The sequence below is a fragment of the Mauremys mutica genome, chromosome 6, assembly GCF_020497125.1.
Source record: "Mauremys mutica isolate MM-2020 ecotype Southern chromosome 6, ASM2049712v1, whole genome shotgun sequence".
In the NCBI taxonomy this organism is placed as follows: domain Eukaryota; kingdom Metazoa; phylum Chordata; order Testudines; family Geoemydidae; genus Mauremys; species Mauremys mutica.
This window is the reverse complement of record NC_059077.1, coordinates 99628973-99841684: the sequence shown is the minus strand read 5'-3', so window position 1 is coordinate 99841684 and position 212712 is coordinate 99628973. Positions and strand designations below refer to the sequence as shown.

At 41.5% G+C, this 212712-nt stretch overlaps 3 protein-coding genes across 4 annotated transcripts; 2 read left to right on the top strand and 1 right to left on the bottom strand.

The window, feature by feature from the left end:
• The first annotated feature begins 42922 nt into the window (after positions 1 to 42922).
• DENND4C (DENN domain containing 4C) lies at positions 42923 to 150462 on the top strand. Of its 2 annotated transcripts, XM_045022263.1 has the most exons (33): positions 42923 to 43030; positions 77361 to 77682; positions 84632 to 84884; positions 86089 to 86158; positions 88253 to 88422; positions 89993 to 90234; positions 93595 to 93661; positions 94314 to 94372; positions 95808 to 95952; positions 97425 to 97600; positions 103097 to 103197; positions 105089 to 105307; positions 106407 to 106552; positions 107795 to 107830; positions 107976 to 108106; positions 109085 to 109217; positions 109743 to 109949; positions 114801 to 114929; positions 116691 to 116835; positions 117186 to 117332; positions 120001 to 120126; positions 121212 to 121346; positions 122892 to 124045; positions 125379 to 125559; positions 127484 to 127593; positions 129301 to 129476; positions 130694 to 130876; positions 132318 to 132507; positions 133395 to 133640; positions 136483 to 136600; positions 138545 to 138698; positions 144730 to 144794; positions 145129 to 150462. In XM_045022263.1, the coding sequence occupies exons 2-33, from the start codon at positions 77378 to 77380 to the stop codon at positions 145263 to 145265; spliced, it is 5856 nt and encodes a 1951-aa protein (XP_044878198.1). In that variant the 5' UTR covers positions 42923 to 43030; positions 77361 to 77377; the 3' UTR covers positions 145266 to 150462. The 2 variants fall into 2 exon arrangements, with proteins under 2 accessions (XP_044878198.1, XP_044878199.1); XM_045022264.1 differs by lacking the exon at positions 117186 to 117332 and having other exon boundaries at positions 42959 to 43079.
• Positions 150463 to 152851: 2389 nt separating this feature from the next.
• Positions 152852 to 159234, bottom strand: RPS6 (ribosomal protein S6). The gene is made up of 6 exons (XM_045022265.1): positions 159082 to 159234; positions 158426 to 158557; positions 156250 to 156460; positions 155314 to 155460; positions 153875 to 154032; positions 152852 to 152993 (listed from the first exon to the last, which is right to left on the bottom strand). The coding sequence occupies exons 1-6, from the start codon at positions 159085 to 159087 to the stop codon at positions 152898 to 152900; spliced, it is 750 nt and encodes a 249-aa protein (XP_044878200.1). The 5' UTR covers positions 159088 to 159234; the 3' UTR covers positions 152852 to 152897.
• Positions 159235 to 168078: 8844 nt separating this feature from the next.
• Positions 168079 to 198156, top strand: ACER2 (alkaline ceramidase 2). Its single transcript, XM_045022266.1, has 6 exons — positions 168079 to 168410; positions 173979 to 174093; positions 175068 to 175209; positions 178886 to 179023; positions 193074 to 193211; positions 193935 to 198156. Exons 1-6 carry the CDS (start codon positions 168303 to 168305, stop codon positions 194119 to 194121), a joined length of 828 nt encoding a protein of 275 aa, XP_044878201.1. The 5' UTR covers positions 168079 to 168302; the 3' UTR covers positions 194122 to 198156.
• The last annotated feature ends 14556 nt before the right edge of the window (positions 198157 to 212712 follow it).

The following is a 212712-nucleotide window of genomic DNA, read 5'->3' as shown; positions in this document are numbered from 1 at the left end:
CGTAACTAACTTATCTGTATTTACCCAGGCTCTAGCACTCCAGTCCCAAACTCCCCAGCTAGTCCAGAGAACCTGCCAGTGGAGGAGTTGTGACATTCTTCTGAGTACCAAGTCAGTTTTTTCTGTGATGATGTAATTAGCATGGTAGGTAATCTGCACATGAATAGAGTAGAGCTTTTTTCTGTCCTTGAAGGGGGTTTCAGTGGCTGAAGGTACCCTTAGGGGGAACACAAGTACAGCTTTCATCACAGGTGGCCACATTTTATAGGACTTGCCATCTGCTGGTGGGAGGAAATCAATATAAATTAAACCTCTTGAGAATGGCATAAAGAAACTGATTAACATAGGTGTAGATGGCAGACTGGTTTCGTCCTGTGATGGCCACCACTCGATCTCTGAAATACTCCTGTTGTGAAGGAATCTCAGAGCTGAGGTGATTTTGACTACTACAGGTAACGTATGGCTCTTCTGTGTTTGACTCTCAAAATCTGGCCAACACCTCAGAGAAATGCAGGACAACTGCAGAGTTAAACTTGTACCTTCAGATGATTTCTTCCTCAGATAAATCCAAGAAGCCTTCCCCATCTCCCCCCGAGTGGGTCCTGTTAGCAGAGAACAGTTTGATTCTTTGTTTTGCCTGGGTCATTTGGGCCCCTTCCTTCACCTTCCCTGATCTCTCGTCCTTCAGGGACCTCAATGTCTAATGTCACTCAAAATGTTTACAGGTTTCATGCTGTCTCTGTCACCAGTTGACAGTTGGTTCTGGTTTTCCTACATCTGCCCCATAAAACATGGTGGGATTAATAAGGCAAGTGTGGGCTTCTCACTGTATATAGATTAGACTAAATTCTGCTTCTCCCAATGTGATTGGTTGAAAATTCCATGGTGTGCACATTTTTCCTAGCCCCACTCACTCATATTGCTCCTGGCAGGTGCAATTCACTTGTGCCTCCATTGCATCTCTGAAAATACTCAGCAACCCAAGTTCTACTTGCACCTGTAAATGTGGATGCAAAAACCCACTGTAATGGTGCAAAGCCTAGCCTTACTGCGTTACAAGTTCATAAAATGCTTCTCTTTACTTATAGGTGTCCTGCAAAATTCTAATAGAATTAGTACTGTGTGGTGGATTGGTTCATTCTGGTGTTGCTATTAACTTTTATCAGTGGTCTTTTTCTTGTTTTGACATTGCTTTTGAAGAGAACTACAATCACTGAAAATATAACACTTTGGATACCCAGGGAGATGATCTTTGAATCCTTGTCTGTAGCTGGACATCCTTCAAAAATGTTTGGTCAGTGACTCGGGGATTTCCACTGGAACTGTTACCATGAATCACTTAGCTCCTGACTTGTGCAATGAGAGAAAGTAGAAATAAAAATGACCTTTTATGTTGTCTAGTCCAGTCTGTTCCTCTAGCAATGCAGGCTTGTTCCCTATAGCACCATTTCCAGTGCTTTGTTCAATACAGTTTTGAATTATTTAAAGTAGTATTTCCCAAATGTTTCAAAGCTTCAGGAAAATGAAACCAATCACATACCTCCTGCAGTCCTGCCATAAGTCCTTAACAGCCTACAACTTTTAATTTATACATCTTCTGTGCTCCATGCTTTTGCAAACACAGTATAGATCTTGATAATATGACACTTCATTATCACAGTATCACTAACAGGCCCTAACGAAGCTCAAGGGTCCCGCAAACACATGGGATGGCTGTGTTTTAGAAGTCTGTAACATATACCCGTTAAATATACTGTGTGATTGTTATCAGGGTAAAGCATTAATTAATAAAGATACAAGTAACCACAAATGTTTCCCTAGGGCTTGCTATAAAGGGAAACTATTGTGAAGAAGGCTACCAGGGGGGTTATGGAAAAAACATATTTAAGGAAAAGTTATGACAGGAAAAGTTAAAGGGCAGTGAGGACTGAGTGACATGAACCCATTCACACTCCCTCTATTTATACCTTGGTTTCCTTGATGTAGAAAAAGAAAACTGGGCCACATTTTCAGCTGGTGTAAATCAGTGTGATTCTGTGGACTTCATTGGAGATATGCTGACTTAAAACATCTGAGGATCTACCCTTAAAAGCTTTGGAAAGGAAATCAAATTTTAGGGGTAACAACATTGCAAGATTCCCTTTGTTGCATCAGAAATTAGATCCTCTGGGGTCTCTTCCCCAATCCCTCCATTTAGTCCCTTCACCATCCTTTGATGGCTCCACATCTCAGTGAGTCTCTCTTCAGCTGAACAGGGCCAGATTTGGTTCTCTCAGGAGCATGTTAGTGTCAGAGCACAACAGTATCTCATGTTCTAAGCTGATTTCTTCTCAAAGGGACACTGTGCAACTAAGTAATGTGTCAAATGTTAATGAACCTTGTTAAACTCCATTGGACCTTAGCTCCGATGATACGATTTATAAGAAATGACTCCTCTGTTGCTGTAATACAAAGGTCACTACCCTGCTAAATCAAACAATGTTGTTTGGACAGACTTTTAGATAGTGAAATGTACTGCAGACAGTTGGCATGGTCCACCAGAGTTATACAACGTGTAACTGAGGTAATATGGTCTTGCCAGTCGAACATAGAACTGCAAATCAAGGGAGCAAGTTTCTAAACCCAGCTGTAACACTAATTCAGTGTATCTTGGGACAAGTCACTTGATTTCCCAGTGTCACCTGTAAAAAGTTTCACAGGGAAGTTGTGAGGTTTAATCTGTTTGCTTAATTAATCAGAGGCTTCATAAAGTTCTTCACGATCCTCTGATGAAAGGTGCTCTGTAAACAATACATTCTTAGAGATAATGTAGTGCCATTCATCCATAGATCTTAAAGTGCTTTACAAAGGAGAGTATAATTATCCCAGTTTCACAGATGGGAAAACGGAAGTAGAGATAACAATATAATTATTAATTATTATTTATTATTGTTATTATTTTATTATTATTTATTAGTCATTGATAAGAATAAACTGTCAGTTTTAGGCAACTTGTTCATACAGTTTTAGATAGGATAATTAAAGCACTCTGTTAAGAGTGGGTTTCATGGATGTTGTAGAGAGAGGAGGATCAAAACACAATACCAAGATCTAACCAAGCGCCATCAGATTTTGGGGAAGATTTAAGTCTGATCCAAAGTTTGTGATCAGGCCTACCTATAACTGTAGATAGATATATTTGTGCAACACAGGTACAAGGGAGGCCTGACCTAAGGTGAAAGTTGGCCTGGTCACCATGAAGATGGACAAAGAAGGATGCATGTAAGCAATCCCTGACCAATTGCTGCAGTTTCCTGGCATTCCAGTTGGGACAGAAGTGACTGCAAAGAGGCTGAGGGGTAGAGAGGACAGCTGTATTCAAAACAAACAGGGCCGCCCAGAGGGGGGGGCAAGAGGGGCAATTTGCCCCAGGCCCCGGGCCCCACAGGGGCCCCCACGAGAGTTTTTCGGGGCCCCTGGAGTGGGGTCCTTCACTCGCTCCAGGGGGCCTGGAAAACTCTTGCGGGGCCGGGCCCAGGAGCTTCTTCCGTTCCCGGTCTTCGCCGGCGGGGGGTCCTTCCACTCCGGGGCGGAAGGACCCCCCACTGGCGAATTACCACCGAAGCGGGACCCGCCACCGAAGTTCAGCTCGGTCTTCGGTGGTAATTCGGCGGCGGGGGGCCCTTCCGTTCTGGGACCCGCTGCCGAAGTGCCCCGAAGACCCGCGGTGGGGGCCCCCCGCTGCCGAATTACCGCCGAAGACCGGGCTGCACTTCGGCGGCAGGTCCTGCTTCGGCGGTAATTCGGCGGCGGGGGGGCCCTGCCGCGGGTCTTCGGGGCACTTCGGCGGCGGGTCCCGGAACGGAAGGGCCCCCCGCCGCCGAAGACGGCCCCCGGAATCCTCTGGGCGGCCCTGAAAACAAAGCTCATGGCTGATCCAGAGCAGACCAATCACCAGGGGAGGGGAGGTTACTGGCAAAGAGGTCTCCTGATTGGAAGCTCCCAGACTGGCCCAAATCTACTCTACAATGAGCTATTTAAACCACTGTGACGCCTTTGTACATTGGTCCCACTTTCTGAGGTGCTCTGTAGTTTAGTTCTGTAGTAGGGGTGATGGCTTTAAATTCAAAATGCAGAGGACGGCCATGGGAGACAGCAGTGAAGATAGGATGCAAATTTCACCTCTGGCGGAAATTCTGTTCCTGATGTCAAAATGTTAATTGCTGTAGTCTGTTATGAGATACTTTTTCAAGGGCAGCTGGTTTATTAGTGGTTAGTAAACAACAAATGGTTTTGGCACTGATTTGAAATTCTACTTTGATATTAAGTATCAGAGGGGTAGCCGTGTTAGTCTGGTTCTGTAGAAGCAGCAAAGAATCCTGTGGCACCTTATAGACTAACAGACGTTTTGCAGCATGAGCTTTCGTGGGTGAATACCCACTTCTTCGGATGCAAGCAGTGGAAATTTCCAGGGGCAGGTGTATATATAAGCAAGCAAGAAGCAAGCTAGAGATAACGAGGTTAGATCAATCAGGGAGGATGAGGCCCTGTTCCAGCAGCTGAGGTGTGAAAACCAAGGGAGGAGAAACTGGTTCTGTAATTGGCAAGCCATTCACAGTCAAATTTAACACCATCAGCTCAGGACTAAACAAAGACTGTGAATGGCTTGCCAATTACAGAACCAGTTTCTCCTCCCTTGGTTTTCACACCTCAGCTGCTGGAACAGGGCCTCATCCTCCCTGATTGATCTAACCTCGTTATCTCTAGCTTGCTTCTTGCTTGCTTATATATACACCTGCCCCTGGAAATTTCCACTGCTTGCATCCGAAGAAGTGGGTATTCACCCACGAAAGCTCATGCTGCAAAACGTCTGTTAGTCTATAAGGTGCCACAGGATTCTTTGCTGCTTCTACTTTGATATTGTCATCTAAGATTTTATGGCCTTGTTTTTGACCCAAATCCTGAGCTCAGAGCACAGCCCGAACAGCTGCACTATATGCTGAAGCGTTCACTTGGGGCTGAGAGGGGGAAGAAGGCAACATCCCTCTGGGCTGTAGAGTGGCAGAACCGCTGCTTTTCAATGGCTCTTCTATTTCAGGGCTTGAGTAAGCACCTGTGTTGCTTGTGGTCCTCTGAGTGGCAGAATGGTCTGTGGATTGGTGTGAAGGTGGCTCTACCAGCTCCAGATACCCCAAATCTTTCATGTGCAATAACATGGAGGGACCACCCTGACACAGGGATTGTGTGGCATGCAGGCGATGTAAGGTTCCGCATGGGCTCCCTGTCCACTGCTATGCTATGCAGTGGGACTGCTCTAGTTCCACTGCTAGAGGGCCCTCTGCACTGGTGGGAAGGGCAAGTTTTAGCCCTTTATGCATACAACTAGGTTTCGATCTATTGATCACTCTTCCTTTTGCCATTCTGTCACTGGAGCTTGGTTAAAAGTGCCCCTACCTCATTGCCAGCAAACAGGGGAATAACTCTCTGCTCAGGGATTAAGCCAGTGCTCACTGAAAGCTTCCTATTAACATTAATGGATGCTGGATCAAATCTTAAGCTCCTGAGGCCTTGTCTTTACTCAGAAATAAAAGGTGTTTTCTCAACTGAGTTAACTAACTCAAGATAAAATCCTAGTGCAGACAAGGCAGTTTGTAGGTTTCACATGAGTTAGCAGAATGAATTAAAGACTATGGGAGTGTGACAGGTTGCCTGGCTCTTTATGACAAGCTGGGCTCAGTCTTGCCTGTGACTTAGCTAAGTGTGATGGAGATTTAATTATAATGACTGACCCCAACTGTGGGTTTTCAGACAGATGACTATTTAAACAGAGCTCTGAACACACTCTTGGGGAGAACAGGAGCTATGTCTCTGGAAAGGGTCTGGTGAAGAACTACAAGGAGCAGGTCAGGCTTGAGAACTTGCTGAGAATCATCCATCTGATTTCCAGCATCCTTTAGTCCCCAAACCATATGTATTCCTCCCACACCTCCTAAATACAAGATGATCAATGATTCTCCCCAGGTCTTGAATTGGGCTGGGTAGGCCACCCTGTGACCTGGTACTTTTTATTAGGCTGCCATTTTGTGAATGCCAGTTTGTAATTTTCACATAGTAACAGTTTGAGGTAAAGATTTGAGGAAGCCTAGGGTTTATCTAGATGTGTTAGCTTGTGTTGGCACTGCCTTATCTTCACTGGAATTTTACCTCATCTTAGTTACCATGTGTTAACTAATATGAGGTAAGAACACACCTTTTTGCCTCATGAAAACAAGGCCAGGATTTCATTCTACGCTTCTCTATGCTAGGAAGACATAGCCTTAGAGGTGTGACCTGTCCCATTCACCTCAATGAGGCTTTAAGTCAGATGTCCAGTAATTATCATTTATCTGTGATTATTGTTAACTGCTTCATTGCTGACCAAAGGAAGGAGGGGTCTGCAGACTCTACATGAGCAACCTTCCACTTTGTTGCCCAGGGGGAGGAGGTGTTGAGCCCCGCAGAACCCACCTCACCAAAGAGGAACCAGCAGATTATGAGCAATAATAGTTTCAACATCTGTGAAATCTCTGTGAGTGGCAACTCACTTGGGTAGCTCAAGCAGGTAGAAATTGGCTTGTGGACAGAGTTTGGGAAAGTACCACTATTTCACAAACACTACCCAATTTGAGCCCAGATTCTCCCATTCTTTATTACATTAGTTGCCAAGTCTCCAGTGACTTTTGTAACAGTTTTTGCTCTTTTTTCCCCTTGTCAAAATCCTGCTCTAGATACACAATCTTGGTAGCACTGTGAATGCAGGTTTTTGGCTAACCTGCTCTACAAAAAATCTGCTCACTGCATAGAGTCAAAATTCACCCCCATCCTGAGGCGTGGCTTTCTTTAGAAAGAAAACAATAAGGTAAAAAAACACTCATCCCCCCTTCTTCCCAGAGTTGGTGGCTCCTAGGGTTTCTCCCTCAAAACTGCTCAGGTTAAATCCTAGATTCTCCCATCCAGGCCTACTGGATGTGGAAGGTAAGAAACCATGTGCTTCAGTGGGTCAGAAGAACCCACTCACTCTTTTCCTGCAGCATCAGCACCTGCTAACATGGTGGGGACTGGGGTATGTCAGGCTTGTTGCAGAGCCTTACCATGACTGTGTCATATTTAATCACTGCACCTTTTGCTGATTTCTCTGTATCTTTTTCCTTGCTATTTGCAAAAGTCCTAAGGCCTCTTGTCTCAGAACCTATGTCCATTGATCACCAAAGATGACAAGGAAAAGGAACAGTTTGAGTAACTAATGACAACAATCCCCTGCCTCACCCCCTTTCTTTATCAGTTGCCTGGGAGGTAACCACACTTATACAAATACTGAGGACATAAATATTCAGGTAACAAATGTATAATCCTTGACCTCTCCAGCCCTTTACAACTAACAGATATCCAATGTCAATGGCCTAACTCTTGTTATATCCCTCCAGTAGGCCCTCACCAACAATGCCATCTTTCTTATCAAGTTTGAGGATCATGGAGCCTGCAACAGAAACAAACATTACAGATACCTTCACAAACATATCTGCGGGCCCTGACGTGCCTAAGCATTTGCTGGGGCAAGGGTTCCATTTTACAATTTAAAAAAACCTGTGGCTGTTACAACAGCCTCCCAAATATGACCATCCTTTCAGAATTGCCTGGTTGCTTCTCAAGCACCACCACCACGTACCATCTTGCATCTCCTAGAAGATTTTATAAGTGTCAGCTTTTCATTCCCTGTTCTCCACCTTTCATCTCCTAGGTTGATGTTTTTCCATCTTCCAATTTGTAATGAAGATTTAGGCATCTTCATTACATCTCTTATTTAAAAAAAAATCTTGGGTCCTTCAGCCAAAATTTATTGCAAAAGGAATCATACTAATATTTTCCCTTTCTTTGTAAACTTACTTTTCCCAGAAGGAACTCAGTTGCATCAATATGATCCTAGCAACCTCAGACCTAAAATCTGTCATTTTAATTACACCATAAAAAAAATTAAATCTAGGAACTATTAACTAATGGGAGTTACAGCTGTAAATTCCTCACACACTGGAAGAAGCCATGCATAATTCTCATTCTCTACTATTAACTCTCTGCATCACTACATATTTCTAAATTCACTCTGCTTTCTTCAGGCACATTGATGGCACTTTCTGTGGAGAACTGGAACAGCAACATCCTCTACAATAAAAATACTTTGCATTTACAATAGATGGGCCAGGTGTGCCTGGAGCAGTTGGGCAAGGAGATTGCAATGCTGGTTCTAATCCATTTTTACAAGCTTATGCTTCTGAGTAGGCCAAGCATTGGTCTGCTCCCTAGTGTAAATTAATGTAGCTGAGGACCATAACAATTATTATCTATAGTACAGTAGCACTGAGAGGCCCTAGCTTAGAACAGGGCCCCATTCTTGCAAGGTGTTGTACAAACATATAGTGAGAAACAGTCCCTGCACTGAAGAATTTACTGTCTAAAGAAATTAGGCAGACAAAGGGTGGGCAAAGGGAAATATTATCCCAGTTTTTACAAATAGGAAACTGAAGCACAAAGAGATGAAATGCTGATCCAAATCCCCTTGAAGCCAATGAAAAGACTCCCTTTGACCTCAAGGGTCTTTCAATTACCCCTAATATCTACACACCATTGTAAACCCTGGTCTGTGGGACCCAGGCTTGCGGACTTGGTGTTTAGAAGCCCATGCTTGAGCAGCCACCCTGCCTTGTCAATCTGGGCTTACAGTTGCTGGACCTGGGTCTCACAGCTGTGCTTCCATGTCCATACTGCACTACACAGACCTTCTGACTCAGATCTGCAGTTTGAGCTGCATCCACACTGCAAAATGATAGGGCTTGGACTAGGGCTTGGCCTCTGACTCACCCTTATAGCAGGTCCTGAGTGCTTGCTGACCCGAGACAGACTGATTTCTGTGTGGGTTGAAGTGGGCTTGGGCTAGAACCTAAGCCAGGGCCCAGGCTTAGCGGGCAATGTAGAGATATCTTAAAGTGACATGCCAAAGGTCACACACACAGTCTGTGGAAGAGCTGGGAACTGAGCCTAACCACTGGACTATTAAGTATAACGGGGACACCAATTCCTCTTTTTGGGGGTGGGAGGTTGGTTTTTGTGTGAATCTGGCTTTTCATTTCCTTTGCTTTTATTAAAGATAACCCAAATGCAATGTTTTGTTTAACTCAAAATGAAATTGTTATGACTTTTTCGATTTGCCAAAAATTTAGAAAAATTTCAGTTTTTGTTCTAGTTTAACCACTTTTTTTTTAACTGCCAGTGAATTAAAAAAAACAGTTATTCACAAGCTTTCTACTCCTGGTCTCCCATAGTACATATAAACTTTTTATGTGATTAGACCTCTACTATTATCCAAATTAGACACAGCTTTTGGGCTCCTGGCAAATTTCCAACAGTCTGTATTTAGATTAAAAACTGAGAGTCCCTGCGCTAAAGGCTCAAGTAATAGCTAGTTATACAAATATATAAGTATTATTAATGTTGATCTTTTTGACTTAACTTGACTGCATTTTGATACCTTCTTTGATTCTCTTCACCCCTACGTTTCTGACCTGTTTTTCTTAGGAAGCCTTTTTCTAAGTATAAAAATAAAGTTGAACCAAGTAAAGTTGTTCTCTTCCTTATTGACACACAGATTAGCTTATGAGAGTCTATTCTACTCCCTTCTTCCACATCTTAACTTTAACTCCACCCTGGAGGTGTTGTCCAGATCTCTCGCATTCTTCCTGGGGACATATTACTGGCATGCCTTTCTGAGTAAGAGTCAAATATGGCTATTTTCTCTGGAGAACTCTGTGTTAGTGCTTGGACCGTACTTACGGCTGAACTGAAGTTAAATGGGTTAAAAGAACATTCCAAAATGCCTCACAATTACTGCAGAACTAATGTTTGTTTTTATGAAAAAGGAAAGATAAAGTATTTGAATGGTAGGCTATTTTCAAAGCATTTCAGTTTCTGCATGTTTCATGTGTGCTATTTCAATGTTATACATATTTGCTACATTTTTATATGGTCTGGAAAGTGATTTGTATGCAACTGTCTTTGACTTTACAATAGATTTACAGAAGTCACTGTAGACATGAATGTTTTTCTTACAAAGTTAAAATGTTTTTTCCAAAAAATACTTCTGATTTCTTATTATTGACTTCTAAGAAACTATTAGTATCAGAATAATCTATGTGTATTGTTTAAATATACTGAATATATTTTATTTAGACATACTCAGTGCTAAATGATATGTTTAGGTCATTTGGATTTACAGTGTTTATAAGAAGATATGATTGATTTTTAGACCCACTATTGCTCCCATTGATTTAAATGAAATTCATATAATTGACATTGATGAGAACAGGAACAGAACTTTTAAGGAAAAAAAATCAAGAACAACCATGGAATGAAATGTATCCCAACTATACATATGAAATGATGGGATCTGAATTAGCTATTACCACTCAAGAAAGAGATCTTGCAGTCATTGTGAATAGTTCTCTGAAAATATCTGCTCAATGTGCAGCGGCAGTCAAAAAAGCAAACAGAATGTTGGAATCATTAAGAAAGAGATAGATAATAAGATAGAAAATATCATATTGCCTCCATATAAATCCATGGTACGCCCACATCTTGAATACTGCGTGCAGATGTGGTCACCCCATCTCAAAAAAGATATATTGCACTTGGAAAAGGTTCAGAAAACAGCAACAAAAATGATTAGGAGTATGGAACAGCTGCCATATAAGGCGAGATTAATAAGACTGGGACTTTTCATCTTGGAAAAGAGACAACTAAGGGGGGATATGATAGAGTTCTATAAAATCATACCTGGTTTGAAGAAAATAAATAAGAAAGTGTTATTTACTCCTTCTCATAACACAAGAACTAGGGTCCACCAAATGAAATTAATAGGCAACAGGTTTAAAACAAACACAAGTAAGTAATTTTTCACACAACGCACAGTCAACCTGTGGAACTCCTTGCGAGAGGATGTTGTGAAGGCCAAGACTATAACAGGGTTCAAAAAAGAACTAGATAAATTCATGGAGGATAGGTCCATCAATGGCGATTAGCCTTGATGGGCAGGGATGGTGTCCCTAATCTCTGTTTGCCAGAAGCTGGGAATGGGTGACAGAAGCTGGGAATGGGTGACAAGTAATCATGAAGTGATTGATTGATGATGATTACTTGTTCTGTTCATTCCCTCTAGACGGGCACCTGGCATTGGCCACTGTTGGAAGACAGGATACTGGGCTAGATGGATCTTTAGTCTGACCCAGTATGATTGTTCTTATGAAGAAGTGTCTGATGTTTCTTCTAACATTTGAATGTTCATGCCTATATTAAAGTTGATGTTGAATGTCCAGTAGCTGATTCATAGATTCATAGATTCTAGGACTGGAAGGGACCTCGAGAGGTCATCGAGTCCAGTCCGCTGCCCTCATGGCAGGACCAAATACTGTCTAGACCATCCCTGATAGACATTTATCTAACCTACTCTTAAATATCTCCAGAGATGGAGATTCCACAATATCCCTAGGCAATTTATTCCAGTGTTTAACCACCCTGACAGTTAGGAACTTTTTCCTAATGTCCAACCTAAACCTCTCTTGCTGCAGTTGAAGCCCACTGCGTCTTGTTCTATCCTTAGAGGCTAAGGTGAACAAGTTTTCTCCCTCCTCCTTATGACACCCTTTTAGATACTTGAAAACTGCTATCATGTGTCCTCTCAGTCTTCTCTTTTCCAAACTAAACAAACCCAATTCTTTCAGCCTTCCTTCATAGGTCATGTTCTCAAGACCTTTAATCTTTCTTGTTGCTCTTCTCTGGACCCTCTCCAATTTCTCCACATCTTTCTTGAAATGCGGTGCCCAGAACTGGACATAATACTCCAGTTGAGGCCTAACCAGCGCAGAGTAGAGTGGAAGAATGACTTCTCATGTCTTGCTCACAACACACCTGTTAATGCATCCCAGAATCACGTTTGCTTTTTTTGCAACAGCATCACACTGTTAACTCATATTTAGCTTGTGGTCCACTATAACCCCTAGATCCCTTTCTGCCATACTCCTTCTTAGACAGTCTCTTCCCATTTTGCATCTGTATGTGTGATGCAATATTTGTTTTCCCTACTCCATTCAGTTATACAGCACTGTTTTTTATTATGTATTTGGAAAGTGTATAGCATATTCTGGGCACTTCTACCATATAAATACATAATAAAAGGAAGTAACAAGACTTTGTGATGGTTCTAATTATTGTATACTTTAGTTGCCTCGTGATGTGCTTCCAGCACATCCAAGGAGTGCATTGAACAGCACTTAGTGTTTGCATCTAACCATTCAAATTAGCTAATGGAAAAAAAACAAAAATGTGAACAAGTTGCAAACAGACATTGTGGCCCCAATGCAACAAAGTATTTGAGTAGCCACTGAGGCCACTCACATACTTAAAGTTAAGTGCATAGTTAAGTGCTTTGCTCCGAATTGAGGCCTACCTACCAAAGACATATTATGCACCTGCTACGAAGAAGCTCCAAGGATCTGTGTACAGCATTGTGGGAGAGGTGCAACAATCCTGATCTGCTTTACTGATGATAAGGAGTGCTGTGTGTGGATGTAATGCAGCACAAGCAACCAAAATAGGATGACTAGTGTGGATGTGCTACAATATTCCCATCTGCAACAACACAATTTGGGTGAGTCTACTGGACCTGTATTTCCCCACCTGTGCAGCTCCACAGATGGTAGCAATGTTGGGGACCCTAGAGTAGATGAGTCATCAGATGCTGCTGGTGTTTTTACCACCAGGTCATGTAACCCTGCTCAGAGCATGTCAAACATCTGTGCCAGCCAACAACAACATCTTTGTGATAGTACTCCCAGTTTTGCTAACACCAGCAGAGCTGAAACAGTGTTAGCAACGACAGGACATTTTTAGAATATTTCCCTAGTGTAGATGGGGCCTCAGGGACAGAAAATACAGTGGTTAAAATACCTGCAGTCTGCCTGCACTACCCCTTCTACTGTAGCTACTGCTGATGGAACTAAACAAGAGCTGAACTATGGATCCAAATTTTGCTAAGGCAAGGCCTTATAAATTACACTGTTGCTGGAAGTGGTTTTTGACAACAGTCTCCCTGGACCAGTATTGAAAACAGTGTAAATGCTAGTGTAGACCAGACAGTATTGAAAACAGTTTTATCTATATATCTATACTAACATTTTATGTGTAATTCTGTCTTTTTATAAATGCCATTGTGAGGTTCCTTTTTACTATGGATCTGATTTCTTTATAAAATTTACTGATTAAAAATAGTTTTTTTTCTAATTGCCAACCCCATAAACTCTGCATGGTTCTGACAGTCAAGCTAGACCTTCATCTCATCTATCATTGCCAGTAATTGCACTTTTCCAGGCCAAATGAGACCCTGAGCTACACTTGTGCAACCTCATTATCTTCAGGTTATATTCTCCATGGCCCCTGGTTACACCCACTCAAGTTTAATGAGGTAAACTGTAGCCAAAGGCATAGTTTTGCTTGAAGAACCTCTGTTGCTAGTGTTCTCTGAGATGTAAAGAACCCAAGCTTGACCGTCAGAGTCCAGGAGGAGTTGGCAGTTATATAAGTATGTATGTAGATACTTGCAAATAGCTAATTTGATATGGAGCTCAGTCAGCTGCAGTGACATTTTTACAAAATCACTTTTGAGGTTAGAAACACATTTTAAACGGTTTTCAATTGTGGTTTAAAGGGAATTCTTGCTGAAAACCATTTTGAGCAACTGTTCCATTTTTTAGTTTTTGTCTATACTGGGAAGTTAGTGCAGAGTGAGCTAGAATGTGAATTTAAAGTGTACTAGCTACTCTGCACTAGATACTCCATATAGAGAAGCCCTTAGTTCTGACACAGCACAAGTGGCATCGTCACTGAAATCTGGGACCTTTACCCTAGGTGAAAGTCTACAGTAGATGTGCAGTGTAAATGTGTAATTGCCACGAGACTGACCAAAGGTTAAGACTTATGTAATAGTTAAGTTGTACAGTTAAACATGTATCACCATAAAAGTATGCAGCCCATAAAAAGTGGAAATAATGTTTTAAGGGGAAATTAGTCAACAGCAGCCATGCAACATTGCATAAAGAGTAGCCTATGTTCTGCATTTTGTCTACTTTGGTTTTGCTTTTCACTACCATGGGTGATACAACAAGGAGGCAGTAGACATGTCCCCCGATCACTTCCCACACTGCCTTGATCCAGCAGCTAGCAGGAATCTCCTGGGAAGCAGAAGCAAATGTTCTACATACCTCCGTCCTTGCACTGGTATTCATTCCATTGGAATATTGTGCAGCAGTTTGGGACAGAAGTTGGCATATGATCTCACTGATTCAGAGTTGAATACAGCTGACCATATCATCAGTAGTTCCATTGGCTCATATAGCTTCCACAAAATTTCGATGAGATGCCATCACCCTTAAAAATGCCTGGACGGCTAAGATTGATTAAAACAACCTGCTGAATCCTAATAATAGTTCCAGTAGGTGCAAATAAGCACACTTCCCACAAGAAGATCTGCCCAACTCCAGAAGAAAATACTTTCCCTTGCCGTTCCTGCTGACTTGCCATGACTGACTTTGCAACATCCTTTTGCCACAGCCTTTCATGTGTTCATGTCCAGTGCAGGTGGGCCAGTGCCAGACGCAGATGAACAATGGTATATCAGGAGCAACTGCTATGTCTTCTCAGAGCGGCAGCAGCTCTGGGATAGCAAGACAGGCATGCTGACGAACTTCCGAAACCCTAATTTATACCCACCTGTTTGCAACTTGGTATGCAGACCCTGGACTAAGCTTAACAGACTGCTGTCTGGATGGCCAGAGTGGCTGCCACAATGTAGAAATTTGTCTTAGTCCGGTCTTCACAGTGTGACTGCAGAGCAGCAGTGCAGATGGTCAAACGGGGTGGGAGTCTGCACCATTAGAAGACTGGAATGTGGACTGCAGCACCTTGCAACCCTCAATGTACATCTATCCACTGTATCAACCTAAATATTGACTTGTGATTCATATGAAAGAAGATTTCATAAAATACATATGAAAACTCTAACCACATTATAAGGACAGAGGTATTGTCTGTTTCAACAGGTATTCAGTGTTGTAGTGAAAATATCTTTCCTGTTACGTCAGTGTTTATGCATAAGGTAGTTTGAACTAGCTTCATTAGTAGTGTTTAATAATATCAGTTTTTTTCTTTTTAGGATGCCTATTTATTTGTCTCTCTTCTAATTAGCTTTGCTATTTTCACTTCTATTACAAATCACGAAGGGGATGACCAGCAATTGAATTACCCTAGTGGCTGAATATTCTTAGAGGGCCAAATCGTAGAATCATAGGACTGGAAGGGACCTCAAGAGGTCATCTAGTACAGTTCCTTGCACTCATGGCAGGACTGAGTATTATCTAAACCAGTGGTGGACAACTGGCGACCCGCGGGCCACACGCAGCCCATCAGGGTAATCCATTGGCGGGCCACAAGACAGTTTGTTTACATTCAGTGGTACAAGTAGAAATCATTTCTTGCCGGTACTGCACTCATAGGAGGGACACAAGGTGGGGCACGTGACCTACCAATATTATCCTCCATGTGACTCCTCTCCGCTCCGCCCCCAGGCCAGGGTCCCCACGCTCTCCCCATCCCCTCCGACACCCCCCTTACCTGTCTAAAATTTTACAACTACATCTGTTAAACAATTGCAGCTGTAAAATGCTTTGGGCCCCTTGTGCCACCTGTACTTCCAGGTGTCATTGAGGATCCAGCAGCACCCCAAACTGAAAACTTCTTAAATGAAAGAAGGATTGGAAGGACAATCACCCCACTTTCCCTTAACACACTATCAGTGCCTCCCTTATGTCCAAACTAAGCTTCGGCCAGCTTTCCTTTATCTAAGGGTATGACTTCACTACCAACGTTAAAGCGCTGCCACGGCAGCGCTTTAACGTGGCTGTGTAGTCACGGCACCAGTGCTGGGAGAGAGCTCTCCCAGCGCTGTAAAAAAACCATCCCCATGAGGGAAGTAGCTCCTAGCATGGCTTCCAGCACTGGTGCACTGTCTACACTGCCACTTTACAGCGCTGAAACTTGCATCGCTCGGGGGGTGTTTTTTCACACCCCTGAGTGAGAAAGTTTCAGCGCTGTAAAGTGGCAGTGTAGAAAAGGCCTAAGTATTGCTCTCCGCCAGGCACTAGGAATGCAACGATGCTGCACCATCTGGGTTTGATGGAAAAGTGTGTGTGCCATGTGCAACTTGATAGAACTACACCCCAAATTGTTTTATTATTTTCCTCAGCATGACATACAGGAGGGGCAAGCAAAATCAGCCTAGCAGAATGTGCATGAGAACTGTCTCTGGGGACAGATAAGCAATTGATCAAAATCACATTCTCTGATCTCTTGGGGCCAAATCTTGTTCCCATTGAAATCAAAAGAAGTTTTGCTATTGAGTTCAGTGGGAACAAGCTTTGACATTTGGAGAGGAAAGAACAAAACCACTCAAGCAAGGGCTATGTTACTTATACCACAAGTATCAAAGGCAGCTGACTCATGTGAGAAAGTCAGCAGACATCTGATCTTTGTCCATTGCAAGGGAGAAATCAGTAATCAATGAGTCTAGAACAGTCTTTGTACCATATCCAACTTATAAGTCCATCTGCAAAGGATCAAGGAAATATGAAGGCTCCAGATTACCTTAAAGTCCTCAGTCCTTTGGTTAGAATGCTCCCATCAGTATATGTTCATAGTCCAGAGGCTGGAGCAGGAATCAAAAACACTGTTTAAACACCTTCCGTCCCCCCGCACCCCATCCCTCTTGAGGACTCCTGACTACTAAAAATCTCTTGCTGGTACTGCTTACTGGAGCATACCACCCTACTTGCACTCCTGTTTACATTGACTGTCTGCAGGCATGGCCGCCCAGACCTCCCAGTGGCTGCAGTTCACTGTTCCCAGCCAATGGGAGCCGTGGGCCGCATTGACCGCCACTTCCCGCAGCTCCCATTGGCCAGGAACGGTGAACTGCAGCCACTGGGAGCTGTGGGTGGACGTACCTGTGGACAGTCAATGTAAACAAACTGTCTCCCGGCCCACCAGCAGATTACCCTGATGGGCCACGTGTGGCCTGCGGGCTGCAGGTTGCCCACCACTGATCTAGATCATCCCTGACAGGTATTTGTCTGCTCTTAAAAGTCTCCAATGGTGAAGATTTCACAAGCTCCCTAGGTAATTTATTCCAGTGCTTAACCACTGACACTTACGAAGTTTTTCCTAATGTCCAACCTAAACCATCCTTGCTGCAATTTAAGCCCATTGCTTCTTGTCCCATCCTCAGAGGTTAAGAACAATAATTTTTATCCCTCCTCCTTGTAACAACCTTTTATGTACTTGAAAACTGTTATCATGTTCCCCCCTCAATCTTCTCTTCTCCAGACTAAACAAACCCAATTTTTTCAATCTTCCCTCAAGGGTCATGTTTCCTAGACCTTTAATCATTTTTGTTGATCTTCTCTGAACTTCCTCCAAATTGTCCACATCTTTCCTAAAATGTGACGCCCAGAACTAGACACAGTACTCCAGTCAAGATCTAATCAGGGCGGAGTAGAATGGACAATTTACTTCTTGTGTCTTGCTTACAGTACTCCTGCTAATACATCCCAGAATGATGTTTGGGTTTTTTGCACCAGTGTTACACTGTTGACTCATATTTAGCTTGTGATCCACTATGATTCCCAGATCACTTTCTGCAGTACTCCTTCCTATGCAGTCATTTCCCATTTTGTATTTGTGCTACTAATTGTTCCTTCCTAAGTGGAGCATTTTACATTCGTCCTTATTGAATTTCATCCTATTTACTTCAGATCATTTCTCCAGTTTGTCCAGATCATTCTGAATTTTAATCCTATCGTCCAAAGCACTTGCAACCTCTCCCAGCTTGATATCATCTACATATGTGTGGAAGCAGGGAAAGAATTAATAAGGATTTGAAGGGGATCTTAATACATATCAGTCAGTTAGCAAGAGTTAGCCCAGCTGTAACCCTAATGACGTGAGACTTCTAGAAGCAAGGATAGTATGAGACATAGGGAAAGAACTGTGTACAAAGTTATTACGACCTTGTAACTGATAACCAAATATGCAGGCTTGCTTTTCTTAGGAGTGAGACAAACAAGATAGCAGAATGGCTTATGTATAAACAAAATGTAGTTGTTGCTCTCTATTGTCTGTATTATTGCTAGTTATTGTCTGTAACAAAAGTATAAAGGCTTGCTGTAATTGTCTACCAGTTGAGAGACCTGTCCAGGACTGGGGCGACCCTGTGTCCTATGGCACTCTCTCCCTCCATTGTAATTACTGGAGAAATAATAAAGTATTTGATTTTGCTGCACCCAAACGAAAAAGTGAGAACTGAGTTTTTCTCCGACAATTTGGGGGCTCGTCCGGGATGGCAACGCCCACGGACCCACAGACGGCTACTACGGATCATTCCCCTTCGAACCCCATGGCGCCACATGAGAGGTATGAGACCTTTTGAAATCTCTATTGGGGTATCGGAGGAGGACTGTCCGTGAGGACGTCTGTCTCTGTTGGGCTCACGCCATCTGAACTTATTGACTGTGCAGCAAGATCAGATGCAGAGTGGTATTGGGGAAAGGCCCCAACAAGGTTAGTTTATAGCAGTATTGGGAACTGCTGAGTTGGCCAACAAGGTAATGCATAAGGTAATGCATAGGTAAATGCATTAGAATGCACCGGTGCTGAGGGGTTTTTACCCCCTCAAGAGGGGTTGTCATACCGCCTCATGGTATTGGTCCGGACCAGGTAAAGATGCATTGTGGTTAAAAAAAAAAAACAAAAAAAAACAAAAACCAAAAACAACAAAAAAAAAAAACCAGAGGTAAAGAAGAAAAAGAGGAAAAAAAGAAAAAAGAGGCCTTGGTGTGTGTGTGTGTGTGTACACCAGTGTGAGTGACTGTTACCGGAAGACGCCCAGAGTACCCTGTGAAGCGAAGGCTAGTGATCAGGACTACTCTAACACAAGCCCGGTAACTAGTGGATCTTTAGGAGATCCGACCCACGGTGGGCTGACTCAGCCTGGCATCATCCGGCGAGGAAGCTTCCTGGGTCTAGGAGTGTGTGAACCCATCTTCCCTCCCCCCCTTCCTTTCCATGTGGGCTACTGACAGTCTGATCATCTCACTGGATGCAATCAGAGTAAGCGGCACCGTCTCCCAGAGACTAGCCGACGCTCTTTGCTGAAGGGAGGTGTAGGAGAGTCATGGTCATTCCCGTTAGTCTCTCCTGTGTGGACGTTCACAGTGCTCCTTCCAAGCATATGGACCGGTTAAGGGGGTGTGGGCTCCCACATACCGAATCCTGCCGGGTCCATGGGAAGGATTCATGTGGGACTGAATTATTTACCGAGACATCTGGGAAATTAGACCACCTGGTATACCTAACTGATTTATAGACAGTACCCCTAGAATAACACCTGACATTTTGGATAAGGATAGAGAGTCAATGGACATTTTAGCCGTTAGAACCACCACAGCTCAGTGTATCTATAAACTGAAGCCAGGGGAAGTTGTCACTGTTTATGACAATATTTGCTGAGAGGGTGGAGGTCAAGGAACTACCCTGACGGGACACCCATTTTTTCAAGCTAATGATAGCTGTGTGTACGTTAAAGCCACCACATTGCAAGATATACATATTAATCTTACCACTGCTGCAGGCAATCATATTATTTACTGGCCTGCAGATAGAATGTTGTAAGTAGCTCTTCGATTTCAGGTATATTTTAATTGGACTAGAGTAGTGCCTGATCGGTTTCAAAATTTGCTTTCATTGTTACCAGAGGTTTAAAGAATCTCTGAATTGCAAGGGCAAATTCACATGCTTCAGAATATATATCAAGCTGAAAAGAATGCCTTTCATACAGCTTATAGAGTGTCTACTTTATGTACTAAGTATGATGTCTTGTGCTTTGTAACCAAAATTGTACAACAGCCCCATTATATTATTCCTATGGGAATGTTATTGTTTGTAGTGTTGTTAGTTAGTTTAGGATTATGTTGTTGTCGTCGTCGTTGTAAAAAAACGTAATAATAGCAATACCTTTCATGTTCATGCTAATCATGCTTTGTCATTACATCCTATCAAAACCCCTAAGGTTGGAACATCTGATGTAGAATCTGAAATCCACAAATTAATGCAAATAGAGATTTGAAAATATTTGTTGTACTAGAAGTACAAAAGGGGGGAGTGTGGAAGCAGGGAAAGAATTAATAAGGATTTGAAGGGGATCTTAATACATATCAGTCAGTTAGCAAGAGTTAGCCCAGCTGTAACCCTAATGACGTGAGACTTCTAGAAGCAAGGATAGTGTGAGACATAGGGAAAGAACTGTGTACAAAGTTATTACGACCTTGTAACTGATAACCAAATATGCAGGCTTGCTTTTCTTAGGAGTGAGACAAACAAGATAGCAGAATGGCTTATGCATAAACAAAATGTAGTTGTTGCTCTCTATTGTCTGTATTATTGCTAGTTATTGTCTGTAACAAAAGTATAAAGGCTTGCTGTAATTGTCTACCAGTTGAGAGACCTGTCCGGGACTGGGGCGACCCTGTGTCCTATGGCACTCTCTCCCTCCATTGTAATTACTGGAGAAATAATAAAGTATTTGATTTTGCTGCACCCAAACGAAAAAGCGAGAACTGAGTTTTTCTCCGACATATGTAATAAGTGTGCTCTCTTTGCCAATATCTAAATCATTGATGAAGATAGTGAACAGACCCAGACCCAAAACTGATCCCTGCGGGATCCCACTCAATATGCCCTTCCAGCTTGACTGTGAACCACTGACAACTACTCTCTGGGAAGAGTTTTCTAACCAGTTGTGCACCCACCTTACAGTAGCTCCATTTAGACTGTATTTCCCTAGTTTGTTTATTTGAATGTCATGCAAGATAGTATCAAAAGCCTTACTAAAGTCAAGATATACCACATCTACTGCTTCTCCCCATCCACAATGCTTGTTACCCTGCCAAAGAAAGCTATTAGGTTATTCTTGACAAATCCATGCTGATTGTTACTTATCTTATTTTCTTCTAGGTGTTTGCAAATTGCTTTCTTAATTGTTTGCTTCATTATTGTCTGAATTAGCTGGGGGTTCGTTCAAGCTTGGTATTGAGTGAGGAAAAGACAGGCAGGACCCGGGTAACACTGAAAAGCCAAATGGCTGCGTTTATTTAGGGATTTCTTTACACCTTGGGCCGGGGGAGGAGGCAATTTCCAACTGGGACTCAGATAAACAATGCAAGCAAATTCAAACCAATAACAATGTACTGTATACTGCTCGCCACACCACCAAATAGACAGGCACACCAATCTCTCAAGGTAGGAATCGGGTTCGTTAGGGCGATGCCCGGTGCAACACAGAAAAGAGACCCACAGGCCACTGCCTCAGCCACCCTTGCGTTCACACAGAGGATAAATCCAGAGTGTGGTGCGGCTGCAGCTGGGCAGATTCCACTTACTCAGACCGCGGGGACTGGACCCCCTTGGTCAGCTACTCTCTAAGTAGAGGCAGCTCCCAAGTTTAAACACACACACTGGACACAGACAAAGCAGTGATTCATTCACATAAAACAGTTTGCAATTAACAATTCAATAACAAATAGAACAATAATACAAACTAGCTAAGCAATTGTGCAATTCTGAGCTCACTAATACAATCCTGATATCCTGAGTAGATATTTGGTACCAAGTTAGGGAGGGGAAAAGTAAGAGGCTAAATAAGCTAACTGTCAGATATTAAAAAGCAAATACCGCACTTCAGGCGCAGCTGACCAGCAGAACAGACACCAGAAGCATGACGAGCTGACAGGGATCGGGTCCAAACGACAACGGATCCAAACGATACGACACGAGCGCGCTTTACCGGGAGGAGACCCTGGCCGAAAGAGTGATCAGGTCCTTCAGCTAACACGCGGATGCTCCACACAAATTTTGGGGGGAAACCTAGTTTTATAGAAGGGTTTCACTTCCTCGTGTCAGCATCTGATTGGCTCCCTGGTCCCTCCTCCCTTCAGGCTTCGAGCTGTTGCCACCCCACGTCGGAAGGATTTGCACACGGCACACTGGAGTTGACAAGTAAACAAACTTGACCCTTAGATGACTGGGTCCAAAAAGAGCAGGAAAGTGAGTCTCTGGGCAGAATTAACCTGACCTCCAGACGACCGACCCAAAAAAAACAGGTTGCCGGGCAGAATTAGGCCTTCACACACAGAACTAGCCTGACCTTTAGATGGCCCAGCAGGAGAGAGAAAAAAAAACAAAAACCCAGGAAGCATACACAGCCAGTGTTGCTGGGCAGGATTGAGTCTCTGCCCTCTCCTATACAACAAGAACTTGGTCCAAGATGGAGGCTGCCTTGTCCTTTTAACAGGACAAGATGGCCATGGACCGACAAGTGGCCATACATAGCCATAACTGTGCAACAGATTGCGACAATTATGTTTCCGGGTACTGAAGTTAAGCTGACTAGTCTGTAATTCCCCAGGTTGTCCTTATTTCCCTTTTTATAGATTAGCACTATATTTGCCCTTTTCAAGTCCTCTGGAATCTCTCCTGTACAGACTTTTCAAAGATAATTGCTGATGGCTCAGATATCTCCTCAGTCAGCTCTTTGAGTATTCTAGGATCATATTTGGGGTTGGGAAGGAATTTTCCTCCAGGGTAGATTGGCAGTGGCCCTGGAGGTTTTTCGCCTTCCTCCGAAGCATGGGCCAGGGGTCGCTTGCTGGTGGATTATCTGCTACTTGAAGTCTTTAAATCATGATTTGGAGCATTCAACAGCAGAGTCAAGGGAGTGAATTAGTTCAGGAGTGGGTGGATCGGCTTATGTGGCCTGCATCTTGCAGGAGGTCAGACTAGATGATCATAATGGTCCCTTCTGATCTTGAATTCTATGATTCTATGATAGGATGCATTTCATCAGGCCCTGGTGACTTGAAGACATCTAACTTGTCTAAGTAATTTTTAACTTGTTCTTTCCCTATTTTAGCATCTGATCCCTACCTCATTTTCACTGGAATTCACTATGTTAGATGTCAGATCACTGCTACCCTTTTTAGTGAAATGCTGTAGTCCTAACACAGGCAGAATGCCCATGGATTTCAGTGGGACATTTAAGGGGGAAATTTGACCCAGTGTAGAAAGTCAGGAAAGTGCATATGCAACACGTCAGTCCCACTGAAGCCCTCAGGGGATGTAAGTGGTGTCAAGGCTTTATACTGGCCTTCTGCACAGAGATGAGTTACATTCAAAGAGAGTAAAGACTATGGACCAGATCCTACAGTGCTGTAAAACAATGAAAGTTTTGCCTTCACTGGGTGCAGTACTGAGCCCTATTTGTGCGAGTGATGATTTGTAAGATGAGTCCCTAAAATAGTACAGAATAATTATATATGTGGACACAAATCTAGTTATGCTAAAACTCCCTCCACCGCCAATAAAACTGTCACCAAAACCAGATGGAAGCTTCAGCTCTGACCGCCAATTGTCACCCTGCCGATTCAGCACTATTATATTGGTTTTAAATAAATCAGCATCAGCAGCACTAATTTATTTTTTCCATATAAAATACATGAATTAAACTTTTTAATTAAAAATAATATTAACTTCTACACCTGTGAGACACAAATATAAAGAAGTTTATCTCACTGGAGACACAAGAGAAATCTTTGCCTGCAATGTTATTTGGTGGATTAAAAGACATTGGAAGTACTTCCACATGAATGCCCTGTAGATTACAAATAACACTATTACACAGAGCCATGAAGGATGAGGAAAAATAGCCAAAAATTCTCCCACAGGAAAGAATCTTTTATACTGTCTACATGGAACATTGGCAAAATATACACTTAGCTTGTGGCTTTGTCCATGGATAATTTGTCATCTAAAGCATACTACCATGGGACTTGGGGAAATAACTATAAATTTGAACTATTTTCCCTTATTCTACAAAAATGATGCTAAAGTTGAATGATCTGAATTTTTTTCCTCAGTGCATAACAAAACCTGTAAATCACAAGACCATATTATTTTCACGGAGCAGTGGTATCTTTTCTGAGACACAAAGCTGGAATACACATATGCCAAGTTATGGCCCGGGCCTGTAATTGGATCTGTGTGGGAAGACCCCTATACCCGTGTGGAGTCCAGTTAACTTCAGTAGAACACTGCACAGAGTAAAGGGTGCACCCATGTGAATCCATCTGTAAGATCATGGCCTTACACAAGACAACTGTTGTAGCTCATGGTACTTAATAATAAAATCTGCATTATAAGGATATCTAGAACCAGGGGCGGCTCTAGGAATTTGGCCGCCCCAAGCACGGCGGCACACTGTGGGGGGCGCGCTGGTGGTCGCCAGTCCCGCGGCTCCGGGGGACCTCTTGCAGACGTGCCTGTGGAGGGTCCGCTGGTCCCGTGGCTCCGGTGGAGCATCCGCAGGCATGCCTGCGGGAGGTCCACCGGAGCCGCGGGACCACCGGACCCTCCGCAGGCATGACTGCGGAAGGTCTGCCGGAGCCGCCTGCCGCCCTCCTGGCAAAATGCCGCCCCAAGCGCGCGCTTGGCGTGCTGGGGTCTGAAGCCGGCCCTGTCTAGAACGACTTACACTTAAAAGCATGGTGTTTAGCTCCATTGACTTCATTCTCAACGTAGAGGCAATTTATGTGCATCAAGCTCAAGTCACTGAGGCAGACATTTAAACCCCATCCAGCAAAGCACTTAACCAGGCATGTACTGTAACTTTAAGCATGTGAATAAATCAGTTGATTTCAATTACTCTACCCATATGCTTAAATTTACACATATGCTTAAATGTTTCATAGAACCTGGACCACAGTGCATTTTAAAGCTCATAGAATCATAGAAAGGTAAGGCTCGAAGGGACCTTGAGAAGTCATCAAGTTATTCCCCATTCTGAAGTTGTGCATTTGATTTTTTCCTTCCTAAGTGAAGTATCTTTATTGAATTTCATCTTGCTGAATTCAGACCAATTCTCTAACTTGTCAAGGTAATTTTGAATTCTAATCCTGTTCTTCAAAGTGCTTGCGATCCCTCCCAGCATGGTGTCATCTGCAAATTTTGTAAGACTACTCTCTGTGACACTGCACCCCCTATTCTTCACAGTGATATTATTATGATATGATATGATTATGGCATAATTATGATGCATTTTATGCAAGATGGGTCATACAAGATGTCATTGAAAAGGTTATGATTTGCTGAATATGATTATCCTATTTGTATGCATGTATCATTTTTGTATCTGAAGTTATAAATACTGACTATGTACCTGTACTTCAAATATAGTTATACTGGGTAACGCCCACTAGACAAGATGCTTTCAGTCTATAGTGCATGGGGAAGGGCCTATTCAGGGCAATGGGCCATTAGGAAAAACAATAGGCCTTAGGAGAAGCTTATCCCTCACCTGTTGAGCCTTCCTGAGAATGCTACAGACAACCTGTAAGTAATGGCTACTATGACTACAAGGACATGTGACCAGGCTGGACTCCATCTTGGGATGTCAGTATTTTTCCACAAACTGGTCTGGGAACCAAGCTTTGAAACAAAGGGTTCTCGCCATATGCACTCCCCACACAAGAAGACTTCTGGAAACACCTGAGAAACAAAGATTGAACTGGGGGAAGTGCTGGACCCAGGCTAAAGGGATTTCTAGCCTGTGTCTGAAGACCTGAGAAACCCAAGCTGTAAAGCTAATGCAGCTTGTGCCTTAAGAATCTATAAGTCTGCCTGTACCATCAGTTAGGGTGAGAATCTCCTGTTCATATCATATCTATTTAGTATATAAAGTTTAGTTTGTGTTTTTTGTTTATTTGCTAGGTAATCGGCTTTGATCTATTTGCTATCACTTATAATCACTTAAAATCTATCTTTTGTAGTTAATAAACTTGTTTTTGCTTTCACTAAACCAGTGATTTGGAGTGAAGTGTATGAAAATTGTAGCTCAAGGGGAAAAGGTTGTTGCATATTCCTCTCCACACTGAGGGAGATGTGGACCGGGTATTAAACCCATATACTAGCCAGATTTGACCAGGGTAGGACGGCGCTGCTTTGGGGCCCGAGGTTGGGAAGCTGGTGTTTAGAGAACCTGTGTATAACTGCAACTGGGTGTGTCCTGCCTGTGTGAATGCTGGTGAAAGTGCAGATTGGAGGGCTTTGCAGCTTGTCACAGAAGTACAATGTGAGAGGGAGCCCAAGCTGGTGAGTCACAGGGCTCAGTAGTACCCCAGTTCCAGGTGTCACCCTGGGGGGAACCTGTCACTCTCTCCATTCCATTATCCAAGTCATTAGTGAAAATATTTTTATAGAACTGGACCCAAGAATGACCCCTGGGAAACCCCACTAGATATACCCTCCCAGTTTGACAAAGAACCTCTGATAACTACTCTTTGAGTACGGTCTTTCAACCAATTGTGCACCCACCTTATAGTAAGTACATCTAGAGCACATTTCTTCAGTTTGCTTATGAGAATATCTTGTGGGAGTGTCAAAAGCCTTACTAAAATCAAGATATATCATGTCTACTGCTTCCCCCCATCCATTAGGCTTTTAACCCTGTCAAAGAAGGTAGTTGGGTTGGTTTGGCATGATTTATTCTTGACGCATCCATGCTGGCTATTCCTTTCGGTATGTCTTTTATTGATTCACTCTGACTTATCATTAAAGCATCAAAACAATCAACTACACTTCAAATTCTATACAAAAATACTGGCAGATAAAAACACAGTATAATTAAAGAGGGTTTCATTCTCAAGAAGACTTTATTATTAAGTTTCTAAAGAATTATTCAGGTAATATTGAAATACGGGATGGGATTTTCTGAATGCAACCTACTGTACAATGCCACATTCAGAGGAGAAAAAATGAAATCTTGGTCAAGCCCCATTAGTATTGTGAGAGAACCTTTCTAAAAAACATCTTTTCCATTTACAGTAGAACCTCAGTTATGAACACCTTGGGAATGGAGGCTATTCGAAACTCTGAAATGTTCATAAATCTGAACAAAACATTATGGTAGTTCTTTCAAAAGTTTACAACTGAACATTAACTTAATACAGCTTTGAAACTTTATTATGCAGACGAAAATGCTGCTTTTAACCATCTGAATTTACATGAAACAAGCACAGAAACAGTTTCCTTACCTTGTCAAATCTTTTTTTAAACTTTCCCTTTATTTTTTTAGTCATTTGCATTTTACACAGTACTGTACAGTATTGGCTTTTTAATTAATTAATTAATTAATTGTTTTGTTGTATTCTGCTGCTTGTCTGTGTACTTTGAGTTCCAAATGAGGTGACTGACCAATCAGTTTGTAACTCTGGTGTTCGTAACTCAGAGGTTCAACTGTATAGGATATTTAGCACCACCTAATGGTTAGAAAGAAAAGCATTTTACTGTTCAGTTTATATTTTCCATATTAAATTAATGTTCCAGGTTACAACATTGTAGCATGCATTAAATCAACAGACATAATTATATTCATATACTATTAAGAGTATCAGTTAAACTAACAAAAGCTAGGAAGTGCCAAATCACTACATCTTTAACTCACTTCATTGTGCTGTCACAGATGGAACAGTTATGGATCATCCATTATCTGTGGAGCTATGCCATTTAGCTGTGATCTTTCCATAAGAGGAATACTATATTTTGAATGTTATTCCATCTGTGGTGCACTCCGGCCAGATCATCAGCTGGTATAAATTAGCATAGCTCCATTGCAGTTAATGGCACTATGCTAATTTGCACCAGCTGAAGTTCTGGCCCAATATATACTATTTTATTTGCTGATGTTTTTGCATATTAATAATATATATCAGTACAAAGTATTCTTAATGGAGGAAATTCACTCCATTAAGAAATACAGCATAACATCTATGCATTGCTTAATTGGGAATTAATAATTTGTACCTGTATTCACAAGGTACAAACTTAGAACATAGGTAGTCAACTCAGTGCGATGATTTTTAATGTATCAACTCTTTTTCAATTGGACTTGTGCATAGTCTGGATTTATTAACCCTCTAGGGTGTGACTACACAGCATATGGTAGGTTACTTCCCAGCAAAAGTAAAACACATGCACTAGCACTGCTCGAGCTAGCAAGCCAAAAACAGCAATGTGGCCCCGGTGGCATGGGCAGTGACTCGGTACGTACTTGGGTGGCTTGCTTGAGCTGTGACTTGTGCTACCAGATCCACACAGTTATTTTTAGCACAGTAGATCGAGCAGACCTAGCACATGTCTGCCCACCTGTGCTAGAAATTGTGTTCCACTGCTGTGTAGACATACCTCCAGGTATGCTGCAAAGCCCATCTTTTTTCATAGGCTTTGGAGAAAGCTGTGAATTTTTAAGAGGTGGAACTGTGGAATTTAGGATAGCATAGCTGGAGTCTGGTGGTTAGTTATATTATTCTTGAGGGGAGTCCAATAGTTCAATAACTGAAGTATTGCAGTGAAGATTTTCAGTGTTACAGAGACTGTTGTATTTTATATGACGTGAGATGACTGGAGCACAGGCGCTGACTTTCCAAAGTGCTGGGAGTGCTCGACCTCCGGCTCTGTCCCAAGCCCCAGCCCCCAAGCTACCCCTTCCCCCAAGGACCCACCTCTGCCCCACCTCTTCCCGCATCCGCTCCACGCCTGCCCCGCCTCTTCCCACACAGTCCGCCACCTCCCCTGAGCATGCCGCATCCTTGGTCCTTCCCCTTCACGCCCCTCCCAGAGCCTCCTGAATTCCGCGAAACAGCTGATTGCTGAGGGTGGGAGGTGCGGGGAGGGAGTGGGAGGTGCTGATCTGCAGCGCCCACCGGCAGGCAAGAGGCACTGGGGAGGTGGGGGAGAGCTGATAGGAGGGATGTTGGTGGGTGCTGAGCCCCACATTCTGGCCCCAAATAAATAGTCTTTCCTTGAGCCACTTTTCTGTGCATTTCCTAACAAAAACACAGCTAGACCTGTGCAGAGAGTGAGGGTGAGGAAGAAAAAGAGACAAGTTAGAGTTTAAAATATGATCATAAAAATACTTTTTGTTAAATTGGCAAAATAAAAAACACCTAATTTGAGATTACGGGTTTATTTTAAGTTTGAAAAAAGATGGCTGTAAACACCCTAGCTAGCTCTCATAACTTATTTTCATTAGGATAGTATTTAATATTACTTTAGAGATGCAGTGCTGGGCAAATTCACATTATTTCTTCTGAATTTAAAAGATAAATAAACCAGAAAATTTATAATGAAAGAGCTTGAAAGCCTAGATTATAAACTACAGTGCCTTTTAGCTTTACACACCGAAATACGCGTTCATTTTCAATTATTGGGCCAGAGACTCATTTAACCGAGGGCTATGTACACTTCTCTGGCTGTGTAAATAGGCATTAAATAAAAAATCGTTATACTTCCACAGTGGTGTAAAGGGGTCTAAGTGTACATAAGAATAAGGCCTATAATTCTGAAAATGTGAGTCGTTTAGTATAGAATTAAGTATCATATGAATCTATACCACAGAACAGAGTATAAAACGTAGTGTAGGGGTGACATATGGGGGAAAGCTTCTTGACTCTGTTAAAGCTGATTTCCAAATGTGAATCATTCAACCATTTTAAATAGACCCCAAAATAACAAAAGTGGGTCTATGCCACCTTATGGATTTGCACTTTCATCAGATGTATATTAAAAAAGGAAATGTGAACACTGCAGAATTATAACTGACAGCTTCAAAATGATACTTTGCAGCGAGTCCTGGAGTATGTAGCATCAATCGACATTTTCAGTTAAATCTAGTTACTTTAAACATATCGTAGAAGTTAGACCAGTCACTAGTGAACCAGGAATCTGATTGTGTCATGTGATAGCACTGCAACCAAACATTAAACAATGGTACACTGTTTTAAAGTGATCCCCATTTCTTATCTGACTGAGGTCATTGTCATATTAGTTGCTTTGTGTGAAGCAAAGCCATAAAAGTGCTTAATAAGAACATAAAGATAATGAAGAAAACCTAGAAAACACATATGGTATGTTGGCATCAGGAAGTTGTTTATTATGACTGCTGCTTGTTCCAGTGTACAGCTGGCAAGAAATGTACCATAGGCTGAAGTAGGTTTTGAGTTTTATGCACTGGGGACACCAACAAATTGAGTGTGAGCAGATTGATGGTGAGACTGAGCCCTGGGGGATTTTAATGATTAATGACCCACACAAACTTCAATTTTAATTTATATATGCTTTGCTTGTGCAACTGCATTGTTTTGGGAGTTTCATTTTTGCAGCCTTTGGAATGCTGAGACACACCTCTAGTATGCAGTCAAGAGTAGAACAAGGAGTAGTACAAGCCAAGTGTTCAAATACCAAAGAGATGACCACACGATCTCTAATTATTTGATAGCTAAGAGCATAAAAGAAAATGGGAAATGAGAGGAAGAGTGGGTTGATCCATCACAAAGGAGCAAAGAACACCAATTCACAAACAAAAAACAAAGAAAATGTTTGGGAAAGTTGGATGTGCATATTAAGCTAGTTCCAGATATCATCTAATTTGTAGGAATATAGTTTGAACAGCAAATATGGCAGGATGATGACCCAGGCAAGCATTGCAAGAGCAATATTTTTGTAAAGTTACACTATTCATGAACTACTTCCCCTCAGTGTAATGCCAAGAATCCATGCCTCTTGCTCTTCCTCTTTTATTTGTAAAACAACATTTGTTTTTGGACAATTCAAGGAAAATCCACTCTCTGTGTTTGGGTTACCCCATGCAGGGACAGAGCCCTACCAGGGGATGGAGGGGTGAACCTTTCAAATATAAACATGCACAAAAGTTAAAGCTAAGTCTGCTAAATATTATGTTAGTGAAGAATCTTTATTTCTATTTGAAAGTTCCACATAATTAATTAATAAATACCTATAATATCATGCACTTATCCAGTGCTTTTCATACAAAGATCTCAAAACACTTTACAAGAAGTATGTATGCATAATTATCTGAAGCATAGAGCGATTAAGTGATTTATCCACAGTAGCTTAAGAACCAACGACAGAGTTGGGAACAGAACTGCTGTGTATATATGCTGATTCCTGTACCATGCTCTAACCATAAGACAAAGTTGTTTCCCAAAAAACATTTATATATCACCTTTCACCTTGAAGGATCTCAAAATATTTCACAAGCAAGCACTACTGAAATGCAATCACTTCTGGGGGGGAGGGTGCCTACTAGCCATGGATAACTGTCAATCAGCACACTGCATAGCAGTGAGGGGAGAGCAAATTTAGTCCAAGAATACTGAGGCAAACACCTTCTCCTATGAAAGGAGCAATGGTCGTACAGGGGACCCTGGAATAAGGGAGGCGGTAATGGGGGCAGACAGAACCCCTGTCAGGGAGAAGACTGGGGGACCCTAGTCTGGGTGGGGGAAGACTGGTGAGCACACAGAGCCCCTAGCTTGGGGGGAAAGGTGGGAAAGGGGATGCACATGGAGTACCTGGCAGGGGGAGAAAGAGGGACCTGGCATAGGGTCAAAGGGAGAAATGGGGGATGTGAGGGGAAAAGAGAGAATGGGGGTGAACACAGAGCCCATGCCATGGGGAGGAGAAAGGGGGACGGGGACCTGGAATGGGCATAGAGGGGGATGAGGAGTACACAGAACTCCTAGTTAGGAGGGAGATTGGGGGGCTCTGATTCAGAGGAAGGAGGAAGTGGAGCACACAGAGCCCCTGGCATGGAGGGAATGGGGGAATGGAGGGGATAGTGGGAAGGAGGTGCACACAGAGCCCATGTTATGGAGAGAAATATGGGACCCTGGCATGTGGTGGAGGGAGAGTCGGGAGACACAGCCCCTGGCATGGGCTGAGAATGAAGGATCCTGGAATTGGGGTAGGGGAATCAAACACCTAGCATGGGCTGGGGGCGAAGGTGGAGCAGACAGGCCTCCTGGTATGGGGGAATGGGGAAAGTAAGTGACCATGGCATGTGGCGGAGGAGAAAAGCACAGACCCCTTGCCAGAGGGGAATGGTGGATGCCCAGCGCCCCAGGCATGAAGGTGGCTGGGAGGGAGTTGCAGGAAGTCCCTGAAATAGAGGGGAATAGGAGGGTGCCACACAGGGAGCTTGTTGGTGGAATGGAGGGATGCAAGGACCCCCTAGTGTGTGCAATGAGGTCAGCCTACAGAACCTGTTAGTTGAGGTCACATCTGAAAACACTGCACATGGCAAACTACACACAACTCCATTTATTTACCTCAGAAGGATGAAAGACTGAATCACTCCTGATAGGATCTGAACCTGTGATATGAACATAGAGTAGGCAGGTAGCCTATCTCAGCCTCACTCATCTGATGCCAGCAGCATGCTACGAGGTCATTCCCGTCAGGTTTGTTCATGCAGGAGAAATGCAGAGCTTGAGCGGAGGGGGAGCTGTGGAGATTGTAATCTCTTTTGTTCAATGAAAACACCATTAACTAATAAATACAGGGAGAAAACAAAAGGGGTGAGAGCAGCAGGCATTTCTCTAGTTAAATGTTTATCCCTCAAGCCCAAAGAGAGCAGTCACTGCTGTGCTCTGTGGATCTCTAACACGATCAAAAGAAATAAAAACTAAAATTTTACTTGCAGTCTGACTCCAGCTGCTGTGACCAAGCTGGTCCCCCCCACAGTCCCTTCCTACACCCTTACCCTGTCAGCACTATTAAAGAACCAGACAGGTTTTACAGTAAAAAAAAGCATCCATCTGGTGTAATTAAATAGCCATGGGGACCTGAGTTCCATTGTTCTCACTGATTGTTTATCTCAGAGATAACTACCCTTAGTATAAACTTCTGGGACCACATAAGGGTGATGGCTTTTCTACACGTCATTCACCCAGAGCAGAGGTTTCTCTAAAAGCCAGCCCTGTTTGAATTTGGCAGATCCTTCTGAAGACTCCCACCCGCACCTTTCTGTGAGGATGTGAACCCCCTAAAATCACATTTGACCCCCCATCTCATATTCTTTTCTATTCAGCTTGTAATCGTGCATCCATTACACTAACAAACAATCTTCACAAGGAACAAACTATTAATACCTAAAAGATCCTCCCCACCTGCCTATTATTTGTCTGTTAAGAACAGGTAGCATATTAAGTAACTTTTGCTTCATCTCATGCACTCCCAATCAGTTCTTACTGGACCAATAAAGGGCTGCTCAGGGTGGGCTCTTAACAAATTGAATGGAATGTTGAGATTATTCAGCGATTCATAGATTTTTGAGGCCAAAAGGGAACATTGGATCATCTAATTCTAGTCTGACTCCTGTATGACACAAGCACAGAATTTCACTGTTACCCCTGTAGTGAGCCCTAAAGTGTATTTTCCAGAAAGGCATCCAGTCTGAAGATATCAAGAGATGAGAACCCACGACTTCGCTACATAATCTGTTCCAATGCTTAACTATCTTCACTGTGAAAAATGTGTGCCATATTTCTAATTTGAATATGTCTGACTTTCACTTCCAGCTATTGTTTTTTGTTATGCCTTTCTCTGCTAGACTGAAGAACCCTTTAGTACCTGGTATTTTCTCCCTATGAGGATACTTAGATATCACGCTCAAATCACCTCTTGATCTTTTTGATAAACAAAAGAGATTGAGCTCTATAAGTCTCTGACTGTAGGGTATTTTCTCCAGCCCTCAAATAATTTTTGTGGCTCTTCTCCAATTTTTCAACATCCTTTTAAAAATTAGGCTGCTGAAACTGGACCCAGTATTCCAACATCAGTATCATTAAAACCATTTACAGAGGTAAAATCACCTCCCACTCTTACTCACTCCTTCCCTGTTTATACATTCAAGAGTTGCATTAGCCCTTTTTGCCACGGCATCATACCAGAAGCTCATGTTGAGTTGTTTGTCCATTATTACCCCTGAATCTTTTATTCAGAGCCATTGCTTTCCAGGATACAATCCCCCATTCTGATGGATCTGAAATCCATTCCAGATTATGACCTTGTATTTGGTTGAATTAAAAGACTTTGTCTAGTTTACCAGGTGGTCCAGATTGTTTTGTAAAACTATCCTTTCCTAGTCATTATTTACCACTTCATCAATCTTTGTGTCATCTGCAAATTTCACTAGCAGTGATTTTATATTTACTTCTAGATCTCTGATGAAAACATTGAATAGTGTCAGTCCCTGCAGAACTCCACTAGAAATGCCCCTATGTGATGATGATTTCCCATTGACACGTACTCAAGAAATCTGGTGACTGTGCAAAGCACTGTGGGGCAGAATTGCAGAAATTAAAGCACTCTTGTACATGCAAAAATTAGTTGGCCATTGTGTGTCTAATTTGTGTGTGCAATGAATGCAATTGTGCATGCAAATTGTTCAGCCAGTTATGTGTTTTGGTGCCATTTGTATACAAAAGTACCCAGTTTTCAACACAATTGCAGTAGCTGCATATGCAAATTAGGCACACAACTGCAGTCTCATTTTTGCATACTGGGACTCCTACAATAACCCCAATTCTCTAGAAATGCTCTAGACATTCATTTGAAACTGTATCACCCATAAAAATAACGTATACAGCTATCTCTGCCAGCACTGCCTTTTTCAGTATAAAAGATCAATAGTTATCTGGGTAAAAGAGCATTTTCTGAAGATTAATGACTGTCTCTGCCCCAGGCCTTCAACTCCTCGTGGTTAGCAGTAATCCCCAAGATACATCCTGCACCTTGATCATTGTATCTTACATAACAGTGTTATTAGCATAAGAGAAATGAAACCAAGTTCATTAACCTTTAGTTTGATTTTCTTTATAGTCCTAACTGTGTTACAAGAATCCAAGAAGCTAGTTATATCCTTCAGGAAAGGGACTGATCTATCAAAACTAGTGAAAAGTTAATGCCACCAGAGCTCTGCTCCCTTCCCCCTCCCTTCATTCCACTATGTATAATTCCAGATAAAATTCCTTTATTGAGTGTCATTAAGTCAGTCAGTAATAAACCAAGGACCTTTTACAACCAGCAAAAATAGAGAGATATCCTTGACTCCGTTTTACCACAGGGCTAAATCCTGACATCTCTATACAGATGCTCCCCGGGTTATGCAAGACACGACATACGCAAATTCGCACTTATGGAAAAAGTTCCATAAGCCAGAAATAGGATTTTCGAGTTGCGGAAATTTTTGCATAACATACGTGTGTACGTTTCCGACTTATGCAAAATTAGAGTTACGCAAGGCTTTCTGGAACGGAACGATTGTGTAAGTCAGGGGGTGTCTGTATGGGATTATGAATTGTGTTAGACGTCTGCTCTCACATTGCCTAGCAGCACAGCATGATGACTGATCCTCTGGATAGTTGGGGTAGCACAGAATGAAGTGCAGAGGTGCACCTTAGCTTGGTTGGTACAGAGGTGAGCTTGGAGGCTAGGATCATGAAAATTACTTAGGTGAGGCTGTTTTGAATGAGAGAAGGGACCGGGCTGGTGCAGAATCAACCCTAGAATTAAGAAACTGTAAATTATTCTTTTGTCCCCCCTGGATAAATACAGAAGAACTGAGTGGTCTGGGGACAGGCTCAGCAGTTGTTGTCTCTGCTGTTGAGGTGGGGCAGAAGGAGGACTAGCAGAGCTGAAGGCGAGATGGATACTTCCAACTTCGTGAGGCAACAACACTAATTACAATGTTTATTTAAGCCTATACAATTCTGACCTGAGCCAGCAAAATTGGTCCCCTTTTGTATACACTACAATAAATACCTTGTGTAAAGGGCCCTGATTCCTTTTTCCCCTGAAGTGGCTCATCCGCCATCTTTGCTATGTTGTATGGATTCCCAGACTCCCAGAATAGTATGAGATCCTGGCAAGGTCTTTAGCATTTCCCGGTCCAGCCTCTCATTCCTGTGCACTGCCTGGTTCATGGAAATGGTGCTCTCCTGCTCTTCCTCATCCATCACTACAACACTGAGCCTCTATGCTGTCCAATAGAGCAAATAATGAGGATTCAATTCAGCTCTTCAAAGAAAGGATAGGTTTTTCTCCTTACACCAGGCACACTATTATTGCCCCTGGACTTACTAGACTGGATCTTAAGGGAAAAATTTGCCATAGACCAGAGTGTTCAAAATGACTGAGGTAAACTGGCACTGAATGTTTTCATCAAATCAGGTAGTTACTAGTGCCACTCATCTGCATCTTGTCAGCTAGCAGCCCATCTGTAGGAAATTTTTATCTCAGGCATGCTTGCTACCAGTGGAGTAGATTGCTAGGGAAGACATTGATGCTAGCCAGATAAGAGTGCAAATGAGTTCTACAGTATTTGCAGTGCACAGAAAAGTAACTTCTGGCAAACTTGACTCTTGTTCCGAAGAATTAAAAAAGTAGAGGAATCAGGTCAAGTAGTGACTGGTGCACTGTGAAATGATGGAAGGAGAATTATTTGCACTGTTAGATTTGTTATGCCAGATATTCCTGTTCACACTGGCAGTACAATGGGAGAGCCTAGCACAGTAGTTAGTTTATCTCAGAGCAAATCTAATATACCTGCCGGTGTGATTGCCTGTACACAGTCTGTAGTATTTTTGTGCATGAATATGTGATGTGTCACAGTTGTGTTAAGGGGACCAAGTGATGGTGAACAGATCGGTTTTCTCTATTGTAGGCAGGGCCTATGGCATCAACAATTTCTCTGGTACAGCTAAACTCAAGAGCCAATAAATCAGCCAAATGAAAAGAAAATCTGAAATTTCATTGGAAGCAAGGGTGGAAATCTCATTCAACTCTGTTCTGATGCTTTGGCTGGGTATTAGACAGCTAGTGCTCCAAAAGCAGTCTTGAATAAGTTGGAAATTACAATGTAAAGCAGTCAAGGAGGCTTGTGAACAATGAATGGCAAAATTCCAGTTGAGATGAAGGAAAGGCTTGAATGAATGACTCAGAGTCCTCTGGAGACAATATGGGTCACAGATTTGCTAATTTTCCAGATGACAGTCACAGCATGAGGTTTTTGTAATGCAACTAAAATAGTTATTTAAAGGACAGGGATCAAAACCAGCCTCAAAATGATTAACTTTAGCAATAGAGTATGCCTCACTCCAATCAAAAAGGACTGCCTCAGAGGCAGGGGCGGCTCTAGACCCCAGCGCGCCAAGCAGGCGCGTGGGGCGGCCCTTTCCCGGGGGGGCGGCATTTGGCTCCGGTGGACCTGCTGCAGGCATGCCTGCGGCAGGTCCACCGGAGCCCGGGACGAGCGGACCTGCCGCAGGCATGACTGCGGCGGGTCCCCTCTTCCCGCGGCTCCGGTTGAGCTCCCGCAGGCATGCCTGCGGCAGGTCTGCTCGTCCCGGGCTCCGGTGGACCTGCCGCAGGCATGCCTGCGGGAGCTCAACCGGAGCCGCGGGAAGAGGGGACCCGCCGCGGGACCGGGGAAGGGCGGCGCAGCGCACCGCGCTGCTTGGGGCAGCCTGATTTCTAGAGCCGCCCCTGCTCAGAGGCCTGCATAGCAGAATAACAATAAAGTCCCCCAGAATGGAGACTGGTACTTGACTATGCACTAGGTGGCATCTCATGATGATCTGATATTTCACACAAACCTATATGTATGTGTGTGTGTATAAATTCCAGTAATGTCAGATTTTTTGCAAAAAGCGACAAAGAGTCCCGTGGCACCTTATAGACTAACAGACGTATTGGAGCATAAGCTTCCGTGGATGAATACCCACTTCGTCAGACACATGTCATTTGCAGTCATTTGCCACAGAGAAAATGGGAGGAGATGTTGAGAAAAATCTCTGGATTTTCAGTCTGCAAATGCAGGCAGGTCTGTCTGAGTGTAGACGGACCATCAGCTTCTGGCAGCATTTTAACTAGCATGTCACTGAGACTAGCTCTGAGTGGAGCAAGGGAACATGGTGGTTAAAAAGCCAGCATCCAGTCTACATGATGGCTCCCCGTTGCTGCCACTGGTGAAGCTGTCATCCTGCTAGCAATGGTGGGAGATTTTAAGAATAAAGAGTAGTGTAGACTCAGCCAATGAGATCGAAGTAAGTGTCTAGGGGCCACAAAGCAGTTTAATGAGCTAGTGGCCAGCTGGAAGAGTGAGTCAGGCAAATTGATCCAAACTTTAAAAGGAAGTTCCTAATGTATATTGCAATTATCTAACCACCTACTGGAGGTACAGGTAATAGAAGTTGCAACCAATGGCTGCAAAAACACAGTCCTTTATGTGCTCAATGGACTGGATGAACCAATAGGGAGAGCCTATAAACATTTGAGTATGTCTGGTATTCTGTTCTATAGAGGGCAGTGCGGCATCTGTACAGCAGCTAGTTCATTACATAATACATGCAAAAAACAAACAAACAAACAAAAAGATGACAATGAGGATGGGACAAGCGAGACCTGCAGCAAAAAGGGGGTACAGAAAAGGTCGAATGTGTGTTTCACAGCCATGTTTTCTGTGGGCTGTCAGTGCTGTCAGCAGAGCAACTTTAGCATGGGTTCATGGGTTCAGTTGCACCCACAGAAATCATAAAATCAAGGCAGGGTGCCAAACCTGAGTGGTGCTGTGACTCTGTATGCCAGATTGCAACACTACTCACTCACATTTGGCCCAGCCACACCACTGTCATGAAGGAGGAGTGGCTGCACTGAACCTGAATGGTGCTGTGACCTCACAGGCCAGGCTGCGATGCCTGGAGTGGGGAGCTGGGCCCAGCCTCACTGGACAGGGCTACCCTCCTACCCACTGCTGCAGGGCTACCCTCCTACCCACTGCCTCCCTTCTGCATTGGCCCAGTATTATGGCTGTGATGCCAGGACAGAGGGTGAAGCTGTGGGTGGTCAGTGCCCCCCTTGACTACAACCCAAAATCATGTCCAAGAAGAGTCTAGTATAGTGCACCCATTTCATGGGAAGGCTCATCGTCCCCTGGCTGTGAGGCAGCATACTCAGCCCCTGTGGGGGTGTTTTTTGGGGGGGAAGGAATGCCATTTCTGTCACTTTCAGCTAACAATAGTTGATATAAGAAGCAGCACTGATGGGAGCCATATCCAACCATTCTAGGCTGAAGAGACAGCGGCTGTGATGTGAGGCTTTTGAGAGGAAAGGGAGCATAATGTGTGTCTGGAGAACAGAACAGAAGGATCCTAGAGACTCTAAGGAAAGCTTTGGAGGCTTCTTGAGAAAATTAAAAGCTAAAATAAGCTGACATAAATCTACCCTGTCTATTATATAAACCCTCCCGAAGAATTACATCATTTTATTTTCACTTAAAGGGATTTAAGTGTCAACTTGAATTTTTTCAAAATGACTACTTTCAAAATATTCCAGGGTCTGCTAAAGCATCCCTTAATTTTTAAAGAAATTCCTAACAACAACAAAAAGGAGAGAGAGAAAGAAAGAAAGAGAGAGACTTTTCAGCTTTCTTGGTGATGTTTATGAAGATCTTTCCAGCAAGGGAGAAATTGACGTTACCAAGGTTCTGATCCTGCAAACACCGACTTTACATACCTGGGGTGAAATTCTGGCCCCATTGAAGTCAACACCAGAAACTCCCACTGACTTCAATGGGGCTAGGATTTCACTCCTGGGATACAATTTGCTCCTGTATTGCAGGCCGCTTAGAGCTTCAGTGGAATTTAAGTGGTGGACAAGCCTTGTATTGGCTCTCTACACGGGATGAATTTAAGCCATGGGTAACCCCAAAAGATACTCCTGTACATAATTTAGGGGGGTGGATCAGGATCCAACTGAAAATACAGAGGAAAACAATGAAAACTCTACTACACTATGCTGTCAAGTACACAATAACCAAACTAAAAAAAGAGAAAAATATTTCCCCCCACTAATTTCTTTTAGCTGTAGTTATCTCATATATTACTTGTAATAATTGTTGGCCAAAAAGTTTCAGACAGAAATTTGATTTTCAAATTGATGGTTTACCCTTCAAATTTATTTGTACAAGCTTTACCTTTTACATGCCAAATGTAAGTCCTATATACTATACTTTAAACTAAAGCTTAAGAGTAACATTGACCTAACTTTCAGCACTGTGTGATCAGTGGTTAGAACCATGAGGAGCATGTAAACCTTCTATCTCCATCCTCTCTCACAAAATCTAAAGTTAAGTATTGTAAAATTATAGCCAGCTGCACAATCAAATGAAACACCCAGGCTTAGTTCTTTCACACTTACACAGCTATTTGACTGAATGGGACTACCCAGCTGCATGGACCAAGATTCAGTGTGTGGTCTTCTCTTCACTTATCTTCTCCCTTCTGCTCCAAACTCCAATGCCATATGCCAGGTTTGGGAAACCAGCGAGTCTCAAGGGCTAGTCTACACTAGAAGCACGACAAGGCCACAGCTGCACTGATGCAACTACACCACTCTAGCGCGTTTGGTGAAGATGCTTTATGCCAACACGAGATATCTCTCCCATCAGCATAATAAAACCACCTCTCCGAGAGGCAATATGTATGTCCGCACTGCGGGAGAAGATTGCCCACTGACATAGCACTGTCCACACTGGTGCTTAGGTCCATATAACTTATGTCACTCAGGGGGTGGCTTAGTCAGACCCCTGAGTGACATAAGTTATACCAACATAGCCTGTAGTGTTGACAAGCTCTCAGTAACATGTCCACAACTAGTGTGTTTGTGTATGAGTGAATGAATGCTTCCTGTAAACAAGAGGGTAAAAGGGACCTGAAGTGCTCTGCCAGGGACATGGTAAAGTGAAGGCATCTTGATTCCCCAAGAACTCAAACTATTTTCATCACAGAGCTCAATCAGCACAAATCATCTCATGCTCCACCCATGTACCACTGAAACATGAGTAGTAAACATCTTACTTGTAGTGGGGGGCCCATGCCCTGCTTGGGGGCCTCCTGCAGCTGCAGATTTGTCAGCATTGTGTGGTAAATTAATGTAATGAATTCTTGGCAATTGGCTGAACCCACCCTAAATAGAGATCTCCGTATTGTTTTGCAGAAAGAGAAGTGAATGGATGATTATAACGTAAGATTTTTAAATAGGCTCTCAACAAAACTCAAGGGTTGACTGGAAGGTGAAAGTAAATAATTTAGGTATTATCTTTCGAGCAGCCTTTACACGATTGGTGGTTAAATCATTATCTCCCATGATGAAATCTGCAGAATGAGGGCAGGAAACTCCCTGAGGTTGCCCTCTAGAATTTTCAGAAACTCAGCCTTTTAAGTGGGAGAAGGAGGAGCAGTTATTCCCACTTACTAACTCCATGGAAGGGAGTTGCTAAGAAGTACAGATTCATTTCTTCTGTGTTGTCCTGCTGGCCCCACTTTGTCCCTGACTGTCTTCCAAGGATGAACAGGGGAAGCTATGGAAGAGGCTTTGAAGAAGTCTTCCTGGTGCATTTTGTGTCATTACATGCAATGGGCCGGAATCTCCTCTCATTTTCAGTGGCTTTATACTGGGGTAACACCACTGACTTCAGAGGAATTACTTCTGATTTATACTGGTGTAATAGAATCAGGTCTAAAAACTACACAGATGATTAAGGGATACAGGATCAGGCCCTCAATCCTTAATCTTTAATTTCAATAGTTTTGCCAAAGATTTGATGTGAAATAATTTGTAAATGGATCTTCAGCAGTGCACCCACTATAGGTCACAAAAACAAAGCTGAGCGCTTACCTCAAAGGAAACAACGGGAGCTTTAACATTAAAGGAAATTGGTGCTTTTTGGTCTCTGTTTAATACCTTTCCTTTTTCTGTCTGAAAAATTAGTGCAAAGACCTGTTGTGTTTACAGAGGGAAGAAATGCATGAGCCCTCTTGTATTTGTTTAGCACTTACGTTTTTTTCCACTGCAGAAAATGGTGCCTGCTTTGGAAGACACACAGCTCTTTAGTATTTGATGGTAAAGTAAAATGTCAGCATAAATATATGTCAGCATAAATATAAATGCCTTAATGGAGGAGTGCAGTGTGTCTGATTACATTGGTGTATAAATATTTGTAGGCTTGTAAAAGTTCTGTGCTTGGAGAGCTTCCCTGTCTGTATGTGGAGTCAAAAGTGCTTTCTGAAACACTCAGGGTTTGATTCCCACGGGCAGTCATTTGCACCAGTGCAAAGGAAGTGTAAAACTACCAAGTCAGTACCAGCGCTGCAGGCGTAGGTGCTCGAACTAAGGGTACTCCTACACCCACCACATATACAGGGTTTTCCATCATATACAGGGTTTACAGGTTGATTTAATGGCTCTCAGCACCCCCTCTACACATTATTCCAGCACCCCTGGCTGCATGTTCATCTTTTTTGTCCCCTCCACACCTCCACTTTTATTTAGGTACCTAACTTTAAGCACCGCAGTTAGAAATGTTAGCGAGGGCTTGTCTCCACACAGTTAATGTGCAGACACAGATGGGAGCACCTGGACACAGGAATAAATGTGTTTATATGGATTTAGCTTATTCCTGTACAAGGGAGGGGAATAAGCTACACCTCTATAATAACAACTCCTCCTAGCTGGTGTAGCACCAAGGCTTGCTACTGCATTGGTAAGACCCTCACATCCCTGTATTATACCGGCACAAGCTGTGTCTGCACCACGCCCAGGGTCTCTGACAGGCGGCTGCGGCGCTCTGCGCACGCCGGGGCTGGGCCGCGCTGGGCAGCCGTTGCGCTCCGGCGCCCCCTAGCGGTGAAGCGGCCGGCGGCGCAGCCCGTGTGTGCCCGCTCCCCCTCCACCGCCTCCTGGGCGGGTCGGGGCTCCGCCTCCAGCCGCTTGCGGGGGTGAAAGTAACATGGTGGCCGCTTCCTCCCCAAGCAGCGGCGGCGGCGGGGCTGGCTGCTCCTGAGGCTGCAGCAGGCGGAGCAGGGGGGGGGCCTCGGCCGGGCGCGCAGCGGCTGCAGGGGTGAGTCCCGGGCGGGGAGGCGGGTCCCCTGCGCCGGGGCTGGCGGCAGGTGAGCGAGCGAGCGGGGTCCTGACAGGCGGCGGGGGAAGGCTCGATCCCGCCCCCCTGCCCGAGCCGCGGGGCAGGGTCCGCGACAGATCCCCCCCCGCCCCCGTCCCGCTCCGTGCCCCGGGGGCAGCGCCGCGCTCCCGGCCGGCAGGAGGGGCCCGGGCCCGGGGGGAACGGCTCCTTCCTCCCGCCGCGCCCCGCCGGCCGGGCCGGCCGCCGCAGCTGTTCCTGCCGGGCTCCCGCTGGTGCCAGGCTCGTGTTAGCCCCCCTCCCCCCGCCCAGCGTGCGGGCTCCCTGGGGCCGGCAGCTGCGGCTCGCTGGGCGGAGGCGCCCCCGCCCCCGCCCCGGGGATGCTCGCGGGAGGCCGGGCTGACAGGTGAGGCGCCGCCGCGGGGCCGACTCCTGCGCGCAGCTGTGCAAGGGAAGCCCCGAGGTGGCCCGGCCCGGCCCCCTGGCAGAGCACGCTGCTGGCCAAGCACCCGAGGCCCCAGGATAAGCGCTGCCCTGGCTGGAAGCGGAAGCGCTGTTAGCCAGAAGGGCGTTCATGTGACTCCTCTCCCCCCCCGCCCCGAAACAGGTTGCAATAGATCTTTGCAGCCAAGGTCCCGGTCGGAGTCTGGCTAGTTACTGTCTTCTGGGGCTTGGTGTCTTCCGTGACGCCTGACCCAACTACCGGTTCAGCACTGTAACGTGGTTGTTGCCATAGAGCACTCCCCCATATTGCCTTGGCCCCTGGGCTGGAGCATCGCTTGGAAATGCTTCCTTCTGTTTCTGCTGTAAGGGCGAACTGTTTTAAAGGCGTTGGGTGCGACCGTGGATGGAGTAACTACTAGGGCCTGTGATGTGGTAGCTCCTACCTGCCCAGACCTGACCAAAGTTCTCAAGGGGGTATTACATGGGTGGTATTAAATAAGGTGGCTAAATTGGGGTGTCTGGCCACATTGCTGGTGAGAACAGGGACAGGCCTATATATCTATACAGCACCTATCATGTCTGTTGCTACTGTCTTATAAAAGGTAAGTGTTTGGACTCTGCTATAGGGTCCAATGGTTGAACAAAATTGTACTGAAAATTTAGATGGTTGCCTGTTACTTCACTTCTTGCTCTCTTTGTACCCATATGCTGTAAATATGAGTTAAACATGGTTCTTACTACATTTCTTGCTCTGTTACCACTCAATAGTCTCTAAGTATGAGTTAAACATGTTCCATAAAGGTACCTGCATTGTGATTGAAATAATTAGAGAGAGATACATCAAAGCTGCTGCCTGTGGTTGAACTTTCAGATCTTCTGCATCAAGTTTTAGCTTGTAAACAGAATGTCTGATCTTTTAACCCTTAATTCTATCTCGTGTGACTTCTGTGAGCTTTAGAGTAAGCTTTTGTTGTTTGCTTAAATATTGTGGTTTATTATGACAACCTTACAAAGCTAAATGTGAGCCTGTATTTGTATATATTAGTGGGAGGAAAAGTATCAGCTTTAATAATGAGTTGTCATTGGAGGTCTGACTTTTTTTTTTTTCCCCTTGTACCTTTATCTCTTTACAATTGTGGTGGTGTGTTTTTTTGTTTTTTGTTTTTTAATTTGAAGAAATAAATAATTGTTCTCTAAAGAAAGTATGATGGCATTGGAAATTATTTACCTGATTTTCTCCCTTCCCTATGAATCTAGAATCCTTATTTCTCCCCACCCTTCTTTTTTGCTGCAATTTTTTTTTAAAACAGCATGGTGTCAGCCACCCAGCACATCATGAGCAGTCTCAAAATAACAAACCAATGTGAGCACATGATGCAAGAAAAAACATGTTGGCTAGTAAGCTGAAATCAATTTCAAGGACTATTACAAACAGCTGAGTGTTTTGTATTTTTTAATTCTGATCTGTCATCAAGCTATTTAACAACGTCCTCACACACATGAGTGTTGGATATTGTTCAGGACATCTTTTTTGTTAATCTTTAAGAACTTGCTGACTGCTTTTTTTACCGTGCTGGTGAATATGAAAAATATAATGTACCTTTCATAACTGTGAATGAGCTGACACAGCACAAGACTCCAGCAGGAATTATTTAAGTCTTGTTTGTAAAACATAATATAACTTTGCCTAGTAAAATCTGCAAAATGAAATGTGAACAATTTGTTAGAGAAGGTATATCTTGTATAGTGGCTTGGAACTTCATTGTCCATAGGCAGCTAAGACTTTAGTGGTCCCAGTGTTCAGGCTGAGGTTTTAGTCTCTAAAATAAAGTTAGTGGAATATTATTGCATTTGTGACTGTGTAAAGACATTTATGTTCTGCTTGTTTTGTTTTGGACAACTGTGTCAGGATTTTTCCATGGTTTTTTTTTTTTTTTTAGTGTGTCTGACTCTTGTGCCCTTTTTTTTTGTTTTGGTCTTTGCTTTATTGTAAACTAAAAATGCCTCCATCAGTGTTCACCTGAGAGTGGCAATTAAAAATGAAACTGTCTAAGCTCAAGTAAAAAAAAAAAAATCCAATACTGAAATGGTATTATCTATAATGTCCCTCTAGATCTGATCATTCAGAACAACGCTGCTGTTGTACTGCCAGCTGTTGAAGTTGAGTGCTTATTGTGAATGTGTCCACAAATTTGGGATTTTTTCCCCTGACCTCCTTTAAGCCAGTAGAGAATAGTGTCTGGTGTTTCAAAGTAACTAGAGCAGGTCTGCTCAGTCCTATCTGCATTAAGTCCTTTTGCTCCATCCATATGTCTGTTCATGTGAAAATATACATATGCTCCTTTATATATAAAAAGTAAGTGTGTGTGTATGTATGTATATGTATGTGTATATATATATAAAAATAAATAAAAAAAATAAAATATGGGGGGGGGCTTGTTTAAGTTTGTGAAAACCCCACATTCTTCCACTGCAGAGCTAAAGGGACAGTAAGAATGGTATTGCTAATAAGAGCACTGTAACTAGAAAGGCAGATGGCATGGCAGTTAAAAGATCTGTTAAACCTGCATGTGCATTGTCACTTGTAGATCTGTTGTGTAATTTGAGTATAATTTCAGTGGTAACCGTGGACACAGAGAGCACCTTTCTCCTCACTCAGTCCATGTGTAAAATTTTTGAGCAGACAGTCTGTGTACTGCCACAATGAGCCAATGTCTCTTTTTATGATCAAGTCAGTATGTAGAGTCAAAGCATTGAAATCATGTGAATTGTGGTGGTTGTAGCCTGTTAAATCCTGGCATCTCTGTCAGATCTGACTGATTGATTTAGTTGTTTATTTTACTCATTCCCCCAGCAACTTTGTCTCCAAAAGATGCAGAAAAGTTACCCCCTCAGATTTGCCATGCCTAAAGATGGCAGTCTTTCATTGCTGGGAACTTCAGCCTAGCACTTTCTAGCTCTTGCAAAGCCTTGAACAACAAGAGATTGTTTTTCCTGGAAAAGTAAGAGCCTTTAGTCAAGGGATGGATATGGGGAGATAGATAGGGTAAGGGGATTAGGTGGTGGTACTCTTCCAAGCTCCACCCATGTGAGTTGCCAAATGCAATGTTGCTTATCGTTGATTGTGCAGATGTTCAGAATGTGTGTGTGCTCAATGGACTCCTTAAGATCTGCTATGCTCCCCCTCTGTAGTGCTTCAGTATGCCAGTGTGCTCTGCTAGGCTGCTTGGGCTTAGCTCCTTTATTTTGTGGGGTGAGGGAAATGGCTGTATGTCTTAAATTCCATCCGTGTCTGGCACCAAAACTGTGCAGGTCAGTAACTTTCCCCTCTCGCTTCTTACATGAGGAAATGAAATGGCCAACAATAATTAAATTATCATCCGTAGGCATTGGATTTAACACCTTAATGAAATGAACGGGCAGTTCACACCCTTCAGAGCTATTGTTCCAATCCAGGCCTTCTGCAGATTCTTATGAAGGCATCAGTTGTATCTGGTTCACAGTCTTACACTTTCTTTGCAGCCATAAAAGCTAGAGACTTTGTTCTCTTAAAAATGAAAGCCGATATTCTGGAGAACAAAACAGAATCTCCTTAAGAATGCCCCTAATTTGGGCTGTATCAGCCCCTGGCTGAGTTTCTGCTATATATTCTGAATGAGAGAGATTTTGATCATTGTGTATCATGTGGCTAATTTGAAAGGGATTTTCAAAATTTGAGTCTGGGATAATCTTGATTTTAGAATAGCAAGCTCAAGGTATAGCTGATACAGTGTGCAACAGCAACATGAGTTACAGTATCTTGTCTAAACTTGGCCTGCACATCATTTAAACAATCCACATTCACTGTTGTAATAATTCAAGCCTGCTAATTTTGATTTGAGCTGTTCCTGTCAATTCACCACACTTTTTTTAAAAACTGTGCTTCTTCCCTTTTAACCCCCAAAATGTAATAAACTGGTTTATGTATTTCACACATTAACCAAATGGACACTTTTTTTTTATCCAGAAGTTTTAAAAATAGTGTAAATCAGGGATTGACTTGCAAAGTAAGCTGCTTGGCCTTGGCAACTGCAACTGAGTTTACAGTTACCAGGCTGTAACAAAATGCTAGAAGTTATCTCCCTCCGAAAATCAAACTGTATGTTGCAGCAGTGAATTAATTTCAGTTTTGTAACTGTCTATTTGGGTTGCTAGCCTTTCTGGCAAAACTAACAACTACCTGACTGTATGAAGCTACGCTGGCATAACTGCATGGTGTAGCTATAGCCTACACTGATGGACGGGGTCTTCCGTTGGTGTAGGAACAGTACCTCCCTGACCAACTGTAGGTACGTTGACAAAAGCATTCTTCTGTTGATATAGCTGTGTCTTAACACTAGAGTTAGGTCAACGTATTTTTGTCAGTCAGTGGTGTGGTTTGTTCACACTCCTGTTAACCTAAATTTTAAATGTAGACCAAGCCTCAGCACTGCAATTTTCCCTGGCCCCACACCTTTCTTTTTAAGGCATTATTTGTGTGGCTGACATCTATAATTAGTGCATTTCCCCAGTGGCACCATCTTTCATGGGCATTCTGTTTCTCTGCTTTTTTTTTTCTTTCTCTTAGCCTTTCTGATCACCCATCCCTCTGACTGGCAACTCAGCAGCCTCCCTTATTATTCAATGTGCAGGAAATTAGATACTTGTACCTGTGCCAGACTTCTGGCCATTAAGATTTCCCCCCCTTAGTTTGTTGTATCATGTGTAAACCAATTTTCTGCTGTTGGAATAAGTAGTGTAGTAATTTATAAATCAACAGGTTATATATTTTGTGTAGGGGGAGGCTGCAAGTATTTCCTTGGATCAGGGAATTTTGTGGATAAAATGGAGAATGTTCAATTATTTAAGTTGTGGGGGTAGGTGGAGGAGAGACCTGCAATAATTTGTAGGCTGCTGTAAGGCTAACTAGGATTAACATTTAAAGAGTAAATGTGTTCGCTCTTTCTTGAAATGTGAAATTCTTGAAATCAAAGGTAATTTGTGACTACATCGAAGGGAATAGATTTGTGCCTTTCTGTATACATCAGTCAGGACTACTGCAGAACCGGAAACAGGACAGGCTCTACAAATGGCAGATCCACTGAGGGTTAGTTGAAGTGACAGTAGCTTGATCAGAATGGGAAGTAAGTCATGTCTGTACCTTTTCCAGTGTCTTGGCAACTTGAATTTCCTATTCCTAATGTGTTGTAAGTGATGACCTGTGGTAAAACATGTGAAGCTTTTGGTGTTCAGATGAATTCTAGATGGCAGAAGGCTGCTGTGTTGTCCCTGTTCTAGATAATGTGGAAACATGGATGTACTTTAATAAACCTCTAGTGAATTGGATTTATGAAGGTGCACACTATCTCTTGAGTACTGTTCCTGAAAGTATGTTGTAAAGAAATGCTGTGTTCTGCTAGTAGAAATCCTATCAAGGATGCTGATAGCTTGAGAAAAAGGATAGGCCATTGCGCATTCCATGCTTTTTCTTGTGGCTCTTAATCCTTGCAGGGTTTGAACATTTCCCCAAATGCCTACAAATAAAACGTGGATCTTAGAATTCAGAAGGCGGGAAATGGAGGATACCAACACAAAAGGTGTTGCTCTCAGTAAGCAATTTTAAGAACTCAGCCCTTCATCTTTACCTACAACGAGCCACATCTGTAATGTAATGATAGTTTTATAGTTTAAAAACATAATAAAAGGATTGAAAATTTTAAGAGCAATAATGAATTTGGCTATTACCAAAGCCCTTGCTTATGAGTAGCAGATGTGCTGGGGCCAAAAAAGTGAGCTTCTTTACTGTTTAACATGTTCATTCATCTTGTTCTCTGCATGCGGAGGAACTGGGTGTCCATTTCATTTGTACAGCTCCTGGTGGAGATTACTTTTACAAGTGTATGCCTAAAATTAGGCTCTTCAGTGAGTGGCCAGATTTTTAGAAGTGCTGGACATGCGAAAGCTCCCCAGTGACCTCAGTGGGGAGCTGTTGGTTCAGCTCTTCAGAACATTTTAGGCATCCACTCTTGAAAATTTTGTCTGTGTTTAAATATGGTACACTGCTGTAGGGTTTGCTAGTATAGCTATACCAGCATACCCTTCTGGTGTAGATACAGTTTTGCTGGTATATAACTTATACCAAGTCCCTGAACAAATTAAACTAGATACTAGCAAAATTATTTCTTTTGCCAGTATAATTGCATCTACAATGGGGCTTTTGCCAGCATAGGCATATGTCAGGGGTGACTTTTCCCCATCCCACTCCCATTTATGCCAGTAAAACTTAAGTGTAGACCAGGCCTTAGAAACAGCATGCTTGGTTGCTGAAGTAACCAGAGTGTAGTACCCAATGAAATCCAAGAATTACTAGATCTTCCACACATCTTAATTGTAAGAAATGTGATTTATTAAATGTTTTTGAGGAAATGCAAGTCATGTACTGTCATTTCAAACTCTCATTGCTTTCCCACTCTTTAACTTTCACATTAGACCATCTTTTTGTAAAACAACTTAAGTCTTTTACAGGACATATTTTGGGTGTTATGATGAGTCACTGGCTTGTCACTACATTCCTTCCAGTTTTCATTTTAAAAACCAGAAGCTCTTCCAGATAAGGCTACTTAAGTCACATGACTTCTCAGACAGAGCTTGTTCTTTCTCTGCCATCCCATGAGATGCATGATAGTGCCACAGTTCTTGGTGGTCTCAAGCAAAAACGTTGTCTATACCCCCTCAATTGTCTAACAAAATTGATTAGAAACACTGTGAAGCCTAATCGCAAGTCATCTGTGCTTCAAGTTATGTTTTCTTCTAGCTAAATAAACTGGTGATGCACAAATCTCTGGGGAGGGGCTTTTCTGAGAATTAGGTGTCTAATTATGCCTTTAAAAATCTCTTCCCTTCCTTCCCTACCCCTTCAAAAAAAGCTATTAAAATTCTCACTTTATCCTACATAAACTTGACAACAGCTAAATTAGAATGCTAGCAATATCAAAAAGGCTATATTTGAACTTCTTATGCTGTCTGATTGTAAAATATTTCATATTTAGCAACCAAATATGAGCACATGTATTTAAAAGGGGAGTGGTTTTGGTCATGGATCAGCCATATTCAGAACTCTCAAAACATGCCTAAAACAGTCCACGTCTAGGAATGGTGGCGTAACACATGGTTTCAGGTTTTATCGTATGGATTTTTTTTTTAATACAGCATGATGGCTCTTCTTTTGAGTGAGGTTGAATATTTTCAGTCCGCTACTGTATTTGTTTGAATTGTATTAACTAATGTTTCATAGTCAGGTGTATGCTATGGACTTCTAGCAGTATGGCTATGTCAGTGGGGGGTATGGTGAGATATGAATGGTGACTGACATAGCTGTGCTGGCAAAAGCCCCTAGCATAGCTGCAGTTATACCAGCAAAGCTGCACTTCTGCTTGTATAGCTTGTTTTCCTTGGCGGTGATGGTGGCAGCTTGGAATAAGCTGTACATACTCATGGCCGCCCTGCCTCTTCCCGCCTCCGAGCATATCCTGTCCCTGCTCCTCCCTCTCCCCCCTTGCACCTCTTGAATACCGCTGAACAGCTGATCATGGCAGGCAAGAGGGACTGGGAGGGAGGGAGAAGAGTTGATTGGCGGCCCTGTGAACGGGAGGTGCTGGGGGGGGGGGGCACTGGCTGCCAGCGGGTAGTAAGCACCTACAGAAAAGAAACACAAAAGGTGAAGCGAGTACAGTACTGTAAGTGCCAATGACCGATATGCGGATCGGGACCAACGTGAATCGGAACATGTTCCCCTATTGATGAGTGATGGATATCTGAAACAATGGATAAGGGGAAGACCTATACCAGGGACCCCCGGTATTGGCAACAACACAGCTTTGCCAGTATAAGGTGCATCCATGCTAGGACTGCTTTGCTGGCATATAATATAGACTTAGTCTCAGTATTTGCTTTTATAATTTTTTTTTAATAATCTAGAACCAACCATTTTCCACTTGGTGCACTCATTGTCTTTTATCAGATGGGAACTAGCAATATCAGGCAATGTAGCCTGCCCGTGGGAAAACATTAACTTCAGCAGTATGCTTTGAGTGTTTTTAGATGGCTGTAGCTATTTAGTTCATCCATTGTACTACAACATGAGTTATAAAATATAGCAAAACTCTGTGTAAATAGGTGAGTCTTGACTTTTTGGGCATATTGCTGACTCTCTAGTTCTGTTTGACCAGAGAGGGAGACAGATTCTGGATTTGAGGTCCTCCATTGGGAAAACCTTATTCCCATCTTTATGGTCATATTTGGCAACTATCTACTTGAATGCTTTAGCTCCCTTCTGCTTCTGGGATAAGATCTGAAGAGAAAGGAGGCTTCTAGATTATCTAGGACCTAAGCCATGTGATTAAACCCCCAAGATCTTCTTTCCAGGTGAAAAAGGACTGCTTTTGCATATTATGGAGGCATCACTATGGTTAATCTGGGGGTTAACTTCCTGTGCTCAAAATGAAAACGTGGGGGTCTTTTATTTTTGGCCATTGTCTCTTCACCAATGTTTCCATGGGTGTATTTCCATTAATGTTAGAAATGATGGGACCCTCTAGGTTGGGCAAAGTGCCAGCAGCTGCTGATCTTGTGAGCTCCATGTAGACCTGTTCAGAGGAAGGAAATGTTTGTGTTGGCATTTCCTTTAACTTACAATGAAGGTTCGTACATTAAACACTAATTATATACAAAATGCATGGTAAGAACACTAAAGAAACGCAAACACCTATTAATTTTAAAAGTTTTCAGTAAGAAAAGAAGCTATTGCTCTTAATTATTTTGATTAACACTGATCTGTGAAAATGTACATTAGAGTACTAAAATTGGAAACTTAAAATCCAATTCACTCTTTGTATTGCTGTCAACTTGGACAATGAAAATGAAATTAATATCATAGTCAATTTCACTTTCAGGTCCAGTCATACAATATTTAAGTTTCAAATACTCCAGAAAAGTGTGTGCATAGATTAAAAACAAATGTTTTAAGGGCATTTTGTACCAGGGAAAATGGTTCTATTGGTGTAAAGTTTCTAAAAAGCTTTTGGTTTCTTTTGTCATTTTTTACACAACTTAAATTTTGAGTTATTAAATCGACAGGTTAATAGAAAAGTTTGCTTGCTATTGGAGAGAGACTTTAAAAAAAATAGGGCTGTCAAACAATGAAAAAAATTAAGCCCAAACAATCGCAGTTTTAATCGCACTGTTAAATTTCAATTGATATTCTATTGTTGTTTGTTTATAAATATTTGTGGATGTTTTTCTACCTTTTCAAGTATATTGATTTCTATTACAACAAAGTTATAGCACTCTTTTGTTTTTTATTACAAATATTTGCACTGTAAAAATGATAAAAGAAATAGTATTTTTCAATTCACTTCATACAAGTACTGTAATGCAGTCTCTTTATCGGGAAAGTGCAATTTACAAATGTAGATTTGTTTTGTTTGTTACGTAACTGCACTCAAAAACAAAACAATGTAAAATTTTAGAGCCTACAAGTCCACTCAGTCCTACTTCTTGTTTAGCCAATTGTTTACATTTACTGGAGATAGTGCAGCCCACTTCTCACTTTCAGGTGACATGGTAAATAAGAACAGGTGTGTGCATGGCACTTTTGTAGCTGGCATTTCAAGGTATTTATATGTCTGATATGCTAAACATTCAGCCACCATTCCAGCGGACATGCAACTTGTAGGAGGGCTGCTTTATAAATAGAAGAGCGTGTAGTTAAAATAGTCTTTCTGTGTCTGTGTACTTGTTTCATTAAACATAACTTGTCCTAAACACTTGCTTTTGACTTTGGGAAAAGCATGGGAAGGATGGAAGCGAGTTGATCTTAGTTTATGTATCTTGTGCTATTTAAAGTAATCTGTACTTTTGATCCTGGAAAGTCAAACTGTAATCAAGTTTCCTGTTAAATGATTCATATTTCACTTTGAAGATTCCAGCAATGTAGCTAACTTGTATAATATGGATATTTTAGGTGTTAAGTAATGTTATAGTGGAAACAGAGTGTGCCACATTTTTCTTTACTTGCCATCTGGTGCCTGATAAGACCTTTTGACATACACAATAATAGCAAGCTGGAGCTTCTCTTAGGTGGCTTTCATTACTTATGAATTGTTTCAGAGGAAAATAGTTAGAGAAACAAATGCTTCCATAAGTGTTTTATTGCCTTTGCGTACTGTTTTCTTTGTATCATGGGGTTTGTCTTTTTAAAAAAATTGATTCTTGCACATAGTAATGTATAGCATTATTAAAAAAATCGTAATAGTTTCATGTACTATATTACACATGTGCATGCACACAAAGTGGCTGGAAACCAGCAAATTATGAATTTTAGTACTCATTTCTGTGACAAAATATATTTGAGATGTTTAACAAGTCCTTCTACAGGAAATGTGTTGCCCAGTAGGGACAAAAATTTAGGAGGGAAATGAGATTTGATGTCTGAAGTCAAACAATATATATTTAAATTCTCTTCAAAGATTTTGCAAAACTCTGAAGGGGGAGAATGGAATGTTTGGCTGTGGGACCCTCTTATTTAGTAAAAAAATGAGATGCCCAAGCTTTTCATTGCATGTGTTTAAATGAGAGGGAAAGATAAGCCATCAATCAGGCTTGCTGTGGGATATGATGGCCCTCTTGTCTAACAAAATTGGTCCCTCCCACTACAGACTTAAATCATGTTTTAACATTCTGGAGTGTCAGTCTGACTCCAGGATAAAATATCAGCAGAACTTGTCATTTGTAAAGCTTTTCATGAATGAGTTTGTGTGATATTGCTGCTTCCTGTCCTGTTTTGCACCTACACATTCAGATTCTTGACTTTTTATGGAATATTTTTCTCTCTCAGTAATAGGCTTTCTTTTGAAAATATCATAAATTAGGTGGATTGATTAAAACTTCATTGGTTCACTTTTGTTTTGCCAGTAGGAACTTTAATCAACTCAGGGCTGGTGTATATGCTCTTTTGCTGTGACTTTCTTTTGACTAAAAACTGATCTAAATTGGAGTAGAATGTAGCTCTTCCATGTCTGCTGCTGTTGAGCCATTATTTCCAGCTTTCTTATCTCCCATTCCTTTCTTTAAATTGGGCCAATAGCAGTGGCCTAGTGAGCTGGTATTTAATTCTAGAGGCTGCCTTTTTGTGGTGCACTTTTTCTGAAGTCTCTGCTCTTATGTTTGTGAAGATAGCCTTAGTTTATATTTCAAAGGGCTTGTCTTTGCTAGGAAGCTTAATTATATTTAAACAGGACTTTTGAAAAACAACTGAGTTGTGACAAGATGCAGAACACTACTTGTCAAGATCAGCATCATGCCACCAAACTCAATTGTTTAAACACAGTTTTTAAACACAAACTTTCTAGTGAAGATGAGACTTGTGTGTAAACTGGCACAGTGACATCAGCCTGAGGTCTTGTCTGTAAACTTTATTTTTTTAAATTGGTATAGATGCACCAATTTAAACACCTATGGTAGTTGTGCTTCACCAGTGTAAACGGTGACTTGCCCCATTGCAGCTTACCCTTACAATTAGTTATTAGGTGCAAAATAACTTGAGGCTTGTCTACAGGAACAGTTAGTTCATGGCAAGCTGGGTGTCACCCTACCCCCATATGAGCATGTTGTGCTCTCACAGCATATTAATGTCCTTTGCTCTAGTCCTCTGTGAAACAGGACAAGATCAGGGTGCACTAACTAACTGTGCAGGTGCACGTGGGCATTAGAGAATGGCAGGCTAGTGTGGAGTAGGTTCCCCTAGCTTGCCACAAACTAAATATTCATGTATAAAAAGCCCAACACTGCAGACAGCCTGAAATAAAAACACTTAGATGTGTGAACTACTCCTATCAATGTCAGTGGGTATTAACATTGAAACTTAACAAGGATAACTTAAGTGTCAACAATTAACTTTCACTGCTGGGTGAAGAATGCCAGAAGAAGGATTATCCATATCTTGGACATATGCACAGTCTACTGGGAGTGGCATCTCTCATGGGTGGATTGGAAGATCATTACATCTTTTTTTCCTAATTTAGTCCTTGTGCAAGTGCCTGGGGATTCCAGCTTGTGAGTGTGGTGCACCTCTGAACCATCGGAGTCATTTGACTCTTGACGACTTTTTATTCCCTGCTTTATTTTCATTTAAGGCCACTATATTTGACTTTCATCAATAGAGATTTTAGTAACAGCAAGGAATCCTCATCTTTAAAAAATGTAGCTATCTGACTTATTACATAATATAATGAGCAGGGCATCTGCTAACCTTTCAAAAGATCACCAGTAGAGCAGCAAGTGCTTCTTATTATAACGATCCTCTTGTGGACTACTTTCTTCCCAATCCTTGCAGTAGCCATAATGTTTGGTTAGATGAAAAAGTAATCTTAGGGTGGCATTAATGAGACAAGATGAAACTGTTATTTAAATAATGGGGTACAGCTGTTTGGCCATGACCTCCTTCCCTCCCCACCTTTTTCTCTCCTTGGCTAGGAGACTTCAGACTTACTGGTACTAAATCTCCCCTTACTGCTTCCAGGTGCTCCTGGAATCTGAGCAGGTCACTTTATAATTTGGTTTTGTTGTCTTGCAGTTGCTATCTCTCTAATTTTGATGTGATTGGACAACTTGTCTGAACTTACCTGATGGTAAAAACAGACAGAAAACAGCTGTGTAGGGTGCTGAGGATAGGTGTTTGGGAGAGTTTTGTTCCTTTCCCAGCTTTTTATTTGGGTGGAATGGAGGGTCAATAAAGCCTCTAAAATCCTTGGCCTCTTGGACCTGGTTACAAGTATCAGCATGTGTTGCTTTTTGAAGACTGACAGATGCTTTGTCACTGTGACAAACCATTTGCATAGCAGTGCTTCTGTGGTCCAGACTCATGATCCATAGACATGTGCTCAAACACTGCTGTAAGAGCTTCCATCTCAAAGCTGTTAGTTGAATCATATAAATTATATAATGGCATAAATGCTGATGAGTGATGCACTAATACAAGCAACAGTAACTGGATATTCCAGCAATCTTGGAGAAAATCTGACTGAAGATACAGTTGTTTCTCACAGAACAGCACCCTTATTCAGAACTTTTTTTGTTTTCCTATCTCTTATGAATAACAATTCCTACTTACAAGAAGTAAGGGCCATATATCATGGACCACCTTCTCCCTGACAGTTGACAATTGCCTCTTTGTTAATATAATCAAAATTGTGAAAGTTCTTGAGAACCCCTGAAGTGTGCTTGAAACCTTAACTTAAAATGTTCAAGCGAATGATTATGTAATAACATTATATTCTCTAGTAACTTCTCCCCCATTGCATATTCACGGCCCTGATTTCCCCTTACACTTTCATTTGATTAAGTCAATTGGGATGGGGGGTGTATCTGAGAGAAGAACTCAGGCCAGTGGATATCTAAGTCATCTTTTGATCGCATTGTTGTTGATCAAAAGTCACTCACTAACTCGTATTGCAAGTTTAAAGTGCTCATAAAGCAATAGCTTTAACAGTTATAAACATTCTGTGCAGGAAGTGCAAAATTTGTTGACTTGTTCTAAGCATCAGTGTTGTTTCCTAGTTTCTTGGATAAAAAATTAGTATTCAAATCTCTTCTGACTTTGTCTGCTTCCACAATTGCATAGTCAAAAACATAAGCCTTTATGGAACTCCGTGGTGAAATAGCACAAAACCACATCACCAACACTAACGCTATTGCATTGCCACTATTTTAAAGTCCTATAAATAGTACTATAATACAAAACTGAGTGATTTTACACATGCCCAGGACAAATTTTACAATGTTTCAACTGCCTAATTCTATTTTGTAATGTAATATTTTTTTGTAACCTGGCCCAGAGGATCCAGTAAGGATTTGGATACCTGGAATATTTCAATTTGTAAAGTTCAGCCTCGTTATGCATATTTAAAAAAAAAAGTCAGTTTCACAGATTTTTTTTTCTCTCAAATGATTGAAAAGGTCTTAATCACTTTTTTTTATCAGTTAATTTTGTACTGAGAGTATAATCTGCTGGGGAGGAAAATGTTTTCAGGTTTGGGGCATTTAGAAACTGGGATGTGGTGGGATGGTGGTGGTAGGGATGGAGCTGAAGGCACAACCCTCTTAACAGTAGCATTTACTACCATGCAGCAGAATGAATAATGTGTTCTCAGTTATCTCAGGCTAAGTTTCAAATCCTTTTGGAAAATGGAAAAAAAAAAACTAGTTCCAATCTGTCTCAAAGGATGCTCTGACTTCAAGATCTCTCTTTTAGAAAGTTGATACATATCAAGAAATGCTTGTAATATGAATCAGAGGTTTCCAGAGTGACTCACAAAAAATCTCTGCTCTGGTCACCTACTTACAGTTAAGATTTCTTTTTTTTAAACACTACATAACTGAGTCTGTATTTCTTAAAGGCAAAAATCCTTGTACTTACTTTGGACACACAGATATACTTGACTCAAGAACAAGAACTTGAATTTCACCTCTTCAACATAACAAGATAAATGTTTCTCCCTAAACCTGCAGGAAGGTAAACATAAGTGTTGGTTTTCTGATCCATGCAATGCAAATATTACGTTACATGATGTGCAGCTTGGTGCATGCAAATTCCATCACATTGTTTGTGTCTCCTGTTTTGAGTAGCTGCTTGCGTTTGATACAGGTGCCTAATTCAATGGTCAATAAATTGACCGCACACAGAGTTCTCTGTCTCCTCCCTCTTGTTTAAATTGTGAATTGGTAATGTTTAAAAGTCATGCTCCAAGTATGTATGTATGTAAAGCCTGGTTGTAATTAGGAATTTCTGCTTAGATTATAGTTTTGAAGTTCCAGCAAGCAAGTAAAATAATCCTGGGTTAAAAAAATACTAAATCTCTTGTCCCTGTCCTTTTGGTGTATTTGACTTTGAAATTAAACTTTTTTATTAAATCAGATGTTTTCTAAGGATGTATATCACCTCAGCAATGTCAGTTTCTGTTAAACAAAAAAGTAAAGGATACAATGAAATTTGGTCCTTTTATTTGCCTTCTGCTTTTTGAGCCTTTAGGGTGTACTGGGGTCACATTTTGGAGCTTTCTCCACAGCCCCAAGGACGAGTGACTTACTTTTTCTTTAGGAATGAAGGCTGAAATCATCACACATCCACTTGGCTCAAGGAGTTGAGGCTTTAAGGAAAATAAGTGAGACTCATGGGGAAAAAAAATCATGGGTTGGCAACACTGCCCACTGCTTCCGACATATCAACCTGTAGCTTGATGGGCTTTTCAATCTTGTTAAGCCAATTCAGTTGACAAGCACACTCCCTCTTTGCATGTCAATCTAGGGCTCACAGTGCTCAGTTTTGTTTATTATGTTACTCAGAAAAACTGTGGCATACAGTATGAGGTTAGGGCCATCAGGGGTGTGCACTGGTATACAAATTTGGCCACTTCTGAAGGGGCACTTCCTGTGCCCCCCACAGCCGGAGGAGCTGCCTCTCCCCAGTGCCAGCGGAGCTTACTATTGCTCTCTCCGTCCCCCTGTGGCCCTGGCGGACCTGGCTACCCCCAGCAGCTGGAGGAGCTGGATCTCCCCCCTCCACTGCCTCAGGGCTGGAGGATCTTTCCTCTCCCACTCTGGCCCAGAGACAGAGGAGCTGGCTCTTCCTGCTGCAGTCAGTGAAGTTGGCTCTCCTCCGTCCTGACCCTCCCGTGCTACAGCCCAAGGGCCAGTGGAGTGATCATCTCCTGACCTGGCCCCAGAGGAGTTCTGTGTCCTCACTGATTTGGGGGGGGGGGGCTATGCCCCTACTTGCACCCCCCACGCATGCCCTGGAGGGCCATGTTTTCAAAAGTGCTCAGTATCCAAAACCAATTTAATTGATTTAAAAAGAGTTGGCTAGACTTAACTCAGGGCTGACTGATCATGTGGGAGATACCTATAAAGGGCAGCGTTAATCCTGTCTGCAAATTTTTTGTTATCTTGAAATTCTTCCATAGACTGAGTAATGCAAGTTTTGCTTAACTTTTGTTTTTTATAACAGTTCATCACTTGTCTGATACATTGTGAATACTGAAGTAGATAAGCACACATGTTGAATGGAAATTCTCATTTTTTTCAGTCATTTTTAGTTTTGTATAGCTGACTTATACAATACAGTTGTCAGGGATACAACAATACCTTAAGGAATACTGTTGTTTGGGGGCTGAGTGAAACCTTGTTGAAGCTGGTGGATATAATGGTCATCCTTCATTTGGGATAAATGTAAAACCAAGTTAAGCCTCTTTATGAAATAGATAGCTGAAACAATAGGAGTCATCACCCAAAACATAGACCACATGGAAGGCCGGTCAGGAATCTGAGCTATGTGGGAGGAAGGGTCTTCTTGGGGCCTGGGTATTGTTTGATGGAGTGGGGTGAGAGTCAAATAGAGAAGCAACAGAAATGCCACAGAAACAATCAGAAGGCAGCAGGGAAGCCCTGGAGAGAGAGCTTGTAACTTGATCTTGAGAAAAAAGCTGAGAGAGATTTTGGGTAGAGTGCTGTCTGGAAAGAGGCTTGGAGTAGTAAGCAAAGAAATTATCTTCTGCTGTTTTGATTCTTACTGTGTTCAGGGAAATGGAATACTGTGTTTCATAAGTAAACAAGATTGCATCAAAGTTTCTCCTTCTTTTGGGCACTTTACACCTTCCTCTGAAGCGTCAGTGTTGGAGACAGGAGGATACTGGTCTTGATGGACCACTGGTCTGACAATTCCTAACTTTTCATTGTGTGTGAATGCTTGTGATTTTTTCCCCTTATCTATTATCATTGAGAAATCAGTTTAAAAGTGGATGAATTGATGCACACTACAACATCTGGATCAAATTATTCTGGTTCATCTCTCTGTGCCTGAATAAATAGGCTTTTGTTTAAATTTTTAGAAGGTCTAAGAAGTATATATGTATATCACAGAATTTTTTGTCAAATCTGACTATGTAATGCAGCGCCAATAACCGATCTTTGATTTATTTTTTTCCTTTTTATAGAGAGTTTTATAAATAATACATATTTTTCCCAATTTTAGTGAAAACTCTTTGTAGCCTGATTTCCCTCTCTTCCCTTCCCCCTCCCCAAATATGAGAATAAAACTTAAACAAGGGTGGAGGGTTTTTTGTGTGTGTGGTTCCCCCCCCCCCCCCCCCCCCCCCCCCCCCCCCCCCCCCCCCCGAAGTTCCTAACATTGATGTAGCTGGTCTTGTCAGAATTATTTGAAAGTGACATGTAATGTTTTCTATTTATTTTTAGAGAGACTTGGGTCTTGCAACTCGGTCCTTGTGGGTAGAACCTCCAGTTATGGATAAATTGCTGGGTTAAGGCTTTTGGCAAGAATAAATTGAACAAAACTGTACTCTTGACACACATGCAGTGACATAATCTGACTCTTGTTTTTCGGCATGGAGATTGCAACAGGTGAATAAACACTGCTTACTAAGGATTGAAGTGAGCAAGTCTTACACTAAGGGCCCGTCTACACATGGAGTTACTCGGGAATAGCCATTCCTGAATAACTCCATGTGTAGACCAACCTTTATACACACAGATTATCACTGTATTGCTTTAAAGACATAAAACCTTTGTTGCCTGAGTAATGCTGTTTTGTTTACCATAAGATTTCCTTTATTTTCCTTTCCCACTCCCTTCTTCCTCTAACACTGTTTGGCAAGTTTACTTTAATATGTCATCCATTAATGTATTCCATCTGTTGCTAGATTTATCCTATATGATCAGGCAAGCTGTCATAGAAAATGTAGTGGTTTATTAGACTATAACTAGGTCTTCATCATTCACTATTATCCCAATGATAGAAATAAAATGAGAGATGTGGGTGAAAAGCCCCTTTGCAAAAAGACCCCTTCTAATAACAAAAGGGGAAGAGGGAGAAAAAAGCTCCTGGTAAGGGGAAAAATGTAGATACATTTTTAGGAAAAGAAATTATACAGAATATTCTCTTATATGGTGCCTGACTGAAATAGTTCTGTAACACTGAGATAATTGCTACCTCACTGCCAATTGCTCGTTGGAAGGTGTGTGATTTTTTTCCCACTAATAGAAGGACCAAAGTAAGAGGACCAAAACCAGTTTGACATAGATTGACTGACAGAGCATTTAGTGTAATTTCCATGTTCAGCCACTTGACATAACAGCAAGAAGAGTGATTTAGAAGAGCTAATTGCTATGCCTGCAGTAAATAGAAACACATGCCACATCTGTATTGTATCAGTATGTACGCTGGTTTCTCTAGGAATATCATGCACCATCTCTTTCCCAGCCCCCCGCCCCCAGTTACCAGATTATTAGAAAATAAAAACAGATGGAAAACTTTTTGGGAAGGAGATTCAGGTTTTTAGCATACTAATCTTGACCAAGTCCCTTTTAAAATATGAAGCTTTTTCATGTATTTAAGCTTTTGATAGGTATATTTAAGTTTTTTAGTATATCTTGATTGAGAAATTAAAAATGCAACTTACCTTCTTTTTATAGAATACTGTAAAGTAAATGTTTCCTGAGTTGAACTCAGAATTCAGTTAAACTGGGCTAGAGATACTTTTGGTAGTACACATACATACAAAAGGGAATGTTGGTCTCAAAATCTAGGCACCTGCCCAGAGCACTATAGCTACTAGTGTATTAGCTCTGCATTTTGGAAATCTGTTTAAGTTCTCTAGGAAGTCTTCCTTTACCATGTGTTGCAGCTAGCACAGTGACAACTTCTTAAGAGAATCTACCTCAGAATGATGATTTTTTTTTTTTTAAATGAAGGATGAGGAAATTTGAGTGGACTCATGTCCCCAGTTTGGAACTGAAATGCTTGTAACTGTATCTGGGTTAGGCAACATAGCTGCAGAACAAATATTACATGAACAGTTCTAGTCTTTAGTTCAATGGGACTAATGCACATGTATAACTTTTTACTAATATGAGAATTTTGTAGGCTCAAGCCTTCTGTGGTAGTTCTGGTTAGTAATTGTTTGCATATACAAGGAAACACAGTTCAGTTGGCTAGACTTTCTTTCAAGACAATGGTATAAAGTAAACTTTAGAGCTAACTGGTCCCTACCAATAACTGAACACAATTTTTATATCTTAAATTCAGATCTTATCTCCAATGGGTATCTTCCCTCCGAACGGGAATTCTTCAACACTGGGCAGGGGTGAAAGTGAGCTGGTACTGGCCAGTACTCAGTACCGGTAAGAACCTGCATTGGCCCATACCCAGCCTGTCGGCAGCCCTGTTGGACGGGCCGGATCCGGCCTGTGGGCCATAGTTTGCCCACCCCTGGACTAGATGATCAGAGAGGTCCTTTGTGGCCTTATAATTCATTATGACTTTAAAATGGCTGGGATGCAAGGCCCTTCATTTTCAGTTTTTATTTTGTTTATAATTTCCTGTGAATTCATCTGTGTCTATTACCAAAATTAAAACTGTGAAAAACCACTGCAAAACATTTACTTTATAGCTTTCTGGGTTAATATTGATGGTCTGCAGGACAGCAGAAAAAACAATAAATAGAGAAAAGAACTGAAAGTGAAAGCAGTTTAATGCAGTGGTTTATTTCATGAACTGTACATTAACAGTACATACACACACGTATATTTGTGCATTTATCTTCCACTACACTGCCATACTTTGACAGCCTTGTTTTTATACTTAGGCCTGGTCTACACTACGCGTTTATACTGAATTTAGCAGCATTAAACTGATTTTACGCTGCACCCATCCACACAATGAAGCCCTTTATATCGATACAAAGGGCTCTTAAAACCGATATATGTACTCCTCCCCGGCGAGGGGAGTAGCGCTCAAATTGATATTGCCATGTCGGATTAGGGTTAGTGTGGCTGCAATTCGACGGTATTGGCCTCCGGGAGCTATCCCACAGTGCACCATTGTGACCGCTCTGGAAAGCCATCTGAACTCGGATGCACTGGCCAGGTAGACAGGAAAAGCCCCGCAAACTTTTGAATTTCATTTCCTGTTTGGCCAGCGTGGAGCGCTCACCAGCACAGGTGACCACGCAGAGCTCATCAAAACAGGTAACAATGCAGTCTCCTGAGAATCGAAAAAGAGCCCCAGCATGGACTGCGCGGAAGGTTCTGGACCTGATCGCTGTATGGGGAGAGGATTCCGTGCTAACAGAACTCTGTTCCAAAAGACGAAATGAAAAAACATTTGAAAAAATTTCCAAGGCCATGATGCAGAGAGGCCACACCAGGGACTCAGTACAGTGCCGTGTGAAAGTTAAGGAGCTCAGACAAGCCTACCAGAAAACCAAAGAAGCAAATGGAAAGTCTGGGGCAGGGCCAAAAACATGCCGCTTCTATGCTGAGCTGCATGCAATTCTAGGGGGTCTGCCACCAGTACCCCACCCCTGTCCGTGGATTCCGAGGTGGGGGTGGTAATCGCAGCCGTGGCTGAGGATTCTGCGGACGGGGAAGATGAGGAGGAAGAGGAGGACAAGCTTGTAGAGAGCACACAGCACTCCGTTCTCCCCAACAGCCAGGAGCTTTTTCTCACCGTGATGGAATTACCCTCCCAAGCAACTATCCCAGACAATGAAGCCATGGAAGGGACCTCTGGTGAGTGTACCTTGTAAATATAAGACATGGTTTAAAACAAGCGTTTTTTAATGATTAATTTGCCCTGAGGACTTGGGATGCATTCACGGCCAGTACAGTTACTGGAAAAGTCTGTTAACATGTCTGGGATGGAGCGGAAATCCTCCAGGGACATCTCCATGAAGCTCTCCTGGAGGTACTCCAAAAGCCTTTGCAGAAGGTTTCTGGGCAGCGCTGCTTTATTCCGTCCTCCATGGTAGGACACTTGACCACGCCATGCATGTAGCAAGTAATCTGGAATCATTGCATGACAAAGCCTAGCTGCATATGGTCCCGGTGATTGCTGGCATTCAAGCAACATCCGTTCTTTATCTCGCTGGGTTATACTCAGGAGAGTGATATCGTTCATGGTAACCTGGTTGAAATTCAGGAATTTAAATAAGGGGACAGAGATGGCCATTCTTACTGGGCTGTTTGCCTGTGACTTAAAATAAATCCTTCCCTGCAGGTAGCCAAGCGGGGGGGAAAGGGGAGGGCGCGATTGGCACTGAGCTTTTCCACATTTGGCTAGCAGGGATCTTTCCTGCTACCAGCCACGCGGTTGGGGGGAGGGGGAAAGGGAGGTGTTTAGCAGTGATCTCCCATGATGCCAGCCACGGGGTGGTTTCTGCTGCTGCACGTTAACAGGAAGGAAGCAGCACTCAACGGTAACACCAAAGCTGCAGGCACTCAATATTAAGATGCAAAATGTGACCTTGTAGTGAAGACACATGTGCTATGTAAGGTGAATAGTGTTGTTCACCGTGAAAGAGTTTGACCGTTGTTCTCTAAAATGTATCTTTTTAAATACTTCTCTCTCTTCCCCCCCCCCTCACGCAGGTGCAAATTTTTCAAGCCTCCCTACTCCGTCCCAAAGGCTATCTCAGATAAGACGGCGGGGAAAAAAGACCCGAGAAGAAATGTTTTCGGAAATCATGGAAGTGACCCGCAATGAAAGAGCTCATCTGAATGAGTGGAAGGACGTGGTAGCAAAGTACAGGAAAGATGCCAGTGACCGTGAAGACAGGAGGGACGCTCGAGATGAGAGGTGGCAGCAGGAAGATCAGCGGTGGCGGGATGTAACTCTGGGGCTGCTGCGTGATCAAACTGACGTGCTCCGGCGTATGGTGGAGCTTCAGGAATGGCAGCAGGATCACAGAGTGCTGCTGCAGCCCCTGTATAACCACCCTCCCCCCTCAGCATGTTCCTTAGCCTCCTCACCCGCCAGACGAATAAGAACTCGTGGGGATAGGCTCCGTGCACCCGCCCACTCCACCCCAGTGGACAGCCCAACCAAAAGGCTCTCATTATTATGAAATGTTTTTAGTGGTCTTTTCCTTCCCTACTATTCTCCTCCCAAACCCCACCCGGGCTACCTTGTCAGTTCTCTCCCTCTTTTTATAATTAAGTAATAAAGAATACATGATTTTTAAGAGAGTGACTTTATTTCCATAGAAAGCAAGCTGTGATCGAAGGGGGGTGGGTGGCTTACAGGGAATGAGTCAATCAAGGGGGTGGGGGTCATCAAGGAGAAACAAACACAACAGTCACACTGTACCCTGACCAGTGATGAAACTGGTTTTCAAAGCTTCTCTAATGCACACCGCTTCCTGGTATGCTCTTCTAATCGCCCTGGTGTTTGGCTGTGCGTAATCAGCGGCCAGGTGATTTGCCTCAGCCTCCCACCCCCCCCCATAAAGGTCTCCCCTTACTCTCACAGAGATTGTGGAGCACACAGCAAGCAGCAATAACAATGGGGACATTGGTTTGGCTGAGGTCTGAGCAAGTCAGTAATGTGTGCCAGCGCGCCTTTAAACGGCCAAATGCACATTCTACCACCATTCTGCACTTGCTCAGCCTGTAGTTGAACAGCTCCTGACTACTGTCCAGGCTGCCTGTGTATGGCTTCATGAGCCATGGCATCCAGGGGTAGGATGGGTCCCCCAGGATAACGACAGGCATTTCAACATCCCCAACTGTGAGGTGGCAAAGTTTGCAGACAATATAAAGTTACTCAAGATAGTGAAGTCCAAAGCTGACTGTGAAGACTTGCAAAGGAATCACACAAAACTGGTTGTCTGGGCAACGAAATGGCAGATGGCATTTATCAACATTTAATTTCAAGTAATACACATTGCAAAACATAATCCCAATTATACATGCAAAATTATGGTGTCTAATTGAGCTGTTACCACTCAGAGATCTTGGAGTGATTGTGGATAGTTATCTGAAAATATCCATTCAACGTGGCATGGAAATCAAAAAAAGTAATAGAATGTTAGGCACCATTAGGAAAGGGATGGATAGATAAGACAGAAAATATCATACTGCCACTATATAAATCCATGGTACACCCATATCTTGAATACTGCATCCAGTTCTGATTGCCCCTTCTCAAAAACGATGTATTAGAATTAGAAAAAATACAGAGAAGGGCAACAAAAACAATTAGGCATATGAAACAGGCCCCATATTAGGGGAGCATGTAAAGACTGAGATTGTTCAGCTTAAAAAAAGAGATGACAGCAGGGACGGGGGGATATGATAGAGGTCTATAAAGCATGAGTGGTGTCGAGAAAGTGAAATAAGGAAACGTTATTTACCCCTTTACATAAAACAAGAACCAAGGGTCACCCAATTAAATTTAATAGATAGCAGGTTTAAAACTAGCATAAAGAAGTACTGCTTCATACAGTACAGGGGTCAACTTGTAGAACTCATTGCCAGGGGATGCTGTGAAGGCCAAAAGTATAATTGGGATAAAAAAAGAATGTGATAAGTTTCTGGAGGGTAGGTCCATCAGTGTCTATTAGCTAAGGTGGTCAGTGAAGCATGCGTTGGGTGTCTGTAAAGCTGGGAATGGACGACGGGATGGAATCACTTGATAATTGCCCTGTTCTGTTTGTTCCCTCTGAAGCATCTGGCTGTTGTCAAAGGACAGGATACTGGGCTAGATGGACCATTGGTCTGACCCAATATGGCCATTCTTGTGTGTACTACTAATTGCAGATTGATTGCCTTTGCTATGTTCTTTCTGCACCTTCAGCAAGCTTGCTATTCTCTCCCCCCCACTCCCCAGGGGTTCAGAAGGGTTAGATTGTTTGAACTTGCATTCCAAAGGGGCTTTGGTTTTGAAGTAGAGAAGAGAGGGAAAAAAGACTTATGAATAGACAAACTCACTCCTACATAGAAGTTCATAGCTCAAGACAGAGATAATTGTGCAGCAATTATTTGATGGGTGACACATCAGATATCTGAGTGTGTGTTCATATTTACAAAGCTATTACATCTTAGAGCAGCTGGTGGTGATTTCATTAAGAGTTATTACCTTACAGTCTCTTTAGAGAAGTTCTGTTGCTTTAAGTATTTGCTTGAATAGGATTTTTATTAGGAAGATAAATCCTTCAAGAGCTGCTACTTAATGCTCGCTGTTCCTCGACCATCAGTTATGGCGTTCAGACTTCTGGAAAGTGAAAAGAACTGTATTGAGATAACTTAGAACTCAGGGAACACTTTTATGAGTTTTTCAATGTTGTGCTGACACATGAGGTCTATGTGCCAATTTTTTTCCCAGCTGAATCCTATTCTGTGACTGAATTTTGCTTGCAGCATGTTACATTGAAACAGAATATGACCTTGACTAAGGTGAAAATATCTAATCTTAGTGATAGAAATGTATTCTTCATTTGTTAACCAGTTGCTACGGTATTGCTAACCCTAAATGTTAGAAATCATCAGACCTTAAGAAAAAAAAGAAAAAGAAAAATTGGGTTTCTCCTTCACGTAGTGTTTTTGTGGGTGCTCCACTTTAAGTGAGCATGAGTCCCTGAGCCTTTGATCAGAAGTTTTTGGTAACAGTGCCCATTCTGCCCACACATGCACCCAACACGTCCTTCTGCCCCATACTGAGGTGTTATAAGGCTGTGTGGGGGAACCCCCTCAGTTCCTTCTCAACTGCCTTTGGCCAGAGACAGTGTCTGTTTGCTATATTCCTGTTTTCCCCCTTTTATTAGTGTTTTAGCTTTGTAGTTGGTTCTTGGTAATGGTGGGTTTAGTACCTTATAGTTGAAATGTTTGTTCCCCCTTTCTTTTCTTAAATATGCCCATACATTCACAAGCACACACTTGTTTTTCTTTTTCCCCTGTTGAGGGGCTTGAACAACTTTATTCTGCTGAGGATGCTGAGCTCCCTGGGATTTAAAAGATACCTCACTTGGCTAAGAGAGTGAGATTTTCCTAAGAAAAAATCTGCAACTACCTTGACTGCTTCATCCCATCCTTCAGCATCATCCAAATGCCAGTTCTGATGGTTTGGTTGAGATTCCAGACCCCCCAATGACCAGGTTTTATCAGCTTCACATTGCATTTTGAACATCCCCCTTTCTCTCACCAAGCATGGCAGGCTATAACATCAGACAAATGAGTACTGGCTGCCATTACTTTGCATTATACTATCAAATTTAACACCATCCTGCCCTTCCAACCTCCTTCCCTGTTCTTCAGGGACCCCTCTCATGAGCAATTGCTGAAACAAGAGATCTCAGCGCTCTTAAGTCTAGAAGCCATTGAGCCAGTCCCACTTCAACACAGGTGAAAAGGTTCTATTCAAGATATTTTCTGATAACAATGAGAAAACATGGGTTGGAGGCCGATACCGGATCTCAGACAATTGAACAAGCATGTCAGATGCCTGAAATACACGATGTCCCTAGCAACTATAATTTACTCCCTGGAATTAGGGAACTGGGTTTGTGACCCTTGACCTCAAAGATGCCTACCTCCACATAGTGATTCCTTCTCACAAAAGATTTCTTCATTTCACTTTCAATCACTATCATAACAGGTATTGAGTTCCTACCCTTCAGCCTGTCATCTGCTTCAAGTGTTCTAAAAAATCATGGAAGTCAGAGCTGCCTACCTCCTTCATCTAGGAATAACTGTCTTTGACTGGCCCCCTCCAGGATCAGTCATGTCAGGGGGTATGGGCAGCTGTTCATACAACAGCTTCACTATTCCGATGTCTAGGCCTGCAGATAAATCTGAAGAAATTGATCTTGATCCCTACACAATGAATTATTTATAGGAGCACTTTTGGATTTGATAATGGGCAGAACTTGTCTTCCTCTTGACAGGTTCCTTGCTTTAAAGAACCTTATACAAAGAGTGCAGTTCAGCCCTCAGGTTCCAGCAAGGACATGTCTGCAACTGCTGGGACACATGGCAGCTTGTGTTTTTGTGACCCAAAGCACCAGATTTTATCTTCAGTGTCTCCATGGATGGCTTTGGACTGTTTATATACCCAGCAAACAGTCGCAGCAAGCTCAGTTGGGTCACTTATCTTGTGGATGAATCCATCCAAATATTGTGCTGGAATTCTGTTAGACCAGAATCCCCCTATAATGACATTAGCATCAGATTAGGGCTGTCAGTCACTGTTAGCTCAAGTGATTAAACACAACATAAATTAACTAGCTTAAAAAATGAGTCTTGATTAATTCCAGCTTTAATCACACTGTTAAACAATAATAGAATAGCAATTTAAATTTATAAATATTTTTGGATGTTCAGTATTTTTGAAAATATATAATAATTTAAGTTACAACACAATACAAAGTGTACATACAAATGTTTAGATATCTGGCACATAAATACCTTGCAATGCCAGTTACAAGAGTGCTATGTGAATGCCTGTTTTCAGTTTCAGGTGACATTGTAAATAAGAAGCGGGCAGCATTATCTCCTGAAAATGTAAACAAACTTTTTTGTCTAGTGATTGGCTGAACAAGAAGTATAACTTAGTGGATTGTAGGTTCTAAAGTTTTGCATTTATTTTTTACACATAGCTGCACTCAAAAACAATCTACCTTTGTAAGTTCCACTTTCATGATAGATAAGTACTGTAGTGCAGTCTCTGAGGTGAATAGAAAAATACTATTTCATTTGTTTATCTTTGTGCAAATATTTAATAAATATATTAAAAATATTTAATAAAAAGTTAGCACTGTATGTAATTTAAACCAGTATACTTGAAAATGCAGAAAAACATCCAACAATATTTAAATACCATTCTATTCTTGTTTAACAGTGCAATTAAAATTGTGGTTAATCCCAATTAATTTTTTTAATTGTTTGAGAGCCCTACATCAGACCCTTCCCTCTTAGGATGGGGAGCACATTTGTGTCCTCTCACAATCCCAGCAAATGGTCACAACAGGAGAGTGCTTGCACATCAGTCTGTTGGAATTAAGGATGATCAGAAATGCTTACCTCCACTTTCTTGCCCTACTGAAAAACATTCCATCAAGATCATGACAGACAACGCAGCATGCGTGTACTATATCAGTCATCAGGGCAGAGCACATTTCCCCTTCACTCTGCTACTCACTGTGGCCAATGGGAGCTACGGGGGCCACACCTGTGGGCGGGGGCAGCACCCAGAGCCACCTGGCCATGCCTCCGCCTAGGAGCTGGAGGGACATGCTGGCTGCTTCCCAGGAGCTGCCTGAGGTAAGCGCCGCCCAGAGCCCGCATCCCTCACCCCCTTCCGCGCCCCAACCTCCTGCTCCAGCCCTGAGCCCCTTTCTACACCCAAACTACCTCCCAGAGCCCGCACTCCAACCTTCTGCCCCAGCCCTGAGCCTCCACACACAGTCCGACCCCTTCGGCCCTAGTCCAGAACACACTCTGAACACCTCGGCCCCACCCCAGAGCCTGCACCCCCAGCTGGAGCCTGCACCCCATGCCTTGCTCCAGCCCAATGAAAATGAGCGAGTGAGGGTGGGGTCAGTGAAATACTTCATTCCCTAAAGTTTCTGACTAGCTCTGTTGATCACATGACTCGAGGACCTACAGCTTTAAGAACACCAAATATTGTGAGATTTGCCATACAATTGTTAGAGTTGGGAACATTGTTGCTCTGTAGCAAACATTTCTCACTTTGTCCTTCCCTGCTTTCTGTCCTCTGAAAGTAGACTTAATACAGATTTTTAACTGTTGCTCACATCGAGATGTGAAATTTAATTGTCTGAACATGTAGCATATAGCAGAAGGTTTGGTAATGTGGAACTGTTGGTTTTTTTAACCAAAAGTATGAATGTATAAAGTAAAGACTTAAGCCAGTACACGCAAACAATGCTGCCCCATATATTGTTTTTCTTGTATTGGTCTATATGTGTCTGATTATATAGAGGAACACTCTGCTTGGGGATATCCATTTTAAAGGGCGTGTGTGTGCAGGGGGTTAATCCAAAGAGGCAGAGTTCCAATGTGTTTGCTTGTTACAGTTGTACTCATACTTGTGTGTGCTGGTAGAGTCCTGAAGTATATTCTTTCATAGTTATGGATCAGTTGCTCTAAACTCTTCTAAAAACATTTTACTTCAGTTATAAAACTCTACTCAATTTACCATAATTTGTCTCACTTTGCAGCCTTTGCTCTTAAGAGTTGCAGGATAAGGATAGCCAGTTTTTTTACTAGGACTAAGGTGCACTGGTAAAACTGATGTACCTTGTAAATGGATTGTCTGGCTAAGCCAGTACTACTAGCTTCTCAAAGCACTGAAAATAAAAGATCTAGTAGTCACTTAAAATGTGGTCATCTTTGTAAAATGCTAAACTGTGAAGATATAAAAATGCTAATATATATTTATCTATCTATCCCAACATCCTGTATCTGATGTCTCCCTAATGTACCGCAGATGAATCAGGTGTGTCCTGTTCTGTTTAATGTTGGTGGTGTTTATTTCTTCCTATTGGCATGAGATCATAGCAGAGTAGTATCTCGTTTTTAATGTTGAAGATCTAAAAATTACTCTAGCCATGTTGGGCAGGGGATGGAGAGTGGGAGAAGAGCATTCCTTTTTTTTCAGATGCTTGTATGTAGATTGAACTTGATGAGCAATACAAAACTACTGCCATAAAGCATTTTATTGTCTTTGTGCTGACTTACATGTGGTAACATGCACAAAGAAATAAAAAGTTGCTGTGTGTTACAGAGAAACTTACACAGCAAATATAGAGAGGATCGTTTTTGGGAAACAATTCTACATTTACCTAGTGATGGCTAGAAACTACTCTGCTTGACCATGGTACACTTTTTTATTAGGGCTGTCTATTTAACTGTGGTTAACTCAAAAAAGTTAATCACGATTTAAAAATTTAATTGCGATAATCACATTTTTAATTGCACTGTTAAACAATAGAATACCAATTAAAATTTATTAAATTTTGGATGTTTTTCTACTTTTTCAAATACTGTATATTGATTTCAGTTACAACAGAAAATACAAAGTGCACACTGCTCACGTTATATTATTTTTATTACAAATATTCACATTGTAAAAATGATAAACAAAAGAAACAATATTTTTCAATTCACCTCATACAAGTACTGTATTGCACTTTCACAAAAAAGATTGCAACTTATACATGTAGATTTTTTTTTTTTTGGTTATATAACTGCACTCAAAAAGAAAACAAGGGAAAACTTGAGAACCTACAAATCTACTCAGTCCTACTTTTTGTTCAGCCAATCGCTCAGACACAAACAAGTTTGTTGACATTTACAGGAGATAGTGCTGCCCACTTCTTATTTAAAATGTCACCTGAAAGTGAGAACAGGCGTTCTCATGGCATTGTTGTAGCTGGTGTCACAAGATATTTACATGCCAGATGCGCTAAAGATACGCATGCCCCTTCATGCTTCGGCCACCATTCCAGAGGACGTGCGTCCATGCTGATGACTCTCGTTTTAAAAAAAAAAAAGTGTTAATTAAATTTGTGACTGAACTCCTTGGGGGAGAATTTTGTCTCCAGTTCTATTTTACGTGCATTTTGCCATATATTTCATGTTGTAGCAGTCTCAGATGATGATCCAGCATGTGTTGTTCATTTTAAGAACACTTTCACTGCAGATTTGACAAAATGCAAAGCAGGTAACAATGTGAGATTTCTAAAAATAGCTACAACGCTCAACCCAAGGTTTAAGACTCTTAAGTGCCTTCCAAAATCTGGGATATGAGGTGTGGAGCTTGCTTTCAGAAGTCTTAAAAGAACAATACTCCGATGTGGAAACTACAGAACCCGAACCACCAAAAAAGAAAATCAGCCTTCTGCTGGTGGTATCTGACTTAAATGATGAAAATGAACATGCGTCGGTCTGTACTGCTTTGGATTGTTATTGAGCAGAACCCATCATCAGTATGGATGCATGTCTTCTGGAATGGTAGTTGAAGCATGAAGGGACCTATGAATCTTTAGCACATCTGACATGTAAATATCTTGCAACGCTGGCTACAACAGTACCATGAGAATGCCTATTCTCACTTTCATGTGACATTGTAAACAAGAAGCGGGCAGCATTATCTCCGCAAATGTAAACAAACTTGTTTGTACGTAATTCTACGTTTGTAAGTTCAACTTTCATGATAAAGAGATTGCACTACAGTACTTACATTAGGTGAATTGAAAAATATTATATTTTTTTACAGTGCAAATACTTGTAATCAAAAATAAATATAAAGCGAGCACTGTACACTTTATATTCTGTGTTGTAATTGAAATCAATATATTTGAAAATGTAGAAAACATCAAAAAATATTTAAATAAATGGCATTCTGTTATTAACAGTGCGATTAATCATGATTGGTTTTTATTAATCGCGATTAAAGAAACCAATCGCTTGACAGCCCTGCTTTTTATATAGAATACTTAATTAACTTTGCTAATCAACATATTTCAGGGGCAAAATGGAGTCCCTCTAACTATGTTAACAACTGAAAAATCATGAGATTCTTCTATTTAAAGAAATACCATATATGTAACTGACTTGGGTGCAGATCCTGTTTAAGCTAGCTCATTGTTGCAATTTCCCTACTACCCTGCCTCAGTCCAGGGAATGTCTCTAACTCTAGGTTTGGGTAGTTCAGAATATATCCATGGCAGGATATACATAATTAACTTTCTATTTCTACTGAATTTTCTCTCATGAGTCTAGGCATTTGCACACAGTAATGTTGCCAGAAACTCTCAGCTGTAATACTGTAGCTGTAACTAGCAAGCAAGCCTCTGAGTTCTCTTGTTCTTGTCTTTCCTTTTTCTGAGGGTGCAGTGTGTGGACAGATAGGCAGGCTGACTAGGTTTGCCACACAATGACTGGCCACTGCATCTCATTACTGGTGTACAACACCCACCTGATTGCCCTGAGCCTCCTACCATTTCATATTCCCCACCTTTTCTGTTCTCTTTTTGGACATGCTCTTATGATGTAAACCGATGTACTCTTGATTAGATTAAAACCACCAAATTAATATAATTTGTGACCTTACACAAATTGAATCCATATCTCGAGGGACAAATAGCTATTCTAGGTTTTCCATAGATTTGCAGCCAAGAGTCTTCCAGAACTCTAGTAGGTAAAGGTGACCTGCTAGGCCTTGTCTACACTTGTGTGGATTTCAGCCAGTGGTGTAGCAGTACTACTGCAAAAGCCTAACACAAACGAGCAAAGCTAAGAGGAAATTTGCACTGTTGTGCAACTACATCCTAGTACCCTGTACTGACAATTGCAGCATAAATTATCATCATGGTTTTCATTTAATAGGGGAAACAAAAATAGGAATGTCTTTCTTCAGGATCTCTTGGCTATGAACTCTGTAACTGGGTGTGACTCCTGTAGAGATGTTTGAGAACACTTAAGCGGTACCTTACAAGTTTGAGAGAGACTTTGTGGGACTATCTCAGGCTTCTGGAGGATGGAGGCTCTTGTGTTTAAAGACTTTAGAAAGTTGGGCCATACCGTGTTAGAAGTCTTGGATAGTAACAATTACAAAAAAAATTGTGCAGACTCAGCCATTAAGAGTACAGGGCTGCTACAGAGTTACAAAAGCATCACCCTTATGCTTGTTTCACACTTGTTCAATTCCCTGCACTCTGGTTTGTGGGTGTATGACTACTATAATTATATAAATAATAAACAATATAGGATGTTCAAAGAATCCTTGTACTCTGGTGAATGGTTACCAGTGACCAGAGTGTAGGGATTTGAATAATGTGCAAATTTCTCTGCTTCAATAGGCTACTTGCTCAGAATTCTGAAACTAGTTGCCAACAACAACTTATGCCACCTGACCATCTCTCCTTCTGTCAGATGAAGTAGGGAAACTCAAAAATGTACCCGAAAGAGAAGAAAACAGTGCCCCTGAAAGCAAAGAAAATTGTCTGTAAAATTGTAAAAAAGAGGAAAATAATTTAAAACTTGACTTCATTTGGAGTAGGATTGGACCTGAAGGAGGAGAGCAAGTCGCATGAAGGTGGATGGATGCTTCACCTTGCACCAACAGGTCTAGTGTCCCTGCAATCACTGTCAGACTTGGGGATGATAAATGTGAGAATTTGTATTTGACTTCTATTGTCTGTCTGACATCATGTTAACAATACTTTTTAATTTGAATGTTTTTTGTGTCCTGGGGAGTGCTAAGATGTTTGACCTGTTCTTGCTTAATTATTATTGCACTTCTATTTTATCCTGCAGTGTGGCTAAGCCTAAAATGCAAATGAGCAAATAAGTGTGCCTCATCTGTGCCATAACAGATACTGTGAAGCTGATGTAAATGTCTGAATCTTTGGCTTTGTATTGTGCTGCAACATCAGACATGTCCTGTGTGAATGATTGTGTTTTAAAGGGGTTGTTATACTGTCTACTCTGTTCTCCCCTCTCCCCCCGGCTGCCTGACTACATTCCTTGTATCTGTATATGAGGTAGTGGGTAGATGGGTGTCTGGGGGGATCTTGGATTTAAGCCCTATGGTGCCATCAACAGACGGAACAGTGTCTGTCTGCTTCCCCACGCAGTTAGCTTTGTATTACTTGTGGTTGTGAAGAAGAGGACTTGAATGGCCTTAGAGCTGAAAGTGTCACTGAAATTGCAAACAGACTTCATAAGAACTTTATTAACCCTGAGAATGAAGAGGGCTTTTTTTCCTATGTGAAGAATTTCAGTTTCCGTGGCTGTCCCTGTATTTCTCCCAACACACCTGAATCCTCCAATCTCTCTTGGGTATCCAGGAATCTCCCTAGTGGTGGACTTTCTAATGTGTGCAGCAGAAGTCCAGCTTCTGCACTCGTTTAGGGCTGAAGCTTGGGTACAGCTGACTGGGCCTAGGAGTTCTGCTGGAGCAATGGTATGGCTTTGGTAGGATTGTGGGGCTCCCACAAGTGCATGATATGGTGATGGGTAGTAAGTTAGTTACAAAAAGTCTCCTCTTGTTTATGAGAAAAACTAGGAATTTCTTAAGATCTGACACGCTAATAATTCAATGGACCCAGGATTTTTAAATGCAGGCTAGCAGCTCGTTTTCTCACCGTTATGAAATTGCACTTCATTATTCCAAAAGAGAGATGTGTTCATCCTATGCTGCAGGACAATAGGTTATTCCAGGCCTGGAATGTGCAGCTGAGTGGTGACAGATGCTGATGGAATATGACGATGGATACACAGTTGTGTAAAATCAATTCCAGATGTTCAAATTGCTAGGCAAAGGCATGAAGGCTGCAGTGTTATTTCTCAACTCTGAAATAAAATGAAATGTGCAAAAGATACTGTAGTAAGCACATAACTTGTATTGCTTTCTTTGTGCATAGCAACGTGACACTGAAGCTGAATGTGTAAAAGGGAACAATACAGCTTTTTAATGTATGTCTGTGGATTAGCCTTAAGGACACGAGCAACGAAGAATATACATTTTAACTGGAGTAGATGCATTGTAGGTACCTGAATGAATTGATGACCCTGGGAGGATTTAAGGGTGGGCAAAGTTGTCAAATGCCAACTGAGCCCTCTTTCTTTGTGTCCTTCCAACTCCTAACCAGAGGAATTCTTAAAGTATGTACTATCAAGTTTCTTAGTTCATTTGTTCATCGATCTTTATACCCAAACTCACCTCTTGATGACATAACTAGAAACTCCAATATGTACAATATTGTATTTCACTGAGTAGTATGAACCTTTAAGACATTTAATCCTGGGGGTTGCCCTACATCTTTCATGTAATTTTTGGGATTATATACTGAAATGCTTGATTTACTAAACTTAATTTTAAAACTCTCTTGTTTCTGTAATCTTAGCTCTTGTGAAGAAGATAACATTAGAAAAATCATGTGAAAGTTGTCAACTTGTTCACTTTTTTTTTCTTTTTCAGGAAGTACAGAGACAACCATGATAGAAGACAAAGGTCCAAGAGTGGCCGACTACTTTGTAGTGGCCGGACTCACTGATACGTCGACCTCTCTGGACCAAGAAGTAAACCGCTTTGAAACAAAGTCAGCTGGTCCAAAGGCTCCAATTACAGACCTAGCTGTCATCATCAAGTCAGCTGGTGAAACGGTGCCAGAGGGTTACACCTGTGTTGAAGCCACCCCCACAGCCCTTCAAGCCAACTTGAACTATGGGAGTCTTAAAAGTCCAGAGCTTTTTCTTTGCTACAAGAGGGGCCGGGACAAACCACCACTTACTGATGTTGGGTGAGAGTCCTTTAATTATTTGTTTGTTCATCGTATGTGACATTTTTTAGAAAGAGAATAAGAATTTGATTGTTACTAAAGCAAGGATTTGTGAAAAAAGAGAGCATGTATTTTTATTTACATAATGATGATGCTGACTTTAATAACCTGGTCAGATCTGTCACTTAACTCTGAAGTAAGTGTGTGCAAGTGTGTGAGAGAGACTTGTTCCCTTTTTTGAAATGCAATGCAAGAGACAAGTGACATTCTTCTTAGATAATATTTGTCAAAATGACCAAGGGGAATATGTCTAAATCAGTAATGATATACGTAGACTGGGACTACATTGTGATGAGTTGAGACATAAAAGTGGATACATGAGATTCTATTTTGGGACATAGGAATTGTAGAGCAGTCCAGAGGGAAGATTGTGGAAAGTGGTGAATATATAGCTCACAACATAAGGAAACCATAAACAGAAAACACTATAGTATACGCTATACTGGAAGATGGTGATTTTTAGAAGACTTAATGAACATGTGGGAATAAGAGCACACAAATTATGAAAGTAACCACCTTTAATATCTTAGTGGAGTAGAATGATTGGTAGGGCTTGAACCAGAGTCCTTAGGGTTATCCGGTATCTAGGTACTTACGTGGCCTCATCACTGTACTGTCCTATGATTACCTGTGAGGTTGTAGAGTGGTAGCTGTGTTAGTCTGTATCAGCAAAAAGAATGAGGAGTACTTGTGGCACCTTAGAGACTAACACACTTATTGTAGCATAACCTTTCATGAGCTAAAACTCACTTCATCGGATGCATGCAGTGGAAAATACAGTAGGAAGATGTGTATATATACACAGAGAACATGAAAAAATGGGTGTTGTCATACCAACTCTAATGAGACTAATCAATTAAGGTGGGCTATTATCAGGAGGAGGAAAAAAAACTTTTGTAGTGATCATCAGGATTGCCCATTTCAAACAGTTGACAAGATGCGAGTAACAGTAGGGGAAAATTAGCAAGGGAAAATAGTTTTTACTTTGTGTAATGAGCCATCTGCTCCCAGTCTTTATTCAAGCCTAATTTAATGGTGTCCAATTGGCAAATTAATTCCAATTCTGCAGTTTCTCATTGGAGTCTGTTTTTGAAGTTTTTTTGGTTGGAGAATTGCAACTTTTAGGTCTGTAACTGAGTGATCAGGGAGGTTGAAGTGTTCTCTGACTGGTTTTTGAATGTTATAATTCTTGATGTCTGATTTGTGTCCATTTATTCTTTTGTGTAGAGACTGTCTGGTTTGGCCAATGTACGTGGCAGAGGGGCATTGCTGGCACATGATGACATATATCACATTGATAGATGTGCAGGTGAACGAGCCTCTGATGGTGTGACTGATGTGATTAGGTCCTATGATGGTGTCCCTTGAATAGATATGTGGACAGAGTTGGCATTGGGCTTTGTTGCAAGGATAGGTTCCTGGGTTAGTGTTTTTGTTGTGTGGTGTGCGATATATGCCATCATGTGCCAGCAGTGCCCCTCTGCCATGTACATTGGAGGAGGAATGAAACTAGAGTGAGCCCTGGGTCTACTGTACTAGAATATGGTAAAACACAGTGCTGTAGTCCATGTATTATTTTAAATTGTTCCTAGTATTTTTAGATCAATTATTTTTACAGATTTTCTTGATTGTGGAAAAGCAGTACTTTTTCCTCTAAGTGCTGTTGACTGATACATTGTGACATATGTCTTAAATCTAGTAGATTTGATGACCAAATATATGCCTATGACATGAACTGAATCTGGTGAACAGAGACATTCTAAGTCACTTGAGAAGGAGACACTTATCCTGAAGAAATGGATGGCTACATTCCAAGTAAAACTCCTGATCTAAATCCTATTGAAGTCAGCGGAAAGTGCTCCCGTTGATTTAGGTAGTGGAGCAAGTCCAAAGTATGAGATCACTGAAATAGGGAACAGTTCTTATCCTTTGGAAAGGTCTATCTCCTAAATGTTGTACAAGAGTAAATGATATGCTCTGATTAGGGCCACACCTCTGCTGATAAATCTGAAAGGAGTTGTTGTGTGGAAGCTGAACTCAATAGAAGCAAACTTATCGCACACTGGTGAGAGAGGGCTTTGCTCACATATTGAAGGGTGACCTAAACCTGAAGTGCTGTGGATAACAGCTGCATGTCCCAAAGATCAAATTTTGATTCTGTAGTCTGGAATGTTACAAATACCTTTCTTCTAATTGTCTGCTTCTGGATTTCATTACTGTATGTGAAGCCAGGAACTGGTTTGGTTTTGTCACCTTGCTAGCCTAGTGAATTTCTTTTTTATGAGCCTGATGAGGTAGTTTTGGAGGCTGATTAAACATCCTGTCTTAAAAATGTTTGAAATAATTAATTCTGGGATCTTTAAGCATCTCTCTGGTAGCACTTGGAAATGTATGAAATTTATCCTGGGGATTGAGGGATGCAATATCCCCTTTTAGAAGATGAAGTCTAGTTGGAAACATGCTTCAAGAATAAACTTATTTTAATCTGTGATATTAAACACTTGTGAACTATAAATAGGCCTTACATTGAAACCTCTCTGAAACTCAAGTAGAAGGTAATATTTTATGCTAATATTAAAATTATGGGACTACCAATATTTTATTATGGTGGCAATGCTATATATTTTGCTGGGAATAGTTTGATTCCCCCCTCCTCCCATACATTTATTTCATCTTGTCATAAAAAAATGTCGTGAAGGATGCATTTTAGAAATACTCTCTTGAACACTCTTCTGTCCAAAATGTCTGAATTAAGATTGTCTGATACTTTTCCCCATTATAAGACCCTATTTTCAGTTTCTTATAACTTTGCTGGACGGACTTTGTTCAGTTAAAATTTTCCATGCCAGGTAAAAAGGAACACTTCACTTTTCAAGTAAGTCAAAAGTGAAGGTAATATGATACACGACATGCTGTCTGTATCCATTTTATATTGCATTCAGCACCATCTGCGCCCTTATGTACATAAAATTATTATTGTGCAACCCAAAGAAATAATCTCATAGTAAGGTGCACTAAGTCAGTCCATTAGTATCCATTTCAGTGGTGTAGGATCAAGATCAGGCCTTTAATGGACTAAAATTGCTTTTTGAAGTCCACTGTGCAACAGTCTTCTGTGGCTCAACTGACTGGTTTAGCCTGCTACATGCTGACATAATATGAAAACTGTATCATACTCTCGATTGACTTGATCTTTTTGCTCGAATGTAATACTCTAGGTACTAGGGTTTTTTTAATACACAGACACAAATGCATGATATGTTCTTAAGACTTCTTAGTGGTATGTCAGAGAAGTGATTGGCACAGGATATTTGGTGACAGTTATAATTGCAGGTACTCTATCCACTTACCAAAAAAGAACATAAGTGATTAGAAGCTAGGTGCCAGTGTTCTTGGAAACAAGAAAAAGAGAATTGTCAGCATATCTAAGTATGTTTAGTCAAGGGAAACAAAAGAAGCATGTTAAGATTTTAAAATATTGTTGAAAATTGTGTGAAAGTGGTAAGTATTACTGTATATACTCGTTCATAAGCCAAATATTTTTGGTAAAAAAGTGACACATCAAAGAGCGGGGGTCAGTTTATAAACGGGTCTACACCAAAATTTGGTGATTTTAAACTCTATGGAATCATTGAATTGAATGTCGAATACATTGTCATTTTGTTTACCTGCAGCGTCTGCAGGCATGGAGCCCCCTCAGCTCCCTGTGGCTGCGGTTCACTGTTCCCAGCCAATGGGAGCTGCGGGAAGTGGCGACCTATGCCTGCGGATGCTCCTGGTAAACAAAACATCCCGACCTGTCAGCGGCTTACCCTGATGGGCTGGGAGCCAAAGTTTGCTGACCCATTTATTGATGTCAAGACTGCAGCCTTTTAAAGTTGCAAAGGCTTTGTTTAGTGGACTAGATTGGCTTGAAGTGAATACTAAAAGAGCAGTGCTACAGATATGCATGACATTTGACCCATGCCTTTTACAAAATGCTACACCTTACCAGCCATTCAGAAAAACACAATGAATGATAGTACTATAGCACTGGTGTCAGTCCACTACTGTGTAATTTGATCTCTTCATGCATTTCTACCAAAGGACCTTGTAAGTCTCTAGCCAATATGAATATATAATGTGCAGAATCGATGGAATCTCTAATAAAATTTAAATAGTCTGTTATCATGCTGTCATGTTAGACATTCCAATCTACAGGGCTGCTTTGAAATAAAGAACAATAATAATTTGACAGTGATAAAGCAGGTGACATTCCTATATAAAGTCCTACAAAATCTGTAATAATAATAATAATAATCTATTTTCATACTAGTATTTAAAATGAACGGTGAAATGAAAAGAAAACGGTCTGCTTATCATGCTGCATTCAACTTAAAGTTGTTGAATATGCAGAAGCAAACAATTGTGCCACTGCTCATGAATTCTGTATCAATGAGAAGCAAGTAAGAGAATGGGGAAAAAATAAAACACTAAAAGACATGCCAAGAAGCAAGAAAAACTGTCTAACGAGATGCGCTTCATGTCCTGAGCTAGAGAAAGATCCTCAATAATTGAGTTGTTGAATATCGACAAAATGGGTACACTGTCACTAGAACTGGAATTCGTCTGCATGCTCTGCAAATGTTGAAAGATGACAAATACAAGTCAGTAAAGCCGTCAATGTTTGTCGCATCAGCGGGTGGTTGTACTCGCTTCATGAACCATCATGGTCTCTGTCTTCATCAGCCAACAAAGATAGCGCAAAAACTGCTGAGAGATCTGGAAGAAAAAAATCAAATCTTTCCAAAGATTTATTATGAAATATCGAAAGGGATATGCATTTGAACTGTCACAAATAGGAAATATGGATGAAACACTGACATTCGTTCTCCCAGTTAACAGAATGGTAAAGGTGTTGGTGAAAAAACAGTTTTAATTAAAACCACTGACCGTGAAAATAACCATTTTACAGTGGTTTTATCAGATTTGGAAAATGGATCAAAGATCCCTCCTGTTGTTTTTGTAAAAGAAAAATCTTGCCTAAAACCATGAAATTTCCTGCTGGTATCATTGTACATGCACATGAAAAGGGATGGACGGATGAAAGTGGGACTATTGAATGGGGCTGGAAAAAGTGTGGAATAAGAGACCAAGATGTGCTCAGGCATGGCGAAGTTGACAAAAAGTGGGAATCTGATTTCAGGCTTCATAAATCTGATCACCCAGTGGATCGAGGACGCGTGGGTGTCCATTCCCTTGGAAATGATAAAATCATTTTGGAAATGCCGTATCAGCAATGCACTCGACAGGTCAGAAGTTGATGCCATATTTGATGATGACACAACAGAGGCTGATGATGAGAAGGAATCTGAGTCTGAAGACGACACTGCCCACATCTACGATGACAATGCAAGTGCAGCTGTGACTGAAGCCGAGTTTAATGAACTGTTTGGTGAATCAGAGACTGATCCACATTTTGAAGGATTTTAAGACTTTTTAAAGTCTCATATTGTTCTAAGTTACTTGTTTTAAATATCCATTTACTGATTTTAAATATTGACTGTAATTTTGAAGGTGAATACATATTTGTTCAGTTATTATAAAAACAGGCTTTTCGTTAGATTACATTAAAATAATTCTAGCAAAACTTTTCAATTTCTTGTGATGCCAACTTTTAAAATATAGCAGGGGTCAGAAAACTTTGGCTCCCAGCCCATCAGGGTTTTGTTTACTTGGAGCATCTGCAGCCGGCACAGAGCCCCTCAGCTTCTAGTGGCCATGGTTTGCTGTTCCCAGCCAATGGGAGCTGAGGGAAGTGGCCCCACTTCCCGCAGCTCCCATTGGCTGGGGACGGCAAACTGTGGCCACTGGGAGCTGAGGGGCTCCATGCCTGTGAATGCTCCAGGTAAACAAAATGTCCAGGCCCACTAGCAGCTTACCCTAATGGGCCAGGAGCCAAAGTTTGCCAACCCCTGAAATATAGGTTCAGCTTATGAAAGGGTCATACAGTTTTTGCTATTTTTATCTATCCATTTGGGGGGGGGTCAGCTTATAAACTGGCTAATGAACGAGTATATACAGTATATGAGTAGTATGGAGGTCTGATTAGGCAGAACAATTGCTTTCTTTTGGATGGGGAAGATAAAATTTACATGTTGTATTACTATTTTAGAAATATGATTTGGTACAGTTTGAATTCTGCCTTTCTTGCCACTGTTCATATTCAAGCAACTTTTTCTCCATGCTGAGTATATTTAGAGTTTTCTACTCCTGGAAGTTAGCAGTTATCTCAGCATACTAAACAGAAAATGTAATCCTTTTAATTGGCTAGTGTTTGAGATTAAAATGCCAGAGAAACCATGAATCCAAACTTCAATTGGCCCACTTCTCTAAAAGCTGACCAAGCTAGCAAATTTCTGTCTTTTCTAATAGTCCCTTAAAAATAATTGAAATTAGCTTGGAATGAATTTTGGTAACATTTTAGTGCTTCCGAAAAGGAATAACTCCTAGCATAAGACATGTTTAGATATAGTGTGAGGAAACTTTGTGAAAGCTTCCTTTGACAGTGCAATGCCTCCACTCTTCCTTTAGTTAATTACCTAGGGCCAAACTTTCAGACTTGGTGTCTGAAAGTTACACACCTACTGCTGAAGACTTGCCACTCCCACTGAAGTCCCTTTTTAAAAAGTTTCTCTGCTTAGGCCAGTTGCCTGGTGTGTATTTTCACATCCCTCTCACCTCTTGCTATTGTGAGACTATGGTTAAGATGACTGTGAAATGTACACTTCTCACATGTCAGTTGTTGTTTACTATTGGTGTGCAAAGCTAATTGCAGTCCTAGAAAGACCACATGCATGTATCTGCACAAATAACATGATGTATCTGTGTGTAATGTTTGTATCTTTCTATTTGTTTCCCTTATCTGCAGAGTTCTATATGAAGGGAAGGAACGTGTAATTTTAGGCTGTGAGGTGATCCAAGCTACTCCCTATGGTCGTTGTGCCAATGTTAACAACAGTTCAGCTACTTCTCAACGAATCTTTATTACCTATCGAAGGGCTCCTCCAGTACGGCCTCAGAATTCCTTGGCTGTAACAGATATCTGTGTTATTGTTACCAGCAAAGGAGAAACGCCTCCCCATACGTTCTGCAAAGTTGATAAGAACTTAAATTGTGGCATGGTGAGAATAAATATGTCATTTTAAAACTTTAGACTTTTCTGAAACAAAAAGGAACAAAACAGGAAGGCTTTTGGCTCTTTTTAATGCTGTTATTAACGCGTTTATTCTACTTTGTCAATATGTTTTCATTCTCAGTATGACTTATGTTATGTTAGTTTTGTAGTTCTTGTTTCAGTTTTTCCTTAGACGCTTCTGCCAGGATTATCTCCATTAACTAACTAGTGATTTTTCTCAATTTGCATGTTGACACACCATTCCCCTTTAAAAGGAAAAGGGAAAAACAAACCTCCTTTAGTGGTACTTAAGGGCCAGTACAAAAAAGCACTGTAAACACGTTTCTTTACCTCTATTACTGATAACACTTTTTTATTTAAAAGTCAGAGAATCCAGTTCACTACTTATATTCCTTGCTTGGACTTTCCGTTGGACAGTACATCAATGAAATTAGTTTTACTTTTGTTTATAGTCTGCTTTGCCTTCAGTTTCTGAGCTGTAGAGTACACTTAAAATTTAGATCGACCTAGCTATGTTACTTGCAGTGTGAAAAACTCCTGAGAATTGTAGCTAAGCCACCTAAACCCTGGGTGTAGATCTGGCTAGGTCAACGCACTAGCTATGGCCACTCAGGGCAGTGAATTACCTACATTGATGGAGAAACCCTTTTCAGAAATGCCTATGCTACAACAGTGTGCTGCAGCTGTGCTGCTGTAGTGCCAATAGTTTAGACATGCCCTTACTGCAGCACTCCTTTAGTTTTCAAACACTGCAGGGAAATCTGTTTTAAAAACACTTATATACATTGTCGTACCCTAAGCCCCAAAAAACAAACCAAACACTGTGGAAATATTTCCATTGGTCACAGATTCTCTAAGGGTCTGACTTGAATGACAAAAGGAAGGAAATGCAGAAGTGAAACCTGCAGTTACTTTATTTCACCTGTACCTGTTCCATTGTTTGTTGGCCACAGAACAGTGGGTGTGTCTTTTTACTTATGGTCTTTGATAAAGGGCACAGTATTAACTCTGAATTTCCTGATGTGTTGTTACTTGTTGGGCTGATGAACACCAACGTTTCCTCTAACATTTTTTATTTAAATGTCTCTGCTTTGGGTATAACTGTAAATAGGTTCAAACACTTAACCTGTACTGCTCCATTCAGATGCTGTCTCTGTGGGTTTTGATGAGACTTAATTTGTGTCTTACAGTGGGGGTCCAGTGTGTACCTCTGTTATAAGAAGTCTATGCCGGCTTCTAACTCAATAGCATATAAAGCTGGTAAGTTTTTGCAAATAAGAGCACCTAAATACATTAGGAGAAGTACATAAGTGTCCTGCCTAACTTTATTTTAAATTATTCTTTCAACTTATTAACTTTGCTCTCAGGGTAGAGATCCAGTATATAACAACTATTGACAAATGTCAACCAAAATGAATTCCTATAATCCTTTCCTCAGCTTATCCCACTTCCCTTGCAAAATCCTGAGTAAACATATAAAGCTTGTACCTAGCTCTAAAGGTAGATCATGTTGGCCTTTGTTGAACAAGCTAAGATTAGAGTTCAGGGTCCACCACTGAGAAGAGCCTCACTTTAGCTCCCTGTTGGTCAAATCTAGTGACTGCCAGCAGAAGCGACTGAGATGTACTGTGTAGACAGAGGGGAATTAAATGATGAAAGGCTGTAGAGAGCAAACACAACTTCATAACTGCCCAGGCTTATGCAGCTCCATGTGTGATGTTTCTCACCATTGAGAACAAGTAGTCCACCCCCCACAGACTTGCACGCTGAGAGCAGATGGCCATGAGGCAGGAGCCTAGTCCTGTGCACCCTTCAGTAGCAGGTGTGGGGTTTGTAGGAGCCAGGATGATGGAGACTGAGATTGCCAGGGAGAGGTGGTGTTTGGGAAGTTGAAGGGGGGCCCTAGGGTAGTTTGAATGGGGGCATAGCTGGGAGTGTTGATTGTTGAGATGGGGTTTAAAAAAACATGGCGGAAGCCTGGAATAGCTACCTCCCAACTGGCTTGGATTTAACAGGAGGAGCAGTGAGAGCAGAGGGTTAACTACATTGGCTGCTTGTTATTAGTTGTCATAGGTGAAGAAATGGCAAGGGAATCCCAGCAGACTACCTGGATAAGTTATATTTTAGCAGGGCTGTGGAGAGGCATTGAATTACTGTCATGTGTCTGGGTGCCTTGTGGGATGCCTGACACTTAGCAGTTCTTAACTTTTAATTGCACTTGGAAGGAAATTGGAAGCCAATTCAGTCTGAGGAGATCAGGTGTAATACACTACCAAATGACTACCACTATTATAAGCAATTGGCTGTGTTCTGTACTGTCTTTGCAGCTTGTTTCCTTTATTTTTATGGCTTGCCCTGGCAGACTCTGCAGCCAGGTATCCTTAACTCAGTTTAGCAAGCATTTGTATTTGCTTTTAGTGAGCAAAAAACTTCTCTTTATTTTGTTGTTTGTATTTTTGGGGATGGTGGGGAGTAAGAAATGGTTGGAGATTCCAGACAACCTTTTGTTTTTATTTGTGTGTTCCTCACAACCATCAGAGCATTTTGCATATACCATGGAAGCTAGGTGCATTTCTTCTGTCCTCTTCTGCAATCTCTTCACCTGTTTTAAGTGAAGGAGAGGGGCTGAGGAATGTCCCAACCAAGAACTGGCTGGGAAATCTTTGTGTAAATCTGTCTGTGAATTACTCTAAAATAGTGGCAGTAGCATTAGGTTTTTTTTTTAAAAAAAGAGACTTTCCCAGTTGAGCTTATGGAGCAAAAGACAACAGAAGTCTAGGGACAAGCCTCTTCCTTTGCCCATTGAATGGAATAAATTGCCAACATTTATTTTCTGAGTGGAGTTGGAAGTCATAGATACTAGGGTGGATGGTGCTATATAATAACCAGTATAAGTGACATTGGTATGCTGGTACTTTCTGTGCAATGTTTCTAGGAATTCAGTAGTATCTGTCTGCCAGAAATACTGCCCACAAGGTGTTCAGTTGTCACGTGTCTATACCTTAATCTTACCAAAGGATTAACATAAATTAACTGAAGTTTTAAAGTAGACAGCCTGTCAGTGCATTCATGTTTCTATTTAATGGAACATTAATTCTGCTCAGTAAGTCATTGCTGGTGTAGAATAAGTTTTAAGCAGCTCCTATGTAGTTTAAAGCCAGATATTCGGTTTCAAAGTTTACAATTCAGAATTGTTTGAACTGTTACAAAAAGTGAGTTTTAAACGTACGTGGATATTTGAAATCCACATTAGATTGTTTAGTCTCGTGCAGTTTAACAGGCTGTTGTTTTGTTCAAGGCTTGCAGAGCCTTGAAAATGCACTTGTCAATCTTTCTTTCTTTTTCCCCAAAAAGGTTTAATTTTCAGATATCCAGAGGATGATTATGAGTCATTCCCATTGTCAGAATCTGTACCGCTTTTCTGCCTTCCTATGGGAGCCACTATTGAATGCTGGGATCCTCAAACCAAATACCCATTACCAGTGTTTTCAACATTTGTCCTGACTGGTTCTTCTGCAGAAAAGGTATGATTGAGTATTGTGTTTGTTTGTTGTTTTTTTTTAAATGGTTGATATCAGGACTTATCCAAAGCTAGAATTCAATTGGTATTGAGAGAAAACATACATTGCTTCTTCAGTATTTAAGAAATTTCAGTTATCCTACTGAATGTCCGTCACCTATGCCCTTTGGATTTATTGTGGAAAGAGGAAATACAAATCCTCCTGGTCACTTGTGACTGACTGACTAGCTAAAATAATCTCCTTTCCCCCTTCAAGTAATTAGTCTTGCTTCTAGAACTTTGGGGTAATTCTGAAATATTATGTCCAAAATACACAAAAAAGCACGTAGGAAACCAGCCCCTTCAAAAGTCCCCCCCCCCTTTACTTAATTGGCCTCTTAGAGTTGGTAGGGCAACTCCCACCTTTCCATGCTCTCTGTATGTGTATATAGATCTCCTCAATATATGTTCCATTCTATGCATCTGAAGAAGTGGGCAGTAGCCCACGAAAGCTTATGCTCAAATAAATTTGTTAGTCTCTAAGGTGCCACAAGTACTCCTGTTCTTTTTGCAGCCCCAAAATGAACACTGGCGTGATAGTGCCTATGCAGAGCTTGAGGTGGCTGAGCCCATAGGAAGGCAAGAGACAGGCAGGAAGGAAATAATATGAAGAGGTTTTTTTGTGGTGGTTAGTCCCATGGGAATGAAGCATACAGTTATGGTTCCATAGAACTAAAATTGCAGGACCTGGGTGTATCAAGAAATCCAAACGCCCACTCCATGTGGGCAAAATAAGTTGTAATCCATCTCTAGAAAAGATGTTCAACTGAAAAGGGGATCTTCAGTTGCCTCATTTATAATAATATTTAGGTTTAGTTTCTGTTGATCTCATACCACAGTACCTGGCTCTAATATTGCTCCATGGTCATCCAAGAAGCCGCAAATCATTTCTCCACTTTAGTAATCCTTGTTGACCAAAGGACAAGTGAAACCTGTATCAATCTTTTGTTCCTTTATAAGGAACATATTTTAGGGTATCAGTTATTGATCTTGCATTATCAGTTTCAATTAACATGAAACTTTGGCAGGCAAGGTTGGGAGTGTCAGGAAAAGTCACTCTTCTGTCAAAAGTCTATGTAAAATGGGTTCTAATATTCAAGCTCCTGTGTAGTTTTATGTGTAGTGCAACCACCACATGGAAATGTTCATAAACAGAACAGTGTTCTAAATTGGTTTGAGTTGTATAGAAGGTGCCATTTCACAGCATAGAAGCTCTAGGTTCCTTCTGGATGTTGTTACTTTATTATATGTAAACTTTTTTGGGGGGCAGGGGGAGAGACCAGAGAAATATTAAACGTAAAAGTTCATATTTCTATATTCATAAGGATGCTTTAATATAGAACGAAATATTTCATTTTTGTATGCGTTGGTGTGTATGTTGTGTCTAGGATCCCCAGCCATGGACTAGAGCCCCATTGTACAAACACATCGCAAAAAGAATGAAGAGTACTTTAAAGAAATCCAAACCCAACTTTCTGTTTAATGTTGGGCATAACCATTTGCTTGTTTGTTTGTTTTTTTTGTTCATCCTTCAGGTGTATGGTGCTGCTATTCAATTTTATGAGCCTTATTCCCGGGAGCTGCTAACAGAAAAGCAGTGTAAGCAGCTGGGTCTCCTGACAGCTGTGGAGAGAAAAGTGGTTACTTCCAAATCCATCAATTCCAACACGTGCATCTGCCTTCTCTCTCACTGGCCTTTCTTCGAAGCCTTTCGAAAATTTCTTATGTTCATCTACAAGCTCTCTGTCTCTGGGCCTCATCCTCTTCCAATTGAAAAGTATGTTTGGCATCTTCCAAATAAATTAATGTTTCAAGGCACTTAAATGTAGATGTAGCTCAAAAAATGAGGTGACCGCATGTAACTGGCACCTTCTTACTTGGTGTATTTGTTCTGTACTCTTGACTGTACTATATGGCTTATACTGATTTGACAAAAATTACTTGTTCCTACTGTTAGCACTACTGCAGAGCCAATATGGCTGTGATGAATGGACTGGATATTTTCCTGCCTCATTTATTAATGCTCATCTTCATGTTCTCTTACTGGTGACAGAAGAGGCAAAAAAACAGCTAGATTTTTAGATCCTCACTTTAGATTTGCAGCACTGCAATTTAGAAAAATAAATCTGTTCTTTTAAAATGAATTGATTTGGTATGAAGTCACTGAGGGTATAAACAGGGAACCCTAAGGATATTTAAAGAAGATGCATATTTAGGCTATTTTTAAAATCAGCAATTAATGTAGAGTGGTCACGACCATCTCTATAAGGAACAAGATTTCGTGGCTCCCATCATATGCCTAACAAACTAATTCACAATAAAAGTGGAATGTGTGCTGGAATATTGATACTTACAGAAATGGCACATTTCAAGACATGACACTTTTAGGGAGACCATGTCATTGGTTTTATTGGTTACATTTCATCAGAAGATCCAGTGTAGACTTCGGCGCTCTTCCCTCCCCCCACCCCCGCCCCTTTTTTTGTTTGTTTTTTGTTTTTGGAAGGGACATCTAAAAGTCAATATGCTGCTTGCTGGTATCTTTTGTGTCTCCCACTGTGCCCTTGAGGTGCAAGAGCTGCTAATACTTACTTTCTTTACACGCTAAGAATGTGTCAAAGGAGATATTTTTGTAGCAATTTATGTACGGATAAGGAGGTCTTTGGAGCATTTTTATGAATCTTAACTAAATGATCTCTGTACAACCCATTGCAAGTGGTGAAGACCATATTAGACAACTGTGTATGTTAACTGAGTACTGGGGGGAGGGATAGCTCAGTGGTTTGAGCATTGGCTTGCTAAACCCAGGGTTGTGAGTTCAGTCCTTGAGGGAGCCACTTAGGGATCTAGGGCAAAAATTGGTCCTGCTAGTGAAGGCAGGGGGCTGGACTCGATGACCTTTCAAGGTCCCTTCTAGTTCTAGGAGATTGGTATATCTCCTATTATTATTATTATAGAGGAGACTGTAATCCTATTAATGGGAAGATACATTTGGATGAATCTGACCTGTAGATCAGCACTGATACTTGATTCCTGTCATCAGTGAAACTGTCTCTGTGCCTCCTAACTACCAATTTACCAGACTGAGAATGGAGATTTACTAGTTCTTGGTTATTCAGATTAGTGATTATGGAATAATATGCTATTATGTTTTGGGATGGCTATTATGTTTTTTTAAGACTGAGCTAATAACTAATGCATCTCTCCTTTTAAGACCGATGTTAGAGTAACTTTGCTGTACAATTACAGCCTAAAAATGCTTGAAACATAGAAATGATGGTTTAAGCTACAGTTTATCTGTTAAGGTATGGTGTATGCTGCTAAAATGGTAATTGAATTAGTAATGTAGCTAGATTCAAATACCACCTACAATATTAAAAGTAGCGATTTAAGAATTTGTATATTTGAAAACTATAAGCTATTGGAGCTTTTAGTTCTGCGTTGTGTAATCATTTCTCAGAAGATATAAACAAAAATAAGTGCAGATGACCTTAAATTGATAGTTCCCATTCCCCTGGGGATTTTTCCAATGATGGGGGTTTTTACAGTGGCTTGAGATCAGAGAATATCTGGCTTGGGCTAGAATCCAGACTCAGAAACCCCGTGATCAGGGAGGTCTCAATCTGCTCAGTAATCTCCTGACCTAACCAAAATCAATGAAAAGATCTCAGATTACTTAATTTTAATTGAGAATGGAGTATTACTGACTATTAGCCATGAAGTTAGTTTGGATGAAATGTAGGATCAACGTCCATCGAGATTAGTTAATGACACTGACAACCCCTGCCCACTCCACACCCCAAAATTCATCTCAAACTAGGCTCTGAGGGAGGTGAGAATAACTTTACCAGTGTTCCACTTATTTAAATAAAATATTGGGGAAGCTGTATTCGTCAATGAAATATAGAGCTTTTGACTTCTAGACTGCCAGTTCGAATCCAGCCCAGGGTCTGTAATGACCAAGTGTTACCACTATTTTACAGCTATTAACCATACTACAGTGTTTGATGAGAGTGGGATGGTCTGTGTCCAGTTCCTAGTGGACAAGTGTCAAAATAATTAAAATGCCACAGTTAGTGTTAATTGACCCCCTTGTTGGCTGCATGTCATAGGGATGAGTGAAATGTTAAAAACTTTGATAAGGGAGAAGCCAAGAATTCGGCAAGGAAACTCTCCCTCTTGGAAGTCATTCCTATGAAAGGTTGAGGCACATAGGTGTGAAGCATGACAAAATTCTCACTGTTCTAAGTGAGCTAGCAGGCAATGAAAAATGCCCTGCTGTCATTAGAGTATGGATGGAATAAAGAGTGATAGAAGTGGTCCATTTTTCATCATTTTGGGGGGGGGGGGGAGAAGTTGTGTTCAGAGGGACAATGCCATGTCATTTAATCCCCAGATTAAATGTACCTGTTTGCAAGTACACCTCTACTTCGATATAACGCTGTCCTTGGGAGCCAAAAAATCTGACTGGATTATAGGTGAAACCACGTTATATTGAACTTGCTTTGATCCACTGGAGTGTGCAGTCCCTCCCCCCGAGCGCTGCTTTACCGTGTTATATCCGAATTCGTGTTATATCGGGTTGCGTTATATCGAGGTAGAGGTGTAGTATGCAGTGTACTTTTTTTTTTACCTCTGCTTAGTGTTGTTTGTTTTGGAAAAATATTCACTGCAATAAAAAACTCAATAAAACCTACATTTGCCATAGGTTCTAAACACACACACACAACCTGAGCATGTGGTATTAATAATCAGAATGCATTTTGTAGGCATGGTAAGTGGGCTCTTTTAACACATTTATTTTTAAAATGTCATCTTAACTTTGAATTTTAAAATGTGTACCTTTCACCTGTTGTCTCATATGCTGAATAATTGATGCTTGACACAATATTATAGTTAAATGCAGTTTCCTCTTGCTGTAGAACATTTGAGGAATTTCTTCCTTGTTGTCCTACAGCAGTTAGGTGTGTAAGTGACTTTGCAAACCTTCCTCTGGACTGCTTTAAAGGAGTTTAAAAAAAAAGCGGGGGGGGAGGGTAGAGAAAATCTGTAAAAGCAACCCTGATGAAAGGCTGTCTGCTATACTTAAAACTGAATTTGCTGAATTGAAAACTTTTTTTTTAAATATTCTTTTCAGGCACATATCCCATTTCATGCACAATATACCTTTCCCTTCACCTCAAAGACCAAGAATCCTTGTACAGGTAACCAAAATATCGACTACTTTTTCTGGTTATAAAGGTGGGGTGGCTCTTCTCCCAGGCACAGAAAGTGTGGGTTCTTCCTTTGGGCTTCTGTCCTCAGCCTCAGAGCTGCTCTTTACACAAGGGGCCAAATGCTCCTCTCTTAGAGCTCTGTAAATTTGGAGTAGTGCACTTGAAAGTCCAGGGGAGCTCTTACAGATTTACAATCATGAAACTGGCAGTAGAATGTTCTTCTGGTTCCTCAAATTTCCATTACTTACCTCTTTATTTTGTAGGCACCCTTTACTGTACCATATTTCTTCTTTCCCTTACCCACCCACCCACCCTGAAGTCTCTTAGATGAGCCACCTCTCTTGAAGTATCTGTAGTGCCATTCTGTTAATCACCAGGCAGCGGCTGAATGTTCAGTGCTATGTCACAGACTGTTTCTTGTAACTTCTGTGAGTTGTCTAAATGATTACTCTGGGTCTTCTGTTCACTGGGTCAAGAAGTTTCAAGGGTTATCCCTGATAATCTCTCTGGATAGCATTGTGACATACTGTCTTTAGCGTGCCTGCTGTGCCATCAGAATATTCTGTCGTAAACTTTGATTGGATTATTGTACTCTCTTGAGTTGCCACAAAAATCCATTGAATGTTTTCACCTTTTTCAGCTTTCTGCCCATGACGCATTAATATTGTCTCAACCAGTTTCTACACCCTTGCCACTCAGGTAACATTAACAATGTTTAAATTCTATACGGCTTATTGATTTTGGGTTTTTTTAAAAAATGGGCTGGGGATGAAGCATGAGAGAAAGTAAAACTTTACCATACTATGATTTAAATCTCAGACAATTGTAAAAGATCAAATATATGTACACCGTATATTTATAATGCAGTTTGTGTGGAAAAGTAGTGTACAAACCTCAACACATATGAGGGAGTAATAAGGCTTGAATACTTACTATATATGAACAGCAAATGATTGCTTGCTGGCTCACTGTAGGATCTCTTTTGAGCAGAGATTCCTAGCTCAGAGTGATTGTATTTTAAATAGTTGATATTTTGGTAACTGAGTTATACGTCATGATCGCCGTATTTTGCTTTTGTAACAGAGACTATTTGTTGTTCTGCTTCCTTCCCCCCCCCCCCCCCCAAATCCATGGGAGAGTGTACAATGCTGGTGGCCACAATCAAGTAGTGTGCATACATGTGCAAGCACAGTGGAAGGAGTCTAAAGATGTATTTGTATAGTCATAGGGGCTGGCATGTTCTCTGCAAAAGCTGTGTGAAGCCTTCTCTTTCCTGGAGCCCTGTACGCACAGTTTAAATTTGTAGTATACATATTTATATTTACAAATTTCCTTTTTAGTTTTAACACTTCAATCAATCTTTCTTCAGACTGGAAAGCCGATATTTTCTCTGGAAACTTTGTTTTTATATTGTACCTCCTATGCTGGAGGATCCCAAAGAGTTATTTGCAAATGACAAGTGTTGAGCACCTTTGGAATGTATCCACCTTAATGGTGGAGAATAGCAGCCAGTCAGCAAACTGCACAGTGGCGTAGTGCATAAAGAGACACTCTTGCTCCAGGACAGGAGGGTAAACCCCATCTCTTTTGTATGAAGTGTCAAGAATCTTTAATGTCCACACATTACTTACCCAAAACAAACAAAAACCCACAAATTAACTGCATGGAATTAAACTTGTATCTATCTCAGAAGTATAGTTTTTTGATGAACTGATTGAATTATTCCATCCTAAACAGTGATGCCAGATATCTGCATAGCTGGAACATTCACTAGTTAGACAGGCCTTCCTTTCATAATGCCTATTTTATTTCATAGCAAGTTCGGCTGATGGCTGCTCGTGCACGTAACAGGAAACTCATAAACATAACAAAGAACAATTTACTGAAGCTATTTTAAAGAGGTTCCCTTGGATTTAGTTTCTGTTTGCAATAGTGAAAATCCTGTAGTGAGGTGGTAGTTATTGACTAGCTATTCATAATGACATGAATTGAAGCCAACAACTCCTCTCAGTCTGTCATAGTTCCCAGTAAATGCCCAGCATTTTGATTGCTGTTGCTGTAGCAATTATTAAATCTTTAGCTGTATGTTGAACACTACTGTTTGGATCCAAGTAATCTTCTCTTCTCTTCCTAGTGGAGCAAACTTCAGTACTTTGCTGATGAATCTTGGACCCGAAAACTGTGCTACTTTGTTACTCTTTGTATTGCTAGAGGGCAAGATTCTGCTGCACTCTCTGAGACCAGCTGTACTGACTGGAGTAGCTGAAGCTGTAGTCGCTGTAAGTACAGGATGTTCTGTACAGTAGTGAATGAATGAAGTCATTGCTGACTCCACAGTATAATTTTTCATTATGATTTCCACTTTTTCATCACCTTCTGGAGTTGACCCCAAACCCCTTCCTTTTGGCTTGAAAATGTTCATGCCTAGTCTCAGCCAAACTATGACAGAAAGAGCTTGCAATCTTTTTGTGTTACTGTGTTTATATTTAAATGCCACTGTTCTTTGTTTTATTTAAGTTGCTGACTCTTTGCAGTCCTTGACAATTGCTTCTGGGGTATTTAATGGTTGATGCTTTCCAAGGTAATGGAATGCTGACTTCTTGGGAAGTCAGAGACCACAGATAGCGGTCAGAGGTCCTAGAGAAGGGTCTGTGTGTCCTTCAGGATCGGTACCACAAGCAGTCTTTGGGCAGAAGGAAGGTAGCTGGGAGTTTGGACCTAACTCCTACAGACTCTCTAGAGATCTGTACATCCAAATTGAAATGCCTCAGGAGACACCGGAGATGTACTTTTGAACCAGATGTATTCCTTTATGCCAATAATACTGGTCTCTTTGTGGATTAAATTAATGGAACATGTTAAAAAAACAAAACAAAAAAACCCACACTTTTTTGAGTTATTAGAATGACACAGAAAAACACTTGCATAAACTCACATGGCTCAATCAACTCTTGTTGAAATAAACAGTCCCTTTTCTGAACGAAAATTAATTGCAAGAAACTTCAGCCTAAAACTTGAGAAGAAACCTTCTACTCTGAACCTCTCCCTTTGGCTTTACAGTTCTCTTGAATCCTATGCTTATGATGTTCATGATCTTTCTCTTTGGTGGGGGAATAGCAAAGTTTGAAGCTCAGATCTTCTTTGGTTTCTGAAATCTTTTGTTAATGCCATATTGTTCACACTCCAGTGTAGCTATATTTTTCCTCTTGGAGGGGTCTTATCAACATTTTTTTAACTTTTAGTAAAATGTTTGCAGATTAGGTTAAATCAGGTTAACAATATACTTTTCAAGTGCATTTTCACTTCCAGTGCAAAGCAAATTTAAATGTGGGCGTATCAGTGAAGATATTGCAAGCACAGTTGGTGAAGGAACTATAGCAGAAATCCATGAAATTCCTACTTCCTCAATGCATTTTTCTGATGCCTTCAAGAGTGGCTAATATATTTAATATTTGACTGTAAATTAATGTGATTGCCCTAAATAGCTGTTTTACAGCAGTGGCATTTTGTGAATGTCCATCATGATTAGGTCTCAGTTTTAATGGTTATAACTATTGGAATTGCTACAGTTTGTTGTGCAGCCCTTTAAAAACCTGTGAGGCAACCTTGACAGTGGCTTGAGTTGTTGACTTCAACGCTGCTTTTAGTATTTTTGTTTGTTTCCTGTATTCACCAACTTCACTTGTTTTTTATTGTACGCTGTCTGTGTTGTCCTGTTTAATACATGGGTTTCATTTCATTTTTCCTTCAGATGATATTTCCATTTCAATGGCAGTGTCCATACATCCCCCTGTGTCCTTTGTCTCTGGCAGCAGTGCTCAGTGCTCCTGTTCCATTTATAGTTGGAGTTGATTCACGATACTTTGATCTGTATGATCCACCACAGGATGTTGTTTGCATTGACTTAGACACAAACATGGTATACCTGTAAGTTTTTTTGTGTTTTTTAAAACTTTTACTGATTTTTATATAGGGATCTAGAAATCCCTAAAGTAACGAGCAGACATGTGTACAGGGGTTCTCAAACTTTTGTACTGGTGACCCCTTTCACATAGCAAACCTCTGAGTGCGACCTCCCCTTATCAATTAAAAACACTTTTTAATACATTTACCACCATTATAAATGCTGGCGGCAAAGCGGGGTTTGGGTTGGAGGCTGACAGCTCGCGACCCCCCCCCCATGTAATAGTCTGCGACTCCTTGAAGGGTCCCGACCCCCAGTTTGAGAACCCCTGGTATAGAAGAATGTTTCATCAGCCTTTCTCTTTCTGCTGCTGCTAATGCGTCATAGCAAACCAAAATGTACTAAATCGGCCTCTTGGGCTAAATTCAGAAGTGTGATGCAAGTGGTGGTGTAAATCTGAGTGGAGAAGGGTTGCTGTATCATAATGTGAGGGGGGTGGAATTGTAGGACAGAAAAATCAAGTGATCAGAGGGTGTAAGATAAACTTTGGGAAGGGCCTCCATGTTATACCATCCTGTTGGTTGCTTTCACCCTTGCACCACCATTTACACCATCTCTGAATTTGGTCTATATGAGTGAAATACAATTCCAGATATGTCCCGTGAGCATACAGATGTTCAGTTTAATGTAAAACTATCAGCTGAAATCAGCATTTTAAATACATTTCTATGTCCACTTTTCAGTCATATGTCAAGCATGAATTCAGTCTTCCAAATCATTAGGAAAGCTTTAGTTCCTTTAGCTGAATGAGAGTTATGATGACATGAGGCATATATTGTGCGGAGAAAAAAAAACCTTCCATTAAAACTCAGACCCTTAGGTTGCATTTCTAACCCTGTTGAATTTAGTATATAATAAGATGGCAAACAGGTCTGTGGAAAACAGCAGATGTGTGAGGCCAGACATGCTCTAGAGAAGAATTTTTCTGATACTACAAAATTCAAACTCTTGAATGCTCACTAGTCAAACCACAGTTCTTCTCAAAACCACATTTTATGTACCAAGAATTACATTCAAACCATAATTCTGAAGTGGGAGGAAAATATCCGATAATGCTGCTCTGAATTTGCCTTTGGCGATATTAATTATGTAAATATTTCAGTTGAAACTATATTTCTTTCTATTGCTTCTACATGCAATGCAGTACAAACTTGATTTCTGGTTAACTTCCATTATGTTATTTCAAATACTGCACTGTATAGACAAATTAGAGGAGCAGTGACTGAAGTACATGTTGGACTAGCTGAATGATTGCATAAGCCTTTTTCTTGCTGTAATAAAGAACTCCCATTAATCTAATAATCATACGCTCTTCTGAAAATGCTAACCTACTAGTGTTAAGTGACCCCTATCCATATTGCAACTGAATGAGTAGAGTGTTTCTATCTTCAGTTTGTTTATTTTGTGCATCTCAACGTTTTGCATATAGTCAGTTTTATTGTTTCCACTGTATAGTTAGTTAAATTTCCTTCTTTGTCTGTCACACAGCAACAATAGAGAGAATTTTAAGAAAGTAATTATGAAACCACAAATCTGAGGGATTCTGGCAGCTATGGTACCAAAAACTCCTTTTTTACAACTTTTTTTTTTAAGATGGCTAGATTTCATGTTAACTGTGTCCCTTTAATTTTATGAACTGTGTATAAGGTATACTTTGCTTCATTAACTGTTGCTGTTTTTGAGTTTTCCTTATTGTGAATGAGTTAACTAAAAATAATTGCCTCCTTTATTCAGTTGTCTGTGCAATTCCCTTTTTCAAAGAAAAGTTGACCTTTCTTTCCTCAACGTATTTATTAAAATGATTTAAACTTAATCATTAATGTAAAAATAAGATGTTGATTAATGTAGACGTAATCAGTTAGTGAATTATCTCATGTCTTTTAGGATTATTCCAGGCTAGTGGAAACAGCAATCTTGAATGATGATGTTGGCTGTAATTGCAAACTGTACATGTTTTCTTTTCCTCTGCGGAAATACATTTTGTGAGGTGCCATGTCAAATTTTTAATTCTAATCAGATTTTCATGCTTAAACATTTGAGTTATAATTAGTCAATGGGTTTGACTCAGTTTGAACATTTTCTTCTTTTTCTTCGTGTCAAGTTCCTGTGATATTTATTGAAAAAAAGAAGTGTTTCCTTTCAACTGCTGCAAGACTCACTGTCCCTGTGGTAGTATCAAAGGAAATACTGCAGAACAATGCTGCTTGTGTATTTTTTTTTTTAAATGGAAATATTGCAGAACTTGTTCTTAGCAGTCCATTTGGGAGACTGTACTACAGAAGGAATGGTGGCTAGGAAGAGGAAAATAATAGAATTGAAAGCTTTTTTCTTCAATGTAACAATAGCTTAGTATTTGGTTTTGTGGTATTTTTGTTTAAAAACACTGCCAGTGGAGACTTAAGTATTCAGTCATGGAGATGTGATTCTCCAGCGTGTAGTGGTGCGATATTAAGTAGAGAGAGATGAATTGCAAAAGGTTCAGTTTACATAAGCAGCTGAAAGTTCAAATAATGCAAAATTTATTTGGGCTAGTTACTGGGTTGGAAATCTTCTAGGAACTAGACTTCTTGTGAGACTCCCAGTAGTTCCTGGCACTAACTTGGTTAAAACCTGGTGCTGAAGAACAGTGGCAAAATGTAATGTTTAAAAAGCCTCTCAAACTTAAAAAAACAAAAACAAAAAAATTTTTTTTGGCTAAGACCTGGTTTCCCTGCCCAGCTCAGTCACATAGGTCTATGTCAGGGGTCGGCAACCTTTCAGAAGTGTTGTGCCGAGTCTTCATTTATTCACTCTAATTTAAGGTTTTGCGTGCCAGTACTACATTTTAATGTTTTTAGAAGGTCTTTTTCTATAAGCCTATAATATATAACTAAACTATTGTTGTATGCAAAGTAAATAAGGTTTTTAAAATGTTTAAGAAGCTTCATTTAAAAGTTAAAATGCAGAGGCCCCCGGACCAGTGGCCAGGACCCGGGCAGTGTGAGTGCCACTGAAAATCAGCTCGTGTGCCACCTTTGGCACGCGTGCCATAGGTTGCCTACCCCTGGTCTATGTTTTCAAGACTATCACCTCAAATTATTTGCTTATTTTGGCCATTTTACTGATAGCAACTGTAGCCTCGTTTTCAGAGGTGCTGAATACCTCCATCTCCCACTGAAGTAGATTGGAGCTGTTGGTAGCTTCACCTCTGGAAATACATACCCTCCTTGTCTTTCCTCACCTGCATAATGGGGGTATTTCTTTATCTCGGCAACATGTTCATGCAGAATCCAGGTCAGTGAAGTACTTTGCATGAAAGACTGTATAGAAGCATGAAGTGTTATGAATGAATGTTATTGCTGGCTTTTATTTTTTTCAAGCCTCATTCCTTTATCCGTGGGGAGATGCATTTTGTTAAATATAACAGTGCTGCTATAGTGAAGCAAATTTTGAAAGACCTTTACAGCTTAATAGAAAGGATAATATTTTTCAGAAAGGCAGTCTTTTCTAGTACAACAGTCTCAACTAGTCATTGACAAGTGTCTTTTGAAAGCATTTAGTGCTAGTAGCGCCGTTATCATAGACTGATGAAGCATTATTTACTGCCAGCAAATGTTGAATGGCTTTCATTCATCCAACATTCTCTTTAGTTCCTGATCTTTGTTGCTTTCAGACTATATCGGCAAAAGTAACAATGACAATCTTTTTGAGGGAGGTTGTTAGGAAAAGAAGAGTTTGGGATTTAAAAGAAAAAAGTTTTCCTTTTTGTTTGTTGAACTGGAGAAACAGTATAGCCAATGTTGCTATAGAGAGATCAGGGAGAGAAAGTGAGAAGAGAGTTCCCTGAGCGCACGACTGCAAGCTAGGGATCACAGAGTTCTAATCTTGGCTCTGACTTGCTGTCTAGTTTTTGACAGCTCTCGCTTAGATCTTCTGCCTCAGTTTCCTCATGAGTAAAATGGGAGTGATCTTGCAAAGACCCCTGTGAGGCTGGGCTCATTATTTGTAAAACATTTTGAGAATGAAGAGACCTGTATGGTTGCTAAGTGTTTCTTTTGTTTATAATTTCTGCAGGCAATTTTATCTCTCGTAAAATATCTATTTTCCCTCCCAAAATAAGAATGTAATCTGCTATACTAATAGTGATCCAACAATAGGTGAGCAATCCTATTACTGATGCAAAGCAACAAACGAGCATGCCTGCATCAGCCAAACTAGTAATAAATGACTGACTAGGTACTGTGCCGGCAATATCGGCTACATTCGCTGCTACAATAACTTCCCTCTCCCCTTGCTTTCCAGAAGGGAGGCACATGCATGCCTAGAGTTCTCAGCATTCACCCCCACCATCTCTGCTTATTTCTTCTCTGCTAAACAAGGACTTTCATTGTAGCAACTGTCTTTCTAACCAAGGAAGAACCTCCCTTTAGGCCAGTTAACTGCATTGCTTAATCAACGGTATGGGTCCCGAAGTGTGTGCTGAATCCTCAGCCTTCCCAGTCCCTGCTGGCCTAGTATTGAGACTGGAAATAGACATTGAATCGATGTCTATGGTACATGTGGCAGTGCAGCATATGACCATAAAGATACCAGGCAGAACCCCAATACTATTGTAATTTTTACATGCCTTTTACTACTAACTACTCTGATCCTAAGTGCTATACCAGGGGTTAGGCAACCTTTCAGAAGTGGTGTGCTGAGTCTTCATTTATTCACTGTAATTTAAGTTTTCGTGTGCCAGTAATACATTTTAACGTTTTTAGAAGGTCTCTTTCTATAAGTCTATAATATATAACTAAACTATTGTTGCATGTAAAGTAAATAAGGTTTTTAAAATGTTTAAGAAGCTTCATTTAAAATTAAATTAAAATGCAGAGCCCCCAGACCAGTGACCAGGACCCGGGCAGTGTGAGTGCCACTGAAAATTAGCTTGCATGCCGTCTTTGGCACATGTGCCATAGGTTGCCTACCCCTGTGCTATACTTACCCTTTTTTGGCCATTCATCAAGCCTATATTTTATGTTTATACTACAGCTATTAGATACAAAATGGAATAGGAATAGGAAGCTCAGTAAGTGAGATGAATTGTATGTTTTCATGTCAGTCAAGTGCAGATGAGCCTGCTTAAATTATTTTCTTCAATGAGATAAAAGCAGCCACTTTGAGATTTATTAAAGCACTGATTTTAAATGTCTAAACCAAATCTAAACAAAAGTTCTGGTTTCAGGTTAATCTGGGGTCAGATCCAAACTCAGTTTAGACTGCTATATTATTTGGAGGAAACAAAATAGTTTTCAGTTCTGTTCTTTCTACTGTGTATTTTATTTCTACACAGATATAAAAGTGATGAAAAGGTGTCTCTCCAATGCCATTTCCTTGTTTTGGTATTGAGCCATCTTGAAAGTGAAGTAACAAACATTAAGTTTTCATACACTTACCAGTCTTTTTTATTTTGCATGCATTGCTTGTTCACTATGTAGATCGGATGATAAGAAGAGTGTGAACTGGAAACAGCTTCCTAAGAAGCCATGCAAAAGTCTACTCAGCACCTTAAGGAAATTGCATCCACAGCTGGCGTCGGGTAAAGCATGGGGATGGGAAAGAGAGCTGCCCTATGCAAGGGAATTACAATAATTTTCACAGAATATTTATTTTGCTGATACAAACCAGCAACTCTTAACAACTAAGAACCATGGCAATAAATGTAAGGCCATCCCTTTAAGTACATGGCATGAAATTTTTGCACTTTTACTTTGCCGTCATTCTGAACTTTAAACCATACGAAGATTCTTTCCAGTTCTGAACATAGATGGGGCTGTCAAAAGGGAGCTGTGTTTAAAACACAGTTCAAACAAAGCTCCTACTGAACCACATTTTGGAAATGTGTTAGACCATTACTCTAAACAATTGCCAAGATAACTGAAAAAATGCTAAGGGTATGAGGGCAATACACTTTCAACAGTATTTACATAGCCCGCTGAAAAGGTGAGTATAAAAGTCAATAAGTAGCTTAAACTCTGACCAAATATTTGTAGAGAAATTATGTGTTTTGTTCAGTGAATAATTTCTTATTTTGGCTTGGCCCTGTCCAAACCAACTGTTTGGCAAGAGCCACATTCAAACTATTTTCAGACACTGCTGCCTTTGGAGTATAGATAGGACCTTTCAATATAAAGTTCTAAGTTGATTTAATAATATCCTCACACTGAACTGAGGAGGTGGTGCTGGCTCTTGTGTCACAAACATATAAAGACTGTAAAATGAAGGAAACATTCAAGCAGAAATAATATGCCATGATTTAAGGAATTAAATGACTTTCTGCCTTTCCCTCTATTTTCAATAAGCTTTCAGTGAAAGCCTTGTGCATAACCTGCCCTTTCTTTGAGTTCTCTCAGCAGGATATATTAAAAGTCAGATGTTATAACTAATACAAAACTGCTATAGCTCAGTTCCGAATTTCACTGGAGCAGAGGCAATGGTGTACATCAAATTGGGTTAATGCTTTTATTCTTTTTCACTACACATATTAAGTTAACACCGCTAAGGGAAAAAATGTCATAAAGATAGCATAGAAATGGATTTCTCTTGCGGGGGTAGGAAAAAACAGTCTGCCACACTCAGTTTTAGAAGATCGAAGCCCCTTCGTAACACAGTAAACTACAATCGTAGTATTAAAACAAAACTCATACAAAAATGTCTTGATATTCTAGTTTTTTCTCTTAAATTTCACAGAAATCTTAGAAATTAACTGAGATAGAGATTATATTGATATTACAGGGTTGAAGCAAGGCCACTTGCGGAGTGACAAAATAAAAAAAAATGTAGCAACATAGCATACTGGGGGTAAATTTTTAGCACCTCTCATCTACTTGTGCTTTCACAAAACTGTGAGAACACATGCATGTGCCCACTCATTACAAGTGTAAACCCTGCATGCCACCTGGTTGTTTCTAACACTTTACTGCACAGAGATGTTAGAATTTTTAATATGTGCAGGCACTTCTATGTGCATATGCAATTTTACAGTACATAATAGGGAAGTCAGGTGGTGAGTGAGGTAAAAACTTGAATTTTAATGTTGATTGTGTACTGGTCCATTGCAAAATGATAAAATTCAGTTTAGGAGGTGACAGGTGTTGTAATGGATCCCACTTTAGTTATCTAATATCCAAGCAGGACTGGCTGGCTTGCGGAAAAGAGATCGCTTGTGTGCTTGTAGCTGTTTTAATCTGGCCCAGATGATGATAGGGAATGGAAATAGTTGCCATTTAATGGTTCTTCAGTGGCCCACATGAAATAAGTTAGTAGTCTCAGGATTAGCAGAGGATCTTAGTTTCCTGTATTGTCATTCTGACAACTTTCAGGAATGCTAAGTATAAAAGGAAAGAAAAATCTGTCTTGGGTGTTCCTAGGATAGTCTGTTTTAATGTCATCCATAATAAAGCTCATTTTCCATTTGCTCTTCTTTCTAGTTCACAGAAAGACCCAAGAAGGCTCTGCAGTGGAGATGACGCCTATAGAGGCAGATTTCTCTTGGCAGAAGAAGATGACGGAACTTGAGATGGAGATCCAAGAGGCTTTTCTACGCTTCATGGCGTCTGTTTTAAAGGGGTACAGAACATTCCTCAAGCCAATTACCCAGGCACCTTCAAATAAAACTACTGCTGCTGATTCCTTGTTTGACCTTCAAGGTGAGGCTGTCCTGGATCACATCAAGGCAGGGTTGGTGTTGTGGTGATTGTTATATTAGTGCCCACAGGCCCAGTGAGGGTCAGGGTATCATTATGCTAGGTGCTGTCCAAATGCATTGGTGGACGTGGCCTGTGCTCTGAAAAGCTTAATTGCAGTTTAATTGCATGTCTCGCATTAACATCACATCTGAGAGCAGAATCTTGTCCTTTGAAGTTATTTTGAATCTTTTAAACGTTGCAATTTGATTAAAATACAGGTAAAGCTGGTCAATAATAAATAGCATCTATGTGTTGTAACGTGGCCATTCTGCTAATGTAACTGCAGGTCTTGCCATTGTTGAAGGTCTGACAAAATCATCTCACAATAATGTGGCATTATCTCTCGTGTCCACATTTTTTAAGGCGGCTCTTGGGATTATAGAAATTTTGCAACTTGTATTGAGAATAAATGCTCTTAGAAGCCAAGCCTTAGTGGCCTGATAACAAAGAGAACAAACTAAAGTGTTCTTAATTCTACACAGGGTAAGAATAGAAAACTTTGAGAGGGGTCGGGGGGGGGGAAAGGTTAATGCAAGAAACCAATAGGGAACACCAGCTGACTCCCTTCAATTCATTCTGGTTGTGTAGACTTTTCAGATAGGCTGCTATTTTGACAGAGTTGAGAAAAGTTCTTAGTGGAGATAGTGAAAGGGACACTCTACTTGTGAAAAAGGTTTCAAAAATACTTTCCAATCCTACATCTGCTCCTGAGAACCGAGACATTTTTTGCGACTTTTTACAGTCACTTTTTCTTACGTTTTTGTATTTTTTTCTTCTCCTTTCTTGCTGTGTGAAAGTAGTACATGAGCCCAGGAAACTAATTACACAGGGAAATGGTATAACTGACTATCCACCATGTACTGTCTAATGCAAAGTAAGCAAACTTTAATTAAAAAAAAGGGCAAAGCAACAATTTGAAATTCAAGTAATTTTAGGTGTTAGGATAACAATTGACAGGCGAAACACTTGCAGACAAATGTGACTTTGTTGTTGTTTTTCTTTCTTTTGAGGATTCATCTTAAAACTAGTATTTATTTTTTCTAAATTTTTTTTTAACTAGGATTTTTAAAAAGTAGAGACCGTGCCTACACAAAGTTCTACATGCTTCTAACCAAAACACAGATATTTAGCCGCTTCATAGAAGAGTGCAGTTTTGTGAGTGACAAGGATACCAGCTTGGCATTTTTTGATGACTGCATAGAAAAGGTGAAACATTTTATTTCATTCTTTTTTTTAAAGTATTTATGTGTTGTTGTTAATTGTGCCTTCATGTCTGTGGCTTTTAGTCATAAAAGTGGAGCAGCAGCAGCTGTTGTTGTGAGATAATGGAGTTTGCTGCGGTTATCATTCAGAGTCATTTTCCCCTTCGTCTTATTGCATTTTTATCTTATTTTTGGTTAGTGTAGGAAACTTGCCTTGGGCTCCCATAACTTCTCCAATTAAAAGTTACACAGTGTGATGTTTCATGAAAAGAAAAACTGAGACCGCTCTGAGTATGTGGCATGCCATCTCCACCCTGCTCCTCTCCTACCTCCATCAAGTGCATTCTAAATATTCACCTGTCTCAGTCAATCTCTAATCCCTAACCATCCACTCTACTTGTCATGCTTCACCCCCAGATTTTCGTTTAGCTGTCATTAGAATGTAAATACCGGTACGTATTTATAAAGTAGCAAGATGTGTGCCAAACACAACTGCTCAAACTTTTTTCATTTTTGCATCCCTTACTCCCAATACCTTTCTTTTTTATGAGTATTGTCTGTGTAGATGATCTTGATTGGGCAGGGATCTTTCTGTCTTGTCTGTAAATGCAACTGGTGCTCTAGATGGTTTTAGAATAGTTCCCAAGTCCCACCCATGTTCAAAATGTAATCCCTTCCCAGGGTTTAATTCCAGTCCAAATTGACAGTGATTTGGTATATCTTAATCTGTAAAAGGCCAAGTGCATAATTTACAAATAAATTAGATGATCAATAATTAAGGCATTTTTTTCATCTGTGAGAGTGCGCTTTTTATTAAAAACGGTACCTTGGTTTTGGTAGTATCTTGATGTCTGGCTCAATTTTTTAGGATTCTGGAATGAATCTTTTTCTCCTAACTATTGAATTAATGTATCATTGGGTAGGAAGACACTGTTTTCTTGGAGATAATATAACTACGCTAAATTAAAGGAAGAGAAGGTTCATTTTCTAGAATTAGGATTACTTATTTAGTCTGCCGACGTGACTGACCTGAAGCTTGTTGAGAGAGCCTACTCCTTTAGCTTTCAGTAAAAGGAAGGAGTATTTGTAATGGAGATTATTTGCATTCAAAGTAATATGACAGTGTAATTTGATTACCTTGGTGGCACAGTAGAGGAAACAACTTCAGTGAAAAATATGTATATGTAAAAATACTTAGAGCTTCTTGGTAAAACAAAAAACTAACTAACTTTTTTCCTCTTTCTAGCTTTTTCCTGATAAAGGAACAGAAAAGGGAGAGAAGGTACTTGTCTCCTTTGTTTGCTTTCAGGGGTTTCTGATTGCAAAGTAGAAGTGAAAATATAATATGAGTGGGAGCGGTGTTCGAATATGTAGAAGAACCATTACTAATGTTGAAACTGGTGTTTTGTCCTGATACTAATTTGCAGGTTGATGTAGATTCTGCAGAAGATACACGGTTAATTGAGCTTGATGAGTCACAGAAGAGTGAACACACGGTGTTTATAATGCCACCAGAACCTCCCCCTGATGATGGACAGGCCCGAGCACCCAAGTACAGGTATATTGCAAACTAATAAAGGTGCTGAGGGTCTAGAAAACTGAGTTAAGTGAAATGGAGACTTATCCCTTTAAACATGAGTGCACATAGCTATTGCATCTTGCTTTAAGCCCCTACCTAAATTTGCAGTGTTTTAGATATAAAAAGACACTGACAACTTGAATTCTGGTCAGTTTCTGCAGTGTGATAGTAGTTTTTCTTTTCTTTTTTCTTTTTTTCTTTTCTTTTAAATACCAGCTACTGATCACCACCTGGAAATCCTTATTTCTAATTATATTTCCTTATGTATGTTCCATGTTTTCCTCCTCTGCTGTTGCTGTGTGCATATCACACCAACTGCAGTGGAGTATGCCTGTTTCAGTCAGGGTAGCTAGTGAAACTGCAAAGGACCACTGAGCCCCTGCCGTGAATACACTCCATAGACTACCGGCAAGGGATCTGTCCTTTTGGATGCCCTGTGCTCTTTAACTGGATCCCATGAGTCCAAAGAGTGGTAGAACCTGCCCCTCTCCTCCCACTCTGGCTATTCTGCCACCGCCAGCCCTGTGGAAGTATCTGTGGCAGGAGATGCCTCCGCCAGCCCTGTGGAAGTATCTGTGGCAGGAGATGCCTAATTCTCCTGTCTTCCCTGCCCTGTGAAATGTTTGGAGGTTTCAGGGTTGCTCCTGCTTCCAGCTGCTCTCTCCTGATTCTACCAGCCACTGAGGTATGGAGGCCTTGCTGTCTCTGCTGGGCTCATGGATCAAAGGGGAGTCCTCCTGATGTCTTCCCCCTAACCTTCTCTCAATGGGAAGAGCCTCCCTGTCCTTCCACTCGCTCCCATTCTGTGGGATTCTTTACAAAACATTCTTTGATCTCAATGTGCTGAACCCTTCAGCTTGCAGGCAGGAGGCCTTTGCACCACATATATAAAGTTGGAGCAGAACAACTAAAAGATTTGGAAATTTAAATATGACATTTCACTTTTTTTTTTAATAGCTATAAAAACTTCCCAAGACTAGATTTTGAGCTCTTCGACAGGCCACAGGAGCTCAAGCTTTCGTTCAGCAGGCACCCAGCTGGAGGTAACATTTCAAATAGTCCAGCACTCATGGCAAAGAGGACAAAACAGGTTAGATTTTTAACTAGTGCTGCCTTTTTATATTATAGTATGAGTGAGCATCAAAAACGATGTTGGTGTTGGGTAGAATTGTTACCACCCATTTATGCTAGAAGTTAGTGTGGTGTTTAAAGAATAGATGTTTGTAACTTTGAAAACAGATGTATGGGTAGAGGAATGAATCCAAATGAATATGAATTTACAGAGACAGTGCTTCCTGTATCTAAGGCTATACTTCAGAGCCAAACATGTGTTGGTGTTTATGGTATAATACATGCTATAATAAAGAAGGTTGGAGCAGATTTGAAGTGGTATTAGTATGCATTCTCTTCCCCACCCTATGAAGAGCTTTACAGAAGGGAGACTGATGAGAAATAGAGCTTAACATTCATGTTTGCATGGTTTCCTCCAGGATAATGAGCTGCAGCATCCCATTTTAAAAAAAGCTACTATCTGATTTAAAGAAACTTTCCTGCAAATTCAAGGTGTTCTGTATTTTGTGTGTTTATATCCTTTTTGTTTTCTGCCTTTTTACAGGAGATAAAAACGGCCCATAAATTAGCCAAGAAGTATTACACAAACCCACCACTGTGGGCTAAGTGCCTCTTTAGTCACTGTTATAGCCTATGGTTCATTTGTCTGCCAGCCTACATCAGAGTTTCCCATCCCAAAGTCAGAGCACTGCAACAGGCATATGATATTCTTATTAAAATGAGGAAAACCGACGTGGAACCACTAGATGAGGCAAGTACCCCCCCACCCCCCAAAAAAGCCCACACCTATTCACTGGGATTAAGGTACAAGAACATGTTAATTGTCAACTGTTAATGTTTCACTTCTAAAAATAAGTAAAGTTCAAGCTTGCTGCCTAGCTTACAACTTTTGTTTTTAAATCTTTTTTTTTTTAAGCCTTATTGAAATAACGTGCTGAAAGCTATGCAGTTAGTTTGGGAAGCTGGAAATTAAAATTTTCAACACTACCATGCTAGCAGAGGCAGCTGTGCCATAAATTGGAGGGTGGGGGTTATCACCCCTCCTGAGATTACTGATGCAGAAAGCATCAACCATCCACCTAGGATTCTGCCAGAGCAAGCCATCTTGAAAATAGCATCGTATAGCTCTTGTAAATATGACTATATTTTCAGGTTGTAAGTATATTGGCAGCATCTGTCACTGTCCAATGTAGAATTTAATCTACTGGGCAGTACTGGTTACAGTTGAGTGTGTGTTCATTTTGTCCTCAAATGTCTGTTTTTGAAGCAACTTAAAACCAGGCTATTTCAAATAACAATGGGCTGTTCTCACTAAATGTACATTTTGAGTGTTTTTTTTATTGGCTGTTTGAAATAACCTATGTAGAAAGTGTGACCAACATGTCAGACCTGGCTGTAAAACAGACTAGTACTATTCTGGGAAACTTGGATGGCTCAGAAGTGAATATATTGAAAATGTCCCTTGGTCTAAAGCCTCTTATCTCCAGGCACATAGGAACTACTGATCTGAGTTGAATTTGAACTAGAAATTATCCTGTGACTGCTACTTGGCCTACTTGAAATGAGACTAATGGTCCCAGTACATTCCCAGTGGACGAGTATCCATATCACAAAAACCACTTCCACAGTTGCATTAACTAGTAACCTCAGACTGTGCCTCATTAGAGAAACCCAGGGATTTAATGGGCATAGAGACTGGGTTTCTCTCCCTCCTGATCCAGGGTTGAAGCACCTTGATAAGACAAGGTGGGGAAGCTAGTACTGAGGTTGCCTGTGCTCTACGTGCTCTTTGGAGAGAGCTTCGCTGCTGTCACCCTACTTTATCTTACATGAGTGCTAAAATTCACATACTATTTTTGCTCTTACCCTTACTCTTACATCACATTTAACATAAAGGTGGATTGCTTTCACTGTTCAGAAGGGTTTCTGTGCAAAAACAATCATTACTTTTTTGCAATTTTCTTGCTTTGTGTTGCAGTGTGAAATGAAATTGTTTCCCCACAGGCTGTGATTTACCATAAAATAAGTCTTTGAAAGTTATTTGTATTAATTTCTCTAAAACCACTAAATATGTCCCGTTTTTATAATTCAGTGATTTATTTATTTATTTTGGTAACCATGACTAGTATTCTGTAGCTTTGAACAGAAATAAGCTTTGTGCAAAGATAGTAAAATTATCTCATTTTAGTGAAGGGGGGGCACCCTTCAGGGCATGGATTGAATTTAATGGGGATAGATACGGTTATGACTTTGGGAATACAGATTCTCACACACCAAATTTTAAAAGGCACAAAAACATTAATTTATTCACGTCTGAAGCCATGCTAAATTTAAAGGATGACGCTGATACATATTGCTAAAATGTTTGACATTGTTGTGTTCTGTCTGAAGCAGGCTAATCCTTAAAAACTTGAAAATACCTTTCCCAATAACTTGTCCTTTTCCATCGGGCAGTCAGAGATGTCTAGGGTTACCATATTTGAACATTCAAAAAAAGAGGACACTCCATGGGGGGTGTCGGCCCCACCCCTGCTCCTCCCACACTCCACCCCCAGTCTGCCCATGATCCCACCTCCTCCCCGCTCAGCCCCACCACCGCATCCCTCCTCACCCCGTGGCCTGCCATTGGCTTGCTGCTTCCCTCCTCAGTCCCCCACCCACTGCTCGCCTCCTTCCACCTGCCACTCACCTCCTCACTCCCCTGCCAGAAACCCCCATACCTGTCCCGAGAACCCCTGCCTGCCACTGGCTCGCTGCTTCTCGCCTCCTCACGCCCACCCACCCACCTGCTGCTGGCTCCTTCGCTGCTCGCCTTTTCAACCCTCGCTGCCCGCTGCTGGTCTTTTCACTGCCCGCCTGCCACTGGTTCGCTGCCTGCCTCCTCGCCTACCGCCCACCTCCTCACCCTCCCGCCCGTTGCTGGCTCCCTCGCTGCTCGCCTCTTCACCACCCGCCGCTGGCTAACAGCTCGCTACTTGCCTGCCCACCCGCCAGCCAGCCAGTCACTGGCTCCCTCGCCGCTCACCTACTCACATACACCCTCGCCCCGCACCCGCTGCTGGCTCACCGCTCACTTCTTCACCTCGCCCTGCTTGCCATCTCACCCCTCCTGCTGAAGGTCCCTCTGGCTTCTAGGATCAGGGGCAGCCAAGGGGTCTCCATGTGCTGGGCCCACCACAAGCGTGAGCTCCGTGGCTCCCATTGGCTGGGAAAAGTGGAATGGGGCTTGCAGGCACTGGCAGTGCACAGAGAGCCCTCCACCCACCTGACCCGTTCCCAGACTGCCCCTAAAGAGCTTTCGGTTCATAGCTGTACCACTGAATCAGAGCAAGTCCCTGGGATCGATCCCAGCACAGGAAGTATGGCTGCAAAAACCAGCATGTATTTTGATACATCATTTTGACCAAATCCTCTGTTTGGATCTGATTTGTGGTAGGACCCTTTGAGAAGCATAAGCAGCCTTTACAGAGATTCAGCCTACTCTGGCGGGGGGGGGGCGTTCCTACTATTTGGTGGTTGGAGTTTATTTACATATTTTAATCCCAGGTCAGAACAGCCTCTCTTTAAAGAACCAGAGAGTCCAATATCAATCTTAGTAATACATTGCTTTCAAAATTCTGTGCAGGCTACTAATAGTAATGGATTAATAAATCTCCGGGGCGCAGAAACTGGAAACAGGTGATTGATTTCAGCTTCCAGATTTAAGGCTTGTGGGGGGGAAATCCAGTTTCCTTTGCAGCTTCTGAGGAGAGAGGCAGCAAAGGAGCTTGTTTGGCAAGCTGCACCGTGATCTCCAACAGCCACGGTGAGCCCTTCCGGGGCAGGCAAAGAAACGCTGCTCCTCCAGCCCCAAGCTAACCAGGGTCCCTTCCCAGCACCAGGCTCCTTCCTCCCGGGAAACAGAAGCGAGTCTAAGCTCCATGGTTGCCCCAGAGAAACAAGCAGCCTATTCCCCAAGAGGCTTTTTAACCCTTACTGGACCACCCAGCCTCAAAGCAAGACAATTCCTCCTCTTTCCCCTTCCAGCATTTGAGAATGAGCCGGCTTTGGGAGAGGATGGAGGCAGGGATGGAGGGATGCCTGTTGTGTATTTAGTTGTCATGGTTTTTGTTGCTATGGCAACTGAGTTAGATTATTATGGGTTAGCTCAGCTGGTTTCAACCGGCTGAGTGAGCTCTCTGTATATCTGTAAATAAAATGGAGGTTTTGGTTAGCTGCCTGCTCTCTGGCCTCAAGTGATTGCTTCCTACACCGGCTGCCCCAAGGATATAACAATGCCCACGCTGAAATGACGGGGGTAACATGAGGGGAAGGGGACCCCGAGTGGCTGCAACTTACAACTCCCAGGTTCAGGTCATCGGCCGTAGGGGTTGGTGCTGCGAAGGTTTCTTCTCAAGCCAGCCAGATGGCGATGTTCAGGAACATTTCCCAGGAAACCCCACTCTGCCTGGTGTCCATGGTCCACAGCAGCATCCCTCCTAGTCCTCCGCCGCCTCCCACTGCCGCTCCCAGGGCAGGAGCCAACGCTGGGCTCCGGAGATCTGCAGGGGCACAGAGGTGGCAGGTGGCATCCGAGCGCGCAGCCGCCGCCTCCTCCCTGGGCTCCAACTTTCCTGGCTCCTGCCTCTTTCCAGCTTGTGCCCCCCAGCTGGGCGCTTCCCCCGCACAGCAGCAGCCAGAGCCTGGGGGGGGGGGGAAAGGGAGGCGGGAAGTTGCTTTGGGCCCTGTGGTGGAGAGAGTCGGGAGCCGGGAAAGTTCCTGATCATCGCCGTCTGGCTGGCTTGGCAGGAAACCTTGGCGGCACTGACCCCTACAGTTGATTATGTGAACCTGGGAGTTGTAAGTTGCAGCCACTCGCTGTCCCCCCTTCCCCTCACTAGGGTTACCATATGTCTGTATTTTCCTGGATGCTTTTAGATATTTAAAAATTCTTCCCGGACGTTGATTTAAGTACAATAAAGCCGGACATGTCCAGGAAAATATGGACGTATGGTAACCCTAGATATGTATAATGGAGTAAATGTGAGTATCCTCAGCAGCGTTCCCTGATGCCAACATGATTTTCTTATGGATTAACTTGTGCTCCCTCTCCTGGCAGTTGAGGATTCTACATTGAATGGTAGCTTTTGTGTGCCTTGTCTCTCTTGCAGACTTCAATACTTGTAAACTAGGTCATGTTTTGGTGCCTAATTCACTTCAGAATAAGAACAGGAGTACTTGTGGCACCTTAAAGACTAACAAATTTATTTTAGCATGAGCTTTCGTGAGCTACAGCTCACTTCTTCGGATGCATAGAATGGAACACATAGGCAGGAGATATTTATACATACAGAGAACATGAAAAGGTGGAAGTATGCATACATACTTTTCATGTTCTCTGTATGTATAAATATCTCCTGTCTGTGTGTTCCATTCTATGCATCCGAAGAAGTGAGCTGTAGCTCATGAAAGCTCATGCTAAAATAAATTTGTTAGTCTTTAAGGTGCCACAAGTACTCCTGTTCTTTTTGTGATACAGACTAACACGGCTGCTACTCTGAAACCTGTCACTTCAGAATGTTCCTTGAAATTGACCATGTTATGGGTTTCTTAATCTTATTAGGTGTGCTATAGAGTTGTAATGCAGCTCTGTGGACTTTGTGGTCATCCTGTTCAGGCTGTGAGAGTCCTGTTTGAAATGAAAAATGCTGGAGTAGAGCCGAATGCGATCACCTATGGTTATTACAACAAGGTAAGAGATCTCTTAGTGAAGCTGGGGCAGGTAAGCAGTCACTTACTTGACATTGTTGTCACTCTCATTGTCTTTGTCATGTCTTCCTCAGGTGCATTGTGGAGGCTGATAATCTTGAATGGTTTTCATGTAGATCTTCTTGTTTTGTTTATTGGCTGGCTACCTGATTGTGTATTCAGCAAGCCCAGGCTTAGGGCTTGGCTACACTTGAAAGTTGCAGTGCTGGGAGTTACAGCGCTGGTCATGCAGCTGTGTAGGGACAGCGCTGGTGTGTGGCCACACTCACAGCTACCAGCGCTGGTGTGAGGCCACATTTGCAGCATTTGCAGCGCTGTTGGGAGTGATGCATTATGGGCAGCTATCCCAGCATTCAAGTGGCAGCAACGTGCTTTTCAAAAGAGGGGGGTGGGGAGTGGTGTAGTGTGACAGGGAGTGGGGGGAGAGAGAGAGAGTGGATTTTTGGAGCCAACACTGTGTGTTTAGCTTCCTGCCTTGAAAAATCAGAAAATGTTCGCGACCCCTTAGTCTTAACTCTTAATTGCAAACAGCCTGCATCCAAACGGACTCCCCGCTGTCAAGCAAACACTCACTCCCTGCCTGCCTCATTATCTCATTTGATTGTTCACAGCCAGGTACAGATTGATCACAGCAAACAGGAGCTGTGTTATAAGCAGCTCCGGGATCAACGGAGCTAGCTACGGAGCTCCGAGTTCACAACAAAACAAAGAGAGGCTGCATAACAAAACAAAGAGTGATTTATAAAAGCATTCTGGGATATCTGCTAATACCCTGGAGGCCAATAACAGCGCTGGTGTGTGTCCACACTTGACGAGCAGCGCTGGATCACCAGCGCTGCAATCGTTACACCCCAACCAGACCAGGTGTACAGCCAGCGCTGCAGCCAGGGAGTTGCAGCGCTGGATGTGCCTTGCAGGGAAGGTGTGGACAGTTGCAGCGCTGGATGTGCCTTGCAGGGAAGGTGTGGACAGTTACTAATTGCAGCACTGGAAAGCCTCCACCAGCGCTGCAACTTTCAAGTGTAGCCAAGCCCTTAAAATTTACTTATTTTCATGGCTCTGTGCATACTTCACTTTTTACATTTTTCTGTATGTATACATGTCTGAGCGTTCTCTGTCTGAGTTGGTTAACCAAATATGCTGTTGAAATTTAACTGCAGTCTCTTCCAATTTTTATCATGCCTAAGTCTTGGAACAGGCCCATGATTAGGGTATATGGCTGAGGACGGGGGATCGAAGAGGTGGTGAAGTAACTTCTTCCCACACATACAACATACAAAAAAAAATCAGGTCAAATTGTAACTCTGCAGACGCCAGTCTGCTGTCTCCTAAATCAGTGACACAGCAGATAGAATTGCTGACCTTCCTTTTGGTGAAGGGTGCAGTTCTGCTTCTGCTGCTTTGAGAGATCCACAAGCTGAGAGGGAATGTCGCAGTGCAAGTAAACCACTCGAGCTGAAGTCAGTGGGAGTGGAGGGCTTAGTGGGGCTCTTGTTGCTACTGCATTGTAAATAACAAATATTCTTTCCACAGTCTATTTAAATCATGCTTTTCACAATCGAATGTTAGTCATTCAGGACTGGTGTTCTACGCACAGCCTTGAGACCAGGGGAGAAGGACTCTTAAAAAAATCGGTTTTAAAATGTTTGCATTTCACATCTTAAGAGAGCAGTTTTTCTGTAGAGGGTAAGAGGGCAAGCTTACTGACTAAGCAGTTACTACCATAATGCCTTTGATTTTGCAGGCAGTTTTGGAGAGTCATTGGCCTAGCAGTAACCGCAGTGGTATCTTTTTGTGGACGAAGGTACAGAATGTGGTCCGTGGTGTAGCACAATTTAGGCAATGCCTAAAAAAAGCAACAAGGAGCTCACAGGTGTCTGTGATATCAGGTAATGTATAGTGACTGAAATGGGCTCCCTTCTGCTGAACTAGAATAGGATTTGCATTCTAATGATTGCTGCTAGCATGATATTGTATGTGTGTATTTTCTAAATGTTTCCTAGTAAGGAATGTTTTTCTAAAATGCATAAAAATAGGCTGCTGCCAAGTTTATGCCCAGTAGTGGTATGAGGGTGTCTCACATTGAAAACTAAATTGCTTTGGTCCCTTACTCCATATCCTAATTATATTTATGTAACTATAAGTATCTGCTGTGAGCTGGAAAGGTTTGATTGACTTATTTAAAGTTTGACAAGTTTTCAAATCCTCTTTACTGACTAGCTCTCATTCATATCTCTAGCTCCTCGGAATGCCACGGGTGGAAGTGATGGGGACACGGTGAGCCATGGTAGCGTGGATAGTTCTAATGATGCTAACAGTGGGGAGCACACACTCTTCGTCAGAGACTTAGTCAGGCTTGATTCCATTGATAATCACTCTAGCACAGGTACTAGAGTCTGCTGGGTTTCACTACTAACAATTCCACCAACAGCAAACTCCTCTCTCATCTCCTGCTGATTCTTCCCCCCCCCCCAAACACTTTCCCCCTCTATCTGAGGTTGTGCAATATGAATGGCTGAATCAATATACTTGTAGAAAAGGAACTGTACAGTAATTGCAGGATATTCCTCTTCATTGCACATTAGTACTCCATGCTCAATGTAGCGTAAACAAAGGCAGAATGACTAACTCTTTAAACTGATTTTTTGTAATTGTATTGCTGGTGAAGCAGTCACATGGTCCATATTTTATTTTGTCAGTCTTTTTTAAGAGAACTCTCCAAGCCTCTAATTATGAGCATTAGCAATTCTTGCTGGCAATTACTCATGCACATTACTGATAAAATCTACTGGCCTAAAACAAACTGTGCGTGTAAACTCTCATTTTACAAGCGAGGGTGCAAACGTTGCTCAGACACATAATTGGAGACCATTGTTTTCAAATCTGTCTTTAATATTAATTGAGAGTAATTAAAATTCCGGAATCCGGTATGTATGTTTGATCACTGTAGTGCATACTTTTCAAATTACAGTTTGCAAACTGTTACCATGGTTTTCAGAACTTCAGAATTAAAATTGTAAATTATCTTAACTTTGTCATACATATAATCTTTGGGAGAGTTCCTGAGAGTGAAAAGACTTTTGAAAAGCCAGAGAAGAGCTCTGCACTGAATGTGGTGTGTACTCTAACAGACAAATTAGAATGAAATAATTCACCTCCAGAAAATTACCTGAGGTGACAGGTTACCAAAAGAGTTCATCTGTTTTCCTTCCCTACTGTAAATCTGATTATACCCCAGACCATACATTCAACTAAACCTCCTATATATTTGTGTATCACAGGACCTATTGTGCATATGATTGTCGCACACCCTTTTTAATTTTTAAATATCTTGAATCTTCCTTTAAAGAAAACTTGAGACTGATTCCTGAGCTGCATGTGATGTACTTGTCTAGATGACTGAACTTTCCTTCTCTCTGCTCTTTGTTACTCTGCTTCTTGCTCTGCGTTCTCTTGGTGCTGCATTTGTCCTTGGCTGTCATGGTGTGGGGTGCAGACTTGTATGGTGTGAAGCCTTGGATGCACATGTGCGTTAATTCTGCCTTTTGAGTGTTACTGCTGCAGGTAAATTTCCCATTTATTGATAGGTTATTTTCACTGATGTGCGAGGAGGGTGTGGGGAGAGATTTCTACGTGGCTAAAGTGGTGATAGAAGAAAATAAAGATCAAAGGATATCAAACTTTCTTTCTTATCAAGTTGCTTGTAGAATAGATCCAAAACATAAATTGTTAGTTATTTAGGTTTTTTTTAAACTCTTATCAATTCTATTCTCCATGTATGTTCTATGGAGATATCAGGCATTCAAAGCAAGTTTGTTGTTCAGCTTTGTAACTACTAAGGAGCCAGGCGAAATTTCTTTGGTACTTGAGGGTAATTTGCATTGTACTTCTGTGTTTTGAAATAAGCTCATGTATCCAAAGACTTGCTAATACTGGTAGGCAGATTTAGGAAATAGATCTCAACATGCTGTATATTATGCTATGGAATGAATCCCATCTGTTAACACTATTTCCATCATAAAAGTTCATTTTTGGGTGCAAAAAGAGCACAGACGTTATGATAGCTGAGTTTTGGGTTTCTATAAGGTTGATGAGCTGACTAGGCTGACCACCTTATAGTAACAAGGTGGGTGAGGTAATATTTTTTTATTGGACCAACTTCTGTTAGTGAGAGAGACAAGATTTTGAATACACAGATCTTTTTATTCAGGCCTGGGAAAGGTGCTGAATATGTTACAGCTAATTACAAGATCCGACACAGAGTTTAACGTAGGTAGTTGGCATGTATACTGTAAGGGACCATTGAAGGTGAAGTGGCCCATTAACACCCCTGTAGCCTTAGGACAAAAAGTGGGTTAGTGGTTTACAGGTTGTTGTTATAATAAGCCATACATCCAGTGTCTTTATTAAGACCATGATTTTTAGTGTCTAACAAAGTTATAAATTTAAGCTCCCAGGCTCATCTTTTGAAAGTGTTGTGCAGGTTTCCTTTGAGGGTGAGGACTGATAGGTCAGACATAGAGTGATTGCTTTGTGAAAAGTGTGCACCCCCAGGTGATATAGCATGTTTTGTCATTTTTCTGAGAGTTCATTCCAGAGCAAAGTGATAGTCTGGTTTCTGTGGTGTTTGGTTCTGGTTCATGCAGTGTACAAAATTTCACAAGGTGGGTGAGGTAATATTTTTTTTTGGAAGGAATCCCTGCCTTCCAAATGAGCTACCATTGTATACTGGTGGGGATTCACTTAGCAAATTGTGTAGTGTACAAGTCATTGAGAATGTACTATACTGTAGTATATTGTGGCAAATAGACTATTAAACCTAAAATAGGCTTTTTCATTCCTGTCTTTGCTATTGTTTTCTGCTTTTACCATTACCAATTAAATACTGTGTGTATGTTTTGTGTGCTAGCCATTGGTGGTCTCCTGACTCAATATTTTTAGCAAAAACTAGATGTAGCTCAAACAAGTTGCACTTTAATATCTTAACATGCAACAGATTTTCTCAGTTTAAAACAAAAAACTGTTAGACTACTTGCTTGTATTCTTTTCAACAGGGGGTCAGTCAGACCAAGGCTATGGATCCAAGGATGAACTCATAAGGGATGATGGAGATAATCTTCTTGCAACTGAGACACTAGCAGAAAAAGATTCTTCTTGTAAAATGAAAGACATAACAGGAGGTCAAGTATTTAGATTTACGTTGATGGGGGTTTCTTTTAAATTTGTCCAGTCAATTTAAAACATTCAGAAGGCTTTTAGTAGATGTAATTCACAAAACTGCAGTCACCACATGATTGTCTTTTATTATTCTTGTTTATTTCCTGTCCAAGGGATCAATTAAAGCATAGGCGCCGACTCTGGGGGTGCTCGGGGCTGGAGCACCCATGGAGAAAAATTGGTGGGTGCTCAGCACCCACCGGCAGCTCCTCAGCCCACCCCTCTGCCCCAGCTCTCCATCTCCTCCGCTCCGCTTCCCCCCCTGAACGCGCTGCCGGGTCCTGTTCTCCCCCCTCCCTCCCAGCGCTTCCGCCGCGAAACAGCTGATTCGTGCGGCAAACCTGGGAGCGAGGAGGGGGAATGCGGCGCACTTGGGGGAGGAGGCGGGGATTTGGGGAGGGGACCAATAGGGGCAGGGAGGGGGCGGGGCTGGGGGAACGAGCATCCACCGGCGCCAACAAAGTTGGCGCCTGTGAATTAAAGTACTGCTATATATCATAACTGAGTTGCTGGCTTGAGTCCAGTCCATGTCAGTAATGACCACAAACAACCATTTGTTAATTAACTGTTCTGTGGCCTATTTGAAATTAGTAGTGGTGAGCCTAAGTCCAGTTCCCATATCACATTTGGCACTCTTGTCTGCAGAGAAGCGAAGGACAGCACGGGTGTGGAGATGATGCCTTTGGTTTCACCCTGTGTCAGGGCTCATAGTTAAGGCTATGTTTATGTCATGGAGGTCATGAAGTCTGCTTCAGCCCCAGGGGCTCTCAGGACTCTGGAGCTGACAGCCAGTGGGGCCCTGGCAGGGTTCCAGTGACAGGCGACAGCAGCAACAAGGGGTGGGGGGTGAAAAGTTCCGGCGACAGGCTGTGGAATGTATTGAATTAATTGCAAGAAATGCTCAGCGCCTAGAAAGATTGGCATCTATGGGCACTGTTCTAAGAAGAGAACAGCTTGTACATTTTATCTAAAATGTATCTTCCAAAACAATGTAGATAAAGTTATTTGTATAGACAGCATAATTAAAGATGGGTTTTTCTTACTCTAGAGGTTGGTGGTACTGGTGAAAAGCATCAGCAGAGTGCAGAACCTCATAGTTCAGCAGACCCACCTGCTTGGGGAGGCAGTATTGTGAAAGTTCCATCTGGCATTTTTGATAGTACTGGCAGGAAAAACAGCAGTGGTGAGTTACTGAGTATATTGTTTAACACAACTGTTATCAACAAAATTTGAAACTGCCTCTGGCTTCTTGTAGTTTGTTTAACTTGGATGTTTGGTAAATGGAATCTTGAGCTGACAGTATGGTCCCAGGGACAGGTCAGTGCACTGGGGAGTCAGGAGACTTGGGTTGTATGCCTGACTCTGCCACTGACTTGCTGTGGGTCCTTGGGTAAGTCATTTCAGCACTCTGCACCTCTGTTTTGTATCTGTAAAATGGCAATAATATTTGCCTTCCCCTGTAAAACACTTTGAGATCTATGGATGGAAAACGCTATATAAGAGGCAGTATTATTGTTACTACTGCCAATTGTTGGTGGATGGTCACTTGTCCTGATAAGTGGAATTACCAATTACTAGAAAACACCATTTTAACTTGAACATTACTATCTGGGATTTGCAGAGATGTAGCACGTTTGTCACCTTACTGTGATGCCCATGGAGTGGACATTCTCTGTCCTATGATAGGAATACAGCTTACTACCTGCTACCCAGTGTTGGTGACAGGGACAGCTGCAAGAGTCCCAGAGTGCTAGGTCAGCATGTAACTGGTGTGGGAAGATTGAGTCTTACTCAGGCAGTGGTAAAGCACCTCATAGACTTGCTGCACATGACAGCTAAGGGAACCGACAGCTGTTAAAAGAACAGATAGAATCAGTGTGAGATTGAGAGACATACAGACCTAAGCACCTTTAAATCACCTAATGGGGGCCCATTGAAGTAGAATCACTATACCCACTAAGCAGTCGTTACTGCCATTACGTTTCATTAGGCTTACATTAATTGTCTGGGTAATCTTGATTGAAGTGGGGTGTACTGTAATATTCAGAGGTTTGGTGCGCTCAGTACAAAGGCAACTTCAGGCATAAGCTAAGAAGAAGGCTATTAAAGAAGGAATTTGGAGCAGCGCTAGAACTACTATGGTGAGTTCCTGACCAATCCCAAATTATTCTTCTCCAGTTATGGTGGTCCTTTCTCCAAAAGCACGTCTCTGTGTTCTTGACACATGCAGTAGATGTCTTTGGGACTTAAATTCTCCCCAGAATTATTTGTCCTGTGTGCTTCAATGTTGTCTTAGAAGCAGTGCCACAGCCAATGCAAAAAACACCTAATCTTCTGAGAGCTAAAGACATTGGCAATAAACTGAGCATAGATAGGGTAGAGTCCACGCTTTTTGGGAAAAGAAATGATGCAAAGGTGAAGCAGGTGGGCCACTGAGCTTGGTGGAAAGAGGGAGTGACAAATGTGCATCTTTGCTTGGGTGCTGCAGCCTGCTCATGCAGGCTAATAGTATGCGTCAGTAACTAAAGCACTAACTTTAGCTTTATTCTTTCCACATGTAATTTGTGACTCAGTGCTACTTTTGTAGAATTGCTCTAAATTATATTAGAAAACTTGTAAAATTTTTAAATAACCCAGACCATATGACCTTCCTTTAAATTATTTCCTTAGCAGTATGTGTTGGGGGGAAAACAAGGTATCACATTAATGCCATGTGCTTTCTTTGTAGGAACTGCATCTAGCCCACTCTTTATAACTCAGGATCCAGTTGAAGATTCAGTCTTTAATGATGCTTCTCCCAAGAAAACAGGTGAAAAAGGGCAGAAGAGACAAAAGCTCTTTTCAGAGAGGAGCTGTAGTTTTAGCACTGAAAGCAGAGCAGGGATGCTGCTGAAGAAAGGCAGTTTGGACTTGAGCTCTAGTGAAATAGCAATAATGATGGGAGCAGATGCCAAGATCCTTACAGCAGCTTTATCCGGGGCCAAAACTTCACCTCCTCACACTAGTAAATCCAGTAGCTTTGACGGTATGGGTGACCAGCAGGTCTCTGGGCTGAGTGGCACCAGGACTCATGTGAGCGAAGGTGCTCAGGAACTAGAGCTTAAGTCTTCACCAGTGGAGGAGCCTGAGGAAGGGCAAGTGCACCTTGAGAACGGAGGTGAGGACAGTGGAGCCAGAGCTGAGAATGTTCACGCCAAACTTGTGGATGGTAATCAGCCCCCAAACCAGAAAACAGATGCCAGAGATGCAGTGACTAAAAGGAATAGCTTCTATGGAGTGATTAAACCTATTGAAAGGGAAGATGTTGAAGTGGGCTTGGACCCTTTATCTTTGCTGGCTACTGAGAGTATAGAACCAAAACCCTCAGAGCCTGAAGAAAAGATTGTATCACCAGTTGTAGCACGTAATCTGGCGGATGAAATAGAAAGCTATATGAATCTAAAGAGCCCCCTGGGTAGCAAGTCTTTCAGCATGGAGCTTCACAAGCAAGAGAGCAGAGAAGCAGCAGCCTCTAATACACGTAGTCGCTCCCAAGAGAGGAGATCAAGCTTACCTTCAGATTCTGTCCCACCAGCCCCAGAGAAGAGTGAAAATCGGAAAAGTCCTTTAGTTTCCAGGTCTAAAACCTTTACGGGGCGACCAAAGCAACAGACCCATTCACGAGTCCAAAAAGAGCGGCCTCCATCACTATCGGCGTTGGGTCGCTCTTCACAGCATGGCTCATTGGGCTCTGTGGTAACAAGTTTATCCAATCTGAAGCTAGACAATATACTCTCGGGACCGAAAATAGATGTTCTGAAGTCTGGAATGAAACAAGCAGCTAATGTAGCCAGTAGGATGTGGGGCTCTGTAACCTCACAATATAACTATTCGGATGATGAGGCAAGTAGATTTTAGTTTGATATTTCTTGTGCAGAAGGGGGCATTGCTATTCAAGATATTTGACTATTTAAAGTGCTTCCCCCCCCCCCCCAAATCAACACTGGTTCTCCACTTGTGAGGTAACTCCCTTCTCTTCATTTGTCAGTATAATAATGCCTGCATCTGTAATTTTCACTCCATGCATCTGAAGAAGTGGGTTTTTACCCACAAAAGCTTATGCCCAAAGAAATCCCGTAGTCTTTAAGGTGCCACCGGACTCTTTGTAGCTTTTCCTTAGTCTTCTTGATCTGTCTGATGCCTATGACAATTATCACTTACTCCTCTCCTTTCCTTCCTCACTTGGCTTCCATGACTGGGTTTTCCTGGCTGTCTTTCTACCTTGCTGATTTTTCCTTCAGTATTTCCTTTAATAATACTTCATCATTTCATCTCCCCTCCTATTTTGGCATCCCTCCGGCGTTCTGTTCTCAGTCCCCGTCTCTCTTTGTATCCCTGTGCTGAGAATTCTACATCTTTCTCCACCCTCAAGTCTTGCATCTTAATTAGCTGCCTCTCTGCACTGTCCTCCTCCTCTGGGATGTCCCGTACAAACTCTGACTGTTCAAAACTGAACTTCTTTTCCTTTCTTTCTCATCCCTGTCCTTTGCCACCCTTCTCTGCTGTTTAACAACTACACTGTCCTCCTTGTCTCCCAGGATCACAACTTCTAGGTCATCTTTCTGACTTTTCCCTATATCCAATATCCAAAACTGTAACTTTTGCTTTTTTTGTTTGTTTCTGCCATTCTCCTCTGTCCCCCTCCAATCTATCCAAAATGCAATTACTCAAATAATCATCTTCTCCTGCCATTCTAACTGTTGTCACTCCACTCTTTAGATCCTCACTTCCAAGGCCCTACAGACTCGTACCCTCACCTATGTCTGTGCTCTCCTTTACTTCAACTACATTCCTTTCTTTTTCTCCTGCTTTTGCTCTTTTTACTCCCCATTTTTTGTCTCCCCGCCTTGCACTTTGCACCTGTTTTTTCTCACTGATCCTGCACTTGGAAACAATCAATGTTCTGTTTTGTAAAGAATATTCTCCTCCTTCAAATCCGTTCTTAAAACTCTCTTCTGTCAGCTCTCCTTACCACCGGTAGTCTGCAGTGTCCTTCCTTCCATGAGCTCTTGGCCAATGTGTTTTCTTGCCGGTATGAGATGTAATCTCTTTTGTAAAGACACTGTAAACCTATAGCGCTGCATGAATTACTTTTAATAATGATTAAATGTCAAAGAAATACATATAGTTCTGAAAATACTGGAAAAATGTTAAGTTCCTTCTTTTTGAATTAAAGGAAGAAACCCATCGACCAGACTTCACCTTTCCTCCTGGTTTTGAAGATCATATTTTAGGGGACAATCTGTCACCAAAACCAGGAATCCCCGGGTTGGTAACCAGTGAACTCACACAAAGCACTACCAGTCTTGGCAGCAGCAACAGCAGTGGAGATGTAGGGAAACAGCACTGCACAACAGGTTTGAATTTTTCCTTCCTAATTCACTATTTTGGAATATAATGAAAAGGGTGAGCTGCTGTTCATCAGTACAAGAGTGAAGTGGCTCAATGCAATGGGATCAGTAGCACTATCAAACAAAAGAATTAATCTGCAAATGTGAGTTGATACACTTTGGAAAGACTAATAGCCTTCTCTTGTAAGTACAACATAGTGAATACATCTCTTCGTTATGTAGAACAAAATATGTTCATAGTGCTTTGTATAAGATGGTCAGCTATAACAGGATTTCCTGAGTCTGGAGAGCCTGGAAGATATTACATCTTTTCTTTTTTGTCTAATTCTTATAGCTACGCTAAACCTACTTATTCATATAAAATCAGCATTCTGTACATGAGTATCTCCAGAATGTTAATATTAATAAATAAAAAATGAGCAGCCAGATTTTTTCAAAGTGCTTTCATTTAGCCATCTAAATGATGTGGCCAGATCGTCAGAAGTGCTCAGCACCATTTTGAATAATAGGAGCTGCTGGGTGCTGAGTTGTTGTGAAACTTTGAAGTGGCTAGTGGGTATATCTAAGTGTGTACATTGTTGGTGTCATCTTCTCAGTTCTAAAACTGAATAGAAACACCTTCTATGGGCCATCTTAATTATCACTTCAAAAAGTTTTTTTTCCTCCTGCTAACGATAGCTCATCTCAATTGATTAGACTCTGCCTGTTGGTATGCATACTTCCACCTTTTCATGTTCTCTGTATGTATAAATATCTCCTGTCTGTGTGTTCCATTCTATGCATCCGAAGAAGTGAGCTTTAGCTCACGAAAGCTCATGCTAAAATAAATTTGTTAGTCTTTAAGGTGCCACAAGTACTCCTGTTTTTTTTGCGGATACAGACTAACACGGCTGCTACTCTGAAACCTGAATGAACCTTGATATCCTCAGTGATCAGGATTACAAACCACTCTGGCCCAAGACAGGAAGGGGCTAATGGTCTATCCTGCATATTGGAACTTAAATTAGCCCCATTCTGCAACATCTACTAGAAATGTTAAATCTGGAGGGAGGGCCTTCCACGTACTTCTCATCAGGAGGGAATATTATATAAGGGAGAAGAGTCAGGTTTGGAGAGTGGCTGCCCTAACCAGAGGAATGCACATGCCTAGAGGGAGATGGGTTGCAGACCTAAGGATTGCAGCCTGCAGATGAGGGACTTCTCTGGGCAAGGAAAGGCTCAGTCAAGACTGCCTGCTGTGAGTGGCAGAAGTTGACCAGGACGCTGAACAAATGGGACTAATGGGGTTTTCCTATCTGGAACTGATCCCAGCCTATACTCCACTTGAGTAGCAGGATTTTGATGGTTTTGCTAGGGCTTTTTTGGTTGAATAAAGAAGTTGACACCTTCCCCCCCACACCCCCAACCCTTAGTATCACCCACAGGCTTATCCTAGTTTTTGCTTCAGCCATGGCCAGTGAGCACCTGATGTGACACTTGCACCCCTAGATTGGTGTTTCTTCTCATTGGTTTCCTTTTCTTGTTCTTTGTGTGGCTATATCAATATTCAAGAGATGTTATTGTACAATAACAAATACTTGGACAATTCTTTTTGCTCTTCAGCTTCCTTTCTCTTTGGTGAAATCTGTTAGACATATCATTCCTATCACTTTTCCTTCCCCCCCTCCTGCTCAATTTCCTTGTGCCAATATATCATATATTTATTAATGAAGCACAAAAACTACTTAGAAATCCTGATGGCAAATATAGGACTCTATTGTGATGTTTACATACCAATATTGCTGCTATAAACTTACTCATACAGAACCTTGGAACTAATTCTTCTGTAGTCTTGGCAATGTCACTTTTTTTCTGTGTTAGTGAAACTATCCATTTGAAGAAAAATAAACTACATTTACTTTGGATAAAGAATCTAACTACTCCTGTACAGGTGAGGTTTCGTTCCCAAGAAGTATGAAAGGTCTGGATTCTGAGAAGTCAGAACATGGTTCCTCCCACAATACCAGTTTGTCCAGCATCTTCCAGAACTGTGCAATGGAGGTAAAATGATGTCTAAAGTTTTTATTTAAAAAAATATTTTGGTATAAAGAAACACACTCAGTATATGGGCCTCTTATAGTCTCATGGTGCAAAATGCCCTTTCATTCTATTAACTTTGTTAGGAGGAGTTCAACACCTTCAGGGTCAAATCCTACAATAATTTTAAATACAAATGAATTTAAATAAATGGCGGGGGAGACAACCAAGTTCCTTCAGAATCTTTCTTCTTTGATAACTACTCCTTACTAAGGCCATGTCTGCTCTTACGCTGCTTTGATTGATGCAGCAGGGGTCGATTTAGCAGGTCTGGTGAAGATCCGCTAAATCAACCGCAGAGTGCTCTCCAGTTGACTCCAGTACTCCACGGAAGCAGGAAGAGTAAGGTAAGTTGAAGGGAGAGTGTCTCCTGTTGATGCAGCACAGTGTAGACACTGTGGTAAGCCGACCTATGCTATGTTGATTCCAGTTATGTTGTTCACATAGCTGGAGTAGCGTAACTTAGGTGGACTTACTGAGGTAGTGTAGACAAGGCCTAATGGGAAACTGAATTAGCGTGCTGCCTTCAGCATCTCCCATCGCTGCCTGTTGGTGCATTTTAACCTTTTGTTTGGTGTCTGCATGACTAACACAAACAGCTTTGCCTCATGATAGCAGTTCTTGTAGCTCTTTCAATTCAGGTATCCAGGACCCAAACAGTCTCTCTTTTAAACAACTGTTTGATCTCCTGGAGGATTGAGGAGCCTATCTAACTGTTGCACTACATAGTGTGATTGAAAAATAAAGGATAGTAAAAGAAAATCCTTACTACAGACTTTGAAGTGCACCCCATTGTGTTCAAAGAATGAAACTCCAAGAAAATGGGAGTCATAGAAAATAGGCTTGAAAAGAATAGAGGTCATATAGTCCCCTCCCCCCCCTCACGACAATGCAGAATTATTTCCCTACACTGTGTTCTTCTCCATTACTTGATTCTTTTAAAACTGGACCACACCAAGTCCTGGGACTTCCACCAGTGAAAACTTACTTCAACCAACCAAGGAAAAAAGAGCAAAATATATCTCTGTCTCGCATTACTATCTGAATGTAACCCAGATCATTCCTGATCACAGCTAGAACTACAAAACTTAACATTATTGGCATCAAGCTATGTTTCAACATCCAGCTCCATGTGTGGAATTTGTTTTACATATAATTCTGCAGAATTATATCTCATGGTAGAAAAAGTAAAAGGAGTAAATATATGTATTTGAACTCTTTCCTGCCTTGTGATGGAGATTGAGAAAAGATGCAGATTTCTTCAGTGTTCCTACACACAGCCATGTTTTCAACGTGTGAAGCTTTTACAAAGTGTCCTTATTTGTAAAGGCCTAGTAAAAACAGGAACATACAGATTTATAATAAACACATTAGAGGCATTTTGTCAGTGTTAATGTTGTCAGAGCTGTTCTTTATTTAGCACTTACATAGTGCTTTTACTAGATCTCAAATCACTTGACAAAATGGATGAATGTTGTTCCCATTTTATAGGTAGACAGCAATCCACAAAAAGGCTAACCAAGTGGCCTTTAGCACAGCAAGTAAGTGGCAGGGCTGAGAATAGAATCCAGATCTTCAGACTGTCATTCTGATGTCAAATCTGCTGGGCCACTGTGTGCGCTACACCTATAAAACTGCGTGACAAAGGCTAATATTCATTCTCTGTTGTAGGTCTTGATGTCAAGCTGTTCTCAGTGCAGAGTTTGTGGAGCATTGGTTTATGATGAAGAAATTATGGCTGGATGGGCTGCAGATGACTCTAACTTAAACACCACATGTCCATTTTGTAAAAACACCTTCTTACCTCTTCTTAATGTGGAGTTTAAAGACTTGCGTGGATCTGCGAGGTTAGTGGGTTTGCCAAGAGCTTTACCTTTCCCACTTTACACAACTTCAAAATTTGTGTTGTGTTATAAAATTATTCATATTCAGAAGTTAAGGCTCTTTAGGGGAAGGAACAAAACAAAGACACTTATTACCATATACAGCTGGGACACATCACTAGCAGTTTCCCTGTTTGTACAATCGTGATTGGGATAAAGCATACTAAAAATATTGTAAGCCATTGAAGATTATAGTAATTGCAGCTAGAAAGGATTGAACTCTCAGGTTAGTCATTTACACTTGCCAAACGTCTCATTTTCTTGAGTGTGTGCCCCATAAATGTAACCATTTGGAAGGCAGAATATCTGTCTGTTTTTTGTTTTGTTTTTTTATATCAAGGTTAATGTATGTACAGCTTTTTCAACTAGCTTTTCAAAATGGTTTTATATAGAGAGCACTTCGTAAACTTCAACAAGCAAGGTTTTTCCCTCCAAGACAGGTTTAGCAAGAGTCACGTTATTGCAGGATATCAGTTTTAAGTTGGTACAGAACTTGGCTAATTAACAGGACCATGAGACCCATAGCCCAGAGAGCCTTTTTATGTACAGCCCTTCCAACAACTTTGTATTCTGCCACATTAAACTGAATGGTGAAGACAGATGACAAAAATCTCACAATCTGACCATAATTTTAAAACGATCTCACATAGCACATGTCGTCATTAGTGGTATGAACTAGCTATAAACTACCTATTCCTTGCGACTTAAGTAAGCCTGGGAGAGCCAGAGTATCTATAAAGCTTATACATAAAAGATCACTAGGACAACAAGATGATATTTATGTTGCATCCTTAATTATACATGGTCTTGAGGTAGCAAATCTTTTTATTGTGAAATAAAATATTGTTTAAAGTGGTTACTTACCCAAACCAAAGTGGACTTTTTTTTTAAACTCTGCAAATGGCAGAGTAGGGTAGTGTGTGGACTAACTTCACGTGTTTGGTGTTTTCTCTCTATATTTATAGTAATGAGAGGGGGATGTCAGTTGCATTCTGGAGCTCAGTGCAAGTCTTACTGTTGTGATTTTGGAAGAGGGTTTATGTACAGTGCTTCTTTTTTCTTTTGTACTTTTGTAATTTGATTTTCCGAATATTTACAGTCACTTTTTAAAAACATACATAAACTTGTGTTTAATATCTTCCCCCCTCCAACCCTTTTCTCTTGGTCATGTCATTGTTTAGCTTTTTTCTGAAACCAAGTACATCTGGAGATAGTTTACATAGTGGAAACATTCCATTAACTGCTGATCCTCTGGAGCAGAAACCTGTGTCCTGTCCTGCTGTTGCTGATTTGATCAGTTTTTCAGATCACCCAAAGCCCAACCAGACCATAGCTGAAGAAACCAGCTCTGCAACTGAGCAAAGGTAGAGGGGAGAAAGGGGAAAACAGTGCTTAGTTTCTAAACAAAATAGTTTGTGATGGTACTATTAGAAATTACTAGCACTTTCAATATTGTGTCTCTTATTGAAAAGTGAAAATTTAGCATACTGTTGTCCCACTGAATATTAAACGCTAGTGTGCCAAATATGATATAGAAAAGTCATTCTTACTATTATCATTGGTTGGTCTTCCCTCACTTTTTGCACCTTGTAAGTATACTTATTAGACAATTGCTTTAAGTTCATCTCTATGAATTAGTGCCTTAAAAGCAGTCTGCCTATAGAACTGCAGTTGAATCTGATAATTCAGTTATACATGAACTTGGAGCAATTTCCTATGAATTTTAACGTGTATTTTTAAAGTTATTTTAAGCATGCACTTTTCCTGTATATGGAATTAATACAGTTTATTATATTATGGAAATAATCAATTTGTTGAGAATCATCTCTTTAAGGTAAGAGGTTTTGAGTAACTCCAATTATGCCCTTCTGAGTGAGACTCTTAAGGTGTGAACATGACATTTTATTGTGTAATATTAGTTGATCTTATGTTCAAAGATTTAAACTAGTTTATCATCTTACATTAGTGTCTCTTAACTCTGTCACAAATGTCTCAGTGGAGCCAAACAGATAATTTGCAACTAAAATTTCATCCCATGAATTTAACCCCTCTACTGCTGCAAAATATGCGGAAGAAGACTGATTTTAAAAAAAATATATTTTGTTATAAAGTAACCAAATTTTAAAGAATAGTTCAACTATGTGCAGTGCATTGATTGCAAATAGTTCTGAGAGTATTCCTTGTGTGCCTTTTTCTGAATGAGCTGCACTGCTTAGTTATAACTGGTCAGATGAGTCACATAGTATTGCTTCAATTCCCTTGCAGCAAGAGCATGGGAGCACTTCTAGCATGAAATTAAAATTAAGGATTTTTGCGAACGTTTATGCATGTCATTTATAAATTTGCTTTCTGTGAACACTTACGCGTAAAACTCAGTTGCATGACCATTCAGAGAAAGCAAACACAAGGAAAGGTGATGTAAAATGTGAGCATGACCAAAATAAATTCATCTGAAATAGTAAGTAGGTATTGATAGAAAATACCTTGCAGTTCTTGTCCAGCTCTGTTTCTAAGCAGGGTGGCTGCACTAGAGTCATAGGCTCCATAATGGCAGGTTTTAGTTAAAAACTTTCAAGTGCTTTTCACAGTTGATACGGAAATGTTCTTTTAAAATGTGACTTTTTTTTTATATTGTGCTGAGTTTTTTCTGTGGAATAGTGTGGTGCCAACCCAATGATTGAGGCTTTCCTTTCAATAGAAAACTACCTGGTACCCCTATGTGAGAGTCTTTCTCTGGTTACTGTCTGTCAGTAGGCGTTGCTGAGTAGCAATATGTTAACATGCTCTCTTCTGAAACCCAAATAGTGATGTGCCAGAAGAACAGAGTGAGGGCCCAAGGGCTATGAAGACGTCTGTCATCAATTCATCGAAACGAGGAGCATCTTTGACTCGGAGCCACAGTGTCGGAGGCCCTCTGCAAAATATTGATCTCTCACACAGACCATCTCATGGCATTTCAACAGTTAGTCTTCCAAATAGCTTGCAAGAAGTTGCGGTAGGTTGCAAATAAGATGTTTGATATTAAGTGAATCTATCCCAGTGCTGATGAATTGCTGCATGAACAACATCCTGAGAGATCTACTGCTGCTTGCCATTCTTGAATACTGCGGGCACTACCAGGCTCAAATTGACCCTTTCTGTAAGAGTAAAGTATTTTCTTCTAAGTGTGTCTTGATATCTTAAATCTTTCAATGGTTCAGTTGCTCTGACATGGTTGAAGGATTCACTTTCCTGAATACATTTTAAGTAGTGCTTCTTGATTTGAAATTCTTCCTCTGGAAATACAGACTTTTCCTTAACCTTTCTAAAGGGATCAGAAATTTATAAACAAGTGACCAGCATTCTGGAATTGACCATCTAATAATAACAAATAGCACATTATTCCAAGAGGTATATGCAAGTCATTCCCTTCATGTACCGCCTATCCTCCCCACCAAAAAATGGTTCAGATGGTATCTCCTGTGGGGAGAGAAGCGGGCAGAGGAATGGAGTTCATTACAGTAAGTACTTCCATGTTAAACAAGGATGTCTCTCCTTCTGATGGACTCAGAGTGGCTGCTGTTCAACGATGAAGTTTGTTTTCCATTTAAGCTGCCTCCTGATGGACTTGGATTATAATGTATTGCAAGGTTGTTTTTAATCTTCTGTAGAGCAATTATTTTAACAAGCTCTGTTTTTGTGAGGAAGGAGAAGGAAAAGTTCAGAAATCAAAACTGACAGCCCTGGTATATCTGTTGTGCATTCATTAGCTCCAAAGACTTAGAAATGTTAGTTCTGCAGCAGTGTAATTTAAGATTACTATGGGAAATGATCCTCAAAAGTATTTCTGGGGGCCGAAAGTCTTTGACTTTGTAAAGTAACAAATTGCTGCTGTTCTTTCAGGATCCTTTAGGGAAAAGGCCCAATCCTCTCCCTCTGTCTGTGCCCTACTTGAGCCCTCTGGTGCTACGTAAAGAGCTTGAATCCTTGTTAGAGAATGAAGGGGAACAAGTGATTCACACATCCACATTTATCAACCAACATCCCATCATTTTCTGGAACCTAGTTTGGTATTTCCGGCGCTTGGATCTACCTAGCAACTTGCCAGGACTCATTCTGACATCGGAACACTGTAATGACGGGGTGCAGGTAGGTGCCTTAAGAGTAATTGGTCATGCACAAACATTGCAACATATTGAATTATTTTTGTTTTATAGAAAATGTCAGGAAAACCTTCCTTGACAATAGTTTAAAATAATCTAGATTTTTTTAATACCAAATCGTACATTTCTACTTCTACTATTGGTAATAAGATTCCTTTTACAAGATTCCTGTTTTGAATGATGATGAGTGAAAAGAGCACTTGACTGCTGGTCAAACTGTTCTCTAACCATGGCATCTGATGGGTTTTTCCCCACCCACCCCCCTTTTGGGGTGCTGCCTGGGACTGGGGTACCATTGAGCCCGCCTGGCCCACTAGCCTGACCTCCCTTTACACTGTATTGCGGAGGCAAGCCAGCCAAGCCCTCCCTCAAGTTTCAGACTGCACTTAACCAGCACACATAAGGGTAGGGATGCACTGAGCTGCAGCTATTCATACAGATGCTGAGATCAGCTCTGCATGGGAAGGCTCTCAACTAAGGAACTGCTCAGTACTCAAGTGCACACCCCACTCTGGAGTGTAAACCCAAAATTGTGCTGTCTTGCATTGCACAGAGGATTGTACAGCCTAAGCTCATGAAATTCTTCCCCTCCCTCAGTGTGGAGAGGGATATATGCAGCTTTCTGCCCCAAATTATGATTTCCCCACACACTGGTTTTAGACAAAACAAAGCAAGTTTATTAACTACAAAAGAGAGATTTTTAAGTGATTATAAGATTTAGCAAACAGATCAAAGCAGATTACCTAGCAAATGAAACAAACACGCAATCTAAGCTTAATATACTAAAGAAACTGGTTATAAGTAGCAAATTCTCACCCTAAATGTTGTTGTAGGCAGATTGCAGAGATTCTTGAAGGCAAGCAGTATTTGCTTGCAGCTTTAAAACTCCAGATATTCTTTTCACAGGCCAGACAACTCTCTTGCCTGCAATCAGTCCTTCTCCCCTAGTCCAGTCTTTTTGTTCTCAAGTGTTTCCAGGAGTCCCCTTTCTTGGGTGGGGAATCAATGAAGAACGAACCATGATGATGACACTCCCCTGCCTTAAATAGATTTTGCATATGACGGGACTCTTTTGTCTCCCAGTGTGATTCCTACCCCCAATCAGTGGAAAAACACTATCATCATGGAGTCCAATACCATGTGATTTGGTCACATGTTCCTGCAGCTATAACTCAAAGGCTGTTTGCAGCATCCCCAGGAAGGCTTCCCAGGAAGATGGGAGATAAGCATCTTGAAAGACCTGTTGTTTTCCCTAGTGGCCTTTCCAACCAAACATCCAGATTGATTGCATTCCGTCTAGCGGGCATTCCCCAGGTGTAAACATATTTGTAATAGATGCATAGACAATAGTCTTAACGTCAGATACAAAAATGATACATGCATACAAATAGGATAATCATATTCAATAAATCATAACCTTTCCAATGATCTCTTACATGACCCATCTTGCATAAAATACGTCTTAGTTATGCCATAATCATAGCTCTATGAAGAATATGGGGTGTAATGCCACTACATACTTTTATAGATTTTCAAAAGCTACTAAGTGAGATTCTTCTCAATGGCTGTTGATGGTCAGGGGTAAAAAGAAGCTCTGGGGAATTCTAATTCATGAACAGCAGCTTCAAGTTATAACACATCACAGCAAGGCAGATTCCTTACCACACTGTGAAATCTCTTTCAGATATTGGCCTGGATTCCATCCTTCATTCCACCAGTTTTTTGTTGTTATAAGTTCATTGAGTCACATCAATATAAAAATGTAAGAAAAGACTAGAGAATCAGATGCATTATTTTCTGGCATTTCATCCTTTCTTTTAAGGGCCAGGTTTTTTTCAAAGATAGGAACACATCTGATATCTGCACATGTGCCAAATGTGTATACAGGTCATCAGGTATTTGATGACCTGTATATGTGTATACAGGTCATCAGGTATTTGTAATGGAATAGTCTTAAGAGATGTGGCTGAAGCCCCATCACCTGGGAAACTTTACAGGCTAAATTGGAAAATACCTTGTATTATCAGGGGAAAGCCTACACTGACTCGGAATGAACTACACAGCTTTCTTGTCCATCTCTCACTTCCGATTCATGCAGCAAGTTCATAGTCATTCAGAAGGCACTTCTAATTTTACAAAAGTTATGAAAAATTGAGCTGTAATTATGAGTTTCGTGTGTCTGCGATAACCAACCGACTAGGTGTGTGGTGTTACTAGGGATAATTTGTATTCTTAGTAAATATCTGCGAGCAGCTGCCTTTCCCAACCTGCTGTACAAACAGTCCCACCTGTTACATAGAGTCCAAATGCTTTCCTTTCTTGGAGCTTGGAAACCGGCAGAAAGGTAATGTAAAGCCTTTTGCAGCAGGATCACCATCTGCTAGTAGTGCCTCAGGCACATACTACCATCAGGGCAAGGACCATCTCTTTGTTTGCATTTGTACAGTGCATAGTACACTAGGGCCGTGGCCTGCGACTCTAGCTCCTAAGTGTTCATGCAATACAAATAATAATGTATTTATATCAATACAGCCTGAGTAGATGCCAGTACTAGTGGTCTTTTTTGGTTTAGCCTATATCACGCAGGAAGGGGTTTAAGCTAAATAAAGAAAAAAGGCCACTTCAGTACTGCAGTGCAAACAATACGCTATTCAATTCCTACCAAATGAAATCTGCAGTTTAGCCTCTCCATTTTTATGTCTCAAAATGAATAGCAGAAATCTTTTCAGCAACAGAGATAAGAAATAACACTTTTTGGGCCTGTTATCAAGTTTTTAATCACATGATCCTGTGCTGACCTATTTAAACTTCGCTTTCCCTCATTCCAGCTGCCCTTGTCATCTCTGTCTCAAGACAGTAAGTTAGTATACATCCAGCTACTGTGGGACAACATCAACCTTCACCAAGAGCCTGGAGAGCCTCTCTATATAACTTGGAGAAATCTCAGTAAGTGAAACAAGTGTGTGTGAGAGTGTGGGGTGGGGATTGAGAGGTGACACTAAACATTTCTATTTACCTTGTGACTTCTTTATAGATTGTATGCTCTTCATGGCAAGAATGGTCTTCCCCTCTATTTGCAAAGCACCCACCACATTTTGAATGACATACAGTGTAAACAATGTGAAACCTGATATGAAAGCATTTGTCTGCTTCCTCCTTTGTATACAAATTGCAGTACTCTTTGCATGTTTATATATCAGATATAAAATAGGGGAAGGATTTGATCAGATGGCAGCCTGTACATAAACTTCAGTAAGGGCATGGGTCTGAACTTTCTTGCTGTGTTACTGACATGTCAGTACAGCTATGAAAGAGAAGAGTTGCTACAAAGAAAAATCTTTCTAAAATAAAAATTTGCTTTTGTTTAAAAAACAAACAAAAAACAAACAAACCACCTTTCTGCATCCTAACTTACCATGTGTAGCTATGTTTATGCCATTAGCTTCAATTCACATGGTTTTCCACTACAGCAGGAGAGTTTTGAAACATGCATGTGCAGTGTACTATGTACTCTTGTATTACATCAGTCTCAAATAGTTTTCTTGTTGCACTGAGCTGTTCTGCTTGTGTTAACTTTAAGAAATGAGCTCGGAGCAGTAAAACACCAAGGAAGAAGAGTTCCCTCCCCAGAGGAGCTTTAAATCTAAGCAAACTGATTGAACCAAAAAATGTACTAGGAGAACCAGAGGAGGATGATAGTGTCATTTGCTTTGTTTTTGTTTTATTTACTAAGGGGCTGGTGACATCCATATGAAACATGACTGACAACTTGAATCTTCCAATAGTGTATTTATAACTTTAATTAGCCACCCCAATACAAACTCATATGATGTAAACAAGGGAACAAAGAGTTTGTTTTAAATGTTTTTGTGCTAAAAAACTGGCCAAATAGTACCATTGAGAGAACCTGCAGTAAATTCAGAAAATATCTGGAAAACAGGAAAATATGTTCACCAAATGCACTGAATCCTGCTTTTATATCCAGGCTATCCTAAATTCATTGGAGTGATCACTGTGTCTGGTGTGACTTTCATCAACAAATGCCCCTTGCTTGCTGCTTATTATGCAACTTTGCTATGTATTGATTCTGTCTGTAATCTAAACTCCACTGCCCCCTTCATGCACTGTTTTTATTAAGTCATTGTCATTTTGGAACCACCAGTTCATGCACCAAAACACTGTGGTAAATGTGTAAATGATGCCTGACTAGATCAGCTGCTGATAGTCATTGTTGCAACATTTCTGTTTCAGCTTCACCATTGCTATGCTAATGGTAGCATGTAGCCCACATTTTGCAATGGCAGCTTCACTTTTCTTTCTTTACAAACTGGTCTTCAAGGTCGCCTGATGGCATAAATATTACTAACTTTAGTTTCTTTAGAATGCACTTAACCTTCGGTTCAGTTTGCAGCCAACGAACTAATGCAGCATGGCTGAAACATGGTAGCCTTCAGCCAAATGCATCAAACACATCTGATTGTGTGTCTGTGTTACACCTGGAAACAATCAATGTGTTTGAACTCAATATAAATTAACAAGATACTGTAGCACTAAAAAGAACCATTTTTATATCTGTGTCAATATACAAAGATTTTGTTACAAAAATATACATGTCAAGAACTAGAGGCAGTTTGGTCTCTTGTGCTCCATTGTCAGGACATACTCAGAGTGTGTATGCTTTACACAGTTTCTGCCACACTAAAGGGTGACAGAATGCCTAAATAGGCAAAGCCATTCCATTGTAGTGGAAACTTCTGCAAGATGGGCAAAAAGTCTCTGCATGCAAAGACCACATATATCTTGTACTCACTGCATGTTTTATGGGAGTGACACAGTTTAAGAATTACATCTATTTTTGTATTGGTCTGAAATGCTGCATTCTCCTACCAGATTCAGTGGAGAAGAAATCATCCATAGCTTCAGAAGATCAGCAGGCAACAAGCACTTTAGTGGAGAACATCAAACTGAGCATTCAACACAACAATGTTGTTGAACCCATCAACCTCCTTCTGCAGAAAGTTAAACCAGACATCAAACGACAAAGGTAAAGGGACAGTGTTTTCTATTATCTTCCCCCCACCCTCATACCCAAACCTACACCAGGATCACATTCCCTTTAAGTGTTGTAACAGCCTCTCATACATGGTTATAGAACATTCAACCCCCTCTGAGACTCCCAGATGTTTAGGATCAGATTTTCATATGGGCACTTTGAGATCTATAAAGATTCTGGCATGTGTAGATCTGCTCCTGTGCATGTAGTTGCTGCAGTTATTTGCAAATCAGATAGCTAAACCCTCAGTTGCATACACAAAACCTGATTTTTTTTATCATAAGTGAAGTAAATATGCATGCAAAAGCAGATACAAAACATGTGGAGATCTTGGGCCTCGCTGCATAAATGTAGCACATTTACATTTGTCATTGAAACCTTCACATCACAAAGGATCTGAAAGCACCCAATGAACTATCTTTACAACCACTGAAGTTCAGCTGCATGTGAGTTGCTGGCTAGGAGGAATCAGCTCTGCATTTTGCACAATAGTTTTGATTAAGGGAAAAAACTGGCATCTGGAGGCTGAGGAATATTTATTATCCTTATTCTTAGGGTTACTTTCAGGTCCCAAAAAAGGATGCTGCCAGAGGGGGAACTGGAGGGGGTATTTATGGGGGTGCTGGAGGGGTGTTTGTGTACTTGGAGGGGTGTGTGTACTCGGAGAGGATATTTGGGGTTCTGGAGGGAGTACCTATGTCTCATAGGTGCCGTCTCCATGGGTGCTTCAGGGCTAGAGCACTCACCGGGAGCCAGCTCCCCCACAGCATCTCCTGCCCACTGATGGCCCCGCTGATCAACTCCTCCCCCTCCCCCGCCTCGTAGTGCCTCCCAGCTGCTGCAATCAGCTGTTCCGTGGCATGCAGGAGGTGCTGGGAGGGAGGGGGAGGAATATTCCATACAAGAACATGGTATTAAGAGCACTGAATACCATGCTTCAGTCGCGTAATGTGACCCTACTGTGAACTGTAATAGATACGACACTTTGAAAACTACCATTATGTGCAACTACCATTTTGGATTGGAATTGCAAGCACCGCTGTAAGCACCAACACACACAAATAGCTATCTAAAGATGAATCTTTAGAGCATGATGCTTTGGGGCACAGACACTTTTTTTTGTTTTGGGGAGAGGAGTGGGGCCAAAGTTATTTTATTAAAAAAAAAAAAGGCTGTTGAAAAAAAGGCGGTTTTTCTTCTTCTTCTTCTTCTTCACTCCCTGTGGAGCATAAGGCGCCAACCACTCTCCTCCATTCATTTTGTTCTTGAGCGAGACAGCAGATTTCATCCCACTTCATTCCCATACCTTTCATTTCCTCTTCAATGGTCCTTCGCCACGTCCCCAATGGTCTACCTCTCCTCCTTCTTCCTTGTGGTGTCCATCGTAGGGCAATATGAGGATGTCTGTCAGCATCCATTCTCAACACATGCCCCAGCCACCTCCATCTTCGTTGTTTGGCTTCATCCACTATATTGTTGATGCCCATTAATCGGCTCACTTCAACATTGGTGATACGCTGCGGCCAATGTATGTTAAGAATTCGCCTAAGACACCTTCCTTCAAAGCCCCGAAGCCGACTTTCTATCTTCTTGTTGGTCCTCCATGTTTCCGCCGCATAAAGCAACACAGAGCGGACGTTCGACCTGTAGATCTCTACCTTGGTTTTCATTTGCAAGATGGTTGACCTCCAAATATTCTGAAGTCTATAGAATGCATTTGCTGCAAGACCGATTCTGGTAGATATCTCCTTCTGAATATTGCCATCAGCCGATATGTAACTACCAAGATATTTGAAGTCGTTCACCTCCTCCAATTCTACGTCACATAACACTGTCTTCGTCGAGCTGGCTGTTTTTACTTTCATTATTTTGCTCTTACCGGTATGGATATTAAGTCCTACGCACCTTGCTACTCTACCTACTCTATCAGTCTTCTCTTGGAGGTCCGTCTGAGAGCTTGAAATCAGGGCAATGTCATCCGCAAAGTCACAGTCTTCAATATGACCAGAGGGTCCCCATGCGATCCCTCTTGGCCTATCTTCAGTGGCTTTCCGCATCACCCAATCTATGACCACAAGAAATAGAATGGGCGAAATAACGCATCCTTGTCTAACTCCCGTTCTCACATGGAACCACTCGCTCTGCTGTCCTTCTTCATGGCGAACACAACACTTATTGCCGGCATACATATCTTTGAAGATGTTAATCACTTTCGAAGGGAATCCATATATTTTTAAGATATTCCAGAGAGATGGATGGTGGACACTATCAAATGCCTTCTCGAAATTGAGATAGATAATGAACAGTGGTGAGTTCCATTCAAGAGATTGTTCCATTATCGTACGTAGTACACATATCTGATCAACGCATCCTCTCCCACTCCTAAATCCTGTTTGTTCTTCCCTCAGGATCTCTTCTACTGCTTGTCTTATTCTCTGTAACAGAACTCTGCAGAAAACCTTCCCGAGCACTGATAGCAAGTTTATACCTCTCCAATTATCACACAAAGACAAATCACCCTTCTTTGGTAATTTCACGATGATACCTTTCTTCCATGCTTCAGGTACCTTCTCTTCTTCTCACACCTTGTTGAATAGCTCCTTGAGAATCCCGGCACTCATATTCAGGTCGGCTTTTAGCATTTCTGCGGTTATTCTATCTTCACCTGGGCCCTGTTTGCTTTTGTCTGTCTAATAGCCTCTTCTATCTCTCGCTCTATGATAGGCCCACGTTCTACCTCCATCTGAAAACTCGTTTCCTCTATTTCAACTACCTCTTCAGGATTTGATCTATTTAAAGTCTCTCTAAAATGCTCTGCCCATCGATTGATTTGTTCTTTCTCTTTTATCAATAGTCTCCCATTCTTTCCTCTAGCCGCTGTTGACCTATTGCTGAACCCTCCTGTCAAAGTCCTCGTGATTCTATACACAGTTCTTGTGTCGCCCCGCGCGGCTGCTGACTGTGCCTCTCTTGACAGACTGGTAATATAATCCCTTTTGTCTTTTCGGGCACTTCTCTTCGCAGCCTTGTTTTTCTCCCTATATTCTTTGTTCGCAGCTTTCTGTTGTTCATCCCTTCCAGTTAGCATGCGTAGTTTTGCTGTCTTCCTCTCCTCAATGAGTTTCCATGTGTGATCTGAAATCCATACTTTCCACTCTCTTCTCTTGTAGCCAAGCACTGTCTTGCTGGTCTCTACATATGCCTTCTCGACGTTGTCACAAAAGGTGTTTATATTACCAGTTTGCAAGTCATTTAGAAGTTGAAACTTTTTCGAGAGCTCCAATATGAACTGTGCCTTTACCGGCGGTTCTTCCAACTTCCTTGAGTCAAAAATTTGTTGCCCATAAACTTTCTTCGTCTTTCTCAATTTTATCTGAAGCTTGCTCAATACAAGATGATGGTCACCACCTACATCTGCACTTCTTGATACTCTAGTATCCAGCAGTGACCCTCTCCACTTCCGATTGATTGCAATGTGATCAATTTGGTTCCTGGTTTTCCCATCCGGTGATATCCACGTCAGCTTGTGTATTGTCTTATGTTGGAAGATTGTTCCACCTATCACCAGTCCATTCTCAAGACATAAGTCTACAAATCGTTGACCGTTGTCATTTCTCTCTCCAACTCCTTCCCGCCCCATGCATGCTTCAATGCTAAAGTCGGTTCCAGCAATGCCGGGTATGAAGTCGCCCATCAAAATCAGGATGTCGTGGCATGGGGTCTTAAGTATCTCTTCCTGGAGTCTGGTATAGAACAAGTCTTTTTCCTCCTCCTCAGCTTGTTCAGTGCCATGCCAGCTTGTTCAGTAGGTGCATAACATTGGATGATGGTAGTCTTCGCATATCTGGAGAAGAATCTCGCTCTTATTATTCTGGAGGTAACAGGACTCCATCCTAACAAACTCTTTCTTGTCTCTTTGTCAACAATGATGCCCACCCCTTCATGGTGATGTCCATCTATGCGTCCTGAATAAAAAATTGTCTCACCAGAGTCCAGTATTAACATACCAGTGTCCGTCCACCTCATCTCATTAATCCCAAGAATGTTAATGCCATATTTTCTCATTTCCTTTGTTACTGATGCTGTTCTCCCTGTTTCATACATTGTTCGAATGTTCCATACCGCTATCTTTATTTGTTTTTTGGGTTTGACCAGAGACTCCATCGAAACAGGGACTTCCTTTCGGCTTTGATCCCTGTTTGTCATATTTGGCATTACTGCCTGAATCTCCGGCTGGCTACCCACAATTTTATGAATTTCTGAAGATTTGGTTGACGTTTCTGTAGCGCTTGTTTTTTACGTGGTGGGTTGCCAGCCCAACGCACAACCCTGCTCCTTTCGCATCTTGGGCTTGGGACCAAGCAACGGCGGAGTGTAGTTTTTATACTATCTAATTATTATTATAGCAGGGACAATTCTCTGATAACTCAGTTTGTTCATATCTGCCCAGGAGCGGTGTAATCCCCTGGTCTCTGCTACTTGAAATCCCTCTCTTTTTCCTGGGGTATTAGCTGTCTCTTGGTAGCTGGGGCAGGGTTTCCCATCTTGTCAAGAGGAATTTTGTGTGCCTGGGTGAGTCTTGCCTGTCTGTGCTTTTCCCACTCTTTCCTTCCTTCTCCTACAAAGGCTACTCAGTACCAAGTGATGCATGTTCATTTGCACACGCTCGCTCTGAGTGCTTGAGAACTTCAGTGACCCTTTCTCTAAGGCAGGGATGTCAAACTCAAATCATCACGAGGGCAACGTGAGGACTAGTACGTTGGCCCAAGGGCCGCATCACTGACACCGTTTCATATAAAGGTACAAAAGCCCCCTGCTGCCCCCTACCCCGCCTCCACTCCACCCTTGAGTTCCCACCCCTTCCCTGCCCCCATTCCAAACCCTTCCCCAAATCCCTGCCCCTGCCCCACCTCTTCTCCGCCTCCTCCCCTGAGCGTGCGGCTCCCCGCTCCTCCCCCCTTCCTCCTGGAAAGTGCCAAAGAGCTGTTCGGCAGCGGGAAGTGCCTGGAGGTAGGCAGAGGGGTGGGGGACATGGCGCGCTGCGGGGGTGGCGGGTGAGGGGAGCTTGACAGCTGTAGGAAATAACTCTGGGGGGACGTGGGGAACTTGGTGGGCCACAGCAAATAATTCTGCGGGCCGGCCGCATGTTTGAGACCCCTGCTCTAAGGAGACCTGGGATAGGTCCAGTCAGCTGCCACCTTTGGGGATGACTCTCAGAGCTTCTTGATGGGCTCTGCTCTTCTGCCTCCTCCTCCCCCCAGATGTAGGCTGTTCCCTTTCTTCATTCAGCCACAATTTAGATTGATTTACAAAGAATGCAGTGACTGTATGAAACCAAGAGGCCAGCTCTGTGTCAGTTTGCCAAAGAGTATTGTGCAGATGTCTTTAATTCTGCAAGCCTATCCCATTGTTAAGTGAGTAGTGACTGAAGTACAGAAACTGTGTGTATTTTCAAGGTGTTAAAAAGGAAGTACTTTATTCATTAATACAATCTCTATTTTTTTTATTTTTTTGCTCCTAGATGCATACACCTATTTGTTTAATATGTGGATAATTCTGTTCCAGTGAAAATTTTGATATCCTGAAACTAAACACAGGATCCTAATCCCAAATATCAAAAAATCATGAGAAATTTAAAAAAAATTTAAAAAACATTTTGGGTTTTTTTCACTTGCCTTGCAGTTTGTGAACCTTTTGGGTGTGTGTGTGTGTGTCTCAGTCACATTTTCAACCTTTTCTCCACAAGCGTGGTGGCTAAAACATTTTTGTTAATGAAAGATGAGCTTTTTTTCATATAGCTCTTGACTCTAGGAGCTGGGCTCAAAGAAGCACACCAAAAACTGCAGGACTCATAAAATCATGAGTTCACAAGACTGATTAACAAGCCACTTATAGTACAAATAACATTGGAAACATAGTTTAAAAAAAGCTGTGTTTATAGGAGATAAACATGCTTTCAGCATTGACTTCTTGAGAGTAGATTGTACTTTCATCGACTCATATATTTTAAAATATTTTACAGGAGTTTTTATAGAGAAATCCTTTTCCTGTCTTTGGTGTCTCTTGGGAGAGAGAACATTGATATCGGTAAGTAGAAAATATTGTGAAATGTGCCTAAAGTTTATTTTCACAAATATATTAAAGAGAAGGCTCAGGATAGCTAACTAACTTCAAAAAATTGGCATTAGTTTCAGGGGTTTCTAAGCAGCTGTTCAATTGGCAGACTTCCTTACTTCAGAAGTAACTAATGAATACTAATATAAGTGTTGCTTTTGTGCTTCTCAGTTACCGTTCATCTAAAACAGCTAGATCTTGCAGAGTGATACATTTTAATAAAAGAGTTTATTTTTGTGGAAAATATTTATGGTGTGCACTTGAAGTCATTTAAGCAGCACTTTCAGCTACGCTCTGTTTATTCCAGAGGCCTTTGACAGTGAGTACAGAGTTGCATATAAAAGTCTAACAACAGAGGTGCTTGAGAAGATGCAGAAAATAGATGCACCGCCAAGCAGCAGTGTGGAGTGGTGCAGGAAATGCTTTGGAGCACCTGTCATATAAAAATGCGGGAAGAGGTGAAGGAACTTCACAAAAACTGAGAATATGTAGATTTGGATTCAAGTTCCTAAAAGAAGACTAAATCCAGCAAGTTGTATCCAGATCAAATCTCTCTTTGGGACGAGTTCTGATTTTTGTCATCTCATGAAATAGTGTAAAGTGCTACAAAATACCTTAAAACTTCTTAATACCAAGGATATTGAGTTCTTGAATGGCTTATCTGCCTTAACTTTATTTTTCTGTATATATTTTGTTGTTTCTTGCTTGTCCGCCATCTTCATCATCAAGTAGTTGAGAAGGGAGATGGTGGTTCAATAAGCATTTAGTTGGTGGCTTTCTTAAGGACCATCAATGCTGGGATATTTTATAAGTGTATGTCTTGGATTGCCTTTCTAGCCAAGAAGCATGTTAAGTGCACTGGTAAAGAGGGATCTGTTTGTTGCATATGGGTGCAGCAAGTGTGTACATATTTATGGAACCCTTGAATTGCGACTTGCAATGAAGCTATTTTAGACAGGTCACAATACCAAACAATAGCTTTAGTTATTACCTCTCTTTTTGACAGTAGTCCCTGTCCCAGTTAATAATCTAAACATCTATTGACTGACAATAACCCTTCCATTTTGACTATATTATAAAACTTTAGCTTTTCTCTATTCAGTGTCCTGCTACATTAAATTAGATATAATCTGACTATATTGCTTTGTTCTCCCAAACAATGATGGGCTTCTGCCCTGAGCAGCTAGGAGATGGGTGTCTTTCTGCAAGCTACAGAGATAGTTTAATGAAACTAGGGTGCACAAAAGTTTTGACATAAACAAATATTGACCAGAAATTAAGATTCCCCCCCCCCCCCAAAAAGTGCCCCTTGGGGTGAACTTGCAGCTTCAGGCACTGTTGCCCCATACCTGGTATCTTTCTAACCTATGGGATAATTATTTTGCATTGTAGGTCCAGATTCAATATTTTTTTACTATACATATATTTATATACAACTCTTAAAGTTGTGTATGCAGAGAAAAATTGAAGAGTTCAAGGGACTGGTCTTAAAAGTTAAAACCATGTTTAGTTGATTGCTAGTAGATGAAAAACTCACACACCTACTTGACAATACTTGTCATGTCCTCTGCAAGATGAAACTTAGACACTGGTCTGTGACTCAAATGTTTCCATAACTAAATTACATGGCAACAATTGCGGATAGCCATGCTGCTTCTGCTTCAATCAGGTGTGCTGAATCAGTACATGACCATCCCTTACTGAGGAAGTCACTCCTGGAAGAAGCAACTGAGAGAAGGGATTAATTAATTATTAAAACAAAGTGACTAAGGTACATTCAAACTGAAAGTGAGACCATAATCTGCTCATACTACTCCGATGCCAGAATCTTTACTCATTTTTCACACTTCAGTCATTTAAACTCTTTACAGGGGCACTAGGATCTCATTGAAAGTGCCAGTAACTGAACCCCCCCCCCGAAACAAAGTACTTTTAACATGTTGCTGACCTAACATTTTTATAAGATATGTGTTCCTTCAAATAAATGGATTTTGCACTATTTGTATCAGAAAATATTTTTGGCATTGTAGGCTGGATGCTCACATCTTAAAAAAACAAAAACAAAAAAACCATAGTAATTGGTGATCCTTGGCCATGTTAGTATAGTAAGTTCATTTGGAATTCTTCCTCCATGAAAATATTGGGCATTTTTTCAATTCTCAAAAGCAAAGAAGCACAAGCACAGTACAAGAACTTTATCTCAAGTCTTCTGTCATTTTTAGCTTTTTGAGTTCGTTAGTTGTTTTGCAGATTTCAGTCCAACTCGACAATGAGTATAGAGCTGTTTTCTTATACTCACCTGTGGAATTGGTGCTTGATTTTCTTCTCTCTGCTCCCCTCCACACCAATGTAATTAATTCATATTTTAAATTTTAAAATCCCTGTGAAGTATGCTCTTGAATACTTACACTTGCATCATAGTAGTTGCTAATCTAAGTAAGTTTTATACAAATAGCAAAGATTGTACCTAATACTTTACTTTAGTACTGGCTTTAAAAGTACAGCAGCACACAGATTAAATTATCACCTCTCACTGATTGTCCTAAATAATAAGCAGCTAAGCCTTATAGCTCCTTGGAGCAATTTAAATAGCAATTCTCTTTGAGCATCCTAAATATTTAGCTACCCTTATTTTCCCCAGCTGCAGAGGATCTTTATAATATGTTGTTTTGCCTACTGGGTAATAATGAAATAACTGGATTCCTTTTTCACCCTCTTAGACATAATTGTAGATGACATTTTTAATCAATTTGCTTTGTTTTAACAGCCCTCTCATGTATTGCTGCAAATCTTCAACAATATGACACTGGGCTTGTGTAAACATCCAGAGTAGCTTGTGTGTCATGGTATCTAGCACTAAATGTTTGTTTACTAGGGCTAATGAGGTAAAAGGGATACTCTTCCAATCCTGGATCATTCTTGTAGAGGATTTAATGTCCCTGGATTTACTACATCAGACTGATGCCTCTGCATGTTATAATGTAGTCTCTATTCTGTTGTACCTACCTGTTTCCCAGTTAGCTGAAAGCGCTCTGTGAAACTAAATGAAGTCAAGTCAAAAAGCCCACTTACTTTCAAACTTAGAATCCAGGACATATTGAGGACTGTTATTTTGTTGTTGAGTTTGGGTTATTTTAAACTGCTTGGTTTTTAATTCTAGTTTTTAATAGCTGGTTAACTAGCTGACTCTAGAATCGATTCCATTATGCAGGAGAAAAAGTCAAAGTCCTCAAGGTGATTATGTGATCGCAATATTTCATCTAACATGCAGCTAGATTTGCTCACAAGAACTTGGAGTAAAGCAAATACCAAGAGCTCCTTCTAAGTTGCTGCCTCCTTCTGACCACATATCACTTCCTGTTCCTCCTCCTTTGACTTCTTTATATGAAATATTTAGCTGCAAACATTAGAGAGTGAGGCAAGTTGTCCTAGAGCTGGATTTTCAGAGATGAATGCTTACCTAATCTGAATATGCAAACCCCCATGACTGCACTTGGAAAACAGGTATGTATGGCACCTGACTAGACTTGAATGCACGTTAATACCCATATGATTGAAAATCTGACCCAAAATGCATAAGGACAATTTCTTAAAACTTTTCCATTTGCATTTTAAATGGTTTTTCCCCCTCCTCGAGGCACTAAAGAAATTTATAAATGATTCCTTGCAAATTAATAACCTAATAAACTCCGGGGGGAGGGGAATGTGGGGGGAATGAGTAAAATTGGAAGCTGCTTGACTAAGAAGTAACGTTATGAACTGTATTCCTCCAGTGATCCAAATTACCATACATCCATTGTGTATGAGTGAGCTTCCCCCAGGTGTCATCCAAAGAGGAATCTGAGTTCAGCCCCAGTTCTTTTCTTCTGCATAAGCAGGAAAAGAAATGCCTTGTTAATTTGGGAACCCCTGGCTTAGAACAGTTCTAGTCTGACGTGTAACCAGCAGCCAAGAATGGGACGGAGATGCTTTCCTTGTATACATTTTGGAAACCTAATTTATAATCATAAAGATAATGGTTGCAGATGACTATTGCCTGAAGAACCTGCTATTGGGCTGCAGAAAGTCAGGATCCAAACCAAAATGATCACATAAGTGGAGCTGGGAGCAACTTGGTTGCAAGCATGCTGAAGTGTGTGTATGTGATCGAGTGAACCTGAGAGATGTTAAAAGGAGCATATTAGCATAAAACAGATAACTAACACAGGAAAATCTCTTTGAATTCACATGGTCTTTAAAATTTTGGATTACTAGTTAACGATATGAAGAGCGCAATGTATTTTGCAATTTTCATTGTAAATGTACCAAATCTGCCTTGTTTCCCTTTACTAAACAAGGTATTTACATTTTCTGTAAAGTTAAATGGGATCTTCAACCATTTGAAATCAAGATTCTCAATAGAGAACTTCTGTTGAGTGTTGGATGTGCAGTGTGAATAAATTCCAGAACATTACAAAGATTAATTGTAATTATTGTAAATGAAAATGCAATAGATTCCAAAAAGTTTGTGTATATAGAACAAATAGAAAACTGAATTAAAATGTTGTGCAACATACCATGAAAATAGAACATCTGTGTACAATGCTGATAGCTATATTCTGTCTTCATATTTTATATAATACTAGTTGACAATAACATCTTAATTGAAAATTTGTTTTATGTAGAAAATGTATCTTTAAATTCTATTCCACTTTCTCAAAAAACTACTAAGTTAGTCTGTCTTACAGCTGAATTTCACAGGTTGGCTAAACTCTAAATTTACATTGCATTTGTGAATTACTAGACTTTTTCCACCCTGTGAATGATGTTTTCTGTACTGCCTCAATTTTAGGATATACATTTACCTTAGCTTGAGGTTATTATTTTCATATAAATAACTGCAGCATGGGGTATGTTTGCAAAGTGAGTGTTAATTAGACCATAGAAATCTATATTTTTATAACTTTGTTTAAAAATGTTTTAAAAAATATAACTGAGGAATCCAGCCTAAAGTAGAAATTTGTTTTTAAACATTAATCAATCATCAATTTCTTCAATGCAAAAAATTGTTTTTCATTAACTGTTGAAACTTTTTATTGAATTAATGATAGCCTTTACAAATTAATTCTTTAACAATTTGAAACCTTCAGGTGCCTTCTGTAGATCAGTTTTTCCGTGTGGACCTTTTCAGAAACAACCCCACCCCCTTGTAAACCGTAAATGCTGACATTGAACAGTTGAGTTGGGTGCAGTTCTGATTTTACTGTGCTGTAGTATTTTGTGATGCATATTAGAAAGGAAACAGATTGATATTTTTTTTCTTTCATTCTGCATCAATCGATGCAAATAAGGGATTGTTTCCTGTTTTTTACAAGCACACTGAGCTTAAAAATAAACTGAACGTTAATGAGGATAAAAGGAAGTAGTGTGAATAAATTATCTATTAAATGAGTTGGGAAGTGTTCTATTAATGCAATAAAATTTGCACTGGTTTAGAGTCTGAACTGTTCAAAAATGACATCCATTTACTGTGCTTTGATCTAACAATTATTTCTCTAATGTTTTTGTACATTTGACAAAATGTTTCTTGGTGCTTTGTTTATTCTGAATTTTGTATAGCTAAGAAACATCTATTTCTCAAAATAAAAATATGTACAACTGCTGTCTGGAACTCCCAATTTTTAGTTCTATTTTTGTCATCAAATTGCTTTAACACAGCAATAAACTTAAAATGGTGGGTTCAGCTTGTGTACAGCATACTGACATTTTAAAAAGAAAAAGCCAACACCCTCCCCAGGTAATCCACAGTTTTAGCTAAAAACTTAACACAACTTTGAATTACCCAAATTGTATCTTTCCTACAGTAGCTGTGATTCCACTTTGTGCAGATGTGTTGTTACTATATATGGTAACGTTAATGCCTTTATAGATCTGCAGTTTAGCAGATATGTCTGCTGTGGGAACCTGAATTCAGTGGATGTGTGAAATTTCAATCATAATTACAAGGTAGCCTTAATGCAAATTATGAAAAATTGTCAGTCCAGGCACACAGTAGGGCTGTTGCTTTATTGATAGTCATGGCTTTGTCATAGCAAACAACTGAAGCATTGCTTGAATCAGTAAGTCTTGCTTGGGAACTGGAAAGTCACGTACTTTTATATACAATAAAAATGTTAAACTATTTTAATGGGCTATGCTAGACATAACAGATCAAGTATTGAAAATTTAGTCTTGTTTACTAGCAGGCTGGCTGGGGTGACAGACAGCATGATTCTTTCTGGGGAGTGGGAAGAGGCCTCTAAAAAAAATCAAGGTTCTTGCCATGGAATTATGGCCCTAAATAGCTCCTGCAGCTTTTAATTATAATATTCTATTCACCCATCAGGAAAGAAAATTACTTGCCCCAGGAAAGAGGTCAAATAGAATTCTGCAACAGAACATAAAATGTACTCCTTTTTGGGAATTTCAGTGTTGGTGGATTTGACTGAGTGAACATTCAGATAAACTCACATGTGCAATTGTGAGACAATCAATATGGAGCATTGTATAAGAAAGGGAGAGGGAAGATTAAGGCTTTATACAAACATTTAGAAGAGGGAGGGGAAAAAAGACAAAATTTAACTGATGGTGGTTCTAAATATGTAGCCCTAGGGGAGATCCACTGCCCCCCCTCCCTGCACTGGACTATTTGTTGGACAGTCAAATAGAGATAGAATTGAGGGGTTATTACCCCATGCAGTCCTATATAAACTCATTGTGCAGCATGAGGTGGTAGAGTGCATGCATAGCTGCATGGACATTGTCAGGGTTCCCCCCCACACACTCTAAACTCTGGTATGCAGATGTGGGGACCCACATGAGACCCCCTCAGTTAACCATTTTAGGTTAAAACTTCCCCAAGGCACAAATTCCTTTCCTTGTCCTTGGATGGTATTGCTGCCACCACCAAGTGATTTACACAGGGAAGGGTCACTTAGAATCCCTTTCCCCCCAAACCCCTTCACCCGCTTTCCTGGGCAGGCTTGAGAATAATATACCAACCAGTTGCCTTAGCAATATGAGCACAGACCAGACCTTTGTCTTCAGGACACTGAAATCGATCAGGTTCTTAAAAGAAGAACTTGATTTATAAAGGGGGGTTTGTAAGCTCTATTTGTCCATTAGAAACATTTCCTTGTTGACCGACAATAGAATAGACTAATGTGAATCAGCGAAGGTTAGGAGTTTTACTGCCTTTGCTTGGAACACTCAAAAAAATACTACGTTCACTATTTGAAAAAAATCAGAATCCTTCCCCCTGTCCCTGGCCTGCCCTTCCAGAATCCAGTCCCTCACCTAGGTGCCCCCTTCCCCCCCAAAATCTAGTGTCCCCTCATGCTGCACCACCCTCCCTGCAGCCCCAGCCCCCATCCTCCTACCTCAGTGCAGCCTGCCCTGACCCTAGTCCTAGAGCCTGCTCCAGCTGGGGTCACTGGACCTGCTGGGGGGTGTGTGTGTGTGTCACACAGCACTAAGCACCCTGATCCTGAACCACTCCATTTTTGTACACCACCCCCCACTGACTCTAGGAAGGGGCACCTGCCCTGGGCACAGTTATGACCCTGAGACTATCACATGGGCCACAGCTGTGCTCTGATGGCCATCTGGCCTTTGAGAAGATGCTTGCGTGCATGTTTATTTTGCCTTTTGGGTAAATAGGAGAAGAGATAGTGGATAGAGAAAAGGCAGTAGTGCAAGTTGTTATAGAAAGCTTCTGCATTAAAGATTTTGGAAAATATGTAAAAACCCATTCAAGGTAAAGAGGAAACAATACTATCAGTATTGACTAGAAAGTGAGTTTATTCAATCTAATACTTATGAAGATTGGTATTGCTAATTTAACTACCCTAGATGTGACCTGCATGAAGAATCTTCTCTGGAAGAACCACCTTTTTGATGGGAATTATGTTGCTTTCTCTATTTAACAGTGGCAAAATAGGAATATAAGCACAAAGACCTGCCAATTCTAAGAGCAGGGCATCGCTACAAGCATTTTTACTAACACACTGAAATTCAATTTCACCATAAAAGATTTATTTTCTTAATCATTTACATCTTTTACTTTTGGCTTGACTCAGATTTAGATGTAGAGGCCCTCAATGAGGACAGTCGTCGTCTCTTGGCTATCTGCTCCTGGCGTTTTTCCTTGGCCTCCTTTAAAAAGAAAAGCAGCACACAGTGAGTAATGCCCAATACTGTTATAACTGAATAAAATGTACTTCAGTAAAGATGGAGGAACACATACTTTTGTTTGACATATATTAAGCATAATCGGATGTGTCCAACTGGAAAGCAGGAACCCCTTTTAAACATTCAAATTGTTGTTCCCAGTATTTTTCCCTCCCACATCCAAATTCCACAGATGCACCTACCTTGGCAATTCTATGGAAAGAGCTCCATTACAGCACACCAATCTATCACCACACTACCATGGTGATTTACTTGAATATTTTTTCAAAGACCTGTATTTCCAATGTATATTCATTATCCCAGTCAACTTTGGAGCTAGGGAATTCAATCAATAATCCTTACCTTTCACAGGTGGGGTACTTGATTTCAACTCTCCAACCCTACCTGCACTGGGCCTTAAGCCTTAGGGAAGTGAGTCCCAGTTAAGTCAGTTTAACATAGCTGGCTAGGACAATTATGTTCAAGGGCCAGTATTTTATATGGGGCCCCAGCCTACAATGTGATTACTAAAAAACTGTTGTACCAGAATGTCCATTCCAGACAGTCAAACTACATATGTAGTAACTGGAACAGCGTTTACACTCAGCTTATACATGTAATGTGGACAAGATGTCTCATTACTCCTAAAATGGTTAAAGAAAGCTTGAGCGATGTAACAAGTTAGACTGTGGCTATACAGCACATCATTAGGAGGCAGCTATCTGCTTGCGAACTGCTGAAAGGTGCAGCACTGAAGTCCTTAGTCATTGTAGGAGTCAGATTTTCTCCTGCAACAGACTGACTCTGTGGTGCTAGAGAGACACCTCCATATTGAAACACCCGGTCTTCAAAAGGAGTAGACGTACCTTCATTCTCTTGGCCAAAAGCTTAGCATATTCTGCCGCTTGCTCCTTGTTCTTCTGAGTTCGTTGCTTCTTTAGAGCAATACGTCTGCGCTTATGTTGCAGAACTCGGGGAGTCACCAATCGCTGGATCTTAGGAGCCTTGGTCCTGGGTTTCTTGCCTAGGAAAGAAACGAATATACTAGTAGAAAAGCTTATGTTTAGTGTTTATGGAAATCAAACAACTGTTCAGTACTACAAAGAACAAAGTTCCTCTCCACTGTGTTTACCTGTCTTACTTTGCAAACTACCAGGTCTTTGATTCGTTTTAATACTTCAATAGTAGTTTTGATGCTTTCAATATTAGCAGATCTTTATTTTATAACACAAAGCATCTGAACAGTACAGCTATTCTTCCCTCCCTTTTAACTAGAGGGGAGATTCTCAAACATTTACATGATTGAGCACAAGTCCCCCAAAAGTCAATTAGGATGTGTTCAAAATCCCTTGTTGCTTTTGAAAGCCTTCCCCTAACTAATCAACCTGTTTCTGAAACCTTGTGTGTACATCTTAATCAAGATACTGTTTTAGCATGATAGTCTGATCTGTTGTACATACATCATATACAGAGGCCTAAAATTTAGTCAACTTAAAAAAAAAAAAATCAAGCTATTGTAAGGATTTCAAACTCCAGACCTGCCAATTTGTGAAAATACAAAGTAAACCAACAATTCTGGTTATAGTAACTGCTGGTGTTGTATGAATAGCTAATTTCAGATAAATGATATTTAGGTTGACTGTCTCTTTGCTGACTTGTTCAATGAAACATTGAACTATTTTCTCAGGTCACCTTCAACGTGGTGGGGAAGTAGCAGGATGCCAAAGGCAACAGGTTTGGGCAGAAGAGGTAAGTATTCAAGGTGACAAATACATTCTCATTACAAAGAAGCACTGACTCTTAAGCATGTCACTTAAGAAGCACTGCTTCCATGCAAAGCTGGTTTTCTGTCCCAAGATGCTACTGAAGCAATTGGAAAAGTCTGAATTGGGGTGGGGGTGTCTGACTTTATAGCACTTAGATGCCAAAGAAGATATCTGGTTCTCAAAAATGTTCCGTGGGAGGACTTCCAACCACAGTAAAATTCAAATCTCAGATTCAGCCTCATTTCATTGATTGAAAATTACATTGTGAATCAGTAGCATCAACAGATGCATCTAGAGAATCCACCAGGTGTTTAACACTGACCTCCCCAGTGACTTTTTGGGGAGTAAGAAAGGATGCTCTAGCTAAAACTTAATACTAATTACTGATACTTGTCAGTGTTTTCATGGACAGTGAGCTCAAGATCTAGCTGGTAGAATGTTTGCAGATAGTGTGATTTTTAAAGTAGGGTTTCTAATCACTGCAGAAGCTTGGCTGCCATAAGTGTAACAAACCCACAAAGTTGCAGAATGTGTCTCACCTTCCTTGTTCAGGGGTCTCCTCACCACATACTGACGCACATCATCTTCTTTGGAGAGGTTAAACAGCTTGCGGATTCTGCTAGCCCTCTTGGGACCAAGTCGACGAGGCACAGTGGTATCTGTCAGTCCAGGAATATCCTTCTCACCTTTGGGAAAGTTGTCAGATTAGCTATCCTCCTAGATTTTAATGCTGTGGCTGCTTGGAATGAAGGCTATGTCTACAATGTGCATCTTACAATGGCGCAGCCATGCTACTGCACCTGCACTGTTGTAAGGTGAGCTGTGTAGCTGTTCTTTATCACTAGGAGAGAGCTCTCCTAGCGACAAAATAAAGCCACCTCCAGCAAGGGGTGGAAGCTTGTCTCTGGGAGCATGGCTCTTGCTGATGAAGCATTGTCCACACCAGCGCTTGTCTCGTTAAAAAGCTTGTCATTATGGGGTGTTTTTTCATACCCCTGAGCGACAAACGTGAACAACAAAAGTGCCAGTCTAGACAAAGCCTAAGGCTGTGTGTACTCGCCAAAATTCCAACACCACATTTGTTTGAGCCTGACAGTACAGTTACATACTTTAAAAAAAGTTCATTGATATTAAAGATAGGACAACATTTGGGCCTACTAGCCTATATTGTCTCAAGTCCACCCCCCAAACTTTGCTAACAATTATTGTGATAAAGTTTCATATCAGTTTTGAAAGACTAGTTTCCCATTATCCTTAGTAGCAATAAAAACATTTCAGTTTAGAAATGGACAGTCTGTTAATCACTAAAAACACACTGAACCACTTTGCTGGTTAAATGGACTCCTCCATGTATTTTGAGCCATGCACAGCACAGCTTATTTTCTCTTTCACATCAATACATCATTAAGTCATATGTTTACGGCTGTGTGAACCTATATACCAAGGCCTTTGTGGCCTTATCTACAGATTCTCACCTTTCTTTACGATGACCAAATTCAGGACACTTAAGTTGGCATCAACAATGCAACCCCGGACAGATTTCCGTTTTCTTTCTCCAGTTCTTCTGGGGCGATAGCAGGAGTGGCCCTTACTGAGCAGAAGGCGGACACGTCCATGGGTCAGAACACCTTGTTTCATGGGGAAGCCTTGTTTATCATTACCACCACTGATGCGGACAACATATCCCTGTTAAGAAGATGACATCTAAGCACCTCGTACTCCTTTAATTGTCCTTAAAAGCATTTGTTTCCATCAAACAAGAAAAGCACAGCCCTGTCCTCTATAAATTCCGTAGTCATGTTCTTTGTACCTATGCCCTCTTGTAAAACAGCCAGCATCCATCCACAGGTGTTCCAGACAGTTTACATGCAGCATGCCAAAATGACCTGCTTTCAACAAATCTAATTCAAAGTACTGTACAGTTTCAGTACCAGTGAAGGACAAGCATAACAGCAGAAACTATTCAAAGAGTCTTGCTGCTCTCTCGCATTGAATTAGTGGCCTTTCAAAGTCTCCTCCAATACACTGCCTTTAGGAGCTATGGGAATAGGTGTTCTGAGTACACAGCAAAGACTGTTGAATAACAATAACACTAACAATGGGCCCCATCAATTTAGTCCTCTAGGATTTGTAGAACAAATCTTTTTTGTGGGGAAAAAAGATTTAAAAATATTCCAGCATCATTTTAGCCTCAAAGGAGAACACAAATCTAGTTTATATGCAAACTTTGGCCAAAGTCATAATAAGCTGAATTTTGTTTAGTGCAGTTTGAAAGTACATTTAGTTTGACACTTGTTAATCAGAGGTCTAAACGACATGGTCTGAAATCCCTAAAACTTTTGTTCAACCTTCATAGTACAGTTTAACACACTACTGTTTACAGAATGACACTTTAGTCATAGCCTACACCAGGAAAATATAGATTTGACAGCTGGCTCAAATAAAAGCAGTTAAGTCATTACTGAAACTTTTATACCAACCAAGACTGCTGTAACTTAAAGCAGTCGTTTTCCATTTTTCATTGGCAGCCCCCCTCTGGAAATCTTAAGACAGTCTGCAGACTCCCAGGGGTCCATGGACCCCAGGTTGAAAACCACTGTTCTATGGTAACACTCTCATGGATACTCATGGACCCCTTAGACAGTCGTCGGACCCCAGGTTGAAAACCATTACTTAAAGGAATTACAGAAAACGTGGTTCATTTTCCTAGTTACTTTGTCCATAATCTTTTCCCCATTTGTTAGCTATTTGTGTTACAGCAGCATCTTGGAGGCCAAGGGTGATTACTACCTCATTGTGGTAGGCATCATATACATAGTGGGAGACTCTCTGCCCCAGAGAGCTTACAGTCTAAATGGACAAGATAAGCCAAAGGTGGAAAAATTATCAGTTTTACAGATGGGGAACTGAGGTAAAGAGATGAAACGACTTGCCCAAGGTTGTTCAGCCTATGGCACAGAGCCCTGATGTTTCATATCCATCCCTCTCTTTAAACCAGGAAAAATTGTTCTAAAAACTCTCTTTAGCAAGGGGATGAAAACTTTCAGATATTAAACCTAAAACCTTAGTTCTAGAATAGTGTATCCTTTAAGTTGAGTAGACAGTGTTAACAATGAATTGCTGCGCATACAGGTTTTGTTTTTGCCAGGTGAGTATGTGCAATCAACCTTAATGATACCATTCTTAAATTAGAAGAGAGCTCTTTCCTACAGCTCAGTTTATGGTAAATTCTATCCTCCAAATATTGATTTAGTGGTTTGCTTTTAACAAAACATTTCTTAACATTTTACAGTTTCATTGCACAGGTCTACAAAGAGCATTAATTCTGTTCCTTAGCAATGCCTGTTTTCCTCATTCCTCCACTGTAACAGCCAAGCATAGGAGAGCAAGACCAAGAACAGCAAGCAGTCTGCTGAAGAGAGCAGTGAAACAGATACTCTAAACACAACTTCATTTAAAAAAAAAAAAGCTCCCCATTCAAACTAAATATACTTTGAGACACTTATTTTTAAGGCATCATTACACCAGGCACTACCTACTCCATGCTCTCTCTTCAGTGAGACACTGAATACTTACTCAGTTTTATTGCTTATGCCTCATTTTGCCTCTAATATGCCAAAAATAAGTTCAGTACATTAGCCCAATTCTTACCTTCCATTCTTCACCAAGAGAATCAGCAGCAACTTCAGTGGCCATCCGCTTCTCATAGAAGGTACGCAATTTGCGCTCATCATCCACCTCAATGAGCTTCTGGCAGCCAGTGGCTGGGAAAGAGATGTTGAGCTAGGAACAACAACAACCAAGTAAACCCAAGTCTTTTCTAGAGCTAAACTCTCATCCCATGAAGCCCATATACCCCACCTGAAACCAACTTAGGCTCTGCCCCCCACCCCCCAGTGCGGCCCCGCAGAGCGATTCCCCTGGTTCCCGTCCCCTTGCGGGGAGGCCGCCGAGGCTCAGGAAGGACGGGACCGGCCCGACCACCCGCACGCAGGGTCTAGCTCCTCGGCCGCAGCACCGGGGGGCTGCCCCAGGGAGCGCCCTTCAAACGCCCCCCGAGGGGACGTGCTTCGCCCCGCCAGGAGGGGAGCTCTGCGCCCCTGGGGATACCGCGGAGGCGGGGGGGGGGGTGAGCGCCGCCATGTTCCCTGCCCGCCCCCCCGCTGCGGGGAATCCGTCCCCATCCGCCCCGCAGCCGCGCGCCCCAGCCCCGCCCCGGCGGCATCGGCTCCCGCAGGCGGCCCCGCGCCGAGCGCCAGGGCCATTGCAGGCCGAGGCGGCAGCGCGCGCCCGGCCGCTCTCCTCACCTTCATCCTCGCCGAGCCGCTCCCCTCGGCTCCGCCACGGCAAAAGAGGCCCTACTTCCGCTCAGCCCAACACACATAGGCGCGCGGGGATCTCGCGAGAGAGCCGAGCGACACGCCGCGAGGTCTCGCGAGAAAGAGGGCCCGGACGCCTGCCACAAGTGCCACGTGACCGAGGTTAGCCAATGGCAAAAGCGATTTGCGCGGCCGGTGTGTTTCTCGCGCCGGAAGGGAAGAGAAGGGGCGCTCGTGGCCGCTCTGTGCCCGGTGGCGCTGTACGCCGCGTGCTCTATGGCAGGTACCTTCATTGCCTCCCGGAGGGAGCCGGGTGTTGCCGTGGCAACAACTACATTACGTCACTCCCGCCCCGAAGACAGAGTTAGCTCGGAGCCGGTGCAGGGGGTGCTTTGCTCGCGGGGAGAGGCTCCCGTCCCCTCGCTAGCGCCCCACTGCAGGCAGGTCTGGTTCCCGCCAGGCGACCCCGCAGGTGTCTAGGTGAGTGGTAACCTCAGCCCAGGGGTGCGTCTCACTGGTGCCAGGCGCGCCTGTGTGCAAAGCGCGGAGGGCACTTCCTTTGCGGTGACCGGGTGCAGTGAAGGTGCACAAACTGCTGTGCGTGTTAAGGGCTGCGTCCAGGAACCAGTGTCCGGTGTTTCATTAGCCCTGGGGTCGCAAGCCCTGCACTGCTGCCCTTACAAGAACGTTGTGTCACAGGTATTTTGCTGAGGAACGTCTCCACTGAAAATAGTTCTGTTTTGTTTTTAAACTGCTTTGCTAGTATCTGCTGCTTCAGTGCTTTAACAATGGGTCATATTTTCCTCTATGCCAGGTTCAGGAAACTGTGTGAGATTCTATTTGTGGAATTTCCTTCTTACTGTTACATTGGGAAATTTCCTGCTCATTGTCCCTCTCTCTGCAGAATAAATAACCCAGATAGCCTCATTATCCAGTGGCTCTCCCAGGATCCACAGAGCCTCTGTCCCATAGGCTCCTGCTGGTCCTGTAATAAAAGTTGCTCACATCAGAGTGCTGGTAAGAGACTGGTCCTTATTTCATAGCCCCAGTCACCAAACATAGGTCAGAATTCAAAGGGTACACAAAAGGGCCAGGGCTTTCCCCCCTGTTACCATGGCTACTGAAGGAGTCATGCCGCCAGTGACCAATGCCCCTCATAACCAGGCAGACGGGAGTCCATGCGTGTTATTGCTCGAATATCCATTAGATCTGAAGGGGATGTGTTGCAGAGAACAGATTATTTCTTACCCCACCTTCTTCTGATTTGCCATCAATAATCTGCAGGCAGCGGAGAAACTTCCTCTGTGTGCCAGAGAAACTTGCTGAGTACCCATTGTTCCCCAACTTTACAACACAGGCTGGTTTCCAAGAGTTTGGATGTCTTCCTTTTGTGGAGGTAAAAAGGAGAGTATTGCCCATTTTTAGGAATAAATGAAAACATGCAATGGGAAAAAAATTTCACTTACCTTCAAAGTGAATGGTTATCATAAGTCAACAGTTGTGGCTATTCCTGTTCAATTTTCTGTGTGTTAACTTTATGAACCATCACATCTGGATGCTAGGGAATGTGGTTCTGTTGGGGTCTGAGAGACTAGATGTAGGAGTCCAAGAGATCATCCATAAACGGGCTAGGAAATGCAATCTGTTGCAGCTGCCAAAAACCAGCTTGTGGATCCAGAAATAGTAGAGCAGCAGCCTGTGAGCCTGGAATGGGTGGATGCCTGACAGCTGGGACTGGAGAGATTGAGAGCTGTGTGATGCAGTCTGATGAGTGAGAGTTTCAGAAAGATTTAAGAAAGACAGGCTGTGGCCAAGTGTTGGTGTCAGCAGGGAAACAGATCCAAAATGAAGGTGAAAACAGGATTATGTTGATTTAAGACCATCATATGTGTTTCCTCTAATTTTTTACATCCATGTGCGGAATGAATTTTATGTGCTCCAATGTGGAGGTGATGTGTGGTGAGGGTGGGGCTGAGGGGTTTGGCGTGTGGGAGGGGGCTCGGGCTGGGGCCGAGGGTTGGGATGCAAGGAGGTGAGGGCTCTGGCTGGGAATGCAGACTCTGGAGTGGGACTGGGGCTGAGGGGTTTGGTGTGCAGGAGGGGGCTCAAGGCTGGGGAACAGGGTTGGGGTACAGGGGTTGAGGGCTCCAGCTGGGGGTGAGGACCCTGGGGTGGGGATGAGGGGTTCAGGGTGTGGAAGGGGGCTAAGGGCTGGGGCAGAGGGTTGGAGTGTGGGGGGTGAGGGCTCCGGTTGGGGGTGTGGGCTCTGGGGTGGGCTGGGGATGAGGGGGTTTGAGGTACTGGCTGCCTTGGGGCTGTGGCAGGGAGTGAGGACTCCCCCCCAGCCCTCTCTCTCTCTACAGAAGCCTGGGGCCAGGGGAGAGGTTCCTGTCCCTGGCCGCAGCAGCTCCGAGACGGGGGCCAGGGGAGAGTGGTCTTTTCCTGCTTTCGTGGCCCTGAATAGCCTGCTGTGCAGCCACACAGCTTAAAGGGAACTTAGCATACGATGTACCTACAGTGGGCACTTCGCTTATGGTACACTACTGGTAACAATATGTACTGTTACCATTTGCATTGCTCATTTATTTGTTTACACATTGACTTTTCCTGTGTCCTGAAAGATTCCTCCTAAGGGTACTTCATGTGAGTTTGTTTCAGTGCTAATGGAACAATAGGAATATAGCAGTTCAATCTGAATACAAAATAGTGGCATGAGCCAAATAAAGCTAGGAAGGAAGGAAGATGTAAATTGTCTCCTTTTATGGAATCAGCCACGGAAACAGGAAAAGAAATGCTTAAAGTTTCCATTTCCCTCTTTACTTCCTCGTCCTCCAGTGTTGCAACAAGCATGGCTCACCCAGAGCAAAGAATCTGGCCCCTAGTGTAGAACATTGCTAATTCACACTAATGATGGAGACACCTATGATAAACTCATTCATTTTGCAAAATATCAAGTAAATACAGTAAAAAAAAAAAAAGCATCATAGGTGCCTCATGACAACGTGTTTTGTTCATTTATTTTGACAAGTATTCTAATTTATAAAATTTCTTAACGTGCTAGCAAATATATTGTAGAATATTTCATAAAAATAATGTGATGTGGAGTCTTTCACTCTAGATCACTGATTTCCATCCAGCCCAGGACACTAGTAACCAAAACTTGTAAGCATGATGAATGTTCAATGGTCCATGGGGAAAGATTTTTATGGGTTCTGTTCAGCTCCTAGTGTACAAGTGTACACATCACAAAACCACTACCATAATCAGCACTAATTGCTTGCACACTCAGCAGAGACACCAATAACTGAATGAGCCATGGAGCAGGAACTGCCCTCTGGCCCTTTGGGTATGTCTACACTGCAATGTAAGCCCAGGGTCTGTGGGACTTGAGCCCTCAGGCTCAGTGTTTGTAAACTCAGGCTTGAGTGTTCACACTGAATACTTACCCTGGATTTAGAATTTCTGGACCTAAGTCTTATGTCCACACTTGTGCGTCAGCACTACACCATGCAGACCCAAGTCAAACAAGCCTATCCCATGTTTCCTAGCACCCGCCCCACCTGTAGCTGTCCTAGCCCATTGTTTGTGGTGCACTTTGTAAATGTGTCTGTCCATCCCCTGGCTCTTTACAGGATGTCATTGCATCCTACCAACACATCCTGCTGAGCCATCTTTTGAGTCTGCACACTCCTGGCAACCGGAGCCAGCAACATGAAGGAGTCACTATTTGAAGAACTTGTCTTGCTTGAGCTTACACTCCTGTTTCAGGAAACTGGCAGAGCACCCATGAGATGGTGGTGAACATTTTGGTGGTATTTTCTGACCTATCTCAGGCACCTGTCAGAGGAGGACGATACAGATATGGAAGACTTGAACTGGCTGATGCTGTTCACAACTCTCATTATAACTGCTGATGCCCCCTCCATAGACCAGCACTTCTGGAGCAGGACCACAAGCACAGACTGGTGGATCACTTCATCACTCTGGGATGACCAGCAGTGACTCCAGAATTTTCATATGAAGAAAGCTACATTTCTGGAGCTTTGTGAGCAGCCTGCCCCAACCCTCCAGCTTCACAACACAGACAGGGGGGGCAGCCATGCCAGTCTAGAAGTGGGTTGCCGTAAACATCTGGAAGCTGGCTACCCCAGACTGCTACATGTCTGTTGCTAACTAGTTTGGTGTTGAAAAGTCAACCATGGGTAAAGTGGTGGCGGAAGTTTCTGAGGCAGTCAGGCGTGTGACTTACCCCAAGTTGGTGGATATAAACAATATCCCTGAAGCAAATGCTGGTTTTGAGAGAATGGGGTATCCAGACTGTGCTGGGGCCATCAACGGGACTCATGCCCATAGTTTGCCCTCCTCAAGGAGCACATAAACTGCAGAGGCTACTACATCGTAATGCAGGCCCTTGTGGACTACATAGGCTGATATATGGATGCCAACATGGCCTGCACTGGAAAAGTTCATGATGCCAGGGTTTTCCGCTGACTGGGAGTCTAACTTCATGGACAGGTTCGGACACTGTTCTGACCAAATGATATTGTCAAACGGAGTAACTCTTCCCACTGTTATTCTAGAGGAAACCACCTTGCTTTGGCTTATGAAACTATCCTCCTTTCAGAGGTCCTGGCAAGAGGTGGTTTAATTACACCCTCAGTAGGTGTAGAATGAGTGAGCATTTCGTGGATAGAAATCCCACTGGTGCTGTTTACAGAACTGTTTGTACACCAGTGTAATCAGTGCAGTCTGCATTATTGTGGCTTGCTGTTTGCTTCACAATCTTTGTGAATCCAAAGGATGAGCCATTTGGCCCGTAATGGACATATGACAGTAATGGATTGCTGAACCGGTACACACATCCAGAAGGTGCACTTATCACAGCTGGAGCAGGATACACACAGGCAACAGAAATCACGGATACTTTGTGTACTTGCGTTAAGGACTTGCCTGGACCAGTAGACGAGAGAGAATGGTACGTTTATGGGTGTATTTGTACAGTAATTTTTACAATAAATGAAGTACTGTCACTGTATGCTACGAATGGAGTGTGTGTGATTGTCACAAATGGTTAATTGTGGATGAGATAACTGCTTATCCAGTGGTGTGGGGACGGTGGTTTCTGTGACTTGAACTGTGGATTTTCATTATCGATTGATCTGAATAGATGTATTAAAAACTTGTATTTGGATACAGCTTCCTAGTTGTGCCTTATCATGTCTTCATTCTTTGAAATACACGTTATATGATGTGATGGAATAATGACAATAAACTTTTATAATAAAATAAAAGCCTTTATTTGTGAACATGCCCATTACAAAAACAAAAAAACCCAACCAAACAATATTAAAGCATTGTCAGGCAGGCCAGCTGCCATTAAAACACCAAAACACCTGTAATATACTAACACCAAAACCCATAATAAAATAAAGTGCATAATACAAACATTGAACTGTGAAGCCAATGCAAACAAATAAATTCCCTACTTTTGCATGTCCCTGGGCCTCCCTTTCTAGCACATTTAGTGCAAACTTGGTGACGATGCCTGGGGGTGGAGGACTGCTGGGGGTATATTTGACTTGTCCAGCTACTAGTGTTCAGTCTTAGTTGCATGGGCCACCTAACTTTTGTATTGTCCAATGTGTTTCTAGTCTGCATGACATGGTACCATGGAGCGGGCTCAGGATGTGGTACAGGTGGAGCAGAAGCCTGAACTCTTGTGGCTATTAGCCCTTTCTGCCGCACTCTGTCTTCCTCCCTCAAGCAGTGTTCCTGCTCCCGAAACTGCGCTGCAATTCTCTCCTTGCACTCTGCAGCCTGTCTGTGCCTTTCTACTTGCCATGAATTCTTTTCCCTTTGGTAATCTACCTGCGTGTTGGCCCTGTCCAGGATGTCCTCCTTAAGTTCATCACAGAAATGCTTTTTCTTTGACCGTTCTGTGACAGAAATCTCAGGCTTCTACTGGAGTGTGGGTAAGCTGCAGAGGTGGAAGGGAGTGAAAGTAGCCATCAAACAGCACATTATTGTAGCACTACTTCAAAAAAGGTTCACTGTATCCTCAGAGAAAAGTGCCTCTGGAATCTCAAGGCCAAAAGTTGATACTTTGTAAAACTCAGCATCATTATAGTCTTAGAGAAACGATTCCCAGAAACTCCATGGACATAACTGAGTTAAGCAGAATGCAAAGAATGTACACACAATGGTAAGGTGAAATTTAAAAAAACTATAGCATTTGTAAAGTGCAGACCATTATAGCCTGGGGGCAGGGTTGTGTGCACCATGGTTACTAGCTAAGGTTTCTCAGTCCTTTCAGGCATTCCATATTTTAAAGGACATAAGAATCCTGGAGTTCCCTGAATGGCAAAGGGTCATTCTATTCCATGCTACCAGTGGCAAGCCAGCCATGTATTCCACAGAGGTTTTCAACCTTATGGTAACTGAGCAACACGTTAACAAGTGGAGGAGGGTCTGGAAAATATGCTTCTCCCTGAAATGTGGTTACCTCTCTGGAGTTCCTACTACTGGAAAAGTTTGCAGCTATCAGCACCCAGGATTCATGGGGGAATGAACAGGATGCTGCGTTAGCATCCATATGGATTACTGCATCCCTATGGTTTATGATACAGTCTACTGTGACTACACATGCCCACACACACGATAATACGGACTCTCCAAGAACTGCACAGCCAGCTCCTCTCCCTCGAAACTTTTCTGGACTACATACAACCCCCCCAGCCCTATTAGATAGACATGGATTTCATCACCCATGAACTACATTTCCGCCTTCTCCCTGTACAGTTTACAGATTACAGGTGGCCTGTTATGCTGTAGCATGGCCAATTTGTACTGCACAGCGTACAAAAAGGAAAGGCAATATAAGGTTTTTACTTTTAACACCCCAGCATATCTTTGTAAGAACATACAAGTATCTAGTAAAAATTCACTGTTAACTGCTTAACTGTTGTTTGCACTTCCCAGTCTCCATTTTAATGCTGTGTGAATGGAGGGGGCTGATGCCAAAATGCTGAGGCATGCATTCCGCCATTAGTGGATACACACTCCTACCCCTGGCTCATAATAAAAATTGTGTTGGCTCATAAATCACAAATCCCTCCCATCTGTGCGTTAATAACAACAAACATGGAGCCAAAATATCTACCAGGCACTGGGGTTATTTTTGCCTCTTCTGCTTCTATTTCCACAGCGGGCTGCTCCTCTAGGGGGGTCATCAAACAGCTCCTCTGAGTGTGGACATGCTGCAGCTGCTTTGGCAGCAAAGTCTCCTTGGGGACTGGTGTGAGCACCAGAGTCACTTCGCTAGCCTGATCCGGCAGCTGCTGGCTCCTTTCTGGTGGTGTATGAGATTCAGAAGTCAGAAGGTTGCTATGGCTGACCAGGCTGTTGTGAACTGCTGGGGGCTCAGTGCTCAATGCATCTGATCAAACTCCTCATAAAAGAGGCAGGATGATCAGGAGTTCCCAGGGATGCAGTTCTCATCCCTGGCTTTCTTGGTAGTTGCTCTTGAGCCACTTAATCCACGCCCTGCACTGCTCTGTTGTATCCCCAGTGCTGCCAGCTTGTCTGCTAATTCTTAGTACATATGGTCATTTCTGGTACTCCTGTTGAAATTGAATGTCTTTTTCTCCTCACACCACAGATATACCAGAATCTGACCATGGTCCTGTGACCAGGTAGCAGTGTGCTTGGCAACAGTCGTCTTGTCGGTGGCCATAGCTAACTCAGGAGACAGTTCCCTCTGTTTGCAGCTCAGCAGTCAGAATAACATGGAAACATTAAATGCCAAGCAGCTGTACATGCACCAGGGAGTTGCATCTGTTTCCTGGGAGTCAATTGGCTAATCTTGGGATAGAAAGGATAAGAAGGCTGGCCCATAGCATTGCAGACTCCCAGGATGTGAGACCGAGGGATCTGGTCCCAAGCTGTGTTCATGGTACAAAATGATGCATTGTGGACCCAAGTCCCAGTGTGACTCAGGCTCAGATGCACCCACTTTGCAGGGCCCGGGTTCAGAAGGCTTACTGGTCTGAATCGGATAGAGTTGTGGGTAGACTGAAGGGGGGTTGGGCTTGAGCCTGAATCTGAGCCCAGGCTTACATTGGAATGTAGACATACCCTTAGAGGTTCTCTCTCTGAGACAGGCTAAGACACATTGGTGGGGCAGTGTGGGGAAGCTGGCTCTGCTCCTTTCTCTTTTTCTGTGTGTAAACAGACAGCTTTAGCCTGCAAAGCTGGCAGATTTTCACCAGAACGAGGGAGGGGGGCACAAACTGAACCCAGAAGCAGTTCTAGGAAAGATTACTGCAGTTCATCAATTTAAATGCTTCTAACAGTCTGTTTTACTTGTGCTGGTGCCTAGATGCAGAGGATGTTGCATTGAAAAAATGTCTGTGTTATCCTTTATTTCCCTGTTAGCTCACTTTGAGTCTTGAATGTTTCCGCCCACATTTGTGTGGGTTTCGGAGTGAGGACTGGCAGTCAACTGACAGCCTGGAATCCCAGAGATAGAAATTAAGATTTATTAAATCCTACCTCGTGCCTCCGCTGGGGACCAGTGGTTTGAGCATTGGCCTGCTAAACCCAGGGTTGTGAGGATCTAGGGCAAAAATTGGTCCTGCTAGTGAAGGCAGGGGGCTGGACTCAATGACCTTTCAAGGTCCCTTCCAGTTCTAGGAGATTGGTATATCTCCAATTATTATTATTACCTATTACCATACAGCCTCGTCTCTCCTGTGCTCCTGCAGTCCGGTCCTGCACTATAGAAGTCAATCAACAGGCGCTTGCACTCACTTCTATTGGAGCAGGAGCCGGCTCTCTGTGTCGTGTGTGGTAAATACAGGGCAGCAGCAGTGATTCTTGCAGAGAGCCTCAGCCAGCTGGGGGAGGCATAAGGCGCAGGCGCTCTGGGGCCGAGGGCAGGCAGGCTGATCAGCTGAGAAGCGTGCATTAAGCTAAACAACCCAGTGGGAGGAGGGAGGATGAGTCCAACAGGCTGAGAGCTGCAAAGCTGCTGCTTGTGGAGCTCCATATCCGGCTGGAGCAAAGAAAAACAGGATGAAGCTGCTGTGGGTGCTACCTCAATGTTGTCTGCGCCTTGCTGATTAGTCCAGGGGAGCAACAGCTCGGCGAGAGCCCTAGCACAGCAGCCGCTGAAAAAGCAGAAGCTGCCACAAGGCAGATCCACCTCCGTCATGAGCACCCTCTACTTGTGGGATCAGCTGCGAGCCGGCAGCTCCGAGGTAGACTGGTGCGAAGATAACTACACTATCGTGCCCACGATAGCCGAGTTCTACAACACGGTGTGTATCGAGCACATTTTATGTGTGTGTACATCTGTATGCGTGTCCCTGTGCCCTGCAGTGCCTGCAGTACACTCGGTATTTGTTTTTATATCTTATGTTTAATACGTGTATGTGTGTATATATATAGAGAGAGAGAGCGTGTGTATGTGTCCAAGGAATTATTTAAATATTGTTGGTACATCTTGTTTCTTTCAGTGTCTTTTAAATAAAAAAAATAAGATGCAAATAACATTTACATTTGTTACTTTTTGTTTGCTAACTTTAATAGGAGCAATATCCAAATATAGCAAAAATACCATCACCTTCTTTTGTATTTCATAGTTTTTTAGCCTTGATTTCAAAGCACTTCCATGGGGAGTTAAAAGGAAATGAGATCTCTTGTTTTTCTAGTTTGGGGAAAATAGCAGCAATCCCTCAGCTTTCCCTTGTCTTTTTGCACACAGGGCTAGAATAAGGTCTTGCATGTGACAGTGTTGATATTTTATTGGATTAGGGCTGTGGTATTACTATCCAATTGAATGACAAGTTATCAGTTTTCCTGTATCTTTATTTGGGGATGTATGGTAGGAAGCATCTTTTGTGATCTGGTTTCACATGCCTGTTTACTGTTGATTTTGTTTCACCACCGTATTAGGCTAACATTTTTACTTTAGGGGAACTTTAAAACATTTTAATTTTAAAATGAAATGGGAAATGTTAAGGTTGATCACAAAATACCATCTACTATATTGATTGGAAAATTTTCTGATCCTAATTTTGTGTATATATCGCTCTTAAATCAACAATATATATAAAGGACCAGCTATCAGTCTCATTTATGCTGGATTTACCAGTATAACTTTGACTTAATTGGAGCTACTCCAGATTTCTACCAGCATAACTGAGATCACAATCGGACCCAAAGACTAAACACCCACTCCCACTCCCAATGAAGAGCCATCAGTTATTATAGGTGGAACGCTGCTGCCCTCATCTTCCCACATTCAAATTTTCTGGGACCATCTAACTTGTGTGACGCTCTTTTCTTTCTTTTGGGAGCAACATGCCTGGGGTTTTGGCTAGCGGCCTTTGCACTGAAGTAGAGGTGAACACAGAATGCTGTACATGGAAGAACTAAAAATTGCTGCTGTTGAAAGTTTTGTTTTTCCCATTGAGATGAATTCCTTTCAGCTCTGCAATAGCAGCTTCTTTTGTATCAAATTTAGGGCTGGTCTATAGGTTTATCTGTATTAGAAAATTTTAATTTGGTAAATTGCTAGATTTATACTGACCAGTTCAAGCGCATCTCTCTTGGCCTGCTCTGCACCCAGACTTTTGGATTGATTCAACTATTTCAGTTAGGGGTGTGATTTTTTTTTTTAACTGAAATAATTATACTGTTGCAATCCCAAATCTGAATGCAGTTAAATCAGTATAAAGGTGCTATCCACTAGTATAGTTTATTCCCCTATCCTCTTCCTGTATGGGAATAGCTTTATACCAGTATAACTGCATCCACATGGGTGGGGACGGGCATTGAATAGCTTCACAGATTTGTATGGAAAGTGTGGTGTACACTGGGTCCTGCAAATTCTGTGCAGGGCTTCCTTCAATTTTAATGGGCAGTCATGCATGGAGTGCTGGTAGGATGGTACCCCGAGTTTCTCTGATTCTTTTCTTCCCACTTCACTGTCTTTTGGGGTTTCTCAAACCCATCTTCCTAAAAACTTGCCTAGCTCCTTCCTCTTTGTCTCCTGTTCTTTCTGGCTTTTTTTTCCTTTCCAGGTTAGCAACCGATTGTAGCGCTGCACAATGTTACAGAAGTACATTTAAATACCAAACCTTCTGCTGAGCGAATAAGTGAGGACTACATCATCTCAGTCCGTGGCTTTTTTCTTGCGGCTCCACACATTTAACTAAAAACAAATTCCACATTTGAGCCCAGCATTGCTGATGCTATAGTTTTCCCTAGAACCACTATCAAAGGTGATCTGGTGTATGGGTGCCCTATGATATCTGAGCACTTTGGGGAAAGTAGTCTGCTGTATTTGCCCATGTTGTCACTGCAGAAGAACCTAAAAAATGGGGAAGAAGTTTTTATGAAAGCAACTGTGCCTTGGGGCAGGCTGGAAATGAGATGGGAGAGGGTGGTGATATGCTGAGCAGATTAGCTAAAACATGAATGGTAATACTATAGAATGTAGTCCTGGAAAGTGCAGGATGAATGATCAGATTAGGTCAAGAAAAGACAGCTGTTTACAGATTTATGGTGGAAATCCTGGCCCAACTCAAGTCAATGGGAGTTTTGCCACTGACCTCATTGGAGCCAAGATTTCACTCCATACCTCTAAAATGGCTTGGGATAACATGGCTATGGGCCTGACCCAACGCCCATTGAAGTCACTGGAAAGCCTGCCCTTGTCTTGAATGGGCTTTGGATCAGGCCCTTAAAGTACTGTAGCAGAACCTTGTTAATACACATCCCAAAAGGCCAGATATTATTCACTTCTCAGCAAAGATTTAACAGCACAGTCCTGTAGTCCATATAATCTGAGTAAGAGACATGGGGAAGGAAGCAAACAGGGTTGAAACCTGTGATGCGTATGGCCCACCACATGCATTGGCCTCCCCTCAGGCAGGGGACTTATAGGCCCTTCTGCTAGTTGGTGTTGGCAGCAGCAAGGGCTGGGTTCAATGTCTAGAGGAGGAGAGCAGCAGAGACGCAGGAGGAGAGAGAGTCCGGAGGGAGTCAGCAGCTGGAGGGAAGCAATGAGTGCAGAGTGCAAACCGACCAGCTGAGGGTCTCACACAGGGCAAAGGCCTTATCTAAACACAAATTTTGCAACAGTTACCTAAAGATATTTTAAAATTTTTGTTTAGTTAGACTGGTGCAAACTGTGTGGACACTCCTAAATTGAATTTAAATCAGTGGGGTTTTTTTTGGAGGAGGGAGAGGGGGCTGCTTTGTTTTTAATTTGGCTTTTGTAAAGCTATGCTCTATCTGTGGCATTGCAGACCTATGTGGACGTTCTGGGTAACAAGAACTGGTCAATCTTTCTTCATTGTGCCTTTGTTTCCACTCTCGGGTCTTTTGTTGACCAAAATTAGGGAACCAAATGTTTGCAGTGATGGAATTTGGTCCAGTTTGTGATGCAGCTCAAAGCAAAGAACGGTTACATTAGGCCTTTTAATACAGTATATCAGGATCCCCTCTTTTCTATATAGTTTATTTTGATAAACCCAGAAGTACATACAGTGGCTTCTAATGATGTATTTCAGACCTCTTCCTGCCAACTGTGGATTGCCACGGACTCGCAGGGGCGAAGAAAAATGCAGGCCTGTTATTTACCAGGCTGCACGTGGCAACAGACTATATTGGTAAGGGATGCAAGGAGAGTGTGGGTCACAATGCAAACTGCAGACACACACACACACACACTAAACTTAATCAATTTAAAAGTTTTATTGGGGATAATTACAAGGGGTAAGGGAGCAGCGTATGATTAGCTAATAGAGTTAATGAAACTTAAAACACACAATGACTAAAATATCTACTAACAATATTTATAAACAAAGATGCAGCATTTAGTAATAACTGATACTTACAAATACAAACCAACGCATAACGACCGGCAAACGTAGAAGCTCTATTTGAAACACGTGAGCTGAGAGAGAGGCTTCGAGGTGATCAGGCTCGGTTACAGGTATACACAGGATACACGGGTATACACAGGATACACGGGTATACACAGAATACACGGGTATACACAGGATTTGTTTTCTTTCTCCTCTCTCTGCCTGCACATGGCAGGCAGGCCATAAAGTACCCACAATGACATCATAGAAGTGTCATAGGGGACGGGGCCCAAAACCTGTTTGTGTTCGTTTCTGATTGGCACAAGCAAAGTTTACACCATGTAGGGGAGCAGGTGCCTTAAAGTCTGGCTTCGCCCCCAAAAGGTGAGGAAATGCATATTGTCTTAGAATGCGTACAACACTGAATGACAAAAGAAGAGGCCAGGGCAATACCGGTATGGGCAAGTTCTATAGGATGCAGACAGGAACTTATCTCAACACCAACCATATATTGTTCTGTAACAGTCCTAGAGGCCAGTCCTAAAAAAGCCACAGAATTCCTCCCTCTTCTCAATAGCTTGATGATTTACCTTATTTTATTTTTAGGTGACAGGAGAGGTGGGTTGGTCAGTTTGTTTGTTTTTTAATGTAGGTTTTTGTTGCATTTCAGTCTTTTCAACATTTTCATTGTAATCTTTTCTTAAATAAAAAATTGATTTTAAAAGTACCAGTGAGCTCGTCTCGGTCACATTATCTTCTGAGTCTCAGGCTGAATGCTGTTTCCAAGTTCTGTTGGCACAGATTCACCGTGTCTCTAGTAAAGAGTGTGCTATTTTAAACTGAGCAGGAGATTGGGTTTAGCTAAAGTAAAATATTTAGAAAAAGCAACGGTCAAGGCTTCTGAAGAAAATGTGACCTTGTGAGGGGGCATCTTTAGTTTGATTTAATGCTTCTTGCGTACAGTGCTTGCAAATGAATATGCTTAGGAGCCCCTCCTTTAGTTCCTGTCATTTTGAATGCTGGTTTTATGAACACGTTTTGACCCTTCCTGGGAATGTAAGTGAGGTGACTGAATTTTAATCTCTCTGAATTCGGCTCTTGTGTAGAGTGAAGACTATATTTGAGGAAGGGAGTAGGGAAAAATATTGTTGAAAGAGCAAACACACCCATTAATGGCCCAGTCCTACACATCTTGTCCACCCCAAACTCTCATTAACTTCAGTGGAAGGGTGTGGGGCACTGGGGAGATATGATCAGGCCCTAAAAGGCCAAACTGGCCAGTATAAGTTATAGGTTTCAAAAGCGGCTGTAATTCGCCCCTTTTTTTAGGTGAACTCTCTTATGACCAAACACTCCCTCCAGCCTGAGTAATTGGGCTAGGCACTGAGAATGTAATAGAGGCAATGAAGAGGAATTCTCCCTCCCCTGCCCCTCCCCCCAGGGATGAAGCTGTAGGGTAGATGCTCCACAGCTGCCTGTTACAGCCTAAGAGCCGCAGCAGGGTTCCCCAGCCCATGTGTCTCTGCCTTCCTCTAAGGAGGACCACATGATCTATATCCAGGCAATTCCACATGTTTTCATGCAAGGCTCCCTCAGTCATCAAGAAGAGAGTGCCACCAGCTAAGATCCTTGTTGTTCACCTCTTGTTGTCATTATATACTCTTTGAACTGCAGTGACGTGAATATTTGATAATGTATTTGAGTAATCACAGAAGTGTTGCTCCTGGGATAGATTTACAAGGTATTTTAAGGAAGGGCTCATCTACATTATACATTGTTCCCAGTCCTGATGGATTTATACTTCACATTTCTCAAAGTAAAGACCTCCACTGCAGAACCTGGGTCAGCTTTGAAAAAATAGGACATATGAGTTTTGGTAAGCTGGAGATGTCATCAGATCAAGCAACAAATGTGCTTTTCTAGACGGCTTTAGACAGTTTGCAAACTTTAAAGGTTTGTTTCATTTTCCCCCTTTACTTGATACATTTTATTTTATATTTTCTTTTCTAGATAAGCAACATCTTGTTTTTTGTTTTACCACCCATATGTATGTGCTTATTTCGTCAATATGCAACCTGCTTCAACAGTGGAATATACTTAATATGGACACTGCTAGTTGTTGTTGGTAAGTTGATTTGTGTGTGTGTGTGTGTGTGTGTCTGGTCATGCACAAACTGCAAGAGAGAGGAAATTGGGTTCTTTTCCTGCCCACATATCATGTTGTTGAAAAATAAAGCAACCCTGACGTCTAGTGAGCAGTTTGTTTGAACTTACTTGATACTGAAGCAAATGCACTTTTACAAAGGAAAATGTACTGTGACAGTAGAGGTTGGCTGGAACTCTGGCCTGCTTAGCTCCGTTCTGCCCTTCCTTTGCGTAATTGCTCTTGCTACATTTGGGCTTGATCCTGAGCAATGCTGAGCACCCGCATCCCATTACTTTAGTAGTAGTTGAGGATATTTAGCATCATTTGGGAGGCGTTCAGGAGCCTTTTGTTTGTAACATGCTGATAATTTCTCTTCATAGAAGTGAATGTTTACCCATTTTATGTACAGAGGATCATTAATGTTTCCATTGTCAGCAACAATGGAAGATTTTGAAATACTACATAGATGGGGCAAAGAATTATTGTGCAGGTTGCATGGCTCTGTAAAAGAGCATGGGATTTTCCACCTGTAAATCATGTTAAGGTTTAGCCACCACCTGCTGCTACCCTTGTTTGACTTTCTCACTGGCTGGGAGGGAGTATCTCTATTTGTAGTTGTTTTTAGTTGTTTAGTTTGGAGTTGTGGGGGTTGTGTGTGTGTTTTTTAAATAATACTGTGCCCATTTCATTAATAGTGATACCCTGATGTGCTGTTTCCTTTACATAAGCTCCATTTTGCTATTTAGAGCTGACATTTGCCCTTTTCATAAATCAGTTGTTTTGCAATAAGTTTTAGCTGCCACCAATTGTGGTGGTGTTTAAGTCTTTCTGCCATTTCCAGACAGAATGATCTCTATGTCAAAGCATGTACTATTAGGTCCATTGTTAAGCAGCACATTTTAGTGCCATACACTACTGTAACTTCATATTGGCTTTTTAATTGATTCATCCAGGAATTGGATCTGTCTATTTCCATGCTACACTCAGTTTCCTGGGTCAGATGCTAGATGAGCTGGCTATTCTTTGGGTCCTGATGTGTGCTCTGGCCATGTGGTTCCCCAGAAGATACCTCCCAAAAGTTTTTCGAAATGACAGGTAATATCTCTCTCTCTCTCTCTATATATATATGCAGTGTTGTTGTAGCAGTGTCAGTCACAGGATATTAGAGAGAAAAGGTGGGTGTGTTAGTAACTTTTATTGGACCAACTTCTGTTGGTGAGAGAGAAAAGCTTTCCAGCTTACACGGAGTTCTTCGTCAAGTCTGGGAAATGCATTCGGAGCGTCATAGCTAAATACAAAGTGGAACAGATTGTTTAGCGTAAATATTTAACTCATGTTTCAAGAGACCATTCAAGGTGAAGTGACCCATTAACACCTCTCCAGTCATGGAAGGGAAGGGGGGGAAAAAGCGCTGAGCAGAGTGTTTAAGTGGGCAATAGATTGTTGTAATAGGCCATAAATCCAGTGTCTCTATTCGGTCCATGATTTTTAGTATCTAGCAAAGTTAAGAATTTAAGCTCCCAGGCTTATCTTTTGAAGGTGTCATGCAAGTTTCCTTTGAGGATGAGGGCTAAGAGGTCAGATATAGAATGATCGCTCTGTGAAAAGTGATCGCCGACATGTGATAGGGTGTTTTTGTCTTTTATCATTTTTCTGTGTGAGTTCATTTATGTGTGTAATGATTGTCTTGTTTCACCCACATAGTTGTTACTGACGCATTTAGTGCACTGGATGAAGTGCACCGTATGTGATAGGTCCTACACACACATATAGATCTTGAAAGGTGTGTTGTGGGTTGACAGCAGTGGAGGTATGGACTGAGTAGAGACGCTGGATTTATGGCTTATTACAACAGTCTAAAGTCCACTTAACTCCCTCATCCCACCCCGTGACAGAATGTACTCCTGTATTCACACTCTGCGCGCTATTGTAATAACCTTTGTACAAAATATGTCTTGTGAGGTATCATTTTAAAACCTCATAATTTGCTTGCCATTATTGTTCTGGTAAAATGTATGGCAATGTGAAGTTATAAGATTCCACTGTATGGTGTTATTAACACATGTTGTCAAACAGGTCTGTCCTAAACAAGGGAATCTGTGCTCTGCTTAACTTGCATTTAAGTAGTAAACAGAGTCATCAAGCAGGAAGGGAAACAAAGCTCAAACAGGGTGAGGGAAAAAAAGCAGCAGAGAACATCCTGCTACACAAACTGCCTGTTGCCTTACTCCCAGCTGGAAATGCTTCTCAAAGGGGGGACAGAACAATAAAAAGAAGGGGAAGACACCCCAAAGGACCCCCCATGCCCATTGATTCACTGCACTTGAAAGGACAAAGGAAGCAGCTACTGCGCTGGGGGAGGGGTCCTGACCCGAGAAGCTTGGTCAGTAAGACTGCTGAAAGCCTGTGGTGAGAAAACTTTGCTTTGAATTTAACATCGTTTGTTAAGTTAGGCGCCAGTAGCCTTTTATCTTAATTTTTATTGAAACACAAAAAGTCAGAAATGGTTACATTACTTGTACTCACTTAAAATCTATCTTTTCGTAATTAATAAATTGGTTTTATCTAATCCATTGTGTTTAAATTGAAGTGTCTGGGAAACTCCTTTAAAGAAATAATGGACCTAATATACTTGCATTGTCCAGAGAAGGCTGGGCAGTACAGGACATACCTTTCTGGGTGGAAATCTAAGACTGTGGGTGTATGGGGGTCACCCTGCAGTATTACAAAGGCTGGTGAGAGCCAGGGTGTGGTTGGCAGGCTGTAGTTATACATAAACAGGGTGTGGCTTGCCTGCTGGAAGGCTGTTCGTGAGTTGCCTAGGTGGGAGCTACTTCAGCAAGGCATTGTAAGGCACAGTGTTGTAGTGTAGGGGTGGTAGAGCTGCTTATTAGTCTAGATCAGGGGTAGGCAACCTATGGCACGGGTGCTGAAGGCGGCACACAAGCTGATTTTCAGTGGCACTCGAACTGCCCAGGTCCTGGCCACCGGTCCGGGGGGCTCTACATTTTAATTTAATTTTAAATGAAGCTTCTTAAACATTTTAAAAACCTTATTTACTTTACATACAACAGTCGTTTTAGTTATATATTATAGACTTATAGAAAGAGACCTAAAAATGTTAAAATGTATTACTGGCATGCGAAACCTTAAATTAGAGTAAATAAATGAAGACTCGGCACATCACTTCTGAAAGGTTGCTGACTCCTGGTCTAGATTGTATCACATCCCCAGTTTTTTTTTTCCTTTTCCCCCTGTGACTGGAGTGGTGTTATCAGGCCATTTCACGCCACGATGAATAGTCTCTTGAAATATGTGTTAACTATTTATGTTAAACCAGCTGTTCCACTTTGTATTTCACTGTGATGCTCTGAGTACCTTTTTCCAGACCTCAAAAAGAGCTCTGTGTAAGCTGAAAGCTTGTCTCTCTCACCAACAGATGATGGTCCTAATAAAAGATATTAACTCAGGTAAAATCTATCTCAAAGAATTCAGGATGGTTCCCTGATTGTGTCTTGAAGCTCATTGCATTGCACGTAACTGCATTGAATAACCACATAATCTTGTCACGCTCTACTGTCCTTCCTTATGCTATTCTTTTCCAACTGTTTATCTCCAGACCCACTAATTGCTAATATTAGAGTACTCCATTGCTTCCTGCCTTCCTAGGATCAGCTCTTTTGTTTTTGTCACAAATCTTATTGGAGGATCATCTTATTTTAAAAACATCTTTGATTTGAACTTTCCACCAGAACACTCCTCAAATTGCTTTCATTACGAAAAGTGCATCTTAAATGACCATATGCTGTTGTCATTCCAATCTCATGACTTTTTGTCCCAGCTGTGTGAATCTTGTTTACTTCTGCATATTGCAACACAGTGCTTTTACAGGACACGATGCCTGCTCTTTCACTCCCAAAAGCAAAAATGAAGCAGAGGTTTTGTACAGGATTCGTTACGTGGTTGGCAGCATTTTGACATTTGATTCAACTATAGGTCATTTCATGCTGTCCAAAAATATATGATCACATAAGAATTAGCCAAAAAATATCCTTTAGTCATTGCTTTACATAACTTAATGTTACAGCCAGCAACTGTTCTGTGCATAGACTCAAAAAAACACAAGTCAGGCCCCCCAAAATCATTGGTTTAAGAATCATGACATATATAAAAAAGAGATTTTTTTATTTTTAGATTTTATTAGCTTTGTGAGGTTTTGAACCTTTAGATTTCAGGTTTGCAAGCTTTTCTCTGCAAGCAGGCGAACTAGAAAGATACTTTATTAAAAACAAATAAATAAAAGTTGAGATTCTAACATAACATGATTCAAGTAAATAGGGCTTTAAGGAAAATAATAAAATATCATGATACTCGTAAAATAATGAGAATTGGCAACACGGCACTGGTTTTACACTTTGTAACTCAGTCGAATGCAGTGGAATAGCTCACGATTTATACTGGAATAAGACAGATCAGAATATGATCAGTGTGTATATAAAATATTAAACTTTCAAGGCTGCAGTCTTGCAAAGACTTATCCATGAGACACACATGTATGCACAGTCAATCTTTGCCAGATCAGGGCCAAAGTAGACATTCTGTACACATCATGTTGTCATAGTGTGCGTCGTTTCTTTTTCTATTCAAAGAAATAAAATGTTGTTTACAACAATTTTAAACATTTTTAGGATTTTATTGTTGCCTTTTCTTGTTTATCATTAATTTAAGGTTTAATTAAAGTAAAATGTACACTTTTTCTTTAATTATTCAGGGCAAGGTTTAAAGCTGCAGTTGGTGTCCTTTCTGGAGTTACTACATGCCTTGCATTCATTAAGCCTGCTATCAACAACATCTCATTAATGACACTAGGTGTCCCCTGTACTGCTCTGCTTATTGCTGAGTTGAAGAGGTAGGTGTCTTTCTTCTGTATGTGAAGCAGCCTTTCTTGATGCTTGTTTTCTGTGGGTTTCATTCTAGATACAAATACAGTAACTCCTCACTTAGTCGTCCCAGTTAATGTTGTTTCGTAGTTACGGTGCTGATCTATTAGGGAACATGCTTGTTTAAAGTTGTGCAATGCTCCCTTCTAACGTCTTTGGCAGCCACCTGCTTTGTCCAGTGCTTGCAGGAAGAGCAGCCCGTTGCATCTAGCTGGTGGGGGCTTGGAACCAGGGTGGACCGGCAGCCCCCCTATCAGCTCCCCTAAGTTCCCTGTGCTGTAGCTGCCCAGCAGGCTAGCAGTTGCAGCTGTCCCTCCCCCCACTGCCATGTGCTTCTCCTGCCCTCTGCCTTGGAGCTGCTCCCCAAGCCTCCTGCTTGCTGTGCAGGGGAGGGAGGAAAGGGGGTTGTCAAGGTGTCACCCCCCACTCTGAACTTTTAGGGTACAGATGTGGGGACCTGCATGAGATAACCCCTAAACTTATTTACCAGCTTAGGTTAACAGTAAGCTGCCACCACCAATCGTGTTCCAAATCTTAGGGGAGAGCCACTTGGAACTCTACCTTCCCGCAAATTATTTCCCCAGTCCTCATCCCCCTTTTTCCTGGCAGGATTGAGACTGATTCAGCCCCACCAATTCCTGGAGAGCCCAGACCCAAAAAACCCTTGGATCTTAAAACAAGGAAAAAATCAATCAGGTTCTTTAAAAGAAGACTTAATTAAAGGAAAAGGGTGAAAGGAATACCTCTGTGAGATTAGCATTTAAGCTACTCTCACAGACAACAGATTCAAAACACAGAGGATGTCCCTCTGGGAAAAAACCTTAATTACACAGAGACACCCAATTTGATTCTCCCTCTTATGCAAAACGAAGTCACAAAAGAAAATAAACATAATCTAATACGTTCCTTCTCTAAACACTTACTACTTTTAAGAAATGTTAGATGGCTGATTCCTGGATCCTTCACTCCGGCACAAACTTTTCTGAACAAAGACTGATTTCCCTCCTCCCTCTTGAAAAACATCTTGTCCCGCCATTGGTTCCTCTGATCGGGTGTCAGCTAGGCAATGTGAACTTCTTAGCCCTTTACAGGTAAAAGAGGAATTAGCCCTTAACTGTCTGCTTATGACAGGGGGGCTAATGTCAGGGTGGTCTTTTTGTTGCTGCTGCACTGTTATACCAGCAATGATGTGAACTCACTCCGCTCCAACCCAGCTGTTTGGACTCTCTCACATTGCATGTATTTCCAATGATTAATTAGGTCATTACATGTATACCTAAATACATAGGGCCTGATACTCAGCTGATGTAAACTGGATTACCTGCATTGAAGTCAGTGGAGCTGCACTGATTTACACCAAAGGAGAATTTGGCCTAGTATATGCAACAAGTGCAAGTTACTTTTTAACATTAACTATTAGACAGAGTGGATTTGATTTAAATCAGATTGATTTAAATGATGATTTAAATCACTAGTCAGGAAGAAATTTAATCATGGATTTCTACATAAAAGTGCATTCTTGTTGGTTGTTATAACGTTAATACATATTCTTCACAGCTCAGAGATAGATGTGGGTTTCGTTTTTAGAAGTTACACACTATACATTTTTAAAGTGATTTATTTTGAAAACTTTTTTCAGATTACTTTTACAGCTATATCAGAAAATGAATGATTGTTTGGTTATTTTCATTTACCAAAAGTAATTGAAGCAGATATTTATGAAGTCATTAGGAGGTGAACTGTCTCCAGTTCAACAGGTTAATCATTAATATTTGAAGGATTTTCTTGCCATGCTGTATTAGGAGGAGAACATCACCAGACAGACATTTAAATTGTTTTATTTAACTACAACAACAACGTTATGTATTCTGGATTTTTTTCTTCAACAGCAAACATAATATTTTAACAAAACAAGCATATGAATTTTTGAATTTAGTGAAACATTCAAGTTTTTAAAATCAGGTTTGTTTTTGTTAAAATTGTTTAACTAAAATAGTTAAATATTTAAAAAACAAAAACTAAATGGACTATGTTTGCCAGGTCAACATGAAAAACTTAATATTGGCTTCTGAAGCTAACTCAGTCATCTTCACCTTCATTTTCCTGTTTGTTCATAATCTGGAAAAGAAAAACAAGCTTTCCTGCTTTTTCAGGTCCTAAACAATTTCTCAATTTGGAATGAATTAGTCCGGAGGAAGAAAATATCCTTTCTACACTGGCAGAAGTAGCTACTGCTCTTAAAAGCGATGGTATCACTTTCAACAGTTTCTGAATCCAAGTGCTTAAGTGACTTCCATCAGTTCACTGGTGTGACTTTCTTTAACACATCATCAGCAAACATATGTTTCTTGAATGGTTCACCCTTAGCTCTGAAGTTTATTATAGTTGGCATTATGGAGGGGTGATTTGCTGGATGTCCATGTCATAGCCAACTCCTCTTCTTCAGCAGTTAAGGTTTGACCTGGTACCGAGTATTGAGAATATGAGCTGGAGTGCCTGTCCCATTTGTTTTTTTTTAATGCTTGGAATTTAACTCTGTCATTGCATATTTCTCTTTTTAAGATCTCACTCAGTTCCTTCCAGATTTCAACAGCATCAGCAATAAAATAACTATTTCCCTGCATTTTGTTCAAGGCTACAGAAATAGGCTTCAGGGTACTCAGCATGTGTTCAACATTTCTCTTAAGCCCAGTGTTGAGAACTTTGGCTGTGTCAGTGCCATCTATTTTTTTTCACAATTTTGTTCACAAACTGTCATCACATTAGGCCAGTTCTTGATATAGTGCTCAAAACAGTCCACTACTGAGTTCCATTGCATGTCTTGTGGGAGAGTTAGCTTGGTTCCTCCCACTTTTTTCAGAGCAGCTGCTGCAAAGTGGCTGTTTCGGAAATATTTTGCAATTTCAACAACATTGCCTTTATTTCTGGAACACTGAAGAGTTTGGCTAGGAAATGCATCAAATGAGTACTGCAACTTTATGTTATTAGCTTGGGACTCTCTTCTAAATTTCTTCTCATCTTGGATACATTTGCAGCATTGTCTGTGACCAAGCTGCGTACTAGACATTTGAATTTTTTTCAGTTAGTTATAGCTTTTACTGCTACTTCTTGTAAGTATTCTGCTGTGTGTGCACTTTCTGATGTATCAATTGTTTCTGTAAGGAAGACATTCCCTTCTTCTGTTGTCACACAAGCACATACCACAGGATCATTGTGGAAATTGCTACACCCATCGAGACTCAGGTTAACAATTTCACTCTTTAGACCTTTTGTACACTGCTCAATTTCTCTTTCATACACTTTATCCAGCAATTTGCCTGCAACATCTGCTCTGTTGGGTGGACTGTATCCTGGTCTTATTGACTGAACCATGTTAATGAAGTGTGGGTTCTCAATCATACGGAAAGGAGAGTCTGTTGTATAAACAAACCGGGCATTTTTTTAATCAATTACCTCTTTTTTTGTAATCTGCTGGTTCTTATCACAAACTTATCTATGGTTGTTTCTGGATGATGGAGTTTTTTTTTCTCTTTGCTAGCGATGATATACTGTGGCTATGTGACATACGTGATGTGACTGAAACACTATCATTGGCAGATAACTCTGAAACTATAGAAAATGATGGTGATCTTGAAGGTGGATAATCTTCAGAATCCTATATGATGAGGATGGATTCTCCTAAACAAAATAAGTCAATGCAGTTATTTAATTATTACCATACTGCTCATTTAGTATCACTTATTGCATTCACTGACGCTCAGTACTACTTTAAAGGGGGAATTGTAAAAGGAAGATCTGCCTATTTCAGTTATTTATTTTTTATCACAACTGCATCTAAAATGATAGAACGATAGAGTAACAACATTTTTTGCTCAAACATGAGAATTCAAGAATAGTCCAGAAGGAAGACAGGCAGTCTTTAAGAAAGAAGTATGAAATAAAAAAGTTTACCAACCTGAAGATCCTGCATGTCCAGACATGTTCCTTTCATCACCCTCAACGCATCTTCCTTCTGCGAAGGAACACTTCTCATGATTTTTCATTCGGGAAACCAGGCCTTGCATTTCTTTGTTGCACTGTTTGCATTTTGCACGCATGCCTGTCTTAACCACAGGTAGAGGAACTTCATTAAAATATTCCCAAACTGGGTCTCTTTTACGACCTGCTGCCATTATAGGTTTTCCCTTCTATTGAAAGAATGGTATGGTAGATCCAGGGCTGGCTCTAGGTTTTTTGCTGTCCCAAGCACAAAATTTTTTGGCTGCTTCCCCTCTCCCCCCCACCCGGGCACGCTTTTTTTTGGCTTTTAAACATGTTTGCACTTGGCAGTTTTGTTTTGACTGTTTAAAATTTAAAAAAAAAACCACCAGAATTTGTAGTTAGTGAAATAAAACAATTTCCTACTAGTGTAATTTTAACATTTAATTTTAACAAAAACATAATTATAAACCATTTGAGTTCAACTATACACTGTAATGAAAAACGTTAGTGTCTTCCAGTTTCTTATAAATTAAAAGAATTTATATGAACTGAATTTTTCTGGTGTTTACACTTGCGTAGTCTTTTAATAAGTCGGTGAAATCTACATTTTTTGCAATAGTACTTTCAATTGAAATTATTGTGAGTCCTGACAAATGATTTTGAGACATGGTGGACCTCAAATAATTTTTTAGTAATTTTAGTTTTGAGAAACTGCGCTCACCAGAAGTCACTGATACTGGTAATGTTAAAAGAATGCGTAATGCTATAGCAGTGTTTGGAGTGAAAAAATCATTTCTTGCTATAACTTCTAATACTTTTAGAGGAGAAGTTTTAGGACTTATTAGCTCAGAAAAAGCTATTAATTCATCATGCAATTCTACTCTATCAGTGTCAGCAGCGTTATCAGTACTGAGCGCTAAATGTAGGTCTTGCCAGTGCTTCATGAGGTCTTATTTGGAAAACTGATTTTTAATATTTCCAATATCGTATAAAAATTCAAAAGTTTCACAATGACCATGCAACTGACAAAATCTTTCTTCAATGGAAGTTATAGCTACATCCAAAATACAATAGAAACATTCAACTTTAAACCTTTCATTTGGATCGAGAATAGGATCATCATGAGCCTCATAACAAAACTGTCTTATTTTCCCCCGAGGACGAATGAATTGTTGAGGTGCAAACGTCAGTTCAAAATCAAGATCATCATAGAATCTCAGGGTTGGAAGGACCTCAGGAGGTCATCTAGTCCAACTCCCTGCTCAAAGCAGGACCAAACCCAACTAAATCATCCCAGCCAGGGCTTTGTCAAGCCTGACCTTAAAAACCTCTAAGGAAGGAGATTCCACCACCTCCCTAGGTAACCCATTCCAGTTCTTCACCACCCTACTAGTGAAAAAGTTTTTCCTAATGTCCAAGATCCTCTGCTATTGTTGCTTCTTTGACAGACCATTCAGATAAAGGATCTGAAGAAATTTTTTAAAAAATATTCCAGCGTTTTATTCAAAATCGTCTTTGCCTCGGATATGTCTATGGTTATGTTCTGCATAACTTTCCTGGTCAAATTAATTTGATTTAGAATATTATGCTAAATAACCGAAAACATGAAAATTGAAACTGCATCATTTTCTGAGCCAATGTTTCAGCTTCATGTCAAAATGAAGGATCATATGACAAGTTCTGGCTTATTTCGAATAGTGAATCGTAAATCTCTCCTGATGAATATCGGAATGGTCTAATAGCGTCTATCCTGCTTTCTCATCTAGTTTGACTTAGAGGTTTAAGTGTGAGTTTTTGTTCAAAATGCTTCTTCAAGACTGCCCAATGATGTGTGGAAGCACTAAAAAAGTTGTAAATTGCTTGCACTGTGATAAAATATGAAACAGCATCTTTAGATGATTTGGTAGCATCACTGACAACCAGATTGAGCAAATGCACATGGCAAGGAATGAAAAAAGCTTGATTGTTTGTTTAAATTCAATATTCTTTCCTGTATACCTGCATGTCTCCCTCGCATGTTTGAGCCGTTATCGTACCCTTGGCTGTGCATATTTTCTAAAGATATTCCACAGTGTTCCAATCTCTGTAGAATTACATCTGTGAGGGCTTTCCCAGTAGTTTCATTCACTGGTATAAATTCTAGAAAGTGTTACATTTTCACTTCTGCATTTTCATCAATTTTCAGAAATCGTAAAACTATTGACATTTGCTTGGTTTTACTCAGATCTTGAGTACAATCAACTATAATGAGTAATATTTGGCATGTTTCAAATTCGATAAGATTTCATTAGAAATTAATTCTATTATCTCATTTTGTGTATTTTTACCCAAATGTAAACGTGCGGACTCACCCCTGCGGCGCCTCCTGCTGGTTGTCCTCAGGAATTAGCTCACTGCCAGCCAGGAGCGCCCTCTGCAGGCCGGTGATCCACCTGTCCTCTTGGCCCCCCCGTCCCTCCCTGGACCCCGGTGCCCTTTTAACTGGGGTGCTGCCCCCTGGCAGTACCCCACCAATCTGGGTCTCCCCTCCCTGGGGAATCCCCAACCCATTATCCCCACTTTGCCTCAGGTTTGGCTACTGCCCAGTCTCCCTCTAGCCCCCGTTCACTGGGGCAGACTGCAGTATCAGCCATTCATCATAGGCAAAGGGGTTTGGACCTGCTGCCTTTGCCTACCCCTGGGCTGCCCCCTGCAACCCCCAGTACCTCTTGGCCTTATGCTAGGCCGCAGCCTGGAGCTTTCCAGGCAGGAGCTCCCCAGCTCCTCTGCCTTTCCCCAGCCCTGCTTCACTCTGGTACTCCGTGTCTAGCTCCCTGCAGCCAGGCCCTTCTCCCTCTACAGGCAGTGAAAGATTGCTGAGCTCCTGGCTCCCAGCCTCTTTATAGAGCCAGCTGGGCTCTGATTGGGATGTGGCACAGCTGCAGCTGCTTCCCCCAATCAACCCAGCTCTTTCCTTCCTTGTTTGTTTGTTTGTTTATTTATAAACATATTTGCTGTTAACAGGCGTTATCATTTCTGGAGACACAAATCCACAGTTTGAGAACTGCAAAACTAAGCATCCCTGATGGTATTTTCTAGACTGAGCACTGAGTCCCGTTGGGTAGTTAGAAAGATTAACCTAAATAATCTATACAGAAGCCCCTGGAAACCAATAAGATTGGGTCCCTAATCCATGAACTACTGGAACTCATTTACAAAACTTTCCTTAAACGTTTCATTAATATATTGTCTCATACAATAGAATTAGAATAATCTCTATTCCATGATGAGATATCTTCGAGCTATAATGTATCTTAATTAAAACTATCTTTGGATACGTTTTTTTCCCTAAAAAGCATTTTAACAAAAAAATCTGATTTAATTAAAAAAAAATCATTGATTTTTATCCACCCTGCTCTTGGATCTGATTCTCCTCTCCTACCTTTATAAATCAGGAATAACTCCATTGAAGTCTGTGTAAAAGAAAGAAGAATCAAGCTTAACTTGAGTATTTCTTGACTCTTTTGTATTTAAATATGCAATATTCATGGTGTATGAATGGGGTGGGTTTTTTCCATTCAATTTTATCAGACTACATAACAGCCTCTCCTAACTGTAATATTTTGGAAAGATATCATTAAATCCTTCCTGTTTTTTTAAAAAAAAATGAAACCCAGCCATCTCTGTGGTAAGAGGAGTGTGGGAACTGAATAGTGCACTGCACAATAAAGGAGGAGATGGGGAAATTGACCAAGGAGGCTGGTGGAGTTGGCTAGAACTCTGATGAAAGTGCCACAGGATTTTTAATGTTCATAGAGAGCCATTTGGAGGACATCCTGTGTGACTTTGGGCAAATCACTTAAACTATCTGTGCTTCAGTTTTCCATTTGGAAACTGTATATAATAATGTGCCTTTAGCTCCTGGGGAAGTTGTAAGAAGAAATCACAAACTTGTTAGGGGCTCAGACACTTCAGTGTCAAGTGCCATAGATATGCCTATAAGTAAATTAATACCTTTAAGAGTTTCATATGGAAGATCATCTCCCATTAAGCTGTATGGAACTCTGTTATTTACCTTTAGAAGAACAGAAGGCTTGAACACGCCTGCTTTTGAATAATTTATTGTAAGGGACCCAAGGGAGCTGTCAGTTTAATTGTGCAATGTGGGATCTAATACCTGCAACGTTTTTTGATAAATTCCTAAATGTAAAAGCAAAGGATTAAAGGTATTATTTTAAGCCATACTGATCCCTGGGAGATTCAAATACAGACGCAGTCTCCTAAACCCAGAAGAGGTCATCTAATCTCTTTTTACAATATACAAAATCTGAACATTATTGAAAACCAATGGGATTTTTTCCATGCAAGTGCAGTCAGTCATCCAGCTGTACATTGAAATCTGGTCACTCTGATGTCGAACCTTCACTATGAAACTATTTTGGGTAGGGAGGGAAAAAATTATAGGCTGGTAGTTTCCTCTGTTCCATGTAGAATAAGATATTTGGGCCTAATTTATCACTGCATTACTCCAATTTTATGCTGATGTAAATTGCAAACTGGATAGTGGTGAATCAGGCCTTTTGTGTTTCCTAATGAAGATTTTTGTTACTCTAATTTTTCCATGGGAACAAATTGCTGCCATAAAAAGAGCATTATGATCTCAAATGGGAGAAGAGATGGCTAGTAAGGTAGGAAACAGTAAAATGGGAGATTTTTTTTCAAAGGCACAAAGGGCAGGAGGAAGAAGATAAATTCCATGTGTAATCTAGTGCAGCCCCTGTGGTGTTAGCATGATGGTAGTGTGTGCTGGCCCTGTAAGAATAACAACTATGGATGGCTAATATCAGAAGACACTCATACACGTGGTAATTTTTATTAACAGACATTTAAATTACATTTCCTATGGTTATATACAAGCACTGCATTCATGCAAATGTATTGCACAATCAGGAAAAGCAAATGGTAAGGTTTCAACAGCAAAATTAACTTGGCCAGATTTACACTAGAGTATATTAAGCTACCATTTGTCAGGAAAAAGAGGGACAAAAATATTACAGATCTGCAATATGGCAGAATGAACCACACTCCTGGAACCTTAGCATGTGCAAATCCTGTTCAATTTTAATGTTGCATTAACAGGTTTTTAAAACTTCATTTCCATATTTGCTTTAAAATAAAAAGACTGGACAGCTTCATAGCATTTACCTGGTTCCAGTTAGGGTTTGAAGTTCGCACCCATATTGCTGGTGAATGGAGTGGAGGAGAGATGGCTAGCTTTGCTGCTCCCTATCAGTATTTCTAAAGCACCCATCACTGTATCTAGGCACTGTACAGGGAATTACAGAAAATCCTTGAATGTTGCCCAGAAAAGACCATCTCTACCATCCTACTTTTTGGTGGGGTTGCCCTGGCTTACCTTTGAACATCCTCTTGCAATGTGCCCTGAAGCACTTACTTATTTTATAGACTTTTATAAAAACAATTTTAAATAATCCCGAGACCATTATGTTATCTTGTAACTACTGTCTCCACCACATTCCTTAGGGGTGTCTTAAATCTCACTGTCAGCAATTTTTTTTCTGATATTCAGCATAAATTTTCAGTCTCATCCCACTACTTAAAGCTCTTGAAAGCATGCACAATTACTCTCCTTCCTTGCTGTTCACACCCTTCAAATATTAGTAGGCATGGCCATTGCTTAAGGCAGCTACATGTTGAGATCAGGTTTTCTGTGTTAAATGTGCACAATTATGCATATGCATTTGCTTTCCACACTTATGACCATGAACACCGGATTTTTTGTGTGTGCGCATGCACATGACCATTTAGCTAACAGAATGTCAAAGCTTGGCATGCATTTGCATGTGTCCATTTGTTGTGTGTTCAGACAGCAAATCCATACACTTCCATCAGCACATAGATGGGGGAGGGATAGCTCAGTAGTTTGAGCATTGGCCTGCTAAACCCCAGGTTGTGAGTTCAATCCTTGAGGAGGCCACTTAGGGATCTGGGGCAAAAATTGGTCCTGCTAGTGAAGGCAGGGGGCTGGACTCAATGACCTTTCAAGGTCCCTTCCAGTTCTAGGAGATTGGTATATCTCCAATTATTACCTTTTTATTACCTTTTAGATATTTGTACATGAATAGTGGCAATATGGGTTTTTGGTCTTGTATGACCTGATCCATCTCACATTGGAGTGAGTGAGAATATTCCATTGTTGGGCTTCTCATGTGTATTAATCAAGCAATCTCTTTAGACCCTTGGGCATTTTATATCAGTTTGGTAATGGCGTGTTTAGCACTGAACATAGCATTCCACGTGTGGTTTCACTAGGGAAGTATAAAGAAAAATTCTGTGTCCCTGCTCTTTGACTGGATGCATCTGCATATGCAGACGAAAAATCTCTTTTTTGACAAAAAAACCTTTTCTGATGCCTTATTACAGCTATTTAACCTTGAAGTGGAAAAAAGCACTACAGAAGAAATCTGTTATTTCATATTGTAGCTAGCATACAAAATGCGTAAAGCTACCTTTATGTCCTGCCACCTCTCCTCTAGATTTGTTTTGATCATCAGCCAGATCAGAGAATTCAACCTTTTTTAAAATCTATCCTGGTTTGCATTCTACATGCAGTAATAATTTCAGTGGCAGCCATATAGATGTCATTCTGTTGGGAAAATCACTTTATATTGATATACTGCTTGTGAAACAAACAGAATGTAACAGCAACATAGAAAGCTGGCAGTGGAAGCATGAAATCCTTTGTGTACAAACAGAGAAGTTGTAATCATTTTGAATGTCAATTTATTTATAGATGGCTTTAAAAAGGAAATGTGAGACCCTAAAACTAATGTGCAAAAGAATTCAAGAGGAAATCCTTATGAACAAGATTATGCAGCATGGTAGGTTTTCTGTTGCTAATCTATAGGCTATAAAGGAATCCACTGCCAAACCTTGTGCCTGTTAATAAAGAAGTCCACCGCCTAATCCCAAGTGCACGTTAAAAATTCAAATGAAGCAGAATAATTTTAATAGTAAAAAGAATCTTTGGTATCTTTTTATGGAAAAATATCTTACTAAATCTTGAATTTGCAAACTCAGATGTTGTATCACTGTAGCTACATCTTTAGAAAGCTGTCACCTAGTAAAGTGTTTTTTATATATTTTTTGTTTTGAATTTTTCTTATGCAAATACAAGCTTGAGAATTTATACATCGAAAAAGACAGAAAATTCTCCTCTTTTATTTATTTTTAAGATTCCAGTGCCAGTCACAACTCTGCCCACATATGGGCTGGAGACCCTGTCCTCCTACCACTCCTATTCCCCCTCTCAATACAGAGTGAGCTGAGATTATACAGTATTATGTAAGAAGAAGTTGCAATGAACTTGTGCCAGGGTATAGAGTTAAGGTTGTCATGGCAGCAATAGAGGGAGAGGGCCGCTAGCCTCTATGTGATGTCTTCTGCTTTCAAATCCAAACAGGTAATGACCGATGTTGGAAACCACTCAGAATTCCCTCAATTGTCATGCTGGAATTTCAAAATTGAGGGTGACAAACTTGTGTGTGAGACCAGGAATTTTTACTTGTATGTACTGCAATCAGTCATAAAACAACAGGGTTACTCTCCCAGCGCTCTAAAAAAACCCACCTCCACAAGAGGTGCCGCTACCAGCGCTGGTGCACTGTTTACACTGGTGCTTTATAGCACTGAAACTTCCTGCGCTCAGAGGGGTGTTTTTTCACACCCTGAGCGAGAAAGTTGCAGCGTTGTAAATTGCCAGTGTTGACAAGCCCTTAGACTGTAAGCTCCTTGGGGTAGAAGCTGTCTTTGTCCTGTGTTTGTAGGATCATGGTCCCTAGGTGTTTCCTTATTACAAACAATAATAATAGTGTTCTTTGCAACACAAGCAGAATATTTATTTTTGTTGCTAATAAATAAATGTTTGAGATTTATGCTGAAATCTCTGTGTCCTTGGTCTTGAAATACCACAGGTTTTATTGAGTCTGAGGAGTGAGATCTGCAAGGAATAGACAGGCTCCTTCAGGCAGCTCCAGGTCAGGGGCAAGGGGCCAGGTTTATAAGGGGACTTATGCTTTCTTACTATGAAATAAAATGCAACCTTGAAGAAAAGGGACTGAAATCCTACTGAGAGTGTTTTTTGACCAATAGTAAGAACTACTCTTGGCAGTGTTTGAGCCCCAGGAAAATCCACCCAATTAAAAACAAAAACCAGAAGCATAATTTTTTTTTTTTGTAGAAAAACTAACAAAGCTGAACCACACTTCATCCTAGACAGCATATAAGAAAAAAGTCATGTCCCAAGAGACCTCATATTGTATAACTCCTGTACTGAACTCTCTCATTGGCTAAGTAACATTTAATGTCACAAGGAATCTAGACTCCTGAGTAAAAGTATGGCGACCACAGAATTCAATTACTGCCCTCCCCCCAAATTGAGGTGAACAAATTTCATTACATTTAAAAAAAGAGTATTCCTACTTTACAGCCTAAGCGAATTCCTTGTACATACATTGGCACCTGCTTTTGAGGGCAGAGCTCATCAACTACAGGCCAAGCTGCTTATGGCCACAACAGATGGCTCTTTTCCCTCCACAGTAGGAACTATTGTATATGGACAGGTTTGTTTCTCCATCCATAGTCAAACTCCAGCTTAACCTAGATTGGGAATTTCATTTTTGAGGTTCAGAAGCATGCAACATCAGAGAAACTGTTCTTGTCAAAGCCTTTGGGGATGTTTAAACTTTTGGGTTAGCATCATTTGGAACTGTAGATTTCTTAAATTAATAATGTGTAGAAAAAACCAGCTAGTCCTCCACCACACCCCAAAAAGCATATCATTCTTCATATTTATATAATTTTAAAAAATGTTTGCTATATCAAAGGGGGAAGTGAAAATTTGGCCCCAAATTTAGATTTTGTCTAAACAAACTTTTACTCAAATTCTAAACCCAAATAAATGTTCTGATAACAACAGAATTTTAAAAATTCACCTACCTTTCCCTTGTGTTCTAACAGTGTGGCTGGGACCAAGTTATATTTAACCAGTTCTTGAAAACCATACTCCAGTCTGAGTATTTGTGACAAGGCTAGTAATGGACCCCAATGCCAAAGACTTGTAACCAGTTTCCATCAGCTTTACCACTGCCTCTAACAATCGGAAAAACTCCTCTGTGTTGAAATGGTAAAAGTTTTACTTAAATATTTGTTCTTTCCTTAAGACAAAATGTGTTTAGTATGTTTCATGTTTTGACACCAAATCTTTCACTTATATGGGTGCTAATTAATTAAAATCTTGATCTTAAAAAAAAAAATTAAAAAACAAAGAATTCAAATGTAGTTCTTGTCTGGAAAGTGACTCTTGCTCATAATGACATAGGTGAGTTCCATGTTTATTGTCTTTCAGTGACTCCAAATCAGTTTTGCTCAGTTTACAAGTACTGTAAAAAGAATAATTGTTTTTTTTGTTTTTCTAACGCTTACCATGCAAACTCACCCTGAGACCTGAAAGTCAAGCTGGGCATTTCTCATGCATCATCACCAGTTAAAAAAAAAAAAAAAGATGCTGCAATTGGCATTTAGGCCCCTATCTTGTAAAGAGAACTGGGCAGGCAGATTCCTGTTTCCTCGTGGTTCTTGTTGCAGGATTAGGGCTGTTGCTGATGTATGAAGGAAAATGGATTCCAGCTCTGGCTTCCAGAACTTTTACTTACGCTTTAGTCCTAACAGGAGTGAAAACAATTTTTTTGTCCAAAAGTTGCACGTCAATAATTAAGAGTATCCTGGAGCAGAGCTGCTGAGTAAAGGTGCCATTTTGTTTGCATAGTCTCTTTTCTGACTGTGACAGCACCTCAAATTGATGGTAAGTAAACTCCTCAACATATGACTTTTTCAGAATGCTGCACTGTGTGCAAAGCAGCTTCAGGCTTCTTAAAAGTATGCAGCCTGGCATTTTGGATTCCATCCCAAAGCTCAATATAGCCAAACCGCTTAGTGACTGATAATGGCTTTTCTTCCCTTCCTTATGTCATTTTTTAGGTGTGAAAACTTGCGTGTGTACAAGCTGGGCCTCTTTTCAGGTCTTTGGTGGATGTTAGCACTTTTCTGCTGGATCAGTGACAAAGCATTTTGTGAGATCTGGTCTTCATTTAACTTTCCATATTTGCACTGTGTATGGTAAGTACTGTGTGTAAACTCTGTTCTTTCATTTAAAGAAAAGAAGCCCTTAATACAGATGTATGCATGTAGGCTGTCTTGTGCATTGAATGTTCTTTTCACCATGATGATCAGCTTTACTAGTAGACTCCCAACCAGTAGTGTTCACACATCCTATCCACTTGATAGATTTATGTGCCCCTATTTAGTTTCTGCAAACTCTAACTTCACTTTTAATGAAAACTAAGTTTCTAGCCCTTATGAATGCTGACATAACTTCCAAGTGTAAACCAATGCAATGTTATCAGTCTGAAACAATGGGTCTGAGAGGTGAGAAATCTCTCCATCCTTAAAAAAGCCATGACAGCAGACAGGTAGACAAGGAAGGTCAGAGCTCAGTGCCACTCCTTCACACTTATCCACCTGTGAGCAGAGGTCCCTTTTATTCAAGACCATACTCTCAACGTTCTCCTCCAAACTCTGTGTAAGTGTCTTTTGCAGCATATTCAAAGGTTATCAAGTTTGGACCAAGAACGCTACAATTCATTGCATATATGTAGTATAGTTATCTATATACTACATCTTGTTAGTCCTAAGAGGACAGGGATTGACATTAGCCAGGCTCATGAGGGACAGGAGAAAAGGGTAGGGGCTGATTAGTCTGAAAACTTGGTGATATAGTTGACATCTTTACTGAATCCTCATGACTGGTTTTTTTTTTTCTTTGTTTTTCATTCTCCTCAGGCACATCCTCATTTGCCTTGCTGCTTACCTAGGCTGTGTCTGTTTTGCCTACTTTGATGCTGCCTCCGAGATCCCTGAACAGGGCCCTGTCATAAAGTTCTGGCCCAGTGAAAAATGGGCTTTCATTGGTGTCCCCTATGTCACCCTCCTCTGCGCACATAAGAAATCACTTGTGAAGATTACATGAAATCAAGCACCTAGTGGAGGGAACAATCTATTTATTTTTTCATCACAGACTGTACTTAGGTAAAGGTAGTGGCTAGGGTTTTTTTTCTGACTAATATGCATATGGTGTTCACAAGTGTTTTGTTAACACATGGTAAAATATGACCTTTCCTCACTTTTCTGGAGAGGAGGCCAGAAGGTTTATTGTGGTGCTCCTGAACATTTATATTAGAACTCTGTATTGACACTGGTTGGGTTTGTTTTGCACTCTGGTTTTGATGTAGCATCCATCATGATATACTGGTAATTCTTTCCAAATATCAAAGTTAAGGCTATTTTTCAAGGTCAGCCAAAACAGCTGACTGTAAGAGACTGATTCTCTTTTCATGTTGGTTCTATTTAGTGAAGGAACAGTGAGGGGGACAAAGGTGCTTTTAAGCCATCTTTGTGCCTCCCCTATTCTGTGCCCAGCTCCGAGTATACGTTAGAGCAGTCCTGAGCATGCTTTAATTTGCACCTGGTTGCATTTAACCATAAGTTGCCATGGTGGTATTCCAGCGATGTTTTTTTCCACAGTCACATCTCCGCGTGTGGACTGCAGAGGGTGGGTAGTGTAGAACCATTGTGGCAGCTCTGCACTGCATGGGAAATTCCCCAGTAGCTAAATACATTATCTGAGCTGCAGAAGAGGATGGCAACAAAGGAAAATCGGACCCAGAATTGTTACACTGGTGTAAAACAAGAGTAAGTGAGAAGAAGAACAGGCCTTAAATCCAAATAAGAAATTCAGGAACCCTAAATTCCTAATGTTTTCCTCAAACAGTTCAGAATGGAATGACGGTGACTTTTGGCTAAATTATCTACAGGATGCTGATGAGTATCAGCTTGTGTGGGGTGTAGCGGAACCTGGTAGCCATTACAAACGTATTTAAAGCGACAGAGAGTCCTGCGGCACCTTATAGACTAACAGAAGTATTGGAGCATAAGCTTTCGTGGGTGAATATCCACTTTGTCAGACGCATGGGAGTCTAATGTGATATAATTTCTACTGTAATATAGAAAGTTTCCCATTTAAAGTGTATATATTCCCAATAAGCATATGATGGTTATAAAAATCCCCTTCTATCTCTGGGCTTTAATCTTTTTTCTCCAGATGTGGTAAATTTTAAGGGTGAGACTTTCAAAAGCATTTGATATTGGCCTAACTGCTCCCACAAATTATATGGGAGTTGTACCAATAACTTCAATGGGAGCAGCGTTCAGCCAATACTGAGCAGTTTTGAAAATCCCACCCTAAACTATTAACATTAAAATTTGGATTAAACTATTAATAAATAAAACAAAACCCTAGACTCCAAGTCCAGTTGGTGAGAGTTAGTTTCTGACTAAAGCCTTTCAAGTAGTAGTTTTATTTAGAAAAGGTAAATGACCACTTAAAACCATATTTAGGGCCTGCATGTCTTTCCAATAAGCAGTGAAGTTTAAAACTTCAGTGATTACATTATTTGAAGGAATGTGTGGTGTAATTTTTGCCATTTGTATCAACCTGTCTTGTAAAACATTAGGGACAGTCCAAAAGGGTAGTATCTGAATCCAGTTTAGTTTTAAGGCTGCTGTTTGATTTTTGACTCCTAGTTAGGCCTATGGTTGAAAGTCACTTGCACTGAAATCTTGCAAGTTGTTTTCACAAGTTTTTAGCAAAAATGATGCAAGGATGGAGTCACTGATTTTCTGAGACTTCTACCATCTTTAACTATTGTGACCAGCTGTTCTTGAGAGAGAGAGGGTCCTTACTGTTTGAGATCCAAATCCATACCTAAACTGTAGGGGTGGGGCTTCAAGGAATTGGTTATGGCCTGCCTCTCTAAAATATTTAACTTCTAAGCAATATCTTACTTTGTCACCAATACTAGGCACCAATGTGATGTAATCTCTACTGTAATATAGAAAGTTTCCCTCCATTTAAAATATGTATTGCTACTTGCAGTGATAAAAGATGATCCTTAGTTTTACAATATATATATTTTGAAAAATCCAACTGAAATGCTCATACAACATTAGTTTATTCCAGTTTGTTAAATATGCAAATATAATAATTGTTATAGCTGTAATAATTATGCTTTTCCAGTTAGCTGAGGCCTTTATTGCTTTACTTGGAATGAATTTGGGAGTTGTGAATGTTACCCAGATTTGGTCCATATATAGCCAGCCTCAGGGATATTTCTGTTTTAACCTTATTCTAACACTTAATTTGGATTAGATGGGAAGTGTGTTGTGTAGTTTTAGGAAGCAAGGCACGGTAACTTACGACAAGTGTTCCAGAGCTGTTTGGTGGAACCAACTTTTCAGTATCACATACTGAGGGCGTGTTTCTTTGCTGTCTTATATCAGTGTTGGCTCCACTGGCTTCAGTGGAGTCACTTCTGATTTACAGCAGTGTAAGCGAGAGGAGATCTGGGTCCTGGAACTTTAAGTGTTCTCCTATACTTGGCTGCTGTGGTCACAGAAATGTACTTTATAACAGTTTTTACTTGAGAATATGCTACTGAGAGATGAAAACCCAGATCCTCTGCTATGGAATGGTGCAGCTCTTGTGGAGCAGGGGCAAGTGAGGATGTGCAAAGATCTGCTCCCCCAGTGCTGGTCTGGCTGTATGGTGGTCTGCCCCCCCGGTGTAGCTTAAGTCAGCCTCGAAGGATCAGCTGGGTGTAGAGAAGCCTCAGCCAAACCCTGTATTCCAACAGCACGGAGGGGAAGGAGAGTGAAGGAGCCACTACCTTGGCTCTACTCCAGCAGAGGGCTCCCATATACAAGGCTGTACCTCCCTTGGTCATCTCTGCTAGACATAGGGCCAAAATCTGCCTGTGGTGAAGTGAATATTGCACCCTGGAGGGTCTGATACAAATAGTCCTGTAGAAAAACATAGACCATTTCAGCCCAAATGCTGCTGAGTTCTTTACTACAGAAATACAAAGGGAGGAAGCATCCCCAAAGTCTGAAGAAAGTGATATGTCACACTAGATTAATCAGCTCTTCCCATTTCAAGAGCCACTGTCAATGTGCCAGAATAAACACATTCCTCTATTTATTAGAACATGGTTCTATAGGAAAGACAAATATAACATGGTATGAACCAAATCGTACTCTGCTCCAATGAACATGTTAGTTTAATTGGAAAAATCATTAGTGACTAAGGGGATGAAAAGACATGGCCTGATTCTCAACTGCCCTGCTCCTTGTGTTGTTATTTCCACCAGTGCAAAGTGCTACCAAAGCACTAGTGTCAATGACCACATGACAGGGCAGTTGAGAATCAGACCCCCTCGCCCCCATCCTAAAGCCATAAACTCTTTCCTAATCAATGACTCTTTCAATCTTCTTAAATTACAGTGGGTTTTTTTCTCTCTCTCTCCTTGCAGTATATATCATTTAGGCTGAGGGGGGGGGGGGGAACTCTTTTAAGCAGGCTCTGCAGCCACCTTTTTTTCACCTTTTTTTCACTGTTCCTGTTAAAATCCATGGCAGAACACTAATTGGTTTGCAGGAGCAGGGCGTTATTTCCCTATATTTCAGAAGTATAACAAAAACCAAGTAGTGGTGGAATACACAGAGGCCCATATTTTCAACAGCATCCTTTGATTTTTTTTTTGGGGGGGTGCCCAATTTGAGGCACGTAGGGCTTGATTTTCAGAGGTGTTGGGTGCCCAGAGCACTAGATGAAATCAGAGGAAGCTGCAGAACATCTGACAAATCACATGCTAGGGTTGAGATTTTGTGTGGCCCCCCTAAGAAGTGTAGCAGATAACTCTGAATTTAGGGGGAGGGTGATTAAGGTGGCCTTAACCATCTTTGCACTGTCCTGATCCTTGGCTGCTCCAGGGACTGAAACGGCCCCCAGAATAACTTAGACCCCCCAGGGCTATGTAAGTCATGTTAGACTCCCAGCACTATGGGTATGGTCTTACCAAATTCACGGTCCATTTTGGTCAATTTCATGGTCATAGGATTTTAAAAATCGTAAATTTCATTATTTTAGCTATTTAAATCTGAAATTTCATGGTGGTGTAATTGTAGGGATCCTGACCCAAAAAGGACACGTGGGCAGGGTCACAAGGTTATTGTACGGAGGATTCTGGTACTGCTACCCTTCTGTGCTGCTGCAAGTGGCGATGCTGCCTTCAGAGCTGGGCAGCTGGAGAGCAGTGGCTGCTCGCCAGGAGCCCAGCTCTGAAGGCAGAGCTGCCACCAGTAGGGATCGCATGGTACGGTGTTGCCACCCTTACTTCTGCAGAGCTGGTCCCTCAGTCAGAAGCTGTCACTCTCCGGCCACCCAGCTTTGAAGGCAGCAGTGCAGAAGTAAAGGTGCCATGGTATGGTATTGCCACCCTTCTGCGCTGCTGCTGGTGGGGCGCTGCCTCCAGAGCTGGGCACCCAGCCAACAGCCACCGCTCTCCAGCCACCCAGCTCTAAAGGCAGCACAAAAGTAAGGGTGGCAATGCCATGACCCCCCCCTAAAATAACCTTGTGACTGCCCTGCAACTCCCTTTTGGGTCAGGACCCCCAATTTGAGAAATGCTGGTCTCCCCTGTGAAATCTGTATAGTACAGGGTAAAAGCACACAAGACCAGATTTCATGGGGCGAGATCAGATTTCACAGTCCGTGATGCATTTTTCACTGCCGTGAATTTGGTAGGGCCCTACCAATGGGTCACAGCACTACCTGGAATCTCGACAGTACTGCATGTCATGGCCCTGTCCTCCAATTCACCCCTCCCACTCCTGGACCCACCCTCAGTACACTCCCTATGTCAGGGTTTGTGAGAGGATCCTCACAGGGCAGTCTTATGGCTGTCTTGTGCAGTGTCTGCACCGGAGGAAACCTCGCTTAGCTGGAACTGGGGCTTTCAAGCTTCTTTATGCCTGTCCAGTCCATTTTACTCAGTGTAAAGGGGCCAGAGTGGGGGTGAAGATTCCACCTGTAGGTGTGTCAATATGGGCACCCCAGAACTAGGGTTCACATTTTGCCAATAATGTGTAATAAAAACCAATACAAATCTGCTGTGGAACAAGAAGAAGTAAAATTAGTGGTTTAGCAATATAAAGCGAAGATGCTGTCTCATACCAGCAGGCTTCAAGCTAGCCTTTAGTTGATAACATAAACCACATTTGTTAACATTGATTGGCGTTAAGATACAGAGTATTTGTTAAAGCAGCAAAGAATCCTGTGGCACCTTATAGACTAACAGACGTTTAGCAGCATGAGCTTTCGTGGGTGAATACCCACTTCTTCAGATGCAAGAGTATTTGTTAGTACTCAAAATAACCATGAAAATGCAAATAATTGCGAACACATCAGAATTATATGTAAAATGTATAGTACATTCCCATAAACTTAAAAATAGGTGTTAAGCATTTGGCTTTTCTGAAATGTATTAAAGCCTGAATAGATAGAAATGAGCATAGAGACCACCCTCAATCCTTAAATTAAATTCTGAATTCAGTGCTTAGTGTTTTCCACCAATATGACTTTTTTCTCTCAATGTTCCAGGCCAGATCCTCAGCACTTCTTTGAGCAGCTTCAGCATGTAAAAAAGGACCGTGAAGCCAACTTAACTAGTTACTCGGGGAATCCCTGGGTGATATAGAGCCAGTGACAGCTGCATGCTTCTCATCTTTGCACCCCATCCCTAGGGAAAAGAGCATGGGGCCAGTCACTGCACTCTAACTCTACCCAGCTGCTGGAATGGCCCCTTAAGGCTGTGAACAGCTGGGTACAATTTAGAGCAGCACTGAACATCTGGGCTGTTCTAAGTTGTGCTGTGGGTGGGTGTCTGAATAGCACCAGGGAGGCACTAGGATCAGGAAGACTCAAGACTTATGAATTCTTGAAGACTTGTGCCCCTCTCACATCCCACCAGTCCTACACTAAGGCCAGCTCTGCCAGACAGGAGGATCACACCCTCTGTGTTAAGGTAGCCGGCAGCACATTTCTGCAACTGTGACCAAAGAATGGCACTGGACTTCAGTTTGTAAGCAGAATAGTTTAATTAGAGGCTCGACTCTCCTGTTAACTAGGGACTTGCTCCTCTTCAGATTATGTGCAATAACCTCTTTTTTTTTTGTAAAGACGTTATATTTCCTATCTGTGTACTAGCATAAGCCCCCCCATCCCCACTTTGCAAATAAGTCTTACTGCTGGACAGAATTTGCCCAGAGACAAAAACAGGTGCACCAGCAAGTACTGGCTTTAGGAAACAATGTTTTCAATCTTACAGCTATTTGGTGGATTAATAGATTTAAAGTATTTTGACTTCATCGTCTTTGTGTAACGTTTCTATCTGAATTCATTCTCAGAGATAACAAGGGGCCACATTCTGCAGCCCTTTATTGAGTCAGACTCCCACTGAAATTACTTGGGAGTTCTGTACCCACGCTTAAAGGAAACCTATAGATTACAGGCATAGGCTGTCTTTCTTGGGAGTTTAAAGCAGGTAAGTAGCTTGCTACCTTTCTGAAAAATTTGGATCTTCTAGAATCCAAGAGTCAGATCCTACCTGTGATCACCCTCATTTTCTTCAGTGGAGCTATGTTGATTTATACCAGCTGAGGATCTGGCCCTTCTATCTTTTGGTGTCTGTGAGAAACAAACAATTTTTAAATTAAATCTTTTGTACACAACCTGTTTGTTAGAGTTTATATAATAATGTTTGTTACTCTCTACTATACAATTGCTGTATCCCTTCCCTCCCTCAATACAGTTAGAGAACACTCAGTTTGTGATATTTCTCAGGTATTAAAATAGTTTTACTACCAGCTCTTCATCAGAATGGTGTTTACTTGCTGGAACATATCATTTTTATATTGCCTGATAAATTCCCAGTTCAAACAGGGTCTTTTTAATACTGTGTACTAAACTATTGTGTGTATTGTAAGTCATTTTCAGCATTGTTTGTGAGACTCGTGATTGCTGAGGTTCTCTCTGCTAGAAATGATGAGAATAAATTCTATTTATGCTTTTTATTAAATAAAATAACAACTTTCAACATTTTAAGGGCAGGCTGTGAAATCCTGATCACTAATCTGACTGTTCACTGGGAAGTAGTTTATGTAAATGAGTGGCAATTGAGCATCTAGTTATCTCAGAAATGAATGAATGCATGTACATGTACTCTGTATGTTTTCTTAAACTAACCTCTGGCTTCTGTACTTGTAATATATGTTTATGCAAACAAAAAACATTCCATTGATGTACAGAAGTCTATTGCAGAACTTACTGTGTAAGGATGTATTCCACTCTAAATAAGTGCTCTCAGTCCACCTTGTTTGATTACTGACTTTTCAAAATGTAATTGTTGCACTTTAAACTTCTTATAAAATATTAAAATAATTTAATCTCTTCTGTCAAGGCCACATGGTTCTTTGCTTTGTTTTAATTGTGAATTGTGGCCTTATGAGCCATAATGAAAACAGAGCTCTCTGAACTTCAAATTAAAACTTTTACCTTTTTTCTGAACTAAGGCCCTGATTCAGGAAAGCACTAAAGCTTTAAACATGTGCTTAGATGCTTTCTTGAGCTGAGGCCTAAGGTCCTGATCCTGCAGACACTTAAGCACATACGTGAATAATCTCTGGTGTGTAACGTGACTTGAGTGCATGGGATTGGGGCCAAAGGGCCCAATCCAATTCCCATGGGAGGTGAACTGGGCCTTGTGTTTTTAGATTCCGCTAGTGTATTGTAAGACTATTATAGTTTGTTGTTCAGAACCTTGATCACTTTTGTAGGGGTGTGTTCTTTATAAACAAAAATATTATATTAGGGTATAACTATTTTAATATAAAGACTGTGTGTGTATGTATATAAATAAAAACAACTTCCTTCATATAAAATTGTTAAGCCTTATGGACTTCAAAGGGTCTGATTTTCAACCCCATGCTAGAGTAATTAACCGCTGGAATAATTTACCAAGTATCGTGGTTGATTCTCCGTCACTGACGGTTTTTAAATTAAGATTGGATATTTGCTAGAAGATCTGCTTTAGGAATTATTTTGGGGAAGTTCTATGGCCTGTGTTATACAGGAGGTCAGAGCAGATTATCATTATGGTCCCTTCTGGCCTTGGAATCTATGTGCATTTACACAGAGGCAAATGTGTGTCTACTTTTCACAGGCATATCCTGGGAGGTACACTGGCATGTCCCAGATGTAAACAGCCTTTATGCATACATGTTCTTTTAAACGCATATTTAACTTATGCACATTCTGAATGTGTGCAGAAATGTACACCTACTGGGGACTGAAAATCAGACCTAGTGTCTCTAAAAAGGGCAATAAGCATAATACCTGTATTTTCTGTTTTACTTGAAGACTATGTATTGAAAGTTTACAGAAAGTGTGTCATTATTTTGCAATATTAAATTACCTTTAGAACAAAATACTGTTTGTATCTTTACATTTCAAATGCTTATAATAATGTAAAGGATCGCATATTACAGTCAGCTCTATTAATACAGGATGGTACAAGCTATACTATAATGCTGGGTAAAGGGCAATGAAGAAGACTTTTACAGGTGTTTCAGGGGAGAGAGAAACACTAGATTGGCGGTAAGACCGTTAATAAATGAGGCTGGAGATTCCATTACTGATTGATTAGCCTATTGGACTGATTTTGTTTTCTTATTCTTCTTTAAGAAAGTAAAGAAACATTATGGATAATTAGTGCTTTTGAGTTAAAATAATAATAAAAAAGTAGGCAAACAAATACTTAGAAAAATGAGTAGTGCACAAATCAGCAGGTCCAGCTGACTTGAACTCTTTGAGGCCAAAGAGAACTGGGGAAGTAGATTTGGGGATTGAGCAGGGAAGATTGTGGTACTGATCTTCAAAATAGAAAACAAGCAATTGTCAGACAGTGTTTTCTTACATAGTGAAATAATGGACGTTCATTGGCTTTCTATATCAACCTCCTCTCTGACCTTTTGTCTTACAGACAGCCTCTCCTGTAGCTGCTCACAGGGTGACTGGACTGGGATGTTGGGACAGGGAGGGGCCCTGGTTGCTAGCACAAAGATGAACATTGATCTTTCAGTGTGTGTGTGTGTGTGGTGGGGAGAAGAGGGGAGAGTGTTTACTCTTCCCATTGCTAGTTGTAGTGTCAGGTAGCTTCACAGGAGCTTCATGCTGTTTGGTTGTTTGTTAAGGTCCAACCTGTGTAAGGAAGGGCTTAAGAAGATCCAACAAGAACATTTTGTCATAAGTGTTGGCGAGGCATCAAAATCTCAAGAGTTTCTTAAATAGATCTGACCACTTCCTCTTCACTGTTCTATTTTTTTAAACACGTGCTGACGCTGTATGCAAAGAACATGGGGAAGTCCCTCTTCCCTTGCCTGTGGCCTGTAGCATTCCATCCCAACTGGGTCCACCCACCTTACAGATGTCTTGCTGCCTATGGAGCCTAGATTCCACACACCACCCCACAAGATGTGACTTTTAAATAAAAGCAGGGGATCCCTTATAATTCACTCTTGTTTATTGTGTTTGCACTCACTTGCTGGCTATTTGCAAAAATGTGAGTAATTCAAAGAATGTTATGAATTTTTGCATGAAAGGTTATTCAAGAATTTGTAAGATTTATATTATTATTTTTAAGAGTTTCAGACATCTAATCAGGATGCAAAAACAGATGATTTTAGGTGAACAATTCCATACCATGGACAAGAAACAGTCAATATTGTTCTGTCAATAGATAGGAATAAATCTGTTTGTCAGAAATGGAATCTGTTCACAAACAGGAAAAAAGGGCTCTCAGCTGGATAGCTTATTCACATTGTATAATTTCTACACTTCTGTGTAGATCTATGTATTTCTGTCTGTCTTGAAAAATACACAGAAACCTCTAGTGCCATAAGAGTTCACAGAGCATCCTCTTCATAACAACTATAGGTCTCTGCAAGCAAACATATGGTAAAACCCATGTGAAAACCACAGGCCTAGATGTTTCTGCATATGTAGCTCATTCAGAGAGGCAATTGCTGCAGTTGTGGTTAGCCAGGTGTCACAGACCGAGTTGCTGGGTTATTATAAACTACTCTGTCATTCAGGGTTGTTGTCATATCCACAGATGTATATTACACATCCCTTTGGCCAGGCAGCAGAATCTTCTTCCAACATTAATGGAGCACCTCAGAAGTGGACAATGGGAGAACGTGAGCATCAGGTTATAAAACATGTTACCTCTAACAAGAGAAAAATAACAACACTTTATCCCCCAGATTATAAACACACTTTACCTTTGGTTTTATGAACAACTAACTACTCTGAGGGAAATGGTGTTAAATTATTTCCCTCCCATTTTGAGGCTCAGACACACAGTACAAGTATGGATAGTGTGCCACATTGTACAGGTGTATACAACGGTGCACCTCTGACTCATTGTTTATATTTATATTTCCCTGCTTGGCCAAACAGCATCCACAGGGATGAGGTCTCTGAACTTGAGAAATTATTTAAATAATCAAAGGTGGTGTTGATAACTTATTTACTATTTATTTTACTTACAGTAGCAGCTAGAATCCCAGTCATGGACCAGCTCCCCATTGTGCTAGGTGCAGCACAAACAGAGAACAAAAAGGCCATCCCTAGGCTTACAACCTAAGTAAATCTAGGTAAGGGAATTTATTTAAAATGTGATTTTAAATTTGATAATTTGTGTCTCTCAAAAAACTTAATCAGATATTTGCACCACAAGATGGCAATGTTGCACCAAATGCAACCTGTGCCTGAATACAGTTATTCACAACCCATAAGGGTTTTCAAACTGATGTTAAAACATGCAGGGGAGAGCTGAGAAACCTAACATCTTTAATGAAATTAGCTAAGGAACCTCTTTACCTAAAAAAACCCAGAACCAAAACAGATTATGCAGGGTCATTTTCTACTTCAGTACTGACTATAAATGTACAGTATGTATAGAAGGATTCCCAGTAGAGGATGACATGGTTTACAGAAGCTATCCAGCATTGGAACATAGTGCTAAATGGGAAAATGCTGGATTGATGTATTTGTTCTTTCTCCCTACGCGTGACGTTGGGAATGTTACCTGCTTTTTAACTACTGTAGAGCCAGCAGATGGCGATCAAGAGGAACAAAGCATCATTCCTGCATACATCTATATAGGACTGACTTAAGAAGCAAACAGATACCCCCACTTTCCACAACCCTCCCCTGCTGCATCATCTTGACTTCCTTCTACCAGCACCTATAATTCAGCGAGGCACATAAAATCTCCTCCTAGGATGGTGTATTTTGCCCTATAGAATCAGTTCTTGTGCTGTACTTGCTGTCATGGTCTTTACTGATCTCTCTCCTTCTCTAATCCTGTGGGTCTCCAGCTGTGTACGTTGACTCTGGTTTAACAAAAGATATCTATTCCCTGTTCCACCCATTCCCTGTTTTCTCTCCTCTTTTTACTGGTAGGGAATGGCTTACTCTAAATATCAGGTTTAGAACATCTAGACTTTCAAAACTACAGGCAGATATCCTGCCAAGGTCAAGTCAGACTCTGCCAGACAGATTATCCGCTGGCAGACATCTGCAAAGCTCCACTGACTCCACAATGGAACGATGGCAATTTATATCAGCTGAGGATTTGGCCTTTAGTATTTATCCTTGGGAAGCAGATACATTCAGTCCCATGCATTTTCAGAGGTGACCTTAAAGCAGTTCTGTGATTTATTGTGATCCTTGTTCTGTTGTTAAAGAATTGCAAATTCTGCTTCCTACTGTGACTGATATCAGACAGGGAAAGGGGACTCAGGAGGAAGTGGCTGGGTCTGTCGACATCAATGCATTCATAATACTTTGGCAGCATGGCGATGCTTGGGCGAACCTGTACACTTTCATTTATTTACTGCCCCAAAGCTTTAACAACACAAGAGCACCAGGATTAATATACCAGTTAATTTGCTCACTCAGCAAGTTGTAATAAAAGCGTGACTCACAGGATCCAGGTGGGGGCTGTTTTTCAGCAGCATAGGAGTGCTGGAGTGGATCTGATCCATGGTGCTAAGGAGGCTGAGAAGAAAAGATATAATGCATTCCACTCCAGAGCCAGCAAATTAGCTGAAATGTTAATGAAACCACTGATGCAGTAACACATGACTTAACTTGAGCAGGTGTCCCTGTTTCCAGGTCAGTTTTACAAAATATGGTGTCTATGCACAGCCCTGACCCTAACCCTTTGCACCACAACATACATCCTGTTTTTTTCTACTTTTGAAACTCTTATCTCCTTTAACGCAACAGAGCTCAGGCATAGCTGTGACTCCATGGTCTCATTTCAAGTGCTGTCTGTAACAGGATGGCCTGCCTTTTTAAGGGTCAGTCAGCCCTGTTCAATTAGCCCTGCCACACCTGTGCTGTGTGCTGGATTTAGGAAGAGTAAAACCCATCAGCTGAGGGCTGACTGAGGAGAAAAACTGCTGCTACGGGCAGCCGGAAGCTTCACTGAGGTCCAGGTGCTGACTGTGAACAGCTAGAGCCCTCTGTAGGAGTGTGGGCCTGGACCGGATGGCTTGCTGAGTGCATGAGAGCTCAGGTAGAGTCAGACAGGCTGTTGCAGCTGGGAGCTGTATGCTGAGCCTAGCTGGGCTGAAGATTCCTCTGTGCCTTGCTTTTGTTGGGGTTTATCGAGAGGATTCCATTGCTCTGGAAGGAGGGTGGGGGCACTCTTGGAAGTGGTGTGGCTGGAGGGCCAAGCTGCTCCTACAGCTGGAGTAGGCCAAAGACTGCTGGGGGCAAACTAAGGCAGAGCCCAGCAGTGCTAGGCTTTGCTGTCAGGGCGTGCTCTAAGGCTATGGTTCTTGTAACGCTGCCAAAACGCATGGGTTTGTTGAAATGGTTTCAGTCTCCATTTTGAAATAAATTCTGCCCCAACTGTGCAGGCCAGCCTGGGTTGGCAAAGTGTCGCTGGAAGTGGTTTTTAAGGTTGGTTCTAGAGGAGCATTTCACTACACTGCCGATTCCATAGCAGAGGCAGGGCATTAGATGGGTGCTGTCATGGAGTTCAGGCCCCAGATTTAGGACTTCATTAACAAAGGTTTACAAAATCTAACTTAGAAAAAATGCTGGTTTTTTAGAAACAGCCTGTTTTCATGTAATGAGTCCCCTGCCGTCTTCACAGCCCAAGCACAGCAGCAGCGTGCTGCCGCATGAACGCTCCAGATGGTGAAAGTGACTCATCAGCTTTCAAGTCTGAGCTCTATGAAACAGAGAGAGGGGACAAAAATACCTGAGGCCCAATCCTGAAGACACTTCTATTCATGCATGACTTTACTTACCTGACTAAGCCCATTGACTTCCTTGGGAATTATTCACATGAGTAATGTTACTCTCACGCTTGTTTGCAGGATGGGGATCCTTAATGGGTTATTAGTGAGTAAGGCCCCAGTTCCACCAAGGCTTATGAATATGTTTAACTTTACACACTGTGTCAATGGGATCACTTGCAGTGAGTACCCCTCTGCATGAGTGAAAGTCCTTGCAGGATTGGGGCCTTAAGTAAATAAATAGACCTATATTTCAATCATGGCAACCTAAATCCATATTTAAGCAGTTGAAGTGGCCTGATTTTCAAAAGTACAATGTATCCGCCAGCCCCATTGAAGTCTAAGGGAGCTGAGGGTTCTCGGTAGCTACCCCTGCTCTATCATGTGAAATATTTAGAATCCACAATATCCCCCTTTTTTTTTTCTTCTCTCTTTACTAAGAAAAATGTCTAATCACCTGGGGCTGGATTATGACTAGCACTAATGTAGCTGTGCAGGGGAGTCAGATGGGGCAAGGATCCCTCCTCTACTTACAGGGACACATTGTAGCTACAGGTATGGGAGTGAAGGGGCTGCACAGCAGATATAATTCCTACCCCCAGCAGCAAGTGGCAGGGAGGGGGTTCTGTTCCCCTGATATGCCAGCCAAAAGAACTGTGGGGAAACTCTGTAAACCCACCAATGTGGAGCACCCCCTCATGAGGTGATCCACCATTTCAGCAATTCTGCCTAACTCCCTTCCTCAGAGTTCAGTGGTCTAGTGTGGTGACGACTTGACTCTCCAGTCAGACCAGGCTGTATTTTTACCCCTTCTGGGGTAGGGACGTTCGAAACAAGTGATGTCCAATGGAATAATGGCGACTAACATCTTTCACCCCACCTGGGCTCCTCTTCACTCTCACTCCTTTTCCAGAAAAGCTGCTCCTACCAGGGCTGCTTCCCTGAAGTCCTTGCTCCTTTTTCAATGCCCACAGTGGCGGCTCCAAGCACCAGCGCTCCAAGCACAGGTCTGGGGTGGCAAGCTGCGGGGGGCGCCCTGCTGGTCCCTGTGAGGGCGGCAGTCAGGCAGCCTTCGGCGGCTTGCCTGCAGGAGGTCTGCCAGTCCCGCGGATTCAGTGTACCCGCCGCCAAATCCGCGGGACCGGCAGACCTCCCGCAGGCATGCCGCCAAATCCGCGGGACCGGCAGACCTCCCGCAGGCATGCCGCCAAATCCGCGGGACCGGCAGACCTCCCGCAGGCATGCCGCCGAATCCGCGGGACCGGCAGACCTCCCGCAGGCATGCCGCCGAATCCACGGGACCGGCAGACCTCCCGCAGGCATGCCGCTGAAGGCAGCCTGACTGCCGTGCTTGGGGCAGCAAAAAAGCTAGAGCCGCCCCTGAATGCCCAGCACATGAGTCAACACCACTCTTGTAATTTTCCACAGTTTTCCCTCTATCTGGCTCCTGACAAGCCCTTCCCACAAAGAAGGAACTGCAACCCACCTCTCTCTCGGGTCTCCTTCCTTTTTACTCCACCGTGGGCCTGATCTGTGTGTCAAAGGAAAACTAGTAGAGCTCTCTGGCTCTAGTTAACTCCTTCTCGGTCAGTGGGGGTGGAAGTGTGCCACACTCTGAACACTGTAACTAAAGCACAGTGCCTCCTGGGACTCCCTCTGGGTCGCATAGCACAGTAAGGCCCTGATTCACTGCACGTGGGCACAGTGCCCTGCTGAATTCAGTGAGGCTCTATGTAGGCACATAACATTGCAGGATTGGGCCCTAAACTCCTCAGCATGAGTAAGGGTGGCAGAATCAGGCCCATGCTATTGTGATTCTCTAATTATATCAGTTCATGCAATATTTTTAAAAAAATATGTTGAAAGTGTCACAAATACTTAGTTTGAAAATGTAACTGTAGAAAAGCTGGAAATCCTTCAGGAGAGAGAGAGAGAGAGAGAGAGAGAGAGTGTGTGTGTGTGACATGTCATTTCATTCTGTTCCCAGGTCCTAAATATTTCCAATGCTTTTTAAATGACATTCCCTATTTGACCCATAGTCCAACAGTCCATGCTTCCTGCTCGGATACAGAGACTATAGCGGATATACAAAACTAAACCAGCCGATCGAAGAGTTCAAACAACCTTTTCTTGATGTGCGTGGGAATCTGAGCCAGCTGATGTCACTAAGTTCCTCTCTGCTTCTTGTCTCCCTGTTCCTACATTGCAGCCTGGCATTAATTCCCAGAGAGTGCATGCCTCTCTTTGCAGTGTGCGAAGATGCCCTTGCCCAAAGAAGGTGCACTTATAAGAGATTTAAAGATAAAGAAAGAAACTTGCACCAGGTTTCTGCCACAGGGCATCTTTCTTCATTTCAGTTCAAGAGCAGCAGACTGAGGAAGTGGTGTGTGTGTGAGTGAGTGAGTGACAGACACTCCTAGTCATTTAATGAAACAGAGCAATGCCTCATAAAACACAATATGATGCCCCCAGGAAAGGGGCATCTGCAATCTGTCTAACAAGCGCTCATTCAGTCCAGTACACTACACGGTGTTCATTCTGTGTCATTTCCCAAATTGTGATGGACAAGGGTATATATTTCCTCTGAGGGAAAGGAATAATTCAACTTACAGGCGTTTAGTGTAAAGCACTCCAGAAACCAGAGTAGAACAGCTGTCCGTTCTCCCTGTACCAATTTAATTTAATTTAATTTAAAAGGGGGGGGGCACTACAGAGAGAAATGTGTAGAAAAGAGGAAGGGCCATAACCCCATACAGTGCTGCGGAGTACATGTGATACTATAGGTGCTTTAGGGCAGGGATGCAGCAAGCGGATGTGTAATGGTTAGGCTGAGTGATAGTTTTAGTTGGCTCTGATTACAGACCGTCTTGCTCTCTGGCCTTCCTACTGTGCCCCCTCCTTCCAATTTGTCCAAAATACGGAGTTTCATACCTTGCCTGCCACTGATAATGTCCACTCCCTTTTTGAATCTGGCCACTAGTTTTCTCTTACTTTCTGCATCAAATTAAAGCTCGTTGTTCCAGTTTTCAAGGCTGTACCTATTCCAGCCACTTTTCTATCTGTGCACCTCTGCTGGTGTTAGCAACAGTGGAAGCTGAATGTAGGCAGGGCAGAGGAAACTGTGATATAGACTAGATGGAATGGCCATAAAAACACACGAGTCCTGTCTACACTACAGCTCCCACCCTGGCTAACATTGGTGGTAAATTACAGTTATGAAGTTTGCTTGTGTGGAAAAGTTCCTACACCATAAACTGCACAAACTGGATCAGATACACTAAGAACCAGTTGAAACCTTTGCCCATTTTGAGAATCAAATTTTGGCTGAAATCAATAGTGTAAGGGGGCTGGTGCTCAATGATGGAAGATGTCTTCGTATTGTTTTGAAACCAGAATTGGAGGTAGCTGTGTTGGAAGTCTTGTGAATTTTATTAATGAAATATCCAGCCTAATTGTGCAGACTCCAAATGAGACTGGGTCTGACATTACAGTACATTTTGAAAATGGCATCTCATTGGTTAGGCATTGAGAAAGAATGTGCAATGCCAATGAACAAAGGAATTGCCATAGCAGATCAGAACAGTGGTCCCTACAATCTTGTACCTTGTTTCCAGCAGTGGTCAGCGCCGGGCACTTTAGGTGCAGGTAACCCTGCAATAGGCAGCTATGGAATAACCTGCCCATAAGGAAAGTGTGATGGGATCCCCGGGTGCAGCCTGGGACTGTGGGACAGCTGTGCCCCCTTACCTCTCCAGCCTGGGCCGTCTCTCACAATGCTTTGCTGGTGACAAGCAGCAAACTCCTCCATGTGCTGTTATCACTCAGCACAACCGCTTGTGGAGCCCTACACCCAGCAAGATTGCATGAATGGTCCCAGAGCCACTCATGAATCACACAGAGAAAGGCACCAGCTGAATCCCCCCAGCACCCAGCCTTGTACCTCAGGAATATACCATCTTGCACTGCACAAGTGTAAGCTCAGTGTAAGCTTATTAATTGGTTCACCACTTTATCAATGGAAAGTGGATATACACCAGCCTTTGTAAACCTGAAAAGATTTACCAAACACTTCAAGCAAACTCATGGGTGAAGATAAACCCTAAAACAAGTTTGACCATAAAAGATAGATTTTAAGTGACCATAAGTGATAGGCAAAAAGTCAGAGTTAGCTACCAAAGAAAACAAAATAAGTGCACAATCTAAATCTTAAACCTTTAAGACACTAGGCAGTATTTAGATAAAGCAGTTTTCTCACCCCATGGGATGTAACAGTTCATAATACACAGGTTTCACCCTTGAAACCTGGGCCAGTCTCAGCTGGAGTCTTCAGTCGTCTGTGCATCCTTGTTGCTTGCAGCATAGGTTGGGGAGAGGAGGAAGGATGAAGCTGCATGAGGGGCCACTGTGTTCTGTTTTATACCCTTTATCCATGTGCTTGGAGAACACAAGTCCAGGCATATCTGGTGGGCATTGCTGAATCACAAGGTGAAGCAATATCCCTGGTGTGTCTCCTGTGAGCGAGTCATTGAATTGTAACTCCTTGGCTGGACAATGTCTATTCAGCACCCACCTGGGTGGTGGTTACCTCCCTTGTCATTGTCTCTGGAGAGCTAGTTTCTGAGCACTTCCCAAACCCATAGTATATTTTAGTGAAAACCCTACAACACAACTCTCATAATTTCATATGCATTGATGATATACATATTTAGATAGAACCATGGCTTTCAGCGGATCATAACCTTTCCCCTGATACCTCACATGGCCTGCTTTAATGCAGTATCACAATTATATATACATAATGAATATGGGGGTTACAGGATGCACCCCCCAAGGTATAGAGTGTCACAGAAAGTTTCTTATTAGCCCTCATTAGTTAGAGGTTGGCTTATGCCCTGAAGCATGAAGGGTTTTTATTTCTTTTAAAACTGAGTGGTTTTTGTTGAAGTTCCTTGCTATTTTAACACTGTACGTTGTCATCTATATAAATTCCCAGTTCTTTTTTTGAATCTTGCTAAGCTCTTGGCCTCAAAGATATCTTGTGGCAATGAGTTCAATAGGCTAATTGTGTGATGTGTGGAAAAAATATTTATTTTGTCAGTTTTATATTTCCTGCTTTTCATTTTCATTATTCTTGTATCATAGTAAGTTCGACTAGATGTACCCAAGTCTCCTCTGTATCCTCAGACTGTAAAATGGCATTTCCTAGCTCATTGTTAATTATTCTTTTTTATTATATTTAAGACACTTAAATGCTTTTGCTCTGCTCTGTAATTAGATGCAGAGATTAGCC

Bases quoted from the DNA above. Each gene is read 5' to 3' on its own strand.
- RPS6 (XM_045022265.1), bottom strand. The intron at 156,461-158,425 runs GTAAGAATTGGG...TCTTCTTAACAG, and splicing joins CTCTTGGTGAAGAATGGAAG to GGATATGTTGTCCGCATCAG. The intron at 155,461-156,249 runs GTGAGAATCTGT...ACTTTCCCAAAG, and splicing joins TTTGGTCATCGTAAAGAAAG to GTGAGAAGGATATTCCTGGA.
- ACER2 (XM_045022266.1), top strand. From the start codon at position 168,303: ATGAGCACCCTCTACTTGTGGGATCAGCTGCGAGCCGGCAGCTCCGAG. The intron at 174,094-175,067 runs GTAAGTTGATTT...TGATTCATCCAG, and splicing joins GACACTGCTAGTTGTTGTTG to GAATTGGATCTGTCTATTTC. The intron at 179,024-193,073 runs GTAGGTGTCTTT...GTCATTTTTTAG, and splicing joins CTTATTGCTGAGTTGAAGAG to GTGTGAAAACTTGCGTGTGT.
- DENND4C (XM_045022263.1), top strand. From the start codon at position 77,378: ATGATAGAAGACAAAGGTCCAAGAGTGGCCGACTACTTTGTAGTGGCC. The intron at 84,885-86,088 runs GTGAGAATAAAT...TGTGTCTTACAG, and splicing joins AGAACTTAAATTGTGGCATG to TGGGGGTCCAGTGTGTACCT. The intron at 90,235-93,594 runs GTATGTTTGGCA...TATTCTTTTCAG, and splicing joins CATCCTCTTCCAATTGAAAA to GCACATATCCCATTTCATGC.